The sequence below is a fragment of the Malus sylvestris genome, chromosome 15 (genome assembly GCF_916048215.2).
Source record: "Malus sylvestris chromosome 15, drMalSylv7.2, whole genome shotgun sequence".
Lineage (NCBI taxonomy): Eukaryota > Viridiplantae > Streptophyta > Magnoliopsida > Rosales > Rosaceae > Malus > Malus sylvestris.
Window position 1 is genome coordinate 4,090,902 of NC_062274.1, and position 244,194 is coordinate 4,335,095.

Below are 244,194 nucleotides of genomic sequence, written 5' to 3' on the forward strand. Positions count from 1 at the left end.
TTTGGTACCTGGGTTCTTCTTCTTTTCTTCTATCTTCTACAAAACGTGCAAGCACTGGGGAAGAAAAGAGACACTGGCTTCATCTTCTTCAGTTTTCTAGGGTTTTAGCTAGTAGGGTTTAATTATAATGTTTGGGTTTATTGATAAATTTAAGTTTTATTATTAATTTCATTTTGTACTTAATAGTAATTGTGTAATAGGGTAAAATAGACAATTAACATTCAACATTTTAAGTTGGGTGTAAAAAGAGGTTGTATGGGTTTAAATAAAATTACCCGTTTCCAAATCCAAGTCTGTAAGATCATCTCCAATGGTGACCTAAAACCTAAAAATATTTAGCCCAGAAACAGCTTTCCTGCTCCAACCCTTCTAGCCTAAAATTTTAGTCTGAAATTATCAAAGAATGAATTAGGCTATTTTTTTTTAAATTAACTTTAAAAAAAATTATGTATCCTAAATTAATTATATGAACATTTTAACCTAAAAATATTTAAATTCTGATACTTTTTGAAAAATCACTAAATCAATACATGAAAATCATGATAAACCACATAAACTTAATACAAACGACATTTAATAAACCACATAAACTTAGATTTTTTTTTTTTACCGTTAGATTTGATTATACTGATCTAAGCCATTGGATTCAATAAATATATAAATATAAAACTAAAAAAATTTAATTTGAACCTGGACCGTTGGATGAAGAAAAGTAGCCCAACGGCTACTTGATGGTTTGCCAGTGGGGGAACAACCCCACGTGGGTTGGTACAAATTTTTGAGAAAGCCTAGCGCGTGCAGCGCACAGGCGAGTAGGGTGTGGGCAGTGGGCTTCACAGCCCTGGTTTCAGTCTCAGTTGGTGGGGCCCATTTTGCTTTGTGGCCTAAAATTTGGCCGGTATTTGCCCTCCATTTGGGTTTTAGGTTTGGAGATGGTTTAAGGGTTTCCACGTTGGTTCAAAAACATCATAATATTTGAATAAAATGATAAACAAAAAACAATATTATTATTTATATGAGTCTTGATCTCTTAGTTTAGTAGACAAATGATTCATAATCAATCACTTTTAGATTTGATAAGGTTGAGGTTAAAACACTAAAAACGCATCCAAATTCAAAAATGAATGATCATGCATTTCTTGGTCACTAGGTAAAAAATCTGGATGAGACTATGAACTCTCACTAGTGGGAGAGTTTATATCTTAGCTAGGTTTTCTAGTGGGCGTAGAATTCAATTTTGTGGAGGAGTTTGAGGTACTTGTCTGATTACTTTTAGTGACGATTGAGTTTCTTAGACTATACTGTATCTGAACGTGTTGACAATGTGCGTGGTGACCGCAACCTCATTTGCACTGCACCTTCAACCAGAAGCGGTTGAGGAACAAGAGGCAACCACCGCTTACGTCTTCAGCTTGGTGCTTTGAGTTTGAGCATATGTGATGGGATAATCATTTGTGTGTCTGTGTTAAAAATTAAGGATAACGTTATCCAAATTTTTAAATCAAATTTGTAAACAAATGATATGATTGTTGATGTTTAGATTGTTATCGCTGATTAACGTGCTTATTTTCTATTGGTGACACATTATTTGATTTGTAATTTTAGTTTAAAATTTTGATCTTCCTAATATTACCCGTGTCAAAACACTTCTTCTTCAGAGTGCACCATAGTTTAGTTTACATGATGTACGTAGTCCAAAAAAATCATAATATATGGAAGAAAACGAAAAATAAAAAGATAATATTGATTACAGACCATAACTTTGGAATTTACTCCGCGTTTATACACGAGTCTTGGCGTATGGCCCATTGACGATTGGGTTCCAAATTGGGACAAGTCCATACACAAAAATGGAACAAAACCAGTTTTATTTAAAGACTTTTTTTCGAATTTTCGAATTAGGCCATCTCCAACCGAAGGGTTCAGAGGGCCAGAGGGCCGAAAATAGCCCTAAAACCGTCTCCAACCGAGGGCTAAGCCAGAGGGCTCTGGAATCTGAGAGGGCCCCACTGGATCGGAGAGGGCTGGAGGGCTGGCTGGCTATTTTTTTTTTTAATGATTTCCTATTGTTGTCGGTTATAGCCGACAGCATTAAAGATCTTCTTTTTTTTTTTAAATAGTTCTACTATTAGTGTCGGTTATAACCGACACTAATAGTTTGAAATGTTTTTTAATATAACGGCTAGTAGCCGTTGTATTATTAGGCCTCTTTTTTTTTTTTTTTTTAATGAATTTAAACTTTTTTTTTAATTTTTTTTAATGAATCTAAACTTATAACCGACACTAATAGTTTGAAATGTTTTTTAATATAACGGCTAGGAGCCGTTGTATTATTAGGCCTCTTTTTTTTTTTTTTTTTTAATGAATTTAAACTTTTTTTTTAATTTTTTTTAATGAATGTAAACTTCTTTTTTTCCCTTTTTTTTTCCTTTTCATATGAATCAAATTTTGTTTCATATTTTTTTTCCTATAACTTTTATTTCACAAAATTTGTTTCATATTTTTTTTCAATTCTATTTTTTTCGTATAACTTCCTAGGCCATTTATACAACATTAAATTATAGTTTTTAAATAATAAATTATGTTTGGCCCTATGGCCCTTTGACCCTCGGTTGGAGACGGTTTTTTGTGACAGGGCTAAAACGAGCCCTTTGGCCCTCTGGCCTTCGGTTGGAGACGGAGGCAAATATGGCCCTGTACTGTTCATTAAAATATTAATATCTTGGGGAATCTTGGAGGGCTAGAGGGCTCAAACGAGCCATCTGGCCAGCCTTCGGTTGGAGATGGCCTTAGAGAGTAGAGGGAGAGAGAGTAGGGCCCCCTAAACAAAAATTAAATTAATAATTAACCATAATTAAGTAATAATTGCAAATAGATATATAAAATACTATTACCACTAGGCAGTGGCAGTGTGGCACTACGGTGAGAGCTTGCGTGCATAAAAAAAAAAAAAATCAAATTACAGGATCCCAATGAGGTCACTAATTACATAAGCAGAGTGAGAGTTACAATATAAAATATCTCCTTTAAAATGTGAGAGATATTATTAAACTTGGGTAAACGCTAAAGTTCATCTTATAACTTTAATCAGTATGCATGCGTTACGACTATCAAGTTTTGAATATTACAATATGCAAATAAAAAATACAAAAACTGCACAACAGAAAAAATGATAGCTGTGAGTCCCACTTCACTTCTTTCTATGTATTGTTTTACACTTTCATTTCGAACAAACACTTTACATTCGTCGTATTCTACGCATGTATTACGTCTCACATATTATGAAGTGCACAATACCTAAACATAAATATACAATTAACTCAAAGGGAAAGATGTTTATCTTCTTACTATCTTATTCTTATCACTAATTGAAGAATCTATACAACATGGAGTGAAGTGAAGTCCACTTGCACAAGGCAATGCCATTTTGGTCACAAAGAGCCATAAAACACCACCATCATCACCACAATTCTAACCGTTGGATATCCAACTCATCAAAAAGCCGATCTTCACAACAATGTCCTTAAGGTAAAAGCTCTGTTCATTTCTCTCCTCCAAGACTATAAGTTACTCATTTTACATAATCAATAAAAGCGGCAAGGGTTTCCAAATCCTAGTCTGCAAGGGTTTCCTAATTGGTCCAAAAAATCATATTCGGAACAAAATGATAACTAAAAACAATATAATTGGATGAATCTTGATCTCTTAGTTACTTGGAAACCAATGATTCATAGTTATTGACCTTTGAATTTGATATTAAATGTTGAGATTAAAACGCTAAACGCACATCCAAATTTAAGGGTGGATGACCATGCATTACTTGGTCACTAGGTAAAGAAACTGGATGATCAAGTAAAAAAAAAAAATATTTGGAAAAAAAAAGGGAAAAAAAAAAGAGAATATGATTATTGACCATAACTTTGGAATAGACACCGAGTTTATACACGAGCCTTGGCGTACGGCGAATTGACGATTGGGTTCCAAATTTGAATCGCCAGCCCATCCATAAAAGGGAACAAAACTTCTTATTCCAAGACTTTATTTCAAATTTTTACATTAGAAAGAGAGAGAGAGAGAGAAGAGAGAGAGAGAGAGAGAGAGAGAGTAGGGCCCTCTAAACAAAAATTAAATTAATAATTAACCATTAATTAAGACACGATAAGAAATGATAAAATACTAATACCGCTAGGTAGGCTTTACGACGAATTTTAAACCACATTATTACTAGCTTATTGTGAGGTTTATCTCACCCCACTACCCTTTTGGGTAAATAATATAGTTTGTTCAAAAAGAATATAAAAAAATAACATAGAATGGTTGTATTCTCAATATATAAGCGTTACGGCTATCAAGTTTTAAATTTTACTATATATAAACCATAAATATAAAAATCTACACGATATGAAAAATGATAGCGGTGAGTCTCACTTCACTTCTTTCTATGTTTTGTTTTACACTTCCATTTTAAACAAACATTTTACAATCGTCATATTCTCAGTACGCATCTATTACGTCTGTCAAATCATAAAACGCACAATATATGAATCATAAAGACACAATCAACTCAAAAGGAAAGATGTTTACCTTCTTACTATCTTATCACTAATTGAACAATGTATATAAGATGGAGTGGAGTCCACTCAGCAATGCCATTTTAGTCACAAAGAGCCATAAACACACCATTATCATCATCACAATCCCAACCGTTGGTATCCAACATCTCAACATCAAAATCTCATCGCACACAATCAACGGTCATGATCGGGTGAAATCAACGGTCAGGATCGAGTGAAGAGTTCTTGCACTTGAGTTGGGGATGAGGAAAATATAAAAAACAAAAAAATAGTACCAAAAAAAAAATAAAAATGGTTGAAAAATGGTTGAATTGGCCTCATGGGGTTTTTATTAGGCGTGTTGGAGGGAATGCGGTTAATTTTTAATTCTCTCTCTAAGCGGTGGTAGCTTGGCGAAGAAGGGTGCGCAGGTTAAGCGAATCTGCTTTGTTTTCTAGTGGGCGCAGCTTAATCCAGTCGACAGGGAGGAGAAAGACAGAGACTCTGAGAGAGAGAGAGAGAGGAGGATTTCGTAATTTCCATTGATGATCTATGTCGAAGATGAAGCACCTACTAAGAAAGCTTCACATCGGCGGCGGACTCAATGAGCACCAGAGATTGGCGGAGGCCCGACCCTTGACGAGTCCGAGCGCGAATCTGAATCTGCCCGCTTCTTCTCCGGCGTCGTCCACGGGCTCCTCTACAATGGGGAGAATCACCGCTGTTGAATCGGTGAGTGATCCGACGGCTGGTGGGGAGAGTGGTGGTAGCGGTAGCGGCGGGGGCGTGGGCGTGGATTTCAATTTCTTGGAGGAGGAGTTTCAGGTCCAGTTGGCCCTAGCGATCAGCGTTTCCGATCCCGATTCGCGCGACGACCCCGAGACGGCTCAGATCGACGCCGCCAAGCGGATTAGCCTCGGCTGCTCGGCGTCTAGTGTCACCGACACTCAAGCTCCCTTCGAGATGCTCTCGCTTCGCTACTGGGTACGTTTTTCTCACAGAAATTTTTCTAGGGTTCTTAATTTTCTCGTTTTTAACGACTCAGTCTGTGCGAATTGGAGTGGATTAGGTTTTCTGTGAACTTAGGATCTTAATTTCTATGCTGCTATGGTTTGTCATTTTCTTTTGGGATCATTTTCTAACTAGGTGAGATGGTACTAGTGTTTGATTGCTTGAATTATGGAATGCTTTGTATTCCTTATGGTGACATTTTCATAACAATTTCGTGTTGAATCATTCACGCTAGTCATGTTAGGTGGGCGCTTCTTGGTAGCTTCGGTACCTAATAATGTCCGTAAGATTGGTGCATTCGGTTAAAGGATAACAGTTGGGTTCATATCGAAATTACTTTATGTTGCATATTGTTGTTTAGTATTGTCAATTGTAATGATTTTAAGGTTTTTAACTAATTGTATATCTATAACTCGCAGAGCCAGAATGTTGTAGATTATAATGAAAAGGTGGTCGACGGATTTTATGACGTGTATGGAATGACCACAAATTTGCTTAGACAAGGGAAGATGCCATTGTTGGAGGATCTTAAAGCTGTATCTGTCTCGGAGAATGTTGATTATGACGTTATATTAGTGAACCGTTTGGTTGATCCTGATCTGCAACAACTTGAGAAAAGAGCATCTGCTGTCTTTTTAGAGTCACGGATTTCTCAACATGGTGTCCTTTTAAGTGGTTTGATTCAGAAAATTGCTGACATTGTTGTTGATAGAATGGGTGGTCCAGTTGCCGATGCTGATGAAATTTTGAGAAGGTGGAAAGTGAGGAGGTATGAGTTACGGAGTTCGATGAAAACTATCATTCTTCCCCTTGGACTTATTGATGTTGGACTTTCACGCCACAGGGCCCTGCTCTTTAAGGTTGTGATGGTTTTCTTAACTTAATTTTTTCATTGTGCACCATGTAACTTACTAGCATCTTCACTGGTTTTTCCCAAAATCTGACTCTCATCCTTTTTTTTTTCTTTTGGCAAAAAGTTGATGACATTATGGAAAATTTTTGTGAAGTTTTGTTGTCCTTTTGGGAATTTTTCTGTGGCTAATGTTTCGTATTTCTGGTTCTAGGTACTGGCTGATAAGATAAACCTTCCATGTATGCTGGTCAAAGGTAGCTACTACACTGGTACTGATGATGGAGCTGTAAATTTGATTAAAATTGATAGTGGAAGGTAGTGGCCTCCAGCTCAAAGTTTCTTTTTTTTTGCATAATTTTCTGATAACTTTGGTGCATGTAAATTTTGTGATGTAGTCCCTTTTTTTTTTTTTTTTTTTTTTGAGAAGAAACGATAACACTTAATTAAAATAATAACATGAATTACAAAATAGTGGATAAGAAATCCACCATCCAGCAAAACTAGCTAAGACCTCTCAAGAAGATCTATTTACAAGTACATAACCTCAACCAAAACATTTTACGGCTGCTAACATATCCCACACTATATGAGAAAGAGAATAACCCCTAAACTCATTCAAAACTGATGCCCAGTATCTTATTCTACCCCATAGTTCTGCTACCCCCACTCCATTATAATCCTCAAAAACTCTTCTATTACGTTCCAACCAAATGTTCCAAAAAACTGCAACACCAAACAGCCCCACAAAGCTTTAGCTTTCCCCCCCTTTCCTAAAGCCTCAAACTTGGTGCTTAGAAGCTCAAAACAACCATTTGGCATGACCCAACTAGCTCTAACTTCCTGAAACAATTTCCACCACAACTGTATTGAGTAGGAACTGTATTGATGTAGTCCCTTTTAGATGACATTTTATGTGCCTTATGCTTGTCACTGAATTGTTAGTTTTACATAATGTCATGCTTGGTCAAGTGGGATTGTAAATAACAATGGTGAAGTCCCCGGGGGTGTTTATGAGAGGGGTTCAGATTATCAGGTGTGGTGGGGGGTGCCATGGGTAAGGGGAGTACCAAAGGTGAGAGCTGCAAGCTCAATCTATAGCTATTATGATTTGTTTAGCACAGCTCTTATTCTGATAATGGAAATCTGGATGCTTAATATGCAGATTACCCGTGTCCAATATTGTAGGAGATATTCTTTTATCGTTCAAAATTTATTAACACCAAGAGGCCCAGACCTATTTACTAGTATCTAGGTTGTTTTTTTTATGTGACTTGCTTGGCATGTGAATCAAACATGAAAATCATAGTCAAACACGTGTTAGCAGTGTCCTTGTGTCTGAACATTCAATGGTTTTTCTGGGGCTGCCCAACGCCCAATGTGTTTGTCCACAAACTGTAGGTGCTTGGTTGTTCCTTTAAGACACAGGAACCCAATTATAGTAGGACAAATGTAGTTCAACATACACCAATTTTTCTCTGATTTTTGAACAGCTCTTGAAACCGCTGATGTTATTTCTGCAAGACATGTTGCTTAATGAAGTTTCTTGGAGTCTTGGATTAAGAGTAATTATGTTTTTTTTTTTTGTCCCCGTTGAAAAGGTAAATTCTTATGTCATTGCGATATCTCTGCAGTTCTTTTCATTTCAGATGTACCTCTACTTTTAAGCTGTTGGATTTAAATTTACTATCATGTTTAAGTAATGGATGTTAGATTAGAGGTGCATGCTCTTGTTTGCTGCTTTGCTCCTACAATCCCATGCACATTTTTCATCTTGCTAAGGTGAATTAGTGCAGGCTGTAAGATGTCCTGGATTTATGATGATTAATGGGTTTTTTACTTGCTGCAGTGAGTATATTATTGATTTGATGGGTGCACCTGGAACACTCATTCCTGCCGAGGTGCCTACTAGTCAGCTCCCGAATTCTTTCTTTGCCATAAGGAGCTTTCAAGATGCCACCGAAATGCCCAAAGATGTGTGTTTGGCTCAAGCTGAGGGCAGTGGAATGTTAGCAGTTCCTTCTGATCTTGACATAGTTTCTAGAACTGGCAGCTCACGGTCAGAAGAAGCATTGTATGCAGGCAGTCAAACAAAAGATGATAGAAGAATCATTGTTGATGAAAACCAAATGGAGAGTTCTAGCAGTGATATGGGGACTGCCCTTAGATCACTTCGTAAATCATGTGAAAGTTCATCGGGTACAACTGAAAAAGCCACATCTGCGCAGAAAAGGAGAGTGAAAAATGTATCAAAGTATGTCATCAGTGCAGCAAAGAACCCAGAGTTTGCACAAAAACTACATGCTGTCTTGTTGGAAAGTGGTGCATCCCCTCCTGCAGATTTATTTTCAGATATGAATCCTCAATATCTGCATGAAGACAAGTTGCTTGGTCAAATGAATGCAGATGGGAAACTTGTAGATGATGGGATTCATAATTATTTGGTCCAATTATTATCAGGCAATGAGCAGTCCACTCAAACTGCTGCTGAAGTGAGCTATGCCAATCTTGATAACTTGCTGAAACAATCTTCCTTGGATTTAGCTGAGCAACGAAATGAATCAGAGACAAACAAGTTTTCTCTTCTCTTAGATACTGTTGAGGAGGGATTTGTAATCGTGTCTGGTGGAACTAGTGAAACAACCCAGATTTGTAATCCTGTTCTTGATAGTCCCCCAATGAACTCCGAAGCTTTTAACGAGTATAAAGAATCAGCGAGTAAACCAATGGACAGATGCAATAGTGGCCTGTGTACTAGTTGTGATAGTCACTACGAGAGGTATCCTGCACTGGGGGAAGTTGCAGAGTGGGAAATTCTATGGGAGGATCTTCAGATTGGTGAACGCATTGGCATTGGTAAGCACAGGTTTAGAATTTTGTTGCTTAAATTTGGAATATTTTGTAAAAACAGGTTCAATATAATTTCTGGTTTTGTAGGTTCCTATGGGGAGGTATATCGTGCAGATTGGAATGGCACTGTAAGTATTGTTCATCTTATACTTTCCCATATTTTCTTTGTATCTCTAGCTCTCAAAGTGTTTGTATGATTTCTCTGAAACATCAATATTTTGTCAATAATCGTTGAGATGTCTGTACTCTGAACTGTGATACTTTTCTGAACGTTAATGCTTAATATGTTGGTTGTTCATAGCATGAGACTTGTTATTATTATAATTCTGGAATATGGCTGCTATCGGGTTCTATTATTTACAAATTGTTTATTGGTCTGTGTTGACTTTTTGCATGACAGGAAGTAGCTGTGAAAAAGTTTTTAGATCAAGATTTTTCTGGTGATGCATTAGTTCAGTTTAAATGTGAAGTAAGCTCCAATTCTAAACTTTGTATGTGATTTTATGGATGTATTATGAGCCTAAAGTTCAAATTCATTGGTTTTTTTATTAATTGATTCTTGGTGTTTGTTCATGCAGGTAGAAATTATGTTGAGACTCAGACATCCCAATGTTGTCCTTTTCATGGGGGCAGTTACTCGCCCTCCACATTTCTCTATCCTGACAGAGTTTCTTCCCAGGTTAATTTCCCTAGCACTTTTTATTTATTTATCAAATTTTATATAATTCTGAAAGTTGAATGATGAACACGATGTAATTTAACATCATACGAAGTAAAAAATACATTATGTGTATGATGATGTAAACCTAACTTGGCAACAAATAGGCCTTTCAAACAACAAATTCGTTTATAGAGCTAGGACAATGTTTCCAACAAACTAGACATCTACATTCTACAATCCTGTTCCATTATCTGTTTCATCTCATTCTCGTCTTGTTACTTAAACATTCACTTGGTATACAGGGGGAGTTTATATAGATTGCTGCATCGTCCCAATTCTCAACTTGATGAAAGGAGGCGAATGCGAATGGCTCTTGATGTGGTAAAAACATTTTTGTTTCTTATTTTGTAGTTTTTCCTTTCTGGTTTCCTTTTGATTCTTAATCAGAGCTCCGTGAAGTTATTCAGGCCAAGGGAATGAATTACCTGCATACTAGCAATCCTACTGTTGTGCATCGAGACCTAAAGTCTCCAAACCTCCTTGTTGATAAGAATTGGAATGTGAAGGTCAACTCAAACCAAAACTTACATTTTAAGTTATTCATTGATAATGCTTTTGTGTTTAAAAAAATTGATTTCCATTTTCTCAAATATGTTGTTTATATTATGCAGGTTTGTGACTTTGGGTTGTCACGCACGAAGCACCATACTTTTCTGTCTTCCAAGTCTACTGCTGGAACGGTAATATTCGTTAAACGTGAATGTTCATATAATATCTGATTACCCTCTCGTATCATCATAGAGTCTAAGTACCCGTTTGCTTTATGTACTCATTGTATACTATTTGATTGCAGCCCGAATGGATGGCTCCGGAAGTTTTAAGGAATGAACCGGCTAATGAGAAGTAAGTTGCTGAAAGGTAGATGTATTTTGAAAATTATACACTCTGGAGGTTTTCATAAGCTTTGCATGTTGCCTGTTTTCAGGTGTGATGTGTACAGCTTCGGTGTTATCTTATGGGAACTGGTTACTTGCTGCGTCCCATGGAAAGGATTGAACCCAATGCAGGTTGTTGGAGCCGTTGGATTCCAAAACAGGCGTCTTGAAATTCCAGAGGAAATCGATCCAGTGGTTGCCGAGATAATACGTGATTGTTGGCAAACGTGAGTTATGGACTCCCATTGTTTTATACTATAACTGGGTTTGGCTAGTTCTACAACTTTGAGTCCTTTTAATTACTACTGGTTTGTTTATTTTGCAGAGAGCCAAACTTACGGCCATCTTTCTCGCAACTCATGGTTCGCCTCCGACGCCTTCAACGTTTTGTTGGAAGAACAAACTCTACAAATCAAATGACTGAATAACCCAAAAAACAAAAGAAAAAGTTGACCACCGTGTTAATAATCGGAAGTTGTTCCTTGTCTCGAAGAGTCAGGGGCAGTAGCAGCGTAAGTTTTTCTCGATGCTGGATTCGGAAGTGTTGGCTCAGTCAAAGTGTGAGCTCAGCACAACCTGTATACCGAACAGAGTGGGAAATCCTCCTTGAATTTATACTGCATAAGGGGCAGTCGGGAGGTTCCCATTTCCGTTGAAGATGTTCGATCAGTCTCTAGCAGAAGTAGTTAGTAGGTTGTATCAATCAATCTGCATGTAAGAAAAAATTGTAGGAAAAAAAAAAAAAAAGGTAGGAAAAAAGGGGAAGAAAAAGACTAATAAGTCTTAATTGTGTTGGTGTGGAGATCTCATTTGAGAAATTGTAAACATATGATCTCTGCAGATGCTGTTGTGAAAATCAAAAAGAGTAAATACATTTGGAGGAAAAAAAAAAGAAAGATTTTCTTGCTTATTTGCGATTGTGCATTTACTTGCTTATTTACGAGTCTACGCTACATTTCGACGTCAATTTGTTACTGAGATAGTGCTATTTCTGTACATATGTACTGTCTATGCAAGCATGTAGAATATAATCCCCTTGACATATGTACATAGTAATGATATAAATTGCAAATCTTCGACACACACAAAAATGTCTCATAAATATTTTCAACAAAAGCAGTCCGGTTAGTCCATGACCATCTCATTGGCCTCTGATGAGCCCGTATATGGGCACCACATGGGCTTGGACCGGGATAGAAGTTGGAACCACAAAGTAGGGTATTTGCACGGTGAGACGGCCATATGGTCTAGTCGTCGGCACCCAAGAATGCCAAAACCCTCAACTAGTTACCTCTCACTCTCACGGGAATGGGTTTAACTTTAAATTAAAAAGTTCGTCTTCTCATCTGTAGTCTCTATTGTCGGTGCCTACGTCAATGTCGATGCTTACAAACTTGCAATCCTTCCAATAAGCATTGCCCTGCATGCTTGCCTCAATGCTCTCAAATCTCAATAGTCAATACCGCACGGTCGATGACGGTGGCTGTGGTGGTGGTGTTTGAATTGCTGCATCATGAAAAAGTGAAGCGCCATACATTGTCTTCCAAAAGTTAATCAAAGTTGGGGCTCGGATTGTGTCGTTATACAATATCATATACCATTTTACATATACGATAACTTCTTATTTTTTATAAGGAAAAAAATGATGAACAAATAAAATTAACTTTAGACGTAAAAGTTGGTGTAATAACTTTATAAACTTCAATATGTTATAAATAGGTAAAAGTATTCACACTTTACTTTTGATGGAAGAGAAAAGATAAAATTAACACAAATTATTTACTGAGATAGGTAAATAGAAAGATGAAAAATCTTACACTTGTAAAAAAACAATGATACGAGTGAAAAATCATCGATCCATATATACTAATTCGTCTCTCTAAAACTTCTTCAGCTAAAGCTTCATAAGACCTACGAATCACAAGTCACAACATCCCTTATAACTACTTTTGGCGGGTAAGATTGATGAGGAAGTCGGTTGCAAACTTTCTCTTACAACAAACCAACCTCAACCGTTTCTATCAAGGAACGGAAAAGAGAGTAGAAAAAAGATATTTATTAAATGAGCATGCTGAATGGGGCCCACCGAGGGGCATGAATCATTGAGTTTTCACAGAGGTTCAAAACAAGAAAACCAAAGTCCATAAAGCAAAAATTAAAACTTTAATTAATTAAAATTTTCATCCATTATTCATCTTTATGCTTTCCTCTCAGAACTTCAACTTTTTCCGGCACCGACTTCAGTTTCTTCCCAGCTATTGAAATACTCCGCAGGTCTGTTGGCATAAAAATCTTTGCTTAAAGCTCCAATCTTTGTGGACCCAGATGCATTTTGTGTGGTTCGGATCTTGTTTTCTTTCAATATTTCAATAAATTGATGGGAAACCCATTTGGGTATTTGTCTGTTTGCAATTATAATCTTGGGGAAGTCTAAAAAGATTAAATTTTTAAGCTACCCATTTCCTGCTATTAAGCACGACTGTATTGCTTTTTTTTTTTTTTTCCCAGCTTAAAGGTGCATTCTAATCTTGGAAGCTGATGCTTTCATTTTTGAGCTATCTTTAAGTGCTTTTTTGGCTGCAAAATAATTTCCAGGAAGTAGAAGATCAAAACTATTGGCAGACGTGAGTTAGGCCAGTTGACGCCCTCCACCCGCACCCAAATTAGAATTCACCTCTTCTAGTAAATTAGAGTAGTTTGGAATAGAATATCGGATTATTGTCGAAAAGAAAAAAGATGATCAAACCTCTGAAGCTAACAATGTAAGCATATTTAGATTCTTAATATTTCCACATCCTCTTTGAATCTGTTGTACCTAGTACTATCCAATTTTTAGTTTGTGCATCCTAGATTGGATACTCTTTCTGTTCTTCTTCTAAAGGCGCCTTTGTTTTCGTTTACTGGCAGATTGAACTGATATGGTAATTGTATTCGGAGACGCAATCAGTATTCTGAAGGTGTAGTTTGAACTTTGACATTTGGGATGCTTAGATAAAGATTGAACAAAGTATATGCCAGGACTTCAGATTTCCTATGATGGAGCTAAAGGAAGCTTATGACATCGAGCGTATGACCTCTACGCAGAATATTCAGCATGAGCTGTGGCCACTCGATGAAATTGATCCGAAGAAGGCAAAGTTTCCTTGCTGTATAGTTTGGACTCCGCTCCCCGTAGTCTCTTGGTTGGCACCATTCATCGGACATGTTGGCATTTGCAGGGAGGATGGAGCTATTTTAGATTTTTCTGGTTCCAATTTTGTGAATGTTGATGATTTCACATTTGGTCCCGTAGCCAGATATCTCCAAATTGATAGAAAACAGGTAATGTGTCGTGTCATTGTTCTTAAATTGTCCCTTTAAGAAGTTGAGTTTTATTTAAAACTTGTTTAGATCAAATTTTTATGCCCCTTTCCGAGTTAGATGAACAAGCAGTTAGACATAGGCGTCTTGATTTCTTATCATCTTTTTGGTTGTTACGTGCAGTGTTGTTTTGCCCCAAATCTGGGTGGCCACACTTGCAAGCATGGGTATGAGCATTCAGAGTTTGGGACAGCAATAACGTGGGATGATGCCTTGCGGTCAAGTTCGCGGTACTTTGAACACAAAACCTACAACCTATTCACTTGCAACTGCCATTCATTTGTGGCCAACAGTCTCAATCGGCTCTGCTATGGTGGATCAATGAGTTGGAACATGATCAATGTGGCAGGCTTAGTACTGCTCAAGGGGCAGTGGGTTGACGCCACATCCGTCTTGAGGTCGTTCCTCCCTTTTGTATTGGTGCTCGCTATTGGTGTTGCCATGGTTGGATGGCCATTCGTTGTTGTGCTTTTCTCCTTCTCGCTCCTCCTTCTGGTGTGGTTTATACTGGGCAGTTATTGTGTCAAGACCTTGTTAGAGTGCTAGTTCCCTCACAATGTCAAAAAATTTGAGGGAGTAAGCAGGATGTTATGTGGTAATGTTCCTCTGCATGGCTCTAGTTCCTGATGCAATTTTGTTATATGTTTTTTGTGAATAACGCTTCTGATGTCAAACTGAGTCAATTTATTCAACTGTAGATGAATGATTTAGAAAGCTTATCGACTTTGTGCAGTCTGTAACATGCTCGGGTTATGGTTCCGAACGAGTCATGGAAACCCATTTGCATCCATAGCTCCAACTGAGTGAACGTTCATAACTGGTCTATTTGCCAGATGATGAACTTCACGGAGCTATAAACTCAGATTTAATCAAATTGTGTCTCAGCTGCTTCGAATCAATAAAATTCTCTAATTTTCATACTTACCATTAAAGCGAACAAAATTTCTATCAAGTTGATAACAGTGATCATTAGTTGTTGCCCCCCGTTGTGGGGTGAGCGAAACATTAGCAAGGTTTTAGTCACATACAGACTAATCTTATTACATGTAGCGTCCGGTAAGGCAAGGCCAAAGTTGAGAATTGCTTTGAAAAGCACTAGGACGACGTTTGAGATGAGCAACCAGAGCTTTGCCCCTCCGGTTACCTTCCGTGCTTATGCGGAGGAAAATTATGCACCGTCGGGAATCTGTGGCCTTCTCAGCACTTCAACTCATGCTCCATACTTGGGGGCCTTCCAAAGCTTAAAGGCCACTTCGTGCAGAAACCTATCTGCCGGTATTACAAGATTTCCACCATTCTGCATAGAAAAGAACAAGTTTCAGAGTTCATTTGTAAAAATGCACTAAGCAATTCTAGTGAATGTATCCTAGTTTGGTAAATTCGGAATCTTTGAACTTGACGTCAGATTTATAACCCGATAATGCCATCTTGTACAACAGAGATCAACTCAGGAAGTTTTGTTAGCCGCAAATCTGTTAAGAAATCCAGCATGTGCCATCTTGTAAAACCAGTCTCTGATAATCCCCAGCGTACCTCTTTGAAATCTTTAAAGGAAAATGTCTCTGCCATATCCTTGCGGGTTACGGCATATTGCCACTGAGCAATTAACATTGGGCAATGGTCCCTGTTCACACAAAGATAGCAGGAGTTATGAGTTTATTTCAAATGGCGCAAGAAACCACTAAGTTTTCACTCACCTAACATCCTTCCGAGGATTCTCTCCTTTCATGGTGTAACTTTGACGAGGAATGAGCTTCGCAAGATCAGAGTTTTCATCATCTTTTCTGATTGAGACGGACAAGTTGGTAACATCGTTTTCTGAGACCTTCCCATAGTTCAACACAACAGACAAGTGCAAGCGGGAACTGACCTCAGATCCCGGCTGGTCAATTTGCGATATAGCACCAACCAAAGCATTGAGATATTCCACCTCAGCAGCCCCAACATTAACAAAGACCAAATCATATTGGCTCGACTCCACTGCCTTCCCTTCTTGAAATCCAAGCAGCTTAAGTAACTCAGATGCCCCGAAATTAACTGGTTGTTCAGCGCCTGCTGGACTGTTTTTAAGAAAACCGTCAATTTGGAATACGCTGAAACCAAGTTTGGTACCAAAAGATTTCAAACTTGAATTGTTTGTAAATATAGCAGCTTTCATCCCCATGAACCTGAAGCATTACAAAAACACAATTTATGAACCAGTTGAAATTGGATTATCAAAAGTTAATAACTTTTTGGAACATTGCTAATTATAACTGACTGAGCACGAACCGAAAAGTTGTTTTACCTTTCGGATATGGGAATCAAGGATTTCTTCTCTCTTTCTTCTTTAGTGATTCCTGAACTCTGAGAAACCAAGTACAAAAAACTAATTAGGATCCGTTTGATAACCATTTTGTAAAACAGTTATAGTTACAGTTTTGTAAGAATGTCAAGTATGTCGATCATACCGTATCAAGGTAAGCTTCATACGCATCCAGCATTACTGCAAACTCTCTAACTACTCTCTCATCCTCGCTTTCTGTAATCTAAACTCAAGTAAATCCCAGTGCTGATAAAGCAGTAAAAAGCATACCAATATGTACATGAAAATCGAAATCAGTAAAAAAAATTGAAATGCAATGTATTGGCAATTAATTTTACCATTTGGCTAAAATATATAGGCTTCTAAATACCAAGAAAACTTACGCACTTAAAAAATTAACAAACTTGATTAAACCCACGAAAGCAAAGCCGTGAATTCATGATTATCTACGTATTTAATTAGTGTTTTAATAAGAAACCAAATGGGATTATTTCTTAATAATGATAATTACTGTATCTATTGTTCAAAGATAAGAATTTGCAGAGACTGAGAGAGAGAGTGAAAACCTGAGGGAGGAGAAATGGGGAGGCTCAGGAATCCACAGGAAGCTTTGGAAGCGAGAGAGTGGAGATGGGTGTGTGACGGGTCGACGAACCGGGCCGACCCATCTCCGTACAGAACCAAAGCTCGGCTGGGTTTGTCCGCCATTCCTGTATCTGCAAGAGGAAGAAGATGAAAGATGCGATTTTTGGGAAAGCGTACCCCAAATAAATATGGATGGTAGGGGAATATCATGCACGTGGCGTGATTTGGAGGCGGTAGCAGTAAAAGCCAGATGCCTCTCAAGGCGAGATAATGGTAAAAATGGTACCTTTATCTGCCACCAGAAAGTGTGAAGTGAAAATTCAGACCAGTGCAAAACAATGACTAGAAGAAACAAGGGGCAAGACATTGAGGGCTCTTTCAGGCCAGTGGAAGCTGCAATCTCCATGGATCACAAAGAAGAGGCTTCTTCGAGGTAACTTTTAGTTGCCAATGACGACTGTTTGAGCAAATCCCAGAAGTTGCATTTACCTTGCTGATACTGTAATCAAGGAATATTTTCCTTCTTCAATGGCTTCCTGTCAGGATATGAAGAAATGTCCTGAGAAAGTTAAGTGAACCCTTTCACGGGCATATAAGGAGTCTGATTACTTCTCGTATTACCAATTAGTTTTACGGTTTCTTGACTTCCCATCTAAGAAGCAAGTACAAGACAACTAGTCAGTCTAAAAACATCATCAGAGATTCAGAGTAAGTTTAAACTACACCATCAATTAATTAAAGTTAGAAGACCAAGTCTACTGCTTTAGTTTAGAAGAGGGTTCATTGAATCGAATTCAAATGTACTGATGGATGACTGTAGTGGATATCTAATTATGCTGCTGAGGTGCTACTGATCTTTGACACTTTTCAGGTCAAGAGGAATCGATCAATGCCGCAGCTTATGGCGAAACTGTGTCATTGACTTGCGTCTCCACCAAAGAAGAGACATTCGAAAATTCATGGAGTTGATTAGAGAATTCGTTGTTTGAAAGGTCTAGTGCTTGCAGCAATGGAAGAGAAAACATAGACAACGCACTGCCTCCATCGAGTAGATTGGAACTCAAGTCAACAAACGCCAAATTGACAAGGTTTTCCCAATGAGTGGAACTAATGGAAGTATGGAACCACTGAACTTGTTCTCTGACATTTGTAAATCGTACAAGTATGTGAGGTTTGCCATCAACTTTGGGAACTCCATTGCTGTCCAATCAGGCACAGATAGCGAACAGAATTGAAATATAACAAAGTCCAAATAAATCTCCCATTACTTGATGTTTTCAAGCAAATTCCCTTGTTTATATTTGGTTGTCTTGGTTCCATAACATGAATAATTTCTAACCCGGCTTTTCATGAATATTGAACTCATCCACTAGATTTTAGTGCGCTTAATAATTCACTCTTGAGTACGAAAGGCCTCCAAAAGAACGAATAGTCCACTATAGACTGTAACTCCTTGTAAACCTTTTCGATTTTTAGTAGCGGCTCATTACGGGCCCCTTAGAGATAGGGGTAGGGGAGCGGTTTTCTTGTGGTATTTAATGTGGGCATCGCTCTTTCCTTTGTCCTTTCCCCCGATTTTTGCCCTATCACTAGTGATTACTCCCGATCCGAAGCACCCCTTTTCCATTCATAGAGATATCAGATCGTCAAAATCCAACGCCGGCGTGTGAGCTTAGTAATCCTCATAAATGCCACTTATTTGATCTCTAGCTTCCCAATTGGTAGTGGCACATTGGAATATCTATTTCGGACAACATTTTGAGGTTGCCAATAGAGTCGGGCAGTACCCCTGAAAAGTTTGTGATACTCAGGTCCAGAATTCGAAGAGAACCCTTTTTTGGAAATTCAGGTTAGGAACCTTGAAGCATTTGATTTACCAACAAGTCGACAGTCTGCAATGTAGATATCCGGAAGATCTCGGGGGGAAATGTTCCACACAACCCACATACACTGAGAGTCAAGGAAGTCAAGTTTTAAAAATTGGCAAAGAAGGCTGGAACTGGGGAGTGGAGGTTAGTATAATCCAATCGAATCATGGATAGAGAAGTAAGCTTGGCAAGAGAAGTGCTGTACAAGCTCAACGCTCTCAGGTGCGGAAGTGAAGATGAAATCTCTTTGCACCAGTCACCACCCTTTTCTGCTGATAGGTTTACATAATCAAAATATAACTCTTTAAGCTCGGTGAGATTTTGAACCAGCATGCTTAAATTGGGGTTCTTAAGTTCTAAGTAATTTTCAGAAAGATCAAGAACCGTCAACTTTATCAAGTGCGAAATCCCAATTGGTATTTGTCCCCAAAAGCCATTACGGGATAGGTTTAGATACCTCAAATTTGCAGGCTTTCCGATGGCAGATGGAATTTGAGAGTCGTAATATCTGTTATCAGCAAATTTGAGGCTTTGAAGATGTTGAAGATCGAAGAGACTGCTGGAGTCGTGAATCCCTTCGCGCATGATGTATCAATCTGAAATTAGCTAGGCATGTATGTTTAGTAAAAGCAATGTGTGTATATATCAGTAGGTGAAGAAGTAGTTGGGGAGTTCATCCCTCTGCCGCCTGGTTGGCTGTAACTGTATCTGTACGTATAGTCACGCGTTCTAAGCTACTTTTACTCTCCTACTCCTAGACAGTAAAGGCTGGTCCTCATTCCTCCTGAGGGTTTGGTTGGTTCTGCATGCATGCAAGCCGGATTCAATGATTTTAACCTACCGGAAGGGAGTCCCGAATGTCAGAGGATCGTTGAGGGAGAGCAAAATGTGCAATGGCACATACTCCCAAATTTGAAGGGCCTCAAAAAATTTTTGGTATCTTATATTTATATGTAATAATATTATATATTACAAAAGAATATTTTTATTAGCACTTTAAAATCTTATAGTTCACTTGCCACTTAGTATTACGGTCTAGTGATGTTCCTTTCCATTAGTAAGTGAGAGGTCTTAGGTTTGATTATCGCCAAAGACGAATTTGAACTACATTATTGCAAGCTCATTGTGAGGCTTAGCCTGCTCCCCAACTCCTTTAGTGTAGATAATATCATTTGTTCAAAAAAAAAAAAAATATCTTATAGTGCACTTTTATAAGTGTAAATTTTTTTTCTTTCTAAATATAAAAATTTGGAGTACATAATGAGATATTAAGTGTGCCAATAACAACACATTAAAAATGATTTTCTTTTCAATTTTATTATATAATAAATCTATATATTCAAGTGAAACTTTAAAGTTAGAGTTTTTGAAGTTTTTTTATTTTTTCTTTATTTGGTTGCTTAAGTTGAACTGTTTTTTATTATTAAGTGAATGTCATGTTTGTAATTCTTTTTACTTATTTAATAACATTTGTAAACTTACAATTAGTGAGTCCTAAAGATTGTTTTGATTTAAGTTATTATTATTTTATTTTTTTGTCGAATTAAGTTATTATCTTCTAGTACTAATATATTGTCCTAATTAAAATTAAATATATCATAAAAATGAACTCTTTTATAAATTTCGTATAGACCCCAAAATCTCAAATACAGTCCCCTTGGTCTACAGCCTACAGGTAATTCTTCCAACTGAGGTCAAAAGAGTGCCGTCGACTCCACTATGCTAATGCGGGCGGAGATCAGTTCCTACGTCGACATATGCTTTTAGCATATGGTGGTGGAGTTAACAAAGCATCAGATTTGACTTTATTGCGAATCCATTGCCGTACAAACTCAACTAGTTAATATTTAATGTTTTGGTATCCTTTTTTTCCCAGCTTATGGGGCTGCAATGATGCCATTATTCCTGCTTTAGTCGGCAAGTTGGCTGCAGGTCCATCTCAACTAGGGATGGTTCGGTATGGGATACCGAACCAAAACACTTGTCTTGATTTACAAACCAAAATTTTCGGGAATCCCAATTTTAATACCGATCTCAAACCAATTTTTCGGGAATCCCAAAATATTTTTCGGATTTCGGGACAAATCGGGAATCCCGAAATAGTTTTAGGCTTTTGGGGTTTTGGACTAAATTTAACATATTATGCTTTTGGGCTAAAATTCAACCTTGTATATTGAAAATTTGGGCTTTTGGGCAGGCTGCCAATCTGCCCAATTTGTTGTTACACTAAAATTTGAATCTACACAAATCTGTCAATATGAATGCAATCTGCCAATCTGAAATCTGTGCACAATAGCATCCTTAATATGCCTATTCAATTTCTACTACACATGCATGCAATAAAAATAAATTAAGTGACAAATCCAAAAGGAAAAAAAATTAGTTACAAGCAAAGGTCTTAAAATAAATAAAGTAACAAACCCAAAAGCAAAAAAATTAGTTATGAGACAAAGTTTCAAAATAATTAAGTTACAAACCAAAAGCAAAAAAAGCAAAGCTTAAAGTTTATGAAGATTGTTGGCCTCTTCGGCCCCTAGCTTCTTGTCTGGCTATCTCTGCCTGCAACAAAACAATGTTTGATAAGGCTAAAAAACAAAACATCAGTGCATCATGTCCAAAATTTAGCAAATGTAAGCACACATTTTGCTAAAAACTAGTTATTACAGGGATGATTGCTCACGAAACAAATAGTTCTCTGCAGAATTTCCCAAGAACTAGTGTAGACTAGAAATAAACATACAACACGCTACACAGAGGATCACAAAGAAACCTGGTCTTCGTTTTCTAATACCCACATAGCACTGCAATCAGTTAAACTTAAAAGTAAGAGAAGTTCCTAGATATTGTTTAAAAAACTAAAAATAAAAATTAGGCGTGTAAGAATGAAGAGAACCCAGTTAGATGTGAACTAGTAATGAAAGGAACCCAGTTAGATGTGAACTAGTAATGAAAAGAACCCAATTAGATGTGAACTAGTAAAGGTTGCAATAACAATTAAAAAAATAAAAAAATGCAGATGATTGGGCATATGTGTGCTTTGCTTAACTAATCAGAGCAATTCAATCTAAACTTTAAGTCTGTTATTCTGCATGCCAGAAAATGAAATTGAACCCAAGGTGTTTGACGGAAAGACTGAGCGAACAATGTTCACTTAACCATTTTTCCCTTTGGTGCTTACAACCATTGAGTTAACCTTTGATAGTTCAGAAATGTGATAACAAAATTGAAAATTTATGCACTGAAATCAATCCGTTTAGATTCACACCCACAGGGCCACACCACATACAGATTCGAACTCAAATTCGAACTCACACATACAGATTCACACCCACATACAGTATACCCAAATGGCAATACACAATGATTCGAACTCCCAAATGCCGTAAATTCGAACTCACATACTCAAATAATGAACTTTATCGAACAAAAACGTACCTTTTGATAAAAAGCTCACAAATTCGAGAACCCAGTTGGAAATTGAATCTTCCGCTGAATAATACAGAAAAACTGAAGAAAAAAAATGGGGGAATAATACACAAAATTAATTCCAAACCCTAAGTTAAATTTCAAAAGGAAGACAGAAATTAGATTTCAAAACACTAAATTAAATTCATTACCTAATTTGGGATGACAGAGATTCGAACTCAGTGTTGGATGGAGAGTTCCCCAGAGAAAGATCATCGCGACAGAGAAAGGTGGCGTGCAGGTGGCTGTGTGGTGAAGGAAGGCTGGAGAGTCAGATGTGGCGGTGGCCGGTGGCTAGCCGGAATTCGTCATAGAGGGAGAGAGAGAGAAATGAGCTGAGGGCTCGCCGGCTCGGTAATGGAGAGATCAGAGATGAGATGAGGAGGGCTCGGCCGCTCGGCTATTCGATAGAAATGGAAAGGAAGTGAACTGAAGTGAAGTGGACTGTGAAAGTGAAATGGTATGCCGTATGCAGCATACTGACCTAAAAACAAACCAACGGCATAGATTAAATCCAAAACAATCAACGGTTCAAATAATTCTTTTATAATTAAAAAAATAATATATATATATATAATATTTATTTGCGGTTCGGTATGGGAATACCAAAAAAATGAAGATGCAAAACCGATTCCCGTACCGAAAATATCGATTTGGTTCGGGATAACATACCAAAAATTTTGGGAATTTTGGTCTGAGAATTTTTTGGTTTGGGATCGGGATTTTTTCGGTTTGGTTTGGGATTTTTGGGATTTTTTTGCAGCCCTAATCTCAACATAAAAGAATAGCTATGTTGGCGTGTTAGATATCAGACTACGTCGTTTCCTTGACTTGTGACAAATAGCCAAAGGCAAAGAACAAGTTGGAGCTCAATCACATACGCTTTTTCACGTTTCCAATTCCAATTAATGGGTAATGTGTTGGAAAATTATTAATAAATGCTATTTTCTCGTTTGCACACTTATGTTAATTCTATATATTTATTTTTATTTGATTAAAAGACGAAAAATAAGCATAAGAAAAAATGTGAGCAAAACATACATACTTTTATATATTATGTTTTCGATTACATTAGGGTTACATATTATGCTAATCAAGTACAATGATGTTACTAAACTGTACCAACTTTTGTTTTCTTTCCCGACAAATTATTCAGTCTTAGGCCGTTGTCATTTGCACTATATGGTTGGTTCCAAATCATCAAAAGAAAAGGGAACTTTCATGTGACATGTTTCAATATTTCATAAAAGCGGATACTAGAAAATGAAAATCAAGTGAAGATTATGTTTGGCAAAACAAAAAAAGCGTTTGTAGCTCGAGTAGTTTAGAGTGTTCACCGTTTTGTATTAATTTTCTCATTTTTTTTGCGTTTGATTTAATAAAAAACTCGGATGGGATTTGAGCAATTTTGTTTCAGTTTCTACACAACTAGATTGAATCAAATTGTAGATAGTTTGGTTTGACTTGTTTAAAAAGTACAAAAGCAAAACCGAATCGTAATTCCTCTCAATTCAATTGTCTGAATTTTGATTACACATTAACAAATGAACTATTATATCAATCATTCAAACACCAAAATTTTAAAGTTTTTAATATTATTCAAATATCGACATCAGTTTAATTAAAATTACGAGATCTAAGACCGAATCCACACTTAGCCTCAACTAACCCTTTTGACCTATGAACAAAACCTTAAACGCTAACTTCCAAATCCGAAATAAAAAACATTAATTTTGGTGACCCGCCGGTATTTTAAAAACTCCCACAAGAGTGACGATTTACAGTTTCCACCGGCGACGGAATCCCCCACACATTTTGTTAAATTAATTCTAAGATTTATGAGTCTATGACTACATGTTGACCACGCCACCCTAACTCTGGTTAGTCCCCACTCTCTCTCTCCTCTCTCTCGCTCTCTACACTCTCTTCCAATCGCGATTTCTCATTGGTGAAGCTTTTCGACCGTCGCGGTTTCCGTCGTTTAACTGCCGCCCGCCGCGCAGTTGCATTTCTGCAATGTTGAGAAGAAGCGCGTCCTCCTCCTCGTTCGGCTTCCTCGCCGTTGTCGTCCCTGCTCTGCTGCTTCTGAGCTCAGATTTGCTTTTCTCACTCTCGCTCGCTGACCCGCTCGCTGCTGCTGACGACTCGGTCACTGAAGCAGATCTCCTCCTCAACGCCAACGCCACCGAGTCCAATGTCTCGCTCTCTAAGCCCAAAGAAGGAAGCTTTGCGGATATGATCGATAAAGCTCTGGAGAACGAGTTCAAAGAAAATGATCAGAACGAAGGTTCGTATTAGATCCGATGTCCTTCCTCTTTCTATGCATTTTGGCTCAAATTAGGGTTTTAGGTCGAAACCCGGAACGAAAAGAGAAGAAATTTTAAAGGATCTTCGGATTTTGTGTTTGGCTGAGAGGAAAAGATGAAAAATTTGTTGAGAAAAGTTGGGTGTGGTGAAATTTCGTTGTTAAAAATCCATCAGATCATGCTTAAATTGTTAAATGCAGTTGTATTTGTTAGGTAATTCATGTTTTTAGTCTTAAATCAAACTTTTTTTTTTCTTTCCCTTTGCTTGCTTGTACTTGCAGCTACTGATCCTGGAAGTTTCAACAACAGCGTAGCCGGCCAGCAGGTGAATACCAAGCTAATTTATCCAGAATTTCTACAGAATGAATGGTTCTCAACCGTGGAGAGTCATTACATTAAGATCTGGTTCCGTTTTATTCAAGAAATTTGAAACCTTTACATTGAACCATTTCTTATCGTAATTCATGGGTTGCTGGTGCATATATAGTGCAATCTAATGTTTTGATGCAAACTTGATTTGGTCTCAAATGCAATATGTTGTAAGTGTTTCTAATTTCATTATTTACCTATCTTTGTGTGGATCAGGCAGTTTTGGAAACAGTTGCGAGAGTAAAGTCGAAGAAAAATGAGACGAAAGAAGAAAAGTACATGCTTATAATTTAAAATGAGTACAATTTTTCATGTATTCTTTGTCACTTGAATCTAGCCATTATGGCTTGTTTCACGCTAACTCTGTTGTAGAATAAACAGGTCGTTTCAACTACATGATGTTTTCAATCTGGATAATGATAATAGAGGTGAAGATACACCAACGCTGATTGATCGCAAGGTAAGATTGCTTCATGGAAAATATAATTGCTGCAGGTATTTATCTTCATGATCCTAAGTGTAACTCTGTTTAATATTTTTAGGACAATGTCTTCATTATATCAAATTTTAAATCAAAATATCCAGTGCTGCAACTAGACTTGAGGTAAACTTACTGGCTTATTACAGTTTCGTAAAGTTCATTGGTCTTCACTAAACAGAAGTGCTAATTTGAACTCATCTACTTGTTGCATTGTAGATTAATATCAGATTTGGTGGTCGTTATTGTATCTGCAACCTGTGGTGGCATTGCCTTTGCTTGCGCTGGACAACCGGTCTGATACATACATTCACGCATACATACACGTCTACATATATTTCCAAACTTCATAGAGAAAATATAATGCTATGATCTTACTTAATGTTCATATTCTGTTTCCTTGATACACTTGACAGGTTATTAGTGGATATTTGCTAGCTGGATCTGTTATTGGACCTGGAGGTTTCAACTTCGTCAGTGAAATGGTTCAAGTATGTTTACTTTACCCTACAATTTTATTATCCAAGAACTTTTTCATTTAATCTTGTAGTGTACAATAAAAAGTTTTCGGTAAGGCATCTTAAGTATGCTTCTGTAGTGAAATAATAAAAGAAACAATACTTTATCTTAGAGATAGGATTTATTCTATTTGATTGTTAATATATTCTTCTGATGGAAAGATATTTGTATGTCTCACATCCGTTTTCGCTCTGGTTTATGGGTGCAGGTTGAAACTGTGGCTCAGTTTGGGGTAATCTTTCTTCTTTTCGCTCTGGGCCTGGAGTTCTCCACAGCAAAGGTAGACTCTCGCCCTCCCTCTCTCTCCCTCCCTCTCTCTCTCTCTCTCTCTCTGCAGTTTTGATATGCTTATAGCTGAGTATAGTCAAATTCACCCTTGCATTATTGTAGCTTCGAGTTGTTCGAGCAGTTGCTGTTCCAGGAGGGCTGCTACAAATCTTCCTATTTATGTGCCTGTGTGGTATTACCGCCTCAGTATGTCTACTAATTTTCTACAGACTTCCTTAAAAAGTTTGTGCTTGCTTACATCTATCTTACATGTGAAAACATCTCCACCTTAATTTCTGGCTATTGAAATATCCATTCAAAACTAGAACATAGAGTTGTGATACATTCGTGTATTTTTTCTACGTTGATTCCTCAAGTAATTTGTAATAGTTTACTATATCTGGGATATGCAAGTGTGCACTTCCAATAAATTTTCTCAACATTAGTTTTTCAAGCTAAATGTTCTGTTATAGATGTTTCTCATTCTCAATGCTGCAGTTCTGATTGGATGCTGTTTGCAGTTATGTGGTGGTAAAGTTTCTGAGGGGATATTTGTTGGCGTGTTCCTTTCTATGTCTTCAACAGCAGTGGTAAATTACCATAAACCTACCTCATGCATGCTGACGTTCGCATAGCTTTGCAGGCTCTTTCACTCTTATATATCCATTTTCTTGGATGCATAGTATTCACAGGTCAATATTTTTTATTCTGGCCCTAGGTGTTGAAATTTTTGATGGAAAAGAACTCCACTAATGCCCTTCATGGCCAAGTCACCATTGGCACCCTTATTCTGCAGGTTTGTTGGTTTTATATACGCATTCCTTTGATGTACTTTCAGTTTCCATTTTGAACTTTTAATTTCTGCATTTTAGCACTGATTTGTCAATCTTCTAAATAAGTGTGGAGAGGATTTTGCTTTACAGGATTGTGCTGTGGGTTTGCTGTTTGCTTTGCTTCCAGTTCTGGGTGGGACTTCGGGTATTCTTCAAGGAGTGATATCTATGGCTAAGCTGTGAGTTTTCGTTTTTCTTTTAATTGTGTTTGTTCCTTTCCCTTGTGGAACAATCTTTAAAAAAAAATATATTATATTCACTTGATATGTGTGTAGTATACACTAGCTTGATGTTTAAATCATATATTGATTTTATACTAATGAAGATGAAGTTCGGAAGATATTTAGAATCTTTCTTGTTCTTTTCTATAAAATTACTTAATTAGTGACAAATCTGTATGCTGGTTATATGTTTACAACATCATATTTTTCTTTAAACAGGATGGTGACGTTGATTACATTTTTGGCTGTTCTTTCTATTTCATCTCGTACTTGTGTTCCTTGGTTACTTAAATTGATGATAAGTTTATCTTCACAGGTACCGTTTTCTTTTCTTTGTCCTAGAAAATTGCTAATTATCTGTAAGCTACATTTTTCGTTAATTTTAAATGTCATCTTTGCAGACCAATGAACTCTACCAATTGGCATCAGTCGCTTTCTGCTTGCTTGTTGCCTGGGTATGTTTCCTTCTCGATTTATTTGCCTGGAATCCTTGTTCTATCTTGCCGAACTTCTCATTTCTCTTGTTCTGCTTGCTATAGAATCATATTCATTCTTGTTTCTTTCATTTATACTTATTGGTTGTTTTCCATTTTTTACAAGTTACTTTTCTAATGCATTAGGAGCATTACATCTGGTGTTTTACTTAATTTTATAGCAAGCCGGATTGACTGATGACCTAAGAATAATTTTCGGCTACAAATTTTTGCTCCCTCAACTTCCGTAAATTGGTCAATATGTCCTAGTCCTACTATGTACGCATAGACCCTCAGCATCTGGTTAATAGGGTCCTTGTGCATCTTATGAGTCTATTGAAATGATTTTAAGATAGTTGAATGCTTTAGTTGCCTGACATGCATGTCAGATTCTAGTCATGCCACTGTAGTCTAATTGCTTTTACAATTTCAGTGTAGTGATAAGCTCGGACTAAGTCTGGAACTGGGTTCCTTCGCTGCGGGAGTGATGATATCAACAACTGATCTTGCACAACATACTCTAGAACAAGTAAGGCTACATACTTTATACTGTATGATTAGTAACGGTACTTGAAAATGCTCAACTGATCTTCCTTGTTTATCCTTGTTTCATCTGCTGGTGTCACATCCCGGCCCGGGTTCACCACATCCCGGGCCCATTCCACCACCGTAGCACGATATTGTTCGCTTTGGGCTTACCATTCCCTCACGGTTTTGTTTTTGGGAACTCACGAGCAACTTCCCAGTGGGTCACCCATCCTGGAAGTGCTCTGGCCTCCTTCTCGCTTAACTTCGGAGTTCCTACAGAACCCGAAGCCAGTGAGCTCCCAAAAGGCCTTGTGCTAGGTAGAGATGGGAATATAAATTTAAGGATCACTCCCCTGGGCGATGTGGGATGTTACAATCCACCCCCCTTAGGGGCCTGACGTCCTCGTCGGCACACTTCCGGCCAGGGATTGGCTCTGATACCAATTTGACACGTCCCAATCTCGATATTCTTTGAATACCCGGATAGGCACGTGCTGGCCGACACCTGAGGGTGACGAAAGCCATTTATTGATTACAAGAGTAATGATTAGGAGGAACATAAGCATGAATAGTCATTAGAATCTAAGAGTAATAAACAAAGTTTAAGAAAATGTCTAGAGTGCACAGAACACGGTCTAATTCAAGATTTACAAAAGGAAAGATCATCTCGCCGACTCGTTGCCTGAGCCTTCACTGGAAGACCTTGAGCCTTGACCTGGTCGTTTAAAGGAAAAAGAATGTCTGGGACCTACAGAACTGGAAGGGTCTACTGATTCTCTGGTACTCTGTGACCGGAAATTTCGACTCCTCTGATTTTGATTCCGCTGTCTATTCTGTCTCTGGGGCTGGATCCAAGTCTGAGGTTGATCTCGTATGTTCGTATCCCACTTAGATTGTTCTATACTCAGACTTATCTCAATTACTTGCTCATAAGTTCTGGGTCTTTGAGCAGCTACCAATGTACGATACTCCTGGTTCAATGCAAGCATCGCCTGATCCATCTGTGCCTGTGGATTATCATAAGTCCCATTGTGATGCCTAGCCAAGCGCCTGAAAGTATTGTCAAATTCTGTGATGCTGAGGTCACCCTGTCGGAACTCTAAATACTCCTGCCTCTTCCTTAATTTGTAGCTGGGGCTTAGAAAGTAAATAATAATACGTTTCCTGAAGGCAGCCCAAGTCATCCAAGAACTAGGTGGACGAGATTCCTTCGTTAATTTCCACCAACTCCTAGCATCACCCTGAATAAAGAAACCTGCAGTGTTTGCCCACTCATTTAACAGACACTTCATAGCCTCTAAAGTATCATCCATTTTCTCTAACCACTGCTCAGCCTCCTCATAATTTCCCACAGATTTCAACTCAGTAACTCCATAACTTCTAACGATTTCTAAATACGTCCGATTCGGGCTATGACCCTGGAAGAGCATTCATTAGTGCAGTGGTAAATTGCTGGATTCCCCCCATTATAGAAGAACGAGATTGTCGAGGTACATTCCCACCAGGATTAGCCATGATTCTGACAAAAACAACAAAATTTAGAAAGATTGAAATTTACCAAATTGGTAGAAAGAAACCCTAACCATGCTTTGATACCAATTGTCACATCCCGGCTCGGGTCCACCACATCCCGGGCCTGTTCTACCACCGTAGCACAATATTGTCTGCTTTGGGTTTACCATTCCCTCACGGTTTTGTTTTTAGGAACTCACGAGCAACTTCCCAGTGGGTCACCCATCCTGGATGTGCTCTAGCCTCCTTCTCGCTCAACTTCGGAGTTCCTACGGAACCCGAAGCCAGTGAGCTTCCAAAAAGCCTCGTGCTAGGTAGAGATGGGAATATACATTTAAGGATCACTCCTCTGGGCGATGTGGAAATATACATTTAAGGAACCATGCAGTCGAAGAAGCTACTTGGGAAACAGAGGAATCAATGAGGAACCTGTATCCCTTTCTTTTCGTGTAAATTCGCAATTTTGAGGACGAAATTTCTTTTAAGGGGGATAGATTGTAACATCCCACATCGTCCAGGGGAGTGATCCTTAAATGTATATTGCCATCTCTACCTAGCACAAGGCCTTTTGGGAGCTCACTAGCTTCGAGTTCCGTAGGAACTTCGAAGTTAAGCGAGAAGGAGGCCAGAGCACTTCCAGGATGGGTGATCCATTGGGAAGTTGCTCGTGAGTTCCCAAAAACAAAACCGTGAGGGAATGGTAAGCCCAAAGCGGACAATATCGTGCTACGGTGGTGGACCCGGGCCGGGATATGTCAGATTGGTATCAGAGCATGGTTAGGGTTTCTTTCCACCAATTTGGTAAATTTCAGTCTTTCTAAATCTTGTTGTCTTTGTCAGAATCATGGCTAATCCTGGTGGGAATGTGCCTCAACGACCTCGTTCTTCTATAATGGGGGAAATCCAGCAGTTTACCACTGCACTAATGAATGCTTTTCCGGGTCGTAGGCCGAATCGGACGTATTTAGAAATCGCTAGAAGTCATGGAGTTACTGAGTTGAAATTTGTGGGAAATTGTGAGGAGGCTGAGCAGTGGTTAGAGAAAATTGATGATACTTTAGAGGCTATGAAGTGTCTGTTAAATGAGTGTGCAAACACTGCAGGTTTCTTTATTCATGGTGATGCTAGGAGTTGGTGGAAATCAACGAAGGAATCTCGTCCACCTGGTTCTTGGATGACTTAGGCTGCCTTCAGGAAACGTTTTATTACTTACTTTCTAAGCCCCAACTACAGATTAAGGAAGAGTATTTAGAGTTCCTACAGGGTGACCTCAGCATCACAAAATTTGACAGTACTATCAGGCGCTTGGCTAGGTATCATGATGGGACTTATGATAATCCGCAGGCACAGATGGATCAGGCGATGCTTGCACTGAACCAGGAGTACCGTACATTGGTAGCTGCTCAAAGACCCAAAACTTATGAGGAAGTAATCGAGATAAGTCTGAGTATAGAACAATCTAAGTAGGATACGGACATACGAGATCAACCTCAGACTTGGATCCAGCCCCAGAGACAGAATAGACAGCGGAATCAAAATCAGAAGAGTCGGAATTTCCGGTCGTGGAGTACCAGAGAATCAATAGGCCCCTCCAGTTTTGTAGGTCCCAGACATTCTTTTTCCTTTAAACAACCAGGTCGGGTCTTCTAGTGAAGGCTCAAGCAACGAGTCGGCGAGATGATCTTTTCTTTTGTAAATCTTGAATTAGATCGTGTTTTGTGCACTCTAGACATTTCCTTAAGCTTTGTTTATTACTCTTAGATTCTAATGACTATTCATGCTTATGTTCCTCCTAATCATTAGTCTTGTAATCAATAAATCGCTTTCGTCACCCTCAGGTGTCGGCCAGCACGTGCCTATCCGGGTATTCAGAGAATATCGGGGTCGGGACGTGTCAGCTGGAAAAATGAAATTCCTTCACCCCCATTCCAATTTTATTTTCTGATTTTTGAGATGCATTATACATAAGTTTTCTGGCATAAAAAATAGTACAACTGGCAGTATCATAGTCATTATACGGTTTACTTTCGTGGTCCATATGTGGACGATAAATTGTTGCTCATAATGTTGAAGTTCCTTGATAGTAAGATAGCAGCACTGAAGTTTGTTGCTTGTTGCAGATTGAACCCATCCGCAACCTTTTTGCTGCTCTTTTTCTTGCCAGCATCGGGATGCTAATCCATGTTCAATTTCTCTGGAACCATGTTGATATATTACTAGCATCTGTTATATTAGTTATCATCATAAAAACAATTATTATCACCATGGTTGTCAAGGGATTTGGTTACAACAACAAAACATCATTTCTTGTAAGTTTGATTTGAAGGTCACATTTTCATATTGCTTCTTTCTAGTAATTTAGTTGTTCACATTTATTGAATTCTTGTATTTGTAATTGTATAGGTTGGAATTTCTCTGGCACAGATAGGCGAATTTGCTTTTGTTCTTCTAAGTCGTGCCTCTAATCTCCATCTAGTCGAGGTAAGTGCTACTATTGAAGTAGCTTATGATGATACTTTAGGCCCACGGTACATCACTGGCTGTGTTCTCTGGATCTCTAACTTCAATCTTGTTAGAAAAAATAGTGTGATAATAACGAGCTAGTTTGCTGAAACTTCGACCATTTTCAGGGGAAATTATATCTGCTGCTTCTTGGAACCACAGCTCTTAGTCTGGTATGAAAAATCTCTCTGTTCAGTGTTTTAATGTTATTTTTTTAGTCCGTTCTTGTTACTTATGTACCTGGCTCTTTTTTTGGCCCTAATGCATGTGGTTTTGTTGATGAAAAAAGAGTTAAGATCACCCGATTCTCTGAAGCAGAGAAAAAAAATGGTCATGAATATGAAGTTTAGCAATGGCATCTCGTATAATAGTGTTTTCCGACACATTTTCTGAAATCTATTGCAGGTGACCACTCCTTTTCTATTCAAGCTAATTCCTGGTTTAGTGCATCTTGGTGTGCTTTTAAGATGGTTCCCTCCTGATGGTGCTGTTGAGGTATTGACTTAAAACTCAATTGTAGAAATGGTTCCATACAACTTGATCGAAATCAACTATTCCACGCATGTGTTACATCTTTATCTTGACGTCTCTTACATATGTTTGCTGACTTCAGATTGGTTTTAAAGGAGATAACCTTCGCTCAGATAGTGGCAAACGTGTCATTTTGATGGTCCGAGAATCACATGATTCGTGATCTCTGTATAAAGGAAAAACTGTAAAGGCAATCTCCGGTTTACCCACAATGTTTTTACTCCAGCCGCATTTGGGGAGTGGTTCCAGTGGAGTTGATAAGGAGGAGGTAACTATTTTCTTTACTTCTCATACAAACCTACTTGGAGTAATATCCGTTTCACATTACCGGCCTAAGTCAACAGTTCAAATCGAGCCGAAGTAATGGACAGAACAGAAAAGAGAAGAGACTATCTAACTGCTGAAAGAAATAACACAATGATGCTTTACCTTTATAGTATTCATTCTTTCCCACTGTTAATTCTTTTGGAGTTGTAACATAATTTTGTCTTGTAATTTTGGATACATCAAGTAATCTGTATATCATACCTCCTTCCTTTGTCTAAAGCTTAATTGTAAACATTCACACTAAATTAAATGGGTTTTCGTTCCTTCTGGAATTTCAATTATCCTAGTCGTCTACTTGTGACCTTGAAATGAGTACTGGTACATCACCGTCGATATATTACTTTGGCCGGTGGGATTTTTGTATTGTCAATATTTGTATACAAGCATGTGTCTATCGCTTTCATCATTTTTTGGTGCTACTCAAGTCCATGCTACTCTGTCCTATATTAATATTTTCGTCTCCTTCATAGGGCAAGTCGTGAGATCAGCTGAGACTACTAGCTCGAAGAAAACCAACAAAATTCTTGAATTGTCCAATTAATAATGACAGGTTTTTTTTTTTTTGACCAAAAAAAAAAAACACGTTGTACACATTTTGTTTCATTAAGGTAAAATCCCAACTAGATTAAATAATAATAATAATAATAAATGGGGGATGAAACCCATCCAGCTGTTGTCTGTGATAGAGGGAAGAGACCTAAATAATTACTGGGGTACGATTGTTTGGGAAGAATATTTGGCATCATTTTTTTATACACGTTTTTGTGGAGTTTACTTTGTAATGCTTTCAACGATTTGAATTGTTTATTTTTCAAGTTTTTCTTAAAAACCGTTAGATTGAGGGTTTCTTTGTAGAATCATATTCGTCTATTTTCTTCACTACACATGAATGTCTTAATGTTTTGGATTTATCTAATTTTTTGAAAGTATGATCTATGAGTGATATTTTAAAAGATTGACAGTTTGAATCGTCAAAAACATTACGAAATGGGTCTCACATTACAGCTTTTGGAGCAAATGCACCATAAGTACTGATCTTGTAGTACATGAACAAAAGTTGCTGGCCATTCACAACATCTTCCTGAAAAATTGACTATAAACAATGAAAGCACCCATATTCTTATGGATATTGCTCTTTCCCTTTCCTGAAAGCAGAAATTGTTGCACTCTCGTCAATCACAGTGTAATATGTGTGCAAAACTAGCTTATCAAAAACATAAACCAGATATTCGTATGGATATTTCTGGATCAAAATCACGATCAAAGCTAGGACGAGCAACTGAGATATTTCTTAGAAGTAGTGCATGGACGACAAGTTTCTGCTAGATACATGGCCGTGCATGCATTAACAAAATTGACCATTAGGTTTCCAAAAAGGCATACAATTTACAAACTAGTTTCTAGAAAAGGAGCTCAATGCATGGTGTAGTAGTGTGTTTCCAACTTCCTAGCTAGGGCATCGGAGATGCAAAGCTTAAGTTCTAAATCAGGAGGAGAAGCTGCCGCTGCTGCTGCAGGTGCAGGCAGCACTGCAGCTAAAGTTGATGAAGAAGAAGTAGGCTCAAATTTCGACATTAAACGCATAAGAGGGTTTGAAGGACACCGATATGGAATATTAGAGCTGCTGGAAACTTCAATAGGTTTAGATAAAACGTTCAGATTAATCAGCCCCACCTGCAGCCAGAGAATCTATATTACATATATATGAACCAAATTTGAGAACATTATATTAAGCGGAGAGCAGCTTCTTGGGATCCCGCTCAGCTGTAGCAAATACGAGATTGGTATAGGACCATGTATTCACTGTACATATAAAAGTTCTTATATATTAATTTCATCGATTCTCATTTTTCTATTTCTTTTTCTCTAAAATACGAGAGTCCTATACAGTAAATACATGGTCCACACAAAAGTTAGCCCATCATAAATACATAGATAAACTTAGGTCATTTTGTATTGGAGACAGACTTTAAGCAACTTAAACTATCATATATGTTGAAATAGATCAAAGTCACAAGTATGGATTGTAATTATCACTATAGCTAAGTTATGGGTTAAAGTGATGGCTACAACCTTCCAACTTGTCATCTCACTTCTTGTTCTATCATACTTTTCTTTTTGTCAATGTTTCTCCCTAAAATCTGGGATTTGCTTAATTGTATATTGTTATTTGTTCTATCCTTGGTGTGTCCGGTTTCTAAGGGCAGAAACCATTTGGTGGGTAGTGGTAAAAAGTCCACTATCTTGTAATTTGTTCTCCGGCTCTTTATAAGAGCTTTGTTCTCTCTCTTGTAAAGTTTATGAAATATATACAAACCTTGAAATTCAATAATATAAAACAAGATAAAAAAAACCGAATATCTGGAAAATGAAAATTATTATCCAAAGTCCGCATAGATTTCAGCATACAGCCATATATGCAGAGCTGTACGTTATCTGTTTCCTTTCTTCTTTTCTCTCCACTTTGCGTGAAGCCAAGACCCCCCGATAAGCATGATTGCATGGCCACCATACAAGTTGAGTAGTTGTTGCACCATTTCTATTATACTACACACACACACACACACACACACTCACACACATACAATACCACTAAAATCAACCATACAAGTTGAGTAGTTGTTGCACCATTTCTATTATACTATACACACACTCACACATATACAATACCAATAAAATCAATCATAAAAATTCTCCCTTAGCACTGCTTAGGTCCCGGCATACAACCAAGAACCCCAGATAAGCATGACTGCATGGCCACCATACAAGATGATTAGTTGTTGCACCATTAAATATAGAAATACAACACCCATTAAATATAGGAAGTTTATGCGCAAATTGTCCGTTGTGTATTGAATGACGGAGTTTACATCCATAATATACTGAAAATTAATACGTCAAATTTACCAATATTAAACAGTTTTGTTTCGAGAAGAACGGAATATCATCGATCCATCTATCAATTTATTATAAAAGAAAATGCCAAAACATGATCTGCTGTGTTTTGGAATTGAATCCAAGAACCCCACGACTGCATCATAACACATTTTCAAACCAAAAAGGATGTAAAGTGTTCTATCCCTGCAACCAACAACAACACATTATAAATTCATTCGTATTCATTACTAGACAAGTCTTAATTTCTTTATTAAACTGTTTAAACAAACACTAAAATAACAAACAGCTTGATGTACGGCTAAATATTCATCTTTAAAGTTTCTATGACGAATCTTCTCCTCGTCGAAAATTATATACGGTTCATATTAAACAAACTTTAAAACGGATAAACTACTTTGAAGGGGGTTTACAACTTGATTGGTTATCTTGATTTCGATTAGATTTCCATTATCCCTTGTTACAACGACTTTTACCTCATATATTTTTTTTTGGTCGCAAAAATTCGACAACTTTGATAAAGCTGAATTTAGATATCACGCGGGAGTTTGTTAGGGTTGTCACATGATACATGAATCTCCAGCTACCCTTTTCAACGATTGCGACTACACCCAGTCTCTTTGTCCTTTTTCTTGTTTTACCATATCTACCCCTGACGTTTTCACAAATTTACATGCATGCCCCTCCCAAAATTATCACCAGCTACCTCTAAGTACTAATCCAATTTTGATGATCAGATGGGCTAACTAATTTTCGTTTGAGTTTTAATCGAGACAATTAACATACACGCATCAATCCAAAAGAAGGAAGACATGGACATGCATGAGTTGTTTGAAATTAAGTAATAATCTTGTTCCTAATCATGAGTTTTTTTTTTTTTTTGAACCAACAGTACAGTCTGCACTAAATGGGTGGATGAGTGCATTAAACCTCACAATGGGCTATCAATAATGTGGTTCAAATTTACCTTTGGCGAAAATCGAACCTAAAACCCCTCACTTACAAGTAAAGAGGAATACCACTATATCGTAATACTAAGTGGTTGTTCCAAATCATGAGTTAACAAATCAAATAAACTCGTCCAAGATACTAATTTAATTTTAAATATTGGGTTTTGGCTTTCAAAGTTAGGCAATTTGGTAGAGATCTAGCTTGTTTTTATATACTCTAAAGTACGCTTAATTCAAAATTTAGGTTTAATTTATATGAATGATGAATTCAAAATTTTAATCAACAAAAAGAATAGGATATTAGCTTTAAACTTTTTGCTACAGTAGTACGTTTTAGTATTATTTATCTTCAATTTTAAGTGGAAATTTTTTTGTTCGATTCTTGTTAATGAAAACTATCGAAATCTACACTCCTCATCCCTTGAACCCGGAACACACTAAACTGAAAAGAAAGACTGATTAGGCAACTTACCACCCAAGCAATGCCCCAAATTCCTCACTTCTATAATATAAAATAGGAAACTTTCATAAAAAGGGTTTGGACTAAGTTTATTTTAATAAAAAAAATCATCCTATAACTTTATGTAATGAAAAATACTTAAATTTTAACGAAAAACTCTTAAATTTTAATAAAAGGGACAAAAAAACTTAAATTTTAATGAAAAAGACATCATTTTAATATTTAAAAAAAAAAAACTGACGTGCGAACCCGCGCGCTCTCACACAAACTGTTTATGAAATTTATTACACTGTTTATGAAATTCACTACATTGTTTATGAAACTTACTACATTGTTTATGAAACTTACTACATTGTTTATGAAACTACTGTACAACACTGTTTATGAAACTTAACAATATTACACTATTTATAAAACTTAATAGTAAATGCTCATCCCAAATTTTCAAGTTATTTCACCATAATGCAATAAAAGGATAATAAAAAATGATAGCGATCAACGTCCACACTCTTAAAGTCATGCATGGCTAATAGCTCAATACCATTACTAGAAAAAATGGTGATTAGTCCAACGATGTTGTCAATGATGTTGCCCCACCCCTACCCCCAACCATCCCAACCCAAATCCCTGTCCTTAATTTAATGTTCTTGTATTATTAAATAGTGTGCATTTACCAAAATGCCCTCAGGGCAAGAATGTTGACTTTCGTTGACCATCTCATCAAAACATGTATAACTAAATTTTTATTTTAGTTTATTCTTATCATACTCATCGTCACGAACGTGTTGGTGTGAATGGATTCGAATTTGGAGTTATAACAAAGATTTATGTTTCGAAACGTCAAACGTTTTCAAGTTTTCCACGTTTCGTCTCTTGTGACCTTAATTTGTGAGCTATTGGGACCCACTTTGGATCCTTGTCCCCTTATTCTTTCCCCCTTACCCATGCATGCATCCCCCTTCCCCTTTTCTTTTATCTGTCACTTCCCTCTATCTCTCTCAAAACTCTCTCCCTCACCTCTCTGACTATGATATATATGAGTTTTCTAAAATTAGGGGTTAGTACATTTTAAGAGTAATTGATTTAGTATTACTATATATAAACTTGGTCCACTCATGGTTTGTTTTGCGCACTCTTAAGGACCTAAGAACGAGGCATACAACCCAAGCTATGAGGTATTCCCATATCAATGAATTTGTGTCCCTTTCTATGTGTATGACATCTCTTGTAATCACACTTTCTAATATTCCGTCCGCTTGTATTTTGAATTAGTAATATGTTCTGAACATGTCATGCATTATCACTTTTAAATGTGTTGGCAATTGATTACTATATTTTATTAAGGTTTGTATTTGAATACTATATTACGTGGTTACGCGCAAATTTTTTTATGCATGTTCCTTATGTTCTTAACATATGCATTCATGAAATGGCTTGCGTCACCCTCGGGTGTCGGCCATCCTATTGTCCTTTGAACACCAAGATCGGGGTGTGTCACCACACTTGACCGACTCCCTCCCAACCATACCGCCCCAGATGTAGTTCTGAATCGAATAGAAACCACTTCAATTTGAAATTTTAATTTTAGAGGAATAAAATATGTTTGAATTATGTCAAGGGGTTATGCAACTGAATGATTGGTTGGGTGCTCTTTACAAGCGCCTTTAGTTAGGTTTTTTTTCTTTTTTATTTATTTTTTCTTTCTATTGTCCTTATCATCAAATAAAGTTATAAGATGATTTTTTATTAAAACTTAAAGTTTTGAAACTCTTTTCATTAGTTTTTCTTATAAAATACCATTGTATTAAAAAAAATAAAAAACTCTTAACACCATTAAGAATAAAAATACCATTAAATTTTTATTTTGATAACGCAGGCAAGAATTTTTATTTAAAAACCGAGATTTTTCTGGAAACTACGGAAGATGAATCATCACGCTCCCAACTTATGTACTCTAATATTATTCTAACCACTTTGATGAGGTATTATTCAAATTTCATAAATATAAACAACGCTTTCACGAAATTTCCACCTCATGTTATCTTCTTGGCTGCTTGCTAGCCAGTTGCAAACTTTGTTTTATCATCCAGGGTTCGGACATTGGCTAAAACCAAGACATTTCTCAATATAGCAGTTATTAATTCTCTTAATTTCGAAGTAAACACAGTTTTTAAGTAAAAGACTATTGCATTTGTCAAAATTGAAAGATTTTTCAGTGTGTCAAGAACACGCTTATGTACACTAAAGGTCATAATACAAGTGATTGAATATTTTAAGAAAAAAAATTTCAATCACTTGTAGAATACATTTTATGTTCAGATCGTATTTCCGACAATCTGAAAAATTTCTCAGATATAGATAGATCCCACTGATTGGTGGCCACTTAATAAAAACTAAAATAAAATCCATCTCAAGGGCATATCCGTCCTAAAAGAAAAATACCTCCAAGCATAAATGTGCCCCCCTCTCGTGTTCATATGATGGTTCACTTGCCCTAGAACTACTAGCTCTCATTCATTTTCTTCTTCTCCTTCTATGCTCTAATTAATTCGGTGTTGGTTTTTTCACACGTGTGAGCAAACAAACATGGATGCTGGCCACGCTCCGCCATATGGTCTAACCCTAGCTGAGTTTTCCGAGCTGGAGGGCCTCATCGACGCGTACCACAAATTCGAGCCGTCGCCGAACACATGCACGTCGCTAATAACGCAGAAAATCGAAGCTCCGGCACAGCAAATTTGGCCGTTGGTCCGGAACTTCGACAACCCTAAAAAATACAAGCACTTCATCAAGAGCTGCAACATGAAAGGCGACGGCGGAGTTGGGAGCATAAGGGAGGTGACGGTGGTTTCGGGACTCCCGGCGTCGACGAGCACCGAGAGGCTGGAGATTTTGGACGACGAGAAGCACATAATAAGCTTTAGAGTTATGGGAGGGGAGCACAGGCTTAATAACTATAGGTCGGTTACTTCGGTTAATGAGTTCGTTAATTGCGATGGTGAGGAGGGGAATAATCAGGTGTACTCGATTGTTTTGGAGTCGTATGTGGTGGACATACCAGGAGGGAACACCGGGGAGGATACAAAGATGTTTGTGGACACTGTGATCAAGTTGAACTTGCAAAAGCTTGGAGTGGTGGCTATGGCGGCGAATGTTGTGCATGGCAACACTGGAGGAGGACATGATCAATCATGAATTGACTATTATAATTTTTATAAAAAAAAAATTCAAATTTTAGTGGTTAGCGCATTGCTGTTAATTTTGATGCAAGTTGAATATTGTTCCCATTTCTTCTTTTTTATTTTATGATTTTTATTTCACTAGCTACAGTTGGGGATTTGATAAATATGTACATTTTTATTTGGTTGCGGGGATAGGAAAGAGATTATCTCTGGATATTTTTCACCAAAATTCACGGATTAAGTGATTTGGATCTTTAAAATTTGATCCCAACGATTATAAAAACAGAAGTTCATTTTAAAAGTTATAATAATTTTAGTTGTTTGATCAAATTTTAAGGCCCCGATCACTTGATCTGTAGGATTTGGTGGAAAAGATTCGGAGATATAAATGGTAGCTTCATCAAGGTAGTCTATTTTTTCGAGGTCAAAAAGATTCACAAAGTCATTTAAATGTTTTCTGGCTATCATCATCATGAATTGAATCCAGAATGTAATATGTGAAATACGAGCATGAAGTTCATCTTCAATCACCAGCCACCCCGTAATAGTTGGACATTGGGATATATTCGAGATATGTTATGGGGGATATTATTTTTTAAATGTCATCATTTTTCTCTCTTCAATAAAATAACAAGAGCAAAAGCACTTCGTTTGGTTGGTTTCAACAGGAAAATGATCTTGCCGGATTCTTTTCTTGGGATCTAGAAATCCTGTAATCATAACCGTTTATGATATATCGTACGATCAGTTTTTATTAAGTATTATTTATATTTAATTTAAAATTTAAAATAATTTCTGATAGTACGATGTACGATGAACGATTATGATTACGACGAATTTCTAGAAAAATGATCCGGCAATGATCCTTTTACGTTTCAACATATTATAAGCATTTTATTCTTATTATCTTATTGGGTTCCATTGGCCTCCTCTAGACTTGACCCGTACTATCTTGAAACTTGTCTTCAATTAATTAAACAAATAGTTCATATATAATATAATCCTACGTACATTGAGAATGTAAGGCCTCCAACCGAATGTTCTAAAGGTCAGAAAACTGAAAATAGCTCGAAAACTATCTCTAATCGAAGGTCAGGGCAAAGAGCTCATAGGTTTCACTAGACCAAAAAATGTCAAAAGGCCAACCGGCTAGCCCAAACCAGCCAGTCCCGGGCCGGGCCACATGCTGACATCATATTTAATTTATTTTTTGGGGCCAAAATTTTCTAAAAAATATTTAATTATGGGTTTATATTTTTGGGCCGAGAAAGGTGATTTGGTCAAAGTTGGGGTGTTCATTTTATAAGCATGTTTCCTTGCTCATTCATTTTCTACGGCCAAAATGGGACAATTATAATGGGTGTAGTTGTAGTTGTAGCTCCTTTCATAAGCATGTTCCTTTCACAATTTATTTTAAATATTTAATTATATTACATTTAATTTGTTGTAGTTGTAGTTTTTAAATTTAAATAATAAATTATGTTTGGCTCTTAGTTTGAGACGATTTTTTGACAGAGCTAAAACGAGCCATATGGTCATTTGGCCCTCGGTTGGAGATGATAAAAAATATGGCCCTGCATTGTTTATTAAAATATTAATTTCTTGAAGAACCAGATGGCTAAAACGAGCTCTTTGGTCAACCTTCGGAAATGACCTAAAGTTTTGTTTGGAAGCTGGATGCTCTAAAATTCTTATGGCATCGGATTAGACCAAGTTATTCTACTTAGTGAAAGCACTTTTTCTCTAAGTTATTAAAGGTTTTATTGTGTCTCAGACAAAAAAAAGTAGAAATACGTTTTAGTCATTTTATGGAGAAATACCTACTAGATGCTTCTTCCTGAAACACTTCTAATAATTTTTCATGAAACATTATATTTTCACCATAAGTGTTTACGAACACTAGTGTTTTTGCTACGAAAACGATTCAAATGAATCCTAAAATAACTTTCACGGCATCTAATATATTTTTTTATTCTCTGTATCAACCGAGCTCATTATACAGAGTGGACGTATATTTTTTCTTTATTTTTTGACAAAAAAGGTATATTTTTCTACGTAGCTTTCATGCATATTAAAGAAGCGGCTGAGAGCTTAAATCGAGCAAAAAAATTGACAGATCTCTGCCTTTAATTTTTGCAAGAATTAAAAAAAGAACTATTGAAAATGGTTTGAAAGTTTTGAGTTTTAATCAAAATGATAAAAAAATGTTGTAAGTGAATAGGATCAGAAGTAACTTTTTAAAGTAAAAATGTTCTTAATGTTAAAAGTGAATAGTACAAAAAATGATTCGTTAAGACTTTCTAAAAAAAAAAGAGAGACAGAGAGATAGAGAAACAGGGTCATTGAGATTTGTGGAGGGCAAACATTAGGTGCATAATTTGGTCCAGTGCTTTGTTCGTGCGGCTTAAATGTCAACCCTGAATCCAACGGCAAAAAGCCGGCAAAAGGGAAGAAGAAAAAACTAGGGAGAGACTGTGTGTGCAAAACCTTGAGGGTGCGTTTGTTGCACCGAATTGTCTCGGATTAGACTAGCTGCATAGATTAAGCTGGACTGGCTTAGACTAAACTAAGCTGGATTATCTTAGTGATGCGTTTGGTGCAGTGTCGAACTAAGAAGTATGATACTAAAATTTTCAACATGCAATTCACAAAATCCGACACCAAATTAGCACAAACAACTCAAATTGGGTTCAAACAGGGACTCTTTCTTCTTCTTCTTCGCTGGAAATTACAAGCATAGACTCTTTCTCCATGTCATTGTCCCTGGAGCCCTGGAGCACATTGCACATTGCACACTACACACACACATAGCAATCTGCTTGAAACCCATCAAACAGTCCAATCAGTCCATAAAATTTAACAGATTGACAAACTCTATCACATAAACCTTAACTAAATCGCATTATACAACCTGCAAAAACTCAACTTAAATTCTATTTTTTTTTAATATCTAGAACAAAACAACATCCATTTAAGTTTTGCACAACACATCGACAAGATGAAACAAAATTTAGTCAAATTTCAGGAAAAACCTGCCTTCTAATAACAAAAACAACAACAACTCATCATATATCTGTCCTATTCAAAGGCCCAGAGAGCAACATTCAGACAATGGCATTAGCAGCACTTGCAATCCTAGGCCAGGGATCAGCACACTCATTTCCGATTGGACTAGTACCCTTTCATTTCTCCCTTTCGGATTCACAATAACACCAACATTATCTTCAAAGTACATGAAGACACCATCCTTTCGGCGCCATGGCTTGCACTTCCTCACGATAACAGCATGCAGGACCTTCTTCCTGAGGTCAGGCTTTCCCTTATTGACAGTGGCCATAACCATGTCACCAACACAAGCAGATGGCAACCTGTTCAAACAACCCTTGATCCCCTTCACGGAAATGATGTAAAGATTCTTAGCTCCGGCGTTATCGGCACAGTTCACAGTGGCTGCCACTGGAAGACCCAGTGACATCCTAAACTTGTTTCCAACGGACCCTCCACGCCCTCGCTTCGACATCTTGCCTGCTGCGGAAACGAGACTCAAAACTCAACTTAAATTCTGAAATTCAACACCTTTCAATAAATCCAGATTCCATAAATAAATAAAAAATTAAAAAACAGATGGAAAAAATTCAAAACAACTAGAGAGAGTGAGAGATGGAGAGAGATGGGGTTACTTCGATTGGAATCGAACGGGGGAGGAGGATGAGCGATTTAGGTGGAGGGTGACTAGGATGCTGATAAGGACAAGCAGGACGTAGAGATGAGGGTGATAAGGACGAGGATGAGGAAACAGGGCAAGGAGGGAGCAGGAAACGCAGGGAGCGATGACAAAGACTCTCTCTCGCAGGAAGAACGAGGTTCTCTCTCGCAGGTGGTCTTACGAGTCCGGTCGAAATTAGGGTTCTTGGTCAAGAACTCCTAACGAAGTCTTTAATCCCAGCGAGTCCCATCTAATCCCATTAAACCTAATCCTTGTGCACACCAAACATGAGACTACACTAGCAAGTAGTCTAGTCTAGTCCAGTTCCCTCTAATCCGGTCAAACAAACACTCCCTGAGGGACATGTGATGCCTGATACCTAAGAGCAAGTCCACCCCTAAGGACTTTGTGCCAGCACCCAGCGCATTTATCCACTCAAGTGAACAGTAGTAGGCTCCATTGAACAATAATAGGCCAAAGTATCTCCACCCCTAACAAAAAATAGCCTAGTCCATTTTATTAAAATATTATTTTTTATTATAAAATAATAATTTTATTTTTAATTTCTGAATTTATAAAAAATAAAATAATAATAATAATAATAATATCTAAAATTTATTAAAAAGTTTATGTATTTTTTAAAAGTGAATTTTTAATTTTTTGGGGGAAAAAACGTGGACCGTTGATCTGTGATCAGACGGTCCAGTTTAAAAGTGAAATTCAATTTTGTTTACCGTTGAAAATCCAACGGTCTAGAATAACTAGCCGTTGGAAATCCAACGGCTGCAAGTGGGCCACGTCGCCGAGCCTGGGTTGTGGTCTGAGTGCGCCTGCGCGCGGGCCCCGCGGCCTGATTTCTTGTCTCCTACTCGCGCCCACGCGAGCGTGAAGGCCACACGCCAGTGCAAAAAAACAAACAGGCCAGTCCCTTGGTCAGTCAAAAATGGGCTGGGCTAGAGACTGGCATGGGCTGGGTGCCAGTCAATTGGGTCGGCTGGAGCAAATTCACTGGGTCCTGGCCTATTTTTTCGGTTGGGTGCTGGGCAAAAAGTCCTCCAGTGGACTTGCTCTAACACTTCGGTGAATCAGCAAAATTCTGGCCACTTAATTGAGCGTAGTGTGTGGTATGGTAACCTAGATAGCTGGTCAAACAAAGAAATTTGGAAAATGTCTGGCTCGTTTGCGATTTTTTTAAAGCAGAGGTGGATTTAGAATTTTAACATAAAGAAGCACATTCAATTTGTATCTCTTAGATAAATCTCAAGCTTGTAGCTTATAGCCTTCTATGGGATAAATCAATTTCAGAAGGCTAAAAAAAAAATTCAAAAAATACGACTATGAATAGTAAATAGATAGTGTTATTCACACACCAAATTTTACGTATGTCGTACTCTTATTAATTTTTTATCATTGACCTTCTTCATTCATTCGATCAGGCAATCAGAAATTGAGAAAGGTAATATATACAAGCTAGAAGTGTATTAATAAGTTCTTTTGCTAGTTCCATTTAGACCCCTCGAAAAGTGCTCGTACCCCTCCGAGGAATTACAATTTTTAAGGTTGAAATTTATAAGTGAAAATTCAATATATACTAAAACCCAAATATAACTTATTCACTGTTCATAAGCACAGTGTGCTTCCTATTTTGTCCCAATTAATTTTGCTTTATTACGTTTCTGCCACTGTTTGAGAAAATATATATACATTTAAAAAAAAAAAAAATTCTTCTTCCCTCTTTCCTCTCACGCTGCCGTGTTGCACTGTTCATTATCTTCGACAGCACAACACGAAAACTCAATTTTCCTCCTTCCCCTCATTGTTCCTGCTCACTTCAATTCTAACCTAAAAGCTCCCTAACGAGTCCGAAGGGCTCCTCCGTATCACTCCCTACTCTTTGCTTCCCCCAACCCTAGAATCCAAATTTCACGAGCCACTTCGCTTGAGATCGTTCCAATTTTTGAATGAGAAACCCAAATCTCACTCACTCGATAGCATTTTCAACTCGATCTCAATCTTCAAATCCATTGGTTTTGGTTAGCATGCAACATTAGATCCAGAACCCTCGAACCCAGTTTCGGTTCGACATTCCCGACGGCTTTCATAAGTTTTCCGGTTGTGGCCGACCCTGCAACCACATCTATTCGACTCAGGAGAGTCCCACCAACAACATTAGAGAGGTGAAGGTTTGAAGAAGATTGAAGCTCAATACGTAACCCAGATTCCGGCGAATCCGCCAGCTTCCCTGTATTTTTTGAGGCCCTCACAGTCATCCAATCACCAAATCTTAGGTATATTTTGATTCTACGCCTCTTGGGTCTATAGATTGTGATTTATGTCAAAATTTCAGTTAATAGATTCTTCAACTTTGATTTGAATCAAATTTTGGGTCTTCATGTTGTAATTGATGTTAAAATTTTAAAAATTTGACAATCTTTATTTGATTCATCAAAATTTGCACTATAAATGATGTAAGAGTTAATCTTCAGGGGTTTAAGAGAATGGTGGTTTTACAGGAGTTTACATTTGCTTTAGTAAATATGAAATTATATTACTAATTAAATTTCATATCTAACAAAACAAGAAAAATATCATAAGATAAATCGTAATATTAGTAAATTGGTTGACTACAATTGTTAGTATTTGTAGCAATCCTACGAGATTTTTATTTTTATGCCCTCAAATTGTAATTTTGCCATGTCTACCACTTGCATTATACAGAAAAGACTTAAATTTTTCACTTTTATACCGAATTAAGTACTCCAATGTTTTCTAATGCAGACGTATGTGGCGTTTAGGAAACCAGAGCTTCTGGGGTTTGAATATTTTCCAATTTTTGCTTATCCTTGAGTAGAGAATTTTGATGAATTTTTCCCTCCGCTATTTTGTGTTTTCATGTCCAAATAATTCTTTAAATTTGGTTCCCTTATGGCTCGGATATGCATCCAATCATTGTTTGGAATTTGGTTTTTACTGCAAATTTGGAATTTGGTGTTTTTATCATTTGATTTTCTCTGATTTTTACGTGTATGTGTGGTGACGGGGGACGAATTCTAGGATGGAAGTGGAAGGATTTGGAAGAATCAGATGTTTATGATGAGAATAGAAGAGTTGCCACAATGCTTGAGGTTCCCAACGCCAAGAGTTGTAGCTGGTTCAATCCGAAGAAGGGTTAATCTTTTTACAAAATAAGTTCCAATTCCTTAGTGGTTTGGCTTTACAGTAAATATCGAGTGAATTTTTCATTTGGTAGATTTTTTTAATGCAGTTCATTAACTTGGTAGATTTATGTTGTTTATAGAATACATATGAGTTTTCATGGTTATCAATCGTTCAATACCTCTATATGGTTACAAAGGGTTGAAGGTAATCTTTATACATTTTGTAAATAGCACTACCTAGCTATGGCATATCAGCGTTCTCAATTTTCGCATATAATATATGTACACAAACACTATTCTTTAGCACATACTTTTTCAAAATTTTCTACATGTTTAACAAAGTTTTGTAACCTGCGGCATCGCGCGGGTTTAGCTGCTTGTTTTAACTAATCTCCAAAATTTCAGGTCAAACAATTTAGTAGTGTAATTTGCCAAGAACAATTTAAATTCAATACTCGTTTATTTATCGTAAATGTTTGGGTTCATGACTTCTATTTATCTACAAATATATAATAATTCATATTATTTATCATCAGGGCTTGGTTGGGAGTAACTTTAAAAATAACTAAAACCGCATTTGGTGATAATATTTTTCAAACCAATCATTAATAAAAATCTAAGTGGATCATAAAAAAGCACTTTAAATCATTTCTGTAAGAAGCACATATCTAAAAAAACACTTAAAGTGCTTTTGGAACTCAAAATTAATTTTATTAAAAACACTTTCAACTATTTTAAAAGTATTTCTAAATGATCTTTAAATTAATAACAATACATGAAGATATGAAGAACCTTCACGCTTCAAATTTTCTCCAAATATTCAATCATCAGGATTTATAGGTCATCTATTCATTTGGACTTTGCAATACTTGTAAGCGTTTACATTCGGCTTGAGGTCCATAAATAGTACTTTAAACTGGTCTTGGCCCTCGCCCAATTCATGTTCCTTTTCCTCTAGATTGGTTGTCTCACAGTTGTTGTGGAGTTCATATCAAGATTCAAGACACGTTTATTTGTTTCTTTTGGACTTGGATTGTTTGCCCTCCCATTTTGGTGCCCTCTTCGTGCCCTCCTGTTTGTGTGGTCACGGTTAAGCCACGTCAACATTTTATATTATTATTTCTTTTTGTTTTATTATTTTTATAAAAAAAACAATATAAAATATTGACGTGGCTTAACCGTGACCACACAAAATAGGAGGGCACGGGGAGGGCAGACAATCCAGGTCTGTTTCTTTTACCTTTTTGGGTTTTGTTGACAGCTAGTTTTTCAGATAGCAGTATGTAATAAGGTGGGAAAAGAACGTACGTGAACAAGGATTGTCTGCCCTCTCACTTCCGATGTTCTTTCGTACCTTTTTATTTGTGTGGTCACGGTTAAGTCACGTCAATATTTTATATTATTTTTTTTATAAAAATAATAAGATAAAAATAAATAGTAATATAAAATGTTGACGTGACTTAATCGTAACCACACAAACAAGAGGACACGAAAAAACACTGAAAATAGAAGGGTAGACAATCCTTGTCCAAATAACATAATTCAGTGTCCGGAGCAAATTGTATGGCATAAGTGCAGTCATAAATGTATTAATATACTCATATTATACAAGTTCTAGTTATGATATTTCTCGTGTTATTGATACATGTTAATAACTAAAAACGTTATATTAATAAGAATAAATGTTCCAAGTAAGTTAGGGTTAGTTTGGTATTGCTTTATTTTGAAAAAAAGCAGTTGTGAGAATAAGTGTTGTGAAAATAAGCGGCTGTGAAATAAATCAGCAGAGTGTTTGGTAAATTTTTTTGTAAAAATGCTTTTGGAAAAAAAAGCAATCTGATAGTGGGTCCTTTCATTAAAGGAGCACTGTAGCTCCGTGTGCTTTGAAAATTTTTTTTTTTCCAAAGCTACAAATAGCAGCTTCAGCTTTTTCCTTTGATTTCAGCTTATTCTCACAGCAGCTTCCAAAATAAGTCATTTTTTTCAGTTTACCAAATACCTAAAACCTTCACAGTTTTTTTTCATAGATATTTTTTTTTTTAAGCGTTTCACTCCCAAATCACTTCTTTAATCTTGTAAGTCAGAAAAAGACATGAGTTTTTCCAGTCGTTGATTACTTGAGTGTATTTACTTTGTATCCGCCAAATCATGTACTGGAACATGGCCAGCAAAATCTCAGAGCAGATTGCATGTACCGTCACATCGTCGGGACCCCAGTATCTATAATTTCCAAATATTTTACACAATAGAAAATTATTTATCAGTATTAAATTCATGATCCAAGAATTTTAAACAAGATCACTTCAAGCACCAAACCCACTGTTCATCATTGTAGTATCTCTCATCTCCAGTTTCTGCAGATTCTCATCATTATTTGCTAGATTTTTAAAAACCCTACTTACATAGTAATAATGCAGTCTATAAAATAATTAGCCCATAGGATTAAATACTTTTAAGTTTGGATATCCATGCAGAAAAGGAAAAAAGTCGGGTGTGATTTGTAACTGCACTCATAAATTTATCAAGATTTTCTGATCAGAGATTTTGGGGTTTTGCTTGCATCAGCACTGTTTGTTTTAATTTTTTTTTCCTTCGTCCCTTCTGCATGTTTACAAAAGTACACTGCTAGCGCTGCTGCCACAGTGAATTGGCTCTCTCTCTCTCCCCCTCTCAATGTCATCAGCATTGTCACCTTATTGCTTTTAAGCCATTAGTGTTGGATTCTGAGGAGAAAGTTTGAGAGCCTCTTTGCCACATTTACTCTTGTTCTCAATCAATCAGGGTTTTGGGTGTCAAAATTAGATAAAAAGCAAGGAGGTTTTTACTCTCTTTTTTTTTTTTCGACACGTCTCCTCTCTCTCTCAAGTTTCATTTGTTGGTTTTAGTTCTCTTTGGCGTTTCCACTCTCTCCCTCTCCTTGGTTCTTTTATTGGGTTTGTCTGAGATGGGTGTCCTATATTTCAGACCCATTTCTGTTTCTTCCTTTAAATCTCGTGGCTTCAAGCTAGAGAGAGATGAACTCTGTGAACTTTGATGGGTCCTCCTGATTCCTGAAAATGTGTCAGTCTCTTGGGTTTTGGTTTTTTGCTTGCAAGTAAAAAAACAAATCCCCCACTTTTCTGTTCATCCAAAACAAAAGACTTCAACTTTTTGTGTTGCTTTTATATTTCTTGTGATTTGAGAAAGGTGGGAGGGAAGGAGTTAGCTTTTTCTTCTTGTTCCTTTTTGGTTAAGGGAACAAAGTTGCTCACCACTGCATATTCTCCCTTCCTTTTCTTCCTATTTTTTTCATTGTACTCCTTTTAGGCTTTTAAGGCCAAAGCAAAAGAATCATATCTTTTGTGAGCTTTCTGGTTTTATTAATTATTATTGGTAGGAGAAGTATACATACATTCTGTGTCAATCAACATTTCCATCTTGCTTTTCATTCGAATTTTTGGGGGTCTGATTTGGGAAAAAACCCATGAATCTGCTTGGAGATTTTTCATAAATTTGTTTTGCTTCAGAGAAGGTTTGCTGGGGAAGAATCTGCATTCTCAGGTTTGTTACCTTCATAGTTTGTTTGTTACTGACTGCAGTATTTAATTTATTAACTGTTAATTAATTATTTTATTAAATGTTTACCTTAGTTTTTACATTTAATCTTCTTTTTTTCATGTAATTTGCTACTGATTGCATGATTAAGTTCTCAGTTTTGTTAAATTTATCACTGGGTTTAAACATTTTGATATAGTCAAGTTTGTTAGGATAGCGTGCTCCCGCTTTGTGCCCAAGTTACTAATCATTTTCTTCGTAGTTTAGATTAGTTTGTAATGTCACTCGAATGAAAAGAAACTGTATTGGGTTGACACTTTCAATTGATTGGTCTATAGAAATTCCATTCTGTGAAAGTATTGTTACTTGCATGCACTTAATCTGACCAACCGTTTCATGCTATTTACTTGAATTTAAACTTTGAAATGTAGGTGGAAGATATTTAATTTTTTCCAGGCTAAGATTGATTGAAATTGATCGGTTCATGATGGAAGAGAGTTGGCTGATAGAATATTTATCTCCCGATCTTTCAATTATGCCAAATGAAATGTGAAATTTGTTTCCCTTTGATATGATGGATAATGAGATGTATAATGTTCCGGCGGACAGCCGAAATGCTCTAGTCATGGATGGGGTTGTACCACACACCACAGTGAACTCTCTTGTACAGTCCTATTCCTTTGATCTCAATCACCAAAACCGTATGATGGCTTTGCCTCCAGTGCTTTCAACCTTTCATGGAGAACCTGTCGTGGATTCTCATTCTGATCTTAACAACGCAAACTGCGTTAGTGTGGCTGAATCGAGTCCATTTCTTATTTCTCAAAGAGGGAGCAATGTGAGAGAATCCTCATTCGTCAGTTCAAGTTTCGCTGATAATACGGTGTTCCAAGCAACACCACATTCTTCTGCATCGCTTGCTGCCCTTTTTGCAGCGAGGGGTAGTACTATTCTTCAAGAAAATCTCAATAATTTAGCGATTTCAGCAATGCCGATTAATTCTTCAGAAGCTTATGTTTTGAATGACTGCTCTAACAACTCCAATTCTCCGCTCGCGGCCTCTGTGAATTGTGGATATGATGAAATGCTTGGTAGCGTAAATAGACAGTGGGAGATCAACAAGTACGCAGCTCCTTTGGAACTTGGTGATGGATCTTCAGTAAGAATAGGGCTTCAAACGTATTCATCTGTTGGAAATGTGGATCCAAATGGATGGTTATCATCAGATGGTGCAAGTGTGATGACATATAATTCTTCCAATTCCTCCAAATTTAGCAACGAGCTTGCTCTAACTCTTGCCACGTCCAGGCCTTTGGAAATCCGAAATCAATGTTCAGATGTTGGTTCTTCAGGGATTGCTCAACCTTGTCTGAATCAAACAAGGTTTGCCTCACCAGAGCAATATTCTAGCAACAGTGAGGAGTTTTCCCTAAATTACGGTTCTTGCAAACCACCTCAGTTATCCCAAGTAATATGTGGATCAAAATATCTTCATGTGGTTCAGGAAATGCTTTCTGATATCGCAAACTATTCTTTAGAAAATCTAGACCAATCGAGTTTTTCATCTGCCAGGCTCGTGTCTGAGAGAGGGATGTCGGCCATGGATGATGATTTAGATGGTAGATTTGAGGTGCCAAAGGAGCCTGCATTGCGAAAACAGGAAATCAAAACAAAGAAAACCAAATTGCTGGCCCTTTTACAGATGGTATGTGGTTGTATTGTGCTATTAATTAGTCTAAATTATCTGATTTGGTTGTCAAATAAATTTTCTATATCCAAAAGGTGTAGAAACCCCGAATTTTCCTGTTCTGAAACATTTCTTTTCGAATGTGTTGGACTTAGAAATAGTATTTGGGCACTTTTAACAGATTGATATTATTCTTTCTGATGCAGCTTGATGACTGCTACAACCAATGTGTCGATGAGATTCATACAGTTGTATCAGCATTTCATGCTGCAACCGAGACAGATCCTCATATACACGCTCGTTTTGTGCTTCAAACTATCTCTGTGCTGTATAATAGTCTGAGGGAGCGGGTTAGCACGCATTTCCTTCTGATAAGTGAAAATTCAAGCCCTGCATCCCCCAATGAGAGCGAAAGGTCTTTTGAATTCCATAAGCAGTTGGCTCTTCAGCAACTAAAGAAGAAAGAACATCAAATATGGAGACCTCAGAGAGGTTTGCCTGAAAGATCCGTCTCAGTGTTACGTGCATGGATGTTTCAGAACTTCCTTCATCCGTGAGCTTTTTTATGAACATGTCTTAGAATTTGGCTTATTATAATACCCGTCTTCAAGAATGAGCTCAAACAATTTGTTATCGATAACATGTCTTATCTATTCAATCAATTTTCAGGTACCCTAAAGATTCGGAGAAGCATGTTCTTGCAGTCAAAAGTGGATTGACAAGAAACCAGGTATGTGATCACTGATTTTATTAGGAATTTGAATCCATTGCTTCTAAGAACTCATTTATTCTACATATTTGGCTATACTAGGTATCCAATTGGTTTATAAATGCCCGTGTCCGGCTATGGAAACCGATGATTGAGGAAATGTACTCGGAGATGAACCGAAGAAAGACCCGTCAAAACGAAAACCTCGAGAGAACCCACAGAAGCCACCACATTAGGATTAACAACCACAAATTTGGTGTGAATTGAAGGTTTTTAAATGGTACATAGCAAATGGAAGGAATGGGCACATCTGGATCATGATGTAGGGAAACAATGCAAATATTCCACAGCATTATTACAAGTGTATATTCCTGTATGCAAGTTAAAAGTTTTAATGAGTAAATTTCTTGTAAGCAAAAGCAGAATTGAAGTCCTGATCAATGCCTACTCTTGGTTCTGAATTATATATTTCTGTTAACCAAAAGAACACTACTAAAATATTTAATTTAAAATGATTTTCCACGCTCGTTTTCTTCTTCTGAACTCTTGTTAATCTATGTCCGTTGAATTTTGTTTGATCTAAGTCGGAAATAAATGAGGATGTGCATGAGAAAAAAAAAAGTGTGCAGATTCCTTAAAGAAATCACTTCGAAAAATATTTTGTACTGTCCATGAACTTTCCTTTTGTTTTAAATGAATCATGTTTGTTTACGTGTCACACTATGATTTGAGTTATATTTTTTAACGTGTCATACTGTAATTTGCATGTCCAGTTATAAATTGCAGCACTCAGAATATATAACATTTCATGCATTGTCAAAAGTATGCAAGTGCACTGTTCTTATAGGATTCGAATCAAGAGATAGAATTCAAGCAGGACACAAACATCGTCCACTAAGTATGTGCTTACCAGTTACTGCGTACTCTTTCCCCTTCACATCCCAATAGCTAGGGACTTAGTGCTTGCTAAGCTGTAACCACTTTGCTAAGCAACCCTATAAAAACACAGTAAGGCCAATCCTCCTCTGTCTCACAATTAACACACTGCTTCTATTGCCACTCTCTTTGAACATTTCGGAGCAATGGCGGCGGGGATGGTGGTTGTTTTCGACTTTGACAAGACGATCATCGACTGCGACAGCGACAACTGGGTCGTGGACGAGTTGGGTGTCGAGGACTTGTTCACTCAGCTCCTCCCTACCATGCCTTGGAACCCTCTTATGGTCTGTTTAATTAATGGTACTAACTATGATAACGAATTTTCGAACACACAGCGGTATGTAATTACTAACTCGATGTTCAGGATCGGATGATGACGGCGCTTCATGCACGCAGAAAGACAATTCAGGACATTTCGGAGTGCTTAAAGAGGGTTCCAATCCATCCCAACATTGTCTCTGCAATTAAATCAGCCCATGCTTTTGGGTAATTTCATCTTCTTGTGAACATAAATTATGTTATGTTTTCGCACACTCGTTTTCTCCTTTTGGACATCCATGTTTGATTTGTCTTTCAATTATTTAATTCAAAGGCAAAAAGTAACAAAAAGAATGGTGTGCGGAAATCGTTTTCGTACTTTCTGTAATTTATAATTGTCACACATATATGCAGGTGTGATCTGAGGGTTTTAAGTGATGCAAATGATTTTTTCATAGACGCAATATTGAAGCATCATGGGATAATGGATTGCTTCTCAGAAATCAAGACAAACCCTAGCTTTATTGATGAACAGCGCAGGCTGAGAATCTTGCCCTTCCATGATTTCATCTCGTCTTCCCATGGCTGCACTCTTTGCCCTCCCAACATGTGCAAGGTAAATTAGGGCTCCGTGGAGCGGTTTTATAGAAGGGGTGTGATATCCACACACCTCATTTTACTTCTCACACACATTTTTTATTTTTGGCCGTCGGATCGGATGAATTGAAAAAAATCAACAGACAAAAATTATCAAAAGGGGTGTGATAAATAAAATGGGATATGTGGATAGCACACCCCTTATAAAAAACACTTCTACTCATAAATGGTTTTAATAGAAGTATTTTTATAATAAGCTTGTCGAAATTTTTATTAAAAATCAAAGTGCTTTTGTAGGAAGCATTTAGTAGTCCTTGTCAGAAACTTTAAAATGATTAAAAACGTTTTTTGGAGAAAATATTTTTAGATTTCAAAATTACTTTTTCTTATAAGCGCTTTTAGTCATTTAAAAGCACTTCCCAAAAGCGCTTCTAGGATCCTAAGCCTTTTAACTTTTTGCTGCAGGGTTTAGTGATGGAAAAGATCCGAGCTTCTGTTGCAGCAGATGGGAAGAAGCATTTCATCTATGTTGGAGATGGAGCTCCCGATTTTTGCGCGGGTTTGAAGCTTGAAGAAGGGGACTTTCTGTTGCCGAGGAAGAACTATCCAATCTGGGATTTGATTTCTGCCAATCCCTTGCTTACCAAGGCAAAGATTCACGAGTGGAACGAGTGCGATGAGCTCGGGACTATTTTGCTCAACACAGTGAAGGCATTCTTCATTGGAGACAAGTCTGGCAAAGAGAGAAGTAATCGTTTGGTTCCAATTGATTGCAAGTCTCAAAGCAGTTCGGTATCTGCCTCTGCCCATGATGCCTTTCAAAATGCCCTCCCAGTTCCGTCTCCTCGCCAGTAATTGTTTAACAAGACGATATTATAAATTACTGTAATTTACAAATAGGAAAATTAGAACTTAGGTACAAATAAGCAATCGCATTGTTCTGATCGACTGATTTAACCCTAAGGGTGTGGGAACAATTCTTTGCCAGTGATTAGGAATTGGGGCACCAAGAATACCAATCCATATTTCCTACTTGTTTTGGCTCCATCTTTGTTGTGTACCTTTACTTCTATGGAATGACTTAGCTTTACCACTTTATTCTCTGAATGGCAAAATTATGTTGTTAAACTATGAATCTAAAAATTGTACGATGAGGCAATAATCAATATGATTAATCAAACAAATTCACAGTTTAACAACATAAAAATTTAATCTCGCCGGTCAAACAACGACATGAACGTGGCATGTAAAAGAAATGAGAAATAATCATGCACTACCTAACCATTTAGGTGCACTTTTGCACACCACCATAAATTATGGTAAATGCTCACCATACACCTTAAACTATACCTCGTGCCTTTTCACCTAATTCCGTTTAATTTTCATATTAAACGGCCTCAACTTGTCCGCGGCAGCCAACTTTCTCTTTTCTTCACCCGTTCTTCACCCGTCTCACCTTTATCTCTCTCTCCCTCTCCCTCTCCCCCGCCCCACACCTAATCTCTAAAACTGATTTGCATTTGATAAATCCTTCCATTCAACCCATCTTCTTCTCCATGTGACCATATGCAGCGCAGAAGAAATGGCCATAGGATTGGGAAGGCGCATACTAGACGAAGATATGACCTTTTTTCCCCTTGCTTTTGTCTCTAACCATGCCCATCGCAAGCCCAAGGAATCGAAGTGGCGGTGATTTTTTCAGGTCATCTTCTTCATAAGATAGCGGCGGTAGTGGGACGATTAATGTGGAGCCGTGGTGGCACATCCGACCGCCAAACATTGATGTGAAATCATGGTGGCACATCCAACCGTAAAAAATTGAAGAGGATACGTGAAAGGTAAAAATAATTGTACATAGCACCACCCGTTAGTAATAGAACACGTGTCATTCTTCTAGAAGATGGTAAGAATCCATCTAATCTAAGTTATTGATGACAAGCAAAGATGCTCCCAGCCATATATATCATGCAGATGCTGGCCATGACAGACTCCACCAAGTCCCTCCCTTTTATCGCAGAGTGATTAATCGAGTCATATTTTGTGCCAAGATAGATGGCTACTTGGGCTTGACACATGATCCACCACTTAAAGTTGAATGTGCCACATCAATAAAACCAAAACGAAGCCGGTCTTTACCTAACCTTACCTAACTTTATGTAACTTGTCGGATTTGTGATACAACTAAAGATGAGCATCTTTTAGATGCGTTGGGCATCCGGTTGAATCAACGTATCATAAGTACGAGAAGAACAAAAAGTAAAACCAAAAGACGAAAATCAATCAATAAACAGAAAACCCACTTCGTGAACACGAAAAAAACACAAGTTCATCATCCATTTTATATCATTATTGAGATTTACGTTTTTGTTTGTAACTAAACGTTTATTTCGACGATATACAGAAAACTAGACCTTCCCCTCCCTCAACTAACAGTTGTGATTACAAATGAAAGAATTATATCTGCTTCCCTTGTGATATTATCCCCTGTATCTCTCACTCTCTCTCTCTCTATATATATATATATCTACAGAACCGCTAATCCCCTTTCCTTTTTTCAACCCCCAAAATCTAGGTGAAATCTAAAACTCACAGAAAAGAAGCGTTTTTCGCAAACCCTTTTTCAACTCCTTTCAGGAATGAGGAATTCGAGTTTTTATCGGTTTCAACTTCAAGCCCATGCTTTCTGGTGAAAGAAGCTCAGGTGCGATGCAGGACGGACTCAAGGGGCTTCTTGGGCTGACACTGGACTGAGAAGGCCTGTACAAACCATATCCCATGAGGAAGTACTCTAGCGGTATCAACATCGCATGCGGCTGCTCTTCTGTCACCATTGACCCACATGCCTGAACCTGCAGGTCACCCACACGTCCAGTAATGAGCTTACCCTATATTCATGGAAAAGTACGACTAAAACTTGATATGACCGTAGAAATTAGCCGGGTTGCATACCTCAACCAAGGCACTATATCTTCTATCTAGTTTTGAAGTCATGTAGAGAGCTTCTGAGTGAAACGGAGAGCTGTCACCAACAAATATTAGCGAACGGCATTGTAGCTTTCTCAATCCTTCAGAAATGTCAGGTCTCCTACGAGCCATTAAAAATTGAATTAATTCCATGCCACCTAATGCATCAAACTCCGATTATGAAGTGGTTATAATTGGACATCCTGTATGCATTTTGTGCAGTTAACACAACAGAATGCCACAGTGATTGCTAATATCTCACTACTGATAATTTGTCTGCCGGGGACAACCCCTTCCTAAGTGGGTGGTTTGTTACTGGGATTTGATCATAGAATAAAAATATTAAAGAAATCTCGGGAACAGAATTTACCCATTCATTGCCTCAAGAAATCGCCAAACATTCGAACTATGCCTTTCATCAAGTGACTGTAAGAGCATACAGACATTAGACATGAGATCAGCACTTAACCACCATCATCGTTGGTTTTATATAGACATGGAACGTAACATAATAAAGAAGATAAAAAAAGGCTAGAACACTAACTCTTCTGCATGCCTGAACCATATCTGACTCTGGTACTTGAACACTACCACGAACTTCCTGCAGCCATGATTTAAAACTTAAACAATCAAACCAAAATAGATGCCGGGACACAAATATATGTGAGTTCAACTAACAGTGGCAGACCTTGCTGAAGTACCGCTTAAGCAATATCTCCTTAACCACGCCGCACATGCCATAAAAGTAGAGTAAATTCGACATCACCTGAAAATGAGATTAAATGTCAATGTGAGAACCAGATTTTCCTTAAACCCAACAAAGTTATACATCCAGGAAGGGGAGAAAGAAAAACCTTATTATACAACCATTCTGTCCAAGTGGCTGCTTTGCATATAGGTGAAACAAGTATCAAACCCATGACACGTGGTCTATATTTCATCTGTTGCCAAGAGTTATAGGAAAATCAGACAATTAAGGACTTATTGAAAGATAAGGAACACATATAAGCACCAATCTGCACTGTGCCAAGAGATCTTACAGCAAATTGGGTGAGAATGAAAGCTCCAGCTGTAACCCCCATGCACATCACTGCACCGAGTCTACGGAGAGAGAAAGAGATATCAGGGTAACTACCTTCATTTTTCAATCATCTAAATAGAAGGATGATTATTTACTTGCGTGTGTTCAGTAAATGGGAGTCAAGACACTAAACCAGAAGCATTCTAATGAACAGGCATTTAATTCAGATCACTCCAAAGCAAGTTCTTGTTTGACATGAAATGGAAATTTCATTTACCCAAAAAAGTCGAGAACCTCGGCAATCTGATCTACTAAATCATCAACAGAATACAACGGATCATCAAGGCTAATTGCAGAAGCTCCCAACTGAAAAAATTCTTGAAGAAGGCACAAGATAAGATACGATGTGAAAAATAGCACTCAAATGCAAGAGAAAATTAGTCATAAAAATCAAGTGGAATCCATATATGTAGTCAAGTTATTGATTTACAAACCTCATGGCCAGGAGGACTGATATGATATATGCAAAAGTTGTGAAGCAGCAAGGAACAAGCTTCTGGACAAAAGAATAATCCTTGAAAGCAGGACATATCTGGTAAATCAGATAATAAGACAAATGATAAGTTGGACCTTAATGTCACGAAAAGAAACAATGACGTTGAAGCGTTTGGTTGAGATAATCCATGATGCTCGAGGTTTTAAATACTTGTACAAAGTAGGTAAAAAATTAAGACAGAATTTGTCCAATTTAGTAAGAAAAAAGCAAGACCAAACTAGTTAGGAAACTGCACTCATAACAAATAAATTTCAGAGATAGAAATTGATCAAACACATTTTCTTACTACACATAATATTTCAGGGTTATGAACAATTTGATTCTACTAAAAAATTTGGAATTGAAAATGATGGGTAAGATCAATCAAGGTAAACGGCCAGGCAATAAATTTTAATTTCATGAGTGGCACACATCCACGTATGCAAGACAAAGACAATCCAAATGTACAACCAATCAAAACAATACTTATCGGTAGCTAAGCCATGTTCTACTTACGGTTTAAGGCTAAATCAGGATACGTGACAAGAGCTGGCTTGTCCGGATCTCCCAACACAGCGACCGACACAATACCAAGACCGGTTCTCACAATATGCTCCTGCATAGAGATGCCATAACAGGATACAATTTAGACAACATTTCAGGGAAGTAAAATTGAAACAGAATAGTGACAAAGCATTCTTATGACTGCGAATCAGCATTCAAGAGATAAACCGCGCACGTTAAGAAGGCGCCTTTTCGGGTTATTTACTGTGAGGAGATGATAATACACTAACAACCATACCACAGTATACTGCCATCAAGAAGAAAAGTAGAGTGATCGTATGCAGTCAGTACCCTTAATAACAAAGTATAAAATTGACCACTTTTGCTCATATGGGCACGAAGCAATCATCAAAGAAAGTTTGAATTTTTATTCTTTGACTCCAAGAATATCAGCAGCATTCCAATTACTAACCAACCAAATACAGTATATTTCCCAAAGCAGAAAAATTATACTACTAACTATTTTCTAGATAATGGACTCATATACTCACTTACGCAGCTCCCAAATGAGAAAAATTGCATTTTGTTTTTCAAAAGAAAGAGAATTTAATAAAAACCCAACAACAAAAATAGACAATCTGAATTTGCTAGCCTGCAATTAAGAAAAAGTAATGTTGCAGCAATCGTTCATGATAGGCAAGAAAATATTAGTCAATTCCTCTCAACACCACCCATTTTTCGTAATCAAAGAGTTGGGCTCTTCAGAATAGCGGGATCAAACGCAATACATATATTGCATTATACAAATTTCAAAATTTTCTCGGCAACCAAACAGAACAACGCGTTTGTTAAAAGCAAAATACAATACAAAATTTCAGGAATGTGGGTTGTTTACCTTTCCGCCAAGAGAAACCCCCTCCATATCCACCGACACTGAATCACTTGAATCCCCCATTTTCCCTCTCTCTCCTCTCTCTCTCTCTCTCTCTCCCCTCTCTTCTCTCTCTAAAAGTCTTCAAATGGCTGAGGCATTGGGTTTGGTGTCCATGGTTTATATATAAATATAAAAATACAAATCTCTCTCCTTTAAATGTTGACTCGTTGTGAACTCGTACGAGTCGCGAACCGAGTCACCGACGCTTAATCGCCAGAGAGGTCTCACGAGCGGTCCCGTTTATATGTACGGGTTTTGATTTAACCAGAGTTAAGAGGGAGAGGCCGACAGTTTTTCAAATTTACTAGAGTGCCCTTGCTTTCCTTAGAATCTCTATTTTTTCTTTAAAAGATCCAAACCCTAACGATTTTTTTTTTTTAGTACAGATTATATTTATATTTGGGGTTTTTTTAGTGGTGAATTAGTTATGTATTTGAAGTAGTTGTTTTTCTTTTTGTTAAGTCGTATTTGGAGTTGTTTTTTTGTTTTTTCAGACAAAATTAGTAAAAATTGTTGGTTGCAATTTGAAGCAAGGGCTAAATTGTAAATAAGTCATGATGTTGGTGGGTACGTATATCAAAGCATTTGCTATTATTTACGTGTCGTTTTTAAACGACAAGGATATTATTTTCAAAAATAAATGTGCATTTTGGGAAGATTAATTACTGCGCTTAGTAATTAATCCTATTAATTGCAATGTTAAGTGGATATGATGAATAGTACAGGAAGATATTAAGTGGTAAATCATTTCTGTATAGGGATATGTTATAATACATAATGAATCTAATCACGAAACTCTCTGTCACTTTATAATTTAACATCAATTTTCTTACTAACATTATAAAACATTAGTATAGAGTCCCAATTTTGGAGAAAGTTCTCTTAGCATTTCTTGTATTGCTAATTCATCTTTTAAGTTCAATAAAAAAAAATGGCACTGAACATTTATGTTTTCATTTGACATGCATTTAATATGTTGAATTATCTTATCTAAGTTAATCATAGATCCCAAACGAGGCATCAAAGTCATTTTGCGAACTCTTGATACAATCACGAAAAAAATAGTCAAATTTTGACTTTTTACCTTATTGTATGTCTAAAAATTGCAATTACCCACTGAAATTCGATATATTTCATTCATGAAAATGAACATATATGAACAAGGATAATCAATCTAACCCATAACTTTTTCCTATATTAGTTTACAAGTTGGCATTGTTTGATCCACATATTTTTATTATTATTAATATGTTAAATGCAACAAGAGAAGTCACAACATCCTTATTTATTTGCCCATTATAATAAAATAACATACGAGTAAATACTCTTGATCACTTATCGTCATTTACTGCATTAAGTCGTATTATTTAATTCGCATGTTCATACTCTCAAACATGTGAGACACAAATAATAGGACCAAGTTGTGGTCCTTTCGAGTTAAACGCTTATGCATTTTGCTAAAATTGGAATATACACATTGATTGTATTGTTCACATCCAAAGATATAGAAAGATTTGCAACTCTTTTATTTATTTATTTCAATTGTTTTTTTGGCAATGCATGGTAGGCCATCGTAATCACGACCACAGGATTCAGCAGTTGAGACATCATGCGGCTGGATATAACTTATAAGTGCAAACATGCAATTATATATTAATTATTTTTATTGTTTATTTTTTCATCAAGTTATTGGTATCTGTCATTAGCATTCACCAGACAACAATCCAAAAGTTAATTTTCACACATTTTTCAGTCCCTTTACTAAAACGTTTTTACTAAGATCACCAGATAACGGTTCTTCAACGAAAATTGCCAGACAAAACACAACCAGGTCACAAATTTAAAAGTTTGCCGTCAATTATTAACAAACAATTCTTATAAGAGATTTTTTTTTTCTTTACATGACGTATATACTTATACATCTTTTTCAATTTGTTATATGAACTTTTTATATCAAATTTTCAAAATTATTACTTTGTCATCTTACACTAACCTCGTTAAGTTTTTCATTCAAAATAAATTGCGTGCACTGCACATTAGTTGTGTTCACCATTATTTTGGACTTTTTAACTTCCCAGACCCCAAAATAATCTAGAAACCAAGTCATGTCCCTATGGAAAACTTTACGGAGTTAGAGTGAAATAACAAATTAATGATTTTAAAAAATTGATATAACAAATCACTTAAAATTTAATTTATGACAAAAATATATATAAATTTATATGTCATTTAAATTTTTTTTCCTTCCTATGATTATTGTGAGCCCATTGTGAGGCTAATCGTTTGTTCAAACAAAATTTAAAAAAAAAAATATATATATATATATATAGTGAAGAATTCGAACATGGAACCTCGAGCACAAAAATAAATGTTATTAATCAATTGAGCTACAAGTGACTTGCGTAGATTATTGTGTCATTTAGCATGATTGTTTAAAGAAAATTGACTTTTTAGCCAAAATGGTCCATGAGATTTGCATAACACATAACTTTGATCCCTGAGATTGAAAATCAATAGAAATGGTCCCTGACATTGTCCACCATCCATTATTTTGGAGGAAAACTTATGAAAAAGGATTTTGAAAACTTTGAATTTTAACAATAACGACAAAATAAAGGGAAAGTGAATAGTACTATGATTGACTTTTTAGTGTAAAAATATTATTTTTCGTTAAATTGAACAGTACCGGAAGTTTTTCGTTAAAGTTCCCTTATTTTGATCCTGTCGTTAAAAAACTTCGTTAAGTGGTCCCAGAGCTCATACCAGAAACTAGGATTTTTTGCCGGAAGTTTGGGTAATTTTCAAAGCTTCGTAACTCAATCGTTTCTTAACCAAATTCGACCCATAATATACGAAAATGAAGATAGGAAAGTGTCGAACAAGATTATACCATTTGGAAAACTAGTGGTTGCCGGAGATGATAAGAAAATAGCTTGAAAGGTGACTGATCCACGGGAAAACTAAGGAACTCGTCGGAAACTAGATAAATTTTAAACGTTCATAACTTCTTCAATACTCAATGAAATCGAGTGATTCAAAATCGAAAAAATCATAATTCTCGAGAGACAAAGAGAATGGAACATTTCTCGATGGCTATCTCAATGTGGTTTAGCTGAAAAACGGCTCGAAAGTAGCTATCTCAAAGAGACCAAGATAGCTACTTTCAAGCAATTTTCCAGCCAAACCATGGTGAGTTAGCCATCAAGAAAGTTACCATTATCTTTGTCTAGTCGAGAAGTATGATTTTTGTTTTTGAATCACTTTATTTCGTTGAGTATTGAATAAGTTATAAACTTTTAGAGCCTGTTTGGTATCCTATTTGAAATTTTGTATCATTTCTCAAAACATTTATTGAAAATAATTTTCTTTAAGAATAAAAAATTTAATTGGTTTGCGGTTTAAAATTTTTAAATCTTACGACTTAAACTAGATTAAGGTATCTAAAAAGAAGGGGTCGCAAGATAGGAAGAAAGATGAGAGAGAATGAAAGAAAGTAAGAGATGATTGAAAGAAACAAAAAGAAGAGAGGGGATCGAACGAGATAGAGCGGAATGAGTGAGAGAAAGAACCAAGATAATGAAGAGAGCGGATTGAATGAGAGAAGAAAAAGGTAAAAATAAATAAATAAATAAATAAAAAGAGGGAAAGAAGAAAATAGAGATGGATTTGGAGTGAGATGGGAGAAAAGAGAGAAAAGAAATGAGAGAGTTTGAGTTTAAAAACTCTAAAAACTCACTTTTTATGTTTTTAGATAATATACTATATTTTTTAGTTAGTCTTGAGTTCAGTTTTTGAAAATAGTCTTACCAAACAAGTTTTTAAGGCCTAAAACTTGAAAATTGTTTTTGAGTTTAAAAAGTTGGATTTAAGTAGAGTACCAAACATGGTCTTAAAGTTTACTCAGTTTCTGGCGAGTTTTCCAGTTTTTCCGCATACCAGTCAACTTTCAGGCTATTATTCGGTCAAACCACAGCAAGTTAGCCATCGAGAAAGGTATCATTCTCTTCGTCTCATCGATAAGTATGATTTTCATTTTTGAATCACTCTATTTCATTGAGTATTGAATAAGTTATGAATGTTTAAAGTTTACTCAATTTTCGGCGAGTTTTCTAGTTTTCCTGCTGACCAGTCACCTTTCAGACTATTTTCCGGCCATCTCCAGCAACCATTGTGCTTCTAAATAGGTGTATTCTTGTTCAACACTTTTGTATCTTCATTTTGATATATTATGGGTCGAATTTGGTTAAAAACGATTGAGTTACAAAGCTTTGAAAATTGCCCAAACTTCCGGCCAAAAATCTCAGTTTTCGATATGAACTATGGGATCACCTAACAGAGTTTTTAACGGAATGACCAAAATAATGGATTGTGGACCATTTCTATTGATTTTCAATCTCATGACCAAAGTAATGTGTTATGCAAATCTCAACTATTTTAGCTAAAAAACCAAGAAATTTTGAAGGCCAAATTACATTTAGATACGAGTTGTTTGCATTTGTCCGTCATCGGAACTTTGTTGTAATTGTCATGATAAGTCACGATCTGTTTGGACACGTGATCTTATTTAATAAAATTTAAAAAATGTATTTATTGGCAACAAGAGATGCTCTCATCAATAAAACCCTCATCGGCCGTCTATATGACACTTACCAACTTCATAATCTGTTTGTCTTGATTTGCTTAAAAATTAATTAATTAATTAATTACCTAACCAAACATGGTAATGGAATTTCTTTGGGATTATTACTACTTATGATACACTCTTGTAAGGTTATAAATTAGAAAAATCTACGTGTATAAGCACACCATGAGTTCCAATATCCCATCAACATTAACCCACCAACCATCATGAGAAATCATATATAATTACTATAATTTTTGTCCTTCAATATTTGGCAACAAACATAAAAATAAAAACTGCATCCCATGATATGAAAGATGCTAGCATTGATAGTGCATGAATGTGTTAGCGTAGTACTGTGTTGTTCATTACTTTGACATAGCATAATTCGTCCATGTAATGCGAAACTGATATTAACACCAATTCTATAGACATATGTATTTGTATATATTTTAGGCTTCTTTTTAGCTACGCTTTTTAGAACTTGATTTTGATCCCACTCTGTCTCCTTTAACTCAAAAGTCACAACCTTACTTCTTGAAACTCAAAATTCGTTCTAATTTGACTTGTGGATAGGGGTGGTTTCCGTTTTATTCGGCTCGGTTTTTTGCCAAAATCAAAACCAAATGCCACGCCTGACCCTGATATCTCCTAAACACCAGGGCAAACACGTGTTGGCCGACACCTGAAGGTGTCGAAGCCATACTAAGATGCATGAGAACTAAAGAATATACATAAGACTTATAAATTTAAAAGTAATTAATATGCAAATGAGGAACGTGTTCATAACATACAACTAATTTAGAACACTAAAAGAAGTAAAATAAAATTGAATGAATAAAGGAATGGGTCATACACCTAGAGAACTCAAAGATACCGATGCGAAAGTGCCTTGACGACGGGATTGTATGCGGAAGCGCAAAACAAACATGAGTGAACCAAGTTGATATATATATATATATATATATAATATTGAAACAGTTATCAACATACTAACCTCCAAAGTTTTATGAAAACTCAATAGCATAATATGTAATAGGTTTTCCAAAACCCTAGCATGCCATAAAACCTTCATAAAACATATCTCGTATATAGTGTGCTAACTAGTGGTATCTTAGTCACCCGTGGTGTTCAATAATTATATCTCCCGACCCGCATCCAACAAATACGTCTCTTAGCCCGAAGCCAGAGATTATTTCTCTTGGCCCGATGCTAACAACTATGTCTCTCAGCCCGAAGCCATAGATTATTTCTCTCGGCCCGAAGACAAGAACTATATCTCTCGCCCATAGGTAGAACAGTGACCACTAGATACACACAAAACATTGAACATATTCTTTCCAAACGTAGGTACATATATCTCAAAGAAATCTTCATAGCAATAGTCATCCATCATATATACTATAAAAAAAATAAAAAAGTCTGTAAAAACATGTTCATAAATAGTATATAGTCATCCATCATCATATATACTACAAATAACATAAGTTAGATAAAATATGGTATTCCAAAATATTCTTAGTAAGCATGATAATCATAAAGTGTAAATCCAATTTACTTATAAAACGTTTCATAAAATGTAACTATTAAATAATGTTTTTTCATGTATGCATTTATACTATTAAAACATGCATTTTAGAAGATGTCAATTCACAGATACTTCGCCGCCGAAGAGTCACGCAAACTAGCGAAGACGGAAACGCCATAAATAATTGCCCTTAAGCACATAAAAGGTCCAATTAATAAAATTCTATTAAAACGATTGAATTTGGGAAAACATACTTCAAAAATGGATTTAGGACATCGAATTATCCTAAGAAGGGTTCCAGGTAAATTTCGAAAAAGTCAACACGGGAATATTCCAAAGAATATTCCTCTTGGGTCAGGTCAATACTGGTAAACGGATCCAGGGTTTGGGTCATGGGCTGGGGTTTGGGTCGGACCAAGTTGGGCCGGTTCTACTCAGGTTTTGGTCCAGTGGGTTTTAGGGTTGATGAGTTGGGCTGAAGACTCGTGAGTAGTTCAATTGGCCGAAGACCCGTGTCAGTAAGGCCCAAAGGCATGGTGTTTTAAAGGTTTGTACTGGGGCTTGAGCTACCCAAATGGGCTGGGTTACTTGGGCCAGTTTTTGGCCTGTTTGTTAGACAGGTCATCGAAACCAAAGAGAGAAGGCCGATTTTCGGCTGGGAAATTCTCGAGCTCCGATAGAGCTCAAAACTCAACCAAAACATGTCATTCCATATACCAAAATGAAGCCCATAAAATAAGGAATCAAACCATACATTTGGTTTCCACAAACGTGGTCGGAGTTGGTTGGAAAAAGGCTCTAAGCCACCAGATATTCACCGGAAAATATGGAGAAAGCTCCCTGAGTAGTTTTCATGTTTAAACCTTCACCTAAAACCATTTTTAACAACCCATAAGCCTTCTAGACTACTAGGGATGAAGATTGAAGGGTGGTTCGACTTAACTTCATTGAAGATGACAATAGCTCGTCAAGAAGATGCTTGCATAATGACGAGGATGAGTGAGAGGTCTATTCCAGGTGGTAGGTTTAGAGTGTGATCGTGGTGATGGTTGTCTGTGTGTTAGTCTGTAAAGGTGTGTGTGTGTTCGGTGCTTGGGGAAGAAGGAGGTTGCAGCGAGGGTGTAACATCCCACATCGCCCAGGGGAGTGATCCTTAAATGTATATTCCTATCTCTACCTAGCACGATGCCTTTTGGGAGCTCACTGGCTTCGAGTTCCATTGGAACTCTGAAGTTAAGCGAGAAGGTGGCCAGAGCACTCCCATGATGGGCGACCCACTGGGAAGTTGCTCGTGAGTTCCCAAAAACAAAACCGTGAGGGAATGGTAAGCCCAAAGCGGACAATACCCATTGGGAAGTTGCTCGTGAGTTCCCAAAAACAAAACCGTGAGGGAATGGTAAGCCCAAAGCGGACAATATCGTGCTACGGTGGTGGAATGGGCCCCGGAAGTGGTCCGCCCCGGGCCGGGATGTGACAGAGGGAGAGGGAAAAAGTGGGAAAGAGAGAGTTATCGAAAGGGAGAGATACGGTGCATAGGAAAATAAGGAGGATAATGAGCTAACGTGGGGAGACAAAACTAAAAGGTGGGCCCTACGTGGCTCACCGATTAAGACCAAATAAAGCAACCTTTTCAAAATCATCCCCAACTTAAGTGAAATTACGAAATCATCCTCGACTTTCCGTAAAACCTGGGACAGGTTGTTACACCAAACCACTTTTAATTCGGTTCGGTTCGATTTTCTTTTGAGTTTGGTTTTGTTTGGTTTCAGTTTCTTTTATTTTATCAACGTCGCACTCCTAAACAACTGATCTTAGCATTCATCTTCAGTCTTCATAGTAATAAAAGAAAATCAACTTTTATCTTCTCCTCTGTAATGGGGAGCACCAGAATAAGCATAAAAATCCTAGAGAAGATGACTGCTACCATTGGTGCTGTCATGGGGCAATCTGTTGGTGGTTTTTTTGTTTAGGGTTAAATGTTAGGCTTGTTAAGCACAAACATTTAGCATAGTATATCATCGTATCGTTTGCAAATAAACTTATATTTTGGTAGGATACATTATCTCTACTAATTAATAAAACACTCATTATTAACCAAAATCTTATGAAATTACCAATTTAACCATCTAATTAAAACAGAACATGAATTAGAAATATGGAGCATAAATGTAATTTCATACAATCAAATTTTGCAGTTTTTTTTCAAAGCCTCACCTACATGTAATTCTAACATATATCTAATTAAAAAAAAATAAAAAACTTATCACTCTCACATTCTCTATCACTCTCTTCCTCTCTCATTCTATTTCAAAAACAAAAATAACAAAATTTCTCACACACTTTGTGTGTGTTCATATGCTATTTTATTTATAATAATAGTATGTTATATTTTTCAATCAGCTTATCCGAAAGAAAAAAGGATATCTTATTTTCAACGAACTGCACGTTAGATTGTCGATCGGTGTAACTTGCACCTTTGGCATGCATCAGTCGTCATATTTGTCAATTCAACGACGATAGTAGAAATTATAAAATAAAGATAATAATCTTTTAATTTTGTCCAATAATATTTTAACCCGTATTTTATTATTTAAAAAAATAATAGATATATTATTAATGTTTATTGGACTTTAGAAAATAAAGAACACATCACATTTTTTTTATTAGACCATATCAGACTAGAGTATTCACCCATGAATCGGCCCAATAAAAAAAATATCACGTGTTTATATTTTTAAAATTCAAAAAAACTTAAATAACATGTCAATTATTTGTCAAAATAATAGTTTTAATATATCATTCAACAAAATTATACTCACTAATGAGTACCGAAATATTATCGGAATTCAGAAACTATAAAGAATTCACTCCAAGGCAAATTATTAACTTTTCCTTTTCCTCTTGTTGCGAAGCCTAAATCACTAACAAAAAGTTTGCACGAGCATTGCTTGTGGTGCAGGGCAAAAGAATTAATTATGACCCCACCAAAAAGCCCCATGGCTTCTGTCGATCATAAAGACGACCTTTAATCAGATTTGACGTGTATTTTTGTCAGTGGTTATAGTTGAAACAGGCCCAACCCAAAATCCTGTGGGCCAGGCTCATATTAAATGGGTCAAAAGCTTTGCTTCTAAGATTCGATTTGGGGGGGGGGGTTAAATATCAACTTTAATGAGCTGACTCATTTCCGCACATCAAAATTATAAAACAAAAATTGAGAGTTCCGCATCAAAATTAAAAAGTAAAAGTTGAGAATTAAATATCAACCGTTAGCTCGTAAAAAATAATTTATGCAGTTTTAAATGCATTTAATAAGTTATTTTTAAATAATACAACAACTGCACATCTTGAAATTGATCAAATTAAACTGCTAGCGATACTGGGTAGTTTAATTTCTAATTGCAAATGAAGAGATTTTGTGAAGTTAAGGAGTGAGACGATAACCTACCCACGATGATTAGGTGTTGTGAGTCTCATCATGAACGTTACTTAGTACAAGTGATGTGAGATTAGGGCTAGGTTGAATCTTAATTCAAACCTTAACTTAAACTAAAAGGATAATAAAATGATTAACTTTTGGTGAAATTGTTAAGTACAATTAATCAATGAATTTGGTTAGGATTGATCGAATACCCCGTACGAATTCGAAAAATATACGACATTTTTATACATCATATATGAAATTTAGATTAAATTTAAGCGAATAAAAAAATTACGGTAACATATTTTCCATTAGAATACAAAAAAACACGCATCAACTTTTTTGTTTGCAAATACACACATCAATCTTGAACGGATAAATACTTATCCTTTCAAAACTATTTGATTTGATCAAATTTTGATTACAAGAAAACAAAAGCAAAATATATTCCAGTTTTTTGCTCACAATGATAGGAAATGCTAAAGGGGCTCTTTCCAGTGAGTTTCTCTATGTATTCTCCGCCGTCTCGAGTTTTTGACACATCTTTTTATAATATTAACATCAAAATTAACATTAAATTATAAAGTGATAGAAAATTTATGAATAATTCTATCTTAAAAGAATCCTATCAACATTTCTCCACGATTAAAACATCCACCGTTGATTTTACCTTTTTTTTTTTTTTTTTTTTTTGCTACAAACCAACAAACAACGTTGGATCAAAGAGAGACAGCTACATTGTATGCTACGCCGAGTTTCACTCGACCATATCCATAAAGTTGAGAGATTAGAAAAAAAAACTATATAAACGGATATAATATTATCCCTGTCCCTTTCAATAGTTATCACATCTAAATATACCACTTACCACTTTTATTTCATTATTATTGCTTTAATAAAGTTCCAAATTTTACAACCAAATATTCCTCAAAAAGCATAAACACAAAAATATGAAAAGATTAAATAAATAATGAAAATACTTGGGTTTACTCGGTTGAGAGTTTTTTCGGTACGACAATGGTCATAATACAATAGTTAAAAACTTGAATAAAAAAAATTCAACTAATAATATTATGATATTTGATGTACTGAATCATATTTTTGTCACAATGAAAAATTTCACAATCTGTTGATGCATCTAATTGTCAATGCGAATGTGTTTGATATATTTTATATCATCAAAATTGTTTATATTCTCAATAATCATATAAATATTATCACTATAAAAGAAAAAAAATCAATTAAATTGACGATAACTTAATTGTGTGTATGATTAAAACAATTAAATTATGTTGGTAATAACTGACATTGAATTGTCAATTTGCTTTCGCATGGCTCTTAAAGGCTTAACTAAATGAACTCTAATGGACCTAGCTTGCTCATGTAACAATTTCATACCGGAGGTGATGACCGCCATAAGGAAGGAGCTAGAAGCGAAAAAAAGTATACACGGGAGGTTTGGACTGCTTCATCTTGATTTTAAAAATTGGTATGAAAACTCCCACAATCCATTTCTTACTAAAAAGACCTTTCAAATAAGAAAGAGCAGTAGCCTGCGAATCACTTTTATCTTTTGGGTGGAAAGGGCGAGTAGAACGGGCATGAAAACTAAACCTTCCTGACGAAACAATTAATAAAAATTAAATGATTGCGAATTTAATTAATTAAAACAAATATGATTTTTAAACGCTGACTAAGAAATTTCCACCATTTCAATTATAAAATTTCAACAATAAAATGTATGAACGCAAACATTTTTTGTCATAATAATCTAAGACAATAAATTATAAAGAAAACTAACGAAAAATTCAAAAAAACTTTAGTTTTAATGAAAAAGAATAAATAAAAGTGTAGTGAATACTACCAAGAAAAAATTAAAATGTGGTTTATCGTTAAAAATAAACAGTACTGAAAATATTTCGTTAAAACTTCATAAATTATATCATTTATTGAAAATTAGAGTAGTTTAGACCGTGACTTAAAAAAATCCATCAATAATGTGGGGAGTCTGAATTATTTAGACATCCACGACAAATCAACTAAAAAGCTACGCCCTGCTGCGTCATTTTCCTCCCCTCTATTTTCAGCAAAAAAAAAAAAAAAAAGAAAAAAGAAAGAAAGAAAAAGAGATCAGAGAGAAAGAATGAGAGAGAGTGGAAATTCCATCGCTGTGAGGACCGTACGCGTAAGGCTTGGAATGGACGAAGAAGAAGGAAGAGACTGCATTGATTTTCCGATGAAGATTGCTCCGAATCCCTGAGATTCACGCTAATCCGATTTTCTCAGATCGATTTACTCTGCATTGATTTCTCTTCTCTTTTTCTCGGCTCATTTCCTTGTCCATTTTTTTGGAATAAAACAAATGAACGGCAGCGGGGAGGGCCTCGCGGCTCCGGCGACGTCAGGGGCGGCCGTATCGCCGCTCGACTGGAAGTTTTCGCAGGTCTTCGGAGAAAGGACAGCCGGCGAAGAAGTTCAGGAAGGTAATAGTAATATTCTTCCTCTAATTTTCATTTCGTTTCGTATTGTTAGGGATTCACTATTGCTTTCGTTTCTCTCATTACATTTAATTCTAATTAATTTAATCTTAAATACATTTATCGGATGATTAGTTGCAGAAATTGTGTATTGAATGATGAGAATCATAAGACGCCAATGAAATTTAATCGAAAAAGTTTGGTTTTTGGATGACCCAAGCACTTGAGCTGTATAGTTAAGGGCTCGTTTGGAAGTGCATTTTAAATTACTAAAAGCGTTTTTGTTGAAAATGTTTTTGGAACCAATGCTTAATAAAAATGCAAGTGAAAAAGCACTTCAAGTGCTTCCTACAAGCGCATAACTGGTGCTTCTTGCAGGAAGCACTCCAAGTGCTTTTAAAACACAAAAGCTTTTTCTCTAAAAGTGCATTCAGTCATTTTAAAAGCACTTCCAAATGAACCTTACGTTATTGGCTAATGGTTTGTGGCTATTAATTGATGAAGCTATACATTTGGAGGCTGTCTAATTGTTTTTGATCTTCATTTAATTTTTAAATCACGACATTTAGTTGATTAGTATAGGGATTCATTTTCGAACATATTGTTGCGATGGATACATGTAGGGAGATATGTTTTAAACTTAAGGACTTGGATTTTAGAAATAAGTGAACTGGAAATCGTATCACTTTCAATCAATGGACTCACTTGAATACCTGCTTTTGAAGCTTTGAAAACGATACTTAGTGGGTGTTTGAAGGTGTTGAGTAGTGTGCTTTGGTGCACCAACATACACAACTACTTAGCTTGTGTACATGCTGGATGTTTTGCAGTTGATATAATATCTGCTATTGAATTCAATAGAACTGGGGACCACCTTGCCACTGGAGATCGTGGAGGCCGGGTGGTATTGTTTGAAAGAACGGATATAAAGGATGTAAGTTAATACATTTTTGTCATGATTGTGGGGCTGGGAGTACATTATCTTTATCCTTATTCTGTTGTTGTATTTTGTTACACTGGTGTGATTTATTTGTACTTTTATTGTATAAACTTAACTATGTAGCATGGTGGACATCGGAGAGATCTGGAGAGGATGGATTATTCAATCAGTAGGCATCCTGAGTTCCGCTATAAAACCGAATTTCAAAGTCATGAACCTGAGGTATGACTTTCTTTGTGCTCAACTAGGACTGTAGATAGGCTTATAAAGATTTCCTCTGTGCCAGAATCTGGATTTGACTAACTTGCTCTTTCTTGTTTTTTCAAAACTCAGTTTGATTATCTTAAGAGTTTGGAAATTGAGGAAAAAATCAACAAGATCAGATGGTGTCAAACAGCTAATGGTGCACTGTTTCTTCTCTCCACTAATGACAAAACCATCAAATACTGGAAGGTAGCACCAACATTTTTTGAACTCGTATGTGGTTAGATTATTATATGGAAGATGATTTCTCTCAATATCACATCTGCCAGAGTAATTTTTAGGCAACGTTAGTTGCATTACACTTTCCGTTTATATATTGTTCGGAACAAAGATGGCGATCACTCCAGCCATTTCATTTTATACCTCATTCTTGGGATGAACACACACATACGCACATGCAGAGTGTAGTGCATGACTTGTTATGGCTTCCAATAGGTGGTACAACGACTTAAGATGTAATTATTTAAAATTTTTTTTCCTATGGAAGGAAACATTCTAATCCTGCTCTAATGCTGAGCAGGTCCAAGAGAAGAAGGTAAAGAAAGTATGTGAGATGAATGTGGATGCTTCTAAATATATGGAAAATGGTTCAGTTGCTAGTTCTATGTCATCAAGCTCAAAACCATATCTTGCAAATGAAGCATGTAAAGAGAGCCCAGTCAGTTCTCCAAGCAATGACTCTTCATTTCCATCTCTGCACTTGCCAGTGGTAGTTGTACACAATCTGATTTGTTTATTTTCTGATAGCATATGGTTTTGCTGTTATGGTATTTAGAAAATTTTCCAGAGTCAATTATGCTTAACTTTCTTGGTGAATGACATCCTATTATTTAGCTACACTTGAACTTTTGTGGCATCCAGGTGACCAGTCAAGAGACGAGCCTTGTGGCTAGATGTCGAAGAGTGTATACCCATGCCCATGACTATCATATTAATTCGATTTCAAATAACAGGTACATCTTTTATTCAATGGAATACGCCTTCACCTTTTCATCTATTTTTAAATCATGTTGTGTATGTTCATTGTTTGCCTTGATGCTTGTGCTCCTATTTGAACGTACATTTTTATTATTTGATTACGTGATCATGGAGGAGCAAATTTTAGTTGCTGGACTTTCCCCACCCCCAAAAGAAAAAAAACAGTTTCTGTTGTAAACGTTGACACTGAAGAACAATATTTGTCACTAGAAGGAAAAAAAGATTTATTTTCAATGTCGAATCTTACTTTTCTGTATTATGTAATATATACTTTGGCATTGTTGCATGGATATTATCTACCATGGTCTCCATCTTCTGGTCACTAATGTAGCTATCTTTTGGTTTCGCAGCGATGGTGAAACTTTTATATCAGCTGATGACCTGCGAATTAATCTTTGGAACCTAGAGATTAGCAATCAAAGTTTTAATATTGTTGACGTGAAGCCTGCAAACATGGAGGATCTAACTGGTGAAACCCACAACACTATGATGACAATTTCTTACTTTCTAACTTTTGACTGTCGTTTGAAGAGAAATGGCTGTAGACATAACCTTGACCCAAGTATCTGGGCCTGTTACAAGGCTCCTGGTCTGCCATTCAGTCATATCCTGGTGAACGTTTCATTAAGTGGCATGCTATCATGTCTGTCATAGATTTCATCTGTTTCTATATTGGCTGAAATGTTCTGGCCATGTAGTAAACTTGAATTATGCCTTATTTATATGCTTTGTTGGTCAAACAGCTCCACATGTGTAATTATTTATCTTTACATACTTGAAATTTATGTGCAGAGGTGATAACATGCGCAGAATTTCACCCTACTCATTGTAACATGTTGGCGTACAGTAGCTCCAAAGGCTCAATTCGTCTTATCGATCTGCGGCAGTCAGCTTTATGTGACACTCATAGCAAATTGTGAGTTGTCTTTCATTCTTCCTCCCTTCCATTCTTGCACTCATCAAAGATGATTTAGTATTGTAATAAAAATAACTGTATGAAAAATCTTTTGACACTTTTAGCCCTCTTTAATTTCTTGGTTTCCCTTGAATCCTAATTATGAGTTATAATGGTGCAGGTTTGAAGAACAAGAAGCGCCCGGTTCAAGATCTTTTTTCACTGAAATAATAGCATCGATTTCAGATATTAAGTTTGCTAAGAATGGAAGACATATACTTAGTCGGGATTACATGACTCTTAAGGTTCACATATTCAGACTCTTATAAAAAGATGGTTCATACTTTCAATATTTTGAAATTTCGTGTCATAGTCCTACAAACAGAGTTGCAAGTAACAAATGCTTAAAAACCCTCTCTCTCTCTCTCTCTCTCTCTGTTTCTTGAGACTGGATTGCTAAAATATTCTATTTTTGTTACTGTGATGTTTAGAGTGAATACTTTATATCATGATATTCAATTTGTTCTTGTGGTGAGTTTGTGGATTGCGGCTACTTCTTGTCTTCAGATTTTTCGGATTCTTAACCCTGTCCCTTACAAATTCTGTTCTCACCTTTTTTTCCCGGTTTTCTCAGTTATGGGACATCAACATGGATTCTGGCCCAGTTGCAACTTTCCAGGTTCATGAATATCTAAGACCAAAGGTGATGTATTCCTTCAAAAAGTTTGTTTGATCACATATAATCTTAAAAGAAGACAATATTATTTAAGTAATACCATACAATGCAACTTATTTAGTTCTTTATCATTCTCAGCTTTGTGATTTATACGAAAATGATTCCATCTTCGATAAGTTTGAGTGCTGTCTAAGTGGAGATGGACACCGAGTGGCAACAGGTTCTTACAGGTTAGCTGTATACCATATACATCCTTTGTTGCTTTTATACTTGCACCCTGACCTAAGTTGTGTGGGGCTCAACATATGAAGAAACACATTTCTGTGATTCCAGCAATCTGTTTCGGGTGTTTGGTTGTTCTGAAGGGAGCACAGAAGCAACAACATTGGAGGCCAGCAAAAACCCCATGAGGTATTTTTCAAATTCTATATAATGCTCGTTAGGCATGCTCTTCTTAGGGAATAGTATCATTTAGTCCAAGAAAAACTCTTTTTTGTTTTTTTTTTGTTCTCTTGGTCAAATGTGCTTATTATTTTTCTCATGAACTTCCAGGAGACAAGTTCAAACGCCAGCAAGGCCTTCTAGATCTTTGGGCAGCCTTCCTCGTGTTCTCAGGCGGGGTATGTTCTTGCTTGCATATGAATTTTGTATACATAGTCCATTTTCTGAAAATTGAGTGGTCTTGGTAAAATTTAACATAATTGATTTCCATTCAAAGTCTCGAATGAACTTAAACTTTTTTTTGTAAAAGAGAATAAAATTCAGATTTGAATCGATTAGGTATGGTACTTGATGGTAGTCTATCTGCTAACCAGTGTCTGTACATATTTTCTTCCATTGTAATATAAAAGGTGTGGATAATTCTGGAGCTGACGCAAACGGAAATTCTTTTGATTTCACAACAAAGTTGCTACATCTTGCATGGCACCCTTCTGAGAATTCAATCGCCTGTGCTGCTTCAAACAGCCTTTACATGTACTATGCATAAAAATAGTATGGAAAGTTGTATGTCTTGGCAGGCAAAGCTTTTCTGATTTCTATTGACAAAAGGCTGCCTTGCCTTGTTCTCCGGCTAGTGATGTTTAAGCTGCACCCTACCTAACTGCAAAATCAGGAAGCATTTTGGCTGATGTCAACATTTTCAAGAAGAAAGTAGTATCTGCCCCACCCATACAGGCGAAACATTGCTGTTTAAGGTAACTCGAAAGGAGAATGCTGTTGTCCTCAGAGTGTCTTGTTAGTTGAAGAGATGTGATATTAGCTGATCGGCCTACCGAAAGAATACCTGGTCAATATCTGCTTTGCTGCCACAGTAGAAACCAATTGGGTCCTAGATCCTGAAGCGGGGAGAAGCTGTAATGGTGCCATCAACGCTGATTGATACCAGGGCCTTCAACCTTGTATTATTTGAACTAAAGTTAAAAGGGTTTGTGAAATTTTATCACTGTTTTTACTCTAACCATTCTTTCCCCCTCTTTCAGAGTCTGCTGATTTTCTTTCCTTAGCAAGTATTGGTTCCTTTGGACAGTGAAGGCTCCATGTTAGACTTAATTCCTCGGTCTTAATTCGTCTGGTTTTTGGGTGTTTGTTGTTTAGGTAAATGTTTTTGGTGTAGGTAAACTGATCATCTCTATATTATTCGATTGTCGGTCGTGATATCGAATCATATGGACTACTTTTGTTGAATTAGGTGCTTTTGTTTAGTTTGTGCTGACATTAGTGTTGCCCTTGGGGGCTAGGAACTGTAACAAGCTTTTACCTTGTTCTTAAACCGCTATTTTATCAAGTATAACTGTATATGGTAAAATTTTCTCTTTGTTTATATTTGACCGTGGTGAGTTCGTTTCCCTTTTTGGGTTTACCATGGTAAATTCCTTGGATTTGGCTCGGGCCTTTATTCTATGAAACAAGTGTCTCACATTTGCAGCATTAGTTGAGTAGCATGATCTTTTATTTGAGAGATTTGTTTTGTGCAACGATGCTTGAAAGTGTTTCTCCCACATCGTGAAGATGAAGCTCTTATTATGAGATAGACGTTAGGCATGGAGAAATGTTTTAGCGTGTCGGGAACATAATTCTGTACACTGACTTGCTGAGTGTAATAATACAATTGGAACAATTTCTAGTTCAGTCGGTTTCATGTATGGTTTAACTAGTTACTATTATTTGACTAACTTAAACATTAAAACTATGAAAATTAGTAATGCCCCCTCAATTTAGAAATTAGCATCTTCTTTTAATTTTCCCCATCGACTTTTAATTGTGTTTTCAAACCCCTTTGAATGTGCAATTTGCCATCAACCATCAAATTTATTACATTTGTTTGTTTGTTTTTTTTTTCCTTCTATTGAACTGATGAAAACAACTCTCAATCTGACGGAATAATTTTTGGAATTGACACTAGGGGTGAATTGAAAATTGAGAAAACAACACGGAATAAGGTATTAAGTCTGAGGTATTGCTAAACTTTTCTGATTTATTTTAATAAATCTCCAGCCACTTGTTATTACGGTATAAAAATATTCTTCATCATTTGTAAGCGAGTGTTCTTAGTTTCGAATCTCGACAACGACGATGTTGCAACTAATTTATCCTTAGTGTAAATATATTGTTAAAAACGAAAAAAGCCCTCTAAATCTAGTAACCGCATAACATTTAGAAAAAAACCAAAATGTACAAGTCCAAAAATAGGTAAATCCCAATTTGCAACCTAATCCTACGAAAATTAGAAATTGTGATTTACGCCAGATGCAAAACTAACACGGAGAAAACAGATTCAGGCTAAAATTTCAGCTTTCCTCCTCCTCTTCTCTCTCTCCGAAGCTCCACGGTCATGGCTCTGCTGACCCGTGCCCGCATCCCTCTCCAGCTCTCGGCCCAGCGGGCCCTCTCTCTCCACACCACCGTCCCCTCCCTCTCGTCCTCCGCCCCCTCCGGCTCCACTCCGGCCACCTATGCCCGCCCTCCTCCCCCTTCCGCCTCCCCGCCCCCGCCGGGCCTCTCCAAGGCCGCCGAGTTCGTGATCTCGAAGGTCGACGATCTCATGAACTGGGCCCGCCGCGGCTCTATCTGGCCCATGACCTTCGGCCTCGCCTGCTGCGCCGTCGAGATGATGCACACCGGAGCCGCCCGCTACGATTTGGACAGATTCGGCATCATCTTCCGGCCCAGCCCTCGCCAGTCCGATTGCATGATCGTCGCCGGCACTCTTACCAACAAGATGGCCCCTGCTCTCCGCAAGTACGCAACAAGCCCTTCCTTCCCTCTCATTTTTTCGAATCGCAGTTTTAGGGTTTCTGGATTTTTGAGCTTAGAAAATGTTTTGGCGGTAATTATATTTGTATATACCTAATATAATCTTAGCTTGGAATAATTGGAGCTTTAATTAAGCTCAATTTTAAGGAAATCTCCGATAAAATGGGAATAACATGTCCACCCTTCTCCTCCAGTTTGTTATTAGGAGAATTTTGAGAACCAACTTTGATTTTTTTATCTATTTGCATTTGCATGAATTTTACCAATGAAAGTGCTTGCTGGTTATGCTGATTAGCCAAGTTGGTTAGAGCGGTATGCTTCCGTGGTTAGATTAGACTAGATTATGGCTCGAATATAAACAATGTATTAGCTCTTGGTAACAAAAACTAGTTTTGCAAGGGGGTTGTAGCTGAAATAGTTAAAGAGGATTGTGTGTCTTTGGATGGATGGGATTTCTTAGGAACTTCTTCTGGGAAGTGCATAATTGCCTTTGATTTTGGGAGTTAAAAGCTCCTCACCAACCTTTCAATTTACGCGTTGTTGTAATGTTTGCACAAGTAAACAAATGGGTATGAGTTGTTGTGATCTTTGTGCTGAAATTTTGTTGCAGGGTCTATGACCAAATGCCTGAGCCGAGATGGGTCATCTCCATGGGAAGCTGTGCAAATGGGGGTGGTTACTATCATTACTCCTATTCTGTTGTTAGGGGTTGTGACAGGATCGTCCCCGTTGATATCTATGTTCCAGGCTGCCCTCCCACTGCTGAGGCCCTACTTTACGGCCTTCTCCAGCTACAGAAGAAGATCAACCGGCGCAAGGATTTCCTCCTTTGGTGGACCAAGTGAGGACTTTCATCTTGTGTTTGGGGGCCTGCTTTTGCTATATCTTATCCAATAATAAGTCTATCTGGGTTGGTTTGCCCTGGCTAAGCACCATGAAAAGGGAGAGATTTTGCATTTACAAGTTATAAATTTTAGATCCCAGGGTGTCCTGTGTTGTGCTTTCTGCATATTTCCGTCGTTTTGGAGCTATAACAGTTGCCAAGGATTCTGTAAAACATTTTTCTGTTTCAAACTGGGTGCTTGAACTAATCTCCAATGTTTATCTACTTGTTTGATTGTTGGAAGCTGCTCATAGTTTTTGTTTAACCCGGGATTAAGTAATGTATCCATATTTTTCTGTAAACCCTTGAGTTCATGATTTCAGTTTCGAGTAGTCATATTATTGTTGGAAATGTTGTTGCCTGAGACTTGGTCCGAGGGTTCTACGACTCGACTCTGAGCTTAGGTGTTGAAGACCCAACCTGGTGAACTAGGCGCCCGAGGACTTCGATGTGCAGGACATGAACCCCATCTCCCAAACCCCTAACGCCGGGGACGAGGATCGGGACCGACCTTCGGAAGCTTGGGGCTCAAATCTGGGACCTTCCAACACATGAGATTTGAACTCGAACTCCTAACTTCCTAATCTTATCCTAATCCCAGTCAACACTACGGTCTGGTAGCATTCCTTTTTACTTGGAAGTGAGAGGTCTTAGGTTCAAATCTCATGGATGGCGAATGACGAATTTGATACCAAATTAGGCTGCTCATTGTGTGGTTTTGCCGAACTCTCTCTCCCCTCAGTGTAAAACTATTGATGTACTCACAAAAAAAAAAAAAAAAAAAAAAAAAAGAGATTATGGATTATCACTTATCCGAATGTCGCATTATAAAACTCTGTTTGCAGGCAATAACTTTCGCATCTTAAAAGTTTTCGGTCAAGACCATCTCTAGTATGTGGTTATAAAGTGGCCAAAACTGGTGAAGCAACCCCAACACACAATTTCAAAAAGGGATGTGATATCCACACACTCGATTTTATTTCTCATACACCTTTTTAATTTTCGATCATCGGATTAGATGAATTGAAAAAGATCAACGGACAGAAATTATCAATGGGTGTGTGAGAAGCAAAATAGGATGTGTGGATAGCACACCCCTTTCAAAAAATGATTGTGTTGAATGCATTTAAATTGTTTCTTCTTCACTTATGCGGCAAACACACCAATTAAACGTAAATTTTATATGATGTTCCCACCATACAAAAATAGCCATACTTGTAAGTAACGGTCCATAATTCGTTACGTACCGTATACAAATATATGAGTTATTCTCTTGTAATTTTTATTTTTGGGTAAATCACCAAAATAGTCCATGAGATTTGCATAACTCATCACTTTGATCCTTCAAATTCCAAATCAATAAAAGTGGTTCCTGAGATTGTCCACCATTCATTTTGGCCATTCTGTTAAAAACTCCATTAAGTGTCCCGAAGCTCTTGGCCGGAAGTTTGGGCAATTTTCAAAGCTTCGTAACTCAATTGTTTCTTAACCAAATTCGACCCATAATATATCAAAATGAAGATAGGAAAGTGTAGTATAAGATTATAGCATTTTGAAGCCCAATGGTTGCCAGAGATTGCCGGAAAATAGTATCAAAGCTGATTGGTCCGAGTGAAAACTTGAAAACTCGCCGGAAATTAGGTAAACTTTAAACGTTCATAACTTCTTCAATACTTAACAAAATCAAGTGATTTAAAAACGAAAAGCACACTTCTTGACGAGACAAAGAGAATGGTACCTTTTTTGACGGCTAACTCGCCGTGGTTTAGCCGGAAAATGGCTCGAAAGTGGTTATTTTGGTCTCGAGTTAGCCGTCGAAAAAGGTACCATTCTCTTTGTCTCGTCGAGAAATATGATTTTCGTTTTTGAATCACTTGATTTCGTTGAGTATTGAAGAAGTTATGAACGTTTAAAGTTTAGTTTTCAATTTTTCATTCAGACCAATCAACTTTGAGGCTATTTTCCAGCTATCTCCGGCAACCGTTGGGCTTTGAAGTAGGTATAATCTTATTCTACACTTTCTTATCTTCATTTTGATATATTATGGGTCGAATTTGGTTAAAAAACAATTGAGTTACGAAACTTTGAAAATTACCCAAATTTTCGGCCAAGAGCTCTGGGATATTTAACGGAGTTTTTAACGGAATGATCAAAATGATGGATGATTAACAATCTTAGGGACTACTTTTATCGATTTCAATGACCAAAGTTATGAGTTATGCAAATCTTAGGGATCATTTTAGCAATTTACCCTTTTTTTTTTTACATTTCACTTGTAGTTACCTCATAAAAAATAAAAATAAAACTAATTGAACAAAAAATAAGTTGGTGCACACTTCTATTTTTATTTTATACACACAGTTCTTAAATTTTGGATTTTAAATTGATATAAACGAAAAAGAATTAAATCACAAAAATTAACAAAATGAGTAAAAAAATGTCTGTTGACAGCATCACCAAAAAAAAAATTAGAAGTCTCACAATCCTTTTCTTTTTACGGTTTTACTCAAGACGCGCTTTCCGTCTGGAAAAGTTTATAGACCTTTATTCCCATACGCAAACGCTAAAAAAGTCTCCGTCTGTATAAATATCCCACTGGTGTTTTTCCACCTCACTCTCCTCTCTCTCTCTCTCTCCCATCTCTCTATCTTCTAGGGTTTCTTCCTCTACAGCTACGACAATGGCCGACGAAGCCCAATACTCATCCGGTCCCGATTCAGGGAACAAGCGGAAGTACGAGGAGCAAACGCCGCCGTCCACCCGCAGAGTCACCGGCTTCTCGGCCCCCATCAAGTCATCGTCCCCCGACTCTGCGCCGACGTCGTACAGCAGCGTTCCTCCGCCCATGGAAGATTTCCAGTTGGCCAAGCAGAAGGCGCAGGAGATCGCAGCTCGGTTGTTGAACGGCGGGGATGCTAAGCGCTCTAGGGTTGACAATGGTGGCTCCGATTCTATTGACAAGGGCTTTAGCTCTGGTCCGCCAGGTTCCCCTTCCCTCTTTAGAATTTTGCATTTTCCTTTAATTTTTGTACTTTAAATTTTTATCCTTGTTTATGTTATTGTTCGGGTTTCAGCAAGTTTTTTAATATGCTTGACATCCAAGAATTCAATTGGGTTTAGTTGTTCTAGGGCGATTCACGTTGCTATATGTGTTTGATTATACATGTTTATGATGTGAATGTGAATCCGAATGCAGCAATTGTAATTGTGATTTTGTGAAAACGATACAGATTTGAAGCCTCACTTCTCAAACCCAGCTCCTTCTTCAATCCCGGTATCTTACGGTGGTTTCCAGGGATCGAGCAAAAAGATTGAGGTTCCCAATGGCAGGGTTGGTGTCATTATTGGTAAAGGTGGGGAGACTATCAAGTATCTACAGACTCAGTCGGGAGCCAAGATTCAAGTTACCCGAGATTCTGATGCGGACCTCAATTTTCCAACTAGGATGGTGGAGCTCATGGGTACTCCGGAGCAGATCGCAAAGGCTGAGCATTTGATCAATGAAGTTCTTGCTGAGGTTCGGCTTGTGCATTTAATTTTTAGATTAGTTTTATCAATTACCTGCTTGTGATATATCAAAAGTTTACACATTTAAGTTCTAAATCCTCCACGTTGTGATCCTTTGTTTCCATATTTAGATAGTTGAGTTTTATCAAATTTGTACGTATGAACTTGGAAATATGGCTTACATATATAAGCTTTTATGTTTGTGCCAGGCTGAATCAGGAGGTCCTGCCATAGCTTCTAGAAGGTTAACAGTACAAGCTGGCGGTGAACAATATGTTACAAAAATTCCTAACAACAAGGTACTGGCTATATAATTTTTCCACATTTCTCAAAATGTTCTGGTTATTTGGTTATTGAGGATTCGTGACTGTAATCTCAGGTTGGGCTTGTAATTGGTAAAGGAGGTGAAACAATAAAAAGTATGCAAGCTAGGACTGGAGCTCGTATCCAGGTTTGTTTTCAATCTTGGGCAGAATACTGGTCTTTTCTACGGTTTTTGTCTCGTGTCTTCTTTTGGAACTTGATGTATTCTTCTATCATTTTTCTTCACAGTATGTTGTACCCACAACTTTTCTAGTATATTGTTTTCAGTAATGTGTTTGGGTGGAATCAAATATAGGAAATGGTTTTGTGAGCTGACATTATATTTGTTTTAGGTTATTCCCTTGCATCTGCCACCTGGTGACACATCAACAGAAAGGACGCTACAGATTGATGGGACTACTGAACAAATTGAAGCTGCAAAACAGTTGGTAGCTGAAGTTATTAGTGAGGTATGTTTAATTTGTGTTTGCCTAAAAATTTGGCGTGTACGCCTCTCTGATGTATTTGTAGTCAGAGATTGTTAACTTCAGAGGGAGTAAGCTATAGTAGATGTGATTCTCTACGATTTATAGTTTTGCATGGCTATTTGAACTTCCATTTTCTGTCAATGCATTTAATTGCCACACCTCTATGTGCTCCTATCAGATTTTGGTGTTTTTGTTGATATGTTGAGGCTCCCTGTTGCAGGGCTGTTACTTATTTTGAATATTCCTAGTGTTCATATTTCGTACTCAAATTAGGTCAATCGACCTGGTTACTAGGCTTACGTTTTTTGTATTTTACTCTGGTATTAATTTTCTGTCTTGCAGGGCTTTGTGTTAGTTTTATTTTTAGTGCTCAATTAATCTGTATCATTTTCTGATTAGCCTTTGGAGGCTTTTATCTCTTGATATTGTTAAAACATTAATCTGTATCATTTTCCTTGACGATGAGCTACTCTTTTTTATTTTCATTTTGCATTTTATGTTGTGCATAATACTACATCTCTGTATCTATATTGGGTTTCTCTTCCTTTTTCATTGTCTTTATTTTATGGATTTGAGTTTTATGCTGGTTATTTGCATTTACACCGTACAATTGTTCTAGATATGTATTTTGTAGTCTATCTGGATGTGCAATTTTTCCAGTGTCATGTAAGTTGTGGATACCGGATACTAATTCCGGTCGAACTATTGCTGACTTTATATTGTTGGCTAATGGTGGGCCATAATATCCCTAATGTTGTACTGGTTACTGCATTTGGTATTTTGAACATGTCTATGACCCAATTATTATGATTTTATGAGGATTGGATTAGTTTGTATGTTCTGCAATTGCCTTTTTCTGCTTTAGATCTTGTTAATCCAGAAATTTTGTTTTGTGCTGATCTTTTTGCCATGCACAGTGTAGCTGGCTGAGATTGAGTCTAACATGTCAAGTGAACACTGGAGGGAGCCTGTTTATGCAGTTATTTATTATTTGGGTTTTAGCATTTGCTGGGATCTAGTTTCAACTTAAGAAACTGGTTGGCACAATTTCACCTCTCAAAATCCATTTGGATGTCATATACATTTAGCTTTAAAAACTGTATATATAGAACCTGCTGGGTCATCTGAATTGTTATCTTCAATGGATAGTTATCTGCAATAAGTTTCTTCTTCCCATATGATTGATGCAGATAGTGGCTAATCTGATCTGACCTTAAGATTGAACAGATATTTGGAGGAGTGATTATTACAACACGTTGGGATGTCCTTGCCATACGTGCTTATTGGGAATTTAGTCTATGGGAGTTCATATACATGTTTAGGTTATTAAGTTACATTAAAGCTTCATTAACTCTCATAATGTTTAACATTACACTTATTGGTTCATTAAATGATAAATTATTGGGATAACAGCTTGATCTACCATCAGTGTGCTTATTTCTCTTGTATCATTTAACGGATTCTTATTGGGAGCTATTGTAGGGTTAGTTTGTATTGGACCATTGGTGACACCAACATGGAATCCTTTGTGTTGGTGATCCCTCAGCATCACTCTGGTATGGTTCTAAATCCTGGTTTCTGGTATTTAGTAATGATATTGCGGAGTGAAGCTCTGATAGAAGGACTGAAGGTTAATAGTCTAACTCCCAGAAAATTTAAGCCATTTTATTCTAAGTACATTAATTAGTTGTGAATTAGTTTTAATGTTGGAATATTGAACTTCCAATCAAAGTTCTTTTCTATCGAGCACTTTTGATTTTGTCATAATTATGTAGTTCTTCGCCTGTGTTGAACCATCTGTCAAATATTAGATTTTCTTGGTTTTATTTTTCAAGTTTTTATACTGTTTATTCTGGGGTTTTTAAAAATGTTTTGTAGCATTATAGTTGTGAGAATTTCTTCGATTTTTTTGTTAGATATTGAACAGTTTTGGTTGGCTTTCATAAAATTTGTTTTCCTGTGCTGGATTTAATATCTGAGTGCCATTTTATTCAAGTCCAGCTTATTTTTGTGGAACTTGAATATTATGATCAGTCAGCCTCACCTGCTTTCTGTTCATTTCTCCATTCTTTTTCCAGTTTATATACATTAATCTTTTATCCTATGTGATGACTTATTTTTTAAAAGGAGTATTGCCTTTAATTTTTATTGAGTACACATATTGTGGGTCCTTGATCCTAATTGTTCAGAACCTCTTGTCCCTTTTAGTGCTATATTTCTGTTCTGTTTAATAAATCCTGGAGAGATTCTTGCTGCTTATTTGGGATATTATTCGGCCAATAATGGTTTGGCTTCACACTTGTGGAAAGTTCAAAGGGTCTTTTTTATGCTAGCATCTAATATGATCTATGACTAATGTCCCTGGTTGACACAACAGGTTTTCTATGCTGATGACTTACGTTTTTTTAATAAGCTTAGATAGCTTTTGTTTGAAATTACTGATCATCCCACATGTGGTAGCCTATTTGGGAAGTATTAGTGCATTGATAATGTCTTCTAGTCTGGAATTCTTTCTAAGATGTCTAATTAATACCTATGCGTATGTTGATATTTGGTCCTGTAGTCTACTCTGCATTTTGCGCGTGTTTTTATGACTATCGTCTCAATTAGGGCTATATGTAAGTTTGTTTTTATATAAAAGCTTCTATATAGTGTTTTGTTATTTGTCGTACCCATTCACTTCAAATAGGTAGGGTGTGGGCTTCTGCTGGAGTAACTCAATTTATACAACCACGGGTACGGTATGTGGGTGATTACACCTCTTCCCAATATAATAATGAAATCCATTAATCATATATATGAATGTATTTGTTTTTCTTATTTGTTATGTGTTTCGTTGAATCATAGTATTTTTCTTTTATACATGTTTCCAATGTTTGCTTTTGTACATCATGTGTTTTTTCATTCCTCCATATTCCCCAGCATCATGGAAAGTACGCCATGGTTATTTGTGAGAATAATTTTATTGCAGAACCGTGTTAGAAATCCAGCAATGTCTGGAGGATACTCTCAGCAAGGTTATCAAGCACGGCCTCCCTCAGGATGGGCTCCTTCTGGCCCCCCTATGCAACCACCTAGTTATGGCTACGGGCAGTCTGGAGCGTATTCTGGCCCTCCACAGCAGTATAATTCATCTCAGCCTTCTTACCCAGGCTATCCTCCTCAACCAACATCTGGTGGATATCCATCCAGTTGGGACCAGTCAGCTGCTGCACCAACTCAGCAGACTACCCAAGGTGGTGGTTATGATTACTATGGTCAGCAACAACCTTCACATCAACAGCAAAATCCTGGTGGTCCCACTGCTCCTGCTGACAGTGCTGGTTACAATTATGGCCCGCCGCCAGTTTCAGGCTATAATCAACAAGGACAAGGCTATGCTCAAGATGGCTATGGTGGATATCATGCACCACCTCAATCTGGGTACGGTCAGCCACCAGCCTATGATCAACAGCAGGGTTATTCTGCAGCGGGCTATGGTAATGTGAGTAACCCACCTCAAGATGGGCACACTCCCTCTTACGGAACTCAGGGTGATTCAGCTCAAGCACCTCCTGCCCAGCAAGGATACAATGTCAGTCAACAGCCTAGCCCTAACCCTGCTGGTTACCCACCCCAAGGGTCTACTCAGCCAGGTTATGGAGCACCCCCAACTTCTCAAACTGGTTATGGAAGCCAACCACCGGCTCAGCCTGCATATGGAGCTGGATATGGAGCACCTCCAGCACAAAAGCCTCCTGCAAATCCTGCAGTTTATGGGCAAACCGCTCAGTCACCCAGCACTCCAGGAGGCTATGGTCAGCCAGCACCTGTGCAGCCAGGATACCCGCATTCTCAGCCTCCAACTTCTGCATATGCTCAGCCAGATCCTGCTACCCGTCCCCCATCATCTGGCTATGGTGCTGCAGCACCACAAACCGGGTACGGGCCCCCGTCCTATGGTGCACCACCTGCTGGCCAGCCAGGTTATGGGCAGGCGCCACCACCCTATAACGCATCGTATGGTGCTGGATATGCACAACCTCCTCCCTACTCTGCTGATGCCAGCGCGAATGGGAACACCCGCGGGACCTATGATGCTCCACCACCTGCTTCACAGACTGCTCCCCCAAGCGGCGGAGTTGCCAAAACTTCCCCTCAGAGTTGATGTGTTATGGCGGGCGGGTGTTAACGTTTTGGGTACTCGGTGATGTTTCATTGTATTTTCTGTAGTAGTAAGGCTAGTTAGGTTAGTATTTGTTGAACATGTTATGTTTTCGGTATTATCGCGGGTTTGTAAGGATTTGGTAATTGCAAGAATTTGTTTGATCTTGTTTTCTCTGCGGATTTTCTTGTTTTCTGTTCTATAATGCAGATCTTTCTTTCTGTTTAAGTCTCTTATTTGTTTATTGATGATTTTTTCGAAGGGAGTTTTAACTTCAATTGTTTTTTCTGACCAGCGGACTGCGGATGGACAAATACTCTTAATCACCTGACCTGCAAATCACGCGTGATTTTGATTTTTTCGAAGGGAGTTTTAACTACAATTATTTTTTCTGCCCAACGGACTGCAGGTGGACGAATACTCTTAATCACTGGACCTGCAAATCATGTGTGATTTTTTAGCACCCGCAAGAATTTGAAACATTTTTGTACAATTTTTTAAATTTTTCTTTTGTTTCTCTTACTACTTCAACAATTATATTCATATTCTTTAAAATATATTTTTCCGTGCAAAGCTATTATATTTCGTATTTAAACATTTATAATCAACGATTTAAAACCTAAATTTAAAGATATTTGAACCTTTTTTTTATCCAAATTACATTTTTCTTCTACTCATTTGTTACTGTTCACGTGCTAGTATTCACATGCTCCTAAACCCTAAACTTCATGGGCCTCCATTGCTTCTGCTGCATCTTCATGCGCCTAAACCATCAATTTTATTTATCTTATATTTCCTTGCTAAACTTTTCTATTTGTCTTGCCATAACACTAAACTATCATCTTCATATTCCACAAAATGTATTTTTTGTGAAAATATTCTTATAATCTATGTCTTGATCTTTTGAGAACGGGTCACAACAAGCATGTTATTGGTCGAACCGTTCTCAAAGGATCAAGACGGAACGAATGAAAGCACACACTATGCCCAAAGTCAGAATTTTAATCATTTTTAACATTTTTCTTTTATTTCTCTTACCACCATAACAAACTATCATATTTATGTTCTTCAAAATAGATTTTTTGTGCAAAAATCTATTATAATTCGTATTTAAACACTTGTGATCAACGATTTAAAACCTAAATTTAAATTTGAACTTTTTTTTTTGGTTAATTTTTCTTTTATCTAAATTCAAACTACATAGAACCCTATTTGTCAAACAAAAAGAGGGTGAAAGATTGTTTAATAAAAAAAGTGTTTGCCATTTTTTGTTTAAGTCTTGCCTACAAGTAATTTTAACATCTCTGTACTTTTCATTTATTTTTCGACTTTTCGGCTTAAATATTATACTAAATATATATACACTTGTTGCTCAATAAATCGTAAATCCGCTTCCGAATACCTTATTTAGACTTCCTTAATGCTCACGGAAAATATTTCGAGAAAATAAAAAAATTGCATTTTTTTACAAAAAAAACTTGGATTAATACTCACGGTTTTCAGTCAGTTTTGCAAATTCGTATATAAATCACCGTTCAATCTATTTAGTTTCACCTTCGCCTCACTATGAAGTTTTGAAAATTAAGGTGAGACTTTCCATTAAGATTCTTTAGTGGAGAACCCCATTTGACAAATTCTTGGGCCTTACAACTATATTTTCCACTTATTTTTTTAGTTTTCGGCTTAAATATTCTACTGAATATGCATTTGTTGCTCAATAAACCGAAAAAACTGCTTCCAAATTCCTTAAAAAGTTTAACTTATGGCTCTGGAAATTATTTTGCGAAAATAAAAAAAATTGCATTTTTGTAAAAACACATGGGGGGCTCAACACATGCAAAACGAGGCAGAGTCAGCTCACACAAAACGAGGTGAACCATGACACGTAAAACAAGGTAGGCTCGGCTTACAAAAAATTGGGCGGGCTTCTGGCACGTAAAATGAGGAGAGCTTCGTGCGCGCAAAATGAGGCGAACTCCTGGGTGCTTAGAAAACGAGTCGGACTCTATGCACGGAAAAATAATATTTTGAAGAACATGAATATGATAGTTTGCTGTGGTGGTAAAAGAAATAAAAGAAAAATGTACGAAAATGATTAAAATTCTTGAGGGTGCCACAAAGTCACCTGTGACTGTCTGGCACCTCCAAGAATTTGAATCATTTTTGTTAATTTTTCTTTTATTTCTCTTACCACCCCAACAAACTATCATATTCATGTTCTTCAAAATATATTTTTTCGTGCAAGATCTGTTGTAATTCGTATTTAAACATTTGTAATTAACGATTTAAAACCTAAATTTAAAGATGTTTGAACCCTTTTTTTGTTAATTTTTCTTTTATCTAAATCTAAACTACATATTAATATAATCCTCTTTGTCAACCAAAAGAGGGTGAAATGCTATTTAACAAAACAAAATTTTGCACCTTTTTTTTAAGCATGCCTTGCCTACATGTGATTTTAACGTAATTTAAAAAAAATAAAGAATATACACTAAATATACATTTTAAAATCTCTATATTTTTCACTTACTTTTTTACTTTTCGGCTTACATATTCCACTAAATATACTTATTGTTCAATAAATCATAAACCCACTTCCAAATACATTATATAAATTTTCTTAATGCTCGGAAAATATTTTAAGAAAATAAAAAATTCACGTTTTTTTACAACAAAAAAAAGAGTGGATGTTATACTCACAGTTTTCATTCAATTTTACAAATTCGTATATAAATCACCGTTCAATCTATTTATTTTACATCTAAACTAGAAACATGTATTTAGGGTGCCGGACCGGCGAGTTGGGGTGCCGGCTACAAAGGAGAAATCGAAAGGAACCTGTGAGTCCGACCGGAGATGGCAGAATGACACCAGAAGCGGATGTTTATTCTCAAAAAGTAAATTTAAAACCAGCTTTAGGTACAAATCATAACATCCAAAACGTACAAAGTAGAATTAGAATCTAAGATATGCTTCTTGACTCAAAGCGTGTTCACCAAGCTTTATAAAAAATTATTTAAAAAAAAAAATTTACATTTATGAATAAATTGAAAACTGCAAAAAGCTCGTTCCGCATGGAGTATGAGGGTCAACTGGAAGCGGATGGGGGATTCTGTATGAGGGTCAACTGGAAGCGGATGGGGGATTCTTCGTAGTGTTTCGACTCTTCTTCTACGTAAGTGACTGCTTAATATCTTCCTTAAATCAGGTGTTCCTGAATGCCATTATCATCGGAGAAAAGAACAAAATGAAAGCCAAAAAGGGACCAAAGAACATCTTGATAGCGTATCTCACAGGGTCGTGATCGGCTACTTCTGAGGTAGTTTGTGGGGTTGACATGGCTGTTGCAAGTGGTACGGCTTCTATCACGGCATCTGCGAGGTCTGTTATAAACGAAGGAGTGCAACCAAGGGCAGGGACTCGACCCCAATTCTCAATGCCAGATTCGAGGGCCAATTCCCTGTACTCCATATCAATTTCTTCAAGAGTCTCTATGTGCTCGCTCACAAAGCTGGATAAGAACATAGATGCCAAATTAACTTACTTTACTTTTGAGAGGAAAAAAACCAAATAGTGCCCGGGGCCAGAAACGAAGTTAAATACCTGACTGGAACAGCTAGGAGACTTTTCACGCCTTTCTGGCCAAGCTCAACAAGAACTTCATCAGTGTAGGGCTTTAACCATTGCACAGGACCAACTCGGCTCTGATCACCACCCAACCCCAAAATAAGGAAAAGAAAATCAGAAAACAACATCAAGAAATTTGGCAACATACATGGTAGACAACAACCAATGCTTGTTCTGAGAACCAAGAGTGAAATGGAGTGTACGAGTCAGAAAATAGAATTTCATAACCCACCTGGTAAGCAAGAGTATGTTCATTGTTGATTCCTCGAGATTTCAGCTCTTTCATTATTAAGAAGATGCACTCTTCCATTTGATCTTTGTAAGGATCTCCAGCATCCTCCACATAACTGAGCGGCACTCCGTGGGCACTGAAGAATATCATGACCTGAATTTCATACAAAATTAGCAATGTTTACAGGAGCTGTGAAGTTCAGGGAATAATCATACAATGAAAGCATACGTTCAATAGCAACATCTATAAACCAAAGAGAGAATGAAACTTAATTGCATCAAAAGAGCCATTTCTGACGAATTTAAAGCATATGTTCAATAGAAACATCAAGCGCACCTCTGCAGGCTCAGAAAAACTTTCTAGTTCTTTGGAAATCAAGTCGGCCATTGACTTAATATAGCCTTCACGTTGATACCATGAGTTTATAATAGAAACAGGCATCCTTGATAGGTAGGCGTCTTTCCTGCAAGATGGGCGCTCACATTCAGAAAATTGACCATCATAAACAAACATTTACTTAATTCCATAAACTGACAGTAACAGCAAATGGTCACCTGAAAATATCCTGGAGCACACGAACGCTTGATCCAGTTGTAGAGATAGAGAACTGAGGATATAGAGGCAGGACAACAAGCCTGGTTATTCTGTCTTTCTTAATCTGTCACAGATAATGTGGAAAAAAGTTCAGTCATTTTAAACCATTCAATTACAAGATGCCCCATGATGACTAACTACAAATTCAATGAATCTAATCAATATAATCGTTGGGAGACTTTAGGTTACAATTCTATTTTCCCATGTGCTTTACATTGCCTAGAACCAACGGCATATTTTAAAATAATACTAGGTTACTGAAATTTAAGACTCACTTGCTGAACTGCTTCCTCAGTAAATGGGTACCAATAACGCATTCCCACATAGACATTAACAGGCAAGTCCTTTGATTCCAGAGTCTTTCTGAGTTCATTTGCCTGTAACAAGTAGCAAAAGCCACCTAATTATACAAATAAAAACTAAAGGAAACATTTCAACAGGCATACTATGCATATTGCTCTACCTGCTCATTTGTAATTTTACGCAATGGTGAACCACCTCCTATAGCAGCATAACCTTCTTTGCTTTTTGGAGCTCGAAGTACAGAAATTAATTTCGCCAATGGTTGCTGGAGAAACCGAAACAACCTTGGGAGACGAATGATATCCTGTTTCACACAACATGGGAATATGTTAGTAATGAGTGTATTAAGCTAACAACTAATGCTGACACCAATAAGGCAAGGCAACAAAAGCAGATGAACATACCGGGTCGGCAAAAAGATTGAACAAAAACGGCTGAACATCATTAAGCGTCTCGGGTCCTCCAAGATTCAGAAGCAGCACTCCAACCTTCTCTTCCGCAGCATGGGAATGAGACTCTACAGCAGTCCCACCATAAGTGCATACACCAGCAGGGCATAATACTTCCCCCACAGGGTTTTTCTTAGAACAATGTGATACTCCAAACATGTCATTTCCCTTATCAATCGGTGTAGAGCAAGAAACTGTGAGCTGTTTCGGAACTAGCAATCGCTTGGATGAACGGAAAGAGGCAGGTCCCGACCTACCACTAAATTACATTTAGACAGTCAAAATCTCAGTTTAGCTAAGTCTGAAACCAATAAACCAAAACTCTAATTCGATTGCCATAATTCAATGCTCCTGTTTGGTAGTCGTTAAATGAAAACTTTCTGTTTGGTTGTCGTAAAAATGCAAACTTTTTTGTTTGGTTGCTGGGAAAGTACAAATTTACACATTTAGTCAAAAACTCAGCTTAGCCAAACCAATAAACCAAAACCCAAACATAATTCGATTGCCATAATTCAACGCTCCTGTTTGGTTGTCGAAAGAAAATGCAAACCTTCTGTTTGGTTGCCCGGAAAATGCTTATTTTCAATGCAATTTTCCAGGAAACAAGATTGACATACAATCCAAAGCTCTCTCCCAAGAAATAACTAGGATCTTCTCGCGCGATTAATTCTAAACACAAATCTAATTAAACAAAAAGCCAACTTTACTGATCCAACATGAAATACAAAAAAAAAAACAGAAAAACAATTATGATTTCGAGGGCTTACGTGGATAATCTATGATCCGAATGGGAGAGGTTGATCTGAGGAAGAACACGAGAGCATGCGGCGGCGTCCATGGCGGTCGGCGGTCGGCGGCGGCAAAAAAAAATCCCAAAACTTTGGTCGAATCGTTGGAAGCGTAAAATGAACGTCTTCAGCACTTGCTTTTAACGAAGTCTCTCGACTCTCCTGACTTTTGGGTGTAGAAGATTTGAGCTCCACTGCCTAACCGACTTTTAACGAAGTCTCTCTCTCTCTCTCCTTCCTCCCTCTCTCCTCTGAGATTTCTAATTTTCGTTGAGAATACGTGTTTCAAGGGTCAAACGTCCACGCGGACAAGTCCAACGAAAAGGCGGTTGCCATTGTTTACCATTTTTTGTCGAGGGCGAGTCCGCGGTCACGTGATATCACGTGCCGTAACGGTTGGTTTGTGTCAAAGACATGCTTTGCCATTGAGATTATTTAACCTAATACTGTGACTCTTTGACAAGTCGAAGTAGATTAGATTCAGAGTTGGTAATTTTTTAATATAATTAAAAAATATGTTGAAAAATGTATTAAAAATTTGACTACTTATTGAAGTGAAGTGCTTCAATTTTACTTCAAAGTCCTTCTTGAAAACTCGCATGGTGGTTCTCACAATTAAAAAAAGGGAATTTTAACGAAAAACTCTCACTATTGTTCATTTTAACGAAAAATCATATTTTTACATTAAAAAGTCAATCCTAGTACTATTCATTTTACCCTTTATTTTGTCCTTATCGTTAAAACTCAAAGTTTGCAAATCATTTTCATTAGTTTTCCTTAAAAAAAACTCATATAATAGGTTTATATTCTTATATCATAGGGTATGGAAACACTTTTAAGGGTCGTTTGGAAATTTTCGTCATTTTAAAATTCCTTAGTAAAACGGTAATTAAAATGACGGGATTTTATTTTCTAGAATTTATGAATTTTCTTGTTTGGTTAACCAAAAAGAAAAATGGAATTGAATATGGAATTTGTTATTTTTAAATTCTCAATCATAGAAATTGGAAAATGACACCTATTTACATGAAATTTAAACTTGGGAATTGAAGGTCCCCAAATTCCAAGTTTTTTTCCATGCGGAAATTCTAAATTTCTATGTTTATGAATCCAAACAAAGAAATTGGTGCATGTCAATTTATAAATTCTGACTTGTAATTCCATGTTTATTTTTTTCATCCAAATATAATGCGAGTGATTTCCCTTTTTTTCTTAAAAAGAACTACTTGGAAAAGCGTCTTCTATGTACTTCTCCACAATAGCATTTTCATCCATTTTTGACAGACACTCTAAAAGTGGTTCCGGTCATTTGATAATTAGTCTGAGAGATGAAACAAGCGATTAATTAATTTTGTTCAGAAGCGTTTTTGTTTACCAGAAAGCCGCTTTAACACTTTAAACATTTTCAAACATACCTGATTTGGATAATGAACCAAATGCAGTGGGCTCAGCCCAAACAAATAACAAAAATATCGTGGGCTTTGACTTTGTAATGCCTCGTACAGTTAGGGTTAGGCGGCCTCAGCAGCTATATATTACAGGTTAGCTCGCTCTCCCTTCTCTCCGGCGCCTTCTACTTCAGTCTCTGCCTACTTCCGTTCCAGAGTTCCCTCGGAACCTCCAACTTCCTGCAATTTGCTCTTACTGGGTAATTGAATTTCATTTTTTGTGTTTATATCGTTTTAGATTCTGGGTTTTGGTTGTGGATTATGATGTAATCGGGGCTCCGTATTCGAGTCAACAGCAGGCGCCCGATTGGTGGCGACCCGACTGCCGCTTGGAGCCAAAACTAAAACTCAGTAGTGGGTGAAGATCCTTGAAACTCAAAATCCCAATTTATTTCATGACACAATATCCACTATACATTTTTTTTTTTTTTTTTGTTTTGTTTTGTTGGATTTATGAAAAATAATAAAATTTGGGCACTCCAGTCAGACACGGGTGTTTGTTGCTAAATCCAATAACAAGCAACCTTTTGCATGGTGCCTAGAAATAGCTACGATCACGATTGGAGGAAAGATGTTCTTTTTCCACGCTTTCCTTCAAATTTAAAGCAGCTAAATCTTCCAAATTTTATGAATAATTTGTTGGGTTTTGTGTTTTAAATCCAAATTTTCACTCTTTTTAGTGATTAAATGGTGAAGAATCTGAAGATTGTAGGTTTTAGTGCTGCATTGATGCAATGTAGCTGAATGAAAGATATGTAATTGGTTTAATTGTTAGATTTTGATGATCGAATCGGATTAGGCAGCCCTGTATGTGAATGATAAGAGTGGATAGGGACGTACTTACAGGGTGAAAGTGTTGAGGGAGGCTCTATCTATACGAGTCAACAGCAAGAGCCAGTTTGATGGTGCCTTGACTGCCGGTTGGAGCCGATATGAATTTGCCAATAGAAGATAGCTTGAAATCTTTTCTGTGGTTTCATGTTACAATTTTTGGCTACATACAAAGCTTATGACACTCGTTTATTTTTCTGGAACTGATTTTTGAATTTGGGTGCGATATACGGAAACAATGCCCGTAGTTTCAGTGACTGGATTTGATGCTATACAACTGTTGTTCCAGTGGCCTGATGAAGCTCTTGTTAATTGTTGCAGGTTGCATATTTGACTGGTGAAGATCGGAAGGCTTTAGCTGCATATTTAAAGTCGGTGTTGCTGAATTATCCCTCTCATCAAGTAGCCTGTGTCATGTGTCTGGCGGAAATACCACCGTGACATCTCAGGTTAATAATCAAGTAGCTTGTGCACATCTTCTCCGTAGTTTCTTTGGTTACCTTTCGTCTTTGCAGTTTTGTCAATTCTCGGTAATGTGATATGGATTTGATGCAGGTTTGGGAGTTGGGATCCAACAAATGGGAAAAAAGAGTAAATCAAAAGCTTCCAGAGAGGTGAATGATGATGCAGTTGTTGTAGAAGAGGAAAAGCTGCCATCTTCGGTGAAAAAGCCTATTGCTGAGGTTGATAAAACATCCTCAGCCAAAAAGAGGAAGAAACCCGAAACTGAAAAGGCTGAAAACTCTCTGTCTTCTGCAAAGAAGCCGGCTTCTGAGATTGATGAAATATTTGCAGCGAAAAAGAAGAAGAAAACTGAGAATGGAAAGGCTAAAAAACGAAAAGAAAACGCGATTGAGAAACCTGATAAGCCGAAGACAAAGAAGAAGGATAAAGATATTAGAGATGGCGGATTTGGGGGCATGTCTTCTCAGCCGAAAAAGAGAAGGCAGGATGGACTCACGGTTTACACAGAAGAGGAGTTGGGAATTAACAATGCAGATGCTGGAAACACTCCGCTCTGTCCGTTTGATTGTTCTTGTTGCTTCTGATGAGATTTCCTGGTCTTAAGGAATTGATAAAAAAAAAAAAACACGAAAAAACAAAAGTTTACGAAGAAAATATGAAATATATAGTTTCAAAAATCAGATTACTCAACAATAAGAAAACCCAGAAAGCAATTAAAACACAGTGAAGAAGAATGAAATTTGAAACTTTCAACTAAAATATGTGCACATTTAAACTTCAAACTGAAGCATATGATGGCATAACCCTTAACAGAACCTCCAACTGCTCTCATTAAAATAATATTTTCCAACCGTTATTTAGAACTATGATCTGTTGGTATTCTTCTTCATTTGGAAGTGAGAGGTCTTAGGTTTGAATCTCGTGGATGATGAATTCGATACCACATTAGGCTACCTATAGTGTGTTTTAGCCGAACTACCCATCTCCTTAGTGTAATAATATCAATGTACTTGAAAATAATAAAAAAAAAACATTTCCCAATCATAAAGATGCCACAGATAAAGGGACTGTGACAACAATTCAGCATTTCCTTGTTTTTAAGGTACCAATATACAAACTGCAAAGAGTATTTAATCCTTAAGCACAGCAGATCGCAGTTGGCGTTTGACTTGTTCATTCAACATGTGAGAGACCCCCACCTTCGGCCTTTGTCCTACGGATAAGAACAATCGACAAAATACGAAACATACACATACATCAGTTCTATTGACAGGACATGAAATTCTATGGATGGAGTTGTACTGGTAAACTGATGTGCTAAAGAAAATGCCCATGAAGCGAGATTTAATGACGCCTGCTATGTCTAAATAAAGGAGTAATCGACATTTTGTTTTAAAATGGCCAATATTACGATTCCACAGGGATAATGACGACTTACTTATGATCGGAAGGATTTGGCCTGAGTTCATAAACAATTGTTGCGACAACATCTCTCTTCAACTGTTCGTCAGACAGGAAAATCTATTATTCGCAGAACCGACACAATGAAATATGCCCTATGGAATGAACATTACCTTTGTAGCTTCGCCTTTAAAGCCAATGTACTCTATCTTAGTTGTATCACCACCAAAACTATCGGGAAAATGCAATGTGATGCTGGCCACGTTTTGAAATTTGGAATATCTAATTGTATGGACAAAAGTAATATCAGAAGGGTTGTTGAATGGTTAGATAAAAACTCAGATAAAAATTATATCCTCTTGATTTCAGTACCAAGTCAAAGGGATTGCCTTCAGTGCTCTATGTCTTACATGGCCGGTCCCAAGCCCGGATAAAGGAGGAGGGGGAGGGCGTCAGGTAGTCGACAGCCGGCACTCCATGATCACGTCGAATCCTTATGAAAATGAATCCAGAACAAAATCGCGCTAAAGCTAGGGCGTCACCCGTAAGTGGCGCGCTGTGTGGCCCGAGCACAGTGATAAGTGAGCAAGGGTCGCTGTATCTCCATCGGCACCCGGATGCAGTGTTAAATGAGCAAGGGGGCCATAGAAACTTCTTTTCGAACGACTCCACTCAAAGTTGTTTGGGAGCATATGCTCCTATCAACTTTACCCGGGACACACAAAAGAAGTACTTTGATCCTATTAGACGGGGGAGGGTGAAGAAGCTAGGACAGAAGGGTAGAGTTCAAGAGAGCAAAATGCGTTTAGGAACGTGGAATATAGGAACCTTAACGGGAAAATCTATGGAAGTAGTGGAAGTTATGGTGAGGAGAAGGATAAATATTATGTGCCTACAAGAAACTAAGTGGGTCGGTAGTAAGGCAAAGGATCTAGAAAACTCAGGGTTTAAACTTTGGTATTCGGGCACAAATAGAACGAGAAACGGTGTTGGCATCATCGTGGACAAGACCTTGGTACAAGATGTTGTAGATGTCAAGAGGGTAGGAGATAGAATCATGGCAATCAAGATTGTAATAGGACAAGAACTTATCAATGTGATTAGTGCGTACGCACCTCAAGTAGGGTTGGATACGAGTTCGAAGGAGAAATTTTGGGAAGATCTTGGAGACTTGGTGCAAGGAATTGCTCAGACGGAGAAGTTATTTATAGGAGGAGATTTAAATGGACACGTGGGCAGGGAGACAGGCAACTATGGAGGTTTTCATGGTGGCCATGGTTTTGGGGAGAGAAACGAGGATGGGGAAGCTATCTTGGATTTTGCAATGGCATATGATCTCTTTTTAGCCAACACCTTCTTTAAGAAGAGAGAAGAACATGTGATCACCTACAAGAGTGGGTCGTCAAAAACACAAATAGATTTTCTTCTAATGAGGAAAGGGGATCGTATAACTTGTAAGGATTGCAAAGTTATACCAGGAGAGAGCGTGGCTAATCAACATCGCTTGTTGGTGATGGATGTACATATCAAAAGAGTAAGACAAAAGAACAAGACTTGGAAGTGCCCAAGAACTAGATGGTGGAATCTAAAAGAAGAAAAACAAGCCATTTTCAAAGAGAAGGTAATCACCCAATGTGTGTGGGATAGAGAGGGGGAAGCTAGCCAAATGTGGGATTCCATGGCTAGTTGTATCCGAAAAGTAGCAAAAGAGGTATTAGGAGAGTCCAAGGGCTTTGCCCCACACCAAAAGGAATCTTGGTGGTGGAATGAGGAGGTACAAACAAAGGTGAAGGCTAAGAAGGAATGTTGTAAAGCCTTATACAAGGAGAGGACCGATGAAAATGGTGAAAGGTATAGAAAAGCGAAGCAAGAGGCGAAGAAAGCTGTCAGAGAAGCTAAGTTAGCGGCTTACGACGATATGTATAAACGACTAGATACCAAAGAAGGAGAGTTGGATATCTATAAACTAGCTAGAGCAAGGGAAAAGAAGACAAGGGACCTAAACCAAGTGAGGTGCATCAAGGATGAGGATGGAAAGGTTCTTGCTACAGAGAACGCGGTTAAAGACAGATGGAGAGGTTATTTTCATAAGCTTTTCAATGAAGGACATGAAAGGAGTGCTTCTTTAGGGGAGTTGAGTAACTCAGAAGAGTGTAGAAACTACTCCTTTTATCGTCGAATCCGGAAGGAAGAAGTGGTTGTAGCTTTGAAGAAGATGAAGCATAGAAAAGCAATAGGCCCATACGATATACCAATCGAAGTGTGGAAAGTTTTGGGAGAGACAGGTATAACATGGCTCACTGACCTTTTCAATAGGATTTTGAAAACGAAGAAGATGCCAAATGAGTGGCGAACGAGCACTTTGGTGCCTATCTACAAGAATAAGGGCGACGTACAAAATTGCATGAACTATAGGGGTATTAAGCTAATGAGTCATACAATGAAGCTCTGGGAGAGAGTCATTGAGCATAGATTGAGGCAAGAGACACGGGTTTCGGACAACCAATTCGGGTTCATGCCAGGGCGCTCAACCATGGAGGCAATCTATCTCTTACGAAGATTGATGGAAAGATATAGAGATGGGAAAAAGGATTTACACATGGTCTTTATAGATTTGGAAAAAGCGTATGATAGGGTCCCAAGAGACATTCTTTGGAGGATTTTAGAGAAGAAAGGAGTACGAGTAGCATATATCCAAGCTATAAAGGATATGTATGAAGGAGCAAAGACTGCCGTAAGAACTCATGAAGGACAAACCGAAAGCTTTCCCATAACTGTAGGATTACATCAAGGCTCATCCTTAAGTCCTTACCTTTTTGCGTTGGTAATGGATGAGTTAACAGGACATATTCAAGATGATATTCCTTGGTGTATGCTTTTCGCAGACGATATAGTGTTGATAGATGAAACTCAGGAAGGGGTAAATGCAAAGCTTAACCTTTGGAGAGAAGTGTTGGAATCTAAAGGTCTTCGCCTAAGCCGATCAAAGACAGAATATATGGAGTGCAAGTTCAGTGCAAATGGAGGCCAAAACGAGTTAGGGGTGAGGATCGGAGATCAAGAAATACCAAAGAGCGACCGTTTTCGTTACCTAGGATCTATCTTGCAAAAGAACGGAGAATTAGATGGAGATCTCAACCATAGAATACAAGCTGGATGGATGAAGTGGAAGAGTGCATCCGGCGTGTTGTGTGACCGCCGTATGCCATTGAAGCTCAAGGGAAAATTTTATAGGACAGCAATAAGGCCGGCGATGATGTATGGCACAGAATGTTGGGCGGTGAAACATCAACACGTACACAAAATGGGTGTGGCGGAGATGAGGATGCTTCGTTGGATGTGTGGGCACACGAGAAAGGATAAGATTAGGAATGAGGATATCCGGGGTAAAGTAGGAGTAGCCGAAATTGAAGGAAAGATGAGAGAAAATCGGTTACGGTGGTTTGGACATGTGCAAAGAAGGCCTACTGACGCTCCGATTAGAAGATGCGACTATGGGACAGAGGTTCAGGGCCGAAGGGGTAGAGGAAGACCTAGGAAAACTTTGGAAGAGACTCTAAGAAAAGACTTAGAGTACTTGGATCTAACGAAGGACATGACACAGGATCGAGCACAATGGCGTTCTAAGATTCATATAGCCGATCCCACTCAGTGACTTGGATTTTCCAAGTCTCCAACCAAGAAGTTTTCCTCACTCGGGAACTTAAGGGAACACTACCCCAACCTACATGCTCCACTCAGAAAGCTTCAACATACAAGCTTCAACAAAAGAAAATTCAAAGAACTTAGCGAAGAAGGCTTTGGTGTATTTAACACAATACGTTGAAATGAAGGAAAGCTTATTTATTGATATCCCCGATAAGCTACAAATATGTAGATATACATGAGTCAAAATAAACACACAAGAGGGAGCCTTCACAAAGGTTGCTTAGGAGAAGTCTCAGCAGTCGGTAGAGCCCCAGAAAGAGAAGGCACCGGAGGGGGATCATTTGGAGCCTCAGTACTGGACAGAACCCTAGAAGGAGGAGGCATCAGAGGTTGATCATTTGGAGCTTCATTACGCGGTACAGCCCCAGAAGACGAAGGCAATAAATGCCTTTGGAACAAACCCACAAATCTCTGATGATCAAGTAAAACCTGACCATCAGTTTCCTTCATCTGGTCAAGCTTCCTCTTCATGTTTGTAGCATAGTCATGTGCGAGCCGGTGCAACTGTTTATTCTCATGCTTGAGCCCTCTAATCTCCTGTTTGAGACTCATCACTTCAGCCGCCAATGATTCAACTTGGCGGGTTCGAGCAAATAGGCGTTGGGCCATATTAGACACAGAACCTGCACACTGAACACTGAGAGCCAGCGAATCCTTAACAGCTAACTCATCAGACCGTTTGGAAAGTAGTCTGTTATCTTTGGGAGTGAGAAGGTTCCTGGCCACCACCGCAGCGGTCATATCATTCTTCATCACGGAATCCCCAACGGTAAGAGGACCAGTTGAGGAGACGAAGGATGGGCGCCATATGTTGTCTGGAGAAGGCGGGGCTGCCTCTTCAACAAGGTTCAAGTCAAAACGACGGTCGGAGGGGCCAGACATTTTCAAAGGTGTTGAAGAGAGAAGAGGTCGGACAAATCAAGATCTTAGAAGTGCAAGAATGAAGCTTCTACTGGTGGAGATTCAAGTGTGCTTTGGAACTTAATGCCAGCCTCTATAAAAATCTGCACTCGACGGAGCTTCAGAAATCAAAGAGGCGCCTGCTCAGAAATCGAAGAGGCGTTTGCTTTCTCAAAAGTTGGGCTGCTTAGAGATCACGAGGGTTGATCTCAGAAATCGAAGAGCCGTTTGCTTTCTCAAAAGTTGGGCTGCTCAAAGACCACGAAGGCCGATCTCAGAAATCGAAGAGGCGCTCGCTTTCTCAAAAGCTGGGCTCCCTAGAGACCACGAGGGCCGATCTCAGAAATCGAAGAGGCACCTACTTTTCCAGCCTTGTCAGCACCTGTCACACGCACACTCAGCTTTGCGGAAATTATGGGCATTATGTCAAAGACTTCTGGGGAAGTAGAAAACACATGAATCTTACTGTTCAATCACCCACTTCCCACACGCAACAATAGCTCATGGGTACCACAGATAACTTTGCCAAAGTTCTCTGCCAAAGTTGAGCACGTGAAGCTTGCAGCTCCCACTACATCGCTCTGACCAAGAAGGGTAAAAGAATAGCAAAGAAATAGCACTAACAAAGTTTAGACCCATAAATTTTGAAGGTCTAGCTACCATATTATTACCCACAAGGGTAAAGGAACAGTACCACTGCTGGATAATTGGAAAGTCCATGTATGTCAACCTCTGTGCTTCGTGGCAAGGTAGACTAGCAAACATGCCCAACCTTTACTCACATTCGAGAAAACACTCCCAATAAGATTGCTTGCTCCAAAATCGAAGAGGCACCGTCCTCCGAATCTAAAGAGCCAGACTCCCAACATGACTACTTTCTTAAAAATCGAAGAGAGGGTAAAGGAACAGTACCATTGCTGGATAATTGGAAAGTCCCTGTGTGTCAACCTCTGTGCTTCGTGGCAAGGTAGACTAGCAAACATGCCCAACCTTTACTCACATTCGAGAAAACACTCCCAACAAGATTGCTTGCTCCAAAATCGAAGAGGCACCGCCCTCCGAATCTCGAGAGCCACTCTCCCAACATGATTACTTTCTCAAAAATCGAAGAGACACTGCTCCCCGAATCTCGAGAGCCAGACCCCCAGCATGATTGCTTTCTCAAAAATCGGTGAGGCACCGTTCTCCGAATCAATCGAAGAGGCGCTCGCTTTCTCAAAAGCTGGGCTGCTCATATACCACGAGGGCCGATCTCAGAAATCGAAGAGGCATCTACTTTTCTAGCCTTGTCAGCACCTGTCACACGCACACTCAGCTTTGCAGAAATTATGGGCATTCTGTCGACGACTTCTGGTGAAGTAGAAAGCACATGAATCTTACTGTTCAATCACCCACTTCCCACACGCAACAATAACTCATGGGTACCACAGATCACTTTGCCAAAGTTCTCTGCCAAAGTTAAGCACGTGAAGCTTGCAGCTCCCACTACATCGCTCTGACCAAGAAAGGTAAAAGAATAGCAAAGAAACAGCACTAACAAAGTTTAGACACATAAATTTTGAAGGTCTAGCTACCATATTATTACCCACAAGGGTAAAGGAACAGTACCACTGCTGGATAATTGGAAAGTCCCTGTGTGTCAACCTCTGTGCTTCGTGGCAAGGTAGACTAGCAAACATGCCCAACCTTTACTCACATTCGAGAAAACAGTCCCAACAAGATTGCTTGCTCCAAAATCGAAGATGCACCGTCCTCCGAATCTCGAGAGCCAGACTCCCAACATGACTACTTTCTCAAAATCGAAGAGAGGGTAAAGGAACAGTACCATTGCTGGATAATTGGAAAGTCCCTGTGTGTCAACCTTTGTGCTTCGTGGCAAGGTAGACTAGCAAACATGTCCAACCTTTACTCACATTCGAGACAACACTCCCAACAAGATTGCTTGCTCCAAAATCGAAGAGGCACCGCCTTCCGAATCTCGAGAGCCAGACTCCCAACATGATTACTTCCTCAAAAATCGAAGAGACACTGCTCTCCGAATCTCGAGAGTCAGACCCCCAGCATGATTGCTTTCTCAAAAATCGAAGAGGCATCGTTCTCCGAATCTCGAGAGCCAGATACCACAGACCACTTTTTCAAAGTGCTCTGACAGAGTTAAAACATGTGAAACTGGCAGCTCCCACTACCGTGCTATGACCAAGCAGGGTAAAGGAATAGCATTACTACTTGTTGTTAGGGAGACTCCTATATATGTCGACCTCCATCCCAACGGACAGGCAGACCTGCAAAAATGCTCAACCCTTCATCATATCTGAGAGGGCACTCCCAACAAAGCCTTTCGAAATATTCAGCTTTCTTTCCCCCCGATAATACCTCTGCAAACAAGCTATACTAGAGCAAGAATATCTCATATCATCAGGGTTAAAAGCAAGAGTATCCCATATCATGCTTTTTCCCTGTTTTTTCTTTTGGCCTTGTTTTTACCTGCAAGACAAGGAGAAAGAGAGCAATATGTCAGCACTTGGAATCAAGCTTCCAGCCAGGAACTGACTGCCTGGAACCCCTTACCTGATTACTTACCTGACATTGCTCTCGAGTACTCATCTTCATCATCTTATGTTTCCAGGGAAGATTCCGCATCTGCTCGAGGAACAGATAGGGCAAGTGCGAAGGATACAAGGAAGCATGTGGAGACAAGCGTAACAGCACACGTGCCGATACATCCATTACTCTGTCAAAAGCAAAAGTATCCCATATCAGCAGGGTGGAACGTACTCTAGATTTGATGGACTTGTTTTGACCCTCAAATTCTTCAGTCGGCCTTATACTCTGGAGGAAACCAGAAAACCCTCCAGCTCAGTTCAAGAATAAGCCTGTGGAAAGTTACTTCTTCAAAAGCAAAAGTATCTCATATCATCTCTTCTCATTTTTCTTCTCTTTATCCTTCATGCTGCTGCAAGATGGGGAGAAGGTGAACAATCAGTCGGAGCTCTGATTGCTTACCTTGTCTGTCACCTCTTTCAGCAGACCCCCTAGCTCGGCGACTTGGGGGACTCCTACTACATGGTTTGTATCGCGCTTGACCAAGCCTGAAACTACAAGTAAGCTTCAAGTGAAATTGATACATTACCTTGTGCATCTCCACCAGTTAAAGATACCACCCCTGGATGGAGGAAGAGTACTTCCAGAGAAGATGCCACATCTACCTATGAGACAGATAAGGCAAGTCAAGACGACACCACACTCCGATACTTAGAAGTTTCGTGATTACGAGATCATTCTCCCACAATATTTCCTAATGTCATTTGTACTAAATCATTCACTCGTACTCACTAAAGGAGAGCTTGAACCTATGTACTTGTGTAAACCCTTCACAATTAATGAGAACTCTTCTATTCCGTGGACGTAGCCAATCTGGGTGAACCACGTACATCTTGTGTTTGCTTTCCTATCTCTATCCATTTATATACTTATCCACACTAATGACCGGAGCAATCTAGCGAAGATCACAAAAAGCGACCGTTTTCGTTACCTAGGATCTATCTTGCAAGAGAACGGAGAATTAGATGGAGATCTCAACCATAGAATACGAGCTGGATGGAAAGAGTGCATCCGGCGTGTTGTGTGACCGTCGTAGGCCACTGAAGCTCAAGGAAAAATTTTATAGGACGGCAATAAGGCCAGCGATGTTGTATGGCAGAGAATGTTGGGTGGTGAAGCATCAACACGTACACAAAATGGGTGTAGCGGAGATGAGGATGCTTCGTGGGATGTGTGGGCACACGAGAAAGGATAAGATTGGGAATGAGGATATCCGAGGTAAAGTAGGAGTAGCCGAAATTGTAGGAAAGATGAGAGAAAATCGGCTCTGGTGATTTGGACATGTGCAAAGAAGGCCGACTGACGCTCCGGTTCGAAGATGTGACTACGGGACAGAGGTTCAGGGCCGAAGGGGTAGAGGAAGACCTAGGAAAACTTTGGAAGAGACTCTAAGAAAAGACTTAGAGTACTTGGATCTAACGGAGGGCATGACACAAAACCGAGCGCAATGGCGTTCTAGGATTCATATAGCCGACCCCACTTAGTGGGAAAAGGCTTTGTTGTTGTTGTTGTTGTTGTTGTTGTATCATGTTCCCAAACATTACGACAAATGGTTTCTGTAGTACAGGAGGCAACGAATAAATACCTTGTCTGGTACTCCAACGTTCCTTGAAAATTTTCGACCAGATCCCACTCCTTGAAACAACAAGAACACATGTTTCAAAGCTGAAAAGTTTAACTTATCAATTAACTCTGCAACAAGCTAATGTGAACGCAATACCTGAATTGCTTGCATTCCTTGAGCATCTGAAAAGTCAATTCCTTCTTTGTTTATGAACCTAATTTAAGCAATGAAGTCCTAATTTTAGTATTTACAAATATAAAAACGAGATGAATTGAATACTCAACTTCCATCAAAGGCTGTTTCAATAGTTATTTTGTCAGAAAACTCATACAGGGCTACATACACTCATGACCACTACAATATAATGAATAGAGCGCAAAAACTCCCTGGATATTCCAAGTTAATTCCAAATCATAGGTATTGACTACAAAAACATGGAACGGACGAGACAAGAAAATTTGAAATTGATGCAAGGAAATGGTGGTACATTAAGACAAAAAGATTGCCAAAGAGTTTATTTGAGTAAAACGAATTATTACTTAAATCCTAGAGCTTCTTGCCTCACCATTCTAACTAAATCAATATAAGAAGGCCTTGCCTTAGGTAGAGTATAGAAAAGGTCAAACTTACGCCCTCATCTTGGAAGGACTTGTTCCATCAACACCACCCACAACTGATATGCTCTTGATCTTTACATCTGATGTAAATCTATAAAAAATAAATGAGAAAAATATAATTCAGTTAGATGTATGCAACAACATCAGAGAATACTAGGTTCTAACTTCTAATAAATCTCTGAAGATGCCAACCAAATGTTTCATAAATAAGTACAGCTATATTATCATAGATAGCAGAAAACAAGCGATGAAAAGTTAAAATAGAAATAAATCCTCAGCATCATGACTTGTATCTCCTACACTACGTGTTTCACAAAATGACAAGCCATTCAAGAAACACGAAAGAAGCTTTGAGTGCACGACAAAAGGATAATTATAAAATGATGCACATATTAAGTGTCATGTTTTGGAAGAACCTGAAGATGCTACTGAGGTTAAGTCCCTTACTCAAAACTTATACACACCAGAGTATGGAGAATCAGGCACATGTTACCATTGAAATTGAACGGAAAGATGGAAAATGGTGGAACTACTGAACCACTGGATCTACCTGTCCCCATCCATTTTGTGTTCACGCAGTCAATAACTCATGTTATAAACGACAACATATAAAACAACAAAAATGGGACACTCACGGAATGTAAACAAGTAACTCAGGATCACCCTCATTGCTCTCCAAGTGTCCCTGTAGCAGAAAGTAGGACCAGTGAGCCTTCTTATTCCTATAAATTCAAACATAAATTACCACCAAAATATATGGTAAACCTGAACTGAATCTCAATCAGTAATCTCTTAAACTTGAGCTAACATATTGTCATGAAAATGTCATTCTAAAATTCATGTACAAACTTACAAAAATTGCATTATTGCATTAGTAAAGATGTCTACAAATAACATTCGCAAAACTCTCTATTGTTTTTCTCGGAGGCAACACACCTTCAGAAAAAGAAGATAAAACATAAAATCACAACGAAGGGATCGTTACCCCACTAGAATTCAGCCGTTGCTCCCAAGCTTTGAAAACTGACTTGACGCTTCCTGGAACCGCTTCATTCAAAGCAGAAACCTACAAACCACCATTCAAAATTCTCTCAAGGAGGGACCACATTGCATATTAATGATTAGAATCCAAACAGAATTCAGCTGAAAGTGGCACGATGTCAATGAGCAAATCCAAGTTCCGTTGAAATATTTCATAAATTTCATTTACTGAACAATAAAGTGTGAAAGTACTCCAAAGTATCAACAAACCCACATCAGAAATCATCAACTACTCCTCAATCCTCGTAAAATCACCCACCCCGAAATCGAAAAACCCAACGAAACCCCATTTCATTGTTTTACACTAAATCAAAAATTCCATACACAACAAACACAATGCTTACTCAAAACGCTAGCAAGATTTAGAATTTCAGCTTAAAGGGTTAATCTGAGAATCTGAATCACTGTTCTTTCAACTACAAATTTCCTTCTGGGTACTTTCAGATGAAGCCCAAAAAATCATAAATTAGTAAGCAGATTGCAAAACCACCCAAAAAATCACATATATAGAGCAGCAGTGTGATAACTCATACAGTAAAAAAAAAAAGGCAGGAATCGTAAAATTAAGAGTGAGAAAAGAAGAAAGGCAGAGAATTTAGGGACCTTGGGGAGGTCGATATGCTCGTAGAGAGTCCAACCGGACGAACAATCGTGATCTTCGCAGCTGTGATCGTGCAAGCAAGCCATCTCTCTTTCCCTTCGATCACTGAATTTCTCACAAGACAAATAGACGCAGGAAGAAAATAGACGCAACCAGAAATGGGAGCGAACCGTTGCATTTTCCAAGTGAAATTACATTTTTCGCCCTGTATGCTGAATTCCGAAAATGAACTTTAACGAAAAGCACCCAGTACTGTTTACTTTAACAAAAAATCACATTTTTACACTAAAAAGTCAATCCTGGTACTATTCACTTTACTCTTTATTTTGTCCTTATCATTAAAACTCAAAGTTTTCAAACCCTTTTCATTAATTTTCTTTCCGAAAATGGCCACTGTTTTCACAAAGCTCCTTCTTTTGGAATTCGCGTGGAAAGTTCAAGCGCGCGAGCTCTGAGGGATATATAGGTCCAAGAACTATATATATAACGAAAATTTAAAAATTAATAAAAAGTAGTGTTGAGACCCTAATAAACTAGGATCACGTCTAAAGGTTTTGTAATATTTTCGTTAATTTGTATACAAAATATTTTTTAAAACACAATTTTAATTTTTTTTTTCACAATAATAGTGAGTTATAGCCCATGTTTTCCAATGAATTTTAAAGATTTATACAAGATTCAATATTCCAAGATTTTTGACACCTACAAATCTCTTTGCAGGCCCCACTACTTGTTTGTATTATTTTTTTCTATTTTTTAACTTTAAAAATCAATAAAAAATAATTTCAGAACCTAATAAACGTTAAGATCATGGATAAAGGTCGTGCAATTTCCTTAACTCCCACACAAAATATTTGCTTAACTTCCATACAAAGGTCTTTATCCGCACACGCATAACAAGTGGCGCATCTCGGAGGAAGACTTGTCATAGGGAGCAAAAAGCATTCTTCAAAATTTTCTTTGAAATATTACTTGTCATCACAATATCGTAAAGCCGATATAGTTCAGTAAAACTCTTTCCCCAGGGGAAGAAAAATTATGTTGGCCTCCAGGCAAACAAAAACAAAGAGAATTCTCTGCATATCAAACTCTCGTCTGGGAGTACACTCAATGTCGATCCCGACCCTGTTGCCCAAGATCTAGAAACTGAAACTCCTAGCGGATAAAAATATCGATTTCTTCTAACAATTAAGTGGATCGTCTTTGGGCTCCCCTCCAAGCAGGTCATCATCATATGAAACAGGCAACCTTAACCTATCACGAACAGAAACGTGCTTCACTTCGGGGTTTGACTGATTGGCTTGAGTCTGCATTTCACGTAGGACCGGTAAATCATCGGGCACATCGGCTGGAGTACCGTCCTTGGATGAATTGGCAGATGAGCCTTCTTTCCTTTGCTCTATTGCTGGTCTATTTGGTTTCTTGAATTGCTTCTGCATGAGGAAAGAAAACATAAAAAAGTCACTAACACACACTCTTACTCTAGTGACATTTTAATTTAAGTTTGGGAATAATAATACCATAAACTATATAAAATATGATTAATCGTGTACCTCAAAGTCCCTTGCTTTTTTCATTATCTCTCTATAGGCCTTTGGTTCGCGTGATTTAATGATATTCCAAAGTATCCCACCACCATATCGGAAACGTCTGCCATCAGAAGTCATCTGACCTCCGCACGCCTGGATTGCATCCACCTGAAAAGTTTCATCATTTCATCATCGATTATGCCAGGGTCTCTAGCAGGGAAAAAAATATCCTTTCTCCAGATACTGGATTCTCCCTGGACAGCAAGTAATTAATAACTAATACACTAGAAACTTAGAAACATTTGTACCAACCACATCTAATAAAATTCCGAAATTAATCAAAGGAGGTACTTAACTAAGAAATTCGCTCCCTACAATCAAAGCAAGCTCAAAGACGTTCACAATGACAAAAAAAATCTGTTAACCATCTCGGGATAGAGCTTTGTGGTGCCTGGGGGAGGAGCAAACATGAATGATGAGCTTTTTAAATGAAAAAAGATGGTGCTTATCTCGTATCTCTTACATGTGTTTTGCATGCATATTGGCTAATGTAACGCTAAGAAAAAATCACATAAACATACACAAATAGCACACGATGGAGTGGTCATCCAGGGGACATGAGTTCAGAGCACATGATTGTAAGGAGCAAAATGGCTTCTGCAAGAGAAATCTGCAAGGGTAGGGAAACAATACTGAGCATCAGACATTATGAAAGGCTGCATGGCCAAATAGTGTGGATAAGCATCATCAGCCCTAAGCTGATCCATTAAGCAACCCAGAATCTCACCTTCCCGTCGAAAATTTCAGTTGAATTATTCAAGTCCATTCCCACTGAAGGGTACCCTACGTCCCTAACTTCCTAATAAAGCTAAAATGTAAATGGGCTAGAAAGAACAGATGGGTCAGGATGCAAAAACAACCCTAAAAGTACCCATAAAGCATTTCTGGATGCATAACTCATCCTCCAAATTCCAGGATTCCCATTAGCAAATTCGCAAAAGATCCAAAGTGTTCAAGAAGGAATAGAATAGAATTGACAAGAAGAATCAAAATAGATAACTGTCAATTGAAGTCACTAAAAACCCATCTATGAGTTCGAAGCCCATGTTCCGGACATTAGCACCAAGGTCTGATCCCTAAGGCTATGATGTGAAGTGGGCTAAAAAATGATACAGGTGGCTCGGGGCGTAAAGGAAACCTAAAAGAGTACCCATAACGTTGTCCGGGCACATAACCCATTCACCCAAAACAGGATTATAATTAGCTGAATTGACTGGAAAATTGTACTAGATGGTTTTCATTGATAACATCATTGGAAAGCCAGCTCAGATGTACTCAGCACAAACTTCGTAACACTAGCAGCAAGGTTGGAACATCGCAAAAGTATGGCACTTGAATTCAGATAAACATGTACTCGCTAATGGTGTCTGCCAAAGACACTTTCAGCGGAACGATTACAATGTACAAACAGTAATGCAAGCTAGTTGAGCAAGAGAAGAGAATATAAAAAGATAACAAGAATGATCGTGAGTTAAATAAACTGAAATTTCTTTGCATTTCCACGAAAGCATAACCAAGGGTACCATACCTCTTTAATGAGATCACTCAATGCAGCAATACCCAAGCAACCAACAGCAGTATATACCAAATACGATTTCCTCTCCTTCAGTCGCTTACATGTCTCTATCACAAACCTGCAAAGCAAACAAAATCACGTTAAAACCCACAAAAGATCTCCAAAACATGTAATTACTTTGGTTCTTAACTGGGGCGGTCATAACCTGTCAATGTCAGTCCCAATACTCGCAGTCCAATGGCCGTTATTCCTCTTCTTATTCTTCTTTTTCTTCTTCTTTGGCTTGGGCTTCTGATTCGTGCCCTGACCTTCTTGGTTTGCTACACTGACATTGCCACCACTGCCCTGCCCCGAACCATACCGACTTTGTGAATTGAAATCCACAAGCTCTCCTTCTTCGACATCGAGCATCTCAACATCCCCACCATCCATGAAGTCATCATCTTCAAATACTGCATCCAATACGTTGTCTTCTCCTTCCATATAACTCTTCCTTCAATTGGTAAAAACTGCACCCAAAAAATAATTCACAAGTTCACCCAAAAAATAATAAACATTATTTCCAGCTCTGATGAAATCTTAACAGAAAACCCAACACTGTAATTTCTCTGAGGCAAAACATCAAACACTTTCCAGGCGAAAAGTTGACGAGTGACCTACGTACCCTAATTCGAATCAACGTCTACAACCCAACAAATAATTCGCATAAAATCATCGAAAAAATTAACAAAAACAATAAAGGAAACAAATTTCCATAAATCTGTTGTGATTTTCTTTTTCGCAATGAAAAAACCCTAACAATGCAGAAAACGAAAACCTACCAATTCTAAGCTGCTGGAATTTGTGCGCTAGGTCAAGGTACAAGGACGATCAAGCCAAACCGGGGCGTGCGGCGTCGTTTCGTCGTAGGTTATGGTGGGTTTACAGTACCGAAGGCTAAGCGACGGTGGTGGCGGTAATCAATAGTTCTTGTGTTTGGGTGCGTGCGTGGAAATCAGAATATTTATACGTTCTTAAGGATTTGGGATTTTATTGGTCTCTCCGTTATGGGCTGAAAGTTATTGGGCTTTTTTATCTTTTCTTTACATTGGGCCTTTAATATCTAAACAAGCCCAATGGTTTGACAATAATAGAGGATGATATTTGAAGATTTTTCTTTTTTGGGGTCAACTGTTACTTATAAAATTTTCTTTTCTCAGTATTTTGCCTAGTTGTCATATTGATAATTAATTATATTTGTTTAAAAAAAGTGTTAAAATTTTTCCTTTTAAAAGAAAAGATTAACTCGATGGTTAGACTCTAAAAACGACCATGCATGTAAGATTGGTAACTTTTGGCTTTGTTTTTTCCCATTTTTCATTCGAACAATATTTTAACATAAGCTTAATCAAAGAGAAATATTCGTGAAAGCTGAAAAGAAGTACATTGCTCTAACCTACGCTTTAGTTTAAATCAGTGGCAAATCCAAGATTTGAACATTGGAAGTTCCAGTGTTAAAAGTCTAAGTTTTTTAAAAGAAACAAAGCGTGGATCGCGCAAACAAATTTCATTTTATTTATTGAGGTATATCGTCGAACACTTGGTGAGCTTATTGTCGTCAATTGAACTATGTTGTGCTTATATCAAAAGATATCGACATATGTCGAAACAATCTAATGAGTGTCATCGAGAGAATTTGTCGAGTCCTCCCGACGTAACTTATCAAGTGCTGTCGAGATATACATATCAGGCATTACATCAAATACTTAACTAGTACAAAATGTGTACACATACTAAACATTCAAAGAGTAATATGAAAATCTTCACATGTATATTTTTTAACTTCATATAATCCTGAAACCACAGTACATCCGCCACTAGTCTATAGCAATACAAAAAAAAAAACGAGTAAAAGAATCATGTGTAGGTTCATTGAATCTGTCCATATTGGATATTTTAGGCAGTGCGAATGATAAACGTCCACAACGGTGTTAGAGTTGATGTGAAAGGTCGAGTGTGAAATTTTGGATTCGAGAATGGGAAAGGATCCCACGGGATCCGACAGAATTTCATGATCATGATCGTTCATTGTATATTGTACGATTATAAATTATTTTAAAATTTAAAATTTAAAATTAAATATAAATATTATCTAACAAAAACTGACCGCATAATATACGATGAACGATCACGATTACAAAATTCTTAAAATCTCTAAGAAAAGGATCTAGAGAGGATGCTTTTCCCCGAGAAAGAGCCGAGAGAGGCCACATTCATCATATCATCGTCGAAACACTTTTTCTTGAGCACGCAATTGCGTGGAATCTTGTCTTCTGCTTCATAAAATCGAATGGTAAATTACATACCCTTATATGCATCATCATTTTTTTATCATTTTGAAATAATGTCATTTTTAAAAAAAAAAAAAAAAAACACAAAATATTTAAGTGATATTTTATGGATTTATCAAGGTTTAATCGTTTGATACAGGCGATATATATGCAGAGGAGTAAAACCAATATAGCAAAAATAAAAATTACAACTCGTGCTCACATTAGTGATAAAATAAAAGAAAAACTAATGAAAATAACTTGAAAATTTTGAGTTTTAATTATAAAGACAAAATAAAGGGTAAAGTGAATAGTACCATGATTGACTTTTTAGTGTAAAAATATGATTTTTCGTTAAAATGAACAGTATCAGAAGCTTTTCATTAAAATTTCCTAAAATAAAAGCATCGATGAGCAATTTGAAATTTCACCAACTAAACTTCAATTGGTAGACATAATTGTTATTTTGCTATGAACAACAGTGCTAAACCACACCTTGATTGATAATGACTTGTAGTTGAAATAATTAAAAGTAATTATTTTCCGCTCGATATTTGAAGCTCGATTATCCATCCTTAAGTATTTTCCCGTATAAAAGAACAGAAAATACCTATTGACCCAAAAACAATAATAAGTCACATGACTTTATAATAAACTATTTTACATTGGTTAGAATTTTGTACTCCTTATTTGTAATCGAAATCCAACTCCCAATGATATACATTGTTTTAAAAATTTCCGCCTAGCGCCGTCTAGATCCCGTACAAGCGTTAGGTGGTTGGCCACCGTCATGATTAATGCATAAGGTTTGAAAATTAAGAAAGGGCATCTAGACATGCTGAGGCGCCCACCTAGCCCGCCCAGACCTGTATAAGCACTTGCCTAGGTCTTGACTCACTTAGACAGAAAATATATAACTTTTGTTTTGCATTTTATTTTTTTTCAATAAATTGTAAGAGCCTTATTGTATACTTAAATGAACACATTATATTGTTGTTCCTCTTTTTTCATTATGTTCCAATACTTCATAATATATATGTTATTTTATTTTGTAGTTTGTGATGAAATTATATATATTTTAAGTATAAACAAACTCTTATTTAACACGAAATATAATAAATTTACTTAAATTTGTATAGACGCCTCCTAAACTCTAAACCTCAACATGCCACCCGATTAGCATCTAACGTAGGTTAGAACTTTGATAATATATAATAATCGAATACAGACTATCGATTTTACAAAAACTATTAAAATTGTTTGAAATTTTATGCGCTTGTAATTCCGGTAACATGTTGGCTCGGGAAAAGATAGACAACGTCTCCCCAGACATAGCAATGACGTGTACGTCCCAGATTGCATAAACTCCAGAACCAAAGCGTTTCCGATGGGGCCCGCAACTTGAACATGAAAGTCTTACTGACAAAGAAAGGCCCACGCGATCAGCAATAAATATCCCCCCAACCTTCAACCTCTACCAATCAGACACCCCAAAAATTGACCGGAAACGTCATGACTCGGTTGGCCAGCGCCGTCGTCCTCCTATTTTTCGCCTCCGTCTTGGCTTCCGCAGCCGGTAGCCGGGACCTGATCGGAGACGTTTTGCGATTACCGTCGGAAGCTTCCAAATTCTTCGGGAGAGGCGATGATGCTCCCGATCAACAAGACGACGGCACCGTCGGGACCAGGTGGGCTGTTCTGATCGCCGGCTCCAATGGATACTGGAATTACAGGCATCAGGTAATATTTTTCCCCTCCATGTCAATCATTTCATATTTCATAATTTAGAAATGATTTTTTTTTTTTTTGTAATTTAGTTTTTAGTAGAATTTGAGTAATAATTTTGGATGTTAATTTCACTTTTTCGATTGTTTAATATCTGAAACTCTGTATTGGAAAGTTTATGATTGTATAATCTCGTTTAATTTGACTTTAAATGATCTTAATTTCTGTTTATTTTACCTTTTTGCTTTCTATTTTGTCAAATTAAATTCACGAAGCTTGAGTTTGCTGTGGTAGTAATGTGAATTTAGCTCAAGTCTGTTTCTTTCTTATTCTCCTTGATTTCGTCTCCTTTTTTGGCATTGACTTTGGTTTATAGATAACACAGAGCTTGGATTTTGATGTGGAATTTGTTTTAGAACTCACATGAATCTCATCAGAATCCGAAAGAATCGAACTTTGACATAATCTTTAGCTTTTATGTAACACAGTGTCAAATTTTCAATATTTATGTAGAATCCGAAAGAATCGAACTTCGATATCTATCTTCCTTGTTTTCGTATATTCGAAAGAAAGAAACTTCAATTTGTTGATCGAAATTCAAACTGACCTTTTTAGTCTATTTTTGTTGTTAGGCTGATATTTGTCACGCCTATCAACTACTGAAGAAGGGTGGGTTGAAAGATGAAAACATCGTTGTATTCATGTACGATGATATTGCTTACAATGAAGAGAACCCGAGGCAAGGAGTCATCATTAACAGCCCGCATGGGAGTGACGTTTACGAAGGAGTTCCAAAGGTCTGATACCTTCCCGTTTGGGTGTTCACTTACTTTTTGAGTTGTCAGCTGTAAAAATTCCCCTCATTTCGGTCAATTTTATTGTGGCAGGATTACACCGGGGAAGATGTTACTGTGAACAACTTTTTTGCTGCTATCCTTGGGAATAAAACTGCTCTGACCGGGGGTAGTGGGAAGGTTGTGGATAGCGGTCCAAATGATCATATTTTCATATACTACACCGATCATGGTGGTCCTGGAATTCTTGGTTAGTAGCTCTTGAGAAGCAACTTCTATAAATTTATTTGGCCTGCTTTAGGTGTTGTTTGTAAGGGCGATATTGGTGGATGGCTTATGTTAGTTCAGTAGAGCAATTACCCCAACACTTTCGTATATGTTGCGGATATCGATCCCACAAATATTTCTATATTTGTGGTAGTCTCAGAGTTCTTGTTAGTAGCTCTGAGAAGAGCAAATACCACTGCTTTTTGGTGTAGCCTTTTGCCTGATTGGGAGATATCAAGTCTACGCATGAAATACTGATATTCTTTTGCTCGTATCCCTTATCTTATCTACTTACTCTTTTCCTAGGGATGCCGACTAGTCCTTATATTTATGCTAACGATCTGATAGAAGTCCTGAAGAAGAAGCATGCTGCCGGAACCTATAAAAGCTTGGTAAGTTATTAGTTGAACTGTAAAGTGTAAACAGATGGATGCATGTACAACTAGGGTTGGCCTGATTCTTAAAACTGCAGGTATTTTATCTGGAAGCTTGTGAATCTGGAAGTATCTTCGAGGGTCTTCTTCCGGAAGGTTTGAATATCTTTGCAACCACTGCATCGAATGCAGAAGAGAGCAGTTGGGGAACTTACTGCCCTGGAGAGTATCCTAGTCCTCCCCCAGAATACGATACCTGCTTGGGTGACTTGTATAGTGTTGCTTGGATGGAAGACAGGTACGAAGACTTTTTGTTTGCATATCCTTGTTGGAAAACAGCAATTGCAGCTTCCTTTGAAACAAAAGTACTACTTCAAGTTGGTTTTTCCGATCAGTCTTTGGATTGCCTTTACAAGAATAAGGTTTTTTCTCAGGTTATAGAATGAAACTGTTCAGATTATAAATTACTACTTTGATATTTGACATTTCAACTTGTGAACAGTGACGTACACAACTTGAGGTCAGAAACTTTGCACCAGCAATATGAACTGGTAAGAATTTGTCCCTTACATCGCTATAGAACAAATAGAGATTTTTGTTTTGTACAGAAAAGAATCATTCATTGTCCCGTTATAATTTAGGTAGACTAGCTGTTTATATTAAGTTTTAGGGTTTGGCCAGGAAATATCAAGATGCCCCTACTTCGATGTGTTCTTGGTAGTTGCTAATGGCAAATCTTTGGTTTCATAATGATGGCCCAGGTTAAAATGAGGACAGCCAATGACAATTCTGGATTTGGTTCTCATGTCATGCAATACGGCGATGTAGGGCTCAGCAAGAACAACCTCTTTGTGTACATGGGGACAAATCCTGCAAATGACAACTATACTTTTCTGGGAGAGAACTCCTTGAGGCCATCTTCAAAAGCTGTCAACCAGCGCGATGCTGATCTTCTTCATTTCTGGCATAAGGTTTAATCTCTTTCTCCCGTGAATACTTTTGCCTTTTCTGATAATCTGTGTACTGGTCATCTTTTGGAAGATCTAATCCCCTTGTTTTCATTTTCCTCTGCATTTTTGGTTGCAGTATCGTAAGGCTCCCGAAGGCTCGGCAAGGAAAATTCAAGCTCAAAAGGATTTTGTTGAAGCAATGTCTCACAGAATGCACATAGATCAGACCATGAAGCTCATTGGGAAACTCCTGTTCGGAATTGAAAAAGGCCCACAAGTACTCAATGCTGTTCGACCTGCTGGGCAGCCGCTTGTTGATGACTGGGACTGCCTTAAGACAATGGTAAAGCTTTTGCTGTGCAATCTCTCCTCAATGATTAAAAACATTTCTGAAACTTTTAAGATTACGCCAATTAGTTGCCTGATGGGTCTTGTTGTACAGGTGAGGAGTTTTGAGACGCATTGTGGATCCCTATCGCAATACGGGATGAAACACATGCGTTCCCTGGCAAACATCTGCAACGCCGGAATGACACAGGAGCAGATGGCCGAGGCTTCAGCACAAGCCTGCGTGAGCGCCCCTTCAGGTCGCTGGAGCTCCCTGCACCGGGGATTCAGTGCGTGATTTGTAAGCAAAATGTGGAATTTGAATAAACCAGCATGTGGCCGTCATCTATATGCAAAAAAACACATATACAAGGATCCATTTCGATGAATGTTATTTCGATTGCTTGGGTGGAACATTGTAAATACCAACTCAAGCTCAAGCTCGTCTGCTGTACTAGAGTCTAGATTTGCTTTGTAATGGACGTACTTTTAAACTTGTAAGTATTATCAGCGCGTTTGTTATGTATGAATCTGTACGTCTCTTCCCTCTTTGGTTATAAAAAAGTTTGCAATTTACGATATAATGTCTTTAGTATTGTGATTATACTAGTACGCTTTATAATTGAAATTAGGCTTGAATGTCAATATGGTCTCTCTGTTTTACTCTGTAGGTCAATTTGGTTCCGTATTTTCAATTTGGCTAAATTGATCCTCATGTTATCCTTCTTTAGTCAATCCTAGACAATTCGTTAAAGAATCATTAAAATTAACGTGTCTTGCACATGAGATAGTTATCGTCGATCATCTGATCTTGCATGGGTTTAATGGGTTTAGTGTGAAGTTACATTTTTATCCTCTTATGTACAAGGTACATGTCAATTTTAATCGTCATTTAATGGATTGTTTAAAATTGGCTAACGAAGGTAAACATGAGGACCAATTTAGCTAAATTAAAAATACAGAAACCAACTTGACCGATAATATAAAACACATGGTGACGTTTAAGCTTGAAATTATCATGGAGTAACTTAATGATAAAATCTTTTATTCTCATTTCCTAGACTTAACAAAGAAGTTTATCCAACTTTGTTTCGACATATCATTTAATTCGGAGACAAAATTACGTGGTCGTGTTTCATGAGATGTCAGGAGTACATGCGCCCAATCCTTAAATTTCCTTCCTCAACTTGCTCCAACCTGTAGCTGCCAAAATCGAGGTAAGCAACAGAATTGGATCTCGTCTTGATTCATTTTGTTGGAATGAATTTTAGTCATTCATCGTGTATCGTACAGTCAGAAATTATTTGATTTTTTATATATAAAATTAAAAACAAATAGCATCTGACGAAAACTGATCGCACGATGTACGATAAACTGCTAAAATATGAAGATTCCTAGGATCCCCACAAAACGAATCCGGATGGGATCCTCTTCCGTAAGCAACAGCCACGTTGTGGGTCCTACAGAGAACCCATATACTATTTACCCTCATGAAATCGAATATGGATTTGTCATTAGTTTGTAAATATTCTTTTTAATCTTGGAAAACTCCAAAAACATTGAAATAAAGTGATTTTATAACTAATAAGACAACAGTGGGAATCAAACTCGTACTTAATCTCCTAATAATGCATATCTATTTTTGATAATAAGATAAGTTTTTAACAATGTTCACACTAAAAACAGACAACTCACTATGTTGATCTGCATATTAAAATATTTTAAACGTGTATGATTGTTCTACTTTCTTCCTTATATGGATAGAATTTTTGCGTTCAAATTTCTCGACTTGTGTTGTTTACAAATAAATATCTCATACGAGAGTAACGCTATGCTTAGTTGCTCACGTGCACATGCTAGTCATCAATTGAAATCAAATGAGCTTTGCAAAATCCTAAATTTTAATGCGAACAATTATTATAATGTGTTTTACCATTTGCCAAAATTCACAAATTAAATTTAAAACGAGTGTCCGACTACCTCATTTGTGGAATACTTTTTGAACAAATATGAGACCCAATGAATTTGATCCTACTCATCCCTATGATAATCCACCAATGTAGGGCTCATCTGAATCAATTTTTAAAACGGCTGAAGATATTTTTATGAAAATATTTTGAAAAATACTTGAAGTACTTTCTATAAGAAGCACATTAAACGTTTTTGACACTCATAAATATTTTCTCTAAAAACGTTTTCACTCAAGGTTGGTTTGAGATTGTGGTGCTTAAAAAAAAAAGCTTATTAAAAAATTTGGAACATTAAATGTGTTTAATAAAACAAAAAATTTCTAAACTAGTCGACAAACATAGAAAAGCAGAAACAGTGTCTACCATGCTTCCAAATTTTTTTTTTTTTTTCAAATCATAGTAATCAATGCTTATTTAATGAACATTTCAAAAGGCAAGTATACCCTCACATGTTTTACAAAATTACAATCTTTGTCTCTATGACAATAATTATATCACATTAAATATTATATTATCTTTAGTCATTTAATATATTTAAAACAATTTATATAAAAATTTACTAAACACTCAGACATTGTTTTTTTTAATTATTATTAAAATCACTTTTACAAAAAAAAAACTTATCAAATATTTAACAATTTTATTTTACAGTTGTTTATTCTTAAAGCACAACAAAATAATTTTTTTAAAAAGAACAACAATACCGAACTGGCACTCAAATGCCCGTAAATAGTGTCTAACAAAATAGTCTTATCAAAGTATCTTTCAATTCTTACATCTCAACTTAAAATATGATCCATGTGCTCAAACCAATAATGGACAATGGTAGCAAAACCGACGCTCAAGATTTTCTTTTCTTTTTCTTTATTTGATGGACGCTCAAGATTCAACAATATAATTTGGTCAAATACCGTACGCACAACATTTAAGCCCGGTTCGTACACGTTCTATAATCGACCAGAGAAACCGGATACTACGGACAATTTTCTGAAAACTTAAATCCACGACCCCGGTTAAAATTTAACCACAGTTAGCTTACTTTGATTAAACCCAAACCAAAACGCCATCGAACCGGTTCACCAGAAAATAAAACAAAAAATAATTAAAAATATTAAAATAAAAAAGGTGCAAAAGAGACGGAGGGTGAAGACTGTTAAGACGTCATAACGGGGTTTAAAAGAGACGGAGCTGACGGTTTAAGAGAGGAAGATGCGGGAGCCGTTCGATGATGGATCGAGGGTGGAGAAAGCTCGGCGTTGGACGTTTGATGTGTGACGGAGAGAGTGACGGGCTTGGTATAAAAACTGGGTTTGAAACGCAAGAGTTCATTTCGTTCCATCAGCAAACCAGAAGAAAGCACGAAGCTCTCTCTCTCTAACTCTCTCTCTCTCTCTCTCTCCCTCTAGAGTTTTAGCCTTCGAGTTTCATTTACTTTTTGAATTGGGAATTCAGATTCGAATTCGTAGAGCTGGACTGTGTGAATGTTGAGGATCCAATCGAAGCTTTTTCTCTGAGTCTGCGAGAGCTTGGAGAGGTTTGAATTCTGGGAACAGAGGTCCTTTTGTGCTGCTTTAATGGAATCTAAATTCGGAAAATTGACTTGGGTTTTTGTTTTTCTGGTGGAATTTATGTTTTGCAGATGCATTCCAAGAGTTTCCGAAGTAGAATTCGATTGCGATTTTGTTGGGTAATTTGCAAAACCAATATCATTTCACTGGAATTTGCAGAGAAATTCGGCGTTTTTCTTTGTTTCCCTGTTCTAATTCAGCGTTTGGTTTTGATTTCGAATTCTCAGGCTCATTTCGAAGAGATTCGACCCGTTGTCTGAAGAAATCCCAACTAGTTTTCTGAGAGTGTCAGGGAGACGAGCTCTGAATTTCGATCGTTTCGTCGATTTTTGGGTGTAGATTTGCAATTTTCGGTCTCAAAGGCCGAGCAGAACAAGATTTCCCAGAAAAAGCAAAACTTCATCTGCAAGTTCCGGATTGTAGGTGGTTGCGAAATCTGAGCATTACAGGTGAGGATTCATTTATCCGGTTCATAGATCAGAGATGAAACCAAAAGTCTCCGCCTTTGATCTTACTGTCGGATTCCATTTCAACCCGTTTTTTGAGTTCATCGAATCTTCTCATCTTTCAACTCCATTTTTGTCATCTCCATCGAGTCGAAGCAATCTGTTTGTTTCTATGGATTCTCAAAAGGACATACTTCTACATCATAATATATGCTTTTCCCATTGAAATTCCAAGAGTTCTCTCTCTCTCTCTCTCTCAAAATCTCAATCTCTGCATCTTCTAATTGAATCCATCTTTCGGTTCGAATCTTCTCTCAAATTTCGCATTCTGGGTTCTGTCAGTTTTCTGCAACTAATACCTTTGTGTTGGTGAAGATTTTATTTTCTTCTTTATTTTTGGTTTATTTATTTTTGTGCCGGGTCATTTCCATCGATTGTCCTTGAATTTTTTTCAGCATTCAAAAGAAACGGCCCTCTCTTTCAATATCCACCAACCTTCCGAGTTTTTTCTAGCCAGTTCGAACTCCGATGTTTATGTTCTTCTCCTGCCAACAGTTTTTTTAGAAATTGAAACACCAGAAGAAGTAAAAAAATTTCTGTTTGTTTCCTGGGAAACTGAGAGCAAGAAGAAAACGAACAAGGCAAGAGATGAAACTGCGCAACATCTTTGTCTCCCCAGTGATCAAATATCAAATTTTAATGCTTTGTCCTTTCCCTACATTTTCTGGATCTTCATCATCTCCATCTATTTGGATAAACTCAATTCTTTTTAATTTGAATTTTTATTTCTGGGTTCTTGCAGTTGCAGACAGCCAGCCACAACCTTATTCCAGATTCTCGTTTTTGCCTCCTCTGTCCTCTTTTAATTTTGTTTAACCCCGGTTTAAAATGTAAAAGTACGATTTTAACCTAACCGCTGTAATTAAATGCAGATGGAAAGGGACTGTACCAGCAGTAGAGATAGAACCGGTGGGGATGCGGAGGCGGTTGCGATCCGACACCAAACGACGTCGGATTTCGTTTTGCAGTGGGGGAACCGCAAGCGCCTCCGGTGTATGAAGATCCAGGTCAAGGAGAAGGACGACTCCAGCGGCGCCACGGTTACCCGAACCACGGTCCGGGTTGATCGCCGGGTCGTTCGACCCGATAAGGACTTGGCCAATCAGCCTTCCACCACCGTTAATCAGACGAGTAACGGGTATTTGAATCTCCGTCAACGGCCGTTATCTCCCCAGCAACCGCTACCTCAGCGGATTCTCAGGTCACTACTCTCACTCACGCACTTACCCCTTTCCTTCGCCCGACGTCGTTTGGGTTCTCTTGCTCTTTGCTGATGTGTAGTTTCGTCGTTTAGTGAGGTGTGATTATGGTGGGTTTTTGTCGTTTTTTTAGTTATTTTGCGTTTGGTTTCTAGCCTTTGTCTCGAGGAGGAGGAGGATGATTTATATGGAATGAGTTCATTGTTTATTCCACTAGTACGGTCAGATTATTAGGTTTTAGATCACCAAGACTCGGTGTTGAGATTTTAGATTTGTGAGAAAATATTAGAATACTTGATCTTAAGCAAAGTGTTTTGTTGCTCTGATTTATCGAAGTACAGTTCTTAATGCACTCTAAACTTGGTGTGACCAATTTAAGTACAATTCTTAATGCACACAAGCTCGAGCCCACCCAAGTCGTCTCCTTTATATGAGTGGGATTGGATAGTGTTTATATAGGATTGGATAAGGCTAGAGAGTCAGCACTAATGATCTTTTTGTCCCACCACCACATGTTTTATATTCCTAAGGTCTCATTCATTTAATTATAAACTTTCAGCTTTAAGCATGTGTTTAATGTTAAGTATGTGTTTAATGTGTAGTTTAATGAAGTTTTTAGAGGATTAGGACAGGTGGGGGTGCAGAGATGGGTAAGTTCCAGAAGGAGAGAGCTCATGGTAAGTACATGAGGCCGCCTTCTTTCCTTGTCTTTCTAGGAAACCTAGTAGCTGAATCACTATAAATAGGTTGCTCATGTAGTCACAACTGACTTTGTGCAACAGAAACACGCTCCACGAAATACTAAATTTAGAGAGAGAGAGAGAGAGAGAGTCGCGCAAGGAGCGTTTACACCCTCTCGTACCTTAAGGTAAGAGTTCGACTCCTGCTCTTCTCATGCCTTAGATCTTAGATTGTGAAACCGATTCTATCGAGTAATTTAGGGGGATCAAGTCATAGTATTGGTGAGTTGTGTTCTAAGGGCAATGAACTTGATTCGAGTTTTAGCTCCAAGAATGACGTGCGCGTGGACAATTCCGAGCCATTGATGTTAGGCACAACTGCCCACCGCATCAATGGTCGGAAATCACTCACGCGTGCTCCATCCCAATACCTTAGTGTCATTGATGAAGCTGATTTGATCATAAATCTGGTATGATATCTTTCTGCTTTCCTGCTTTAAACCATCCAATCCGGTTATAACATGTAGCAGGCTTATTGCTACTGATATCAGACCTGATCGGAACCTCCACGCCATCGTTTTGCTTGATTGGCATCCGATCCACAACGACCGGCACCCTGATTCCACGGCCTCATTGGAAACAAGGAACGGGCAATTCCCGTTCCACGTGTCCATCCCATAACCGAATTCCACCAACAACCCATCATCAGCCGTCCGATTGGATTAGGCTAAATGTCGGCCTCTTTCTACGGCCGACACGTGTCCTTAATCCTCCAAAAAGGCGCCCTCGATCCAACGGCCGAAAACCAGCCGTAGAACCAGCTGGCACGTCATACAGTACATCACACATTGCTTTTCCGCACTCTCTCTCTGTGAAATGTATTATCTGGTTTTGTTATTTATTTAAAAAATAAATAAAAAACTAACAACTTCCCACCATAAAAGCAAAGCGCAAAGGTCCCGCAACGAAGCCAAATACCACGCTTCATTTTCTACGCCAAAAACCCCCAGAGTTTCTTTCGCTAGCCTTCTGTCACCCACCGATCTAGATCGACCGAGGTCAATCTCGTAATTTGACGCACCCACATCAAAATTTTATTATCTCATTTATTTAGTTTTCTCTTTTGTTTTTTGCGAAAATATCATGTATTATGTTCTATCTTGTGTGCTTTTATTTGATTTGATGATTTGATGATTTGATTACATATCTGGTTCTGCAGAAACTCAGTGATTACGAGCGCTGCTGCCATGAGAGGCCAGAGCAACGGCGGAGGAGGAGGGGTGAGGGGAATTACCTCGCCGGACAGGGGTGCGCACGATAAGAAAAACCAACACCACCACCATAATGAGATTAATCATCACAACAAGTCTGCAGCGTCTTCGGACACGGCGCACGATAGCAAGAAGGGCGGGACTTCGTCGGGGAGCGGAGAGGCGGCGGCGGGGCCACCGATGGTGTGGCCGCCGAAGTTCGTGATTGCTTTGACCAATAAAGAGAAAGAGGAGGACTTCATGGCGATTAAAGGGTCGAAATTGCCTCAGAGACCAAAGAAGCGGGCGAAGTTCATCCAACGCACCCTCAATGTAAGCTCTCTCTCTCTCTCTCACTCAGTTTTTAATTTAATCTCTACTTAATTAGTTTCCTTAATTAATGATTAGGGATTTAAGTAGCTTTGAACACCATTGCAAAAACCTAGTTTGATTATTAGTTGCTTGATTTAGGAAAAAGTCAATTTGTCAAGGTAAAAAATTTACAACTAGTCGCGCCATTATTTTAAATTAATCACGTAGAAAAAAAAACATGAAAGGAAAACGTTGGCACTGGTACAATAATAGAAGAAGAAAACATGTTTTGAGTTTTGTTCCAATGGTGATGTTGCATTGGCACGAGAGACGTCACTTTAACAGTGTATATGCGTCCTATAAATTGTTCTAGTGAGGCCGTTTGATTTTTATTGGAGACATGGTGTATGATTTAAAAAGATGATTACTTAACATTTTATTTTTATTTTTAGTTTTAGATAAAAAGCCAAAGGAGTATGCTAAAGTGATAGCAAGAACCAAACATACACGTGTCCCAAAGACATCATCTATACCTAATTCATCCCTTAAAGTTTCTTAGTTGTCCAGGTGGAATAACGAATTATTGGTTTTTTGGGCTTAATTTTTTGTGTAATATCTAATATTAATTTAATTGTTAAATAATATGAACGTGGCAAATGACAATAGTTGGTGGTGGCCTTTCGGTGGATTTCATGGGAAATAAATCATCTTCGGATATCTTTCTTCAAAACTTACGAATAAGTGATCCAGAATTTTGAAATTTGATCTAACAATAAAAAATTATTATAACTTTTAAAAATTTTTACTAACTTTTTTGTTTTTAGTTGTTTGATCAAATTTTAAAGGTCCGAATCATTTGATCCGTGGGTTTTGAAGAAAAAGATTCAGAAATGATCTCTTTCCGATTTCAAGGTGATTGGGCGGTGAATTGCCTCCCACGTGTACGCATGTGATTTAGTTGGTATTCGACTTTTAAAAGCCAGTGGGCCCTGAATTATGTTCTTGTGGTGAATAGGGTTCATGTGGAGGGCATATACGTACTTTCGTAGTGATAATTTTGTTAGGTGGCTACCTGAGCCTGACTGTCGTCCGGCTTGGACCGCACTGCCAAGTGCCAACTGCAGAGAGAACAAAAACCCTCAATTAATCTGTTTTTTCGATTCCAAACGGAGAAAAGTGCTTATGAAAAAAGCCTGTAATGCTTTTGCCCGTTACTTAAAGCAAAAGCCAATCCTTTTGCCTTTGTCCATAAAATGCAATGATTAATCTAATTCTTTCCATTATTTTTCTGCATTTATATTTAATAGCTTGTGAGCCCGGGATCATGGCTCTGTGATCTGACGCTGGAACGGTACGAGGTCCGGGAGAAGAAGATTTCCAAAAAGGTATTCAATTATTTCAAATTTTAAGCAATTTTCATCAATTTCGGGTGAAAGTAGGGTACGCGGTGGTTAGGCCACTCTCACAAATGGTCACCAAATGTAGGTATGTCTGCATTGGAAGTTATACCTACTTGGGCCGGATGGTATACAACGGGGCATGTTTCTTTGTGAGAGTGCCTTTCTAAACGCTAATCTCGTCGGTCAGGCTGTCCTACTCAAATTTTCTCATTTTCATGCATTATAACTAAGGAAAACTAATGAAAAGAGTTTGAAAGCTTTGAGTTTTAATGATAAGGACAAAATAAAGGGTAAAGTGAATAGTACCAGGATTGACTTTTTAGTGTAACAATGTGGTTTTTTGTTAAAGTGAACAGTACCAAGAGCTTTTCGTTAAAGTTCCCTTATAACTAACTAGTGGTTACTTTTTGGATGATGCAGAGACCGAGAGGGTTAAAGGCAATGGGCAATGTGGTGGAGTCTGACTCTGAATAAAACGAGTTTTAGTAAAAAAAGATAGAATTATAGGGTTTGTGTTGATGGCGAAGATGATAAGGTTGATAGGGTCTTGGTTTTTTTCTTCTTCCTTTATGGCATTCGTTTTGAAGGGGATGAGAAAATGTTAGAACTTTGTAAATCGTCCGCCTTTCAACCATCTGAAATAATTAACGGATTTGATTTCCGTTTGTGTATACTGTCTTTGTTTTTACATTCCGTCCAATGTTCCGAACTACACGATCACGAACGAATGAAAATTTACCCTTTGCGAAAGCGTTATTGGGATTTAATTACCTCGGGTCAGTCATGAAAAATGATACCCGAGGAAAAATACATCGTCAATTGTGGTAACTAATTGTTCGATCTATTCTTAACCCAATGGTAAAAAAGAAAAATGTTCTTTTAACTTTTTTATTTTTCCTTTATTATTGGATTAAGATCGAAATTTAGGAGATTGACAATGCATAATTAACCTAAGGCTTTTTAGTCAAAATGGTTTTTGAAATTTGTATAACACATAACTTTTGTCCCTAAAATTGAAAATCAATATAAGTGGTATCTGAGATTGTCCACCATCCATTATTTTGATCAAACCGTTAAAAAACTCCGTTAAGTTAAGGGTATAACACATAACTTTAGTCTTTGAGATTTGCATAACATATCATGTTGGTCCCTAAGATTTGCATACCACATAACTTTGGTCTCTAAGATTGTCCATCATCCATCATTTTGATCATTCTATTTAAAAGCTCGGGAACCATTTAACGGAATTTTTTAACGGAATGATCAAAATAATGGATGATGGACAATCTCAGGGGCTACTTTTATTGATTTTAAATCTCAATGACCAAATTTTTGTGTTATGAAAATCTCAATGATCATTTTGACTAAAAAACGTTAACTTAAAGACAATAGTTTGGTACAAAACTCATTACAAAATATGTATGATTCGTTTATCTGTGTGAATCGAATCTAATATCTCCTCTGACCAAGTAGAAACTAAATATGGACCAATTCATCATTGCATCGAATTGACAACTTTGATAATAATGCTCAAATGGATAACGGGGAGTCTACGTTTTGGTGGGGTGAGTGCTCAAAACATTTGAGTCATAGTCCTCATGGACAATGGAATGCATTTCAGACTTCACCAACCGAGTGGAAACCCGGACTCCATCGCTCTCTAGATGCCAAGATTTTTTTTACATCGTCGCATATTATTGTATCAGTTATAATATGAGCAGATGAATATATTAATATACCTCATTTTAAAACAAATACATAATTATAATTTAAATAAAATAATAATACCCTGGGGCTAAATTCAAGATATAAAAAGAATCACGTACGTGCTAATAATATGGTGATAATAGTTGTTAAGATAATGACAAGTGAAAAAAAAAACACAAAGAATTACGTAGACATTAGCAAATTGTCAATGTCACATTACGTTTTATGTGGCATCTCTAATTGGCATTTTACGTGATTAGGAAGACGTGTCAGTAGTAATTTATTTCTAAACGCAATAAACAATTTCAACGGTAACCAATGAACTGCATTAAACTATATGAAAGTGAGAAAACATGAGTCATTTGGTGGTTGACAGAGAAATAAATAGGGGAGTTGAATAATGAGTCCGTTCACATTTACAATCATAATTCTTCATCATTGTCATTAAATTCTTAATCTCCTTTAATTAAGAAAATAATCACCTCTTAAGAGCCGTTCTCTGAGTCTGGCCCATCACCCATCATCGGAGACTTGTCAATGGCTAATTCTAACGATGATTGTGGGGTCCGGATTCCTTTCTTCAAGTTCTCTTTATCAAACAATTCGAACTCTTGAAATTTGATCCAATGGTTAAAATTATTATAATTTTTAAAGTGAGCCTTTATTTGTAACCGTTAGATCAAATTTCAAGGATTCGAATTATTTGATGAGGAGGAATTGACGGAAGGTATCCGGAAAGAATTCCTTTCCCTGATTGTGGAGACCAAAAACTACACATATCACAAAAGTAAACTGCCAATTTGCCCCCTGAACTATCATCCAACTTTCGATTTCCCCCTGAAAACTTTTTAATTGGAAAATTAAGGACTTAAACTAATTTTTTTTGGCAGATTTCCTCCCTACCGTTAGTTTTTCATAGATTTCATCCAAATTAATGTTAACTCTTATCATGTGCAAACCACGTAACTCTCCTTTGTGGACAAAAGCATCACTTCACCAGACCTTTAGACACAAAAGCTATAGGATTACACATATTTGCATAGGTTTATATTTTAAAAATCTAAGGTTTTCAATTATTTTAAAGAATGACGCGACTGAACTATCCACACATGTTGTGCACATGCTTCCATTTAACAGAAATTTGGATGGAATGAATGAAAAATTAACATCAGGGGCAAATCGGTAACAAAAATTAGTCTAAGTCCTTAATTTTTCAATTAAAAAGCTCAGAGAAGAAATCGAAAGTTGGGTGATAGTTTAGAGGACAAATCGATAGTTTACTCCATATCACAATATTCACATGTAATTACAAAATATCAGTATTTAATAAATGTGAGTTCGACTAGTTGCCAGAGTAATAACCTTTTCCTTTTGCATTCAAATTCAAATTTCGTTTATTTCCTACAATTATGCTTGAAGGGGCGGACGACGACCCGAAACTTATAAACCAAAACGAAGAGGTTTCTAAAGGTGTTCGGCAACACAAAAATATTCCGACTTCACATGTTAAATGTGATTTAGGCCAATTGACCAGACCGTCTGCATGCCATGCGCCTCTCCCCCCCCCCCAAAAAAAATTCCGACGTCACATGTTAAATGTGAATTAGGCCAATTGACCAGACCGTCTGCATGCCAACCCTCCCCCCCCCCAACCCATCATGTAAGTTCGAATTCTATGCATGTGGTTAACAATTGGTACTTGACCACGAAAATTTCGTGATGCATTGTTTTTTCTTCTCTGGATTTATTTCTCTCGGCCAAAGAAAATAATATCCCGAATTGTAATTGTCGTGGCCACAAAACTGAAGAATTGTTATCCATGTGATGAGAAGCAGCTTAAAAATTATTATTTTATCTTTTGCAGCTGGAAAGTATCGCTTTGTTGGTTGCAATAAATAATTACCACCGACTCAGATACTCAGTTTTTTTGCAGTCCATTTCTTTAAGAAAATTCGAAAATTAAATTAAATAACAGATCTGGGAAGTCTGCGGAAACTCACATTATCTACTTGTAATTGCAAGATTCTCATGAAATTAAAATAAATAAATTAAGAGAATAAACTTCGAAATCGCAAGCTAATCACACTCATCAAGCACAGAATTACAGATTTAGAAAGAGGAAAAGAGAAAATTAGACAAACGAAATAAAATAAATGAATTATTTACTCATAATAATACTCAGAAATCCACAAAATCCATCATAGCAATAATGATAATAAAAGCCATCATATGTAAATGAAATCCCTATAGATCCATAGCCACCCGTTACTAAAACGACACTCGCTACTAAATAAAACGAGTCATAAAACCCCAAACCGCTCTACACAGCCACATCCAGACCAGCAGCAGAAAACGCGAACTCAAGCCCTGAGCGCAGATCCGAAGGCCAGAGCGGCGACGGCGGCGACAATGGCGGAGGCGAACGATGGGTAGATGGATGTTGCGGGGGAGTCTGGGCTGGGAGCAGGAGACTCCTGGGCGGCGCCGAAGGCCAAGAGGACGGCGAAAAGGATTGCCATGAGGGCGACGACGGAGGATGCCTTTGAGACTGCCATTGTTGATAGGGTTCGGACCTCTGTGTGCTTTCAGGAATCTAGGGTTTTTGAAGACGTAGAGAGACTGAATGCACAAGTATATGACTTGAGGTGAGAGGTGGAATGGAATGGGCGTGAGGAATGTTATTTATAGGCGGAGTGGCGGGCAGGTCGGGCAGCTGCCCGCGGAACACAGGCTGGCTAATTGTTATTGTTCGGCGCGACAGCTCACATTGCTTGGTATGATAACTTTTTGTACGAATTACAATAATTGCTTTAATAACCCTACAGTTTACCTTAATTTTACTTTCGCTAAAATTTGACACATTTTTCGTTTTGTTTTCATTTCAGTTTGTCAATTAAGAGATATTTTTTAGTGTCTTGAAAACACAGTATGGTACATAAAATGTAATAATACGTTTAGTTAATTTTTTTTCTTTTCAATTTTCATCCAACTGTTTTATTATACTTAGTGTATCGGATCGTAATCTTAGCATACTGAAAAATTTGTTCATTCATTCTTTTGCAAATGTTTTCATTTCCCACTTAATAGCAGTGTTAATCTACTTACATATATATAAAAGGTCGTAAGTTCAATTCTCATTCATATCAAGTTAGGCTTTAATTTAATACAATCAGTATATACTCCTCAATGTAAATATATTCATCATACATATTTGTTTTTATATATTTCTTGATTTTTCTTTTGCTTTAGCTTCAGTAAAAAATAAACTGAGTGCAAAGAAAGAAAACAATCACGCGAAAATTGTTTTCCGTGCACAATTGGTGCGAAGTCCAAACACAACTAAATTCTAAGGACTAATGTGTAAGAAGAAAAATTAAATACAGGAAGCTGAAAATTCAAATAAGCTACGGCGACTAATGCTGCAATTCAGCCGCTTTTATTTTCTTCGTAGGTCCCACTAACGTTAAAGAGATTAAATTTGTAAATTAAATCACGTGTTATCAATAACTTAATAAGAATCACGTTTATCAACTTCTAAGTAATAAATTTTAAAACTTTACCTACAAATTTAATATCCTTAACATTACTCCACCGTAAAACACATCGCGTGCGGCATGTGAATTCATTTGTGTAGGCGGGGTCGTTTTATATTTCGGCGGAAACTTACTATTAAATCCAAACGACGACGTATTCAGACACGCCTTAACGACAGGGGTTTCTTGCTTTGGTTGAAGTGGAGAATATATTCTCCGAGAGTTTTTGCCCTGACGCGTGGAAGCATCTTACTCGCGCGCATCAGAATCCGTACTCCCGAATCAGGTGAGTCGACCGTACGATCAACGACGGGGATGAACGCGTGCTAGCACGCGGTAAAGGAAGAAACTATAACCTTTTGCGCGTTAAGATGATTGGTTTTATATTTCTTTCCGTTTTTTCGTAAAAGTTTTGATTGGAAAAAAACAAAAAAGAACCGCCTACAATGCGGCAATCAGAGCGATTGCAGCGCAGAATTGCGTGACTCTCCGGTGAGAAACTGGGGGACCGACAGGGGTCCGACACGTGGGGAGTCTGTAAACGACAGGTGTAGGGTGGAGATTTGATTCTGTTAGCTTCTGATATTTAATTCACGGGAATTCCAGAACATTCGCTTGGCATCATGTATTTGGAAGTTGAGGGGCGCACATGCATGAGTGGAAGTTACTGTAGTGCCCCTAAATGGTGGGGTGCGGCATTTTTATATTCATATTCATCAACCATCATTGGGTGGTCTATCATTGTCTCCGTATGAAATAAAGGTACGTTAGACTATTAAGTCTCCTTTTTTAATTTAAGGAAATAAATTTGCTTTTAAGGCCCGTTGGATCGTTGGACACCAAGTTTCCGTCAAGTTTCCGTCAATTACATATTTCGAACGTTATAGTTTTGTCATTTCAGGTTCACTTTTCTTTTTTTTTTGGGGGCAATTTTGATGTAGAAAAGTGATTTTTACAACTCATTTTCTTTTCTTTTTTTTTTTATAAATATTTTCTATAATTAATCAATGATTGAATTTCATGTTAAGTCGAATTTGAGACGAGTGAATAGAGCTAATATCGTTTGAAAAATGAAAAGAAAAAGAATGTGTTTGACCAAAAAGAATGTGAAACCAAACGGGCTCGGAGGCTTTTCAAAAATTTCTTCCACATTCCATGGCGTGACCAGAGGGCAATGGGTCTTATGTGGGCCCAACAGATTCTTTGTTGGTCACGTCAAATGAAGAGGTTGGGTGGTACACCTACAACATAAATGGGCTTCTCTTTCACGCGCCGTACAATCCTACCAACAATCGCCACGCGTGTAGAGGAGCCGTATGGTACTTATTGAGCCGTGTAGACTTACTGTTAACAATCACTGCACGTAATCAGTGACGGAGTCAAGATTTTAGTCCAGAAATGATCCAAAAGGCTCAATATGAAAAGCTCTCATAATCTTATAAAGTTACTCTGCCATGTGTTGAATAGTTGACCACCGTCGTTTAAGTCTACTATGGTGTCATTCTCATTATTTTGTATCTTGAACCTAAATTTCAAGTCTCTCTAACTTTCTTCTTTTCCTTCTCCTCAAAGCGCATATGCAACAGATTGCTTGAACTTCATAGGAGTCACTAACCTCAAATCAAAACCGATGAAAAAAATTAAACTAAAAACGTCAGATTGGGGCTTGTGCCTACGAAAAAACCCTGAACATCATGCATATCACTACACTTTTATGTGCGAAAAAAAATATTAAAATGAGCCTAATACCATCGTCGTCCTTTCGTGACTCCGCCTCGGCACGTGAGCCACTCTGTAGCATATGCTATGATTTATGTACAGAGCAAAATATAGTGCGTCTATCAATCATCAAAATATCAAATTCTCAAATACAAAACTGTGAACAAATGATATTCCCCAATGCGAAATTGGGTGCTACTTCTCTGTAAATCTCAAACTGTTATAAACAGTATATTTTGCCAAAGACCTATCAGGTGAAACCCCAAACCAGCAAATATTACAACTGAGGTTGAATTTATGGTAACAAGTAAATACACACCGTGGCGATTGAGCTTTGCACGTTCTTCGGCTCGAGACGTCGACTTGGCCGACTGTTTATGTGTTAGAAACTTGCAACTTAGAAGCCCAGAAACTTTGGTGCTAAATGCAAAAGAGGTTCCATGGCACTCGGAGCAAACTTCCTTCCAAAAAGAAAGCAGATTGTTGAGTTCTGGCCATTGTAAGTGCAGCGTTGACCCCTGAAAATTCTCTTGAGAAATTCCTCGGTGATATCCGCTCTTCCAAAGGTAGCCGGGTGAGGTCCACCCCGTGACCAATCCACCCAAGTAATGCTTCTATTTGCTAAAGAATTCCCGGCTTCAATGGTTAGCATGGTGGGGAAGTAGTGCTCATCAACGTAACATGCGGGTCTACAGAACTCCTTAAATTTGGGGTAATATTTTGTATCCTCGACAATGCTGACGGCAAGCTTTCGGTTAACTTCGAACCACTGGGAGCCCTTGCGCCAATTGGATATTTTCACTTCAGGTGCCATGTTATAATTGTAGCGTCCTCTTCCATGTGGCCCGGGGTCATCAAATGCACCGACATAGCTGTACTTGGACTTCATCAAGTAGTGGTGAACGACACTGAAATTATAGAGCGGAATGCATGATTCAGAAAGAAGAATGAACCATTCGTTGGATACGTCGAGCAATGCATTAGCCAGGAGTCTTCTCTCAGCATCACATATACTCATTCTTCCCCACTCGGCAACCTGCGCAGGAGAAAACCAAAACTCTTAGCTGATATATTAGACCAGATCTAAACAGCAAGAATGTTTAATGGCAATCAAGATGGCCATAAAACGTTTTCCCTGAAACTCATTTTTGAAGCTACTAAATATGGACACTCTTTTGTTAATTAAATCGTTAAGTGAAAAAGTTAAACGAAGCAGAAAACATACGGAATATAGTCAAACATTTGAAATATATTCATTTATCTTCGGGCAAACATCGATACAAACTTCAATTCTATTGTCCGGTCTCATTCACATAAATAGTTCACCTTCTTCTTACTCACAATTTGAAGGCATATATCAATAACACTGTAAAAGGAAACATCATAATTGTGGCACAAGAATGATAGTTAGAGATGAATCAAGAACGTTAATAAAAAATCATGAATATGAGATGAGGTCGGATTATCGCCCAAGAAGTTATGCTTTTACATCATCTGTTCATATGAATGCATCTGTGCCTAGTGTATATTTCACAAGCAGGATTATCAACTTCATGAATTTAAAAAGTCAAATCCATTCATTCAATTGAGTACATGGAACAAATTGGGTTTCCTGCCCTCTCTCGGAGACGGTATTCTACGTCCCTGTAATTCCAAACATGATAAATTAGAATTGCTCCTTTTCTACCAATACACAGATAGGTTAAACCCTTTCTTTGATGATCTCTAAATATTACCGCCTCTTGTAGAATCGCATTCCATTTTCGTTACATTTAACTTCAGACACCCAACCTAATGCAAGCAACCGGGGTGTGTGCTCACCACAGAGAAAATCAAGACGTGCAAAAAGTAAAAGCCAGAGAAACCATTGAATGAATACCGGAACCAAAAACATAAATTGTGCACTTATTGCAGAATCTTTCATAGAACATGGAATATCATAAAAGGATTTCATATAACATATAGATAGGTGCATACCTGGCTTGGTATATGTCTCCCATAAAAAACTGACGAAGGATTAAAATGGGGTTGAAACGACGGTAGTGAATGAACGTAGACTGAATAAAGCCCTTCGTGTCCCTTCAGAAACCTCTCCCAAAGGGGTGCCAGCGGCAACGGCCCCTTAGTCAAGAACATAAATGCAATCTTTGGAACTTTCTCAAAAGGATATTTCTTTATCCTAGGCGTAAAAGAAGCCCTCCAGAACAGTTCCTCATCATTCATGGTGTGTTTAACACTTGATGGCGGCTTAATCCATCGGTCCAAACCTCTTGGTTCCTCAAGGCACGGCTGGAAAGAGGTCGCGGCTGTTGTCATGACGCCATTGATTCCAAAATGCCGAATTGTGTATACACCAATGACTGAGAATGTAATACAGAAAAGCAGAAACAGCGCGAATAACTGAAGTAGCCTAATCGGCAAGGCCTTCGTTTGGCTTGCCCGGCTGCTAACACCAGGGTCCTTGCCTTCCTCTAACGGCACAGCCCTCGATTGCAAATTCTGCATCTCAATAAAAACACCCCACCAGAATCAAATTCCTTAACTCTTCCGGTTCCTACAGACTACCTCCAAGTGTCTGAGATCAAAATTTTCCCCACAAACTTACTTCTTCTCTCAAACAAGCAGAAAATCCAGATTCCAAAACTACATCTTGCATCAAGGATAGTAAATTAGACTTGAAATTAACCATATTCCAATCGAAATCACGCAGTTTTCTCCCAAATTACAACCCCACTAAGCAAAAACTAACTCTTGGCAGATCCGAAAACTAATTCCACAGCATCCCAATATCCAAACTAAACACTTACTGCATAAAAATCTTAACTTGTTCACATGGGTTGTCGATAAACCGAGGTTATAACTTAAAAACAAGAATCTAAGCTGGGATCAAATGTTAAACAAATCGAACTGCTTGTGCACCAGTAAAAAAGTATGACATACCATGTGACTTTAAAAGGTTGGAGGTTGACTTGAAGGACATGAAGGGAGGGTTTGGATCCTTAAACTTCACAGCTTGAGTTGCGCCCGAAAGTACGGTAAGTGGCCACTTGGATGAAGAACACGAAAAGGCGGTCACTCAGAGAGGACCTGAGAGACAGATTGTCTGAAGCGCTTTTTTGTGTGAGATTTAAGAAATGATATTTCTGAGATTTCAAGAATGTTTAATTGTTTACTATATTTGACGATTCTACTACTCACACGAGGCGAGTGAGGAGGAGACGGGATCGGTTTGTCGGGTGGTAAATCTCTCTTCTTCAACCGAGGTGGGAAGAAGAACCAAACTATCTCGTCCAGTTGCGCGTGTATTTTTTGGGTAAATTTTGAGTTGGTAAAAGTGAAAATATTTAAGTTTTAATGGTAACGAATCAAAGGAATAAATGCGAGATAGACTCATGTTAACTACTTTTGTCATTAAAGAAAAAGTTGTGCCTAAATTTGTAGAAGAGGGAATGTATTTCTGTTTGGAACTGAAAAATTGGAATTTATGACGAGTAATGTTATTTAGACGCTTGAGATTGACTATATTGCTCATAGTATCGACATATAATGAGGCGTTATAATCTCCAGTAAAACGTCACAGATAAGATTAAGAGGTTCTTCAAATAAAAAAAAGTCTATTTTATATAGAGAGTGCACAAAAACACAATTAAGCTTGTGTATCTTGTGTTAGTGAAAAATTACTTTTAGGAATCGAAATATAGACAAGTAATAGTCCAAGAGTTTTTTCTTTGCGACGGTGCTTAAAGTGTTGTGACCATGAAATGGAGTAATTAGTGAATAATCCTACAACTTGATAGGTTTCGCATTTTGGCTAACTTCCAGCAAGACAAATGAGACCGTCTTGCACGTTTCCGCCGCCCTTTGAAGCAGCCAGCAGACAAATGCGGAGCATAATTAGCATCGCTCAAAGCAAGAATTAGGCTTTGGATATAGACTAGCCTTTTATTAATACAGCTATTTTAGGGCTTGGTGGGATGTCCAAGCCTAAAGTCAATGTATTAAGAACCCATCGCATAACATGTTTACTACGTAATCGGAATCGGAATAAAAAAAACTTTGATTCCGATTATGGCTCACCAAGCCTAAACTCAGGGCGCGTTTACTAATTTGTAATCAAATTGAAATGAATTGAATTGAGGAGGAATTAGATTGAGAATAAATTGAAATGAGGTGGAATCAGAATTAGATTCATGTTGAAGTTGTTTACTAAAACTGTCTGGAATCGGAGTAGCAATGATGTTGAGTCCATATAAGTTGTTTACTAATTCACTTCAATCAGAATGAAACTAGGTTAATTACTATATTGCCCTTACATAAATAAATTATTTTCATACTAATTAATTAAACTTATATAATAAAATTCATCTATATAAAAATATATAAATAGGTTTTATTTATTTATTAAAAGATGACATGAATGATGTTGAGTCTATATAAGTTTACTAATTCACTTCAATCGGAATGAAAATTAGGTTGATTACTAAATTACCCTTACATAAATAAATTATTTTCAACTAATTAATTAAATTAAATTCTTAATTAAATTTATATAATAAAATTCATCTATATAAAAATATATAAATAGGTTTTATTTATTTATTAAAAGATGGCATAATGAGTGTCAAATGAAGGGCAATATTGGGATAATCAGAAACAAGTGAGCATAATTGGTAGAAGAAATCCATTATGGATTCCTCAAGTATCAAGGAATTGAAATACCTCCCTCACGTGGAGAGTCCAATTCCTCCAAAATTAGGAGTTGGATTCCTTAATGCGTGTGAACCCCACATGTATTTTGATTCCCCAAGATTACGTAAACAAAGATATATCGCGTAATTAGAATCCAATTCCGTAAATTGATTTCGATTTCGGATACGTAAACGTGCCATCAATGTATTAATAACTCATGGCATGTTTACTACTACGTAATCGGAATAAAACAAATCTTAATTCCAAATATAGACTATTCATGCGCTTACTAGTGGCGAAAGAACCAAAACATAAGTAGAAATTTCAGCTACTTAGTACTACGATCTAATGATATTCCTCTTCATTTGTAAATGAAAAGTCTTATGTTCGATTCTCACCACAGAAAAATTTGAACCACATTATTGCTAGCACATTGTAAGGCTTAGCCCACTCCACCACCCCTTAGTATAGATAATATCGTTTGTTCAAAAAAGAAAAAAATTAGGAATTCCACAATATAAGAAACTTTTAACTCGAAATTTGGAGAAATTGGACTCTTTGGGTCGCATTGCAGACTGTATAGTCGGAGCCACTGTCAAGGTGTAGTCCCATTCAACCACACTCGGATAAAAAAAGCAGTTCTAACTACTCAAGCGGAGTAGAATTATAAGGCCTTCACCGATCTGAATCGTGATCCTGTAAACATTTCATGATACAACGAAGTTTTGCAATCCATGCATTCATTACGAAAGTACACCATGTTGTATCCACGTTTTAAAACTGAATAACGAGCACAACATGAACTCTGAACTTTCTCAAAACATTTACTGTCTACGAATTACATAGGTTTTTCTGCTCACGGCACAGGAAACAGTCTATCTTATTCACAAACGAACGGTTAGCTTCCCAAGTTCACATACCAACTTTTATGTACCCAGACGCATTTCATGTGGCATACAGTCTAAGAACTCACCACAAAAGCAGCCTGAAGATTAGAAATCATAACTGGGTACTCTCCCTTCTCATCATATTCAACAAACTCCCCAGCCGACAAGTCAATGTTCTCAAAATTTGTGCCACTCAACTACAAAAGAAATGAACACTAGTTTAAGTTTACATAAAGATGCAATACAATTAAACTTGGTGACAATTAAATGTTATTACAAGAAAAGATGGGGTCAAAAAAGGAAGCATCACAATTATCTGCGGTACACATCTCGAATGTGCTATGCTCATAACATGATATGTAACAGTACTAACCGTGCAACATTTATAGGAAAGGACAGAGACTAAAGCTTTCTCACCAGAAACTAATAAGGATCAAAACACAAGCAAACAACAATACCAAAATAAGCTTTGAAAGGATAGCACAATACAAAACAGGAAACCAATCCTTAATGCTCACTGAAGTTAAAAAGTGAAGAACGAAAGAATTCAATATGTTGATGCACAAAATTCGGAAGATCTTGGACCAATGTAAATCCGACCGTGAATCATACAAACGCTCAAGAACACAAAGATGTATCGTGGTTCACCCCAATGTTTGGACTACGTCCACACTGATGTTGATTTCATTTACTGTATGAATGTATAGACTACAATAGATCGGCAAGGGAGATCTCTGTGAATGCAGCCCTTGCCATTTTGCTCTCTCTTTGACTGAGAGGGTATTGCCCTCTATATTGTTGCGAGGCTCTCTGGATGTGAGACCTTCTTCCCCCCTTAATGAAGGTGAGGAGGATCCCTTTTATAGACTAAGGGTTTCCTCCTCTTACAAGGGTTATGAGCTCAGTAATGAGGCCCAATATATGGTACCAACAGGAGTCCCCCACGTCTTCAGTCAAGAGAGTCTTTTGGCTGGAGACTTCAAATCCAGTCCATGTACGGGCCGAAGTGACTAGATGTAGTCCAGAACTGGTACTTAATACAATACAATGCTCAACATAAAGCAATACTCGGCTAGAAGTATCACACGTTGCGAGACTGCTCAGCTGGAGGCGATGCTCGTTGCGAGGCTGCTCGGTTAGAGGCTATGCTCGCGGTGAGGCGGTTGCTCGGCTGGAGGCGATGCTCGTTGCGAGGCTGCTCGGCTAGAGGCTATGCTCGCTAAGAGGCGGCTCGGCTCATGATGTTCCTCATTGCAAGTATGTACTTTATGTCAACGTGCACTCAGTAAGAATTGATTCTCGACATGATTCGGGTCCGCTTGTCGGGTTCGCATATTAGGTCTATGTGTTAGATATTGGGTCTATGTGTTAGATCTGCGGATCGGGTCCGCAAGTCGAGTTTTTGAATTGGGTCCAGGCACATAGGCGTCCAAATAAGCGAGTGTTCGAGCAAGTGGATGTCCGGTCAGACAAGATATCATTGTTCGGACTAAATATTTGTCACCATAAGCATGTGGCCCATCAGTCTATAAATTGGTAGACCTCTTTAATCAGCAACAATGTTGATCAGTGAATCTAGTTGCTCAATAATTATTGACAGTATAAGTATGACTGTATAATGAATAAATCAAATTGACATAGTTTGTTAATGCAAAATATTGTCCCATGTGCCTACTACAAATAAATAATTTATTTAGTCGTGTGGTAAATCACATATTGTATAAGTGACATAATTTAATGATAGTCACAATACTCTAGGCGATGAATAAATATTGTATAGGTATTTGGGTTAAATATATGTCATTAGGTGATGAATATATATATATATATATATTCATATTATATTTTCCTTCGTGAGGCTGTTCTGGGATAATGGGTTGTATTTGTCCCTTCATGATGAATGTTTCATCATAACGTTTAAATAATAAAGATTACTTTCATCATAACATATATCAATAACATATTAAATAAAAAAGATAAAGTTCTTATCTTTTGCATGAGGGTTGTCAACAAAAGCCATCCTCAGATTAAATAGTGAGTCGTATTTGTTCCTTCTTGATGAAAGTTTCATCATTTTTCAAAAGTTGGTGGGCATCTTCTGATACACTTTGATGCTTTTCAATTTTCGAATATTAAGGACGGCACGCGTTTCACGAACTCGTCGGAGGAAGAGGGGATATTACCATTGAGGTGAAACGTTCTCTCCACCTGCTCACTTCTTCCTCAGGTCAAATCATCAGCAAATTAATCTCTTCAACTTTGACCATCAAGGTTGCCCTGCCCACTGCTCCCTCCACTCCCATACGACCCATCATCCGCCGCAGTCTGCCACACCGACTACCACGCCTGCGACGGAGACTGCACGCCGTAAACCCCAGTGGGGTCCATCGCAGGCCTCCCAATCATCATCCCCCCAGGGCCACCAGCCGGCTGACCCATCGGCGGATAGAAATACGACACCCCACTCGCGTTCATCTGTGGGTGTTCGAAAACCTTCTCCTTTGAATACATGACCCAGGTGTCCACCACAAGCCGCACATGTAATTTCAGTCCTCATTCCATCTGGGTCTGGGTTAAAATTTATGGCCCCAGGAAGACCCTCATAAAAAGCTGGCCAGCCACAACCAGAATTAAATTTGGTTGTGGATCTGTAGAGAGGAGTCTCGCATCCTGCACAGTTATAGATTCCCTCCTCAAAGAACTTGTCATATTCTTTGGGCATCCTGTACAGTTATAGATTCCCTCCTCAAAGAACTTGTCATATTCTCCTGTGCCTGGATACTCTGTGCCTTTCTACCTCAGAATCCAAAACTGCTCGGGAGAGAGCATGGTCCGCCACTCTTCCTTAGACTTCTGAGCCGACCTAAGTGCAACCATGGCTACAACTACCCAGCCACAAAAGCTCCGCTTACGGTGGTGCAAAGACCCAGCAGCGGGTATAACGCTTGCGATGGGTTTTGGAGGTAAAGTTGTGAAATGGGTTCGGAAGAGAGAAGCAGGTTTAGGGATTGGAGGGCGGAGAAGGTTGGAGAAAGTTTGGTTTTTGTGACTTTTCTGTAAGAGGATAGCAGATTGAGAGAGAGAGAGCTGGAGAGTTTGAGGTCTGCGAAGGTTTTCTGGAAAAGCCCAAGGAGGGAGGTTCTGGGTTCTTGGCTTGTGCAGATTCATGGTGGTGAGATGAAAAAAATGAAAGAGAACCAACATAGCTTTTTGTGTCGTTTCCCACAGACGGCGCCAAAATGTTGATGCACAAAATCCGGAGGATCTTGGACCAACGTAAATCCGATCGTGAATCACACAAAACGCTCAAGAACACAAAGATGTATCGTGATTCACCCCAATATTTGGGCTACGTCCACACTGATGTTGATTCCATTTACTGTATGAATGTATGGATTACAATAGATCGACAAGGGAGCTCTCTGTGGATGCAGCCCTTGCCATTTTGCTCTCTATTTGACTGAGAGGGTATTGCCCTCTATATTGTTGCGAGACTCTTTGGATGTGAGACCTTCCCCCTTTAGTAAAGGTGAGGAGGATCCCTTTTATAGAGTAAGGGTTTCATCCTCTTACATGGGTTATGAGCTCAGTAATGAGGTCTAAAGACGAGGCTTAATATATGGTACCAACAGGAGGAGGAAGTGAGCAGGTGGGGAGAGCGCTTCACCTCGATGGTAATATCCCTTCTTCCTCCTACGAGTTCGTGAAAAGCATCAAAGTGTACCAGAAGATGCCCACCAACTTCTGAAAAAGAATGAAACTTTCATCATGAAGGGACAAATCCAACCCACTATCCCAGAACAGCCCCACGAAGGAAAATATAATATATATATATATATATATATATAAGGGGCTAAGCAGAGCTTGGCATCTGAGAATGGCTTTTGTCGACAACCCCATGCAAAAGATAAGAACTTTATCTTTTTTATTTAATATGTTATTTATATATGTTATGATGAAAGTAACTTTTATTATTTAAACGTTATGATGAAACCTTCATCATGAAGGGACAAATACAACTCATTATCCCAGAACAGCCTCACGAAGGAAAATATAATATATATATATATATATATTATTCATCACCTAGTGACATATATTTAACCCAAATACCTATACAATATTTATTCATGACCTAAGAGTATTGTGACTGTCATTAAACTATGTCACTTATACAACATGTGATTTACTACACGACTAAATAAATTATTTATTTGTAGTAGGCACATGGTATAATATTTTGCATTACCAAACTATATCAATTTGATTTATTCATTATACGGTCATACTTATATTGTTATTTATTGTCAGGAATTATTGAGCAACTAGATCCACTGATCAACATTGTTGCTGATTAAAGAAGTCTACCAACTTATAGACTGATGGGCCACATGCTTATGATGACAAATATTTAGTCTGAACAGTGATATCTTGTCTGACCGGACATCCACTTGCTCGGACACTCGCTTATTTGGACACCTATGTGCCGAACCCAACTCAAAGACCCGACTTGCGGACCCGATCCGTGGATCCGACACATAGACCCAATATGCGAACCCGACAAGAGCGAATCATGTCGATAATCAACTCACACTGAGTGCACGTTGACATAAAGTACATATTTGCAATGAGGAACACCACGAGTCGAGCCGCCTCGTAGCAAGCATAGCCTCTAGCGAGCAGCCTCGCAACGAGCATCGCCTTCAGCAGAGCAACCGCCTCGTCGTGAGCATAACCTCTAGCCGAGCAGTCTCGCAACGAGCATCGCCTCCAGCCGAACAATCTCGCAACGTGTGATACCTCTAGCCGAGTATTGATTTATGTTGAGCATTGCCTTGTACTGAGTACCAGTTCTAGACGATATCTAGTCACTTCGGCCCGTACATGAATTGGATTTGAAGTCTCCAGCCAAAAGACTCTCTTAACTGAAGACTTGGGGGACTCCTGTTGGTACCATATATTGGGCCTCGTCTTTGGGCCTCATTACTGAGCCCATAACCCATGTAAGAGGAGGAAACCCTTACTCTATAAAAAGGATCCTCCTCACCTTCAGGGAGAGAAGAGAGTCTCAAATCCCTTTCACAACAATAGAGGGCAATACCCTTTTAGCCAAACAGAGAGCAAAATGGCAAAGGCTGCATCCACAGAGAGCTCCGTTGCCGATCAATTGTAATCCATACATTCATACAGTGAAATGGAATCAACATCAGTGTGGACGTAGCCCAAACATTGGGATGAACCACGATAAATCTTTGTGTTCTTGTGCGTTTGTGTGATTCACGGCCAGATTTATGTTGGCCCAAGATCATCCAGATTTTGTACACCAACACAATACATGAATAATTATGTTGATAATTATGGTGTTTGTACCACATTTACTTATCACCTCTCTCAAATAGCAGGACTTTTATACATATGTGCTGAAGTTCATGGAGGTACAGGGATTCAGTGCTTAGGAATGTTCACACAAATATTATTTATAAGCTCAATGTCCAACAAAAGGCACCTTTTGGTCTCAAGTACAATGAGAAGTGTTCATTCGATATGCTATATGATTGAAAGTTGCGTGTGAGGAAGAGAAACTTACAGACTTAGCTTTCCAGCCACCACCAAATACATAGTCCACAGGTTCATAACCCCTGCACTCAAACATCATCAATGGGGCGAACTGCCTGGCTTCACTTGTTTCCTGGGTCAGTGGCTTACCTCGACCTGGGTGCATCATAATCATTCCATCGCGCTCACAAAACTTGCACTACAAGGGAAAAATTTGCAAAATCACCAACCATGTATAACAAACTTAAACAGAAAATATTTTGTGTAAAACCAAACATAGGAAGAAACCCCATACCCATACGATCAAAATTCAAATTAAGAAATAGGAATAATGTAGCCATCAAAATCGATAAGTTGCCCACATGTCACAACACAATTTCAAACAGAACTATCTCAAATCAAAGTGACAAATATGGCCAATTCATGTACGATCGGAGCTCTACGAACAACTAAAAAATCTGAAATGCTCACTAAACCAAACGCAAGTATCGATAATAATTCTTATCAGTCAAACAACAAACGGGATAAGAAACAATTTCACACAAACTGTATACAACCAAGTTGAAACCTACCTATGTAAAACATCACCCAACATCCCATTCCCAGAGGCATACATCAAATTGATTGAACACAGGGTAAGCAGAACGAAATGGGAATCTCAAGGTCGTTTTTACAACAATTAGGCACTCAACAAACACGACATTTCACTAATTCACGCAAGAACAAGCGAAAACACAATAATCCTTGAATTTTCTCACTAAACCCTAAACCCTTTACTTACAAATCCCCTTACAAATCCCCTTGTGTAATCAGTAGAGAGAAAGAGGGATTACCTTCTGGATAAGATTGGCGGTTCCTTTGCCGACTGGAAGCGGAACAGTCTCGTTCAAGCTCACACAAGTTTCTCTCTGGCTCACCTCTCCACACCTCTCACATTTCAGCTACAAATTCACAGAATAATAAATAAATAAAGAATCGTCTCAATACTTTTTATAAGCATCAGCAGAATTAGCGACTTAAAATCGACATCGATTCGAAGCCAGAAACCCTAGAAAACGAGAACGCAAACTGAAATAGCAAAAGGAAACGCATCAGACGGAAATGGAGGTCTGACCTTGAAGAGATAGGAGAAGTTGGGGTCGTCGCAGCCGTCCTGAGGCTGGAGGTCGGTCAGGTTCTCGAGTTCCGCGGTGATCTGGAACAGGAATTTCACCATTTTTGGATTTTGACGTAAATCTTAAACTACTCTCTCTCTCTTCCCTTCAAGTCTCACCTGTGTACTGTGTGTGTATATGAATACCTCTGACTCGCTCCCATAACATTTTAGTAATTAATTTTAACTTAGCTTTCAGTTTTAACGATAAGAACAAAATAAAAAGTAAAATGAATAGTATTATGATTGACTTTTTAGTGTAAAAATATAGCTTTTCGTTAAAGTGAACAATACCAAAAGCTTTTCGTTAAAATTCCCTTTTAACTTTCGTAAATAATTCAAGTAAGTACTTAACCCATTTAAATGTCATATCCATTAAGCGTCAATTAAATTTATGTTAAATTAATAAAAGTTTACTTTGTTCGTAAAATCAAAAGAAGGTCATGAAAGCTTGACCTTCACTAAGGCCAACACACAACCGCCCACACCACCCTACAACTCGAGACCACTCGCAATATATAGCGGCTGTGTTTGGTCAAGAAAAGTATCCACTTCATATCATCACCTACGGATCACATAGAACCTCAACATATGCTAGCAAAGAGGCAAATATCGTGGTAGATGCACTTGTTTGAAATGTTTTAAAAAGTTGATACTAATTTGAAATGACACTAAAAGTTGAGGAGTTTCAGATACTTAATCATTGTTTTTACTAATATGATTTTGTCAAATTTTTACAGTACTTTTTTATGTGCTTGTGAAAAATATTACTAATTATATAAAAATACTCTAACTTTTGAGTTGGAGGAAATAAAGTGACAACTTTTTAAGTTTTGAGATGTGGTGACTTACACGTGACAATTCAAAAATTGAAAATAAAAAAGAAGTGAAATTTGCATGATTGGAAGTTGAATCATGCAAATTATTTTGCAGAAGTGTAGTTGGCAGAAATGATTTGGATGTCTGCTTAATCACATGCTGCACATTCTGCAGAGACAATGTCCTTTAAAATAGATCCAGCTCCCGCTGGGCTCTTCATATCTTAATCTCATCTTAATTACATATTCAAAGTAATTAATTAATTAATAGTTTAGTTAATTAACAACAAATGGGGAAAGGGTTGTGTTTTGGTGAAGTGATGATTAGATTAAGGGGGATGGTAATTATGTTGGGAGTGGCTGTGACTCTGATTAGATGTGGGGTAATTGTGGAGGGTGATGTGTTCTCTAACCAAGAGATTTTGGAAGCTGAAAGAAAATTAACCCAACTCAGAAAGCCTGCAGTTAAAACCATTCAGGTATGAATTTACTCACTTCATAAATTTCACTTGCACAGAAAAACCCCAATATATGTTAACTCTGATTGCTTGTAGAGTGAAGATGGTGATATTATTGATTGCATTGACATTTACAAGCAGCCAGCTTTTGATCATCCTGCTCTCACCAACCATACCATCCAGGTAACTTTGATCTAATTCGATATATTTTAGGGTAGAAATGTGTATTAAGTACGAACATCTACAAATGACTCATCTGATGGTGTAGTAGACTCATAAAATAATTATACCATTTATACTAGGCCAAATATACCACTCAGTGGACCATGACGGTGCTATTTTCTAGTGTTCGTGTTAATTACGTGTTAGTAGGATAACCGTCCTCGATTTTTCAACATAACAAGTGGTATGAATAATCTTCCGTTATCAGATGGCACCCACGTATGATCCAACAAGGGAGAGAAAGACAGTGACAAAAATGGACAGATTGAAGAAAAAGAATGCAGAACAATCTTCCAGGATGGTGAAGCAAAAATGGAGGAAAAGTGGAAGCTGTCCTCCGGGAACAATCCCGGTCCGACGAGTCCGGAAAAAGGAACTGCTGAGAGCTGGCTCCGTTAAGGACTATGGAAGGAAGAAGCAAAGTACTGTGTCTCGTCATGCTGCAGCTGCACAGTTTGGTGACAACAAAACTGTGAACGTTCTAAGAGCAAACCACTCGGTACATTAACTCCTCAGTATCACATTTTAATTCATTGTTGAAATTAATTATAAATTTACACGTCTTTGGTTTGGGACTGCTTCTCTTGAAAGCACTTATGCTCATAAGCATTTTCTCTATCTGAAACACTTTATGAATTTTTTTTATCAAAATCTAAGTGCTTTGTGAAGAAGCATTTGACATATGCTTTTACAGAAAGCGCTTATGTGACTCTTGGGCATACCCTAAGCGAAATCATTTCCAAACCCTTTTTAATTTCTGACTCTGTTAATTAATTTGAATTACAGAAGGCAATATTGCTTACAGTAGGGTACAGATATACTGGAGGCAAAGGAGACATCAAAGTTTATAACCCAATGGTTGACCTTGATGATGATTACAGTACTTCTCAAGTTAGCCTCCTAAATTCACGTGAGATGGTTGAATCCGGATGGGCGGTATAACATAACTGCATAACACCTTCCACTTTCATGTTCTTGATTTGAAATCTTTTACATCGTTGTTGTGAATCCCTCTTCAGGTGAATCCAAGCGTCTACGGAGATAGAGAGACTCGATTTTTCGTGTATTGGACTGTAAGCAGACATGAATCACAAGTTCACAACTGAGTTTTTGCGTGGTTAATTCCACTGGTTAGGGTTAATTGCACTTCTGATGTTCCCTGCAGGCTGATGATTCAAAGAAAACAGGTTGCTTTGATCTTACTTGTCCTGGATTTGTTCAAGTTAGCAACAAGGTCGCTCTTGGTGCAGCAATTTATCCAGTATCTTTTCCTCATGACCTTCCATATGAAATAATCGTTTACGTCTTCAAGGTAATATGAACAGTTTAACAGCATACCATATCACATTAACAGCTTAACAACATAACGTATTAGATTAACAATTTAACAACATAACATATTAACTAAATTCCTTTATGTTTTGCCTTTCAAATTCAGGATCCGGTGACAAGCAATTGGTGGGTGCAATATGGGGAGAGCATTTACGTCGGATATTGGCCGCCACAGCTGTTCCTTGCTTTGAGTTATCATGCAACTAGTGTGGAGTGGGGAGGTGAAGTTTACAGCCCAAGAGTTGGAACTACTCCTCACACAGAAACAGACATGGGAAGCGGACAGTTTGCTGATTTTGTTTGGGGGACTTCAGGTTCAGTAAAAAGAATCCGAATACACGACAATTCGCCTGAGCTGAAATTGCCGGAATACGCTGATGTGTACATGGACGAGTTCAACTGCTATGATGTCAAGTATCTAGTAGATTATGTTGAAGAACCTGAGTTCTATTATGGAGGGCCTGGTAGAAATCCTATGTGTCCTTAATAGGGATACCTCTTGCTTTTGTATTCACCTAGATATTTTTCTTATTTTCCACTAATGTGATTTCAATCTAACGTACAATGAGGATGAATCAAACCGTTCATTTCATCATTGAAAGAACATCTCTAATCATTCATATGTGTTGAACGAATTGACAATTTTGGCAATATGTGGCATCCTCATGATGAACTGTCAATTTGTTTTTAGGGTAAATTACAAAGTAGTCCCTCAGGTTTGAGGTCTATTACAATCTCATACAACAACTTTAAAACATTTCACTTTCATACATCAAGTATCATTTTATTTCAAAACAATACAACCGTTACATTTTTCATCCATTGATCCGTTAAGTGCTGACGTGGCTACCACATTTGTACCACGTAACTGCCAAATGTGTGCCACGTGGCAAAAAAAAATTAAACCTGAATCTTCTAAATTTCCAAAAAAAAAAAAAAAACACAAAAGCTGAACCCGCAACCCCCACCCACCCAACATGCAACCCAGAAGAAGGAGAGGAGAGGAAAAATAAAGAAAAAAGAAACTCATCTTCCCCGACCCCCCTTCCTTGCAATCCACCCCTTTCTTCCCCCTCCCATATTCCCCAAACCTACCGTGCACCTATCCTTCACCTCCTCCTCCGCACCCACTATCTGCAACCCAGAAAAGAAAAGCAAAAAAAAATAAAAATGCACAAATCTGGGATCTGGGTTCGCGGAGCAAAAAAAAAAAAATGCACAAATCTGAGATCTGGGTAAATGCACAAATCTGGGATCTGAGTTCCCGGGGGGTGGGGGAAGGGGTTAATGGGATCTCAACCCAGAAAAGAAAAAAAAAAAGCACAAATATGGGATGTAGGTTCGCGGGGGTTGGGGGAAGGGGTTAATGGGATATAGGGGGTTCGCCCGGGGGGGGGGGGAGCAGAAGGAAGAGAGAGAGTGATGGATATAGGATTGGTGTTGGGGCGAATAGAAAGCGGGAAGAAAGGTGGGGGTACTTATGGAGGTTGCGAGCAGGGCATCAGAGGTCTGGATATAATTGGCATCTGGATGATTGCGGGGTTCTTCTTTTATTTTCTTTTTTGTTTGGGTTCAAGGTTCAGGTATGGGGGGTGGGGAGATGAGATATGAATTTTCTTTTTTTTTTTTTAGAAGATTAAGGCTTTTTTTAAAAAAAATTAAATTTTTTTTTTTTTTTTGGTCACGTGGTACAAATATGGCAACCATGTCAGCACTTAACGGATCAATTGATGGAAAATGTAACGGTTGTATTGTTTTGAAATAAAATGGTACTTGATGTATGAAAGTGAAATGTTTTAAAGTTGTTGTATGAGGTTGCAATAGACCTCAAACCTGAGGGGCTACTATGTAATTTACCCTTGTTTTTAATTTTTAGATCACTAAATAGTCTCCCAATCGTATGATTTTTTCCAAGGTTTATCTTGAGATGACGATTAAGAGAATCTACGGTTATGGAAATGATGGAAGCATTATCCATTGCAAAATTGTTCATTAGTTAACATCTTATATTTCCACCAGAGTGGCATATCTTCCATTTATGCTCAGAAGGTACCAACCAGATTAAATTTTCAAAATCTTTACCAAAGTGGCATATTTAAGATTTCCAAATAAGTTTTATGTTTTCTGAATTTCCACACTTTTCTATAGCATCACAACTGTTTGATTCACTGAATACAGAAGTCAGAAGTAACCCCAAAATTTAAAAAAAAACTTTAGTTTTAATGAAAAATGACAACTAAAGGTGTAAAAATGTGGTTTTTTGTTAAAAGTAAACAGTGACGGGAGTGTTTCGTTAAAACTCTCTTTTTTCCTTTCCATACATGCAAACTTCTCCAGCTCATTGTGTAAGCCTGCATGAATTGTTCATTTGACACATGGACTAAAACTGAAGCCATGACGCATATGCATGCACTGTATATAATCAAGACATTCTTATCTTCCTCCTCTCAAACCAGACACTTTCCTCTTCCCCTCTCTCTCTCTCTCTCTGTGCAAGATTGAGCGAGACGCCGAGAGATCGAAGATGGGGAAAAGGAGGATTATAATGCTCTTGTTAGCAATGGGATTGTTTGTGTTCAGTGGTGGAGCAGTAGATCATCATCCTCATGTGAAATCTAAAGCAATCCAAGCTACTTTGGAAGTTCGTAAGATGTTGAAGCTTCTCAATAAGCCCGGCGTTAAGACTATAAGGGTGCGTTTGTTGTACCGGACTGTCTCGGACTGGACTAGCTTCAGGGACTAAGCTGGACTGGCTTAGGCTAGACTAAGCTGGACTAGCTTAATGAAACGTTTGGTGCAGTGTCGGACTAAGAAGCAGGATAATGAAAACAGTATTGTCACCAGTTTGGTGTTTGCTCAGACTAGGACTACATTATTGTTTTGTTTTAATTGCTTTTTTTATTAAAGATATTATTAAAATTAATAATATTGGATGAGAGTGAGACTCAATAAAAATACAAAAACCAAATTCTCTTGCCAACAAAAGAAACATACATGATTCAAGAGTAGCATTGGCCGAACAAAATACATTCATATCCTAAGGTTGTACGATTAACAAGGTCCATGGGAAAAGTTGAGAGAAAGTTTGTCGTTAGACGCAAAGTGGGATGATACCAAGATAGAAATCTCAGTTCAGGTATAATTAGGCTATATGAATTAGACATATGTATATTTTCATTATATATATATAGAGTTGACAGAGAGTTTGAGATGAAACCAAACTCTTCAAATTAAAACATAACAGATAACTAAGAACTAAATACATAAATTACAAAATTCATACTTCCAAGATCGTTGACTCATTCAAACTAAGTTGAAACATTCTGTTGCATGGATTGGATAAGATAAGAGAACTATTTGAATTTAGTTTTGGCAGGCTTATAGCTTATCAGTAGTTGGGTCCTTTTGGCTTTGCATTTGCTTACTCTTTTAGCTGCATTGCATACCACTTGGCATGCGTTTTGGGTAGCAGTTGCACTCTATCTTGTCGTAGGAGTGAGTGTAAATCTCTCTTACCACAGGCAACTTTCCCACCAGAGTTTCAAGCTTCCCAAATGGCTAGTCCAACCTGATACCAAAAAGTAAGCATATGCAAAGATTAGTTCATAAGCCAAAAAAAAAAAAACTTGAAACTCTAGCATATGCAAAGATCATTGTCTTCCTCTAGTCTTAACAGTTGCAGCTAAGAACTATGATGCAACAAAAAAACCGACATGAATGGTCTCAACTATTGCATACTGACAAACAGAGCTTCAAGATAAAAGCCATAGCTCAAAAGACTAAATCTGAAACGAAATGCAGCTTTCCGCTTGCGTAGAGTTTCAATGCTTCAAATTGAAAAGCCAACTACAAAGCTTAAAACGAAAACTTACAATGACAGAGCTCAAACAGCAGCAGGACTACAAAGTACATGCAGAATTAATGTATACTAATAGAATCAAGATACAGCAAAGAATATAATTTATATGATAGTAATTCGAGCAAAGCACAATCCTTCAAGGGTTCATTAAAAAGGTAGTGCTGGCAGGAAGACATGTAAATCAAATCACCTCCAGTGAACGCCTTCTTCAAGGACGATGCAACTTTTCATACACTAAACATGACTACACACCAAATTTCTAAAATACATTGTTGAGAAATAATACAACTTGTCTAAACAACCATTTCAAACAACCTGACTAAATGATACATTGTTGAGAAATCGACAACATGAAATCTACGAAGAGAAGTACAAAACTACGTCCAGTAAAATGTACATAAGGAGCACATAATATGTCTCCCAAAGAGAAAAACAGACACTAGTCAAACAGCTGTTTCCATCCCAACTCATACAAGGGAGCATTGATTTGCTACTCACAACCCCTAAACCCAAATACAACTCACAGTTACATATTATACACAGAAAGTAAGGAAAAAAATACATATCGCCCACCCAACAACGAATATGTGAGAACCATCGCATTATGAGGAATAAAAGTGATATTTTCAATCCCATGATCACGAAAAAGGCAACGAAATAAAAAAAGAAAAAAAAATACACAAAAGAAAACAGAACAAAAACATCAACTCTATGAGACTCATGGCAACACCCCAAATATGCGAAAGGACCACAGAAAGCATTCAAAACTGCCACTTTTGCATACCATAAACTAATATGACCTTTCCTTTTGCCAAAAAGCCCTGCCAAAGATCACACTGATTTTCCAAAAAGGTATAAACGACTGCAAGCATTTCCTTTCCGCATACATAGTATTCATACCCCCAATCTTTTCTTTCCAATATAAACCGTGTATAAGAAATGGTTACTCACAAAACGTTGATGAAAGCTTTAGAAAACGATTACTCACAAAATTTTCCAAAGAGAAGCTTCCAATATGTTAAATATTCACTAGAAAACAAGTGGCACCCTCAAGGGCTGAAGAAATGGTTTTCCTTCTAGGTCTGGAGTCGAAGAAACGGTTAAATATTCGAATACAAATCTCGAAAAAGATCAAGTATGATCAAAATAGGTAGAGAGGCCTCTTCTTAAATCTTAGCTCATAGCATAATTGTTCAACACATCAATCCAACTAGATACCCCGTCACTGCCAATACAACACCAGTCATCCTGGACATGATACATCCCTAATCCACTACTAAGATCTCCATATAAGGGTGAATTTCTCACACATTACACTCGAAGAACCACAAAAATTGAAAACATCCATAAGCTGCGAATGGATTCCCGAATGTCAAATTATTCATAAGTATATCCAAAAACAAGCTGCAGTCAGTGACCCAGTGCTGTTCTACTAAATTCGATAATTATGAATGTTGGATTATAGTTAATCACCAAAAACCCTAAAAAAAAACTCAAAACTCCCATTGAAATGCATAAACAAAACCGAAAGGAATGAACAAAAAGCAATTGAATTTGGAAAATTAAAAAATTACCCATTGAAATGCAAGGCAAATGAAGCTCACCTGATCAGACCACTGACAGCGATACTGGTCCGTCGTCGATTTTTTATATGTTGGACGACTACGAGGTGGTAGGACAAGGAAGGAGAAGGGAGAGGGCGAAGGTGCGAAGGGACGAGGAGCAAGCTGCAGTTGCTGCGGTTGATGTGCGAATGTGCGAATGTGCGAAGGAGAAGGGAGATGACGGGATTAGAGGGCGACTTAGCAGTCCTCTCCGAATCGGGGGGTCTCGCTAAGGCCTGTTAGCGAGGGACTCAGTCGAGGCGAGTCCCTGCTAATCCCACTAAACTTAGTCCGGGTAGGGAACAAACACAAGACTGGACTAAAACTTAGTCCAGTCTAGTCTAGTGAGGGCTAGTGATGCCAAACAAACACACCCTAAAGGTCTGGTTTTTCGGCCATTTTAATTATCTTTTCTGCAGACTAAACTCACTTGAACTCTTTGATTTTACGATTTCTAGTAGAGTGAGGATGGAGATATCGTTGATTGTGTTGACATCTACAAACAGCCAGCGTTTGATCATCCAGCGTTGCGGAACCACAAAATTCAGGTCTACTTTAATCCTTTCCTCGAAGAATGTACGAAACAAAAACTTGAAAACATTATGGTTGGTTACATCTAAATGAAACATTTTACGGTTGGAAGATTAACGAGGTTAATATTTATTGCAGATGACACCGAATCTTCAATTCGCATCGGAGGCTCCTAGTTCTAGTCCCAGTCCCAGTCCCAGTCCTAGTGCAAGTAGTCCTGTACAAAATGATCATAATTCTTCTCAGCAGATTTTGTCTCAGATTTGGCAGAAGAGTGGAAGCTGTCCAGATGGAACCATTCCCATTCGGAGAATTCGAAGGCAGGACTTACTGAGAGCTGCTTCACTTGAACACTTTGGGAAGAAACCGGCAAATTCCTACTACTCAACCAACGATGAGAAAGGCGCTGTAATCATCAACGGTACCAGAGTCGAACTCGGTCCTCAAATCAATCGTTCAGTAAGCAAATGTTATGTTTAGAATCATTCGACAACTATTTCAGTTTTTAGTTTGTAATTGTATCTTGTGCAATTTATGGTCAAATTTTATGTGAACGTGCAGGCTGCTATCCTTATAACAGTTGGATATAGTTATACAGGTGCTCAAGGGGATATAAATATTTGGAATCCAAGAGTTCAATCGCCAGATGAGTTCACTACCGCTCAAATCTGGCTCAAGAATGGACCCGGAGATGCCTTTGAAAGTGTCGAATCAGGCTGGGTGGTAAGCAACTCTGGACTCTTCATCCGTAGACTGCAGATGAAAAAAAAAAACCAACTTTAGATCTATAAAATCACACTTTGACACATATGCATGAACCTTCCTTTTTCGCTTCTAGGTAAATCCGAAGTTGTATGGTGATGGAGCAAGTCGACTTTTCGTATATTGGACTGTAAGTACTTCATTACAAAAATGATCAGTCAGGATAATGTCATTGGTACCAGCTTCCATATATTTTGATTAAAATGCGAGGGACAGAAGTGATAAGTTGTGAAACCCCGGAGAACTTCTCCAATGAAAACCCTTTTCTTTCATTTTTTTCAGAAGGACGCATACAAATCAACAGGTTGCTTTGATCTCACTTGCTCAGGATTTGTGCACACCAACAAAGACCTAGCCCTTGGCATGGCACTTGGACCTGTTTCTTCTGAAATGGGTCCACAATATCAGGCCACCTTCAGCATCACCAAGGTCTGAAATGTCAACTGGATTACGCTGAACAAACAATAAGCCGATTTTGTCTCCCTTTAGTCCGTTACAGTATTGTTTTTTATTAAAAGTTTGTAACCCGTTCTATTCCTGCTGTAGGACTCTCACACCACCAACTGGTGGGTGCGCGTCGGCCAAAACATCCCCGTCGGATACTTTCCCCCGGAGCTCTTCTTTTACCTAACAAAGGGTGTTGCAGCTTTAGTCGAATGGGGTGGGGAGGTGTACAGCTCCAAAATTAAGAAAAACCATCCACACACTGCAACTGAAATGGGAAGTGGTGATTTTGCATGGGGCAAATTGGGGAATGCATGTTATATTAAGCAGGTTAGGATCATAGATTACTCAATGCAGCTCAAGTATCCTGAGTGGGTAGGGACTTATACAGACGAAGAGTATTGCTACACTGCATTGAACTATGCTGCTTCACTTGCCGAAGAACCTGTGTTTTACTTTGGCGGCCCGGGGTTAAATCCTCCTGATTGTAACTAATTACTCTAAATCCTCAGATTATGGGTGCTTAATCTCCTTTGATTTTGAAATAAAGTCCAATTTTGTTTTGCTCCAGTTGATTTGTAATGTGATCAGAGATTCCGAAGTACTTTTTTAGTGCCAGGAAAGAGTACTTATAAATGCGATCCATCTAAGTGAAAAAAGAAAATAAAAGATGAAAGAACGCAAGAGTGCGATTCAAATAAGTTTTAAATTTTAGGTTTTAGGTAACCAGAGTGCGATTCAAAAACCTAGAATCGACGCTCTAAATGATGATTTAATATAAGATAATCAACCATGTCAATAATGTGATCAAAATATCGTATCCGGAGAATAGCAAAAATATGGTGTAATTTATGGGAAGATATTTCCAGCTCTGACTATCTTCTATTTAACAACAATCAGATGCTCAAAAATGGGCAATCAGATACTTACATTATATTCCCACTATAACATAATACAAGAGAAAACATCTCGCATGTTCAGATTACACTGCTCTGCTTGTGAGTTTTCCAGAGGTATATATAGGATATACATATGAATATACATTCACAAGACCGAGACATGCGAAAGAAAATACCTGTTACACAATATAATACCGAAAATGGTACATGGAGGAAGTGGCCGAGCCACTCCAACTTCGAGAAAATTAGCTAGGTTGAAACCTGCTGTTTTCTCTCTGCTTGTATGGACTGGAAAATTCGAGCGGCCGACGCAGTTGCAGTTCTTGGATTGTGAGGCACAACTTTTATAGCTCGCGTTGGCTGGCCTGTGTCGCTAGATTGGGGAACTCCGTCTGGAATCACTGGAGCCATGGGGAAAAGTTGGAGCGCATCGCTTCCTTCAGGATTTTGATCAGTTCTCATTGGTGCTCTGTCGCCTGTATTATTTGCTGTACTTCCTTGTAACCCACTGTCATTAGATGGCTGAAGCCTTTTGGCGTGAGGAATGGTGACATTTTTCTGGGATGGCATGTTGCATGAGCTTTGGTGCTGCAAATTGGAGTTTGCACCCCCTCCAGATGACTGATTGGTGTGACCATGTGAAACGGGTCCAGCAAACCAATGCATTTGTTCAACTGCTGAGCTCGGCATGCCAGGATTCATAACGGACATGCCATATGGAGGAAAGTAAGTATGACCACTGAGTGATGGAGGGACAGGAAGAACCCCCATTCCTTGAAGATGATGAGATGGAACCCCGTAGGATGGCTTAACAAAGTTGCCTGTCATCGGAGTTGAGCCATAGGGTCCACATCCTCCACAAACTGGTCCTCCCATAAATCCTGGTCCATTATACGGCTTGAACACAAGTCCTTCAGAAGGTGACATTACCGGAATTAAAAATTGATGTCCTGGAGACTGATGGAAACACCAAGGACTGGCTTTATTATCAGAAGCCATAAGAGTTGGCTGTGGATTTCCTAAATATGGCCCATAATTTGAAGTCTGACTACCATTCTTCACAGAATTATGAGATGTTTTCCCTACTGCATTTTCCGCAGAACATTCCATTTTGTTGTTTGGCTTCTCAGGTTCGTGTTTGCGCTTTACAATATGTAGTAGTGGCTTTACAACATACTCTGATGAGAGTTTTTTTGCTGGGGATCCCCTTAAAGTAGATGTGCCCATAAAAGCAGTATCTTCAAGCAAAAGATGTGGAGATCCAGCAATCAGTTGTTGGACCTGTTCAAAAGAGAATTTTATTCAGCTAATTCTTCCGATCTAAGTCAACCGATATGTGTGTGTGTGTGTGTGTGTGTGTGTGTGTGTACATTCTCAACAAAAAGAAATCAAACACAATCTATCCATTTAGTCTTACCTTAATGAGTCTATGCAACTCAAATACTTGAACCGCAAACAATCTTTGCTGACTGTAGAAAGTACAAGGAGTCGTGTCAAAAACATAGTTGCACAATACACACCAAACCATATGAAACTTGGTAAATCACAAAAACAAAACCAATACGAGAAAACAAAACAATAAACTGGACATAAATGAAAAATCGGGCAGTTGACAATCATTTGTACCAAACAAATCCCCACTGTGGATTATTGGATTACATGCATCGGAACAGAAAATAGAAACTCATGTTATTTAAGAGATAACAGAAAAATGACTAAGTGCTTTAGTCACAAAATATCTGCTTACCCATGAAAAACACCATAGCCCATTAACTCCACCTGACCAACCCCAAGGTAATCCTTAGGCGTGATATTGATTAGGATTGTAGACAAATATGACATTTACCAAACATGGGAAGGAAACAGCTTAAGGATGGATGCAGCAAATTGCTCATCAGAAAACAGTTATACACAACGAGGTAATTCAGAGCAATAAAATTAATAATGGATACAAAAACCACTTCAAAACTATAAAACAATAGCTAAATGCTACAACAGATATAAAACATAGCAAATATCTGCGACATAAATCTTCAGAGCAATATAAAAGAAAGCTAAATGCTACAACAGATTCTGAAACATGGCAAATATCTGTGACATAAATCATTTAGATGTCTGCAGATCTCCTTTCTTTAACATAAAAACAGCTTAAATTTTGTAATATTCAATTAAAATCATAAAAGCATTGTACAAACTAAAGCTTTCTTATTCACATTTCATAATGAAAAATAAAAGCGGTGTAATGTTTAGAAGAACACATATATAGGGGATACTCTCATATTCTATAGTGTATAAGAAAGACAACGCAAACCCCGACCAAATAAAATCTTCCAAGTTCCATTACACCACATCAAAATACTACATAAGAGATGTAATCCTCCTCACCACCATGTCCACCACCATGTCAACTATATAGTCTATATTGTCAAATATAGTCCAAGATCCACACAATGTAGTCCCAAGGATAATCCTTCATTATTTGTTCCCCTTCTTGCTCCCAGCCCTCAAGTGCCATGAAGGGAAATCTTTTCATAGTGAACAGGGAAACCCCCAAGCATTACCAAACCGAGACAAGAATAAACCCAACAGGCAGATACAAAAGGGATGTGATATCCACACACCCCATTTTACTTCTCACACACCTTTTTAATTTTCGGCCGTCGGATCGGATGAATTGAAGAAGATCAACGGATGGAAATTATCAAGGGTGTGTGAGAAGTAAAATGGGGTGTGTGGATAGCACACCCCCTACAAAAAGGCAATGAATAACGAGATGATCCGCTGTCTCGGAGGTCACGTTGCACAAGGTAACTCTATTAAGATGTATATTTCCTGCTGTAAGATGATCCATATCCACCGTTAAAATGTTATCGAGGGCCTTATAACACAAAAAAATTCCACTTTAGAAGGAATCCCGGGACTCTGCACTATGAAATCTCACCTACCTTCAAATTATATCTATATTCCTAATTGTTATATAAATAACAGTCTAAGACAGCTATACGGAAGAAAAAAAAGTAATAGACAAAAATAATCACAAAGCATAAGTGAAGAAATACTCAACAACACGAAGATATTATGAGACCAAATGCTTCATATACCGCATACTGGGAAAAAAGTGAACTTCAAAATTCTGAAGCGCAAAGTAACAACTGAAATGAACTACCGGAGAAAATAGAGACTTACTTGACAATTGCTTTTCTTGCCTTCCAGAAATGTTTCTGGCCTATTATTCCTACAACATCATCAGGAGAGATGTCCATGCCGGATATAGAATCCACCATGGAGGTCTCTGAGACATCATCACTTTTGTCTACATGTCCCGTTTGAGGTGAAATACACTTTCTGTCTCCACGGTATTCACTGTCATTATCAGGCTCATTGGGACTGGTAGGATCCGCCCCAGAACAAGAAACACTTTTTTCCTGGGAAAGAGTTCCCTTCTCTACATCCCTTGAAGACTCAACAAGACCATCACCTTGTCCAGTTACGTTTGGCTGCGACCCAGTTCTAGACTCTTGTTGTAAGCAAGCATCACTCTCAGCTAACCTGTTGAATCTCGGAACAGAACATTCTGCATCCTCTTGATTTGGTGATGCATTCGCTTCTACAGGCCCATCAATCTTTTGTATGGTTGATATTTTTGCCGCAAATTTTCCTGAATGGCCCTTACTCGAACCGCTTATATTTATTAGGTCCTCTTCTCTCTCACTTCTCAATTCTCGTCTTAAATTCAGAGTTGGGGAGCTTATTTGTTTTGGATCCTTCTTCCCCACGTTTCTTACTTTTACTAAATGGTCAGAATGAGGCGAGCTGATGGGAGTAAGTTTTTCCTCACTACCAATTTGAGTTTTACTGTGACCAAGACCCATCCTTGATTGAACAAATACAGGAACACTAAAATCATCTTCATATCCGATCTTCCTTCTTAGGTCGGTTTGTCCGAACGGCACGTTTACATTTGCTCCATCAGACTGGCGACCATGAAAAATCACAGCCTGATGAGTAGGTGTAGATGGATGCCCATGAAGTGGAAAAGCCAAATTTCCATCCGAACGACTCCCCTGAAAACATAAATTGCTCCCAAAATTCAGATACGCGATAATCATTTTCCGTCCACACTAAACAAGCTTCCAACACTATTTATCAACACACCGTTGCTTTTTCCCTCTTAATTGCAGCATGCTGCAAATAGTAGCTATATTGGCATATTTTAACTTCTTTTTTTTACAATTAATAGCCATTAAAACACAACATATAGACATAGTAATATGCAACATTACTCAATATAGCACAAAACAACACTTATAGTTAACTACCACAAAAACAAAAATCCAAAAAGCCTGAGAAAATCCATAACCTAACTACAAGTTTAAAACAATAACATTTCAAAATAATCCAAATAAATAATTAAGAAAAGAGTAAGCACAAATTATGATTAAATTACCTGGTTAATTGAATTAAGAGGCAGCACCCCAGGATTGAACCTCTGAGATGGGATGCTCAGCTGCTCATAGAGGGCCATCTTGTTCCTTGGAGGAGCTCTCGGCCCTCCTTTATCTGCATCATTCACATGGAGCCTTGGGAACATAGGTCCCACAACCTTCTCCTCGTTCCCTCTCTTCATTTTTCAACACCAACACTCCAAACCCAAGTGCGAAAAACCGATTTTTACATTCAGTTTTGAAAACCCACTTGAAAATTACTCGAAAAAAAAGCTCCTTTGTTAAAGGATCTGAAAAAATCTACAGGTAGATAGCTGAAAAGCCTTCACCTTTCTTAAAACAGATCAAATTCCAGAGAACCCAGAAGCAGAAACCAGGCTTTCCAAAAGCTGAACCAGTTAGTTGATAACAACCCAGAAAGGGAAGCTCGAAATCAGGCAGACCCCAGATGTCAAAATTCACAGAAAAAGTTGAAAAAAAAAAATGAGAGATTTCTGGATTATCCCAGAAGAGGAAAAAAGGACTTGGGGAGTGAAAACTGATGGAGGAACGAACTCAGAGCGTGAATAGTGGGAAAGAAGGGATAGGAGTAAAAGCAGAGCCAAGAAACAGATTGGGGTTCGAGGGCTGAGAGAGAGGAGAGAGAAAGAGAGAGAGGAGAGAGAGGACAAAGCTTAATTTAGGGATTCCGCAAATGAGAGAGAGCTGATGAAAAGGGAAAGTGAAAAAGTGCGGGGTTTGTTGGGCCCTGGTTTGGATGGAACTAGATTGCTAGAAGGAAGAACCTCCACTTTTTATTACTATAATGCATTTGGCTCCTTTTATTACTATATTGCATTTGGCTTTTGGTAATTTATTTTATTTTTCTTCTCAAAGATGGAAAGGGATATTATTCAAATCCCTTCCACTAAATTCATCAAATTACTTAATTCAGACATTTGAAATTTTATTTAACGGTCAAAGTTATTATAACTTTTAAAGAGACTCAATGATTATAGTTGTCGGATTAAATTTTAAAAACCTGAATTGATTGATCGAGTGGATCAAAGACTGCTACTTAGGGTGGGAGATAATATATTTTTATATGAATTTAACTACTTTATCCAAACTTAATTGGAGTTTACAAAGACAATGAAAGCCTATTTAACTTGAGATCAATTTATTCTATTTTTCATCATTATTCCTCTATTTCGTTATAAACAAAGCGATATGAGAGCAGGCGAAATAGAGAGACGAGAAACTAGATCACAAGACTTACCAGAAAAAGTAAAAATTATAAACTATTTAAGCTACAATTTTTTCATAAATATAGATTTAAAAACTCGATTTATTTCAACAACTTGTTAATTCACATTTTTTTTCTTGTACAAGCCATATTACAGGATGGAGAATTGAAGTCTCAGACCCACTAAACTGCATAACTTTTGCTATACGTTACTTTTGATGGAAACGGTCCTAGTTTAAAAAGAATTAAAATTAAAAATTGAGTGCTATAAACCACTAAAACACTTTTCGTATTTTAATTAGTATTTTGTCATTTTAAAAGTAATTCAGTAGACATTTAGTATTTAATGGTATTCCTCTTTACTTATAAGTGAGAAATTCAATTCTCATAAAAAACAAAGTTGAACCACATTATTACTGTAATATGAGACTAAACTCAACTCTTATTTTTAACGTAAATAATATCGTTTATTATAAAAAAATAAAAATAAATTCGGTAAACTTGTGCTGATATTAAAAAGCGGGAAAGCTAAAGGTAAAATAGAGATGCGAGTCAAAGTTTGCACTTTTTGATCCGACGTGTAGCTGCCACGTGTACAATTTATGTAGTGGGGGATCTAAATGGTGGGAAAGGGATCCGGATCTTCCACCAAATTCATTCATTAATCAATCCAGATTTTTGAAATTTGAGTCAACGATTATAAATAGAATTGTTTTTAAAAAATTATAATAATTTTAACTGTTTGATTAAATTTTAAAAGTTTAAATTAGATGATTTGATGAATTTAATGGAAATGGTCCCGAAATGATCTCTTTCCTAAATGGTGAACAGCTTGAGAAGCAACACACAAAAGTAAGATTCGGGTAAAATCTGCTGTTGTCACGTCCCACTTACACCCAACTTTATCAGATAACATGGAGAGGAGGACCCGTGGACAAAGGAACCTCACAACACAAAATCATATACGTCACCATAATTTTGGACCAAAATAAAATAATAATGATAACTTTAACGAAAAACTCTCGGTACTGTTTACTTTAACGAAAAGCATATTTTTACACTAAAAAAATCAATCATGTTACCATTCATTTAACATTTATATTGTTCTTATCATTAAAACTCAAAATTTTCAAGTTATTTTCATTAGTTTTCCTAATAATATATCACCAGTACCTTATAGTTGTGGTGGGAGCGTGGGGTCCACTTTAAAAAGCACAGTATTTTTCGTATCGAGGTATACAGTATATTTACGTAGTATAGAGGAGCAAGGCGAACAAAATATGTATTTTGAGTATTCAACTTGCAATTTACTTGTTCATATATTGTTCGTATATGGTCAAACAAAGAGTAACTGGAGAGATGAGGTAGACGTAAGCATTTTTTAGGCCGGTCTATAAAATTAGAATCATATGAATGATAACTTGTATTTAGTTTATATAATTTTTGTATTGCAAATGATATTCTATATTTAAAGGGAGACGGGAGGGTTTGAAAAGTTGAAAAATAAGGCCATTTCCAACCGAAGGGTCCAGAGGGCCAGATGGCCGAAAATAGCCCTAAAACCGTCTCCAACCGAGGGCTAGGCCAGAGGGCTCTGGAATCTGGGAGGGCCCCACGGGATCGGAGAGGGCTGGAGGGCTGGAGGGCTGGCTGCTTTCGGCCAGCCAGCCAGCCCCGGGCTGGCTTTTTTTTTTTTTAATGTTTTCTATTGCTGTCGGTTAAAACCGACAGCATTAAAGAGGTTTTTTTTTTTTTTAATAGTTCTACTATTAGTGTCGGTTATAACCGACACTAATAGTTTGAATGTTTTTTAATATAACGGCTAGTAGCCGTTGTATTATTAGGCTTTTTTTTTATTTTTTAATGAATTTAAACTTTTTTTTTTCCCTTTTTTTTTCCTTTTCATATTAATCAAATTTTGTTTCATATTTTTTTTCAATTCTATTTTACAAAATTTGTTTCAATTTTTTTTTAAATTCTATTTTTTTCCTATAACTTCTATTTTACAAAATTTGATTCATATTTTTTTTCCTATAACTTCTATTTCACAAAATTTGTTTCATAATTTTTTTCAATTCTATTTTTTTCCTAGGCCATTTATACAACATTAAATTAAATTAAGTAACATGAAACAACATTAAACAATATGAAATAACATTAAATAACATTAACCAACATACAAATTATACAACATAAAAAAACATTTAACAACATGAAACTTAAACAACATTTTTAAAAACATTTAACAACATAAAACTTAAAAGCCTAGCAGTTAGATTTGAATTTAAATTGTAGTTTTTAAATAATAAATTATGTTTGGCCCTATGGTCCTTTGGCCCTCGGTTGAAGATGGTTTTTTGTGAAATGGCTAAAACGAGCCCTTTGGCCCTCTGGCCCTCGGTTGGAGACGGAGGCAAATATGGCCCTGTACTGTTCATTAAAATATTAATATCTTGGGGAATCTTGGAGGGCCAGAGGGCTCAAACGAGCCCTCTGGCCAGCCTTCGGTTGGAGATGGCCTAAGGGCTTGAACACCATGGCAATCTGCCACTTGTAAAGTAGAATGTGAATTGCTCTGTTTCATATTAATTGTCTTTAAATCTCAAAAGAATAAAAAAAATCAATAACCTTTTAATATTTTGCCAAAAAATAAAAAATAACCTTTTAATATATTTTGAATATATAGTAGATAAATTTATATCAAACTCTTCATAATCGAAAATGATCCGTATAGTTGCCACCCTGATTATAATTATTTCAAGTAAAATCCGAAAGAACAGACGAGCTTTGGTATACTTTTATAATATATACAAAATTTAGTCTAAGATTATTAAAATGAATTTAGGCTAAATTTTTTTTTCAATAACTTTTTTCAAAAAAAAAATTTATGTAGATTATCATAATTTAATTTTATGAACATTTTAACTTAAAAATATTTAGATTCTAATAAAAGTTGAAAGTTCACTAAACCAATCCCATGAAACATGTATTTATAAAGTTTATGGGTGACCTTTTGATTTAAATATTTTTTTTATTGTTTTAGCTGTTGAATTTAATTTTGAAACATTAAATTTTTTATATTTGATCATATTATATATCAGCCATTTAATTTAATTTATTTAATATTTTAAAATTAAATATGTTTGAATTTGAACCATTAGATCAACCAACAGTCTCATAATTAAAACTGTCTAAAAAAAAGTGTTGTTGGGCTCATTTTGTGTGGCAGACATTCTCGACGAATCTCACATCCTATCAGCCCTCACGCTTCTCACATGTTGATATATCGCCTTGCTACGGTCTGCACCTTTCCATGCACGTCCATGCACATAAGGTGGGCTAGCCCTTTAACCCTTGATGGAATTCTGGGTTAAATTTGCCCATATTATAAGTTTTAACCTAAACATATTTTAGGCCAACCATTAAAAAATGATTGTGTTAGTTTAAAATTTTTAGATTTTAACCCAAGTGTTAGAGATATCTGGGTGCGTTTGGTACGCAGACGGGACGGAACGGGACGGGACGGGACGGGACGGGACGGAACGGGACGGGACAGGACGGAACGAAGGTGTAATTTTTGAAAAAGACATGGGGTATATTTGTCTTAAAATGGTAAAACATTGTGTTCCACATACGTGGAACAAACCCGTTCCAGGGGGTGGAGGTGGGACGCAAAAACACCCAAAATCTGTCCCGTGGAACAGCCCGTTCCACCCATTTTTGGCGCACCAAACGCGGGACGGAACGCCTCGTCCCGTTCCGTTCCGTCCCGTCCCACGTACCAAACGCACCCTTAAGGACTTTATTCATCTAAAGAGAACGGGTCGGATTACCCAACGGGTTGTCGGCTTTCCACCGCCGCTGAAGAAAAGCGTAAACAATAATGAAATTGGGGGCTTAATATAATTTGGTGAAGTGGGAGAGAATAGGGGTTAGTTGGTTTCGGAGGCAAAATTAAAGATTGCGTGGATGGTCCGATCGCATGGCCTCTTTACCTCCTCCCCTTGAGTCTCACCTTCCTCTCTCGCCTGACCCAGGTCAGTCTTCTCCAGTCCAATCCAATCCAATTTCCCCAATTCCCATTTTTCCATTTTTATTACAAGCTTGGGTGCACCTTTAATTTTTTTGTTTTTTTTTTCTTTCGATTTTGGTCTGTTTGTTTGCTGGGAAAATGCGGGAAAGCAAAAATATATGCAAAATGTTGAATCTTTGGATGATTGTCTTCAATATCTGTGTTGCCCCGAATATTTGTGAAGTGGGTTTTATGAATTTGAACTAAATTTGATTTCTTTTTGTTTAATTTCATGTGAAAGTTAGCTGTTTTTTGGGTGGACTGCAGGTGAAAAACCCCTAAATCATGAAACCCAGTTGCCAATGGCTCCTATTCATATAGTTACTCATGCATCTCAGCTGCCTGCTGAGTTCTTGGAGCCATCAGCTGAAAGGCCATTGATCATTGGTTTCGATTGCGAGGGAGTTGACCTCTGTCGCCATGGAACTCTCTGTATTATGCAGGTATGTCAAATTGATATTTTCTCTGTAATTTTATGGATTTTGTATCAGCTTCGACTTTGGGTCCAACCAACCTCATTTATTAGTTGTTTGTCTAATCTAAGCAAAGGCATATAGGGCCCGTTTGGAAATGCTTCTGTAGGAACCGCTTTTGCTTCTATACGTTGACACTTGAAGTGCTTTCATTAGAAGCAAGTTGAAATTTTATTAAAATTCCAAATGCTTGCTGAAAAAAACAATTGGAAGTTATCTGGAAAAGCACGTAGCACGTGCTTCTCCAGAATATGTTTATATGACTGCGAAGCGCTTTGAAGCTTTTTTGCTAATAGCCTACTTCAAAAAAGTAAGTAAATAAAAAAACTAAGAGAAACAGTTCATTGCTTCCCAAATTGGTTGTCCTTTCGCTTTCTGGTTAGATTTCTAGGATTTACATGTATTTTTTGTTTATCGGAAGTATATAATGAAGGCAATCTCTTGTATGTAATTTTCTGCTATTTTAATATACTGGAAGTGTTTGTTTCTGCCAGCTTGCATTCCCAAATGCTATATATCTGGTTGATGCCATTCAGGGAGGGGTGATGCTTATCAATGCCTGTAAGCCTGCACTTGAGTCTCCCTACATCACCAAAGTCATTCATGACTGCAAACGAGATAGTGAGGTCTCTGATAAGTTTTATTTGCATCCCAGCTTGTACCTTTTTGTTACAAGACATTTTATTGCTGGTATTGATTTTTGTTTTATTTTTACAGGCCTTGTACTTTCAGTTTGGCATCAAGTTGAACAATGTTGTAGATACCCAGGTGAGCATCCTTTATCACTTGTCAGAAATTTCTACGTATTTTTCGATGTGAAATCTAACATAAAAAGAATCCTTATCTGTCCTTAGACGGAGAGAAGTTTAATCTACGGGGACTAAATTGAAATTTAGTTTGAGGACCTGTCCATAGTGGGCTGGCTTAGAATGGCACTGACATCACTTACAAATACATCTCTATGTGTTCTCGTTTGAATCTAACCTTTTCTGATATGTGGCTTGCTTTTGTGGTCTTGATAATTCTTCGAAACCACTTGTATTGAAGGTTGGCCTGATAGTAGTGCTTCATCAACTCCTACTCCTGTGCCTAGTCGACCTTTAACTTTTATAAACATATGGTTTATCTTTGGTACAATCTAATGATCGATATGATTCTTAATTGGATCTCTCTAGCTATCTATATTTGTTTGTTAGGCATGATGGTAGATAGAAAAATAATATAATTTTTGGCTTTCAGATTGCCTATTCACTGATAGAGGAGCAAGAAGGACAGAAAAGAGTGCTAGTTGATTATATATCATTCGTTGGCCTCCTTGCTGATCCACGCTATTGTGGTATTATATATTTTGTGGTATCCATTGAAGTTTCTGTTTTTTATCATATTTCCATATACTTTCGGATTACATTGATTTGATGAAAATAGCTTATGCTTTTGTTTTCTAAGAGTTTCAAATTGATCATAAGAATAATTTGTTTGAAAGTTCATTCATCAAGTACCGCACCCAAGTATTTCATGTTATCCAATTACATTCAAAAGTTTTCGGGATGACAAAATTAGACATGGAGACATGATGAATTGGATTCTTAGGCTTTGATCTTCACACGATGGCTTCAGTTTTCACTTTAATAGTCTGATTGCAGGAATATCTTATCTTGAGAAGGAAGAAGTTCGTTTCCTCCTTAGGCAGGTTAGTTTCAACTTCATAACAATTGTTCTGGATTCCATTTATTATCTTTTTCTCCCTGTCTTGATTTTCCATATAAAATACATTGAAGGTTAAGTCGGTGTGATGGTAGACGGGGAAAATGATTATGAGATTACAGCCTGATGAAAAAGGTTTCGAAAGAAGTGGTTTGCACTTAGATTATCAACAACAGAGCATTGACCATAACTTAAATTTGCATAGTTTGATGTTGAATCGTATACACTTTACATCTTATAGTCATATTACATCATTTTGAACTAGGGTCTTCTGTCGATGACATGTATTTAATATATGTACAGGATCCCAACTTTTGGACATACAGACCTTTATCTGAACAGATGGTCCGTGCAGCTGCAGATGATGTCCGCTTTCTTCTGCATATCTATTACAAGATGATGGAGAAATTGAATCAACAGTCATTATGGTATCTTGCAATTCGTGGTGCGCTCTATTGCCGCTGTTTTTGCATCAGCGATAATAATTTTGCAGACTGGCCATGTCTACCCCCTATTCCAGGTCTTGAATCTTTTTCAATATGTATGCCACACAAGTAATACTGAAGACTTCAAAACGAGATGAAACATTCTGCATGCATATAACCTAGGTTCTCGGAAGCTGAATTATATACAAGCTTAAAGGCTTAAAGCTATTATGTATTGCATTATTCAAATCCAATTAATTCTGCCACTAAAGTTTATGTGCATGTCATCCATCAATCAGTGTTCGTAATGTTAATTTTTAACAGATAAGAATCCTCCGTAGTTTGTGTACAGAGTGTAATTAAATCGGATGTTATTTCTCCTAGCAGATAACCTAAAAGTGGAGGGTAATGCTCCGGAGGAAGAAATCCTTTCAGTCCTTGATGTTCCTCCGGGAAAGATGGGCCGTGTTATCGGGAGAAGAGGAGCTTCCATCTTGGCAATAAAAGAGTCTTGCAAGTACAATTCTCCCACTTCCTCTGTGTACCTCCATCTGTTTTCTCGCTGTTCTCTCTATCGCCGCCTAATTATTATTTTACTGTTATGGATATGACAGTGCGGAAATTTTCATGGGAGGCAACAAGGGTCCGCCGCATAAGGTCAATCCAGTCCATCGAATCTACATGATATAACAGTTTTTCGAAGTATTCGCATGGAACTAATCCAAGTTTGTGGGGGGGGGTTTTATCTGAATGTAGGTGTTTATCATAGGACCAGTGACGCAGGTGAGGAAAGCAGAAGCCATGGTAAGGGGGAGGATGATGGACGTGCAGTACTACTAGAAACAACAACAAAAACATAACAAAAAACATGTGTGATGATGTCCTCTTCAACCCTTTCTTTAAAATAAAAATTATAATTATCTAATAATTCGGGCTCTGAGGTTTTATTAACTCCTCACATTAGTTCTAGAAGTGGTTTATGAGTTTATCCACAGTAAATCATTTTGATCATTCGTAATAAATTTGTCGTTGATAAGAGAGTGCGCAATCCAGCAAAGGAGGCGCAGCAGAAGATTACAATGGAGTTCGGCATGCCAGGGCCGAACAGAAGATTGATTTGAGGTGTGACCAACTTTATTCGTTACACGTAAAACTACACTTAAACATAGGCTCGATGTCAAGGGCGAGTATCCACTGGAATTTATATTAAAAAGCGTCGAAACCATCTCGACTGAGGATCAATGCATTCCTCGAATCACAATATTCCCACCGATGATTACGAACAAAACAAGCACAGCAAAACATACGACTTCCAATATTTTGGCCGAGCAGGGTTAAAGAATATGCAGACACGAAAAATGGCGGAAAATAACAAAATTACTTTTGGAATCCACCGTACTGGTATTGCTGGTTGCCGCCGCTGAGACTTGAGAAGAGGTCGTCGTCACCTATTCCTTGTGAAGATGGGAACCCTGATTTCCCAAGACCTGTCCCCGAACCCATTGCTCTTCCCATGTAGTACGAAGTTGGGGGCCCTTTCTCCCTTTCGTCTGTTCCATCAGTTAAGCCACCCACAATCCCCACATCCGCCAGATTCACCTTCTTGGCTGCAAGTACATGAAGTGAATAAGCAATTACATAAAAACCAAACTAAACATGTATTTGATGTGCAAAAATGCAAAATTTGCGCACACAATTACTAAGGAACCAGAGATGTGCACCACTATCCCAAATTATTATACATAATACTTACGAAACACAACAGGCATTTTCCTAAGCAAGCACTAACAAAGATATAAACTCGTCACTTCAACGAGAAACCCACTCCAAAAGTTTACCCAGTCAATCCACTAACCGAAAATGAAATAGACTCAAATCAATAATCCCTGGCTATGTATCATGATTACAGAGAACCTTAATCCTAACACAATCCAGACATTTATCACATTTTTAGATAAACCACAACGGCAAGTTTTCTGAATCTCAATTCTCAACTCACACCTTGAACATTAAGCAAATTTTATTTCATGTGCAAACCAATAAATTATGCTATGGAAGGAAGTATGCTAGTTGACATGGATATACTTACGAGCAGATATATTGAGATCAATCAGTCCACGGCTAAGTGAATCGGCCCAAATGCCAGATTTCACTTGGAAATCCTTCTTGGGTGGAGTCTTCGAATCTGCTAAAGATTGTTTCCCCAAATTATTGTGGCTGCCATCATTGACAGAACTTTGGGAAGGTTCTGAAGCTGCTGAATCAGAATGTGAGGCGAACGCCCCCATTATATCAGATCCATCAAAATTGTTAAGAGGAACAGTGGCAAAGGGATCAACAATGTTGGTGTTTGTTGGTGCAGCATTTGTAGACTTGGTTTCTGGCTGGATAACTGGATCAGGAGTGGCAAAAAGATCAACTGTTGAAGAGGCTGGTGGAGAAATGGTTGGTTGAGAAGCAAATAGATCAACGCCATTCTGTATAAATTAGTTGCAGAAGAAGTCTGTTAGCAACGAACTTCAGACCCGTTTGAGGAATTAAAAAACACTTAAAGGAAGTCCCTAAAATCAGTTCCTTGTAAGAACTACAAAATCATAAATCAAAACATTTCACATGCTTAAGCAAACTTCTGCAAAAATTGCATATATAGATGGGTGCAATTTAACTTATACCCTCTTTGTGTTTGAAATTTTAACCCAAACATCACCTTTGAAACATAGGAATGCCTGACCTGAGAACTCACTCCAGTTGCTGCCTTGGGTGGTGCTGATACAAAGGTCGAGTCTGCAAATACTCCAGTTGCTGCCTGGGGTGGTGCTGACACAAAATCTGCATCTGCAAACAGATCAACATCCGCTGAACTGCTGTTCATGCCAGCCTTTTCTTCAGGAACAGATGCTGGAGCATCTATGAAGTCATCCATCAAATTTTGTCCAAACAGATCCACTTGGTTTGAGCTTCCAACAGCAGCCTCTATTGAAAATAATATAGTATACAGAAATGTTAAATTAAATCAAAGAAATCATTCATATTATTAAAAAAACACACACTACATACTTATTCTGTTAAATGTATTGGAATAAAAAGCAGGAAACTTTACGTCAACCAAAAGTAGAGTGATATTCATATAAAGCGTATATGTTTGAACAAATAACGTAGAACTCAACAAACGATGTACTGTGTTCCATGGCACAAGCAGCCTTCAAAAGATCACTGTGTTTAACAAATCAGACAATCTTGACAGGCCAAATGGCATGGAATTGATTGCAACTAAACACCATATGCCAATGTCTTCCCACAAGGCTTCCTTTTAGTTTTGCATTAAGCTGCCGATTGCATCAGAGTTCATATGTACTTACTAGTAGTAGAAGTCCCTCGTGGATCAAAATCATCATCATCATCATCAGGAATACTTGCGCTTTGAGTATGAATTGAACTGTATGCATCAGCTTCGTTTGATTTGTTTGATGACTTTGACACAGTAGATGATATATCATCCTGACCCTTCCTGCATGATAAACATTTTAAGATTAATCCAGACACGATCACATAGCAGAAAAATTATTAGGACAATATGTATGGGCTTCGGTCTCTCTGTGTGCAGAGGGCAGGATGTGTGTGAGTGCGTGTACATCTGTGAGAAAGAAAGCTGCAGACAAAATTAGCTATTACTGACAGAAACCATCAATACTCCAACGCATTGCAGTTCTGAGTCTCAGAAGAACCTTTTTCAGTGTTATCCAAAGTATCTCAGTCTAAAGGCACGATAGCTTAAGGTTGCAACCTCTCACGAACTGTAAAAATCAAATACCTGCTTCGTGTTGAGCCCTTCTTTGAAGAGCTCTCTCGGTTCTCACTTGTAACTCCACGGCGTGATCTGCCAGAGCTGAACTTCTCAGTCTTGTCTTCTTCATGTCTGTCTTTGTAGCTATCCCTGAAACTATCACCAGCTCCTGTACCACCTACACCTCCATATCGGTCGCTACTCTGATAGCTGCTATTACTATACGAGGATGAAGTCGCTGAACCTGCCTTATATGTTATCCCAGTAGATGAAAGTCCAAAGTACCTAAAGTTGGCAACGTGCTAATACTTTATAAGATAAAATCTAATCAAAAGATTTCAGAGAAGTTGAAGTAAACTTGAAAAGCTAGTCGCCTGAAAATAAGCTTACTTGTCACGATTTGCAGCAGCTTTGTTTCTAACTTCTTGTATTTTATCTTTATTATTCAGAAGGGCCACTATAGTTTCCACCTTCTTCCTCACATTTATACCATTATCTTTCCCACTTGGCTCAACATATTCAAAGCTTGAGAGTGACTTCAACAGAAAGAAAACCAAAGGAGAAACAGAATATTTGAGCATATTCAACCTTATTCTCAACTTGATATACAAAAAAAAAAAAAAAAAAAAAAAAAAAGGGTTCAGAACATATAAAAAAAAGCCCTTACTGAGATTTGGAAAGTATGTTCTATAATGTCGTCAACAGCACGTTCAGATCCATGTGACACCAAATATTCTATAACAGCCAATGCCTGATACAAAAGTGGTTTCAGATAGCGAAGGGTTAAAAAGGCACATGACTCAACGATGTCAAAATTTAGTATATATGCATCTCTATAAGCACCATATTTGCACAGTCCAATAAAATTCTACCTTATAAACATGGCGCCAGTCTTTTCCCGTCTCACTCAGTCTTGTCCATAAGACATTCATTACCATCTGACATTCCGAACTAAAAGATAACAAAAATCAGCAAGTCTGTGTAAGTACATGTCCCTTCAAGATTCCGGAAATTTGTACTATAAAAAAGATTTTAACACGAATCCTTAACAGTAATGCAGTTGAGACTCACAATTTTTTAGTGGCCTGTGCAATCTCTGCCAAAGCAGAGCCATGAGGACCCCAAGGTTCATTATCCGTGGCATCCAACACCTGTTGTATAACAGCAATGAAATGAATTCGTTAAGCTTAAAAAAATCTTGAACTGGACATAGCTAAAGTAAATCATAATTATCCAGAGTTCAGCTCCCAAAACGAGATTAAACAAATTCATGTCAGCCAGTTGATCTAGTATATGCGAAAAATAGACGATAGATAAAGCAAATCAATGCAGGAATTTCGTGATTGGAGAAAACTTGTTGATGTGACCTCTCAAAGCTAAACGACTTAAAAGTATAGCTACAATATCAGCTCAAATGCACCTACAAGGATAGAATCTAAGTCTGCAATGCTACAATAACTATTGAGGACGAAAATTAAATAATAAATTTTGGTGTTTGTATCCACCATGAATACAACAATTCGAGTTCAGATCTATAATTTTCGTTACACGATAAGAAATTCCTATGAAAAAAGTAAATTTCGTCGAATTAACAGTAAATTACCTTTTGTTCCATCTCCGGAACCTTCAGAACCTTCAGATTCACCTCCCTCTTTCTGCACATCAAGATTAAGCAAACAAAATGTCAATTCAATTGCAAACAATATCAAATTAAAACGGAAAAATTGCGTAAAATCGCAATAAAAACTGACATTTCTCGGACCGTCTGATCGAAGACCTTCATGAAATCCATGACGAATCTGAAAATTCGGAAATGCGCGAGGAGATTGGAAAAACAAAATTGCGACTGAATCAGAGCGAATCGGAGAAATTGAAGTCAAATTTTGGAGGAATGCAAGAAGATTAAGGAAAAAAGAAGAAGGACCTTTGAGTAGAAAGTTGAAGAGAAAGGAAAGGAAAGGATTTTCAGATCTCGGCGTGCGTCGCCAGACGCGAGAGAGAGAGAGAGAGAGAGAGAGAGAGAGAGAGAGAGAAATAATCGGGTGGTTATTTTGTGGCTTTTAAATTACAGAGTACCGGTAAAATCCAACGAGGCCCCGCGATGGTGTAATTGCTGTTTGTTTTTGGGGAATCCGGATCCTCGCTGTCGTTGGTTACTCTTTGTAAGGATCCGAGATCTGTAAATTATGACCGTTTATCATACATCGTACGATCAGATATTATTTTAAATATTTTTATTTAAAATTAAATATAAATAGTACTTGATAAAAACTGACCGTACAATATACAATTAACATATACTATTCATGAAGTCTCAAAATTCTCACCAAAATTATCTCGAGAGGATCCTGTTACGTGCACTCAAAATTTGCATCGGCAGACTTCCCAATATGCCCCTCAATTGTAAGTTCAACCCACGAAATGTTTTTAAGTTGGGTAAACTTGATCCACATTTAGGTACCAATAAAGCCCTTCTGTATTTCACTTGCAAAAATAAATATTAAATAATTCAATATTTATTTTTTGGTGAAAAAAGGAGGTGCCGACGCCCAAACCAAACTAAGTTGTATAATTAATAACAATAAAACAGCTCATACGGACATCAACAAGGTCATCCATTAGATGTAGCATAAGCTATTGGGGAAGGAGTGCAAAAATATACAAACCAAAGTCCATATTATAGCTCTATTCGACTCAGCGACATAGTAAGTTGGTCATAATAAATTAGTATTGAACTCGTCACCAACAAAATATAAATATCATTAGAATAGTAGTTGTGTTCTCCCAATGGGAGAATACACATATTCCGTCTTTTACAAATAACGTATCTTTATTGTACAAACTCCATAATTAGTTGTTTAGTTTTTTAATCTTGATTCAAAGATCATCCATACTAAAAAATCATTTGAATCGAAAAGCGTGTGTTTCATCCAAATGTATAAAATAAATGGATGATTCATTATGAATGTGGTACTTGATACTTTGTCAATTTGTTTAATATATTTATTATGACTAAATGATCTCTTATTCGAATGATTTTTTGTAAAGATGATCTCAAATGAAGATTAATAAATTGAACTATTCTAATTATGAAATTGATATGATGAATATTTTTTTCGAAAGAAGTGGAATATGTGCATTCTCTCGTTGGGGAACTCAAGTATTATTCATATCATTACATTGTAATCATTTGTATCCATCATTTATAAGTAAATATCATCATACTCTAATACTCACGTGTTTCTTTTTTCTTAAGATGATTTTATGGATGAGCTTGGAATGGCTATTTGTATCTAAGGTTTAGGGTACATGGCAATATTTTGTATTACAAATATTATAATTGTAATTGTAAATTATCTTTGTCATCATATTTAGAAGCATTCATTCAATACTAAAACCGTTTAGTCACATATAAATCAAACAAATTGACAACTCATGTTGCCTATTAGTATTACCATAATCATCGGTTTGTTTGATACATGCGAACAGCTATACGGTCTTCAAATTAAATTAAATTTTCTAGAGACGGTCATTAGATAAAGATAAAGAGAATCAACGATTCTGATTATAACGTTTGTACAATGAAATTATGACACCTCGTCAATAAAAGAGAAATATCATTCTATAAACACAATAATACGATTAGTTCTCTAGATCTCATTCATGATTTGAGAGTATTTGGTCAATGATTTTAAGGTCGGACCCACATATTTTTTATTTAATAGGTGTTACTAAATTTTAAAATTCTTGAATTCGAATATTTATTTTCGGTACTCATTCATGATAAGTAAACACGATGACATTTTTGCGGTGTCTAAATTGGGTTTGGGAAACGTGAACAGTTAAGTTGGGCAGTTGGCCCAAAAGATTGGTTTGGGTTTATATTATTATTAACACACGCTTGGACCGACAGGCTTCGGCGTGCCGGTTCATAAACAATATTAACCAACAAACCGCCGGTCACATTACTTCGCCTAACAAACAAATCCAATCATCGCATTCCCACTAACTATTCGTCCGTCAGAAAACAATTCCTCACAGCCCGTTATATAAACCTGCCTCCCTCCATTTCTCGTTAAAGTTAACTAACTTTCCTACCAAAAAAAACCTACCAGTTTTTAGTTGTCCCTCCACATTACTCTTTTACGGTTTACCTGTCCAAGTTCTTCCCTTTCAACGCGGTTTTGAATATTGTCAGTCTGAAATTTTTTATTTTTTTCTTTCAATTCTTATAAATTTAATTTTTATAACTGTAATTCATATAGTTTCATTTGTTGACTATTGCATTTTTTTTTTCAGTCATATATTTTTCAAGTATTTATGGGTCAAAGTCGCTGATCAAAACTTTCGATTTGGTTGCAGGGTTTTTAAAGTCGGTTGCTTTCTCTTGTTCTGGGAACCGATCGAAGCGAAAATGTTCAAGCGAGCGTTTGGGAAGGCTAAGCAGGAGGCCAGTCCCCTGCCCACGATTCACAAATTAAACGATGTATGAATTTTGGGGTTTTTTTTTTATTATTCAATTTGTTATGTTTTGCAGAAATTATGACGAGAAATTGGGTTTTGGGATTGTAATTATTTGGGGTTTTTTCTTCTTCTGATAAGTGTTGGCTTTTTGGGATTTTGCAGACACTGGACATGCTGGAGAAGAAGGAGAAAGTGCTTGTGAAGAAGGCAGCTCAAGAGACGGAGAAAGCTAAACAATTTACTCAAGCGAAAAACCGAAATGGTAAGAAACCCGAACAGGTTAGATTCGATTTTTTCGGTATTCTTTGTTTTGTGTTAGCCCATTTGAATGTTTTGTATTGAATTCGAACAGAAATTTTGCTTTATGTCGATTTTGATTGGCTTCTAAGAATGTGGGCAGGCTGTTCAGTGTCCAATTTTGTTTTCGCGTTTTCCATTTACGGTGGACGGACAAATTGTAGTAACTAGTTACCTGCTTAGGTCTGAATTTTTTCGCGCAAATCATGGTAGGGGATCATGATCGTGTGTAGATTCCGTTGAGTAAATCTGTAGGTTGTAAAAGAAAATGAGTGGACCTGTGTGACTCAGACTTATAGCGAGATTGTGAAACCTATGTTCTTGTGTGGTAATTATTGTTACATCGTATACCTTGTTGCTATTTTTAATACAGCGGCGATAAAGTGTTTAAAAAGGAAGAGGCTTTACGAACAACAAATTGAACAGCTTGGAAATTTCCAATTGCGCATTCATGATCAGGTACTTGTTGCATTGTTTGAACTACAATGAAGTTACATGTGTTGAGAGTTTATGTTGAAGACCTGTTTTGCGTTGGGGTTTTAGATGATAATGCTGGAAGGCGCAAACGCTACGACAGAAACTGTTGATGCATTGAGAAGTGGAACCTCTGTAATGAAGGCCATGAACAAGGCCACGTAAGTTGCATCTGAACTGAATTATATAGAAGTTATAGATTCCATGGTCCATCATTTCCATGACTATAGCATAATCGTAAATACGTCTTAAATTACTCGTTTCACTTTCCGCTTACATTGCTTTGTTTTGAAGAATGAATGTCTTTGGAGGTTCTGTCAAATGAAGCATTCCGTAACCTTTTGTTCTGCATAGTGTAACTCAACTTCGGCCCGTTTTTCCTATACAGGAAAATTGATGATTTGGAGAAAACAATGGATGAGATCAATGACCAAACTGAAAGCATGAAACAAATTCAGGAGGCATTGTCAGCACCTATCGGTGCAGCAGCTGATTTTGATGAGGTATTGTCTTTGCAAGTTATTAGTTCATAGATTCAATGCTTTTTCCAAACGTATAGTTCAAATATTACAATTTTATTTTCGCAGGATGAATTGGAAGCAGAGCTTGAAGAACTAGAAGGAGCTGAATTGGAGGAGGAGCTTCTTCAGCCAGCCACAAGTGCTCCTGCAGCTCCCGCACCTCCAGTATCTGTAAATCCTGAAGCAGGCAGGCAGCCAACACGACCAGCTCCTCAAAGAAATAACCGTGAGGAAGATGAGCTTGCTGCATTACAGGCAGAGATGGCACTTTAAGCGGTTATATGTGTATAAGGTAGATAATTTCTCTTGATAATACAACCATAATAGTTTATCACTCAAGTGGGTAACGCACATAATGCAATTTAAATTATCACAAAACTTGAAAAAGATTTCTTAATTGTATCAACCATCAACCACTGCTCAATTAGGGTCATTGCACACCACATAGATTATCATTCAAAGCACAAACTGGTCATTTTAGAAGAAAAAAAATGGCATGCTGAAAACGGTCCACATGTATGTCGAATTACGGTAGTTGCACACCACAGAGATTATATCATTCAAAGAACAAGCAGGTCATTTTAAAAAAGGTCGTTGTGCTGAAAACGCTTAACATGCATCTTATGACAATTGAGAAAGACACCGATTGTTTATTTGCTTGATCTTTTCCTGTGCTGGAATTTGAACAAGAGTTATGTTTCTGCAAGCATTTGATGCATCTGCCTTTCGTTATGTTAATTTCATTCAATCTGACGGGTTTCGTTTCTCTGAGTGCAGTAGTAACATGTAGCAGCGGACGCTTAATAAACTCTGGACGACGATGCGAATCGCTGGGACTCTCTCCATACTGACTAGTAAACTTTTTATACTGCATTTGATGTTGAGGACACACTGTAGATAGATAAGTTTAGATAGCAAAGTGTGTACTTTGTAATTTACTCGAATATTGTAGGCTTCTTGTAAAACTAGTAGTGGGAACCTCTGTGTCCTCTTTCCCCCAGTTCAAAGACTAAAAAACCAGATGGGAATACAACGTTATAATTTAGTGATACAATTATTTAGGGTAAATTACATAGTAGCCCCTCAAGTTTGAGGTCTATTACAACCTCATACAACATATTTAAAACATTTCACTTTCATACCTCATGTACTATTTTTTTTCAAAATAATACATCCGTTATATTTTTCATCCATTGATCGGTTAAGTGCTAATGTGGCTCTCACATTTGTGCCACTTGGCAAATTTTTTTTATTTTTTATTTTTTAAAACCTGAATCTTCTAAATAAATATAAAAATAAAATAAAATAAAATAAAAAACCAAAAACAAAAGTTGAAACACACCTCCTTGCAATCCCCAATTCGTCTTCCCTCCCTCCCTCCCCCACCCAACCAGCAACCTAGAAGAAGAAGAAGAAAATAAAAAAACCATCTTCATCTTCCCCGACTCCCCTTTCTTGCAACCCACCCCTTTCTTTCCCCTCCAGTCTTCCCCAAACCCACCGCACCCAACCTCCACGTCCTCCTCCGCACCCACCATCTTCCCTCCTCTACACACCCCACTCCTTAAATCCACACTCATTGGGGAATACATGATATGGGTTGCAAGGAAAGGGAGATGGGTTTTTTTTTTTTTTTTTTCTTTTCTAGGTTGCAAGTAGTGGGTGCGGAGGAGGAGGTGGAGGATGGGTGCACGGTGGGTTTGGGGAAGACGGGAGGGAGAAGAAATGTGTGGGTTGCAGGAAAGGGGGTCGGGGAAAATGAAGATGGGTTTTTTTTTTCTTTTTTCTGGGTTGCAGGTTGGGCTCGGGTGGGGGGGGGGGGATGTGTAGATGGGGTGTGCGAAGGAGGATGTGGAGGATGGGTGAGAGTGGTTTTGGATTTGGGTTGCAGGGATGGACAATGGATGGGGAAAATGATGAAGGGGATGAGGTTTCGGCGGACGGCCGTGGGGTGGAGGGTGGGGTGATGGGATCTGGGTTTTCTAATTCTTTTTTTCTGGGTTACAGGTTGGGCTCGGGTGGGGGGGGGGAGGGGCGGGAGATGAGGAGGAGGTGGAGGATGGGTGCACGGTGGGTTTGGGGAAGACGGAAGGGAGAATAAATGTGTAGGTTGTAGGAAGGGGGGTCGGGGAAAATGAAGATGGGTTTTTTTTTTCTTTTTTCTGGGTTGCAGGTTGGGCTTGGGTAGGGGGATGGGAAGATGGGTGTGCGAAGGAGGATGTGGAGGATGGGTGGGAGTGGTTTTGGATTTGGGTTGCAGGGAAGGACAATGGATGGGGAAGATGATGAAAGGGATGGGGTTTCGGCGGGCGGCCGTGGGGTGGAGGGTGGGGTGATGGGATTTGGGTTTTCTAATTCTTTTTTTCTGGGTTGCAGGTTGGGCTCGGGAGATGGGAAGATTGGTACGCGGAGGAGGTGGAGGATGGGTGCAGAGGAGGATGTGGAGGATGGGTGGGAATGGTTTTGGATTTGGGTTGTAGGGAGGGACGACGGATGGGGAAGATGATGAAGGGGATAGAGTTTCAGCTGGCGGGTGTGGGGGCCACGTCAGCGCTTAACAAATCAATGGATGGAAAATGTAACGGAGGTATTATTTTGAAATAAAATAGTACGTGAGGTATGAAAGTGAAATGTTTTAAAGATGTTGTAATAAACCTCAAACCTAATGGGCTACTATGTAATTTACCCAATTATTTATGTCCTCTTTTGTCAATGTAAATTTTTAAATCCATGCATATTTAAAGGTGTAAAACGTCGTCGTATGAAAGTGGGCAAAAGCCGCAAACATGCATGCAAACATGCATGCAAAAATTGCAAAAGGACATGAAAGATCAGATTCATACACTACACCACAAACCCTCTTTAATATCATGTATCGAAGGATTCAATGACAGAGAGAAAAAAGAAATTGTACAGTATTGAAACACAATCCCGTGTAGTGTAGATAAATGACAGGCTTATATGATGTTATTAGCACTCTAACTATATAAAAACACAAGGGCAAAATTTGTATAGACTGCATAGACGAGTGCATAATGACATTTTTGAATGTCAATAACAACTACCTCTACTTATTTTCTGTTTGAACAAAGAAAATAAACTTATAATTTGAATAAAAGTCAGAATTTATATAGTCAAGCATCAATTCTTTGTTTGGATTCATACATCCATGAGTGGCCATCATTGCCACTCAACCACCGTTGCTGCCGCCACCACCATCACCCGGCATCATCATCACCACCGCCACCTCCACCACCATAACAAATCATATTATGTTGCAATGTTTAAATATCAGAAGATTCCCCTACTTAATAGAACAAAACATAAATGATGGGGGACCATCTACCATCAATCCATCAATCCATCATCATATGACTATATACAGGAAAAACAAGAACTTATACATATTGTTTTGATGTGGACTTTCAAATATTTTACTAATTCAGATTTTAACTTTTAGACAGACAACAAAGTTGGCAATGGCATTTATAAGATTATCTTTTTTTCCTTTGACTTGAGATCACTCTGTCTGTCATAAACAAGAATTTGAAAGGGATATATGTCCAATCTTAACTCACTGATTCCTGCTTGATGTTGGTGTTTTTGTTCTTAATCATATCTGATTAATTGCAAGATTCTTCACTTGATTTATATCTTAAACAAGAAATGGAGAACAAGGTTGCCTTTGCTTACTTCCATAAGCATTTGCTCAAGTGTGAAAACGATAAGAAAAACTCTCACGTCACGTGGATATGTTACCTCTCTCTTTTTCTTATTCATCAAAGTCATCATTCGAAGGATGAACGATGAGCGAGAAATATCAAAATGGGACATATCTCTTAGATAGGTAATTACTATTTGGGATACATGGGATGTATGCATATTTTTGGTTGTGTTCTAAAATTTATTTGGGGAAGGGATATTCATCCACAGATAATGCCAACAAGAAGCAGATAACTTACATTCATTAAGTTGCAATTTTTAGAGTTCAATGTGAAAACATGAGAGAGACAGATAGAAAACAAAATTTGAAGCCCAAGTTTTCTAAACCTCTCTTTTATTGGAATATAAACACTAATTAAGAAACTTAAACACCAGATTAAAGCCTGTCAAACAAACCCTAATTACGGCATCTCACATGGATGTAGCATATGCAATGTTTTGGTAGTTTATAGCATGTGAATTAATTAATTAATCTCATATTTTAAGGTGATGACTAACAAACTACAATGGTTTATTAAATTATGCTTTTCGAAAACAATGATGATTAACTAAGTTTAATGAAGTTAATAACTGAAGTGGTTGAGGCTTAAATAATGGCTTAGCCTTAACACATGAAAAAGTCTTCATACGCAATTGTTTTATTTAATTATGTCCTCTCGATAATCACTACGGAATGGCCCAGTTGTATGGTGAATTCTAAACCTGTATTTCATACGGGTGAGTTTAGGTTTGATTCCTGGCGCATGTGAACTACACAATAGTTTCCTTTGTAACCCCCGGAACTTCTTCGTAGTGGCTCCGCTCCATGCCTCATTTCATAGGGAACCTCAAAACGGCTCTATTTCATTATATTCCATCCATATCCCAATTCCATTCATTTAATATCCCTTTGGTGTCATTGAGATAAGAGATGTCGTTTCTAGTCTATCTCTTTCTATTTCTATATATATATGGAAAGTTAAAAAATCATCATATAATAATCCAGAAATTGCAATAGAAAAGAAAAAAGGGAGGTTTGTGATGATTTTAAAATCTTTTATACTAGGTAATCTAGTATCCTTATGCATGAAGATAATCAATTCGGTCGTTGTGGTCGGACTCTATTATGGATTTCTGACCACATTCTCCATAGCAAAGTTTCTGTAAGTCTTCTCAACTCTCTAAAAAGTAAATTATCATAGCTTCGTCACCTATTAATTTTTTTTAATATTATGTACTCTGGATTCTTGAATAGTCAGACTTCAGAGTACTTGGCCGTACAATTAACAATTTGATCCAATTTAAGTTAATATTTTGATTTGAACTACAGCTTTCAAACAGTGACATCGGACCTTCGGCAGCGCACCGCAATCTGCATGACTAATTAAAAGCTTATAATATGATGTTAATGTATGTGAATCTGACAAATATGATGCTGCAAACTTTCAATGTGTTCATATCGCTGACCGAGCCAGAGATTATAACATACAACCGTGTTTTATCTTCAGCTTTTCTTGATATTTTTTGCCATCAGGTCAAGATAGGAAGAGAGAGACGTCTTCGAAGATGGTAAAAAATATCTCGTTTTCATGATATCCTCAACTTTCAAAAGGTTACAAGACTGACGAAGTTCGGACTAGATTGGTTGTTTCTTAAGCTTAGTTTTCGCTTTGTCTCCTTATAACTGAAAGTGAAATATTCGAGAATCAGAAGAATTATTATTTTTTCTTGAAATATTTTTTTTTTTTTGTTAAATAATTCATTGACCATATATAACCTTTGATTTTTACCACTTCATATCCCAAACTTGCAAACGTGATGTATGTTATGACTGTAAAAATCAATACAGCTAGGGCAGAATATCTTTATGGTTGTTGTGTCGAGAGAGGGACATGAACTTTGAATTGGCCAGACTCCCGCACAACTCATGAGATGACCTCTGACCTACAAAGGAAACGGGCAAACATGATGAGGCCGTCATGTTCAGAAATTTCTCACAACCCAACAATGGCAAATTTGAGAAAGTTGAAACCTTCACACACATAGCACAATCACGCAGAATTCCAATTCACGTGATGGGAGAGATATAGAGGCGTACAACCACTTGATGTGACAAATAGAGAGAATGGAAGATCAATGCATGCTCATAAACTAGTCATCGACTTTATTTTGGTTTACATAATATGTTTTCATCCATGAACAGAACAAACACAGGATTTCAATCACATTACACAAGAAATACAAAGACGATCACATGAAGTGACAAATAGGGAGAATGGTGAAGATCAATGCATATTGTTCATAAACTAGCCATTTACTTAAATCTGATTTACATAATATGTTCCCATCTATCAACAGCACCAGAGTTCCAAACAACACTGAAAACTAGAGCAAGTGAAAAAAAATTAAAATCAAAGATAGAAATTAAAGCATTTCTAGCTAACTAATTTGTGATTTTTCTTCCCCCCATTTCCTTTACCAATTCAAACCCTTTTGATTCAGTAGTTGTAAATTTCAGCTTGAAACAATTCACCCAAATCCGTGCAGCCTGATGGGACAGCTTCACTGGTTGTTTTCTCAAAACACATGCCATAGTAATTGACATTATTATCATAAGCCAAACCATATCCATAATCCATACAAAACCAAGAATCCTGATCAAGATAACCGTTCCCAGCAATCGAAGACGAATCCGAAACGCTTGATCCTTCCTGAGACAATGAAACAGTGGTGCTGAAACTCCTCCTTGAACTTGCACCGAAATTTGAAAAACCCAAGAACTTGGGGCTGTATAACTGATCAGGGTTTAAGCTCAGGGTCTGGTTGTAGGCATTGAGTCCAGAGTTCACATCGGATAGCGTCTGCAATGTGGCTGGTTGGAAAGTTGAGAAGGCAGGGTCTTGGGGTTCCTCAGTTTTTCGGATTCCAGAAAAAATGGCATTGTTTGTAATCGTGGGCTCTCTCTCTTTGCTACTGATATTCTTTACCTTTCCTCCCAAAACCAAAAGTTTCTTCTTTAATTTGGTATTCCAATAGTTCTTCACATCGTTGTCTGTTCTTCCAGGCATGTGAGAAGCAATGACTGACCATCTAAAAAATTGGGGGAAATTTAAAAATTGCAAATAAATTAGAAAACTGATCAAATTAAATGTTGCGGATTATAAATTAAGAAATTGAAAAAAAAAAAAAAAAAAAAACCATTTAAATTTGTTTACTTGCCGGCTTCCCATCTGGTTGTAGAGGCTGCAGATAATGCTGTCTTCCTCTTCAGTGAAGCTTCCATGTTTGATGTCTGGCCTCAGATAGTTCAGCCACCGCAGACGGCAGCTCTTCCCGCACCGCCTCAGACCTACAAAGTGTAGAAAAATTAATAAAGTTGAGAACTGTTGCAGAGATTGGCAAAGAAAATAAAACCCTTTTCTCATTTCTCCTAGAACTTTCATTCTTTTGAGCCCAAAAGATGGAATTTAGAGAGACAGAGAGAGACCAGCTTTTTTGGGGAGAAGAATCCAGTTGCCGCCTGTGCCATGAGACTCGAGGTAGGACTTGAGAGCTGCGTCTTCTTCCGGAGACCACGGGCCTCTCTTCACGTTGTCTTTGTCACAGCATGGAGTGCGTCCCATGGTTGCTTACTCTGTGCCCTCACTCACTCCCTAAGGACCAACCAGAAAGGTCAGAGACGACAAGGAAAAAATTCAGACGCGCAAAATGCAAAGGGTTTTGGGGGAGGAAGGACTTTATAAAATGGTGGCACCTTGAAATAAATAAATAATAAATAAAACGCTTGACCATTGTACGGATGCACTTGTTGTTCAATTTCACTTGTAATATTTTGTGTGTGATACTTGTTTCTTGCTTAACAAGATAGATGCCCTGTCAAATGCATGTGTATTTGACTTTGTATTATTTGGTTCTTTTAATCATGGAGATGAATTAATATTAAAACAGTTGACGTTCATATTACGATTTAGTATTATTTTTCTCTATTTATAGAAGTGAGAGACTTATATTTGATTTTTTTGATAATAGAGTTCGTTTTCATTCCCCATAAATTAGAACATTGTTTTATCGTTCAAAGTATAATATGCTTATTAGTTATTAGTCTTACACCTAATAACACAGTGGTTGCAAATGTCCTTTAATTTGGTTGGTCGAATTGTACTAGTTTGATTCTATTTAATAGGTGCATGTGTTCTAAGCTAGCGTCACAAAATATGGACTTCGTCACAAGAGAGGCAAAAGTGGAACACAACCCTACTCTCTGATTTTCTCCACTGACAAGTGATTAGTGGTAAAAAGAACATTGCTTATCAACATGCTTTGCGATCAAATGGCAAGAAAATCGTGGCTAATTACATACATATGTATGGGATGGATTTGTGATATTACTTTTTTAACACATGTTTTGTGGGACCTATTTCATAAAATATTTTAACGATCTGAAACGTCTATCTTTTAGGTCTTCCCTCAAAAGATCATGTATACAAAAAATCACCCAAATCTGAAACCATGTGATTGTTGAATTAAGAGTTGAGGGTTTTTTTTATTTTTTTTATTTTTTTATAACCATCCTATATGTATATGTAGTTGCTTGTTGATTCTTTACACATTCATTTTTTTTATTATTGTCGAGGTGACATCATTTTATCGTAAAAACATCATAATCTAAACTGTTTATTCTCCTTATCATAATCTAAAGACCATTTAAAAAAAAAAAATTTATTTGATTTGAAAATCGCTTGGTTATCCATATAAATCAAATCAAGTGAAGTTTTCAAAGTGGGTTTGTGCTATTTTAGTAAAATTACTTTGTGCTATTTTAGTAAAATTACTTTGTGCTATTTTAGTAAAATTTAATTTTACTATTCATGGCTTTGGACCAACTTACATTTAAAATTTTTAACCATTACAATAAGGTAGCAAAAAGGGGTAAAACTTGAGGGCGGTGACTGCTTTTTGCTCTCTCCTTTTGACTTTGTATTTTGTTGTTTTCTCTTTTTTCAGTCTTCAGATTCCTTGTCACGGACTCACGTTTACGTTTCTCCGTCGGTAATCTTCTACAAAATGTTACATCAACAGTATCATTTTAACACAATCCACGGCGAGTGTTTTGGTACACGGACGGTTATAATTATGTTTCTGTGTGTATTTGTCTTTTCTTTCTAATATGGAGTCTCTTCCTACTCTGCATGCTCGAGTAACTTTGAAGTTGGTATATACTAAATTAATTATAAAAAAAAAAGCAAACTCTTATCTTATGAACCAAATCAATAACTCGTGATGTCTAGTTCAATCAAGACTAGTGATAAGCTATTGTTCTACATAAATAAATGAACTACACAAGTACCGTGAGAGCTAGCCCTTTTAGAGTTGAGTAAGAGTCGAACTTTGGGCCGCTGCTATTGCAGTTCTTCCGCAATGCCAGCGCCCACGGACCCCCGGGATAGAAGGAATTGAAATCTTACTGATTGTAGCTTTGTTCTGACGTCCGAGAAAAATACGAGACGAAAGGCTTGAATGGTAGGATTTCTCCATCTCTCCACGATAAAGGAACAATCTTGCTCTTGGTCTGTGAAGTTATTTGATAAGCTCACAACCCAATTACCTTTTGGGCCCAGGATATGCAGAACCAATGTGATCTAAATGCGATCCACTTGGGCTGGGCTGGTATGGGCTATAAATGTGTATGTTAGCCCTGTGAATAAGGCATTTGATATACATGTCGTGTGTACTGAAACGATTATTTAAGGAGTGTCACATCCACATATCACTTGTTATTTCTCACATGCTTTTATAATTTTCAGCTGTCAGATCGAATGAATTGAAGAAGATCAATGGAAAAAAATTAATAAAAAAATTGTGAGAACTAAAAAAAAAGTATGTGGATCTTTTTTTAAAGTCAGAAATTTCCAAGAGTAGAAAAAAGATTCTTTAATGTACGAACTGCGAATCTGAATGAATATGGAATCCAATGTAAAACAAGGAATTTGGCTGTCCCAAACAATCATAAGAATGTTGATTTTTATGTAGCGAATTTTTGTGTCGAATTAATGGTTCATGTAAGAAATTATCAAATTTAAATTCACAGTATCAACCCGCCTTAAGAAAAGAATTTAATTCAAATTGTCCCCACACGAGAGAAAACATGAATTGTCATATATAATTTATTGACCACTTAGCATTACGATCTTGTGGTTTAAGTTTGGTTTTCGTCGATAAAAAAATTGAACTAACTATCATAGCTAGTTCATAATATAACTTAGCCTAATCCTCTGCCACTTAATGTAAACATATCGTGAATTTCACCATAAATATATCACGAGTCAATAATCGAAAATCATACACAATGTACACAATAGTTAGATATATGGTGTGCCAACATTAACTATACGCACCTTCATACGCATCATAATTTATGGAGTTTGCATAATTGCGTTAATACCAAGAAGAACTAAAGGGATTTTAAAAAGTGCAGTAATGTAAAATCAAGAAAATATTAATGCCGAAATTTTGAACCTAAGTTACACCTCCTATGCTTTCTTACTTCTTATTTTTTTAAGGACCAACTGTTAGTTTTGTTACGGCATTCTACTTTTTTGGGGGTCGAAAAAACTCATGGAGGCATTTCAACCTCTCTATGCTCACCATTGTGTGATTCACCAGTGTTAGAAATCAAACTAAGGACGTGTCATGTGGAATATGGATCTGAAATTCGTCCTCATTTACCCGAACCATAGTAATTCCATTAAAATGATGATTACATTATTTTTCTAATCACTACTTCCATTAACTTAAATATATTTTTAATGACTTCGAAATCAAACTTAAGAGCTAATCATTACATATTTGTTTTGCATTACACGACATTTTATATAAGATAAAACGGATATGGATATCCATATATATATATATATGTGGATAAGATCCTAACTTGTCCCCATCATTTTATGCAACCACTACATTTTCAATCCAAATAATTAAAAAATATTAATGTATTTCCTTCTTGTAAGCAACGTAACACCCAACAAACAGATGGGTCAAAGGGGAAATTAGCTCCAAAGATTAGCATACAATTCTCTCAATCTAAGCACGATTGCGACAATGTATGAGACATTGAGAGGGACTCGGGGTCCCAAGCAACGTTTACTTAATCGGGGATGCTTATTAGAAAACACGATTGTTTTTAAGTATTTTTTCATCACACTATTTTTTAAAGATGTTTTTATAATCTACAAACATTTTCGAGTTCCTATGACAAATGTTGAGAGAAGCATTTTTAGTTATTTTAAAGCCTTAATGTTGTAAACACATTTTTATACGAGGGGTATGAGGTCGGACGAAGAAGTGATCGTATACCTCTTTTACGTGTTAATCCTTTTAAATATGAGATAGGCGTTAGCTTATGTCATTGTTGTTGAATTGCTTATGCATATTTAAGGTCAATTTCAAATTGTTTATGGAGAAAGTATTTATGCTTATAAACATTTTTGTTTAAAGTGAAGTGATTTTATTACCAACATGTTAATTAAACTCCTCTTAAACATTTGGAAGTGCTTTATACATGAAGGGGTGTGTTATCCACACACTCATATTTACTTTTCACACAATTTTTGTTAATTTATGTCATTTTCTTTATTTTTTTTAATTTATTTGATCCGATAATCGAAAATTAGATAGATACGTGAGAAGTTAAAAAAAGTAAGGATATCACATCCATACATGGAAAAAGTATTGGATAAGCTTTTCTTTATGAAAGCTTTCCATAAGCTACAAACACTTTTGACCTAAAAAAAACACTACAAACACTAATTTTTCGGTCAAACTTAGTCGAAAACATTTTCAACTATCAAAGTATTTAATTTTTCTATAATAGTATGGATTATTGGATATTACAGAAAGGACGGGACTTGATTTCTGAAGAATCAGGTCCAGCCGTGATAGGTGATCAACATAGAGTGCTGCTGATCCTTACAGAAGCATTGCACGTACGTAGGCAAACAGAGTTGAAACACAAACTTGAAAGTGCTTTTGTGATGTGTAATGTTGGGAAGATTAAATTTTAAAATTAAATTTACAAACTAAATGATGTATCACCAATAAAAATAAGCATGTTTATCAATGTTTAAATAATAAATCAATCATCAACTTTCATGTTCCTTAATTTTTAAAATTTTCTCTCTAAATTTAATTTCCTTAGCATTACATTTTGTGATTGAAGCTTTTGATGGTAGAGAGACCCACCAACTGAAACAGTTCTGAGGGGCACGCCTCTACAGGATTCGTCCCCTCCCACCCAACTAAAAAAGTTCCCGTGGTTCGACGAAGAGGACAAAATAAACGAAACCCTAGGAAACACCGTCCACTTTGTCTCCCCTTTTCGTTTTTTTAATTAAATCACTCCTTCATTTACTAATCCTGCAGCTTGCAGCTTGCGATAGATTTTTCAATGTGATCGTCACACGAAGCAGTATATCACGTGTCGTTATATAAACAGTATGATATATATGTTAAAAAGTTAATAATTTAAAAAATAAAAAAATTTCATCACTTACATAAAAACACATGATATACCATTTGTGTTCCCATCACAATTAAAAATTTCTCGCGGCCTGCAGCACTTACTCTTATTAAACTCAATAATTAATATCTACCTTATGGACTTAATGAGATTTATTAATCAGAAACAGTATTTGCGGATTTGATTGCAATATAAAATTATTATTTTATATTTTTACATGGATGTGCTTCTCTTATCCTTCCATTTTGACCTTTAGTTGATTCTATAGATGGATAGAATCAAGACAATGTGTATTTTAACGATGAACAAAGCGAGTTCGAAACATTCTACAAATATCATCCATAAGCCATAAGATTCAATTCGAGCTGGAGGCTTATCACACGCATGAACGTTAATATTCATATTTAAATCCCAGTTTGTTAACTGAATCGCCATATAAACGTCAATGAGTTTCAACTCGCGTCTTTTTAATTATCTCATCATTAGTCTGCAGCTTTGAAATGTGTTTCGAATCAAAATAAAGGCTAAAACTCCAGTCTTTCAAGGTGAGAGGCGGGTCTCGCAATGAACTCTTTATAACTTTATAAAATATTATACTAAAATATAAAGTGTCGGATAATCCATCGAGAATCTTATTTTGGTAGAGTCTGGATTTCTCCCGGAAGAAATGTGCTACAAAAGCATTGAGTAACTTGAGTTACAGCCCGCAGACAATGATGGCTCCTTGACCATATCCCGTGTTCAAAAGTTCAAAACCTTCACATCAAAGATATTATATTTTTCCAGATAACGCCTGAAGATGGAAGAATAGTCAAACACAAGTGGGGCACCAAAACCGGATGATAAGAAAGATTTTCCAAGTGGATAAGGACGGGCTTATCCACAGGCCACGTCACAAATCCAATCACGTTGTTGCCTGAAAAACAGATGATATAATTGTTTACTGACAAAGGTAGTGGTGCTGGATATAATTCTACTTTACACATCTTTAATCATTTTCTTAAATTTCAAACCACACAGTTTTCTTAACTATAAAATAGGGGATTTGGATCCTCTCCTGAGCTTAAGGAGAGGATCCTCCTGACCAACACATGTGGACCGTTAGATGAAAATCTAACGGTTATAATTATTATAACTTTAAAAGAATCCATATTGGTAGCCGTTGAATTTTCATCCAACGGTCCACATGTGTTGGTCAAGAGGATCCTCATGTGTTGGTCAAGAGGATCCTCTCCATAAGCTCAGGAGAGGATCCAAATACTAAAATAGGAATGTGTTATCCATACATATTTTTTTACTTCTCACATACTCCTTATTAATTTATATTCCTTGATCTTTTACAATTAATCCGATCCGACAGCCGAAAAACTTAAAAAGATAAGAGAAGTAAAAATGAATGTATAGATATCATATCCCATAAAATATTTTAAATGGACACTTTAACTACAATGCTTTGTTTGGTTCGCAAAAAGAAATTAATCAGGAATCGTCCTTTTTTTTAAATTTATTCTTGTTTAATTGGCAGAAGAAGAGAATAACTAATTTCTTATTTTTTAAATTTATTTTCCTGCAGAACTAATTTCTTATTTTTTAAATTTATTTTCCTGCAGACCAAAATTTTTTTAAGTTATTTATTTTTTTATCAATTTTTCCGTGCAACTTATATAAAATCTTTAATTTCTTTCTTTAATTATAATTTTAATCGATTACTTACTTAAATTTTTATGATTAATTAACTCTATTTGAAATTTAATTTTAACCGATCATCCCTTTAACCGTAGATTTTAAAAAAAATTATTTAATTTTTTATTTATTTTAATCACGCGAATAACACTTGACAACTCTATAATGATAAAAAAGTGAGAAATTATTATTAAATCAAGAAATGGTCCCTGCTAATAAAACTCCCAGAGAGTAAGTGAGCCACAGATTCACACACCCATTGCATTAAAATTAAAATGAATAATCTTTAAATAAGATATTAAAATGTTCAAATTAACAATAATAGTAATAAAAAAAAAAGACAATTGTAATATTTTTCAACTGAAAAACTAAATTGAGATGACAATGTTATCAAATTTGACAGCGTCAAATATATTTTTATTAATTTTTTTATGGGAAACGCTGAAACTGAAGGCAAACGAAGAAGCCAGAAAGACCGAAGCTTGAATTTTGGAAAACCAGAGAGAGTACAGAGAGAAGAAAAGCAGAAAGCCAAACGCAGAAGCCAGCAAGCACGAACTTGCTTCCCATAATACGTGAAGGGCTGGGCGGCTGACCAGGCGCGGAGGATCGAGTTGGTGACTCGGACGCGATGGAAAATAGCGGAGGCTTTTTTTGGTGGCGGCGCCGGTTGTCGGTTGCTGGGAGTGGTCGTCGGTTCCGTCGGCGCAGAGTTTTTGGATTGTCTTCAAAAGGAGGAGAAGGAAAAGGGGGAGGATGGGGATGACGTGCCGTGAATTTGAACCGTTGATTTGCTCCACGGCCGCCACAATTGAGGGTAGGGATCAGAAGTTGGATTTTAGCAAAACCCAGATGAAGAATTGCACAAAGATAGAAACTTTATGAATTGGGTTGAAGAAACAGTGTAATAAAATAATATTTAATTTGACATATCTAATGAAGAGTAAAATTTTAAAAAATATCAAAATATCAGTTAAATTCAAATTTTATATTTAAAATTTAACATCACTTTGGAAATGCTCTAAAAACGGCAATAAATACACAGCTCTACAGAGTACTGATTTTCTTTCGTATACATTTGCATGAGAGAATCCAAAGCCTGAAGCCAAAACACGACTTTTCTTCATCTTAACCTTTTATACCCTAATGGAATGTCCTGAAAATTAATCCTAACCAAAGATTTAACGGCTAAAACTTTTATTTAATACACATAAAAAACAAATAAATAAGCCAAGTTAGTGATTTACGTTTTTGAATTAAGTGGTGATTTGAAATAAGCGATGATTGACGCATTTCAAATAAGTAAACATGTCATGTGAGGAATTAAGCTTCAATTTGATCATGTAAACAAAGGAGAAAATACAAATATGATATTATCCGAGAAAATTTGATATAACATGAAAAATAAAAAAGAAAATAACAATTTCATAAACAATGATGAAAGCATTAATATTAGGTACCCAAATCCCCAGCAGCCCGGACAAAATTCTTCTTCGTTGTTTTTTTCTGTACAAATTTGCAAAACGAAATTAACTTCTTCACAGTTTCCCGTCGACCATTTACACCAAAAAAGCTTCATATTAACCGCGTTATTCACAACAAAAGGTCAGAAGAATCAGAAGGCCACCAATTTTTACCGCACCAGACAAAAATATGAATCGAAACGGATAAACGACAAACGAGGTAACACAGCAGTCAGGTTTACGCGACTCCTCGTCTTCACACAATCACTCGCTGACTAGCTCCGAAATCCATCCAACATCTGGAGCCGACGATCCAGAGTCAACACGGGCGACTCGGCCAAAAGAGTTCTCCTTACTCAGCCTCGCGTACATTCTTGCCCGGAGATCCCTCCCGGACTCCACCCTCTCCATTGCTGGCTCCTCCCCGCAACGCTGATCCCAGAGATCAACAGGGTTCGGTCCGACCCGACCCGTTGTACGAGTCGGGGTCAATGGAAGGCTGCAAAAACCGGATCGGAAGGCGGACCCTCTTGGAGACGGACCGAACCCGGATCCCATTTGGGCTCCCCATGAAGGCGGAGAGTTCATTTTCATCTTAGCAAGCTTGAAGTTTCGCATCGACGCAACGAGTTCACTCACCGAGTTACGGCCATGTTGAGGACTGTTTGGCGACATTGGCGGCGATTCAGACGGCGGAGATAATGGAGGGGACATCAGGATCGAGGCGGGGGGCGAACCAAATGGATACGAGTCGAAAGCTCCCGACCCTTGGGTTCTCGGGCTCTGCCCGGGAAGGACCCGAAGCTGTTCGGGCGTGTGAGCAAAGAAGCAGACCCGGCGGTTGCAGCCCAACCCGTCCTTGCATGGCTGGGTCCGGTACCTAGACGGGTGAAGCCAGCACTCGAAAACACCGTGAGCGAACTCGCACAGGTCACCCTTCGGGCAGTGGCCCTTGCGGAAGTCAGGACATGCAGCACCGGAGTAGTGGTACTTTCTTGGGTCGCGACGCCGGGCCTTCTCGCCCGGGTGGGCGTACGGACAGTCGGTCCAGTCGTGGGACCTTCCGCGCGCGCACCTCCGGACCTTGAACTCAAACATCCGGAACTGGTCACAGGAGATCGGGTTCATTGCCATGTCCGGGTCCTCCGCTAGCGAGTCGGACTCGTTCGACGGGAGGTAACGGTGGAGCGCGGCGAGGGAGTCGAGGAACACTGGAGAGAGCGGGGAGAAGTCTCCTCCGTTGGAGGCATTGCCGTTAGAGTTAACGGAGTGAACGGGGATGAGGAAGGGTGAGGTGGGGGTATGATCGTCAAATGAGTCCCAGGGCGGGACTTGGATAGTCGGGTGGAGTCGAGTCGGTTCTCCGAGCATCATTATTTCGGGTGGGGTTTTGGAGTTTTGACCTTTCAGACTTCGAAGTTTCTTCAAATGCGAGGTTAGATAGCAGCTGAGTCGCTCTTATATATAACCGGTTTAGAGAGCGAGAGAGAGAGAGAGAGAGAGAGAGGGGGGGGGGGGGGGGGTTAAATAATGCCAAGTAGGCCACATAGTCACATAATGGGGGTCGGATTTAACCGTGGTGACAAAACATCTACTGCAATTTCTGTGGGAAAACCAATGGTTTAACAAAATTAAGAATATTTTAAAACTCTTCATCAATTGGTAAGAAATATACTTTATTTATTTTGTATAAAGTTTTAAAGTATTCGCATAAGAAATAATGTTTAGTTGAAAGAAATAGTTCATGAAAAGTCACATTTTGAAAAAATTTCTTTAACATTCTCATTACGATATATCAAACTTGCTTATTAATTGAAAATTTCAAGTTTAATCACGCTGAATGACAAATTTGCTACTAATTTTTTGAAAATAACAAATTGTCTACTTCACCTTGTTCTCGTCCTTTGATTAGACTTGTACTACCTTCATGCATATGCTCATACGGTGCATAATGCATTTATTGAATCATGACGTGTTATGCACGATTCACATTTTTTCAATGTATTTATATGCGTAAATTGACAAAAGAAAAGCTAAATATTTGAAGTAAATGAATAATCTTAAATCATGCTAGAAGAAACTCCTCATAAACCAATTAAAGCTGCTGAATTCACATGAAAAAATTGGTCTCTATTGAATTTGTATTAAGAATAGAGAAAACAATATTTAATAAACAACATATTAAATTATATTATTTCTAACTCATTGTGGGGCTAAACTCACCATTTCCCCCTTAATGTATATAATTACATTATTATCCACGTGCGAAATACCTTTTTTATAATCGACATTACACACATCTCAAGATGTTTTGAACGTGTTTAAAAATAGAAAAAATAATATTTAATGAAAAACTGATTGAATCACATTATTGCTAATCTATTGTGAAATACTAATTATTAAAAAAAAGTTAATTATTAAAAAATACTATTAAATAATGAAAATACTTCTGCCACATTTGATGCATTGTTTTGGGTTGCTTTTGAAGTTTTTGTTTGAGAGGTTGTTGACCCTAGAATCTACAAAGCCTACGTGGCGCGCATGCCGAGTGATCTATAAGCTAACTACGTCCTTCGGTGATTGCGGGGCGTGCCAACTCGTCGGCCGAGCTCGGCCGAGGAGTAAATGTGTTGATGTTGCATTGGGTGCGCGGCTGACTTCTGCGTCTTGCGATTGCGGCCGAGAAAAGAACGCGTCTCGGCCTCTTGGGCTCTCGAACCTGAAGACAAGGTTACTATTTTTACGAAGTTCAATATCAAATTCGGCTTTCAACGTGCCGAATGTAATCACTTGTAACACCTCACTTCGCCGAGAAGGCTGATGAGATGACCTCGACCAATAAGGATTCAGAAATCCTTCTCGACCGAGACTTGGATAGGTAATCAGTCGTTCTCGCCGCAGTGCTGTTGATGCCAACGGAAGATACTGCGAGACCGACTGATTCTACGGTGACAGAGCTATCTATGCCTACTTAAGATATCACCGGTTGCTTCCACAGTGCTGTTGATGCCAACGGAAGATGTGTCAGCGAAAAAGGAAAAAGAAAAATCACAAGTTGTGAGAATTTATGCAGGGAAATTTTGTATTGATTTGTAGGGGGCTTTCTCTGACGCACAGCTTCCCCTATTTATAGCGCTGTATCTTGAATCCAAGTTAAAATCCTACTCGGACTAGGTCTTCCTTTCCGAATCAACACCACCTCGACCAGTCCTATCTTCACTAGGATTGTGAACCTAGTCCTTAACTGAGCCGGATTCGCTTTCTGGGTTATTGATCCCGCCGAGACTCCTTATTGTACTAGGACTCGACTTGCGTTATGATCTATCCGACCTAGGCTTGGAAGCCCACGGGTTGAACGATCCATGGCCCTCTCGCCGCATGGCCTCCCGGGCCGAGGATGATCCTACCTTCGGCCCAAACTATTATTTTGGGCCCAAACAAGGGCATTTTTATCTAATTATTTTTTGTGAAGCTTGTAACACAAAAAATACTGTTCATCGAGCCCTTAACTTTATATATAAAAATAAAAGAACAAATATTTGTGTGCTATACAATAAAAAAATTAATCTTACAAATCGGTGTGCATGTTGTACACAGTTTCACTTTGATTTGATTTAATTTTTAATTTTTAATTAATATACTAATTAGGTGTTTTTAAATGAAAAAGCATGCACCAAATTAATGGAGGATATGCTTCATGATTAAACAAATAGGAAGATAAGATCAAGCATAGTAATATTGCTTTGGGGCAATGGAATCATGCAACAACATTCCAACCACTTCGATTTTGACTTTCTTGTATTAGTTCACTGCTCTACCTATTAAGAATATGAAATAAGATAAATTCGGATTGGCAAATGGAATGTAAAGAAAGAGTTAATCCAGCACATTTTTTTCTACCAATTTCGATTAGGTATTATGTGAATATTGCCTTTTTTTACCATTTAACAATAAAAAAAAAAGCGATCTCAAACTAATAGAGCTTTCCGCTTGCAAGTGTCGGAAGGAAGGGAAAATGACGTTTATCGTACTCAATCTTATTCTTACTTTGCAAAGCAATTGCTTCCACAATTTGAATTCGTGACTGTTCGTTCACAAAAGAACAATTTTTACATTCAACTATTCAAGCACTTAACATGTTTTGAAAGAAATAATACGTATACTATCTGTATATTGAACAACTATTTTTTGAAACCAAAATACTGAATAGTATTATTCATAAAAATAACAAGTTTCAAGTTCAAATAATGTAAAAGTAATTTACATAATCAAATGTTTAATCTCTATACTTGTAATTTCAGACAAAATTAGTATGCATACTTGTGTTTATTATTGATTTTGTGTATAACAAAGCGAGAAAAAATAAACACGAGCGCACAAAAGAAGATGGAAATTAATTGTATAGAAATCAATTGCGCATTTATTCCCTTGAGCATTTGCCTTTATGAATACTCACGGACCACGGCCCTGGTCTGGATAATTTTACTACGACCCGGAATACAAAACCCACCCGCAGATTTCGGGTCTATATTCTATCTTCAACCTTACGGGTCAAAATATCGCGGATAAAGAAAAGCATTAGACAGGTGGCCAAAAATGTAATAGCAGTGGGACCCCCCTGAAAATTACGAGGTTCGTAAATACTCCGGGGAGGGTTGCGTGTAATTTGCAGACAACAAAATCTGTACGGACGGCACGTGAGAGCTCCGTCGGGTTAGCACGTGGTTGGTGGCTTGGAGTTCTCGTGTTGGCGGTGACCCTCTTTGTCCTCCTCTGACAGCGGAGGCCTCCGATGGCTTACGCGTGGCGACTTAGGTGGCTCCCAGTTTTCTCCTCCTCGAGATCTTCATGATCTTGTCTAGTCCGTCGACTTTGAGGACGAAAGTGTCTTTTTACTTTTTCTTTGCTTTCGAGTAGAAACGTTTACCTCAGGTACCAAAACATTGAATAATTAATTTGGGGACGTGATATTCAAACATCTTTTTTTATTTCTCTCACGCCGTCGGATCGGATGAATTGAAGAAGATGAACGAATATAAATTAACAAGAGATATGTGAGAAGTAAAAATAAATGTGTGGATAGCACACCTCTTAATTTGACTCGAAACGATCTCATTTATAAAGACTACTCGTGAAATAATCAGGGAGATTAAACCTAATCTTTTATTTTCTTCCATACTAATGATGAAAGGTGTACGCTATTAGAGGAGTGATAGTATTGTCCTTTATAATCTTCGTCTATTAAAATACAAACATAGATAGCATATATTTTGTAATATATTTGTGTACTATTTAGACGTGGTTAATGACGTGTCAGGTTGATGAACAAATTTATCTTATTAAAGATTAATTGTCTTCTCATTTGCCGCATGAAATGTTACACCAACCAATTTAATATAAATATGTGATCTCTTAAATATTACTCATTCCATAAATTAATGATATTAGATAACATTTGAGAGGAATGATGAGCAATTTAATTTTTTTTTTCTACATTAATTTTGTGATGGGTCAAATGATCTAACTTATAAATGATTGTACGTTTATTTCCCTACAATAATTTGGGATTCTTTAATCTAATTGCTCATTCCAATTTTTTTATATTTAATGAAAAAATATATTTATGAAAAGGGCAAATTACATTTTTATAGCATAAATAATAGTTTTCAAATTATATTTATTATACATTCAAAATTCTTTAATAATCAATCACCTATACGTAGTCAATTCTTAATTATTCATGCATTTTTCAAAGAAAAAAAATATTCATACATTTTAAGTCTTTATACATTGGTGCAATGAATATTTTTGCTCATCACACGTGATGTTCACTATTATATTTTTTTCACTGTTAGATAAATTTAAATTTTGAGATATGTATAGTGGATAAACATAAATTTCAAAATTTAAACTTATCTAACTGTGGTGAGTATTATCACTCCTTGATGGTGATGAGCACTATTAGTGATGAGCAAAAATGCACTTATTGACGCATTATAATATATCAACAACCATAATTTATTCATACAATGATAACATTTTTTTTTTGTTATTGACATCCAACAATCTATTTATACACTATAAACTTTCTATATTTAGAAAGAAAAAAATTTCTTACGAAGAGTGCACATCTACTTTTGGAGTACAAATAATAGTTCTCCTTTCTTTTATTTTAGTAATTCATTTGCAATTGCTTGGAGAAATCAATAAACAAACACTTTGAGATTGGTTTTAAATTTTAATACGGATCAAAGCACATGATCACAATACCCACGCTTTCAATGAATCTGCAAAAAAGGCATGCTTTTTAGTTTTAGACGGTGAATTAGTGGATAATCATTGAGTTCCATGCAATTTGGTTGCCCTCCCTACAAATACTTAATAGATAATTGTGATTAGTGGGGGCTTATACTAAGACAAATCTCATCGGTCCGTGTTTTAATCCCTCTTGTTTAGTGACTGTCGCCGGAATGGGAAACATGAGATAGGATTAATTCACTTAAAAATGCATATTGGAGCATCACCTTCCTTTTTTTAATCACATTTGTAGAACTTTTTAATCGCTAGAAGAGTTGGAGTCCTTAAACTATTAAGCTAGAGAAGGATTAATTAAAAGGAAAACTAACGAAAAATTCAAAAAAAGTTTAGTTTTAATGAAAAATGACAAATAAAGATGCAGCGAATAGTATCAGGGAAATGTAAAAATGTGGTTTTTCGTTAAAAGTGAACAGTACCGGAAGTGTTTCGTTAAAACTCCCATAATTAAAATCTAAGAAAAACTAATGAAAATGACTTGAAAACTTTGAGTTTTAACGATAAGGACAAAATAAAGGGTAAAGTGAATAGTACCATGATTGATTTTTTAATGTAAAAATGTAATTTTTCGTTAAAGTGAACAGAGGCTTTTCGTTAAAATTTCCTAAAATCTAATCAAAGGATGATCTTATGGGCTTTAGCCAAACATATCGAACGGGCTTCTGAAAATTGGGCTTAACTAGCTGAAAGAACATTGTCGTTTCTGGTTTTAAGTGGCCAGACATGCAGTCCATATCCTGACGACAAGCCCAAACCAGAAGAAAATCCAACAAGTTTGCCAATAAAATGTCTAAATTAGGTCGGATTCCGAGATGAAAGAAACGATAGCTTTATTCGAAAACTTCAAATCCAAGTTACAAGAGTCTTGGATAAGGACATATTGGATCTTGGATGGTCTCAGGAAGATCTTCAAACCAAACTAAGTCAATTGTTAAATGAGAAAATTTAGCTAAGTTGTGAACAACACAACTACAAAGACGAGGCATGTAACAAAACTGAACCACAGACATACTTGATTCAATGCTTCTTTTGTTTATGGACTTTATGGTAGAGCACGCACTTTTAAATTCTATACGTGCTAGTTAACACAAGGAAAGCCATGACTACCCATGTTTTAGTAAATGTTGGGAAGTCAATACATCAAAATAATTCTAATTCATGCTTACCTAAGTAATCATGATACGTTTTTCCTGATTTATCAATAATTTAATTCTGAATTGTAATGTAAGGCTCACATTTTTTTTTGTTGGATTAAGTATGTAGTAGTAATCTGTAATCCTAAGAACGCAAAAAGATAAATTACCGTTTAACCCCAAACTAACACTTTAGTTGAAATTGACCCCATAAATTATTTTTTCAATATTACAGACTTCAAGGTTTAAAATTTAGCTGATTCAACCTTTGCCGCTAGACTTCATCTACATTGCCGTCACATTTTAAGGGCAAAATTTATCTTTTCATCATTCAGGCTTACATGTCACACTATATCTGCCAATAAAAATAGGATACATGGACTAGATTAATTAAATATTGGGAAATAAAAAGAATTATAAGTATTTTGACAAAAGAAATTTAGTAATTGGCTAAAAAAATAAAAGAAATTTAGTAATTAAGTATATCTTTACATTTTTTTTAATACATCGATATTTTTACATTAAGAATAAATGGAATTCGGCTAAGCCACATAATAGACAACCTAATTTGGTATCGAATTGGCCATCAACGAGATTCGAACCTAATACCTTTAATTTCCAAATAAAAAAGAATATCATAAGACCGTAATACTGAATTACAAGTATATCTTTACTTTTTGAAAATTAATTTCAGATTTACCAAAATAATGAAATTTATAAAAAAAATAAAATGAAAACGAAACCCTAAAAACCTGTTTCCCACCCGCAGAAACCCCCCTCCCCTCCTCCTCCTCCCCGTCAAATCTTATTTTGGTAGCAAATGTCTTTGGTTCGAGGAGCCTCCCGACATTCTCATGGATGTTCTACTTTCTGATTGCACTGTCTAGACTTTCTGGTTCTACCAGCCCACTGTACTGATCTGTTACTCATCTTTTATTAATGAATTGATGCCGCAGCTTTCACAAAAAAAAAAAAAAAAAGTTCATAGGTGGGTTTCCAAATTCCAATCTTAAAAGTAAGTACTGAAAGTTTGAAACTTTGAAAGCCAAGTCCCACCTAATCAGCAAGCAAGATATGATCCAATAGGCGTGCAGACATTCACATGTCTTGCAATCAAAGACTAAATTAAGGAAAAAGGAATCATATATTAACTTGTTTGGAGCGTCCATTCCAATTCAAGCATTCCAATCTGCAAGCCAAAGCAAAACACGAACAACAACACAGAACCAACAAAGATTAGATTTTTCTTAATTTTCTCGACATTTCGCACAAGTTGATCCAACTTTTGCCTTTAAGGATTGTCTTTGTCGGTCGAACTGTTTTCATCTGGATTAAACCTTAAATCCGGACAAATTATAAACAAATGATCCGTGCTTTTCGTAGACTTTACTTTTCTGCTGGAAAAATTTCAGTTTTTTCAGTTGGGATCGAGGGATTATATATATGAGGAGGCTCATAGCTTGGTGCTTCAGAAACCGAGTCTCCGACAGCAGCAATCATCAGAAGCAGAAGCATCCAGAGGTATGTTGTTTTTAGCTGCCGGAGGAAAATGCAGTATGCCGTAAACTGTTTTTTTTAATGATTAAGTCGAAATGGTGTTTTATTTGGTTTAGGGATCCAACGAAGCTATGGACAAGAAGAACCAACAAACCAACAACAATGCCGCCGACAATGTGGAGGTTTGGTTTCTACTTTGGCCAAATTACACTAATTGCCCTTTAGTTTTCTCGGGTTTTCACTTTGGTCCCTCTAGTTTATTTTCTTACATTTCGTCCTTTTAGCGATTTATTACTTCAGTTAGATCTGTTACACATCTTATTATAGTTTACTTTTACAAGAGAGTTGTTGGCAGCGAAACTCGAACCTAAGCATTGATCTAGGCTACAGTACTTGATAACGTTGATATACAATGACAGTGTTACAACGTTTTGATCATAAACTAAAAGTTTTCAGTATTGGTTAAATGCTTTTTTTTTAATTAAATGATTAATCATATCACATGAACTTACTTGCCGATGAAATGTTTATAATTTCGAAAAAGTTCAAGAAATGAGTAACTAAATTTGCACACTAAATTATGTGTCACTAATACAAAATGAGCACGTTTATCAATGTTTAAGTAATAATCTAATTATTAATTTCCATATCATTTAGTTTACAAAATTTGGTCTACAAATTTAGTCTTCCTAGCTTTACTCAACATAAAAATATATATATAAACACACACACACACACATATATATATATACAATTATACATATATTTATATATAAATAAATAAATGTATATATATATATATATATATTTATGCACACTACAACAATCTACCTCCTCCCTATTGCATTGCATTGAAACCCCAAAAACACGTTCATGCGCATTCATTTCAAACCCAAAACGTCTCAGTCTGAAAAGTTTCTAGTTTCTATATAGGCATTCTTACATTACACTGTCCGTGAGTATCTAAGGAGGAAATAAAAAAAGAAAATTAACGAAAAGTTAAAAAAAAATCTTCTTGTTAAATGAAAAGTCATTTTTAAAGGTATAATGAATAATACCAAGGAAATATATAAATGTAATTTTTCATTAAAAAATGAACAGTACCGAAAGTGTTTTTGTTAAAACTTCCAAATAAAAATTGGTCTTTTAACACCAATGCACCAATATTTTTTCAACCTGTTATTTCCTCGGCAGTTCTTGAGGCAAAATGTTGCTGATTCAAGTAGCAGTCGCGGTCCAAATATCGTACTGAACCACGATTTCTCTGGAGGGCTGCATTCTTGGCACCCCAATCACTGTAATGGCTTCGTAGTGGATTCAGCGGGAAGTTATGCGGTTGTCACGAATCGCCAACAATGCTGGCAGGGCTTGGAGCAAGACATTACTGGGAGGATTTCCCCTGGCAACACTTATTCAGTTTCAGCTCGTGTGGGAGTCTCAGGGACTCTTCAAGGATCTGCTGATGTCCTGGCAACTTTGAAGCTGGAAAGTCGAGGTTCAGCGACTAGCTATATGAGAATTGGAAGGTAAATGGATGTGTCTGGTTTCTGTTAGTGCATTGTTGTTTTTGTTTATGGAAAAGGGATTTGTTTTAATGGTAGTAAGCACCTGTAGAAGTTCGGTGTCAAATGGGAAGTGGGAAAGCTTGGATGGAAAATTTTCGCTGTCGACAATGCCTGATCGGGTTGTGTTTTATTTGGAAGGGCCTCCTGCTGGAGTTGACCTTCATATCAAATCAGTTGTGATCTCTTGTTCTGAAGGCCAGGTACTTATGTTTCTAATCCCCTTTGTTGCTACGTCTGAAGTTCATATGGAACTGAGGTTTTACGCGGTAAAAAATTGCTTATTAAGGGTTGTAGTTCAGACTTCCGAGGCAAAGAAACAAGATATGATAAGTTGGTTTTCCTTTCTTTTAATAAGCATTTAGGATATGGCAGAAACGTAAAAGATTATTTAATTTCTTTTCTTATGCCTTCTGCTTTTTCTGGCAGTCTGAGAACCAAAATTTGGCCAATTCAAGTAGCAGTAATGCTACAAATATCATAATGAACCATGATTTCTCTGGAGGACTGCATTCTTGGCACCCGAATTGCTGCAATGGCTTTGTAGCTTCTGCTGATTCTGGTCACCCAGAAGTAAAAGCAGGCAATTATGCCGTTGTTACGAATCGTAAGGAAAGTTGGCAAGGTTTAGAGCAAGATATCACACGGAGAATTTCCCCAGGCTCCACATATTCGGTTTCAGCATGTGTTGGAGTCTGCGGATCTCTTCAGGGCTCCGCTGATGTCCTGGCAACTTTGAAGCTGGAATACAGAGGTTCAGCGACCAACCATTTGCAAGTTGGAAGGTAATGGTGCTTTTATTCCATCAAGTGTTTTTCTTTTCCCTTTATAGGGAAAGGAATCTGTTTTAACAGTAATAACTGCTTGCAGATGTTCTGTATCAAAGGGAAGGTGGGGAAATTTGGATGGGAAGTTTTCTCTGTCGACAATGCCTGATAGGGTTGTATTTTATTTGGAAGGGCCTTCGCCTGGAGTCGACCTTCTAATAAAATCAGTTTTGATCTGTTCCTTGAGTCCAAATGAATGGCAGGTACTTTTTCTTGCTCCCTATATATGGAATCATGTGTAGCAGTAACTAGTTCAAGAAGCTTTCAGCCACAGAAATCTAGTTTTATTTATCTATTGCTGATTGATTTCGGAATGTATATTTTGAAGAGTGGAAGCACTGGGAATTTCAATGATGGAGAAGAGAATATAATCCTCAACCCAAACTTTGAGGATGCTTTGAATAATTGGTCTGGAAGAGGCTGCAAAATTGTTTTGCATGACTCAATGGGAGATGGGAAAATCGTTCCTCAATCTGGAAAGGTTTTTGCAGCTGCAACAGAACGCACACAGAGCTGGAATGGCATCCAGCAGGACATCACTGGAAGAGTGCAGCGAAAGCTAGCTTATGAGGCGACTGCTGTTGTTAGGATATTTGGCAACAATGTCACTACTGCTGTTGTCCGGGCTACCTTATGGGTCCAGTCACCAAACCAGCGCGAACAGTATATCGGCATTGCAAAGTTATTATCTTTCTCCCTGTCTCTTTCCAATGAAATTGTGATTTTTTGTTTCTTCGTTGCTAAGTTACTATCAGATGAGAAATCATTTCCCTTCCTATTATGTTGCCTTAATCTTAATGGACTTTGGTGTGCTATAAAGTGTGCAGGCAACAGACAAGGACTGGACACAGTTGCGGGGGAAGTTCCTTTTAAATGGCTCCCCGTCAAAAGTAGTAGTTTATCTTGAAGGTCCACTAGCGGGAACAGATATTCTTGTCAATAGTTTTGTTGTCAAGCATGCTGAGAAAGTTCCTCCTTCACCTCCACCGGTTATTGAGGTTGGTTGAATGGGTGATTCATTTTCTCTAATACTCTCTGAGCATGTTTTCTTCGAGCTCAATTCGTAGACATACACGCTAAAATATAGGCTTTTGTTTCTGCAGTTTTCAGCATTTGGAGTAAATATAATTGAGAACAGCAATTTAAGTAACGGCACAAACGGGTGGTTTCCGCTTGGTAATTGTACTTTGAGTGTCACAACTGGTTCACCACATATTCTCCCTCCAATGGCAAGAGAAAGCCTTGGACCTCATGAACCTTTAAGCGGTCGCTACATTCTAGTAACCAAGCGCACACAAACTTGGATGGGTCCTGCTCAGATGATTGGTGACAAATTGAAACTCTTTTTGACGTACCAAGTATCTGCTTGGGTTAGGATTGGTGCTGGAGCAACTGGTCCACAGAACGTCAATGTTGCACTCAGCGTGGACAACCAGTGGGTCAATGGAGCTCAAGCTGAGGTGAGTGACACAAGATGGCATGAAATCGGTGGTTCCTTCAGAGTTGAGAAGCAGCCATCGAAAGTAATGGTTTATATCCAAGGTCCTGCTGCAGGTGTAGACTTAATGGTTGCCGGTCTTCAGATATTCCCTGTTGACAGACCGGCGAGATTTAGACATCTGAAGAGGCAGACTGATAAGGTAAATGGTGTGTAGTCCCATTTGTTTCATAAGCATCATTCCTCACCAAGCATTGCTTCAATAAGAGCCTAAAGTATAGACGACTCAGAATGAGCTTTTCTCTAATTTGTTCTGATTGAAGTCTTCCTTTACTGCAATGCAGGTTCGTAAGTGCGATATTGTCCTGAAATTTTCAGGGTTGGACTCGAGCAGCATGCTCGGCACCTTTGTGAAAGTTAAACAAACGCAAAATAGTTTTCCAATTGGGACATGTATAAGCAGAACAAACATTGACAACGAAGATTACGTTGATTTCTTTATTAAAAACTTCAACTGGGCAGTGTTTGGAAATGAATTGAAGTGGTATTGGACTGAACCACAAAAAGGAAACTTCAACTACAAGGATGCTGATGAGATGGTGGACTTGTGCAAGAGTCACAACATAGAAATGCGAGGGCACTGTATTTTCTGGGAAGTCATTGACACAGTGCAGCAATGGATCCGCTCGTTGAGCCAGAGTGACTTGTCAACAGCTGTTCAGAATCGACTAACAGATCTTCTCACGCGCTACAAAGGGAAGTTCAGGCACTACGATGTCAACAATGAGATGCTGCACGGCTCATTCTATCAGGACAAATTGGGAAAAGATATCAGAGCCAACATGTTCAAGAATGCAAACCAGTTGGATCCATCTGCCACTCTATTTGTGAATGATTATCACGTCGAGGATGGATGCGATACTAGATCATCACCAGAAAAATACACTGATCAAATCCTTGATTTGCAGCAACAAGGTGCACCTGTTGGTGGCATTGGCATCCAAGGACATATTGATAGTCCAGTGGGTCCAATTGTTTGTACAGCTCTTGACAAATTAGGCATTCTCGGCCTTCCAATCTGGTTCACGGAGCTTGATGTGTCATCCAGTAACGAATATGTTAGAGCAGATGATTTGGAAGTGATGCTTCGCGAAGCATTTGCCAATCCAACAGTTGAAGGTGTAATGCTCTGGGGATTCTGGGAGCTGTTTATGAGTCGGGAAAATTCGCATTTAGTGAATGCAGAAGGGGATATCAACGAAGCAGGAAAACGTTTCTTGGAGCTCAAGCAAGAGTGGCTGTCTCATGCTCACGGCCACATTGACCAGCAGGGAGAGTTCGGGTTTAGGGGCTTCCCAGGAACATACAGTGTTGAAGTTTTTACTGCCTCGAAGAAGCCTGCAAAAACATTTGTCGTTGACAAGGGCGAGTCCCCAGTGGAGGTCTCCATTGCTCTCTAAAATTGCTGCTTATTCAATAAATGGTGTGATTATTTTCGTTATGTTCATATCTTTATGCATTGTCAAATGAAAAAGTGTTGCTTGTTATGTAAATTGTAAAGGGTTGTGATTCTGAGTGAAAAGAAATGAGATATCGTATTGTTGGTTGTCAATCTTGTGATGCTGTATCCCTTGATTCTTCCGATGGGCCTTTAAACTTTGGATATTGGCTGGGCCAATCTTTGGGTTCAACAAAAACCTATCATGCCCACGAAAGTACTTATAAATGAATAAAATCCAATAGACAATAGCAAGACAAAAGTGACAATTTTTGACATAACACGATTCGATAATACAACTTAAAAACCAAACCAAATAGAGTAGTGCTTTTCATACATTTATTTTTACTTTTAAAACACTCATTTCAATTTTTGATCGTTGGATCGAATGAATTGAAAAAATATTTATATGTACAAAAATTAACAAGGATGTATAAGAAGTAAAATGAAGTGTGTTAATAGTAAATACTATTTCCTGTTTGCTCACATGTTTCTATACAGTAACTTTACTTTTGGGTACAAAATATATAGTAAATAAAATCGAGAACAATAGCAAGATAAAAGTGACAATTTTGGACAGAACACACACGACTCTGTAAATTCAGAGTAATATTATTCACACATCTCTTATTGCTTCTCATACTCTTTCAATTTTTATTGAATAAGATCATTGGATAAAAATAATAAGGATGTGGGGACCCTTTTCTATTTACTCGTATATTTCCATACAGTAACGTTACTTTTGGGTTAAAAATAAGTAGTAAAGTGTCGTTTCACTAGAATGAACCTCTGATTGGCTATTCCATATATTGAGAGAGAAAATGGGGCATTAGATCAACATCAAACGGAGCACATTAAACCTACTAAATCTGTAGAAATAGATAGAAAAATCCCCCACCGGGAGGAGCAGTTATAAATCGTGTGGTCTATATCCTAACAATCATTTGGGAGACTCAAATTATAATTTCTTCATCGGAAGGGCCCAAACCCTAAACATCTTTATCAAAGGAATGTCCCACCACGCCCATCACATCGACCTGATAGACTCCCACCATCTACTACTACTTCTAGTATCTACTACCTATATGACTATGACTAGCCATGTATATTTATGCGAAAAATGTCATCAGATTTTCTTAAAAATGAAACTCTTTATATTATCTAATCTTAAATTGTGAGGTTACACCGTAGTAGAACGTTTATAAAAAATTTCACTTTGAAAGATTTTCCTTAGCATTATCCCTTCCTCTGTTTATGTATATGAGATATAGTCTGGACACCTTATTTTAGATACAAGTTTTGAATCAGTAGATTCATGTTTTTGGATTATAATTGGTAAATCACATAATGTAACGGTTTATGGTTGGATACCTTCTTTAATAATTTAAACAATGAATCCGACCATACATACTTCAGTACATCATTTATAGATTATTCTTATAAAAATTAGATAAATTTGAAACTATTAAAACATTCATTTGTAGTGAAAAAAAATAGACGAATAAGATTCTATAAAAAAAACACTAAAACATAATTCAATTGTCATATGATCCCGTATTTTAGTAGATATGATCTTTGAGGTAAGACATAAAAGATAAATAATTTGATCATTACGTGAAATTCATAAAAAATATATATATTAAAATATGTGTCAAAAGCTTATGCTCCATACCCTAACTCATATGTATATACATTTGAAAAGCGATGTAGTTTTGAGTCGTTTTTTTTTCCTCTCTTCCTCTTACTATATATGGTTATCGAAATAAATGGGACCCCAACACAGTCTCGTCCCTGTCTCTAAATACCTGGTTCCTGTGAACCCCACTTCCCACATGGGTTCATAGTATCATGTTCTGCTACATGGGTACATGGAGAATGGAGGTCACGGTTGGTGTTTAGAATTAGACTGCATAACTGGTTATATTAGTACGTTGAAGTAAGAAAAGAAACAAACACCAACGTTCAAATTCTATTCAAGTTGAAGGAATGAGATTGATGAAACTTATCTCTTTCAATTTCACATAATGGTAGAGTTATATGTAAAGAATAAGTTTCTTTTATAACTAATGCACCTTTTACTGTTAATTTGGAGAAAAATTAGAAGTTAGCCTTCATTGTTTCTTTCAACATGCATTGAAACTAGTCTAATAAAATTCATGTTTCTACGCACCGAACGATACTTAGGTGAAATGAAACCATCAATTATTCAAAGACATGTAACTCTTATTTATTAATATGTGTTAGAATTATAACGAATCAACAATCAATTTATGTCAAGCATGCATTAGCAATTGATGCTAGCAAATCTATTAGCATTATACAATAAATACAATATATTTACTTATTTAAAACGCACTGGAATGAGTTTTAGTAGAAACATTTTGATTCCTAATTTCCATGAGTATACGAATATAGAAGAAAAAAAAATCTATTTAGCTTCTACATTACCATCGATAATCTAATGCATGTAAAACTACAAAATTAGATGCATGCATTAACTACTACTTAGCCTCATTTCATTTGCTTTTTTTTCCTTTCTCATTTTCCCTAACTTATGCAATCGATAACTTCCCTCACTCTCAATATGTAAACATTCATTAATTCAAATCAACATCCTCTATAAATTTGTATACACACTTTGTCACAGCATAAATGTTGATCATTTTGTGACCAAAAAATGCATAACTATTCACTTTTGAATTTGAAATCAAAAGTAAAAAAAATAAATAAATGTGGTTTTTAATGTATTAAACTCTCTACCTTTAATATCGAATTCAAATTTAATGATAAATGAAAATGTATCTTTGGCAATCGGTGACTAAAAAAATCAACACTATTTTTACAAAAAAAATAGAGTAAATTGTAGCTATGGTCCCTGAACTTTACTCAAATTGGAGCAATGGTCCTTCAACTAAAAATCCATTACCATTGGTCCTTCAACTCATTAAAACATGCAGCTATGGTCCCTCAACTAAAAATCCATTACCTTTGGTCCCTTAACTTTAATTCAATTGGAGAAATGGTCCCTTAACTTTATCCCAATTGTAGCTATGGTCCTTCAAACATAACTCGTTTTGACAAAAAATTTTAAGTAGTTGACGAAAATGACCATAATTACACACTTTGATGAGTTGAGGGACCCTAATTAAATAAATGGTTATTCCAACATAACATATTTTGACAAAATTTTGAAGAAATTAATGAAAAGGACTATAGCTACATATTTTGATAAGTTGAGGGACCAATGGTAATGGATTTTTAGTTGAGGGACTATTGCTCCAATTTGAGAAAAGTTCAGGGACCATTGCTACAATTTACTCAAAAAAATATATATATTGACACACTTTTATTTAATTTTAACCCTTATAATTTATTCAATTCGATAAGAGAACGAGCTAAAATGATCCGAAATCACCTCCTTTGGCCGAATAGAAGCTATAGTGTTTGAGATATATGGGTGTCAGCATCACAAGAGTTTACGTTTGATATGATGGGGGTATTGGGTGGGTCGCAGACGTATCAGAAAGTTTTAAAGAAAAGTTCATCTTTTAAATAAAATTTAAACAGAAAATTGATCAAAGAAAAAAAGAAAGAATAAATGGTGGAGTGAGAGGGACAGAAGTGGGGACTGGGTCGACTGGCAGCAGCTGCGAAGAGGAGTTAGTGCATTGGGAAACAGCTCCCGCGCTGTTTTCGCGCGCCCTCTCCCAAATGACACCGCCTGTGGAACACCACCCACCCTCTCTGGATTTAGCTCTTGTCTGTCCTTATCCAACACCTCTCCGTCCTTCCCCACCCCACTCACAGAATCACTCACAGTCTCACAGATTTCATCAAAATTTTAATTATATTTTTACACAGTTTTTTTACTGTCTGTTAGCCTGCCGTTGTGTTAAGTCTCTAATGAGTGATGGTGACCTAACGGCTGGACCCTTCCCCCCAACCCTTGATATTTTTGAGCTGGATCCTACTGATAAGCATACAAGCTAATAATGCAGAAATGTAATGTAAATCAAGAAAAGAGTTTCAAAGAAAGAAAGAGAGATGGAATCAAGAAAGAGGAAGCTGTATATTTCACTTAATGAAGAAGAAGATACAATGGTTCACTTTATACAAACATAGCTCTTAACAGACTTAGGTATTCTAACCACCTTCATAACAACCAATGCTATCTGTTTATACCAGACTAACAGACAATCCTAACGTCTACTGACACTTGTCTCAATCTCAGACATCTACCACCTACCCCATGTTTCTCTGCGCTCTTGCCTTGCACGGGGACTTCATTTTAACCTTGAAAAGAATTAATGGCGAACGATCAATTAAATTTCGAAGGTATAATAAAATAGAAGCTTAATTAAATTGGAGATACCTAGGCTTACGTAAGAGAATATATTATCTAGGACTGTTTGTTTAGGCATTTACTAATTAAGATTGTGCACGGTCAGGTAAAATTTAAACATAATTTCTTTTTTTTTTACTAGAAGTGTCTAAAGATGATGGGACATAGATAATGTTTTGAGAATTTTGATTTATAAATACTAGGTTTAAGCTTGCTTTTATTTTATTAATTAGGCTTTGTGTTAATAGTTCTTTAACTATGTAACCATCTACTTAAAAAATGAATAGTGTTGTTTGTACATTTATTTTTATTTTCTACACACTCTTATTAATTTTAGTCAATAATTTTGTCTAATTTATTCGATTCAACGGTTAAAATTTAAAAAAAAATTATAAACAATAAAAATAAATGTATAAATAGTATTATTTAAAAAAATTATGTAACCGTTTTAGTAATATAAATATATATTACTAAATTAAATAAAGGACAGCAAACTTAGGAAAGACCAGCCAGGCCTTGCATATAGTTTCACCGAGGCGTCAAACAACACTATTTAAAGACTCTTTACACATAATTTTCCAGGAAATTAATATTAGGGTTTTTGGGAGTAATGTTATTCATACCATTTTTTATACCATATTTCTATTCCACTTTAAGTGACATCCGATGTGGACAACTATATCATTTGAAAAATTTGCAAAACCCAATAAAAGGAAAGAGAAAAACTCTTGTATACCACAATCATTATTTAATTAACTATCTTTTTTAATTATTAGTTTACTAAATAATAAACTAAATTTAAAAATCTGATTAATTCAAATGATGTAGTTTTTCACATCAAATGGTATAAAAATATTATACAAAAACATGATTTTTTTTTGTTAAAAAAATTAAATGGTATGAATAGCATCATTGGCTTTTTTTGTGGTTAATTTTCCACGATCCAACCATATCATTTATACAGTACGACGTGGCAGACATGCAAGAAGATTTACTGATAATCATGAACAGATTACAGATGGGTCACCATTGATTGTAATTTAATTATTACTAAGTCCTGCTTACGCGTATTTAAATTTAAGTAATGAAATTAAAGTAAGCTTTTGACTCAGATTCTCTCCTGGTTGTTGGAGTGCGCATAACAATTATGATCTACATTCAAAGCGCAAAAGGAAAGCAGATTCTGTCCTGTGTTCAACTTTTGCTAACTTGGGTAATATTTTATGGTATACATGTGGATAACTATTTGGAAATATATGAGAAAAGTCCACACCATGCACTAAAATTGTTTTGAGGTTACTAGTATTATCATACAGCTGAAAATTTAAACTTGCCGAGAAATATTGAAGTTTTATCTGCATTGTTTGATTACTTTAACACATCTTTGTAAATGACCATAAAATTGCTAATCTTGAAATTTTGATTTGTTTTAATTCTAAAATAGTTTTTATTTTCTTTTCCCTTTCATCTAGTTTGCTTTTCTCTTTGATCAAATGCTCACCCTTAATTAACCTATAACTTAATTCAGGGGCATATACGCCTCAATGGCAAAAATCATATTTATGTATTTTGGTATGAGTTCGACCCCCATCAACTCCTATTAGTCCTAACAATTAACTATATAATCAACTAATGCTACCGTTCTACTAAAAACACTTAATCCAAGAGGTTTTTTTCTTGTTTGTTCAAAATAGAAGATAGGTTGGATGTTTCTTTAAGTCGTCATAACATTGAAGCAAATTAGAGAGTGGAAGGGATTTATCTATTCTGGAACTACCTGCTAACTCGAACCAGTCTTAAAAAAAAAAATTATTTGTTGATGATATTAGTTGAAAAACAAAGGATGTATTGGCATATCAGATCTCGTATAGCATTTTGGATTTTTATCTCCAACATAGGGTATAAGGAATTGCGACAAGTTATTTTATGAATTCAATTTCATCGCTAACGTTTATGCTAAATATTGTTTATATATTCTCATAAAGAAAAGAAATAATTTTCACAGTTTTTTAATTATTATTTTTAACTTTATCCAATACAAATAGTCAAAAACTAAAAAAGGAAAAAATATAGAGCGTGACAATCATTTTTCTTTTTTTTTTTTTACCATAAGATAGTATCACAGTACAAAAATTAAACGTTAAAATCATGAACAAAATCAGAGACTTAATTAAAAGACTCCTTTGCAAATTCATACCGTGCATGGCCACAAAACGAAGAAGATACCTTTCTTTATTCTACTTTTATGTTTACGCTAGTTAAATTACTGTTCACATCAAATCCGACTTTTAAGGATTTAATTAGACATCTAATACCTGAATTATTCCTATTAGTCAATACTTAGTGCTCATCGCTGTACGATTGAAACATCCATCTTTAGTCTTTACCCTATAGATTAAAGAGAGACCTTTTTCTTGATTTAACTTTGCTGGCGACCCTTCAACCTCTTTTCACTTTCGTAATTAGACACAAAAGTGGAATATCTTACCTAGCTAATAATGCAATGATATTTGTCTATAACATCTGCTTTTGTTAATATACAATAATCCTTCCACGTGAAGCTTGGTAATCTGGAATTACAGCCAAACATTCTCTCATTGGATACTTTTGATTAAGTTTGATTGGTTGGTTAAGGAAGTGTTGAGATATAATATCTAGATATTGTATATAATTTGGGATGTATTCGCAGACCTTTGTCCCACTTATAAAACTAATTTATATTTCCCATGAACTTTCTTTCTGCGTCATTTCATACCCTTCAAATTTGGTATGTAGGTGTTGTTGAAAAAGATTGACTAGTAGTTAGAGTTTTGCTATACTTGTGGGTGATGGCGAAAATATTTTCATTTATATGCCACATTTGTATTATATTTCTAATTAAAGTATGACCCCCAACACATGCGGTAATATTTCTGAAAAATTCACATACTTTATTTCTCTTTAAGTATGTCTCTATTAATTTCTAACCATTAATTTTTTTTTATTGATTGATATATTTTATTATATTAGATCTTCGATTAGTGACTAACATGATTCGAATCCACGCCGTCATGCATGGACTCAACATCATCCCACAATTGTGGTAAATGATCCCTTGCACCTTTAAATTTTCTTTAATTCAACACATATTTTACGAAAATAATTAAGTAAATTATCAGTATTACTTGTATTGAATGCTACCAATCTTCTTAGTCATGCTTTATCCTTTTATTTTCTCAACTCTCCTTTTCATTCTGTAATATTGTGCGCAGAATCCAAGATTCTAATATCAGAGATCCCAATGTAAAAGTTTCAAAATTGGAGGTGATAGTCTTGATGGAGAGAGGTGGTGGAGGTTGGAGTTAAGTTAGGGTCACTACCAAGATTTTAAATACCGATATCACTGGTTGTCCATTGATATGATGAAAATTTGGTTTAAAAGTCAATGAGTGAAACTTTGAGAAATGTTGAATCACTCAATTATACATGTATAAGTGAAATGCATGTTACTATAAGTTTTGTTACTGTTTTTTTAGGAATAAGCTTTGTAATTCGTACAAAAGAAAATTGCTAGGTATTATATTAGGAGTTGTATTTTTTGTTCAGTACTTTATTTTGTACGGTAATTCTCCTTGACCATTATTAAGAATTGTGAATTTTGTTTTTGTTTTTTTTATACTTAATTTTTTTCATCTCACTTTCATACTTAAATTTTAATTTTTTTTTCCACTTTAATACTTTTGTTACTTTATTTGTCAAGTTTTCCGTTAAATGATAATATGACATTGTTGGCCACGTGAAATAACAAATTAAATGAATATAAATTAATAATTTAATGAAAAATTAAATATAAAGTAAAAATAAAATTCTTTTCTTGACAAGTGAAGACAATACCACTATATCACAGTATGACTTGAAAAAAACAATACTACTAGTCATTCTTCAACAATATAAAGTAAAGTTAAAAGTCGATAAGGTCCAAACGAGAATCCTCATATAGTTGAAGGTTATTAATTTTTCTTCTATAATACTTGATATTCCGTGAAATGAACGAAGGAAATATTTTTTTATTTACTAAATGACATCTTTAAAAGATGACTCAAAAACAAATACTTCTAATCATCTTTCAACATTATAAGGAAAAAAAAAAAAAAGTCCATAAGGTCCAAATGAAAATCCTTGTATGGTTGAAGGTTATCAAATATTGTTCAATAATATGAATACGGTCATAATCAAATTGAGAAAATATTTTTTTATATACTTGTCAACTTCATAAATATAAAGTCGACCCACTCAGACCTACTATAACTCTTAGAATAAAACTTAAATTTTAGGTTCTAAATTTACCACAACTTGCTCAAACTCTTGGGACAAATATGGTTTTTAACCCAAAACTCATTTATGGGGCAAATTTAGGTTAGGATTCCCCTTGGGTTAGTGGACTAGCCCACTATATAGGTGTATTTATCTTTAATTTTATATTTATAAATGTATTGAATCAAATTGTAAAAAAAAAAGATCTAATGGTCCAAATTTAAATCCAACGGTTAAAATAATTAAAAAAAATTATTTCACGTGTTTTTTATTTTTTATAGTGTTTCACGAGTTTCATGATGTCAGTTTAGTGATTTTTCAATATTTATCAAAATCTAAATATTTTTATGTTAAAATATTTATAAAATTAAATTTGGATAGTCTACATAATTTTAATTTTTTATAAAAAAAATTACTTTAAATAAAATTATTTTAAATAAATTTTTTAATAATTTCGGACAAAAAATATAATCCAAGAATGTTGGAACAGAAAAACGATTTCTGAATAAAAACTTAGATTTATTGAATTAAACATTTTAAATTCTAAGGAAAACTAATGAAAATGGCTTGAAAACTTTGAGTTTTAATGATAAGGACAAAATAAATGGTAAAGTGAATAGTACTAGGATTGACTTTTTAGTGTAAAAATATGATTTTTCGTTAAAATAAACAGTACTTGATGCTTTTCGTTAAAATTCCCTAAATTCTAACTCAAAGTAAATGTTGGAGATACTCTAATATCTAATATACACAATTGCAAAACTTACGCAAAGGTTAGAAATCGATTTTGAAGTTAATAAATGTTTTTTAATCCCAGGCATCTGTACTACTAACTTATGAGTGAGTTGACAGGAACAGCTCATTCATATGATGATGAGAAGATAGTGATGTGACTGGAAAAAGGTTAGCACCAATAATAGACAGGTGAACTGTGGAGCCAATCTAATCGAAGCCAACTCAACCCGCCCATGGTGTATGTATCGGTGTTGGGATGAGAATTTGCCACGGCATATCTGATTATACAACATTAATACTAAAAATCAAAGAAGATAAGTACCATTAGCAAGTTTAGTTGCATGTTCCACCTGAATTTTATACCAAGTTTAGTAGAATATTCATTTCCGCACTTCTTTTCAATCTTGTCAATCTGCTGTTTATATATTTTAATTATTATTTTAAATCAAATTAATAGTAAGGAGAAAATGGAAAGAAAAAGAAGTGCAAAAAATCTCTTCTTACGTGAAAGAAAAGAGGTTGAAAGTTTCACAACGATGTATGAGAGATAAATTAGAACTCTGTTGCTTCTAGTGAAATAATTATGTCTTTTGAACTAAAGAAAATGTTCTTTACATAATGCTTTTTACTTGTGTGCATCTTTAGTTTAATTTTTTTTTCTCTTGATTTTTTAGTATATTCAAATCAAAAGTTGAAAAATCAAACGTGAGCAAAACAAATAGTGTTTTAAATTAGCTATAAAAGAAACAAAACAAATCGAATTTTCTCTTGAATGAATCATTTATAGACATATCTCTCCGTATCATTTTTTTCTCTGTATTTTTTTGGTCAAAGAAGTACTAATCTTGGCGAGAGAGGGAGTGATAAAAATATATTATAATATCTGCAGAAATAGTAGTGAGTGCATGGGGAATAGGCGAAGAGAGCAGTGCGAGTGAGTGACAAGTGAAGATGGTGCTGCAGCTCATGACAGCGTGGTGGTACTGCAGGTACAACCACCCTGGTGCCTCTCCTTCTTGGACACGTCCAATCTTAATTTTCTCTCACCCAAACGCCACTCAGAATTGAGAGAGAGAAGAACAGGGTTAATAACCTAAAAAGCATGGCAACGAGAGGACATGTTTAAAATTTTGCCATATTTCTGGCCCCCACGGCTTTTGCAGTACCAGTTACTAGTAGCGCGAGACTCCCGGGGGAATTTGCTATGTAAAAGGCCTAGTTCTGTTCTACACTGGCCCACTGATCACTGGCCCCCCTCTCCCTCCCCTCTCTCTCTCTATCTCTAGGTGCGTGCGGGTGGAGAAGGTGGTCGTCGCCGCCAGCTATATCTCGATACCACACCCACCGCCCATTTGTTCTTCTGTAAAATTTGATATTGCTTGTGTCACGGTTTATTGGCTTTCCCTCTGCGTCATTGACTCATTGTACACACTCACACACGTGTTTTCCTGCAATGCCCAATTGCTCATATAATTATATTCCATTAGCTAGCTAGTCTCATCATTTTCCTTTGATTTACAGAACAATATATATACATATTTGACCAATAAAAAAGAACAATATATGTCTACATACCAAGTTACAGACAATATGCTGAGATAGGGTTAGGTTCCTTTTACTACTATTTACAGTTGAAATGTCGTAGTCCTCCTGTCCTACTGCTTATTATTTATATATAAATATAATGTTATTTTTTTGTTTAAGCTAACAATAGTTTTCTAAATTAAGTTATTTACGATATATTGAGAACCATAAGAACAATATAATTGAAATATGACCTACAAGTATCAAATCTACAACATATTGAATTTTAAAATAGTTATCGGACTTGAGACAAATTATATAAATATATTAACTCCTAAAAGCACATTTTAGAGACTCGATATATTATCTTTCTCAAGGAATATAATACAACAATTACAAAAATTTCACTCCAAAGTATTGGCTATACCTCAAATTAATATACTTTGTGAATAATTACTAATTAATTTTAGTCAAAAGGAAAAAACATAACAAAATATTTTGCTAAGAACATTCGAGCATACCATGCTTTCCTCTTTCTAATTATACATGCGTACTGACCTACAGAACTTTTCTTTTATTGACCTATTATGTACGTATGAGAGGGAAGTTATTATATACAAATCTAATTATACAGTATTAAATTGCAAAACTTCCTTCTAGTGACCTACTTCGTATGTACGAGAGTGAGGATATTATGTACAAATTATAACTGGACTTTATAGTGAGTTTCATTATTTAATCTCCAATGTAATTTCTTTACTACCCTAAACCTTACTTATTCTCGGAAGTTAGGGAGAACTTTGAAAATTTATCTCTTTTATGCTTGATAGTTGTGGGACATTATGTCAATCAAGTGTCTTCTCATTACAAATTCTTCTAGGCATTTGATGTGAGTTTAATTACTGAGATTTGTCTTTAGATCCTATCGTTTGAGAGAGAAAATGAAAGGAATGCACGGTAAACAGAGTCCGCATACTCATATTTCAATTGTTTTTTAAATGTGTTCTAGGTAAAAAAAATGTAAAATTATGTTAATTAGGAGACTATGAACCATTAAAAACTCAACATTAATATAACAAGGAGAATGCTAGCCACTTTCCTTTCTTACTTTTATTTTCTTTCCTTTTTTCGGTTGTTTATGTAATGTGCATTTCACTTACAACTAAATCTAGACAATTAATATGTTTAAAATTTGTTACTTCTCTTTCAACTTATACCCCTAATTATTATTTCAAATGTTAACCACACCATTAGTACTTTTCATTTTCTTCATTAGTAGGTATTAAACATTTCAAATTTTAAGGCCTCCTCTTTCATTAAGAAAAAAATACGAATTTTTGTTTTCAGGCTGCCGTAGGGGTTGTGCTGCATAAACAACTTTGACAGAAAGCCCTATCATTGAAAGACTTAATTAATTACTTGTGCTTCTGTCGACGGTGGCTGACATCAACATGGTTAAAAGATGAACATGAATCTGTTTCGAGGTGAATTCAATAAGGTCCTTCAGATAGGATCTTGTAGATAAATTTGCTGACATATATTGATTCACCCTTCTGGTATGTGAAAGCAATACAATACCGAGCTAGAAAGATAAATTCCAGTCCAGTACAATTTCTTCGAAAATAATATTCCTAATTTCGTGTATATTATCAAATTAATAATGATCTAATCTTTATTTAGTTTTACAAATCAATAATTATCTAATCTTTTACAGTAAAAAACTACATGATAATGAGAAAATCATCATTTCAAGTGATGTTTATCCATTGATTTCGCCTTGCACTAGTGTGCTTTGGTTAAGAGACAAAAAACGAGGAACTGTATAAGATATGTTGTCCATGACTTTATTTTTTGGACCTGAAGAATGATTAATAATTGCAAGTGCAAGTTATAATTGGGGTATGGATGAGGTGTTTTTCTCAATAGAATATTGTATTCCTTCCAAACGAAGTTGAATTTTGTTTTTGTTCTCTTTCTATTGGTAAAGCACTTACCTTTGTTGGGTCATTCACTATCACTTCACCTGACTATATAAGAAAACTCATCTTCAAAATGATTTAAGAAAGAAGAAGAAGAAGAAGAAGAAGAAATAATGATTGTTAGAGGTTTAAGTATCCAAAGTAAAACTATTAAATGGTAAAGAAAGAATAGGCGTCAGTCAGTATTAAACATGGTAAGGTAAGATAAGTTACATTTGGAATGCCGGATTTAATCCCAACAAGTTATAATAAGTTCATAAAATAAAATAAAAATGTCAGGCTCGTTTGAAAGTGTTTTTAAAATAACTGAAAACATTTTTGATAAAATGTTTTTAGAATCAATCGTTAGTAGAAATAGATGTGAATATTGAAAAAGCACTTCAAATGCTTTCTACAAGAAGCACGTGTTTCTTGCAGGAAACACCTCAAGTGCTTTTGAAATCCAAAAAAATTATTTTAAAGCATTTTCGGTCATTTTAAAAACACTTCCAAATGAGTCCATCATCTCCAAAAGACCATAAATGTTGCTCTTCAAATAAATAAAATTTTAAGCATAAACTAAATATAAGCAGAAAACACTACATATACTAAATTTTTTCATTTATGTTATGCATGCAATCTAGCGGTTTGTGTTAAGGGTATGTGGAAAAACCTTTCTTTCAACTGAAAGTTTGTTTACTTCGATGACAGCTTAAAGGCCAAAATTTGTTTCCAATTTTACAATCCAACCGACTCTACAAATTTTATGATTTATTGTTTATCATTATTACAATTGTTTTGATTTTCTTTTCTATATCTATTTGGGAGCATGTTTTGATGACATGGATCTATATTTAGTTGAAAAGTGTATGGAGTTTGTTTGAGATGCACTTAGGGTTCTATAAAAATTGCTCATTTTCTCGAAAGTGTAAATGAAAAATTATTTTCGCACATAACATTTTTTTTTTTTGCACGTTCTAGTTTATTTATATTTTTATTATTCTGTTATTTGCTTAATCTAATGACTTCCTATGCGAAATAGGAGAAAAACAAATAAGAAAAGGGAAGGAACATATAAAATTGAATTAAATAGAAAAATTATAATTATAAAATAATGAAAAAAAGGAAAAAATTCCGTGAAACAAAGGTTAAAATCAAGATTAGGAGGGACAGAGAGATTGATGGAAGAAAAATCTTCAATCTAGTGAGTTACCTGCTCGCTAGGTCTCCCATATAGTCATTGCTTTCGAGCATTTTCAAATATTTCTTTACTTTCTTTCAACAAAGCAAAGTCAGTCTCTTTCACCCTCGCATAACACAGAACCGCGAGTAGCCGGTTCCGGCCACGCCATCTCCTCCCAGTTCCTCAAAGTAATCAATTGTGATATATATTTTTCTGTAACGAAATTATAACATGCTTAATTCCTTGTTTAGCTTCACTTCCTGGCCTCCATAATCCCATGGATTGCCAATAATATTAGTTCGGATCCCATTGGTTTGCATAAAACCCAGGTCGCGTTTTGTGTTCCCGGTACTCATAAATTATTCCTTTCTGTATTGACTAGCTACTAGCTAGGGTTTCGGTCTACTACTGGGGTTTTAGTTGATTTATAAATTAGAAACCCTTGGGGTTTGCTGAGAGAGAAAAAAAAATGGAAGACTACAACAATCAAATGGATCATGAGAGTTCGGGTGGTAGGGGAAACTTCCTCTACGCCTCACCAAACCTTGGAGGAAATTATGGGAGAGCTGCAAGTGATCATCAGATGGGGATCAACACCTTTCATCTTCAGTCAAGCGGCGGTGGAGGCGGCGGCGGCAGTGGTGATCAGTGTAATTTTCAGTCTCCAGGAACACACCCAATTAATGTGAAGACCGAAGCCACCACATCACAACATGGCCACCAAAAATTTCAGTACAACAACAACAATAATAGTCATCTTGTTTCTTCATCAAGAGGGCACCAACCAGTTGTTCATCAGCTACAGAATAATTTTGATCTTCTAAACGACGATCACAGCCTGAGCTCCAACGAAGTTGAAGCCATCAAAGCCAAGATCATCGCCCACCCTCAGTACTCTAACCTCTTGGAAGCTTACATGGATTGCCAAAGGGTAATTGTTTTATTAATTAACACATTTTTCTCTTTCTTAGACCGGGAAGATTAAATAAATGAATATTTTTTTATACAAACATATTTTGTACTAAATTTATCAAATTATGAGATTTTTTGTTTTTAAACTTGAGTGAGAAGGATGGTACAATGCTTTAACAAACTCAGCTAAGCTCATCTCTTCGATTTATGAATCATTCGTGTTATGGATGTAGGTGGGAGCTCCGTCTGATGTTGTGGCTCGGCTCTCAGTTGCTAGGCAAGAGTTTGAGGCACGACAGCGGTCTTCAGGGACTTCAAGAGAGACTTCAAAAGACCCAGAACTGGATCAGTTCATGGTGATCCATATCTTCCATTTTAATTTTTTTTCTTAGTTACTATTCTTTTTAATGGGGATTAATATATTATATGTGCATTGCTTGATGTTTTCTTTTTTATTATTATAAACAATAAAATCTGGGTGGATCACTTACTAAATTAACAGGAAGCTTACTACGATATGCTGGTGAAATATCGTGAAGAACTAACAAGGCCAATACAAGAAGCCATGGATTTCATGAGGAGGATTGAAACTCAGCTTAACATGCTTGGAAATAATAATAATGCTCCTCCTCTTCGAATCTTCTCACCCTCTGGTAAGTGTTACTTACTTTCCCTACAAACGTAAGTGAATTTTGGACTCATATATCCATGTGCTAAGATTTTTCTTATGTTATACTAGACGTTTTCGAATTCTGTACTTAACGTACATCTATCCATCTTTCCATTACCGCTAACCTAAATCCATATACTGTATTTAAATATTATTGTACAAGTAGAGCATGGGGAAGGAGCTTGGAGTTAGAATTCATAAAATGGGAGATATGTGGATTTTTTGGTCTTGAACTGCTGCAAAACTGCTAGTCCAACTGTTTTGTCTCACCTTGAGGAGAGTACCCAAAACTTGTCAGTATCTCTTTCATTTTCTAGGCGTACGTCAAATCCGGTTATTTTTTTGAGGGAGACTAATTTGACCCATCAAATAGTGCCTTCCAATGTCCAAGAACAAAGAGGAAGCTAGAGGAAGAAGAAACCACACCCACAATTTTTTGATTCATGAGTCGCTTCAATAACTGTCGATGAACATACACATTTTAATCACGAGCTTAATAGTGTGATAATGACTTAATTTCTTTGCTTAGTTTATAGATTTGTTTAAAAATATATTCACATTGGAAAGGAAATGACTATTAATTAAGACAAAGACTTAGTGTAAATACCCTATTCTATATGTAAACAGTGATGAGAAGAGAGATCAAACATTTGATTTGGTTAATAATTCGCATTCTTTTTAGGGTTTCCACTTTCCAACCCAAAACCAAGACCTCCCATTTGTTTCATAAATCTGATTTTCTATATATAACATGATTGTCTTCATTCCCTAGTTCCTCACTAGATTTGGTAAAAAAGGTAATTTAACAACAAATCCGTATACACTAAAACCTTATACAAACCAAATAAAGGATAAAAACCTTGCAGAAGCAATAGTAAAAGAACATAGGATGCTATTTAAATCAGCTAGCTACACCATCTGGACGGTACGGACATGGCAGAATTCATTTGAAATAGAATACCACCATTTATTAAGTTCCATGTTGGCTATATACCTACATGCCCCAGATTTGACTTATCTTCAGTTCATGCACATGATCCTTCTTTAACTCTTTTATTTTTTATTTATGTTTTATGTGTGCATGAATCTATCATTGTTGTATTCCTTTATGGTGGTAGATCAGCTTTAGCTAACCTTGACAGTTTGTAAGAGATATTTTCTCACACCACGTGGTAAGTGTTTATTGAGCGAGTGATTTACCTTTTGCACATAAGATAAGCATTTATTGACGGGGTAACGCTAATGTGGTCGTTTCTTAGTTGCGCATAGAATCTCTATGTTTATCACACTCTACAGTCCACATATATTGAAGTGTTCATATATCTTAACCTTGACAGTAACTTATATTGACTGGTTATTTGATTTACTTTATGGAATCTGCATGATCTGTAATAGTTAACAAAGTTTGCTTCTAACAATGTCTGCATAATGCACTCGATCAGTAACAAAATGTATAATAAATCTATCACGAGATCTTGTAGCCAAAGTTGGTCTCTCCCTTTAAAAGTTCATCTTTTATAAGGTCTTTTTGGGTAATTAACTATATAAGAGCACACCACATGCACTTTCTGGGATAGAATTCCGGGATCTCCATTCCTGTTTTCACACACGTGTGTATATATATATATATATATATATATATATTTCTTGAAAGGTTTTCGTTGTTCGTTGTTCTTAGCGTGTTCTCAGGCGAGGGAATTGCTCCTCTCTAACAAAATCTAAATAGGCTAGAATGCTTCTATCGATAGAGTTTGCACGTCTGCGCATAGAATCATTTTTTTTGCCTTTTCATTTTGTTCTTAAATATATATATATATATATATATATATATATATGTGTGTGTGTGTGTGTGTGTGTGTGTGTGTGGATATGTGTGTGTGTGTGTGTATTAAGGGAAATGATTTTCACATGCGGCTCTGTCCTTCTGCGCACCCCAACGTCCTTGGTTTCTCAGTTTTTATACTTAAGAGTCACATGCATGTTAATATATGCAGAGGACAAGTGTGAAGGAATTGGTTCATCTGAAGAGGAGCAGGAGAATAGTGGTGGAGAAACAGAAGTGCCTGAGATTGATCCAAGAGCTGAAGACAGAGAGCTCAAGAATCACCTGCTGAGAAAGTATAGTGGTTACTTAAGTAGCCTGAAGCAAGAGCTTTCCAAGAAAAAGAAGAAAGGGAAATTGCCCAAAGATGCCAGGCAGAAGCTCCTTAGTTGGTGGGAGCTACATTACAAGTGGCCATATCCTTCGGTATGTTTTCGATTCATTGAGATTTTGAAATCCGTATTAAGAATGGGTACATGTCATTATGTTCGTCGATCATAGAGGAATTTTCTCGTGTCAAATATTATGTTGTGTTATATTAACTGGATTTCATATCATTGATTAGATGATGCATTAATGACATGTATGGCCCGGGTTTACAATCTAATAAAATGATCATATTACTAAACAGGAATCGGAGAAGGTGGCATTGGCGGAGTCTACGGGTTTGGATCAGAAACAAATAAACAATTGGTTCATAAATCAAAGGAAGAGGCACTGGAAGCCTTCCGAGGACATGCAGTTTATGGTGATGGATGGCCTACACCCACAGAATGCAGCCCTCTATATGGATGGACACTACATAGGTGACGGTCACTACCGTCTCGGTCCATGACCTAAACAACTCCGTGACATTGTGTCCTCTTCTGCTCACGCAAGGCTCACAGTTAAAAGTTGGCTTAATTAGTTTTATATGTATGATCTGAAGATAAAAGCAAACTGCTTATCGTAGTTCGTAATTTTTATGGCTAAGTACGTACGTACTTAATTGGGTAATGTTCTATATTCCACAATCCAAGCTGATGATTTATACGTATATGGATTTTTTTTCTTTTATTTTTATTGCGTGCTGTGTTGCTGCGATTTTACCTAGTGGTCTCTTTGGTATATTTCAGTAATGTGATGCTAGCAGTAAGCTGGATGGTTTCCATTGTTTCCATTATTTTGCGTGATATAAGACGTTCTAGAGTTGATGTTTGCTTCATTGTGCGCCAAAAAGGAGTGAAATATCAGTAGTTTAGAGCATCGTTAGTCTTTTATTTTAATGCATCCATACCGCCATGTTATAAGGCTTCTACTGTAGAAACTGAAAATAGGGATACCTTCACCAGGGACATGGATCCCCTTCGGATCCATTGGTCCTAATCCACCAAATTTCGTAATTCGAGCTATTGAAATTTGATCAAACGGTTACAAATAAGTGCTAACTTTAAAAGTTATAATAATTTTAACCGGTTGAAATTTCAATGGTCCAGATTACAAGATTTGGTGGATTATGACCAATGGATCCGGAGAGGATCCATGGCCCCTCCACCAGTAATCCAAGCTATAATCAATATTCAATTAAATTTTTTAATTTTATAATAGATTACAATTGGGAGCAGTATCTGCATAAATGGGGGTAAGGTTAGCCGACATTCACCTCTTCCAGACCCTGAGTAAAGCGGGAGCCTTGTGCACTGGGTACGACCTTTTTTTTAATTTTTTTTTATAATAGATTACAAACAACTAAACTTAATTGTAGTTGATATTTCATGTTCAAAAGTTAGGATTCCACCATTAAGTTAATTGGCCATATGGAGAATAGTTCGATCTCTTATAAGTCGTCGCAAAGTGTATTCTTTCACCAGTGTAGGACTCTTTTACCTTCACATCGACACATACCCCTCACATGTGAATAATTTTCAAGACAAACACATGGGCAACGAATTGAGGGACGTGTAGCCGTTGACATTCACACGTGAGCTAACTTGCTTTGATATCATAAAAAAGAAGTTGAAGTTCCACTATAAAACAAATTGATAATATGAAAAGTACTTCAATCGCTTATAAATCCTTGTAAGATTTATCATTTAACCACCAATATATGACTCTTATACCTTATTATCCTCACCGCCTTGACCCCTAGGAGAATAAATGTGGCTCCGCCGTTGATTAGAGCTTTTCTCAATAAAAGAAGACATAAACTAAGCTGAATAATCAGTTAGCCCATGGTGGAAGAGCGGCATAACTTATTTCTTATAAAATCACCTTTCAGACAGCCTCTAAAATTCATTAGCAAAACGCCAATGAAGTTTTGGTTGGTTCAGTTCCAATCTGAGATCAAGTTTTAAAATAATTCTCGAAGAATTTTTTTGGATAGATTAATATAGGTTAATGATAAATTAAGGACCCGCACAATTTTTTTAAGAAAAGCTAATGAAAAGTTCAAAAAAACTTTAATTTTAATAAAAAATAACAAATGATGGTGTAATGAATAGTACTAGAAAAAGGTAAAAATATCATTTTTCGTTAAAGGTAAACACTACCGGAAGTGTTTCGTTCAAACTCTTTTTTTATTTTTTATTATTATCTTCAATGGCAGCAGGCATATTCAATTTTTTTTTTTTTGAGTTTTTAACGAAAAACTTGCGGTACTGTTTACTTTAACAAAAAATCACATTTTTACACTAAAAAGTCAAACTTAGTACTATTCACTTTACCCTTTATTTTATTCTTATCGTTAAAACTCAAAGTTTTCAAATTGTTTTGATTAGTTTTTTTTATTTTTTTTTGAGTGAGGGGTTGCCAATCGAGAGACAAAACAAGAAAGGTTTAATACGTTACATTATGGTTGGTGGACTGACCTATGGATATAGGGTTAGGACTCGGAAATACATATTTTTTTGGCCTAATCGGATAAATGGTCCCCGTGGTCATAGGGTATTCGGATGATAGCCCCTGTGGTAAAAAAATTTGGATTTAAACCCCTGTGGTCACAGTCTGTTAGGATTTAAACCCTTGTGGTCTAAGTCTGTTAGGATTTATGCCCTTCTGTCATTCCTCCATTAGGTTTAGGTTGGTAAAATCGGATAAATGGTCCCCGTGGTCATAAGGTATTCGGAAGATAGTCCATGTAGTAAAAAAAAAATCGGATTTAAACCCCTATGGTCTAAGTTTGTTAGAATTTATGTCCGAAACTAGAGGTTCTGTCATTTCTGCGCTAAGCTTCCAGGTGGAGCAGAATTTCTCTGAGGAGACGCGACAGAACGAGGTGGAACTAATAAATCACATAATTCATTAAAATCCAAGATCTAATAAATCAAATAATTCAAAATGCCTTTATAAAATTAAAGAGTTTTTAACTCCCGAATATCCAACCGATTAATTAATTCTTTATAACATATTCTATTTTTCTTTGACAAATAAGACAGTAATCGTTGGCGTTTTCCCAGAATTTTACGTAAACCTCTTTGAGATAAATAGTTTTTTTGTGTAATTGTAAATGTGAAGTAAGTCTTCGTATCCTATTGGTGAAACTAACTATTTGAAATTCAACAGATCCTCTGTTTTCATCTTTTTCTTCTTGTGAAATAACTGAGATGAATGAATTTTTTTACCATAAACTGTAATCTTTTCTCCCCCCTTCTTTTATTGTAAGATATTTTTTATTGATAGATACTCAAAGAAACTCTACTCCACTTGTAAGCTTAACAAATGAATGACATAACCTCTAATTTCAGGCATAAATCATAATAGACTTAGACCATAAGGGTTTAAATCCAAATTTTTTCTACCGCATGGGCTATCTTCCGAATTCTTTATGACCACGTGGACCATTTATCCAATTTGGCCAACCTAAACCTAATGGAGGAATGACAGAAGGGCATAAATCCTAACAGACTGTGACCACATGGGTTTAAATCTGAATTTTTTTACCACAGGGGCTATCATCCGAATACCTTATGACCATAGAGACTATTTATCCGATTAGACCTTTTTTTTTTACACTTAATTGATACTTGATTTGTAAAATTTACTTTGCAATAAATTTATTGATCCGAGTCGTCTATATTTTAGACTTTAGTACATCATTCTTGGATCATCCTTGTAAAAAAATTAGACAAATTCAAAACCATTAAGACATTTATTTGTAATGAAAGAAATGGACGAATATACTTTGAATTTAATCCAACTGTTATATGGTTTCAAATTTAGTTGATTTTTGGTAGACAGTTCGATTGTTGAAATACATTACAGAGTGACCCATAAAAATATATTGTCAAAATGTATGTGAAAAACATATGTCCCTAAATCTTAATCCATATATAATATATGGATAGTACTATTCACACACCCATGTTTACCTCACACACACCTTTGTTAATTTTTAGTTACATTGATCATCTTTAATTCAATCACGATCGAAAATTAATAAAATATTTGTGAAGTAAGAATAATTGTATGAAAGGCTTTAAGAAGTCATGGGATTGGATGGTGACGTGCTCTTGGCATCCAGCTACAGGAAGAGAAAACAGAGAATCATATCATGAATAATAAGGTTGGGTAAATTCCAATAGGAAATAGTTAAAAGAATCTTATCTTTTCACCGTTAGGTCATCTCCAACAGAAGAAAGACCAGATGTCTCGTTTTAGTCATTTAGCCCTCCAAGAATTTTTTTTTATGAACAGTGCATGACTATATTTCTTACCATCTCCAACCGAGAGGTCAGAGGGTCATAGGCCAAACATAGCCCTGTGACAAAAAACCATCTACAACCGTAGGCCAAAGGGTTATAGTATGGAATGTGAAGAATTGAAATAAAATAAAGTAAGATAGTATGGAATGGTGAAAAATATGTGAAAAATGATGTAGAAAAAAATTAGAAATTAAAAATAAAAATAAAAAAACGTCCAAAAAATAAAAAGTGGGATGAGACAAAAAAAGTCCTAAACCCTAAACCCTAAGGGTGCGTTTGTTTGGCCTCATTAAATGGGACTGGACTGGATTGGACTACAGTCCCATGTTTGGTAGGTGCTGAGACTAAGTTAAGTAGGACTAAAGAGGACTCGTTCCGACTAGAGAGCTCGCTAGAGGGTCTTAGTGAGACCCCCCAAAATGAAGCGGACTGCTAAGACGTTCGCTCTTCGCGTCGTCTGCTCCATGACCTTGCCGTCAAATCCTCACAATCCTTCCCTGCATGGATCTTCCTCTCTCTCCCTTGCTATATCTTTGCACTGACATCCCCGCATGGACCTTGCCGTCAAATCCTGACAGTCCTGCTAGATGCCAAGCCGATCTGCATGACCCAACCTCGATGTCGAGCCGATCTGCAAGACCCAACCCAGATCATGTCCTTTCCCACTCTTTCCTCGTCCTGCTCGAATCAGAGTGTCGTTGTTGGGTATACAAGGAACGCAGCTGCGATTTCGATTTCGATGTCGATTGAAATTCAATTTTTGATTGTTTATGTTTTGGGAGCTTTATCGATTCAAATGGAGGAGAAAGATGTGGTTGCAAGTAGTGGAATTTGGATGGAGAGCTTTATCAATTGAAATGAAAAAAAGTTGTGATTGGAATCTATGGAGTTTGGACGGAAAAAAATAGACAGAACAGAGGTTTCAGGCAGGAAAAAGAAATAGAAAAAGAAAAAAAAAGAATTAATTTTATTATTTTTATTATCCTACTTCTAATTCGATACTGCACCAAACGCTTCACTAAGTTAGTCCTGCTTAGTCTAGTATAAGCCAGTCCAACTTAGTCCCTAAAGCTAGTCCAGTCCGAGATAGTCCGATGCAACAAACGCACCCTAAAGTGGCTAGCCAGCGGGTTGGCCCTTTGGCCATTTTTTGTCATGTGGGGCCCACGAGCCCTTTGGCCTAACCCTCGGTTGGAGACGGTTTTTGGGTTATTTTCGACCTTCTGGCCCTCTGAACCCTTCAGTTGGAGATGACCTTAGTATAAAGATATTTAACTGAACCACATACAATTGAACTAATTCACGTCTTCATCAATTCCTACATAACATCTTCAACTTTGTTACTCCGATGGGATGTACATTTCCAATCTGAAGCAAAATAGAATGAAAATAAGTTTCTTGATCGTGTTGTCATGAAAATTGCAGGATAAATGAAGACTAAGAGAGAAGCTACAAGTGACCACTAAAAATAAAGCTCACTACCAAATACTGGATATCATCACCGTAATATTGTTCTCAAAGAACATTGAGCCGATGACTCGTCATTCTAAATATCCACCTATGAATAACAATAAAGGTAAGCGACATGGGTTATTGGTAGGGCTGCAACTTGGATACGAATCTCCGATTTCAAGCCGAAATATTCTAAAATATTCCGTCCCATTCATATACTGTAACTAAAATTCTTAAATTTGAAAAATTTGGATAGGAATTGGAATGTATTTAATATTCCGAATTCGATACAAAATTCTGAAACTTTCATAGCTCTGTTATATACACTTAATTATGTACTTACTGACTTTGGATTTGTAATACACTGTACTCCAATATGTAATTATTTTTTCAATTATAACTCCTTCGAATATATTACATACAAAAAATGAGAATTTGAGAACTATGAAACTTTATATTATGTAGGGTGAGCCATGGTGATGACATTTTTTTTTTTTATCTTGGTATAGATGAAGTCATACAACTCCTATAATTTTGAAACTCTAAAATAATCTGATTCCGGAAATACTGAATTTGGTATGAGTTTATGAAATTTCAAAATTAGAAATAACATGCATTTCCGAAACTTTTTTCTTTCAAATTAAAAACATGTATTTCTGATCCGATTTGGCCAAAAATCAGGCCTAGTTAGTGTTGTGGGCTTTAAACAATCTAACTTTTAATTCCAAGTGTCTGGGCTATTAGGTATGGTTATAAATTTCTATACAGTATATTATGCAGTTATACAAATTTCAAAAGGTTTGCAATATTGTGAAACAAAGTCTAAACCCAACATGTAGTAGTAGTCTCACTATTCCTAGATCACTTGAGTTGAAGCTTTAAATAGCTCAATTGCAAACCATATTCAGCTGAAAAGTGACAGGGTCTATATAACAAGTTGATAGATGAACTTTGAAGCAAGACTTGTGTTAAACAATTTCTAAGCATGAAAATACTTAACTTCTTACATATATACAATGAGATTCTTGTTTGCATACAACTCACACTTACATGTTCTAACAAACCTTTTCTTTTTGTGATTTTAATGCATTAATTTTGCATGTGTGTCAGACTATAGACACAAAAGATAATTTCTACTGTAAAGATACGTTATTTGCTAGTGAAAGAATAAGTTCATTGCTAAAAAGAGAATGCAAGCATTATTCATTTGCAAACAGAAAACAAAGAAGGTAAATAGATTCTTCTTAAAGCAGCTAAGCATCTTCTAAACAAGAATCCCATGATGTTCTTACATAAAAAAGGAATTTCACTCACCGCCCTTCTCATATCATTACAGCAAACAATGAAATAAATATTAAGAGAAATATTATCGGACTAATAGTCAGTTAACACGTTTGAACGTCTTATAGATACAACACGGATTTATATTTTGAGAGATTATATTTACACACCCCAAATTACTTCTCCCATACTTTTTAAATTTTTTTAATATTTTCTACACACCACCAACACTTGATAGAAAAATATTAAAAAATTAAAAAGATGTGGAAGAAGTAATTTGGGATGTGTGAATATAATCCCCTTATATTTTTCTGTTCAAGCAATCAAATAGCGCAGCCATGAACACTATGCAGGCCCTTTTTAATCATTGTCCAAGAGGTTACCACTTGGTGAAGTTATGGATCCATGATATGCACCCACACTCTTTTGGAGTTATATATATTCTTTTGTTTCTGTAGCTAGGCCGAGACAAGAAAAGAACAATATCTTTTTTCCGAGATTACGAATTAGATTTGTCTCCTTCACCCTCGTGAACCAACCTAACACGGAACGATAAGCAAAAGTGCTCATAAATTAATACTGAACAATCATCATCTCAGTCCACATTAGCTTATATATATGATGCTACGCCTAACACTAAATCTAGTGGTATATCAATTCCAGTTTTTCCATTTTGATGATATAATTTAACCATTATCTAAAGTTATCATCGTCGTCATCAAGCACACAACCTAAAGCTATCCCTGTCAATTTCTCCGGCAGATCATTGGAGCAAATGCAGAACTGACTATTATTATTTTTGGATAAAATTAACAAAGCATAAAAGAAGGGGACTGATCATTGATCAAGGCAAGTACTTTTGGTAGTTGATACGAGATTATAGGAACATAAACAACATGATTATGATCCCGATGTTTGTTAGTCGTTTTGATCATAATTGCATCAACGGGGCAACATGAAGTGAAATAGCTAGATACAATTATTTATAACATCTCGCGTCTCTCATTTTCTAGATATTTAATTCACGAGATTCAGATAAATGATTTTAATATATTAATTAGAAAGACAGTAAACATGAGTTATTGGGCTAGGATTAGCTCAGTAGTGAAGGTGAGAATAAAATTATTAGTAGAAATAGTATACTGGATCCAAAGAATTCGAAACTCTTCAATATCTTTATAAAAACAAAATACACATAATTGTAAGTTAATACTTAAGGTGATACAAATAGTTTTATTCAAAAGGTTTTCTAAAGTCTGGAAATGCATATTGTTGAAGCGCTCTAAATAGCTAAGTAGCTAGTATATTTTTCTGCCTATGTAGGTCTTACTCACGCAATTAGGTTTGTTTTGCTTTTGTTTTGTCACTTTGTTTTTAAGGTACTGTTTTTATTAACAAATTAGGGCAGTGAAGCAGTGGGCACAGCAAACTTTAATATTTCAAAATCATAAGAAACAGTCCTGCAGTACTTCCGAAAATATCATTGTCAGATTACGCAAAATAAATGAATAGTCGGTTTGTAAGAGTTGGAAAGTATCACTTCTCCTTTTATTTCTAGCTTTCTTTAGCATTAAAGATTTGCTTTTCTTTCTCTTTATTTCTTTTTTTTTTAATAAAAACGAATGATATTCATTAAAATGGCGAAAAAATACATACAAGAAGATAAAATATAATAAAAAAGTAAACCCTTAAAAAAAAATCTTGCCAAAACTTTTAAATCGGAATCAAGAAAAAAAAAAGGTCATCATTACTGAACATAAAATGAAAACATGTAGTCACTCAATAAAACTATCATCAATCAAAATGTTTGCTATTATGTCCCGTGGTTCCTTAAATCCTTTATTTCTTTCTTTGATGGTAGACTACAACTTATAAAGTTGAATACGTCAAGAGAGCATTGAAATAATTTGAAATGGAAAATTTCTCCATACATCTCAGATCTTTTCAGCCAGGTTTCTTTTGTCATGTCAAATTGTCACAAAGATTGAATTAGGGATGTTAATGGTTATTGACTCAGAATTTTCTAGTATGTTTTCAGATATCTTAATTTCAAAACATCAGATTTTTTACTGTTAAATCTTAAGGTAAAGATGTAATAACCAAATCTAACGATCAATAATCTCAATATGTAGAATACACTATAATAAAATTTTCACATGGACCCATATGCTAATAGAAAAATTCGAATACCAAAACTTCTAGCAGGCCATAAATGAGAACGGAAATAAGATCTTTTCTTTTCCTTTTCATATATTAGCATAACAACATAATACAAATACATGCTAGACATTACGTGTCTATTCTGTTTATAAATTACAAAAGAATCAATAAAAACTTAAATACAAGTTAAGCCAAAAGAATCATGTTTGGTACAAAGATTCATGAACTAATTTAATTAATATAGCAACCATAAGGGTTTATGTTCCTATAATCAAGAACTACTTAGGGCACATTCATTATTGTTATTACTATTAGAAAAAGCAACCGATCGAGAACTAATTAGGGCACATTCACACCAAGAAATATGTCGAATTTGATCATACACCTCAGTTCCAATCACATCCCACTCGACCGGTCTACCAACTTTTCTGAAATTCTTAGTGTGATCAAATAGCATCATACTCACATTAAACCATATTATTAATTATGATCGACAAATTGTCCATACATAACAATGACATTACGTGCAAAGTTAACCTAGCTAGATTTGTCATTGGAAAAGACGCAAAAAAATAACGATCCTTCACATGATGAGATGACTAGCTAAAAACGCAGAATTATATATATGTACAAATTAATATTCGTAAATAAGAGACAGAAATGAATTAACCTCTACAGTTAAATTTCATCCTGTACAAATTAATTCGAACTATGCATGTTGCTTCATAATAAAAAGGCTAGCTAGTGATAATCTGGCCTTAATTAATTTGGCAGCAGACTAGCAAGCTGTAGATGGATGAGTACTGTAGGGGTTGAAGATCAAGTGAGTCTTATTCGATCCGATTAAGAATGGACTCGTCGATGACCCGTTGTTATGATTATGATTATGATGATCGCCGCCGTTGCAGATTTTCTCACAGGAGGGACACATGGTGAGAGTGGCAGTTGGAAACTGCATGTAAAAGGGTGCTGCTGCTGTTGCTGTTTGTTTCATTGATTTGAGCTCTTGCAGCTCCTTGTGTAGCCTTCTGTTCTCTTCTTTCAATGTTTCACAACATTGCTTCAACAACTCGAAATCTGCTTCTGTTTGCTTCAGCTTGGTCCTACAAAATTGTAATAAATTAAGAATATTATATTTTTGGAGACTCTCATATGAGCAAGCATCAAACATGGACATCCTGAAATTTTTTAATACAAATAATAAGAATAATTAAGTCTTGAACTCGATGTTCATGTAAGCTGAACTGAAGATCTCTCACTTATAAGTGAGAATATAATACTTAGAACATATTGTAAATTAAAGTAAAAATAGTGTACCTGGCCCTCCTGTTTTGGAACCAGACTTCAACTTGTCGCGGGCGTAGATTTAGCTTTCTTGCTAGTTCTTGCTTTTGTTTCTGATTTATCCAAGAAAAAAATCAAAATAAAAAGAAAAACTTTAATTTGTTAATGAACGATAATCTAATTAAACACAAGCTTATAATAACGTGAAGACAAATAAATAAACAAAGATGGCTTATGGAAAAATATAATTACTGGAATGAGAGTAGTGTGTTCTCTGAAGCTGTCTTCTAAAGTGGAAGATTGTTCTTTTGTAAGTCTGAGTTTCTTTCTGGGACTGCCCTCATGATCTTGATCATATAATTCATCGCTTACTCTTGATGAAGTAGTGATATTAACTACTCTCTCTTCTTCTCCCTCTATCTCTTCAACACCCATATCTCTGTCCCTCTTGAAACTAGATGAGTTGGAGAACGACGAAACGGCGCCGCTGCAGGGAGAAGAGACCTGTTCTTGTGCTTGCACATGTACTACTTGGTGCAAATGATCATCTGATTCGGCGGCCTCAATCTTCGAATCCCCGGATGATGGACCTAGGGTTAGAGCCGGCAATAGGTGATCGTATTTCAACTGTATTTTCTTCTTCTTTTGGTGATCGAGATCGAAAGCCTGCAAATTTGTATGATGATCTGGATTAGCTTGACAACCTAGGCTGAGTCCAAGGCCAGTGTTACAAGCTTCATGATCAAAACCCATCTCTCTAAAATTACTAAATTTTGTTATGGAGTAGCAAATTAATCACAAAAATATTTATAAAAAGGTGCGAGTGTGGAGGCAAAAGTAGATGGTAATTTTTTTTAAGGAGGGAGTTGGAGTAGTAGGGATGTGGGGGTCGGATTATTTAAACAAAGGAAGGAAGGAAAGTGAATGACGAATATGGTTTTGTGGAATTATAACAATTCGATCGACCCCATGTCTCTTTGTCCTCATAGGTTGACTAATATCACAAACAAATTCTCTACTACTCTAATGTCTATATATATCTCTCTATACAATTGATGTGTGTAGAAGGCATGAAGGCATATGAAGCTAATTAAGCTAGTCTCTGTGTGTGCGTGTATGTGTGTAAGCATGCGTGGAACCACATGGAATGTGGGTGTACACAAGAACGCATAATAAAGAGTGATGAAGAGAATGATGATTCGGCACTTTTTACCTTTTTTCTTTCCACTTTTTGATCTACTGGATTTTCACTTTATATTATACGAAAAACTATTATTGTACAGTTTTTGGAGAGTGCTTGAGAGAGAGAGAGAGAGAGAGGATTCTTTAGGTACGTATATACTTCCAATCACTTTTACGTTAATACACAATAGATTTAGTGTGAAAAAAAACTGTCCACAATTATTGCGTATGATTCATATATGTATAGTTGACAGTTGTTCACATAACACATGAGATATATATTTATTAGTTTGATGATATATGCCTTTATTTATAAGAAGAAGTTTCAAATTTAATTTATTAATATTATTTTTTATCTCTGTTTTATAATCTTTGTAGTTTCTGTTTTTTTTTTTTTTTTTTTGTGTGTGATGAATTTAATGAAGCAATCTAACGGAGACAACATTTATTAGAGTCTCATGAAGACCAAATCCATTGTGTTAACCTGCATGTAGAGTAGACTTCGCAGGCCACCGAAATACCTTTCTGAATACCACAATCCTATGTCTGCATGTAGATTGTAGAAGGCTAGGATTTCTTCATGAAACTAACTACAATATGAGGAGTAGTTTCACTATAAAATTAATTAGCTATATAAGTAGTCCAACTTACATCTAAACACATGTAAAATCCTTTCTTTCTCGACTTAAGTTTTCACTCTCAACGTATAGACTTTTACATACTAACCAAATCTTTTTAGCTAGGGTTTTTTCTTGGCAACGATGAAAGTTTGGTTGTTTCTTCGAATTTTATTTTGAATACTTATTCGATAATTCAACCACTTACCTTAAACTAATTAACAAAAATGGAAGTTTAACGGAAAAACCAATTATTACATGTTAATTATCACCTTGCCGAGCTATCTGACTTTTTAGGTAGAAACTTTAAGAGCATCTTTAGGGAGTGATGGAAATTAAATGATGCCATTTGTACGATTAATCCACCGACGAATCTACAAATTCATTGCACCTTTTGTGCGAGTTATGATTAAAACTCTCATATAGTCTTTGATGAGATGTAACCGTCAGGGTGATCGATGCACCTTTTTTTTGTTCTTGTTTCTCTTTTCTTTGGTTTAGCACTAATAAACAGTGACTTTGTTCACGAAAATAGTTCTTCATGACATGGACATAACATGAATAACGAAAGTTAGTTAGATGGCATAAAGATTAGAGATAGGATTATCGTTATCCTGGCTAGGTATCCTTCATTTACAAGTTTCTAGTGCGGTTGAGATGATACAGATACATTGACTTTGAAACAGTGTTGCCAATAAAAAGAATATAATTGGTATAAAAGATGATTGGGAATAATTGGGTAATTAAGATTACACAGATTTATTCCTTAATCCATCATCATTAACTTACACTTCAAGGTTTAAATTTCAAAGTAAAGGAAAAAGAGCAGGGTTACAAACGACAAAGAATCCCTAGATTAGCTAATATTACGCTAATCTAATTGTGAAACGAATCATGTAATGTTATGACGCACAAATTTGCATGTTGTTGTGTTGTATAGTTATTGTCTATTCAGGGACAATTCATGCCGTGTTTTGTAAGAATTAAGTACATAAATAATGTGTGACACGTGGATAAACAATATCCGTTATAATTAAGGATTGTGAACCAAATTATTCTCGTTCCTATTAGCAAGTGTGAACTAGTGGAAAGGCGGCAATGGATAGACAAGGAGACCCCACCAATGATTTTGCATGATGGGGCATTTGAATCGATTCTAATGGAAGAAAATAATTGTGGTTTAATTTTGGAGATGAAGCCAGAACTCAGAAGACCTAAAAAGGACTGTTGAGTAGAAACTAAAAAGAAATTGGCATCGCAATCATGGAATGGATGTGATGAGAGCAATCTGTAAGGGTGGGGGGTGGTGTTGGAGATAAGGTTTCATCAAGATGTGTTCCGGGCTTTAAGGCCAGCCGACCAGTGAGCGTGTATGATTGTGCTAGGTGTTTGGCTTTTCCACATCGTCCCTCCTTTCTTTCCCATATCCAACCGTCCATGTCAAATAACAAGAAGCCACCACTTTTGTCTGTATAGATTTCTCAACTACGTAAAATCACAAGCCACATCTACACTTTTAAGCATATTATTAACTAGTATTATTACTAATCATTTTCTTTTCAATATTAGAGAGCAAGAATAAGATTTGCTAGGGCTACGAACTATCCTTTTGTCTATTGATATTTGTCTCAACTTAATTAAATGAGGTATAATTTGATCCATATGGTTGGAAAACAATAATATATTTATGGTGAGCTCGATGTTTAGTTGTGTGATAACGTAACTTGTTTTGTAGCGTTACGAGTACATTGTAAAAGAAAATTTAGTTGACAATGTCAATTTAAAAAGCATAAGTGTTTATGATTGTCAAATCTGTTTGAGATAATTGGGGAATAAATTCGAAATAGGATGGGACAACAAAAGTCTAGTCATAGCAACATAAGCTTCGTTGATTTTTCATGAAAAATCAGAGTGGAAGAGCATCAGCAAGGCACCGACCTTTCCGAAAGCAAAGCCTTTACTTACCCCAATGGGATTGTCTTTCAGTTTGTGGTATATATTGATTTCTATTTGTGTGGGACTAATTAAGTTTTGAGATTGGAGCATCTATCATTTGGCCCCAGAAATAGAGATGGAGACCATGTCATGAGCAGCTCCCACCTCACCTTCCATGAATGCGACTGCTTCTCAATCATGCTTCAAAAACTTTGTAACAGAATATCTCTCAAGTAAAAGTTTTTTATATGAAGTGTTTGCGTTCGCCTCCGGGATGCGTCTTCTTGTTCATTTAATTGTGATTGACATAATTTAATTGTATAAATGTCATTGAATAGTTCTTTACTGATTAAATGAAATGGAATTGTCACTTAGTACTACGGTTTAGTGATATTCTTCTACACTTACTACTATGATTTAGTGGTATTCCTCTACACTTGTAAGTGAGAAATTTAGGTTCGATTATCAGCAAATGCAGATTTGAACCACATTATTATATAACTTACCCATTATGAACAGTAGCAAAGCTACAGTTGGTACATTGGATGCACTTGACCCTAATAACTCAATATTTCCGCCTTTGTTTTTTCCTCTTCATCCTATAAATAGTTCAGAAAAGTAATATTGGAGGTGAGCATTAGGTTTTTTTTCCCTAGCCGACTCCACTCCCAACTAGCTCATCTCATGCCGATCTCCCCTTTATAGAAAACAGCTATTTCTTCCTTCTATTTTCTTCTTTGATTCCTCTATCTTTCTTCTTCTTGAGCTCAAAATAAAATCTCAATTAAACACAATATTCGACCTAATTTTTTTTATAATTTATTTGATCCTGGTGTTAATCTCA

General features: G+C 36.8%; 31 protein-coding genes, 1 long non-coding RNA gene and 1 pseudogene across 56 annotated transcripts; 19 read left to right on the forward strand and 14 right to left on the reverse strand.

The window, feature by feature from the left end:
- Positions 1 to 4,907: 4,907 nt before the first annotated feature.
- On the forward strand, positions 4,908 to 11,770 carry LOC126604045 (serine/threonine-protein kinase EDR1-like). Of its 3 annotated transcripts, XM_050271103.1 has the most exons (13): positions 4,912 to 5,537; positions 5,984 to 6,424; positions 6,629 to 6,732; positions 8,264 to 9,270; positions 9,352 to 9,392; positions 9,665 to 9,733; positions 9,843 to 9,943; positions 10,228 to 10,306; positions 10,393 to 10,491; positions 10,597 to 10,665; positions 10,779 to 10,828; positions 10,911 to 11,087; positions 11,186 to 11,770. In XM_050271103.1, exons 1-13 carry the CDS (start codon positions 5,106 to 5,108, stop codon positions 11,286 to 11,288), a joined length of 2,772 nt encoding a protein of 923 aa, XP_050127060.1. In that variant the 5' UTR covers positions 4,912 to 5,105; the 3' UTR covers positions 11,289 to 11,770. The 3 variants fall into 3 exon arrangements, 2 of the variants coding, with proteins under 2 accessions (XP_050127059.1, XP_050127060.1); XM_050271102.1 differs by having other exon boundaries at positions 4,910 to 5,537; positions 10,393 to 10,665; XR_007616472.1 differs by lacking the exons at positions 10,779 to 10,828; positions 10,911 to 11,087; positions 11,186 to 11,770 and having other exon boundaries at positions 4,908 to 5,537; positions 10,385 to 10,491.
- Positions 11,771 to 12,979: 1,209 nt separating this feature from the next.
- LOC126604830 (protein REVERSION-TO-ETHYLENE SENSITIVITY1-like) lies at positions 12,980 to 14,939 on the forward strand. 2 transcript variants are annotated; one of them, XM_050272146.1, is made up of 4 exons: positions 13,011 to 13,134; positions 13,456 to 13,622; positions 13,768 to 14,181; positions 14,344 to 14,939. In XM_050272146.1, the coding sequence occupies exons 3-4, from the start codon at positions 13,894 to 13,896 to the stop codon at positions 14,764 to 14,766; spliced, it is 711 nt and encodes a 236-aa protein (XP_050128103.1). In that variant the 5' UTR covers positions 13,011 to 13,134; positions 13,456 to 13,622; positions 13,768 to 13,893; the 3' UTR covers positions 14,767 to 14,939. The 2 variants fall into 2 exon arrangements, with proteins under 2 accessions (XP_050128102.1, XP_050128103.1); XM_050272145.1 differs by lacking the exon at positions 13,456 to 13,622 and having other exon boundaries at positions 12,980 to 13,134.
- Positions 14,940 to 15,124: 185 nt separating this feature from the next.
- Positions 15,125 to 17,277, reverse strand: LOC126604828 (uncharacterized). Of its 2 annotated transcripts, none has more exons than XM_050272143.1 (6): positions 17,092 to 17,277; positions 16,671 to 16,741; positions 16,508 to 16,566; positions 15,918 to 16,388; positions 15,754 to 15,844; positions 15,125 to 15,517 (listed from the first exon to the last, which is right to left on the reverse strand). In XM_050272143.1, the coding sequence occupies exons 1-6, from the start codon at positions 17,231 to 17,233 to the stop codon at positions 15,431 to 15,433; spliced, it is 921 nt and encodes a 306-aa protein (XP_050128100.1). In that variant the 5' UTR covers positions 17,234 to 17,277; the 3' UTR covers positions 15,125 to 15,430. The 2 variants fall into 2 exon arrangements, with proteins under 2 accessions (XP_050128100.1, XP_050128101.1); XM_050272144.1 differs by having other exon boundaries at positions 16,671 to 16,748; positions 17,092 to 17,276.
- Positions 17,278 to 18,324: 1,047 nt separating this feature from the next.
- On the reverse strand, positions 18,325 to 19,738 carry LOC126604831 (receptor like protein 22-like). Its single transcript, XM_050272147.1, has one exon. The coding sequence runs from the start codon at positions 19,561 to 19,563 to the stop codon at positions 19,084 to 19,086; it is 480 nt and encodes a 159-aa protein (XP_050128104.1). The 5' UTR covers positions 19,564 to 19,738; the 3' UTR covers positions 18,325 to 19,083.
- Positions 19,739 to 24,187: 4,449 nt separating this feature from the next.
- LOC126603631 (K(+) efflux antiporter 6-like) lies at positions 24,188 to 33,590 on the forward strand. Of its 3 annotated transcripts, none has more exons than XM_050270547.1 (20): positions 24,193 to 24,730; positions 25,031 to 25,074; positions 25,335 to 25,393; positions 25,491 to 25,578; positions 25,661 to 25,722; positions 25,816 to 25,891; positions 26,013 to 26,087; positions 26,324 to 26,395; positions 26,506 to 26,589; positions 26,904 to 26,972; positions 27,101 to 27,178; positions 27,306 to 27,394; positions 27,656 to 27,752; positions 27,838 to 27,891; positions 28,343 to 28,438; positions 32,070 to 32,258; positions 32,353 to 32,430; positions 32,580 to 32,624; positions 32,857 to 32,946; positions 33,065 to 33,590. In XM_050270547.1, the coding sequence occupies exons 1-20, from the start codon at positions 24,460 to 24,462 to the stop codon at positions 33,143 to 33,145; spliced, it is 1,797 nt and encodes a 598-aa protein (XP_050126504.1). In that variant the 5' UTR covers positions 24,193 to 24,459; the 3' UTR covers positions 33,146 to 33,590. The 3 variants fall into 3 exon arrangements, with proteins under 3 accessions (XP_050126506.1, XP_050126504.1, XP_050126505.1); XM_050270548.1 differs by having other exon boundaries at positions 25,500 to 25,578; XM_050270549.1 differs by lacking the exon at positions 32,070 to 32,258 and having other exon boundaries at positions 24,188 to 24,730.
- Positions 33,591 to 40,084: 6,494 nt separating this feature from the next.
- On the forward strand, positions 40,085 to 40,943 carry LOC126603641 (abscisic acid receptor PYL2-like). Its single transcript, XM_050270562.1, has one exon. It carries the CDS (start codon positions 40,201 to 40,203, stop codon positions 40,807 to 40,809), a length of 609 nt encoding a protein of 202 aa, XP_050126519.1. The 5' UTR covers positions 40,085 to 40,200; the 3' UTR covers positions 40,810 to 40,943.
- Positions 40,944 to 43,717: 2,774 nt separating this feature from the next.
- On the reverse strand, positions 43,718 to 44,366 carry LOC126603643 (60S ribosomal protein L23-like; annotated as a pseudogene).
- Positions 44,367 to 46,325: 1,959 nt separating this feature from the next.
- On the forward strand, positions 46,326 to 47,824 carry LOC126603645 (uncharacterized). The gene is made up of 2 exons (XR_007616316.1): positions 46,326 to 46,790; positions 47,557 to 47,824. It is a non-coding gene; the product is annotated as an uncharacterized LOC126603645 (long non-coding RNA).
- A 2,176-nt stretch (positions 47,825 to 50,000) lies between these two features.
- Positions 50,001 to 54,112, forward strand: LOC126603632 (homeobox protein ATH1-like). Its single transcript, XM_050270550.1, has 5 exons — positions 50,001 to 51,200; positions 51,626 to 52,899; positions 53,088 to 53,434; positions 53,551 to 53,611; positions 53,693 to 54,112. Exons 2-5 carry the CDS (start codon positions 51,766 to 51,768, stop codon positions 53,855 to 53,857), a joined length of 1,707 nt encoding a protein of 568 aa, XP_050126507.1. The 5' UTR covers positions 50,001 to 51,200; positions 51,626 to 51,765; the 3' UTR covers positions 53,858 to 54,112.
- Positions 54,113 to 54,581: 469 nt separating this feature from the next.
- On the forward strand, positions 54,582 to 56,482 carry LOC126603637 (inorganic pyrophosphatase 2-like). Its single transcript, XM_050270556.1, has 4 exons — positions 54,582 to 54,813; positions 54,894 to 55,015; positions 55,202 to 55,403; positions 55,850 to 56,482. Exons 1-4 carry the CDS (start codon positions 54,673 to 54,675, stop codon positions 56,237 to 56,239), a joined length of 855 nt encoding a protein of 284 aa, XP_050126513.1. The 5' UTR covers positions 54,582 to 54,672; the 3' UTR covers positions 56,240 to 56,482.
- Positions 56,483 to 57,688: 1,206 nt separating this feature from the next.
- Positions 57,689 to 61,524, reverse strand: LOC126603636 (protein NDL2-like). The gene is made up of 11 exons (XM_050270555.1): positions 61,304 to 61,524; positions 60,421 to 60,520; positions 59,864 to 59,961; positions 59,647 to 59,735; positions 59,389 to 59,449; positions 59,203 to 59,289; positions 59,037 to 59,114; positions 58,893 to 58,949; positions 58,719 to 58,774; positions 58,334 to 58,469; positions 57,689 to 58,233 (listed from the first exon to the last, which is right to left on the reverse strand). The coding sequence occupies exons 1-11, from the start codon at positions 61,361 to 61,363 to the stop codon at positions 58,015 to 58,017; spliced, it is 1,041 nt and encodes a 346-aa protein (XP_050126512.1). The 5' UTR covers positions 61,364 to 61,524; the 3' UTR covers positions 57,689 to 58,014.
- Positions 61,525 to 73,003: 11,479 nt separating this feature from the next.
- LOC126603633 (serine/threonine protein phosphatase 2A 55 kDa regulatory subunit B beta isoform-like) lies at positions 73,004 to 78,964 on the forward strand. Of its 3 annotated transcripts, none has more exons than XM_050270551.1 (14): positions 73,007 to 73,395; positions 74,220 to 74,323; positions 74,453 to 74,551; positions 74,663 to 74,782; positions 75,114 to 75,305; positions 75,455 to 75,546; positions 75,922 to 76,040; positions 76,364 to 76,487; positions 76,648 to 76,771; positions 77,101 to 77,169; positions 77,281 to 77,372; positions 77,476 to 77,553; positions 77,695 to 77,762; positions 77,994 to 78,964. In XM_050270551.1, the coding sequence occupies exons 1-14, from the start codon at positions 73,275 to 73,277 to the stop codon at positions 78,128 to 78,130; spliced, it is 1,539 nt and encodes a 512-aa protein (XP_050126508.1). In that variant the 5' UTR covers positions 73,007 to 73,274; the 3' UTR covers positions 78,131 to 78,964. The 3 variants fall into 3 exon arrangements, with proteins under 3 accessions (XP_050126510.1, XP_050126508.1, XP_050126509.1); XM_050270552.1 differs by having other exon boundaries at positions 75,114 to 75,302; XM_050270553.1 differs by lacking the exons at positions 77,695 to 77,762; positions 77,994 to 78,964 and having other exon boundaries at positions 73,004 to 73,395; positions 77,454 to 77,529.
- An 899-nt stretch (positions 78,965 to 79,863) lies between these two features.
- Positions 79,864 to 81,582, forward strand: LOC126603639 (NADH dehydrogenase [ubiquinone] iron-sulfur protein 7, mitochondrial). The gene is made up of 2 exons (XM_050270559.1): positions 79,864 to 80,382; positions 81,008 to 81,582. Exons 1-2 carry the CDS (start codon positions 79,976 to 79,978, stop codon positions 81,240 to 81,242), a joined length of 642 nt encoding a protein of 213 aa, XP_050126516.1. The 5' UTR covers positions 79,864 to 79,975; the 3' UTR covers positions 81,243 to 81,582.
- A 2,305-nt stretch (positions 81,583 to 83,887) lies between these two features.
- LOC126603630 (uncharacterized) lies at positions 83,888 to 89,950 on the forward strand. 2 transcript variants are annotated; one of them, XM_050270544.1, is made up of 6 exons: positions 83,888 to 84,264; positions 84,511 to 84,797; positions 84,997 to 85,086; positions 85,167 to 85,238; positions 85,444 to 85,560; positions 88,550 to 89,950. In XM_050270544.1, the coding sequence occupies exons 1-6, from the start codon at positions 83,961 to 83,963 to the stop codon at positions 89,723 to 89,725; spliced, it is 2,046 nt and encodes a 681-aa protein (XP_050126501.1). In that variant the 5' UTR covers positions 83,888 to 83,960; the 3' UTR covers positions 89,726 to 89,950. The 2 variants fall into 2 exon arrangements, with proteins under 2 accessions (XP_050126501.1, XP_050126502.1); XM_050270545.1 differs by having other exon boundaries at positions 83,888 to 84,255.
- A 2,637-nt stretch (positions 89,951 to 92,587) lies between these two features.
- LOC126603634 (ferrochelatase-2, chloroplastic-like) lies at positions 92,588 to 95,957 on the reverse strand. Of its 2 annotated transcripts, XR_007616314.1 has the most exons (10): positions 95,695 to 95,957; positions 94,883 to 95,186; positions 94,639 to 94,782; positions 94,451 to 94,552; positions 94,136 to 94,239; positions 93,918 to 94,044; positions 93,582 to 93,734; positions 93,326 to 93,426; positions 92,844 to 93,233; positions 92,588 to 92,809 (listed from the first exon to the last, which is right to left on the reverse strand). XR_007616314.1 is itself a non-coding variant. In XM_050270554.1 (9 exons), the coding sequence occupies exons 1-9, from the start codon at positions 95,763 to 95,765 to the stop codon at positions 92,927 to 92,929; spliced, it is 1,413 nt and encodes a 470-aa protein (XP_050126511.1). In that variant the 5' UTR covers positions 95,766 to 95,957; the 3' UTR covers positions 92,588 to 92,926. The 2 variants fall into 2 exon arrangements, 1 of the variants encoding a protein (XP_050126511.1); XM_050270554.1 differs by having other exon boundaries at positions 92,588 to 93,233.
- A 1,267-nt stretch (positions 95,958 to 97,224) lies between these two features.
- LOC126603642 (uncharacterized protein C6G9.01c-like) lies at positions 97,225 to 99,218 on the forward strand. Of its 3 annotated transcripts, none has more exons than XM_050270565.1 (3): positions 97,225 to 97,363; positions 98,316 to 98,462; positions 98,550 to 99,218. In XM_050270565.1, exon 3 carries the CDS (start codon positions 98,573 to 98,575, stop codon positions 99,041 to 99,043), a length of 471 nt encoding a protein of 156 aa, XP_050126522.1. In that variant the 5' UTR covers positions 97,225 to 97,363; positions 98,316 to 98,462; positions 98,550 to 98,572; the 3' UTR covers positions 99,044 to 99,218. The 3 variants fall into 3 exon arrangements, with proteins under 3 accessions (XP_050126522.1, XP_050126520.1, XP_050126521.1); XM_050270563.1 differs by having other exon boundaries at positions 98,316 to 98,443; XM_050270564.1 differs by having other exon boundaries at positions 97,274 to 98,214; positions 98,316 to 98,443.
- A 228-nt stretch (positions 99,219 to 99,446) lies between these two features.
- LOC126603640 (uncharacterized) lies at positions 99,447 to 111,062 on the reverse strand. Of its 2 annotated transcripts, XM_050270561.1 has the most exons (10): positions 110,895 to 110,962; positions 110,236 to 110,316; positions 109,886 to 109,935; positions 109,698 to 109,800; positions 109,264 to 109,341; positions 108,790 to 108,847; positions 108,655 to 108,704; positions 100,034 to 100,142; positions 99,898 to 99,959; positions 99,447 to 99,672 (listed from the first exon to the last, which is right to left on the reverse strand). In XM_050270561.1, the coding sequence occupies exons 3-10, from the start codon at positions 109,917 to 109,919 to the stop codon at positions 99,633 to 99,635; spliced, it is 534 nt and encodes a 177-aa protein (XP_050126518.1). In that variant the 5' UTR covers positions 109,920 to 109,935; positions 110,236 to 110,316; positions 110,895 to 110,962; the 3' UTR covers positions 99,447 to 99,632. The 2 variants fall into 2 exon arrangements, with proteins under 2 accessions (XP_050126518.1, XP_050126517.1); XM_050270560.1 differs by lacking the exon at positions 109,698 to 109,800 and having other exon boundaries at positions 110,895 to 111,062.
- Positions 111,063 to 111,836: 774 nt separating this feature from the next.
- LOC126603638 (uncharacterized) lies at positions 111,837 to 114,991 on the reverse strand. The gene is made up of 5 exons (XM_050270557.1): positions 114,819 to 114,991; positions 114,203 to 114,506; positions 114,010 to 114,115; positions 112,446 to 112,589; positions 111,837 to 112,325 (listed from the first exon to the last, which is right to left on the reverse strand). Exons 2-5 carry the CDS (start codon positions 114,478 to 114,480, stop codon positions 112,074 to 112,076), a joined length of 780 nt encoding a protein of 259 aa, XP_050126514.1. The 5' UTR covers positions 114,481 to 114,506; positions 114,819 to 114,991; the 3' UTR covers positions 111,837 to 112,073.
- A 2,772-nt stretch (positions 114,992 to 117,763) lies between these two features.
- LOC126603762 (vacuolar-processing enzyme-like) lies at positions 117,764 to 121,327 on the forward strand. The gene is made up of 9 exons (XM_050270720.1): positions 117,764 to 118,046; positions 118,664 to 118,828; positions 118,919 to 119,075; positions 119,399 to 119,484; positions 119,565 to 119,764; positions 119,969 to 120,017; positions 120,228 to 120,437; positions 120,553 to 120,759; positions 120,859 to 121,327. Exons 1-9 carry the CDS (start codon positions 117,819 to 117,821, stop codon positions 121,039 to 121,041), a joined length of 1,485 nt encoding a protein of 494 aa, XP_050126677.1. The 5' UTR covers positions 117,764 to 117,818; the 3' UTR covers positions 121,042 to 121,327.
- Positions 121,328 to 124,029: 2,702 nt separating this feature from the next.
- Positions 124,030 to 130,299, forward strand: LOC126601160 (uncharacterized). 3 transcript variants are annotated; one of them, XM_050267834.1, is made up of 8 exons: positions 124,030 to 124,247; positions 124,353 to 124,400; positions 124,509 to 124,730; positions 125,660 to 125,988; positions 127,886 to 128,249; positions 129,536 to 129,613; positions 129,714 to 129,810; positions 130,049 to 130,299. In XM_050267834.1, exons 4-8 carry the CDS (start codon positions 125,660 to 125,662, stop codon positions 130,090 to 130,092), a joined length of 912 nt encoding a protein of 303 aa, XP_050123791.1. In that variant the 5' UTR covers positions 124,030 to 124,247; positions 124,353 to 124,400; positions 124,509 to 124,730; the 3' UTR covers positions 130,093 to 130,299. The 3 variants fall into 3 exon arrangements, with proteins under 3 accessions (XP_050123791.1, XP_050123792.1, XP_050123793.1); XM_050267835.1 differs by having other exon boundaries at positions 124,032 to 124,247; positions 129,714 to 129,777; positions 130,049 to 130,244; XM_050267836.1 differs by lacking the exon at positions 129,714 to 129,810 and having other exon boundaries at positions 124,037 to 124,247.
- Positions 130,300 to 136,678: 6,379 nt separating this feature from the next.
- LOC126601159 (glycosyltransferase BC10-like) lies at positions 136,679 to 139,897 on the reverse strand. Of its 4 annotated transcripts, none has more exons than XM_050267833.1 (3): positions 139,528 to 139,897; positions 138,565 to 139,086; positions 136,679 to 137,623 (listed from the first exon to the last, which is right to left on the reverse strand). In XM_050267833.1, the coding sequence occupies exons 1-3, from the start codon at positions 139,528 to 139,530 to the stop codon at positions 136,985 to 136,987; spliced, it is 1,164 nt and encodes a 387-aa protein (XP_050123790.1). In that variant the 5' UTR covers positions 139,531 to 139,897; the 3' UTR covers positions 136,679 to 136,984. The 4 variants fall into 4 exon arrangements, with proteins under 4 accessions (XP_050123790.1, XP_050123789.1, XP_050123788.1 ...); XM_050267832.1 differs by having other exon boundaries at positions 138,565 to 139,230; XM_050267831.1 differs by having other exon boundaries at positions 138,565 to 139,236.
- A 2,092-nt stretch (positions 139,898 to 141,989) lies between these two features.
- On the reverse strand, positions 141,990 to 149,008 carry LOC126601161 (uncharacterized). The gene is made up of 4 exons (XM_050267837.1): positions 148,834 to 149,008; positions 148,553 to 148,660; positions 147,751 to 147,918; positions 141,990 to 142,360 (listed from the first exon to the last, which is right to left on the reverse strand). The coding sequence occupies exons 1-4, from the start codon at positions 148,933 to 148,935 to the stop codon at positions 142,238 to 142,240; spliced, it is 501 nt and encodes a 166-aa protein (XP_050123794.1). The 5' UTR covers positions 148,936 to 149,008; the 3' UTR covers positions 141,990 to 142,237.
- A 928-nt stretch (positions 149,009 to 149,936) lies between these two features.
- On the forward strand, positions 149,937 to 152,353 carry LOC126601158 (uncharacterized). Of its 2 annotated transcripts, none has more exons than XM_050267827.1 (7): positions 149,937 to 150,169; positions 150,245 to 150,331; positions 150,579 to 150,869; positions 151,157 to 151,306; positions 151,390 to 151,443; positions 151,536 to 151,682; positions 151,809 to 152,353. In XM_050267827.1, exons 1-7 carry the CDS (start codon positions 149,981 to 149,983, stop codon positions 152,187 to 152,189), a joined length of 1,299 nt encoding a protein of 432 aa, XP_050123784.1. In that variant the 5' UTR covers positions 149,937 to 149,980; the 3' UTR covers positions 152,190 to 152,353. The 2 variants fall into 2 exon arrangements, with proteins under 2 accessions (XP_050123784.1, XP_050123785.1); XM_050267828.1 differs by having other exon boundaries at positions 151,157 to 151,261.
- Positions 152,354 to 153,644: 1,291 nt separating this feature from the next.
- On the forward strand, positions 153,645 to 159,517 carry LOC126601156 (uncharacterized). Its single transcript, XM_050267826.1, has 8 exons — positions 153,645 to 153,751; positions 154,159 to 154,394; positions 157,627 to 157,713; positions 157,835 to 158,155; positions 158,258 to 158,419; positions 158,535 to 158,588; positions 158,741 to 158,887; positions 159,005 to 159,517. Exons 2-8 carry the CDS (start codon positions 154,227 to 154,229, stop codon positions 159,395 to 159,397), a joined length of 1,332 nt encoding a protein of 443 aa, XP_050123783.1. The 5' UTR covers positions 153,645 to 153,751; positions 154,159 to 154,226; the 3' UTR covers positions 159,398 to 159,517.
- A 247-nt stretch (positions 159,518 to 159,764) lies between these two features.
- LOC126601155 (protein EARLY FLOWERING 3-like) lies at positions 159,765 to 165,003 on the reverse strand. The gene is made up of 4 exons (XM_050267825.1): positions 164,249 to 165,003; positions 162,988 to 163,865; positions 161,219 to 161,270; positions 159,765 to 161,082 (listed from the first exon to the last, which is right to left on the reverse strand). Exons 1-4 carry the CDS (start codon positions 164,426 to 164,428, stop codon positions 160,051 to 160,053), a joined length of 2,142 nt encoding a protein of 713 aa, XP_050123782.1. The 5' UTR covers positions 164,429 to 165,003; the 3' UTR covers positions 159,765 to 160,050.
- Positions 165,004 to 169,343: 4,340 nt separating this feature from the next.
- LOC126603388 (uncharacterized) lies at positions 169,344 to 173,073 on the forward strand. Of its 2 annotated transcripts, XM_050270217.1 has the most exons (10): positions 169,344 to 169,508; positions 169,811 to 169,986; positions 170,511 to 170,642; positions 170,734 to 170,784; positions 171,256 to 171,352; positions 171,660 to 171,706; positions 172,024 to 172,240; positions 172,533 to 172,662; positions 172,760 to 172,802; positions 172,902 to 173,073. In XM_050270217.1, the coding sequence occupies exons 1-10, from the start codon at positions 169,454 to 169,456 to the stop codon at positions 172,983 to 172,985; spliced, it is 1,032 nt and encodes a 343-aa protein (XP_050126174.1). In that variant the 5' UTR covers positions 169,344 to 169,453; the 3' UTR covers positions 172,986 to 173,073. The 2 variants fall into 2 exon arrangements, with proteins under 2 accessions (XP_050126174.1, XP_050126175.1); XM_050270218.1 differs by lacking the exon at positions 170,511 to 170,642.
- Positions 173,074 to 173,219: 146 nt separating this feature from the next.
- LOC126603387 (clathrin interactor EPSIN 1-like) lies at positions 173,220 to 177,968 on the reverse strand. 4 transcript variants are annotated; one of them, XM_050270215.1, is made up of 12 exons: positions 177,681 to 177,968; positions 177,533 to 177,584; positions 177,001 to 177,080; positions 176,802 to 176,880; positions 176,597 to 176,680; positions 176,320 to 176,465; positions 175,957 to 176,214; positions 175,505 to 175,653; positions 174,952 to 175,118; positions 174,877 to 174,900; positions 174,235 to 174,622; positions 173,220 to 173,752 (listed from the first exon to the last, which is right to left on the reverse strand). In XM_050270215.1, the coding sequence occupies exons 1-12, from the start codon at positions 177,719 to 177,721 to the stop codon at positions 173,523 to 173,525; spliced, it is 1,698 nt and encodes a 565-aa protein (XP_050126172.1). In that variant the 5' UTR covers positions 177,722 to 177,968; the 3' UTR covers positions 173,220 to 173,522. The 4 variants fall into 4 exon arrangements, with proteins under 4 accessions (XP_050126172.1, XP_050126171.1, XP_050126169.1 ...); XM_050270214.1 differs by having other exon boundaries at positions 174,853 to 174,900; XM_050270212.1 differs by having other exon boundaries at positions 174,853 to 175,118.
- A 2,036-nt stretch (positions 177,969 to 180,004) lies between these two features.
- On the forward strand, positions 180,005 to 182,739 carry LOC126605555 (vacuolar protein sorting-associated protein 32 homolog 2-like). Of its 2 annotated transcripts, XM_050272969.1 has the most exons (8): positions 180,005 to 180,122; positions 180,292 to 180,415; positions 180,556 to 180,655; positions 181,064 to 181,149; positions 181,234 to 181,325; positions 181,553 to 181,667; positions 181,752 to 181,977; positions 182,463 to 182,739. In XM_050272969.1, exons 2-7 carry the CDS (start codon positions 180,344 to 180,346, stop codon positions 181,956 to 181,958), a joined length of 672 nt encoding a protein of 223 aa, XP_050128926.1. In that variant the 5' UTR covers positions 180,005 to 180,122; positions 180,292 to 180,343; the 3' UTR covers positions 181,959 to 181,977; positions 182,463 to 182,739. The 2 variants fall into 2 exon arrangements, with proteins under 2 accessions (XP_050128926.1, XP_050128925.1); XM_050272968.1 differs by lacking the exon at positions 180,005 to 180,122 and having other exon boundaries at positions 180,187 to 180,415.
- Positions 182,740 to 187,661: 4,922 nt separating this feature from the next.
- LOC126601981 (transcription factor MYB87-like) lies at positions 187,662 to 189,105 on the reverse strand. Its single transcript, XM_050268748.1, has 3 exons — positions 188,875 to 189,105; positions 188,607 to 188,736; positions 187,662 to 188,477 (listed from the first exon to the last, which is right to left on the reverse strand). Exons 1-3 carry the CDS (start codon positions 189,008 to 189,010, stop codon positions 187,886 to 187,888), a joined length of 858 nt encoding a protein of 285 aa, XP_050124705.1. The 5' UTR covers positions 189,011 to 189,105; the 3' UTR covers positions 187,662 to 187,885.
- Positions 189,106 to 196,961: 7,856 nt separating this feature from the next.
- On the reverse strand, positions 196,962 to 198,502 carry LOC126604544 (zinc finger CCCH domain-containing protein 23-like). The gene has a single exon (XM_050271833.1). It carries the CDS (start codon positions 198,423 to 198,425, stop codon positions 197,316 to 197,318), a length of 1,110 nt encoding a protein of 369 aa, XP_050127790.1. The 5' UTR covers positions 198,426 to 198,502; the 3' UTR covers positions 196,962 to 197,315.
- Positions 198,503 to 205,293: 6,791 nt separating this feature from the next.
- Positions 205,294 to 211,435, forward strand: LOC126601166 (endo-1,4-beta-xylanase 1-like). Its single transcript, XM_050267839.1, has 10 exons — positions 205,294 to 206,020; positions 206,113 to 206,178; positions 207,191 to 207,522; positions 207,611 to 207,761; positions 207,988 to 208,343; positions 208,429 to 208,588; positions 208,714 to 209,066; positions 209,206 to 209,383; positions 209,489 to 210,025; positions 210,168 to 211,435. The coding sequence occupies exons 1-10, from the start codon at positions 205,943 to 205,945 to the stop codon at positions 211,281 to 211,283; spliced, it is 3,327 nt and encodes a 1,108-aa protein (XP_050123796.1). The 5' UTR covers positions 205,294 to 205,942; the 3' UTR covers positions 211,284 to 211,435.
- Positions 211,436 to 225,374: 13,939 nt separating this feature from the next.
- On the forward strand, positions 225,375 to 229,816 carry LOC126605552 (homeobox protein knotted-1-like 2). The gene is made up of 5 exons (XM_050272966.1): positions 225,375 to 226,287; positions 226,502 to 226,624; positions 226,771 to 226,921; positions 228,933 to 229,186; positions 229,392 to 229,816. The coding sequence occupies exons 1-5, from the start codon at positions 225,826 to 225,828 to the stop codon at positions 229,593 to 229,595; spliced, it is 1,194 nt and encodes a 397-aa protein (XP_050128923.1). The 5' UTR covers positions 225,375 to 225,825; the 3' UTR covers positions 229,596 to 229,816.
- Positions 229,817 to 238,791: 8,975 nt separating this feature from the next.
- On the reverse strand, positions 238,792 to 240,730 carry LOC126605520 (homeobox-leucine zipper protein HAT9-like). The gene is made up of 3 exons (XM_050272929.1): positions 239,869 to 240,730; positions 239,650 to 239,729; positions 238,792 to 239,435 (listed from the first exon to the last, which is right to left on the reverse strand). The coding sequence occupies exons 1-3, from the start codon at positions 240,367 to 240,369 to the stop codon at positions 239,111 to 239,113; spliced, it is 906 nt and encodes a 301-aa protein (XP_050128886.1). The 5' UTR covers positions 240,370 to 240,730; the 3' UTR covers positions 238,792 to 239,110.
- Between the last annotated feature and the right edge of the window lie 3,464 nt (positions 240,731 to 244,194).

Excerpts from the sequence above, each read along its gene's own strand:
- LOC126604045 (XM_050271102.1), top strand. The coding sequence starts at position 5,106 with ATGTCGAAGATGAAGCACCTACTAAGAAAGCTTCACATCGGCGGCGGA. Across the intron at positions 5,538-5,983 it reads TGCTCTCGCTTCGCTACTGG|AGCCAGAATGTTGTAGATTA; the intron begins GTACGTTTTTCT and ends TATAACTCGCAG. Across the intron at positions 9,734-9,842 it reads TAGTTCAGTTTAAATGTGAA|GTAGAAATTATGTTGAGACT; the intron begins GTAAGCTCCAAT and ends TTGTTCATGCAG.
- LOC126604830 (XM_050272145.1), top strand. The coding sequence starts at position 13,894 with ATGATGGAGCTAAAGGAAGCTTATGACATCGAGCGTATGACCTCTACG. Across the intron at positions 14,182-14,343 it reads TCCAAATTGATAGAAAACAG|TGTTGTTTTGCCCCAAATCT; the intron begins GTAATGTGTCGT and ends TGTTACGTGCAG.
- LOC126604828 (XM_050272143.1), bottom strand. The coding sequence starts at position 17,233 with ATGGCGGACAAACCCAGCCGAGCTTTGGTTCTGTACGGAGATGGGTCG. Across the intron at positions 15,845-15,917 it reads AATCCTCGGAAGGATGTTAG|GGACCATTGCCCAATGTTAA; the intron begins GTGAGTGAAAAC and ends TTGTGTGAACAG. Across the intron at positions 15,518-15,753 it reads CCTTTAAAGATTTCAAAGAG|AATGGTGGAAATCTTGTAAT; the intron begins GTACGCTGGGGA and ends TTTTCTATGCAG.
- LOC126604831 (XM_050272147.1), bottom strand. The coding sequence starts at position 19,563 with ATGCGCGAAGGGATTCACGACTCCAGCAGTCTCTTCGATCTTCAACAT.
- LOC126603631 (XM_050270547.1), top strand. The coding sequence starts at position 24,460 with ATGTTGAGAAGAAGCGCGTCCTCCTCCTCGTTCGGCTTCCTCGCCGTT. Across the intron at positions 24,731-25,030 it reads AGAAAATGATCAGAACGAAG|CTACTGATCCTGGAAGTTTC; the intron begins GTTCGTATTAGA and ends TTGTACTTGCAG. Across the intron at positions 28,439-32,069 it reads CACAACATACTCTAGAACAA|ATTGAACCCATCCGCAACCT; the intron begins GTAAGGCTACAT and ends TGCTTGTTGCAG.
- LOC126603641 (XM_050270562.1), top strand. The coding sequence starts at position 40,201 with ATGGATGCTGGCCACGCTCCGCCATATGGTCTAACCCTAGCTGAGTTT.
- LOC126603632 (XM_050270550.1), top strand. The coding sequence starts at position 51,766 with ATGATGGATAATGAGATGTATAATGTTCCGGCGGACAGCCGAAATGCT. Across the intron at positions 53,435-53,550 it reads TTTCAGAACTTCCTTCATCC|GTACCCTAAAGATTCGGAGA; the intron begins GTGAGCTTTTTT and ends ATCAATTTTCAG. Across the intron at positions 53,612-53,692 it reads GTGGATTGACAAGAAACCAG|GTATCCAATTGGTTTATAAA; the intron begins GTATGTGATCAC and ends TGGCTATACTAG.
- LOC126603637 (XM_050270556.1), top strand. The coding sequence starts at position 54,673 with ATGGCGGCGGGGATGGTGGTTGTTTTCGACTTTGACAAGACGATCATC. Across the intron at positions 54,814-54,893 it reads TGCCTTGGAACCCTCTTATG|GATCGGATGATGACGGCGCT; the intron begins GTCTGTTTAATT and ends CTCGATGTTCAG. Across the intron at positions 55,016-55,201 it reads AAATCAGCCCATGCTTTTGG|GTGTGATCTGAGGGTTTTAA; the intron begins GTAATTTCATCT and ends ACATATATGCAG.
- LOC126603636 (XM_050270555.1), bottom strand. The coding sequence starts at position 61,363 with ATGGGGGATTCAAGTGATTCAGTGTCGGTGGATATGGAGGGGGTTTCT. Across the intron at positions 59,290-59,388 it reads TCATTCTCACCCAATTTGCT|ATGAAATATAGACCACGTGT; the intron begins GTAAGATCTCTT and ends TCTTGGCAACAG. Across the intron at positions 58,470-58,718 it reads TTTCTTGAGGCAATGAATGG|GAGACCTGACATTTCTGAAG; the intron begins GTAAATTCTGTT and ends AATGGCTCGTAG.
- LOC126603633 (XM_050270551.1), top strand. The coding sequence starts at position 73,275 with ATGAACGGCAGCGGGGAGGGCCTCGCGGCTCCGGCGACGTCAGGGGCG. Across the intron at positions 74,324-74,452 it reads AAAGAACGGATATAAAGGAT|CATGGTGGACATCGGAGAGA; the intron begins GTAAGTTAATAC and ends TTAACTATGTAG. Across the intron at positions 76,488-76,647 it reads TGTGACACTCATAGCAAATT|GTTTGAAGAACAAGAAGCGC; the intron begins GTGAGTTGTCTT and ends ATAATGGTGCAG.
- LOC126603639 (XM_050270559.1), top strand. The coding sequence starts at position 79,976 with ATGGCTCTGCTGACCCGTGCCCGCATCCCTCTCCAGCTCTCGGCCCAG. Across the intron at positions 80,383-81,007 it reads ATGGCCCCTGCTCTCCGCAA|GGTCTATGACCAAATGCCTG; the intron begins GTACGCAACAAG and ends ATTTTGTTGCAG.
- LOC126603630 (XM_050270544.1), top strand. The coding sequence starts at position 83,961 with ATGGCCGACGAAGCCCAATACTCATCCGGTCCCGATTCAGGGAACAAG. Across the intron at positions 84,265-84,510 it reads CTTTAGCTCTGGTCCGCCAG|ATTTGAAGCCTCACTTCTCA; the intron begins GTTCCCCTTCCC and ends AAAACGATACAG. Across the intron at positions 85,087-85,166 it reads CAAAAATTCCTAACAACAAG|GTTGGGCTTGTAATTGGTAA; the intron begins GTACTGGCTATA and ends CTGTAATCTCAG.
- LOC126603634 (XM_050270554.1), bottom strand. The coding sequence starts at position 95,765 with ATGGACGCCGCCGCATGCTCTCGTGTTCTTCCTCAGATCAACCTCTCC. Across the intron at positions 94,553-94,638 it reads GTAAAATTACAAATGAGCAG|GCAAATGAACTCAGAAAGAC; the intron begins GTAGAGCAATAT and ends TACTTGTTACAG. Across the intron at positions 94,240-94,450 it reads CTGAGGAAGCAGTTCAGCAA|ATTAAGAAAGACAGAATAAC; the intron begins GTGAGTCTTAAA and ends TATCTGTGACAG.
- LOC126603642 (XM_050270565.1), top strand. The coding sequence starts at position 98,573 with ATGGGAAAAAAGAGTAAATCAAAAGCTTCCAGAGAGGTGAATGATGAT.
- LOC126603640 (XM_050270560.1), bottom strand. The coding sequence starts at position 110,978 with ATGGCTTGCTTGCACGATCACAGCTGCGAAGATCACGATTGTTCGTCC. Across the intron at positions 108,848-109,263 it reads AGTCCTTCCAAGATGAGGGC|GTTCATAAACAAAGAAGGAA; the intron begins GTAAGTTTGACC and ends TGCTTAAATTAG. Across the intron at positions 108,705-108,789 it reads AAGGAATGCAAGCAATTCAG|GAGTGGGATCTGGTCGAAAA; the intron begins GTATTGCGTTCA and ends TGTTGTTTCAAG.
- LOC126603638 (XM_050270557.1), bottom strand. The coding sequence starts at position 114,480 with ATGGAAGGAGAAGACAACGTATTGGATGCAGTATTTGAAGATGATGAC. Across the intron at positions 114,116-114,202 it reads ATTGGGACTGACATTGACAG|GTTTGTGATAGAGACATGTA; the intron begins GTTATGACCGCC and ends TTTGCTTTGCAG. Across the intron at positions 112,326-112,445 it reads AAAAAGCAAGGGACTTTGAG|AAGCAATTCAAGAAACCAAA; the intron begins GTACACGATTAA and ends TTCCTCATGCAG.
- LOC126603762 (XM_050270720.1), top strand. The coding sequence starts at position 117,819 with ATGACTCGGTTGGCCAGCGCCGTCGTCCTCCTATTTTTCGCCTCCGTC. Across the intron at positions 118,829-118,918 it reads TTTACGAAGGAGTTCCAAAG|GATTACACCGGGGAAGATGT; the intron begins GTCTGATACCTT and ends TTATTGTGGCAG. Across the intron at positions 120,438-120,552 it reads TTCTTCATTTCTGGCATAAG|TATCGTAAGGCTCCCGAAGG; the intron begins GTTTAATCTCTT and ends TTTTGGTTGCAG.
- LOC126601160 (XM_050267834.1), top strand. The coding sequence starts at position 125,660 with ATGGAAAGGGACTGTACCAGCAGTAGAGATAGAACCGGTGGGGATGCG. Across the intron at positions 125,989-127,885 it reads CTACCTCAGCGGATTCTCAG|AAACTCAGTGATTACGAGCG; the intron begins GTCACTACTCTC and ends CTGGTTCTGCAG. Across the intron at positions 129,614-129,713 it reads AGAAGAAGATTTCCAAAAAG|GTATGTCTGCATTGGAAGTT; the intron begins GTATTCAATTAT and ends CACCAAATGTAG.
- LOC126601159 (XM_050267832.1), bottom strand. The coding sequence starts at position 139,092 with ATGCAGAATTTGCAATCGAGGGCTGTGCCGTTAGAGGAAGGCAAGGAC. Across the intron at positions 137,624-138,564 it reads GGAGACATATACCAAGCCAG|GTTGCCGAGTGGGGAAGAAT; the intron begins GTATGCACCTAT and ends TCTCCTGCGCAG.
- LOC126601161 (XM_050267837.1), bottom strand. The coding sequence starts at position 148,935 with ATGGTGAAATTCCTGTTCCAGATCACCGCGGAACTCGAGAACCTGACC. Across the intron at positions 147,919-148,552 it reads CCGCCAATCTTATCCAGAAG|TGCAAGTTTTGTGAGCGCGA; the intron begins GTAATCCCTCTT and ends TTTCCCTTGTAG. Across the intron at positions 142,361-147,750 it reads GTGGCTGGAAAGCTAAGTCT|TTGAGTGGCACAAATTTTGA; the intron begins GTAAGTTTCTCT and ends TTTCTTTTGTAG.
- LOC126601158 (XM_050267827.1), top strand. The coding sequence starts at position 149,981 with ATGGGGAAAGGGTTGTGTTTTGGTGAAGTGATGATTAGATTAAGGGGG. Across the intron at positions 150,170-150,244 it reads CTGCAGTTAAAACCATTCAG|AGTGAAGATGGTGATATTAT; the intron begins GTATGAATTTAC and ends GATTGCTTGTAG. Across the intron at positions 151,307-151,389 it reads TGGTTGAATCCGGATGGGCG|GTGAATCCAAGCGTCTACGG; the intron begins GTATAACATAAC and ends ATCCCTCTTCAG.
- LOC126601156 (XM_050267826.1), top strand. The coding sequence starts at position 154,227 with ATGGGGAAAAGGAGGATTATAATGCTCTTGTTAGCAATGGGATTGTTT. Across the intron at positions 154,395-157,626 it reads CCGGCGTTAAGACTATAAGG|AGTGAGGATGGAGATATCGT; the intron begins GTGCGTTTGTTG and ends GATTTCTAGTAG. Across the intron at positions 158,589-158,740 it reads GACTTTTCGTATATTGGACT|AAGGACGCATACAAATCAAC; the intron begins GTAAGTACTTCA and ends CATTTTTTTCAG.
- LOC126601155 (XM_050267825.1), bottom strand. The coding sequence starts at position 164,428 with ATGAAGAGAGGGAACGAGGAGAAGGTTGTGGGACCTATGTTCCCAAGG. Across the intron at positions 161,271-162,987 it reads GCAAGAAAAGCAATTGTCAA|TCAGCAAAGATTGTTTGCGG; the intron begins GTAAGTCTCTAT and ends TACTTTCTACAG. Across the intron at positions 161,083-161,218 it reads AGTTGCATAGACTCATTAAG|GTCCAACAACTGATTGCTGG; the intron begins GTAAGACTAAAT and ends TCTTTTGAACAG.
- LOC126603388 (XM_050270217.1), top strand. The coding sequence starts at position 169,454 with ATGGCCTCTTTACCTCCTCCCCTTGAGTCTCACCTTCCTCTCTCGCCT. Across the intron at positions 170,643-170,733 it reads ACTGCAAACGAGATAGTGAG|GCCTTGTACTTTCAGTTTGG; the intron begins GTCTCTGATAAG and ends TTATTTTTACAG. Across the intron at positions 172,803-172,901 it reads ACAAGGGTCCGCCGCATAAG|GTGTTTATCATAGGACCAGT; the intron begins GTCAATCCAGTC and ends ATCTGAATGTAG.
- LOC126603387 (XM_050270212.1), bottom strand. The coding sequence starts at position 177,721 with ATGGATTTCATGAAGGTCTTCGATCAGACGGTCCGAGAAAT. Across the intron at positions 176,215-176,319 it reads GCTGCTGCAAATCGTGACAA|GTACTTTGGACTTTCATCTA; the intron begins GTAAGCTTATTT and ends TGCCAACTTTAG. Across the intron at positions 174,623-174,852 it reads GGCATTCCTATGTTTCAAAG|AATGGCGTTGATCTATTTGC; the intron begins GTGATGTTTGGG and ends TAATTTATACAG.
- LOC126605555 (XM_050272969.1), top strand. The coding sequence starts at position 180,344 with ATGTTCAAGCGAGCGTTTGGGAAGGCTAAGCAGGAGGCCAGTCCCCTG. Across the intron at positions 180,416-180,555 it reads CGATTCACAAATTAAACGAT|ACACTGGACATGCTGGAGAA; the intron begins GTATGAATTTTG and ends GGGATTTTGCAG. Across the intron at positions 181,326-181,552 it reads AAGGCCATGAACAAGGCCAC|GAAAATTGATGATTTGGAGA; the intron begins GTAAGTTGCATC and ends TTTCCTATACAG.
- LOC126601981 (XM_050268748.1), bottom strand. The coding sequence starts at position 189,010 with ATGGGACGCACTCCATGCTGTGACAAAGACAACGTGAAGAGAGGCCCG. Across the intron at positions 188,737-188,874 it reads TCTTCTCCCCAAAAAAGCTG|GTCTGAGGCGGTGCGGGAAG; the intron begins GTCTCTCTCTGT and ends TACACTTTGTAG. Across the intron at positions 188,478-188,606 it reads TACAACCAGATGGGAAGCCG|ATGGTCAGTCATTGCTTCTC; the intron begins GCAAGTAAACAA and ends CCAATTTTTTAG.
- LOC126604544 (XM_050271833.1), bottom strand. The coding sequence starts at position 198,425 with ATGATGCTCGGAGAACCGACTCGACTCCACCCGACTATCCAAGTCCCG.
- LOC126601166 (XM_050267839.1), top strand. The coding sequence starts at position 205,943 with ATGAGGAGGCTCATAGCTTGGTGCTTCAGAAACCGAGTCTCCGACAGC. Across the intron at positions 206,179-207,190 it reads ATGCCGCCGACAATGTGGAG|TTCTTGAGGCAAAATGTTGC; the intron begins GTTTGGTTTCTA and ends TTTCCTCGGCAG. Across the intron at positions 207,523-207,610 it reads AGCTATATGAGAATTGGAAG|AAGTTCGGTGTCAAATGGGA; the intron begins GTAAATGGATGT and ends AAGCACCTGTAG.
- LOC126605552 (XM_050272966.1), top strand. The coding sequence starts at position 225,826 with ATGGAAGACTACAACAATCAAATGGATCATGAGAGTTCGGGTGGTAGG. Across the intron at positions 226,922-228,932 it reads TCGAATCTTCTCACCCTCTG|AGGACAAGTGTGAAGGAATT; the intron begins GTAAGTGTTACT and ends TAATATATGCAG. Across the intron at positions 229,187-229,391 it reads ACAAGTGGCCATATCCTTCG|GAATCGGAGAAGGTGGCATT; the intron begins GTATGTTTTCGA and ends ATTACTAAACAG.
- LOC126605520 (XM_050272929.1), bottom strand. The coding sequence starts at position 240,369 with ATGGGTTTTGATCATGAAGCTTGTAACACTGGCCTTGGACTCAGCCTA. Across the intron at positions 239,730-239,868 it reads AACACACTACTCTCATTCCA|AAACAAAAGCAAGAACTAGC; the intron begins GTAATTATATTT and ends TGGATAAATCAG. Across the intron at positions 239,436-239,649 it reads TTCCAAAACAGGAGGGCCAG|GACCAAGCTGAAGCAAACAG; the intron begins GTACACTATTTT and ends ACAATTTTGTAG.